The sequence below is a fragment of the Cricetulus griseus genome, chromosome 4 (assembly GCF_003668045.3).
Source record: "Cricetulus griseus strain 17A/GY chromosome 4, alternate assembly CriGri-PICRH-1.0, whole genome shotgun sequence".
Classification (NCBI taxonomy): Eukaryota; Metazoa; Chordata; class Mammalia; order Rodentia; family Cricetidae; genus Cricetulus; species Cricetulus griseus.
Window position 1 is genome coordinate 67,831,785 of NC_048597.1, and position 245,132 is coordinate 68,076,916.

Here is a 245,132-nt window from a genome sequence, read left to right on the forward strand (position 1 = left end):
GAGAAACACACATACAATGTCACCACCAACAACAAAAACAAAAATAACAAGCACTAGAAATCACTCTCAGGCCTGGAGAGAAGGTTCAGCAGTTAAGAACACTGGCTGCCCTTCCAGAGGATGAGGGTTCAATTCCCAGAACTCACATGGCAGCTCACAACTGTCTGTAACTCCAGTTCCAGGGGATCCAACACCCTCATATAGACATGCATGTGGTAAAACACCAATGTACAGAAAATAAAAATAAACAAATTATTTAATAAAATAAATAGAAAGAAAGAAATCACTGGTCATTATTATCTCTTAATATCAATGGTCTCAATTTGCCTATAAAAATACACAGGAAAACAGAATGGAACCACAAACAAGATCCATCCTTCTGCTGCATACAAGAAACATACCTTAACTTCAAAGACAGACACTACCTCAGAGTAAAGGGTTGGGAAAATATTTCCCAATCAAATGGACCTAAGAAACAAGCTGATATAGCTATCCTAATATCTAACAAAATAGACTTCAAACTAAAATTAATCAAAAGAGATGAAGAAGGTCATTTCATATTCATCACAGGAGAAATCCATCAAGATGAAGTCTCAGTTCTGAACATCTATGCCCTAAATAACCCACATTTGTAAAAGAAACATTACTAAAACGTAAATCACACATAAAATCCCACACACTTGTAGTGGGAGACTTCAACACCCCACTCTCACCACTGGACAGGACTATGAGACAGAAACTTAACAGAGAAATAAAGGAACTAACAGAAGTTATGACTCAATTGGGTTTAACAGACATCCATAGAACACTCCATCCAAACACAAAAGAATATACCTCTTTCTCAGCACCCCATGGAACCTTCTCTAAAAATCAACCACATTCTCAGTAACAAAGAAAACCTCAACAGATTTAAAAAAAATTGGAATAATTCCCTGTATCTTATCAGATCACCATGGTTTAATGTTTGAATTCAACAACACAAACTGCAGAAGCCCACAAACTCATGGAAATTGAACAATGCTCAATTGCACCACCCCTGAGTCAAGGAAGAAATAAAGAAATTAAAGATTTCCTAGAATTCAATGGAAATGATAGCACAATATACCCAAACTTATGGAAAGTGTTGAAAGCAGTGCTAAGAGAAAAGTTCATAGCACTAAGTGCCTACATAAAGAAACTGGATAATGCCCACATTAGTGACTTCACAGCACACCTGAATGGTCTAGAACAAAAAGAAGCAAACTCATGCAGGAGGAATGATGCCAGCAAATAATCAAATTGAGGATTGAAATCAATAAAATAGAAACAAAGAAAACAATATAAAGAATCAATGAAACAAAGAGTTGGTTCCTCAACAAAATCAACAAGACAGACAAACCTTTATTCAAACTAACCAAAAGGCAGAGAGAGAATATCCAAATTGACAAAATCAGAAATGAAAAGGGAGACATAACATTAGACACTGTGGAAATCCAGAGATTCCAGGATTATAATTTGAATTATCAGGATTCAGAAACTTGTACTCCACAAATCTGGAAAACTTTAAGGAGATGAACAATTTTCTAGATAAGTACCACATACCAAAATTACGTCAAGAACAGATAAACAATTTCAATAGACCTATAACCACTAATGAAATAAAAGCAGTCATCAAAAGTCTCCCAACCAAAAAAGCCCAGGACCAGATGGTTTCAGTGCAGAATTCTAACCAAAACTTCAAAGAAAAGCTAATAACAATACTTCTCAAATTGTTCCACACAATAGAAACAGAAGAGTCATTGTCAAACTCTTTTTGTGAGGCTACAATTACCTTGGTACCCAAGCCACACAAAGACACAACTAAGAAAGAGAACTACAGACCAATCTCCTTCACGAGCACTGATGCAAAAATACTCAATAAAATACTGACACACTGAATCCAAGAACACATCAGAAAAATCATCCACCATGATCAAGTAGGCTTCTTCCCAGAGATGCAGGGATGGTTTAACATATGTAAATCTGTCAATGTAATCTACCATATAAACAAACTGAAAAAAATAAACCACATCATCTCATCAGATGCTGAAAAGGCCTTTGACAAAATCCAATACCCCTTCATGATAAAGGTCTTGGAGAGAGCAGGGATAAAAAGAACATACCTAAACATAATAAAGGCAATATATAGCAAGCCAACAGCCAACATCAAACTAAATGGAGAGAAACTCAATGCAAATCTCCTAAAATTAGAAACATGACAAAGTTTTCCACTCTTTCTGTATGTCTTCAATATAGTACTTAAGTTCTAGCTAGAACAATAAGACAACAAGACGAGATCAAGGGGATACACGTTGGAAAAGAAGAAAGCAAATTTTCACTATTTACGGATGATAAGGTTTACATAAGTGACCCCAAAAATTCTACAAGGGAACTCCTACAGCTTATAAACACCTTCAGTAATGTGGCAGGATACAAAGTTAACTCAAAAAAACCAGTAGCCCTACTATATACAGATGTTAATAAATGCAATGAGAAAGAAATCAGAGAAACATCACACTTCACAATTGCCACAAACAACATAAAATATCTTGGGATAATTCTAACCAAACAAGTGAAAGACCTGTATGACAAGAACTTAAGTCTTTAAATAAGAAAATTAAAGAAGATATCAGAAAATGGAAAGATCTCCCATGCTCTTGGATAGGTAAGATCAGCATAGTAAAAATGGCAATCTTACCAAAAGCAATCTACAGATTCAGTGCAATACCCATCAAAATCCCAGCACAATTCTTCACAGACCTTGAAAGAACAGTACTCAAATTCATTTGGAAAAACAAAAAACCCAGTATAGCAAAAACAATCCTGTACAACAAAGGAACTTCCAGAGGCATCACCATCTCTGACTTCAAGCTCTACCATAGAGCTACAGTAATGAAAACAGCTTGGTATTGGCACAAACACAGACAATGAAATCGAATCAAAGACCCTGATATTAACCCACACACCTATGAACACTTTTGACAACGAAGTTAAAAATACAAAATGGAAAAAAGAAAGCATATTCAACAAGCGGTGCTGGCGTAACTGGGAAGCATTGGCACAGGAGACCACTTCCTAAATACAACACCAGTAGCACAGACACTGAGAGCAACAATGATAAATGGGACCTCCTGAAACTGAGAAGCTTCTGTAAGGCAAAGGACACCATCAACAAGACAAAACAGCAGCCTACAGAATTGGAAAAGATCTTCACCAACACCACATCTAACAGAGGGCTGATCTCCAAAATATACAAAGAACTCAAGAAACTAGACACCAAAACACCAAATGATCCAATGAAAGGTGGGGTACAAAACTAAATAGAGAATTCTCAATAGAGGAATCTCAAATGGCTGAAAGGCACTTAAGGAATTGCTCAACATCCTTAGCCATCAGGGAAATGCAAATCAAAACAACTCTGAGATACCATATTACAACTGTCAGAATGGCTAAAAGCAAAAACACTAACAAAAGCTTATGCTAGAGAGAATGTGGAGAAAGGGGAACACTCCTCCACTGCTGGTGGGAGTGCAAATTTGTACAGCCACTGTAGAAATCAGTATGGTGGTTTCTCAGGAAAATAGCAATTGATCTACCTCAAGACCCAGAAATCACACTCTTGGGCATTTACCCAAAGTATGCACATTCATACCACAAGGACATCTGTTCAGCTATGTTCACAGCAGCATTATTTGTAGTAGCTGGAACCTGGAAGCAATCTAGATGTCCCTTAAATGAAGAATGGATAAAGAAAATGTGGTACATTTACACAATGGAGTACTACTCAGCAGCCAAAAACCATGACATCTTGAAATTTTCTGGCAAATGGATGGAACTAGAAGAAGCCATCCTGAGTGAGGTAACCCAGACACAGAAATACAAATACGGAATGTACTCACTCATAAGTGGATATTAGGCATAGAACAAAGGATTACCAGCCTGTGATCCATAACCCCAGAGAAGCTAGGAAACAAGGAGGATCCTAAGAGAGACATACATGGTCCTCCTGAGAAGGGGAAAGGGACAAGATCTCCTGAGTAAATTGGGAATGTTGGGGAGGGGAGGGAGGTAGGAGAGAGGAGGGTGTAAGGGGAGGGGGGAAGAGAACATGAGGGAATCAGGAAAGTCGAGCTGGGTGAAGGACAGAGAAGGAGAGCAAGGAAAGAGATACTTTGATAGAGGGACGGCATTAACGAGAAACCTGGCACGAGGGAAATGTCCAGAGATCCACAAGATTGACCCCAACTAAGAATCTAAACAATAGTGGGGAGACTACCTTAAATGCCCTTCCCCTATAATGAGGTTGGTGACTACCTTAAATTCCATCCTAGAGCCTTCATGCAGCAGCTGATGGGAGCAGAAGCAGAGATCCACAGCTAAGCACTGAGCCAAACTCCTGGAGTCCAATTGTAGAGAGGGAGGAGTGATGAGCAAAGGGGTCAAGACTATGCTGGGGAAACCCACAGAAACAGCTGACCTGTGCAAATGGGAGCTCACAGGCTCCAGACTGACCGCTGGGGTTAAGACAAAACTAAGCCCCTGAACGTGGGTATCAGTTGGGGGCACTTGGGAAGTCTATGGGGCCTCCATGACTGGAACCAGTATTTATCCCTAGTGCATGAACTGGATTTTTGCAGCCCATTCCCTATAGATGGATACTCTCTCAGCCTAGATACAGGGGAAAGGACCTCAGACCTGGCCCAAATAATGTGACAGACTTTGATGATCCCCATGGGAGGCCTCACCTTCTCTGAGGAGCGAATGAGGAGTGGATGGAGAGATGGTGGGGGGAGTGGGAAGACAGGAGAAAGAGGGAACTGGGATTGGTATGTAAAATAAGATTGTTTTTAATTTAAATAATTTTTAAAAAAAACATACCAACTCCAAAATTTAAAGAAAGAAAAGGGGGAAGGGAGGACTATGTGATGGGGTTATCCAGGAAGGGAGAGGAGGGTGAGGAGGTCATCCAGTAAGGGAGGGGTGAGTGAAGGGGTCATCCCAAGAAGGGAGGGGCAAGTGAGGGGTCATCCAGGGAGGGAGGAGTGGGGCCGGGGGTCATCTAGCAAAGTGCTTACTGTGTGAGCCTGAGGGCTGAACTCATCCTCTGACCCAAAGTGGAGAGAGGGAAGAGACTTGGAGTTGCTCTCTGACACTTACATATGTCTGCTGACATCCACTTGTGAGCCATGCCAGCATGTGTGTGTGTGTGTGTGTGTGTGTGTGTGTGTGTGTGTGTGTGTGGCCATGCCTGCACACATACACAGAAAGGGGATCCCTCCATGCCTACACACACACACACACACACACACACACACACACACACACAACACACGAGAGAGAGGGGGGGGGGATCCCTCCATGCCTGCACACACACACACACCACAGAGAGAGAGAGAGAGAGAGAGAGAGAGAGAGAGAGAGAGAGAGAGGCAGGAGCCCATGCCGGTTCTCTTTTACTGCAGGTCCCAAATCTGTCCAGAATAGTTCATGCTTCACAAACCCTGAAACTTCTCCGGAAGCACATGAGGCTGATTCCAGTGACGTGGCAGAAGCTCCCCCAGGGCAGCTTTCTCCCATTGTCACTCATAAGTGGATATTAGGCATAGAACAAAGGATTACCAGCCTGTGATCCATAACCCCACCGTCAGTTTGGCAGGCGGACCCTCTCCCTCACTGAACTTCAGTTAAGGAAGCCAAGGGCTCAGCCGTCCCTGAGATGAGATTCCCAGTGCAGCTTTCTTCAAGGATATCCTCGTCACAAAACCCTCCGTCTCTTTGCTAAATGCTTCTTCAGAGCCTCGGAGTGCTCTGGGGATCAAAAAAATCGTTTGTAATTATATTTTATTTTTTTATGGAATGAAGGTGGGGCACAGCATGGTCTTATGTCAGGGAGGTCAGAGAGCAAATCCATGGAGTTGGTCCCCTCTTTTCACTGAACTCAGGTCGTGAGGCTCAAGGCAAATAATGATTTTATATGCTGAGCCATCTCATCCACACCACAACCTTCCTGGGATAGATTTTTGGCTGTTGTTTTCCCTTTTTAAAGAAAAATCATAGGACAAGTTGGCTTCTAGCTTTAGATTTTCCCATTTATGGCACATATTAGTGCTTGGTTGAAATTTGATATTAAGGCTGTGTGAAACACAGTGACTAAAAGCAAGTTGGGGAGGGAAGGATTTATTTGGCTGACACTTCAGCATTGCTGTTCATCACTGAAGGAAGTCAGGACAGGAACTCATGCAGAGCAGAAAGCTGGAAGCGGGAGCTGATGCAGAGGTCACGGAGGGGAGCTGCTTCCTGGCTTTCTTCCCATAGTTTGCTCAGCCTTGCTTTCTTACAGAACCCAGGACCACCAGCCCAGGGATGGCACCACCCACAATAGGCTGGGCTCTCCCCCATTGATCACTAATTGAGAAACTGCCTATAGTTGGATCTCTTGGAGGCATTTCCTCAACTGAGGCTCCTTCCTTTCTGATGACTCTAGCTTGTGTCAAGTTGATACACAAAACCAGCCAGTACAAAGGCTGTATAACACTTAAACACATTGACACTTTTCCTTTTTCATATGTACATGGAACATTTTCCATCTAAAGGATAAGGAAAACTAATTTCTGAGATCTCAGAATGGTAAGGTCAGTATTGCCCAAATAATCAGGTCTGTCTGGCACCTTCTGGCCCCAAATTTGGGGGGGGGGGGTTGTGGAGACACATGAGCGGAATCCAGATCACCCAGGAACTACATGTTACTTCACATGTACTTTATGTCTTGACTCTGCCCCGGCTGTACAGGGCTTATCAGGGCCTCGAGGACTGAGAGAGCTTGGGCTGTGGGAGAAACAGGCAGTCCTAGCATCTGGCAACACCCTGGATGTGACTTTCGGCTTGGAGGAGTGTGCCAGGTTAGCTGACTCACCCAGTCTGGCATCCAAGCCAAAAACTGTGAGGACAGTGCTAGGCTTGGCCCAGCTGAGTCCGCAGCTGCAAGGGAATGGGGGTCATTCTAGCCCTGCCTTTGCCTTCATCTTTGCCTTGCTGCTTCCTGGTGTGTCTCCTTACGACTTCTGTAAGCTTGGGGGTAACTTACACTGTCTCAAGGAGTGGTGCAACCGCTGTACACCGCGAGAAGATGTAGGAGTCCATGAAGCTTGTTCTTATGACGAATATGGTACCGGCCAGCTGCAAGCAGCTGGGTGTGCCGAGCATTTCCAGTGTAGGAGGTTGGCTAAGAAGCCCATCCCTGTGAGTGCTCATAAAACATCTTGGTGTAGAATGCCTAGTGAGGAGAGGAAAGATGCTTGTGCTATATTACTAAGTAAAGGCTCTGCAGAGTAGGATCCTTTCTTTGTAATAAAGGTGTTCTTGCTTGATCAGGTCCTTTTGTAGGCCAGGCCTGAAAAGCCAAAGTGCAGGCTGGGTGCACCACTCAGTGGTCAAACAATTAGGTTACAGTCCACAGCATGTTTCCTGCATCCCTCTCAGAGGGCCTGTTGTCTGTACTATACCCTTCAAACACAAAGGGAGTCATTTGCTCAGACAACTGGCTACTCAATGGGCAGAACTCTCCCAGCTACTCCAGAGGTTCCAAGCACCAGAGTCCACAAGTGAACACCAGCCTGGCGACAAGGTGACACCCTACCTTAAACAACAAATGAAGCAAGCAGAACAATGGGGCTCATCCTCTAAATGTTCCCTCAGTTACCCCAGAGGCCCCACTTCTGGTAGGAGCTACCTCTTTGAAGCTAGGATGTAGTTTGGGCCCTTATTCCAGACAGAGGAACACACACACACACACACACACACACACACACACACACACACACACACACACGTGCAAGTTTAATCCAGGACAGTCTACCTTAAAACAAAAATACAAACATACTTGCAGGTGTGTTTATGGTTTTGTTCTCATACACGAGTGGTTCATAATAGGAAGCTCCTGAGCCACTGGAGATGGAGATGAACACATATCTAAGTGTGAAATTCCTCAGGAGGCAATCTATGGAGACAGGCCTCTGCCCACTGCAAAGGTGCCCACCCTCTCCCCACAGCTCCCCAGAGGAGGGTGTCTTCAGGATGCAACTGTGGGAGGTTTCCTATGCAAGGTTGGGGTCCAACAGCACTCCTCTGTGCATGGTAGCTGCTCTGTTTAGCACCCACAATTATAGGCCTAGGGTTCTGACAGGCTGGTTATCTTGACTCTGCCTTGTTGTGGGGTATCCATCAGAGAACACTGCTCAGACATGGGTTTATGCCAGTAGAAAGTCTTCATTAGCTGGTCCATGACTACTAACCTGAGACTTTCTCAGGGTGAGCTTTTAAGCACAAAAACCATGTCCTGGGATGACATATCCCAGTTAACCAGAACAGTTAACCAGAAGCAGAACTACAGAAGCCAAAAGGTGCAGTTAGTACATTTAGAGACTTTCCCAAAGCTATGGATTTTGATGGACTAGACCTTTGTTTTAGTTTTGGCAGGTTGTGCTGTCTACATGTTGAGTTTTATGGCCTGAATGGCATTTCCATCATGGAGTCAGTTGTGCTAAGGTCTCAGGGCCTACGGGGTCCTGTTAAATTCCCAAACTCCCTGTTATGAATGTATGCTTGTACCTTTGTGCTTTATACACAACAGAGTTTGGAACTCAAACATTCTTACTTTCTTGCATTTTTACCTGTGTTTCCTGTGGCAAATATGTTGTTTCTGTACCTCCTCAAAGAAATCAAAGCTATTGGCTGAACCGCCTCAAATCCCAGCTGCACTTCACTCCCCTGTTTCTGCCAGGCTGCTACCTCACTTCCTGTTTGTCTGTACAGGCCTCCTGGCAAGCTCTGTTCTCTGACCCCCAGACAGGCTTTATTTGTACAAGCAAGATATCACCCCACGGCCCGCTCTCTCAGCCCATAGTCACCTCCTACCTCACCCACTCTTGCCACAAACACCAGACATCAAGGCAGCTCCCGAGGCTGTACTTCCACTTCCTCTCAGTATGTTTTTGCTGCCTACCATGCCAAACCACCCACAAACACAGAGGTGTTGGCACTCTCAGCATAGGGTCTGACATATAAGGAAGCTCAATAAATGACAATGGCAAACATATCACTCCTGTCTGGAGATGCGGCTCCGTCAGTAGAGTACTTTCTCAGCATGGGCAAAAAACCTCTCAAAGTCTATCCACCTCCCTCCTCCCTCCTCCCTTTTTCATTCCTCTCCTTCTCCAGGCTTTCATGCATTTCATCTGCCAGCCAGTCACTAGACGCAGGTTGCTCTGCTTGATCCTGGGACTATGAAGGGAGAATTAATCCCTGAGACGAGGGAGCTCACAATGCAGTGGAATGCAGACACATAAGCACTCAAAAGCCGTTCTCTTCGAATTGACAGCTATGCAAATTTAGACTACATCAGCTGCAATAGTTTTCTTTTAATTACATGGACGCCAGGCATGGTAGCGTACAGCACTTAGGAGGCAGAGGCAGGAGGATCTCTGTGAGTTTGAAGCCAGTAGTCTTGTCTATAGAGAGAGTTCCAGGGCAGGCAGGACTACATAGAGAGACCCTGACTCAAAAACCAAAAATGAATAAAACAGGAACCTCTATCCATCTGTGTGTGTGTGCCATGTGCATGCAGAGTGCTCTTGGAGACCAGAGGGGCATCTGTTCCCCTGGAGCTGGACTTACGGGTTGTTGTGAGCCACCTGATATGAATTCTGGGAAACAAATTCTGATTGAGCTTCAAGCACTCTTAGCTGAGAAGTCATCCAGCCAGCCTCTGCTGTAACATTTCGAAGAAGTAAAGACACTGACAAATCTGGCATCCAAACCCTCAACATCCAGATCTATGGAATTCTGGCATTTATCTTTTTCCTGCATTTTCATACTGTATAATGTATTTGAAATTATATATCTGTTACATGTCATTAAACTTCACATGGGCTGGGCGCTGGTGGCGCACACCTTTAATCCCAGCACTCAGGAGGCAGAAGCAGGCAGGTTTCTGTGAGTTTGAGGCCAGCCTGGTCTACAGAACGAGTTCTAGGATAGGCTCCAAAACATCACAGAGAAACCCTGTCTCAAAAAAACAAAAAAACAAAAAAAAAACAAAACTTCACATGGAATGTATTATACCTACCTGAAGAGGTGGCTCAGCACTTAGGGGCATTTGCTGCTCTTTCAGAGGACCACAGTTGGGTTCTCAGAACCCATGACAGGTGGTTCACAGTTGCCTGTAACTCCAGCTCCAGAGTTACACACACACACACACACACACACACACACACACACACACACACACACTGTGGTGGCTTAAAAGAAAATGGCTCCCAAATGGAGTGACATTATTAGGAGATGTGGCCATGTTGGGGGAAGTATGTCACTGTGGAGGTGGGCTTTGAGGTTTTTTGCTCAAGTTTCCCTCAATGTGACAGTCAGTCAACTTCCTGTTGCCTTAGCTGCTCCAATACCACAACTGCCTGCATACCACCATGCTCCCTAATCATGGCAATAATGAACTGAACCTCTGAAACTATAAGCAACCCCAATTAAATGTTTTCTTTATAGGTGTTGTGGTCACGATGTCTCTTCACAGCAATAAAAACCCTAACACACACACACATGCACGCATAAAATTAAAAATAAATCTTTAATGGATCATACTCTGTGTCTATTTTAAATTTTGTTCGGTTTGATTTTTTGAGATAGGGTCTCACTGGCTGGTCTTAAATTCAATCTATAGACCAGGGTAGCTCACAGAGATCTACCTGCCTCTGCCTCCTGAGTGCTGGGATTAAAAACCGTGCACCACCATGCTGGACTCTATATGTCATTTTCAATGAGTTTCTTTTTTTTAGATCAACATTAGGTTTTTGAAATTTTTCAGTTAACATGTGCTGCATTTTCACTGCTCTGTAAATAAATGCTTAGGGGGTTTATTTATTCTCTCTCCTTTTGATAGCTGGGAAGTTGGTTTTCAGGTATTCCCAAGTATGAACAGTGTAGTGTTACAGCTAATTCAGAAGACAGCTGTGCAAGTGAAGGACCTGTGAAACTGAAGTATTTTCAGCATGGCCAGATTAGTTTTTTCAAAGTGAATACACCAATTTATACTCTCTCATGTAAGCCTGTGACGGTCTATCTTTGTTGGTCTTCTGTCTAAGTGCCTGATGGCATCACTGCTCCATTGCCAGTGTGAGAGGTATGAGACCATATCGCCTGTGGTTTAATAGTAATTTCCTTGACTATTAATGGAGCTGTCAGACTGATTTCCTTCTCCGTCTCAGTGTTCAGTGCCTTCCTATTACAGCACAGGGCTTCTTCACAAATGCAGGTGCTAAGCTGCCAGTTTTCTGAGTGATGGACACATTCAGTCCTTGTCTTGAGTCTTGTCTCCAGTTCTGTGACTCGGGAGTCACCTAACCAAAGTCTGAAAAGTGGTACCCTCTCCTTATGTTTTTATATCCCATTTAAGCAATCTTTGGGGGCAGGCAAGATGGCCCATTGGTTAAGAGTACTTTTTGTTCTTCAGGATGGACCTGGGTTCGAGTCTCAACATCCACATGGTGGCTCAAAGTCATCCAGAACTCTGGTTACAGGGGATCCGATACCCTCTTCTGACCTCTGCAGGCACCAAGCATGAATGAACATACATATATGCAAGCAAAATACTCACACATAAAATAAAATGAGTAAATCTCAAAAGAAAAAAAGAAGTAATTCTTTTCTGCCCAAACATTGTAAAGACCTCTCTACCATCTTTTAAACACTTTAAATATTTACTTTTAAGATGTTTCTTTTGGGGATAGTGAGGTTAAAAACCTAATTTTATGTTTGTCCACATTTCACTTTTCCAAGCATTGCTTTTTTTGTTTATATGTTTTGTGTGTGTATGTATATATGAGTGTGTGTGAGTGTGTGTATGTGTGTATGTGTATGAGTGTGGGTTTATGTATGGATGTGTGAGTGTGTGTATGTATGTATGAGTGCCTATGTATGAGTATGTGTGTGTATGAGTGTATGCATGACTGTGTGTGTGTGTATATGAGTGTATGAGTGAGTGAATGTGTGTATGTGTGTATGAAAATGTGTGTGAGTTTGTGTGTATGTGTGTATGAGTGTGCATGAGTATGTATGAGTCTGCATGCATGTGTTTGTGTATGAGTGTGATTGTGTGTGTATGTATGAGTGTGTTCGTGTGTATGAGTGTGTATATGAGGGCATGTATGAGTATGTGCATGTATCGTGCTTGTGGAAGCCAGAGAGATGATTCTCTCCTTTCACTGAGTGGGTTCCAGGTCGTCTGGCTTGGCCTTGAGCACCTTTACTGGCTGAGTCATTTCTCCAACCCTGCACCAACTATTTCTCAAAGTAATTTCTTTCTCTTGCGATTTGGAATCCCAGCTGCTGTCTGTCTTTTCCATATGTGCGTGGGTCTCTTGCAGGGCTCTCTGTTCTGTTTTAGCACCCCACTCTCTAATTACTATTCCTCCATAATACCACTAAGTCTCATTAGTCTGTAGATTAAGTCTTCTCCACCCCACTGCCTTGTGTTCTCTTCCAAAATTATCTCCTTGTTGATCTTCTTTGTGAATTTTAAGATCAGCTTGTCGAGTTCCATCCGAAACAAAACTTCATTGAGATTTGGGTAGAATTTTAATTGGATTGCAGATTACTGGTAGAGGCCTCACCAGGATGTTCAGTCTTCCAATCCATGAATCTTAATTGGATTAGCAGACTGCTTGGGAGGTGTTTGCAGGGCGCCGAGTCTTCAGGTCCATGAACATGTCTCCGTTGATTTTTGGACTTCTTTTTAATTTCTCAGTGCTTTGTAATTTCCCTCATTGAAAGTTTTGTATCTTTGGCCAGTGAGATGGCTCAGCAGTAAAAACCCCTGCCATCAAGTATGACAACTTACTTTTGGTCCCTGGGACCCATATAGTGGAAGGAAAGAATCCATTCCCACAAGTTGTCCTCTGACCACACACCCAAACACTAAATAGATAAACATGTAAAAATACTAGTTATTGATACTGTTATTTTTTTTCCCTTGGTACGGGAAAGATGACTCAGTGCTTAGGAGCACCGGCTATTCTCACAGAGGTCCCAGGCTCAGTTCCCAGCACTCACAAGGTGGCTCACAGGCATCTGTAAGTCCAGTTCCAGAAGGTCTGGCACCCTCTTCTGGCCTCTGCAGATGTGCACACATACACTTAGAAACAACCACATACACATAAAAGGCCCAGTTTACTTGAACAAGACTACTTGATGACAATACTAGCTGACAAACCAACACGGACAGGCAAAACTTCACAAGGTTTTACCCCTAGATGAAGTGCTCTGGGTGGTAAATGGCTGCTGAGAGAATCAGTGTCCCCCAGGAACAAGCTCCCACGTAAGCTGTACAAGGCCAAGTGCTCATCCCTGGACATAATAGCTAAATGAACTCAGTAGGTTATATATAAATGTGTGCATATATGTGTGTGTGCAACAGTAATAAAAGAGGTCATTAATTTGGGAGGAGGGAGGGAACTTGGGAGTTAGAGAGGGAGGGAGGGTGGGATTGTAGTAAATGCAGTGCTCATGTATGAAGTTCTGAGAAAAACCTAAACTTAGAATAAATACGTAATATTTAAAGAGAAAAATGCAAAATATAAAAACATATAAGCATGCAGGATTATTAAGATCAATAAATCCAAAGCATACATTTATTTTAGAGCATGTGTGAGTTAATTAGCTGCGCAAAACCATACACATAAGAAAGAAAAACATTAGTATCGTACAAGTTATACAGGGTCTCTCTACATAGCCCTGGCTGTCCTGGAACACCCTGTAGACCAGGCTGGCCTCGAACTCACAGACATCCCCCCCACCCCCACCCCCGCCTCTGAGTTCTTGGATTAAAGGCATGCGCCACCACACCCAGCCTTAATGAGCTGTATATGATTATTTTAAATCCATTTGTGCATTATGGTTATCTCTGCATTTAATTCAGTCACATATAAATGATTATTTGCATAGTTTGGTTTGCTAGTATTATTTTATTTTGTTCCTGTTTAACAACTTTTTTCCTTTCCTTTTTTTTTTTTTTTTTGTTGTTGTTGTTGCAAAACCCCTGCTGTTTTCTGGAGGACTCAGAGTTTTATTTGTTCTCTTATTTTTGTCTGTGGGTTGGAAACTAAACATTATATTCTGATCCTTCAGCTTGTCCTTATCTTCAAGCTTTAATTTTAATCCACTTTATAAAATCAAAAGTTCCATTTTCTTCCTCGGTTTATTTACTGGTGTGTGTGTGTGTGTGTGTGTGTGTGTGTGTGTGTGTGTGAAGTGAGACTCAGCATCAGGTGTTCTCCATCACTCTCTCCACCTTACTTTTTGAGGCAGTCTCTCACTTGAGGCTGGAGCTGGAGCTCACCAATTCCGTTACACTAGCAGCCAGCAAGCCCCAGGGTCATCCTAATCCTGCCCCTGTTAATCCCAGCCTGCCCTTGGGGTCCTAATAGGATACGCCCTCCGCTGCAGCAACTAAGAGCACCCCCTGTGCACATTCACTAGATCCGTTATAAAAAAAGTGGGCCTTTCGCACCTCCTGTCTCTTTCCCTCTCCCGTCTCCTCCTCTCTCTCCCGCCTCTCCCTCTCCCCTCCCTCTCTCCTGTCTCTCTCTCTCCCTTCCCCTCTCCCTCTCTCTCTCTCCTGCTCCTCCCCCACCTGTCTCCAAAGGTTAGCTCCCCCTCCCCCCTTTTTCCTACTCCCTTCCCCCAATAAAGACACCCTCCACATGAGCCCTGTCGCATGGCATCTCTCTCCCTTCCCCATCCCCCACCATTTTTTAAACAACAACATTGGTGCCTGAGGTGCTCTGGGACCATGGAACCGGGTCCGTGTACGACAGCCAACTTGGGCATGATTGGTGAGCCCCCTTCTCCACCTCTGGCCATTTCCCATGAGTGAGGACTCATCTCCCAAGCGTGGCTTCTCGCCTTTTGGCATCGTCAAGTCCTTGTACCAGGCAACCATGACTCTCTGTGGCTCCGAGCCTTAGCCCTGTTGTTTGCATGATGACGCACAGGACAGCCTGTGCCTACTTAACCGATTCACTCTGAATTCCCGGGATGCTAGAAACTGCAGACTCCTGGATCTTATTTCTCTGCATCACTCGTGGGAACTGCATCCACCTTTGCAGTCAGACTCGGTTTCAATACCCCTTAGATATCAATCCAAATGGCTGCTTCCCAGCAAGCACTCTATATCCCCATTTGCAACATCCTGCCAGCTATTAACCTGGCAGAGTACTACCACCATACCACTAATACTGACTTTTCTGTAAAGTGGATTTTGGTACAGATTACACACACTGGGAATGCTTATGTGTCTAAAACTTATCTTTTCACAAACTCAAAAAAATTCTTGTAAGATCCAGGCAGTCAATCGACTTGGATCCACCTCAAATAGCATCTTTTCAGATGGCCCCACAAAGCCTGGACAGTGAAGTGAAATAGCCAGCTATTCCTAGGCTTGGCCAGCACCCCAGCTTTCTCAGGTTCTCCAAAGATTGCCACGGCCCCAGGTTAGCAAGAAGCAGTCTCTAGAACAGTGTCCTTATCCCTGCCTTACCTGTTCCCCCTTTTTAACTCCTCACCTTTTATAATAAGCAAATGGGAGGGATGTTAGTATTCAGGCATCTGCAGTGGCCTGCCTTTAGGGTCCTGACAGGATAAGTCCTCAGCTGCAGACACTAAGAGCACCTCCTGTGTACATTTGTTATATTCCCTTATGTAAGGTGAGCCCTTCCCACTTCCTGGCTCTTTCCCTCTCCTCTCTCTCTCTCTCTCTCTCTCTCTCTCTCTCTCTCTCTCCCTCTCTTTTCTCTCTTCTGCCCCTCCTGTCTCCAGAAGCTGGTCTCCCCTTCCCCCCTTTTTTCTATTCCCTTCCCCAAATAAAGAAACCCTCCAAGTGAGCCCTGCTCTGTTCACATCATGTGCTCTCCCTCTCTCTCTCTCCCTCCCTCACTCCCCCCTGTCCCTCCCTCACTCCCCCCTGTCCCTCCCTCACTCCCCCCCTCTCTCTCCATTTTTAAACAGCAGCCTCTCCAGTGCTGGGTTACAGGGGCATACCCAGGGTGCTAGGGAGCGAACCGGGGACCGTCAATTTCTTACCAAAGGCATTACAGTCACTATCATCAAACAAATCCCCTGATCTTTCATTGTCTGAATCAGTGCTTTAAATAACTTTACAGCAGGCTGAGGGGGCAGGCCACCATCACTAGGGAAAGCAGAGGGTATAGCCCAATACAGCATAAAATTTAGCAGTAAATTGTATTAATGTAGTGATCTGTTTTAAGTTATTTTGTATCATTTAAGTTTGCTGATCGAGTTGACAATAAAATACCTCCTGTTTGCTTCAAGACACAAACCCAGTGCAGGCAGGAGAGTGTCTCCACTAACCACTTCCCCATTATCTGCAATAGGAAGTCAGCAGTCAGGCACAATAGAACTCACCTGTAAACCCAGCACTTAAAAGACAGAGGCAGGAAGATGGAAATTTACAGGCTACCCTGGGCTACACAGCAAGTTCAACGCTAGCACAGTCTGAATAGTCAGATGCTATTACCAAAACTGAGATAGGGAGAGAAGTGGAGGAGAGGGGAAAGTATATAATCTAAAGTGAAAAATATGAAAGTCGATACCAGAGTAACAACAAAATACTAGGTGTGGAGAGCTGAAAGTGTTTGCTTTAGGGGTTAGGAACTGGGTGGTGTGAGATGACACAGTACCTCTGATGCAAGCGATTATTCTCCAAGCTTATCAGCTTTGTGTAATAGCAATCATTTGTTATCATCCATAGGCTTCTATTAGTCAGAGATCTGGAAGCAGTTCTTCCTGGTTCTTATTCAGAAGTCTGCTGTGGTTAGTGACAGAATCCTGGGGACTGTCAGTGAAATGGCTCACCTGCCTTCAAGTCTAAAACACGGGTTTTTGGTTTGGGGGGTTTGTTTTTTGTGTGGGGGATTTTTTTTTTTTTTTTTTTTGAGATACGGTCTCACTATGTAGCCCTGGCTGGACTGGAACTTGCTATGTAGACCAGGCCACCTCAAACTCAGAGATCCTCCTGCCTCTGCCTCCCTAGTGCTGGCATTAAAGATGCGCACCACTACACCTGGCTAATTTTTATTCTTGACCCAGCAGAGTCTGTACTTCATATAAATGATGCTTAATCTTAAATTCTGACTCTAAATTAATCCTTCTCTCTTCATATTAGTGTTAATTTGTAAGTCCTTCCTCTTGTCTTGGTAATTCTGTGTGTCTACTGTACAGTGTATGCTGTAGTTGATAATGTCATATCTATTTGCTCTTTTACTTATGCCTCCATTCATGCTGGTTATTTCCAAATGGATTTTAGGCCTTCATTTGCCCTTTTTGTCTTTCTAATAATCATCTTTGGAGTCTGTCATAAAATCAACTTAATCTGGAGTAGATTCATATATTCCAAACGTTGGGTTTGGGATTTGGTTTCCTTTAACCATCAAATTATTTTTCATATGTTTCAATTATAATTTCACAGTGAGTTGAGAGATTTTCTTCTCAGAAAACATTTATTCATTGTACATGAACATTAGAAAGTTTACCCTTATTTGGAATCTGCTTATTGGTTTTATGAGACTTGACTTATTAGACGTGGGAAGAAGAAACTGGGGCATGTTTCTGTTTCCAGAACTTTCTGTGATGATCTTTGTCAGTGGAGCCCATCTTCTGTCTCCTATCTGGTCCTTTTCCCACTCTCTTCCAACAGTGGAATCAGCAAAGAGTACCAACCAGAGCTACATTGTCAGTCCCGGATTAACAAGATTTCAATAGAATAAAACAACTTAAAACAGACCACCATGTGGGCTCCAAGGCTGGAAGGTGCTGTAAGAAAAATTCCCTTCTGCCGGCCAGCTGAGTGCAGAGTCTTGGGGGCTACAGCAGGCTCTGCCTGGATCAATAGCATCGAAGACATCTGTATCTATTCTGATGCCCTGGAGCACATGTGTGAAGATATATTATAGCTGTTTGCTTCCAGTTAAAAGTCACTCCAGGAAGGAGAGAGGCTCACAAGACTCCGGAGCTGAGAGTACAGAACAGACAGCAAGGCTTTTCCCTAAAGTTACAAAAGCCACCAACAGTTGAAAAGAGGAGACTAGTGGGCAGGTTGAGCTGGGGTAGCGGTGATATAGCGGCCAGGCACCTATGAGTAATTCTTCACCGTTGAATTCACCCGCTCACCAGGCTACATTTCCACAGCTCCCTTTCTTTCTGATCTGCCTTGTCAGGGGTAGAGAGGTGTTGGTTCACGTCTCCTCAGGCAATGTTACACACCAGTGTGATCCTGCAAGTTGATGAGATTATCAGATATTCTTACTTGGTTTGGCAGAGGTCCTCATTTCTCAGAAAATTCATGTTTGAAGTACTCTGGTTACCAGTCATGACTTTGCGTTCATGGTATTAAAATTTTATCTGAGTGCCTTCCAGTATTCAGCTTAATACCAAATCCTGACAGTTCAGGGGATCAGTTCATGTGGTGAGCTATACAGTCACAGTCTGAACCTGAGATTTGTCTCCTGTGGCCACGCTGGCCTCAACACAGAGTTGAGACAACTGCTGACCAATCAGTATTATTTTTTTTTCTTTTTTCCAGTTGAGCTTTCAAGTTACAAAATCATGGAGTTTGTTATGACCTTTTCATACACATACATCATTGTACTTTGCTCATATTACCCCCTCCAGGGGATTTTGTTGTTTTCACATGCATTTTTCACACTGTCTCCAACTCTCTCAAACTGGGATCCTAGGCCTAGTAGAGACCAAATCTTGTCTCAGTGTTTTGGGCCTCCAACCCTCAGGACACGAGGACACCCCAGGTTCAGCCAGATGGAGGCACGGCTTGGCTCAGCTGCTGTGGGCCTTTGTCCTCACTCACATCCTCACATACCTTGTGTTCCTGGCTGACTGTCACACTTGAGCTTTCCCCTCCTGGCCTCCTATTACAGGTAGAGGGAGCTTCACCCACCCCTGGCTTGAAGGAACCTTCCTGTACCCCTCTGTCTTGCATGGAGCACCTCAGATGTACTTATCAGGAGCTGCACCTCTGGAGGCCCCTGATGTTTCTGGACTCTGAGGCCAGCAAGCCTTTTTTTTTAAATTGCCTCCAGTACAAACAAATATCCATTTTGATCTACACACTGACTATATCTTTTAGTTTGTCTTTTGTTGCTGTTACTGTACGTGTGTGTGTGTGTGTGTGTGTGTGTGTGTGTGTGTGTGTGTGTGTGTGTGCATGTCTGTGAGTGTACAATTCAGAGGGAAAGCTTTTGAAAGTCAGCTCTCACCTTCCAGCTTGAGCTGGCTGTCTCTGCTTTCTGCCAAGCTGCACACTCTGGGCTGGCCCTTGTGCTTTCAGACAATTCGGGCTCTACCTCCCATCTCACAGTAGGGGTGCTGGCACTGCAAATGTGTGCCGCTGGGTCTAGGTTTTCACATGAGTTGCAGGGACGGACTTGTTCAGCTAGCGCCTTTCCTGCCCAGCCCTGTTTTGTTTCTTTTTGCTACCTGGTTGTTACCTAGGGGAAATTACAGGATGAATTCACTAATACCAACTTGACTGCAAAGGAGGGACTGAGCTGTGTGGTTGTCGTATCAGGAGGAAAGCCCCATGTTGTCTTCTACTAAATGTAGAAGAGGCTCTTTTACAAAACTCCAGGAGTTCTAACACATGAACACTAGCAGAGGGCCAGCGGTTTTCAGTGGAACATACTTCTAGGTCGGAGGCAATGCAGGTATTGTGCCCCATCCCCTCACGCCATCGTGCACACCCACACACAGACTACTCTTTGAAAGTGAAAGCCACAGCATGCCGGCCAGGCCTCATCAGCCAGCCCCCTCTTCCCCTCCCCTTCCTTGGAGCAAAGCTGGACAGAGGATCAGGGTGGCCAGAGACCAGAACGGGGCTCGGAATGTGACTCACTTTTGGAGTTACAGGGTAGCGCCTCCCCCTGGCGGCCACAAGAGGAAGCTGCGGCACTCTCAGAAAAAGATTAGCAAGGAACCAAGGTTCCTACACCCCCAACCCTTCAGGTCTGGGACCTGTGGAAACAGCACAAGTAGCCCAAAGGTCCACTTAACCTAGGGTCCAGTGCAGTCTTCTCCCTGTCTCGCCTTTGGGTACAGGTTCCATACTCTAACCCAGCTCAGACCCTATTGGCTCTTCTGAGCATTTGCTGTAGAGGCTTCATGACCGCGACCTCTTTTGGGGGTCGAATAGCCTTTTCACAAAGGGTTGTCTAAGACCATTGGAAAACATATTTACATTAGATAATAGTCACAAGATTACAGTTATAAAGTAGCAATCAAAGTAATTGGAGTCACCACAACATGAGGAACTGTATTAAAGGGTCACAGCATTAAGGAAGGTTGAGAACCACTGATGTAGAGTGTCCTTTAATGTGGTTCCTCAACCCAAATGTCCAGTCCCCTCCATTAATGCCCACAGAACTGAGAGGAAGTCTGTGGCAGACCTGGGTCTGAATCCTGTCTGTGTCTCTGGACAAGTTATACAACGTCTCACTCGTCACTGGCTCCTTGCCTGTAAAATAAGGGTGTAACTGCTTATACCTTTAATTTTAGATGTACTTATTTTATGTGTTTTGCCTACGTGTATGTGAGTGTATTGCATGTGTCCCTGGTGCCCAAGGAGGTCGGAAGAGTGTTTTAGACCCCCCCATACACAAGTGGAGTTACAGATGGTTGTTAGTTACTCCGAGGGTGCTGGGAACCGAACCCAGGTCGTCTATCCTGAACAGACTGCTGAGGGATTAGAATCAGATAGTGAGACCCAGATAACCCAGAAACTTGTCTATGTTCAGTCTTAGAGGTCACCCGTCTAAGCCCTTTCCTGAGTCATTCAGGCCTGTCAGCTCCTCAGAGCCTTAGGCAGCCGAAATGAAGGGAAGTTTTTTGAGAGGAACCAGGCCCAGATGGTATGTACAAGAAGGAGCCCCACATGGGGGCCAAAGAACCATAGGCACACACACTGCTGGTGTTTATGGTAAGTGTATACAAGTCTCTGTTTCCCTCTCTTCTACCCTGTGTGGCCATAGGCCTGAACCCTAGAGAACACAAGTGCAGTCTAGGGCCCCTGCCCAGCATGCCGCCCAAACACAACCAAGCTGTGCTTACAGACAAATCAAAGTCGTAGGTGCTTGTTCTGTGTTTTTGTTTGGGGAGAAGGACACAGCACCCAGAGGAGCCTATACTTCTAAGTAACCAACAAATGGGACCACAGATCAAGTCTGCCTGGGAGAGCTGACATAGCTATCAGAAGTGGGGCTGCTAGCTGGACAGCTAAATATAACCTCAACCTCATCAGATCATTTAAAGTGCTTTCCCTCAACACCCATTACCATGTAAACACACACACACACACACACACACAGAGAGAGAGAGAGAGAGAGAGAGAGAGAGAGAGAGAGAGAGAGAGATTCTGTTCTCTACACTGAACCCAGGGACAAGAAAGCAATCCCCGAGGTCTCTGTCTGGGTGACATTCACAGGAAGGCTGGGTGCTTTCATATAGAATATAAGCAACTTCACAGGACATCAACCTCAGACAAGCTACCCAGTGACTGTGCTGGAATTAGACAAGAACAATCCTGAACGAAACTGCTCAGTCCTTCCTGAAACCCTCTTACTAAGACCCCCACAGTGCCCCAGGCTGTGTTCCCCTTCACTGCAATAAGCAACAAGCCAGTGTGCAGTGTGCTTACCAGCAGATAGGTCTACCTAGTGGCCTTAGAGTATAAGGCATCAATAGTGATGATCCAGAAATTGGTCTGAGGGAAGTGAGGAGACTTGGGGAAAGAACGTACCAAGTAGGCAGAAGAGGAGTGCAAAGGCTCCAGGATGGGAATACAACTGGTATGTTTGCAAAACAGCAAGGTCAAGGTTAAGCCGCCTCTGGACAGTATCAGCCGTGCTGTGCGGCGGACACTGAGAGCATGTGATGTGTTCTGGGAAGCAAGACTAATGCGCCGCAAGCGTACAGGAAGAGCTCTCACTGCCTGTCACCAGAGGCTCTTAGTAAAGTCCCCACTGTCCTCAGGCCCTGCTGAGCCACCAACAAGGACATTTTTCTTACTATGATCAAAGCTTGAACAGAGCCTCTTTTCTGAGCAAGGTCCATTGAAGAGGACTCCACTTTCCTTGAAATGATTCTTTTCACGTTATCACAATGTAACAGACAATAGATGCCAATCCCAGTGCTTTCCGTGGGTGGCCCTGCCAACTCGCCCTCTGATATACAAAGTCTCTAATACTTAAAGAGGAAAGCCTGTCCCTTTGGTTTAGTTCTAACAGGACAAACCTGGCAGCCCCCTGTGTGGTCCAATATGATTTAGGAGTGAGTGAATTTCATCACCAGCTGCAGTTCATGCCCCAGAAAGAACACCAAAGATGGTCTGCCTCCTATGGCACCATAAACTGGAAATTCCCAGCAGTGACTCAAGGCTGCCGAGTGCACATATGACCACAAGCTCTGCCATCACAGAGCTATAAGCTACCCAGCTGTCTTGGGGATCCTAGTGCCTACTAAGCAACGGTGGGCTTAAACTGGTGCAGGTTCCAGCCAAGCATTGCTTCAGAACTGGCATTTAACAGAACAAAGTCAATTTTTGCTCCTTCCTGTCTCTGTGATGATATATCATTTAAGATTTAATAAAGATTTCCTGAAGTATCAAAATGCAAAGCCACACTAGTTAGTTATAGAAGCTGGGCAGTGGTGTCACTCACCTTTAATCCTAGGACTCATGGTGGATCTGAGTTCAAGGCCACCCAGAGCTACATGAGAGTGAATCAGTCTGAAAAAGTAACAGAGCTCATGCCTTTAATCCCAGCCCTAGAGAAGTATATAAAAGACAGGAACTCAGTGTCTCAGGCTGCATTCTGAGATTTAGTCTCTAGCCGTGCAGAGGAGAGGCAGAAGTCTGAGACTTGGTGAGAGCTGGTGGAGACAGGATCAGCCCTTTCAGCCTGAGTAGAGGTGAGAGCTAGTGGCTTAGCTGCTTTGCTTTTCTGAACTTCAGCTTGAAGCTTGAACCCCAATATCAGTCTCTGGGTCTTTTATTTTTCATGTTACATGTCTCTACATGCCCAGAAATCTCTAGATTCAATTTAAGCCTCATTGAAATTAACAAAATCAGACCAGTTATGATGGTACACACCTCTAAACCCAGCACTCAGGAGAAAGAAGCAGGTGGATCTCCATGTGTTCAAGGTCACCCCAATCTACATGGCAAGCTCCAGCAAGCCACTGAGATCCTGTCTCAAAAAAAAAAAAAAAAGAAAGAAGAGAGGAGGGAGAAAGGGTGGAAGGGAGAGGGAAAGGAAGGGAGGGAGGGAGGAAGGGAGGGAGGAAGAGAGGGAGGGAGGGAGGAAGGAGGGAAGAGAAAGAAAGAAAGAAAGGAAGAAAGAAAGAAAGAAAGAAAGAAAGAAAGAAAGAAAGAAAGAAAATCAAGAATAGCCTAGTCTGTGGGGAGAGAAGCCCTGACCTGAGACAGAACCTAAGTGTTTGCTGTCTTGCACCCTATTATCAGAGTGATTTGTGGGAGTGTTTTAAACAGGAACCCTGGTTCAGGCTTGCAGGTTAAGAAGACCGCTCTAATAGAATATGCTGGTAGATTAGGCACAGACATTCATCTCCACTTCTTCCTGAAGTCCCTTTATTTTGTTTTTGAAAATTAACACTTAATCCGGCACTGGATACAGTAGTGAGCATCTGTAATCCAGAGAGGGAAAAGCGGGAGGTTCGTAGTTCCCAGCCAGCCTCACCCACATAAACAGTCTGAGGCCATCTCAAAAGAAGAAAGGGATGGGGAAACCCACAAAATCAGCTGACCTGAGCTAGTGAGAGATCACTGACTCCGTCTGACAAATGGGGAACCTGCATAAGACTGAACTAGACTCCTTTAATATAGTTGACAATGGTGCAGCAGGGACAAATATGAGGCCACTGGCAGTGGGTCCAAGACATAACACTAATGCACAAACTGACTTAGTGGAGCCCATTTTATATGGAGAGATACCTTGCCCAGCCTAAACACGGGACTGTGGGGGTGGAGAGGGGCCTTGGTCCTACCTCAACTAGATGATGGGACAGACTTCGCAGGCTTCCTAGGGGAGGCCCTACCCTCTCCATGGAGCAGATGGGAGGGGGAGGGGCAGTGGGAAGAGAGAAGGGAGGGGGAGGAGAGGGGGAGGGGAAACTGGGATTGGAAAGTAAAAAATAAATTAATAAAAAAATGTTCAAAAAAAAAGAAAATGAGGAAGAGGAGATCAGGGAGGAGAAAGACGAGGAGAAGGGAGGAAGGGAGGAAAGGAGGGAGGGAGAGGAAAGGAGAGGATAGAAGGGAAGAAGGGGAGAGGGCAGGGAGGAAGGAATCAGATAGAAGATTCAAAAGGTGATGTCACTTGCCACACAAGCCTGACCCACCTTACATAAAGACAGAAGGGGAAACTCCACCAAGTTGTCCTCTGACCTATTCATGTGCACATGGCACACACATGACTTACACACCACACACACACCACACATACCTCACATACACGCCACACACACACCATATACATAACACACATGTACACCACACACACCACACACACATCACATACACGCCACACACACTCACCATATACACACCACATACACATCACATACACACACACACACACACACACACACACACACACATCACATACACATACTACACACACACACACACATATCCTGGGTGTATAACTTAATGGTAGAGTGCTTTCCTGGCATGTACTGGGTCCTGGGTTCAATGTCCAGTACTGTCAAAATATAAAGACTAAAACTCCATAGAGACCAGACATGGTGGCACATGTCCTTAAAACCAGCACTCAGGAAGCAGAGGCAAGTGGATCTCTGAGTTCAAGGCCAGACTGGTTTCCATAGAGAAGTCCCAACCAGCTAGGACTACACAGTGAGACCTTGTCTCCAAAATAAACAAACAACAAAATTCATAAAGCGGGCCGGAAGATGGCTCAGCAGTTAAGAGCACTGGCTACTCTTTATTATTATTATTATTATTATTATTATTATTATTATTATTTTATTTTATGTGTGTGAATGTTTTGCTTGCATGCATGTATGTGCACCATGTGCATGCCTGCTGTCTGAGGAGGTCAGAAGAGGGTGTCAGGTCCCATGGAACTGGAGTTGTGGATAGTTGTGAACATTGGTTCCCAGCACCCACATAGTGGCTAACAGCTGTCTGTAACTCCAGTTTTCAGAGATCCAATATCTTCTTCTGGCCTCTGTGGGCACCAGCATGCATGCGGTGTGTGTGTGTGTGTGTGTGTGTGTGTGTGTGTGTGTGTGTGTGTGTGTGTGTGTGTGTGTGTGCAGGCAAAATACTCATACAGATAAAACAAAATCTTTTTTAATTCCATAAAAAATTGGAGTATGTAATACATCTCAAGGGATGGATGCTCACCTAGCATGTGTGAAGCCCTGAATTCCATCCTTAGCACTAACATCTTAAAAAATAAAACACAGCACCCACAGAACCAACTCACAGGGGCTCACAGAGACTAAACCAACAACCAGCAAGCCTGCATGGAACTGACCTAGGCCCTTTGCACATATGTTGCAGTTGTGTGGCTTACTCTTCTTGTAGAACTCCCAGCTGTGGCAGTAGGGGCTGTCTCTCTTGCCTGCTTTTCAGACCCTTCCCCTCATTCTGGGTTACCTTGTCCAGCTTTAATGTGAGGTGAGGTGCCTAGTCTTGCTGCAACTTGATATGCTGTGTTTGATTGACATCCATGGTAAGCCTGCCCTTTTCTGAATAGAACTAGAGGAGGAGTGGTTGGAGGGACAGAGGGGAGGAGTGGGAGAGGGACTGGGAGGAGAGGAGGGAGGAGAAACTGCGGTCAGGATGTAATAATAATAATATATAAAAATAAAAGGTGAACATGAAGAACAATTCTTGTTTTGCCCATAAACAAATGATCCCAGTGACCTCTGGGAGAGGAAAGGAATTCAGATAAAGATTAAGGCTCAGGCCCATCTGTTGCTGGAGTTTTCTTATCCTGCCAGGTCCAGGTGCCCTTCTCAGCCCCAAATAAACACACAGACGCTATATTAATTATAAAGTTGTTGGCCGACGAGTAGGGTTTCTTATTGGCTAGCTCTGTCTTAATTATTAACCCATAACTACTAATCTTTGTATTTCTACATGGCCTTATCTTACCAGAGAATGCCCTGCATGTCCTATCCTCCTGGTCTCTACATGGCATCTCCCTTTGCCTACCTTTCCCAGAATTCTCCTGTCTCCTAGTCCCACCTATCTTCCTGCTTCTATTGGCCAAACAGTGTTTTACTCATCAACCAATAAGAGAAACATATATAGAGAAAGAGAAGGACGTCCGCCACCACCCATCCCACCCACAACCGCTGTCCATCCCTCCTCATCCTGACAAATGGAATGATTCCCTCTTGGGAGGGTGAAGCTAGGGGTGGCGACACGTGTATACCAAGCCACATGAGGGCAAATGGATCAAATGGGGGGTAGAAGTTGAACCCAGAGACATGCCCCATCCCAGCCTCTTTCCCTACCTCTTCAACCCTGGCAACCAGTTCTTAGTCCCCCAAGGGGTTGGGGGTGCGCACCGGAAGAGGTGCTCACAAGCCCAGGGAGGAAGCCCTACAGATTGTGAAATTCATACTCCCCATGAAGCAGTCAGGTCTCAGCCTGCAACGCTTGCAGACAAGCATTCTTTCCCCAACACACACACACACACACACACACACACACACACACACACACACACACACACACACACACACACACACACACACACACACACACACACACACGAGCATGAGCATACATACACATACACACACTATCAAAGCAACCAGCTCTGTGGGTGAAAAGTAGACACTCCCAGCAAGCAGAGGGAAAATAGCAGAGGTCACTGTTTTGAGCCTTTGGTTGCCTTCTACATTGTTATTTTAATTTATTTACATGTATGGATGCTTTTCTTGTATCTCTGTGTAACACCTCCAATGCCAGAGAAGGCACTGGATCCCCTGGAACTCAAGTTACAGACCATGAGCTGCCATGTAGGCTTCCAGAAGAGACCAGCACTTGAGTCAGTAACTGGGAAGAGAGGACTCACAGCATGTGTAGGCAGGTATTGTCCAAATCCCTTGGGGCCCTAATGAAACAAGAGGCAGAAGGAACCAGATCCTCCTTTCTTGAGCTAAGGCAAGTCTTGCCTTAGATGCTGGAGTTCCTGCTTCTCAGGCCTTTGGGCTTGGACTGAATGACAGTCTAGGTCTCTTGGGGCCCCAGCTTGCATACAGATGGCAGGTAGTAAGCTTTGCAATTTCCAAAGTGATTTCAGCCAATCCAAACTACCTTATCATTTATGTATGTATTATATGTGTGAGCATGTATGTGTACAAGGCAAAATCAACTGGATACAGTGACCAATGTAGGGAACAGGGGTGAGGTACCAGAGGAGCCCGAGGACACACCCTGCTTTATGGCTCAAGCAGCCAGTATGTCCTTCCTCAACAATGCCCTCTTCCTCGCAGGTTGTAGTCTTTTCCTCCACTGGTCCAGACCCTCTAGCCATCCAACAGCATTTGTACATCCCATATCCCCCCGGTATACGGTACCTGTCAGCCAAGGAGCACAGAATGCTGAGCCTTCATTCAAAGGGAGGTCAGTGACCATTTTCTTAAGACCAGGATAAAATGTTACCCACAGTGGTAAGGGAAAGGACCTGTCATTTCTCAAACACTGCCCAAGACATCAATTCCCTGAGATGTGTTAGCCCTGAGCAAATACATTTTCAAGAGCCCTTGTCAACAAAAGCAGTTTGCCTTTAAAATGCATTGCAGAATACCGCTGACCCTCACTAAACTGAAATGCTCACATGGTTGTTTATTGCCGGGTCAGTGCACATGGAGCTTCTCCACAGCACTAGATACCATCTCTCTGCACAGCCCAGAACCCATGTCTTCATGCTCTTTGTGAGCGACTGGCCCTCCTGGCTGACTTCATAAGTCTCAGATTACAAGGCTGTATTTCTCACAATAATCTGGCTCTGAGGATATTCATATTAAAACAATGCAGATCTTCTGGTCTCTACGGTTCCTTAATACCATGCCTTTTAACACCAAATCCAACATTGTTCATGATGTTGCACCATCCACCGTACAGCAATGGGTGCTGACTCATGGAGATTTTCTTCAAGGATTTCTTGATAAAGATCATGAATGTGAATCTTGATCAAAGTAGGCAAACACACACACTCACATAGTTTAGTCCGAGTGCTGGGACTAAAGGCATGCAACAACACTACCCGGCTTGACTTGTTCTCTTATTACACTGTTTGTCACTGGAAATTTTTGTCCAATTGTTCACAACTCCTCTGGTACTCTTTAGCCGTAGCCGGTGGTCCTTAGAATGGAATCCCTTGCCCTGTGGACCAGGCCCTGGCTTCCAAATGCCATTAACGGGAAGGATTGGCCAAGGCACGCATGGACAGTAGGAAAAACAGCATCATTTGGGCTCACCTATTTGTCAAGGTAAGTAAGGACATTTGTAGTGCAGGTTCCTGGGCATTGTAGAGCTTGTTCTGAGAACACTTGGAGGAGACAGATGAGCCACCTCCAGAGGACTGCCTGCCACTTAGTGTGAAGACTGCAGGGGCAGGACTAATACCTTATTGTCATGGTGTCATAGGTACTGCCTCTCTAGCTGCTCTCAGATGCCACAGATGAAGGCAATGTTTTTTGTTGCAGCCCCAGTGGGGAGAACTGGCACACAGACATACAGTCAAGTCTAAGTGTTCTCAGTGAACTGTTTATAGCCCAGAGCCTGGAAACTGGGGTAACCCCGATCATGTGATCCCACAAAAGAAATAGGAACACCAGCAATCTACCCACTAGCTGCCCTCCTGCAAGTTCAGACTAAACCAGAGGTGTGCATTCATCCTAACCCTGAAAGAGAAGTCAGAGAATAGCACGAGAGAGTAACAAGGCTCTTAGTCATCAGAAAAAAAGTTTTAGGAAAATGCCTCCTGGAGACCAGGAGCCCCACAGACACAACTCTGGTTCAGTCGCTAGCACAGACAGTTGTAGCAGCAAAGGGGAGTCTAGAACATTCTAAGAGAGACATTCTAAAGCATCAGACTCTACGGCCAGCCCAGGCAGTGACCTACATGTCCACATGTGAGGATGGTACTGACCCAGGCAGAGTTTTCTCTGAACTCTGAGCTTTTGGGTCCCTTGGTTGTTCTGGTGTAAGTATGTATAACGATCCAGACCTCCTTAGGTTGCCCAGGCCTCTGCTTTCAGTGTCTGAAGCTTAGAGCTCACCCAGCATTGATTTCAGGCACCACTTCCAGCCCTAATTCTCCCAGCTAGGAATACTTCCCCTCCCTCACCTGTTCTCACATATCACTTAATGCTCAAAGCAGACAGACCTCTAACCAGCTAAACAACATCCCAAACTTAAGCTTTGTACTGAGCAAAGCCTTAACTAGTCTGAAGGCTGGAGAGGGGAATCCAGACAATAAGGAAGACCCTCATAGGGGGCAGGAATCAGGGGACCCACAATAAGAAGTCTTGGCATATGAGAAATCAGGGTATTAGGGGTATCTCCACTTCCACTGCCCTCACCAAAAAAAAATAAAAATAAAAATAAATAAAAAAATATATATATATATATATATATATATATATATATATATATGTCTTTGATCCCTAGAACATATTCTCTAGGGGGGAATGCCTGGCCCATAAAGCCCCCTACTTCCCATAAGTCCCTGTCTGCCACCCACATTCCACACTCTCACAAAGGTCTCTGGCAGCCATAATTTTCCAGCTTGATTGCATCCGCTGGCCAAATTCTGTCTTCAGGTGTTAGGAGTAGATGCCCCCTCCCCACAGGGCACTGTCTGACAGACAGCAGGCTCAAGCACAAGGGGACAAAGTAGCCACAGAGAGCACACACTGCAGCAGTGGTAGCAGCAATCTTCTGCTGAAGGGCTAAAAAGGTGCCTGTGAAAAGATAGAACACACTCTCTTTATATATATATTATATATTATATATATATATTATATAATATATTACATATAATATAATATATAATATATATAAATATTTATATTTATTTATATATTTATTTTTAAATATTTAAATATTTATTGAATATTTATAAATATTATATAAATATATAAATATTTATATATAAATATATATATCAGATAAAAAAACCAACCTACTGGACTTGGGCAAGACAAACAGAAGGAAAAGAGCCCAAGAGAAGGCACAAGAATCAGAGATCCACTCACTTGCACATTCAAGAATCTCATAAAAACACTAAAGTAGAAGCCATGATATATACAGAGAGAACATGGGCAGACCCATGCAGGCCCTGTGCATGCTGCTCCCACCTCTGTAAGTTCATATGAGCTTTGATTATTGTGGTTTAGAGGATCTTGTTTTCTTGGTGTCTTCAATCCCCTCTGGCTCTTACACAGGGTACCCTGAGCCCCAAGGGAAGGGATTGGATGGAGATATCTCTTTTAAAGCTGAGTGTTCCAAGGTATCTCACTCTAAATAATGTCTGGCTATGGGTCTCTGTATTTGCTCCATCTGCTGCAGGAAGGAGGCTTCTCTGATGATGGCTGAGCAAGGCACTGAGCTATGAGTATCGCAGAATGTCATTAGGAGTCATTTTATTGCTACAGTCTTATTTTGTTTAGAATAGTAGTGTTTGGTTTTCCCCTAGGTCCCTGGGCTATGTAATTCTTGGTCAGTCAAGCAGTGTTGGATATGGGTCCCCTCTCATGGAGTGACCTTAAGTCAAATCAGACGTTGGTAATTTAGTTATTGTAGTTATTCCCACAAGCTCTGTGCCACCATTGTACTAGCATATTCTGCAGGCAGAATACCGTTGTAGATCAAAGAGTTGGTGGCTGTGTTGGTGTTTACATTTCTCTTTTGGTAGCACACAGAGTACCTTCCTGTACCAAAGACACCAGAACATAGGGGTGAAGGCTGTGGGCCAGCACCAACACAACTTCTCTGTGTTCAATGAGTTGTATAGGTGTTGTCTTCAGCAAATGGAGCCTTACTGTCAGTTTATGGAGAGCAACCTATAGTCTTGGCAACAGCCTGGGCTGTTTGGTGATTCCCATAGGGACCCTTTGGCCAATAACTGAATTAGATAAAACCCAATCCCAGTAACTTCATTTGGTGACAAGAGATGTCCAGTTGGGACTCTGTCTCCCCCATTATTCGGTGATTTCATTTAGATCACCTTCATATACGTGTATATTTTAGGAAGCTCTACTGTATTTGGTTTTTCAAATGGCTCTTAATTTTACTTGTGTCTCCCTGTATTCCCTCCCTCACCTCTCCCTCCCCTCTCCCCCTCTGCTTGATCTTCCCATTCAAGCCCATCACCCCCATCCATCCATCCATATCTACTACCCTATTTCCCTTTCTTAACAAGAGCTGTCTGTACCCCCAATACCTATCCTATACCTACCCTCTGTGGTTCTGTGGGTTGTAGTTTGGTTATCATTGACTTAAAGCTAACATCCACATGTAAGTGAGTATGTACCAATTTGTCTTTCTGTGTCTGGGATAAATCACTCAGAATGATTTGTTTTCTAGTTCCAGCCATCTGCCTGTGAATATACTAATGTCTTTTTTAAGTACATCTGACTAATATTACATTGTGTACATGTACCACATTTTGTTTACCCATTTTTTCTGTTGAGGAACCTCTGTATTACTTCCAATTTCTGGCTATTAGGAGTAGAGCAGCAATGAACATGGTTGCTGGACTTTATCCACATTGCTGTACTCAAGTCCAGAACAAGTGTCTCTATGGTAGGAAAAAGCCTAACAGCCCACATAATGAAGTCATAAAAAACACATTCTCTTTTTTTTTTTTTTTTTTTTTTGATGCAAACTGCATGAGGCTTTATTGTTGTTTAACGAGCTAATCCCATGTTAGCTCGGGTCTTTCACCCACCTGCCATGGAGGATGGCTAGCAAAGACAGCTCGAAGTGGCTGCATAGAGATCTTACAGGGCAGCGTAAGGGGAGTGTTTAGGGGTACGCACAGGCTCAGGATTGGTGTGCCTCCAGGCTTGGAGGGCTTGCCCTGTGTTGATTGGCCAACTGGTTGCTATGGCCCATAGGCCCTCCCAGGGTGGTTGCTATGCTCTGCGAGTCATTGCTGTGCGCTTGTCCTGTGCGCTTGTCTGTAAAGCACACCCAGAGTCGTAAAGCATACCACCACCAGCTAACTTCTGATTGGTTCCTTGCCACGAGGCAGGCACCTAACCTCTGGTGACCAAGGCAAGGTCAGAAAAGCACAAAAAAAACACATTCTTACAAGTTTCCCTACCTCTACAGAGACTAGTGAACCTAATTGTGAACTGTAGCAACTTTGCATAGGTTCAGGATTCTTCCCTTCCTCTGACAAGGTTTAATAGCTCTTCTCTGATTGGTCCAATTTCTTCACCTTATCTGCATACCTACATTCAGCCAATCAGAGTTCAGCTGACACCCTGGCACCTCTCCATATTCTGACATTCTAGGACTGTAGAGATGGAGCTGCTGTGGGGAAGGGCAGATCACAGTGCACAGGAGCCTGGCTTGACATGCTCCCCCTGTCTTCAGCAAAGAAGCCTAAGGACATCAGAATCCAGCTCCCAGGTGACTCATTCCGTAGAGGAAAACACTGCCTTCAAGACTCACTGCGGGTAGTCTCTTCCCAGGCAGGAAGCTCCTTCAAGACAGTCTCCAAGACTCTGCCAGTAGCTTCAGGCTGGGGAATTCATTCCTCCTGCCTCAGCCTCCAAGATTCCTCACTCAGCTGGCCTGCAGAAAGGAATTCATTCCTGCTTCTGCTTCTAGCCTCCTGCTCCTGCCACCCTTGTGGGTGACCTGCAGACTTGCTGCAGGAAGGGCAGCTCTTGATAAGCACCTCAAGGCCTTTTGGGAGCTCTTGAGCTGCAAAGCTTCCCAGGAGTTGTAACAGATCTTGGCTAGCATCCAGCTGCTGAATGCTCAACCGGGTTTCATTTAAATACCATGTAGCAATCAGTTTTAAGTTGCTTCATCCCCTTGAGGGCTGTTAATTCCAACCTGATAATAAAGTGCCTCTGGCTTGTACACTTTGCTGCTTGTCCACTCCATCTTTGAAGGAGTGGGATAAAATAGGTGTCCACTGACTGCTTCGCGGTAATATGAGTTCAAATACCCAGAGAATCTCTAGTTATTACTGGAAATAAGTGTAAATAGCCAGGCTGGGGGGGGGGTTATCCACATTGCTGTACTCAAGTCCAGAGAAGGGAACTGGAGCAGATGAACCAAAAGAAGTGGTATTAGCGAATTCCAGGACAGTCTCCAAAGCCACAGAGAAACCCTGTCTCAAAAAAAAAAAAACATAAATAAATAAATGAGAGTGGTATTAGTCAAATTGCACTAAAGAAACAAGTGTTGGAAACTCAAATTCATCAGTTTGAGCTCACACATCTTCAAGCCTGCTATCTTCACACAGTACAGCTCATCCCCCTCTCCATCTCTTGATTCCACTTAGGTCTCTTCCCCATCATAAACATAAAGACCTTTAGAGGTGTCAGGGCCAGAAAGAAAGAAAGAAAGAAAGAAAGAAAGAAAGAAAGAAAGAAAGAAAGAAAGAAAGAAAGAAAGAAAGAAAGAAAGGAGGGAAGGAAGAGAGGGAGGGAAGGAAGGAAGGAAGGAAGAGAGGGAGGGAAGGAAGGAAAGGAAGGAAAGGAAGAAAGAAAGAGGTGTGCACAGAGATGGTAGACTGCTCACTTGACAAATATGAGCCCAGAGTTGGGATCCTTAGCATCCATGAGAAAGCTGGGGTACAGTGACACATGCTTATAACCAATGCTGTAGGACAGGGACAGGAGGCTCCCCGAGTTTTCTGGCAAGCCAATCTAGCTGAAATGGACAGCCCCAGTGTCTGAGTCAGGGTTACTACTGCTGTGGTGAAACACCATGACCAAAGCATCTTCGGGAGAAAAGGGTTTGTTTGGCTTACATTTTCAAATCAGTGTACAGTCAGGAAAGGAACTCAAGCAGGGCAGGAACCTGGAGGCAGGAGCCATAGAGGAGTGTTGCTTCCTAGCTTGTTCCTCAAGGCTTGCTCAGCCTGCTTTCTTATAGAACCCAGGGCAACCAGCCCAGGGAAGACACCACCCACAATGGGCTGGTTTCTTCCACATCAATCATTAATTAAGAAAGTTGTGCTAGGACCACAAGAGAATGAAGAGGAGGAGGAGGAGGAGGAGGAGGAGGAGGAGGAGGAGGAGGAGGAGGAAGAAGAAGAAGAAGAAGAAGAAGAAGAAGAAGAAGAAGAAGAAGAAGAAGAAGAAGAAGAAGAAGAGAAGAAGAAGAAGAAGAAACAACAACGACAACCTCAGTCATGGAAACCTATAACTGATGGGGCAACTCCTTCCATGTATGTTTGTCTTATTGGTTGATAAATAAAGTACTGTTAGCCAATAGGAAAGCAAAACAGGTGGGACTAGGAGTCAAGGAGGATTCTGGGAAATGTAGTAAAGATAAGTCTTGCAATCCAGGCAGGAAGTAGACTCAGAATATAAGCAGGAAATTACTCCCTTGCTCTTCCTCTTCCTCCTGCTCTCTTCTCTACAGAGCCGCCATGTGATCCTGGGAAGAAGACACCAGCGGAAGGCATCCTCGATAAGATAAGTCTTATAAAATATATAGATTTATGATAATTAAGACTGAGCTAGCATATAAGAAATCCTAGTCAATTGACCAGCAGCATTCTAAACTAATATAAAACTGTGTGTTATTCTGGGTGCCCACATGGCGGTGGGGCTCAGGCAGATGGAGTAAAGACTTATTGTTACATATAACTGTATTGGAAAGTCTAGATTGTTACACCAAGACCATAACAGCAGTCATTTCTGAGCACTAAGATTTTAGGTGGGGGAGGGGGGCTGGGGAGATGGCTCAGAGGTTAGGAACACTGGCTGCTCTTCCAGAGGACCTGGGTTCAATTCACAGCACCCACAGGGCAGCTCACAACTGTCTGTATCTCCAGTTCCAGGGGATCCAACACCATTGCCCAGATACACAGGCAGGCAAAATAACAATGCTCATAAATTAAAAATAAAGGATGATTGATAAAGGAGGGATGTTGGAGAGCATGATTGAGGAGGTAAACGTGACTGGATGCAGACAGGTCAGCACCTTCCTGCTGAGGTGTGGGGGTTTCTCCAGTATTACCTCAACAAGCAGGGCGATCGCTTCTGTAATTGAAGAAATTTGACCCTATGGGACAATAGACTTGCTCTACCCATCCTGCTCAGTTATCCCCTGACAACAAATACTCAAGACACCGAATCACCATCAAGAAACAATACAAGGTGCTCTTGACCTACTAACCCCACCTTGTTCTCTGACAGCTCATTAATGTCATGTGCTGCCTGCCCCAAGATCGATTATCAATAACTGAACTAGTCAGTCGTGAGCAGAGAAGCCTTCCTGTGCTGTTAGGAATTCTATCTCACTATGTGATTGACATTGTCGTGATGGACATTGCCCGTAAAAGGAACAGTCTTTTTTATTTTTAAGCTTTGAATTACTGCCAGGTTATTAAAGATACAATGACTTGAAAATTTAAAAAAAAAAAAAAGAGTTTAGGTGGAATGGGTAGAGCACACCTGTACTCCCAGCACTCAGAAAGCAGAGGCAGACAGATCTCTGTGAGTTCAAGGCCAGCCTGGTCTACAGTAAGACACTGTCTAAAAAAATAAACAGATAACTAATTTTTTAAAAAAGATTTTAGGTGATTTCTGGGTGGCTGAAGAGATTGGCGAAGTGGCTCAGAGCACATGATGAAAACCAGAACAATTAAAGTTGCTAGGACTGCAGCTGGAGACTAAGCATAGAGTCCTCCAGTAGTCCTTAAAAATGTTGCTGTGGCCCATCGGTGGTGGCGCACGCCTTTAATCCCAGCACTCAGGAGGCAGAGGCAGGTGGATCTCTGTGAGTTCGACGCCAGCCTGGTCTACAGACCAAGTTCCAGGACAGGCTCCAAAGCAATACAAAGAAACCCTGTCTCGGGCTGGAGAGACGGCTCAGAGGTTAAGAGCACCGACTGCTCTTCCAGAGGTCCTGAATTCAATTCCCAGCAACCACATGGTGGCTCACAACCATCCGTTATAAGATCTGGTGCCCTCTTCTGGTGTGCAGATGTACATGGAAGCAGAATGTTGTATACACAATAAATAAATAAAATCTTAAAAAAAAAAGAAACCCTGTCTCAAAAAGCAAAAACAAAACAAAACAAAGCAAAATCCTCCTGTGTTCACCAGCCCAGCAAAAGCAGGGGGACAGTGATGGCTACAAGCTTAAGTGCTGTGAAGAAAGTGATGCATCCCATGGGACCTTTGCCCTCACCACTGCCATTCCTGCAGATCAGCCTCTTATTGTGATAGATTTAAAGATTGCCTTTTTTGCTATTCCTTAAACCTAGAAGGACAAGACAAAGTTTGCTTTTTTGTCTCCATTCTTAACAATAAGGAACCTACACAGCTCTCAAACAAAATTTTTTTTCAGCAATCTCCATTGCTTTGGGTTTTAGGCCTTGTTGTTGATTCTTGAACTATCCATTCCCAAAAGGCATAATTACAGGAAAACTCCCTTAAGACACTTAATGATTTTCAAAACCTATCAAGCGATGCTAATTGGATTAGACCATCGTTACGCATATCTACAACAGGCTTACACCCCTCTTTGACACCCTTAAAGGTGATGCTGACCTCGCTTCCCCTGTACTCCCAAAAGGAGGCCGTGAAGCCTTACATTTGAACAAAACAGCATTATAAAAACTAACTACAGGGCTGGAGAGATGGCTCAGTGATTAAGAGCACTGACTGTTCTTCCAGAGGTCCTGAGTTCAATTCCCAGCAACCACATGGTGGCTCACAACCGCCTTAAATGAGATCTGGTGCCCTCTATTGGCACGCAGGCAGAAGACATAATAAATAAATAAAATCTTTTAAAAAAATAAAAAAAAAAAACTAACTACAGCCAGGCGTTGGTGGCGCACGCCTTTAATCCCAGCACTCGGGAGGCAGAGGCAGGTGGATCTCTGTGAGTTCGAGGCCAGCCTGGTCTCCAGAGCAAGTGCCAGGATAGGCTCCAAAGCTACACAGAGAAACCCTGTCTCAAAAAAAAAAAAAAAAAAAAAAAAAAAAAAAAAAAAAAAAAAACTAACTACAACTTACCTTTGTCTTCATTTGTTTTGAATATACCTTCACTTCCTATAGTCACTGCCTTTGGCAATCACAGAATAGATACATTTACCATCTCAACCCCAAAGGTCAGTTAACCCCCCCCACAGTGCTCAGTTCAACTATTAGAGCGACGATACCTAGATTTTAAATGCTGTCCTTTTGAAGCAGCCCATGTTACTTCTTTATATACTTTTGGTCTCCCATAGCAGACACAAGTAGTCTCCTCTACAGGAGGAGATAATCCCAGGGATAATTATCCCAGGGATAATATTCTACAGTTCCCACAATGTACCTCTTTTGCTATTCCTACCATTGCTTCCTCTTACCCCCTTGTCCAATGCCCTCCAACTTTTTACTAATGGTCCCCCTTAGATAAAACAGCTTATTGATCCCAAGATAGACATTAGAAACATCAAGTTAATTCCTCCAAGCAGCAAACTGAGTTATTTGCTGTTCTTATAGCTTTTACTGACAGAGGCTCTCCTATTACTATTGTTCTAGATTTGTAATATACAGTAGGGGGTCACAGCCTTCTTTAAAATGTCCAGATAAAATCAACTCCTTCAAAATTATGATGTCCTATGGGGTGAGGTGGTATGGGCCTTTAATTCCATAGCAGGAGGCAGGAGCAGGTAAACCCCTGTGAGTTCAAGGCCAGCCTGGTTTACATACAGAGTTCCAGACAGCCAGAACTATGTAGAGAAACCTTGCCTGAAAAAAAAAAAAAAAAAACATGCAATGTCTGCTGTGGAATAATCCTTCTGAACATTGTGTGAATAGATGTCCTATGATTGGTTTAATAAACAAGCTGACTGGCCAGTAGCTGAATGGGATACAGTTAGGCAGGAAAGCCAAACTGAAAATGATGGGATGAGGAAAGGCAGAGTCAGAGGAGTCACCAGTAGACACAGGGAGAGCAGGATGTGAATGATCCATGTTAATAAAGGTATTGCCACATGGCAGAGAGTAAATAAGGAATATGGGTTAACTTAAAAATGTAAGCGCTAGCTAGTAATAAGCCTGAGCTATTGGCTGATCATTTGTAATTAATAGTAAGCCTCTGAGTGATTATCTGAGAGCAGCTGTGGGACAGGAAAACTCTGCCATTAGATGTCCTGTTCATAAACTTCAGCAAGCCATTCAATGTCACACCCTCTTTCTACATAACCCATAACATATGTTTTCATACTTCACCAAGACCACTGACTTACAGATAGCACAGCTGATTTTCTGGCCGTGTCAGTTTCTCATTGAGCTCAAAATTCTCATACTTTGCTACATCAAAATGTTCACTCCTTTTTGCAGATGATTTCATTCACTGACACATACCCATATTACACTACTGTCCTCCCTCTGTGAGACTAATCCTCTGTTTCCCACAGGTGGAGCTAATCCCTGTGATTTAAAATATATTTACTTATTTATTTTTACGTATTTGGGTGTTCTGCTGCATGTATGTATGTGCACCATTTGCATGCCTGGTGCCTCTGGAGGCCAGAAGAGAGCTTTGGAACTAGAGTTACAGATTGCTGTGAACTGCCATATCGGTGCTGGGAACTGAACTCCGATCTTCAGGAAGAACAAGTGCTAATAACTTGCTGATCCATCTCTCCATCCCTAGTCCTGGTGTTTTAAAAGCCCAACAGAAATGACAAATGGATGACCCTCATGCCAAGTCTTTTGATCATTTGGCCTCTGTGCATGTTTTGGTAAATTCCTAGTCCAGATTCTCATGGGCTATGGGGAGTCATTCATATGTGGTGGTTTACATGGCTATGGGGAGGCATGGGAGGTATTGGTGTGTGGTGGGTCACACTGTCTTGCTGTGTTGGCTGTTTTAGGCACCTCCCACAGGATCAAAGCAGATAAAAGGCCTGCATATACTTCCCAAGCTTTCCAAAACTTTTGTTCCTTTGGGGTTTTACCTATAAAAACAGTATTCCATATAATCCTTCTGGACAAACCATTGGTAAAACATACTAATGGTCAGTCTATTTAAAGCAAAAACAGAGGGGGGAAGTAAATAAGCTCCTCTAAGCCTACTGATTCACTATTGATCTAATATAAGTGTACATATATAATATATAAGTGAACAGGATAATATATAATAATCTCAAAAGCTTACTACCTTTCATTTCTTTCTGTAGGTGATGGTGGATGTTCTCCTGTAAAAAGGTAGCTCACAGAGTCCTCCTCCCATTCTAGACCTTACCCAAAGGTTTTCTGGCAAGATTCACAGGATGGCACACAGGATGGCACACAGAATGGCCCTCAAATGTTCCTACTTGGGATAAGTCATGACTGTGTTTTGGTCCCACGTTAAAAAAAAAAAAATGTCAGCTCTGGTGCAGTAAAGCCTAGGCCAGGAATGCCTTCAGATCAAGGCTACATCCCTGGCCTGGAAGCAAGTGAAAAAGATATCTGATGATGTACAAGAGTTATGAGAGTTGAGCCAGCTCCCTCCCTCTACAAATATTTTCTTTATAGTGGCCTCCATTGTTGTGGGACATTTGATCACACTGTGTGAAAATGTGTCACTGTTTTATTCTGAATGGTTTAATAAAGAGCTGAATGGCCAATAGCTAGGCATGGGGAGAATAGGCAGGACTTCCGTGGAGAGAGAGGAACTCAGGGTTAGACTAGGCAGGAAGGGGACACCAATGAAATACAGAGGGAGCCAGATGTACAGAATGGAGGAGAGGTAAAGTACCACGTGGCAGAACATAGATTAATATAAATGGGTTAATTTAAGCTATAAGAGCTAGTTGAGAACAAGCCTAAGCTAAAGGCTGAGCTTTCATAATTAACAATAAGTCTCCATGTCATTATTTGGGGGCTGATGATCCAGTCCAATAAGAAAGTCCAATTACACTCCACGATCAGGGTCTTGATTGGTTCTGCATATGAGCAGATTCATTTGGGCACATGTTCCTACATGTGCACAGCCTGATGTAGCTCATCCTGTCACTTGGTTTGATGACCCCTTGGTGGCATTTTAAAAATAATACTGAATACATGCATGCCTTGGTGAGATTTTTGTTAACACAAATTCATTTGAGAAGGAATAAACCTCAACTGAGAAAATGTCCCCACAAGATTTCTCTATCAGCAAGTCTGTGGGGCATTTTCTTATTTAATGATTAATGTGGGAGGACTTAGCTCACCATGCTCAGTGGGCCCTGAGGTGAAAAAGCAAGCTGAGGAAGCCACAGGGAGCTGGCAGTAAGTGTTGTTCCTCTAGGGTATATGCTTCCGTTCCTGCCTCAGTAGGACCATGGCCCAGGATATGTGAGCCAAATAAATAAATAAATAAACCCTTTCCTCCCCAGGTTGTTCTTTGTCATGGTGTTTCATCACAGCAATAGAAACCTAACTGAGAGGTTGTTTGAACCCTTACTTGCAACACAGCCTAGAGACGGAGTCCTTTTAACTACACTGGTTTAGCGTCCCAACCTCCACTATACCTTGCTGTTAATAATACACTTTTCTGTGCTAAACATAGACAACAGGACCCCAACAGATGAGCTTTTAAGGTTGTCTGAATGTGTTACCACACATCCTTGTAATAAAAACATAGTTGAGGGACAACTGATAGATTGGAAACAACACCAAAAAAAAAAAATTGGTGGATGGATAAAATGGGATGCTGGGATAGGGATTCAATAAAAACAATTTAATCACTCATGTCACATGGTGCTTTATTCCGATAACACTATGAAATGGGCTATTGTTAGGTTATCACCCTCCTCAGCTCTCAAGATAGCATTTGGACCTATGCAAAACCATCTCTGGAAGTTGGAAGTGAGGCCTGTAAAGGGAAATTAACCCTAGCATGCAACTTAAAATGTTGCCCATTCAAACACAAACCCAAATAAGCAAGTTCCTGTATCAGCATGTATCACAAGTCTGAACATCAATTGTTAATATCGCATTACATGTCTTGACCATTATTTGCAACAATGTATTAATGGTACTCATTCAGGAAAAGACTTTGTGATTATGAGCCTTAAAAGACCAGTACTGCCCAGGGTTCTGCCTTGCAAAGCTCTGGCAAGACACTACAACTGTAGCCTTCTTAATGCATGAAATGGTGAGACTCACCAGAGGTTTATAAGGTGGTCAATTGTTACAGTTATTGTTACAATTATGTTTTCAGCCACCATTGTTGCTACAGCAGCTGCAGGGGGCGCTGGTGGGCAGGGGACACAACCACACACACACACACACACACACACACACACACACACACACACACACGCACGCACGCACACACGCACGCACGCACGCACGCACGCACGCACGCACGCACGCACACACGCATGCACACGCGTGCTTCTTTTCTGCAAGAATTTCAAGGAACTCTACTTAAACTTGACAAGCATAAATCCACATTGGACAAAAGATTCTCAGTAAAATTCAGCAGTTAAAGAAGTCTAAAGGTTGGTTAGGTGAACAAGTCCAAGGTCTTCAAAGATCATAGCGTTTAAAATGCCATTTTAATATCTTTCAATATTATATGAAATCAGTCGTGTTTACCTTGATGAGGACTAGGGAGCAGGAAATGCTGCCAACAGCCTTGCCTGAAAAAAGCATTCCACACCTGAGAGCAGCCTGACTCTTGGCACACTAAGGACAGAAGACAGTCTGTACAGTAAGTTCCCAGCGTGGAAGCCAAAGATGCTGTTTATCAGGTGTAAAGGTGTGCTATGTTCCCATGAATTTTTCTACCCATACTTCCTTGTCTTTGTTCTCCCCGGCGACACATTAATTAGAACCTTCTATCACCCGTAAGCCCAGTTTAATGATTATATAGTGTCTTCACATACTGTTGCTTCTAATAAAAGCTTAGGGTAAGAGGAATTCTGGCTTCTTAAAACTTCTGGAATGTTCTCTTCGTGTCCACTCCCATTGCTGACAGTTCACATTCCAGACATAGATTTTTAATTCATGAAGTGAGCTCCACAATCTTTAGCACTGATCAATCATGAGGACCTGAGTTCAGATCCCAGCACCTATGTTAGAGGGCTCACACATGCCTGTAATTCCTGCTCCACGGGATCTAGTATCTTCTGGTTTCTGTGTCCATGCACTTATACTACACACACACACACACACACACACACACACACACACACACACACGTTAAATAATTTTTAAAAGACATTAGGTGATTTCAGACTAAGAATGTTGCTTACTCGGTAGGGTGCTTGTCTAAATGCATGAAGTCCTAGGCAATAGGCACACTGCAGAGACAAATTTCTAATGTTAGCCAAACTCACCGGGGCTAGTGTGTAGATTCTTTTTTTTATTTTATTTTATTTTATTTTGCATATATATATATATATATATATAGAGAGAGAGAGAGAGAGAGAGAGAGCAATAATGGCAATATGTTATGCATCAATAGCAGCAACAGCTTTTCCACGTTCTGTAGTCCTTTGAACAAAATTGTAGAGACATCCAGCACACTCCATTTTAAAAAAACAAAAAACAAACAAAAACAAAAAAAACAAACAAACAACAAAAAAAAAAGTAAAAAACAAAATCCCAGAAGACAGCACAGTTCTGTTACTCTTATGGTACTTGGCAACATTTTTTTTTTAAATTAGTTTCTCAGTCATCATCTGGGAGGAAACCAATCTGAGCAACATCATTAAAAACAGCTCTGATAAAGCATGGTCACTACTGTGTATCATAAAGCAGGTCCACATATGAGTGAGTACATATCATGTTTGTCTTTTTGTGATTGGGTTACCTCGCTCAGAATGGTTTCTTCGAGTTCCATCCATTTTCCTGCAAATTTCAAGATTCCATTGTTTTTTTTCTGCTGAGTAGTATTCCATTGTGTAAATGTACCACAATTTCTCTATCCATTCTTCAGTTGAAGGGAATCTAGGCTGCTTCCAGTTTCTGGCTATTACAAATAATGCTGCTATGAACATGGTTGAACATATGTCTTTGTTATGTGAATGTGTAGTGTGTAGATTCTTGAAGCACAGGCAATAGATTAAGTTCATGCTCCCACCCTTTGTTTTTAAAGCTAGTCTCAAAATGTAGTCCATACAACCCTTAAACTAACTATATAGACCAGACTACCTCAAATTCTTAGCAATCCTCCTAGCATGAACCTCCAAAACCCAGCTACAACCATGGCTCTTAAGTATACCAAGGTCACTTCCTATTCCCTGGAGAGCTGCTCAGAGGGAGGGCACTGCCCTGAGAGCCAGTCTTATCTCCTGCCCATGCCCCAAGTTCAGCCATTTTTGTCTTCATCAGCTGCCTCAGAATCCCGAAACTAAGGTGCTGGGTGAGGAGCTGGACAGAGTCAGGCAGCCAAGAGCATCTGATGCTCTTTCCAGGGCCCAGGGCCCAGTTCCCAGCACCCACATGGCAGCTCATATATGTCTGTAACTCCAATTCGAGGGGATCTGATGCCCTCTTCTGGAGGGCATCAAGTTATGGGTTACCAAGCATACACATGGTGCACATTTGTACATGGAGGCAAACACTCAAGCATAAATAAAAAATAAATAAAACCTCTGGATGAAAGGGCTCCCGAGGAGTCACTTCTAAAATATGGGTGTTTTGAGCTGTTCTTGTAGAGCAGGACTTTGTGCCAACCAGATCTTTACACAGCCCTGTGTACACGGGTGTGGTCTTAGTTAAGGTGACTATTACTGTGATGAAACACCATGACCAAAAACAAGCTGGAGAGGAAAGGGTTTATTGAGCTCACACTCCAGCATTGCTGTTCTTCACTGAAGGAAGGCAGGACAGGAATCCAACTGGACAGGAGCTGATGCAGAGGCCATGGACAGGTGCTGCTTACTGAGTTGCTTCCCATAGCTTGCTTAACGCACCTTCTTAGAGAACCCAGGACCAACAGCCCAGTGATGGCACCATGGGCTGGGCCCTCCCCCACTGATCACCAAATGAGAAAATGCTTTACAACTGGATCTCATCAAGGCATTCCCTCAGCTGAGGCTCCTTCCTCTGATGACTCTAGTTTGTGTCAAGTTGACACACAAAACCAGCCAGTACAGGTGTATATACAATGATGTGCAAATCAAACATTTCCAGATAAAAAAAAAAATCATGAAGATACTTGTTTTAAAACAGTCCTTCGTTATACATAAATTTTCATGTTTTATTACAGATAAAGCCAAATTTGTATATCAATAAGATGGACATGCTTGTCTATTGTTACTTAAGGAATTAAATCTTGGGACTGGAGAGATGGCTCAGCAGGTGAGAGCACTGGCTGTTCTTCCAGAGGACCTGGGTTCAATTCTCAGCTCCCACATGGCAGCTTACAATTGCCTGTAACTCCACCTCCACTGGATCCGACACTCTTACATACATGCCAGAAAAATACAAATGCACCTAAGATAAAAATAAATAAATGATTAAAAAATTAAATCTTACCCAGGTGTGGTGGTGCACACCTTTAATCCCACCACTCTGAAGGTGGAGGCAGGTGGATCTCTTGTGAGTTCAAGGCCAGTCTGTTCTACAAAACAAGTTTCAGGAAAGCCAGAGCTGTCACACAGAAAAACTTGTCTTGAAAAACTACAAATAACAAACAAACAAACAAACAAACCCAGAAACAACAACAAAAGAATTAAATCTTAGCCGGGTATGGTGGTACTCACCTTTAATCCTAGAACTTGGGAGGTGAATTTCTGAGTTTGAGGCCAACCTGGTCTACATAGTGACTTCCAGGATAGCCAGGGCTACACAGTGAGACCCTGACTCAAAGGCCGCACCAAACTGCAACACCAGGAAAGGTCACAGTGGAGTGTAGACCAGGCTGGCCTCAAACTCAAGAGATCCACCTGCCTCTGCCTCCAGAGTGGTGGGATTAAAGGCGTGCACCACCACCGCCTGGCTTGAACTTCCCCTCTTGTTCTTGCAATTCTCCCTCTGTCTCTCATCCTTGTCTCTTCCCACCTCTTAGTTAAAGCCTTCCTTAGCTTTAACAATCTCTAGTGAACCCTATCAACTTCCCAACTTTTCCCTCCAAGAAACTTCACCCAACTCATTTGTTTTGTTCTTTTCAAAATCAATCCAAGCTGGGAGTGGTGGCAAATGTCCTTAACCCCAGCAGTCTAGAGACAGAATAAGATGGATCTCAGTGAATTCAAGACCAGCCTGGTCTACTTAGTGAGTTCCAGTTCAGCTAGGACTGTTACACAGAGAAACCCTGTCACCACCCCTGCAACAAAAAGTCAATCAATCTGATACTTATCCCTTCCTCATCCAACATACTTCCCTGACTCCTAATATTAGTAACTAAAATCTGAGCATGCCCCATGTTATCTTTGGTTATTGACTTTGGGGCTAGTCTGGTTAGTTGACTGGTACATTTGCATACTGGGAATACCCAACAGCTGTGGCTGCTCTTGCTTCTACTATTCTACTCTGAGAATAATACAAAGTCCACACCAGACTCCTTGGACTCTTGAACTGGGGAACTATTTTCTGAATTACACATTCTACCACATTAAAGGTCCAGCACTGAAAATAATTGACTGAAACAATATAGCTGCTAAAGTAAAAAGGCATCCAAGGCTGGAGACATAGCTCAGTGTTTAAGAGCACTGGATGCTCTTCCGGAGGACCTGAGTTTCATTTCCAGCATCCATATGGTGGCCCACAAACATCTGTAACTCCAGCTCCAGGAAACCCGATGCTCTTTTCTAGGTTCCTTGGGCATCAGGCACACACATGGTGCATGCGGGCAAAACACCTACACACATAGAATAAAATAATAGTAATTTTTAAATAAAAAAATCCAAAGTAACATAACACAGAAACATAAAAAAAAATCAAAGCAATATTACTCCTCCAAAAATTACTAATCCTACAGTAATGGCATCCAGTGAGAATGAGTTAGATAAAATCCCAGACATGGAACTTCAAAAAATGGTAAGCATGTTCAAAGAAATGAAAGAAAAAAATAAGCTCTCAAAAGTAAAGAAAAATAAGTTAGAAAAGACCAATTGATAGGTATCTGATTTACATAATGACTTACTCAAAGCACTGCTTGTACTGCCTATTTGCCAAGCATGACTTCTCTTGTAGTCTGGAAGAGAATGAGCTGGATAAATAGCTGCAACAATGGGTTGTTGCCCTTAACAACCTGCTGGCTATCATGTAGGCTTCTGTAAAATCTTACTTGCTTGCCCACCCCACGTGTGGTTTCACAGCATAAGATGAAAATACAAACTGGACCCAGCAGGAGCCGGGAGCTGTCCTGGCTTCCATCCATATCCTCTGTCTGGCAAGCTCACAAAGCTACCCATCTGGGGGAAAAATGCTCTACAAGAATTGTTGCAAAGATATTTGGTGTTTCCCAAGGTTGCCAACCCTGACCCAACAAGCTAGCAAGGCCTGTCTGTGATGTGCTTGGAACAATCTCAAGCAGGGCCCCAGGGCCCCATGCTGACACAAAAACAGGGCCTACCATCTAACATCTAGAAGAGAACTTCACTGGCATCCATCCCAGCAGAGGGCTTCAGAGCTTGCTGGGTATGATGTATACCTTCTCAGGCTAGGTAGAAGCTTTCATACCTGCACAGAGAATTGACTTGAAACTGTGCACATGGTCCTATCTTCAATCTTCACACCAGGTTGATGGGGGAAGTCCATCTGTATATGTGTTTCTCTTATTGGTTGATGAATAAAACACTGATTGGCTGGTAGAGGCAGGTAGAGGCTAGGAGACGAGGAGAATGCTGGGGGAGAGGCAGAGAGGCTCCTCGAGGAAACATAGAGACAGAGAAGATAGGATGTGCCAGGCCTTCTCTTTGAAGATAAGGCCATGTAGAAATACATAGATTAGTAGTTATGGGTTAATAATTAAGACAGAGCTAGCTAGTAAGAAGCCCTAGCCATCGGCCAACAGTTTAATAATTAATATGTCTCTGTGTGCTTATTTGGGACTGAAGGGCAGCAGAACCTGGCGGGACAGAAACTTTCATCTTCACCAAGTTGGGAGAATGGATAGGACTTTTAAAATGACACTGGCCAAACATTGCCAAGAAACAGGCCTCCCTTGGCCAGAAGTTCTGCCATGTGTACTGTTTAGGGTGCATCGCACACCCTGTAAATGTGATTACTCTTCCTTTGAGATTATGTTTGGTCACCCACCTCCAATGATCCCAAATGACTCAAAAGACCTCTGAGAGTGGGGACACACCCACTTCCCGTGGTTCCTGAAAGATTTAACTGACACTGCACAAAAAGTTGCCCACCCCTCAGATCTGAAGGTGTCAAGCCATGGGTATACCACACTCACACCAAGGCAGCTGTAGACCCAAGCCAAGACTGAACTGAGAGAGCTGCCCCAGAGCAACCTTTAAAATTGACCAGCTCCAAACCAGCTTGGAACGGAGACACAGCCCAGCCCCTACTCAGCTTTCTGGTGTCCTAGTGACAGCCTGTGGACAAGTGGCCAGTAGACAGAAGAATAATTATGGGTTGTGGGGGGACCTTTAGTCTTGTCTTAAGTACTAGTCAAGCATGGACTTTGCCTCGAAAGGGGCTTGAAGGGGGCTCCTGTACAAGAACATATAGGCCGTGGGGCCTTTGGTTGAGAGGTGTGCCACATTGTTTTGTCAACCTAACACAAGCTAAAGTCATCTTAGGGGAGGGAACCTCGATTAAGAAAATGCCTTCATAAGACTGGTCTGTAGAATATATTCTTAATTAATGATTGGTGATGCCATCCCTGGGCTGGTAGTCCTGAGTTTTATAAGAAAGCAGGCTGAGCTGGGCAGTGGTGGTGCACTTCTTTAATCTCAGCACTCAGGAGGCAGAGGTAGGGGAATCTACGGAGTGAGTTCCAGGAAAACCAAGGCTACCCAGAGAAACCTTGTCTCAAAAACCAAAAACAAAAAAGGAAGGAAGGGAGGGAGGAAGGGAGGGAGGGAGACAGGAAAGAAGGAATGAAGGGGACTGGAAAGGTGGCTCAGAAGTTAAGAGCACTGACTGCTCTTCCAGACATCATCCTGAGTTCAATTCCCAGCAACCACATGGTAGCTACAACCATGTGTAATGAGATCTGGTGCCCTCTCCTGGAGTGCAAGGACACATGCAGACAGAACACTGTATACATAATAAATAAATTAAAAGAAAGAAAGAGAGGGAGAGCGAGGAAGGAAGGAAGGAAGGAAGGAGGCTGAGCAAGCCAGTAAGAAAGAGAGATGAAGGAAGGAAGGAAGGAAGGAAGGAAGGAAGGAAGGAAGGAAGGAAGGAAGGAAGGAAGGAAGCTGAGCAAGCTGGTAAGCAGCACCCCTCCATGGCCTCTGCATCAGCTCCTGCCTCCAGGTTCCTGCCCTGCTTAAGATCCTGTCCTGACTTCTTTCAGTGATGACCACAATGTGGAAGTATAAGCCAAATAAAGCCTTCACCTGCATTTTTTGGTCATGGTGTTTCAGCACAGCAGTGGTAACCCTAAGACAAGGAGAACCAGGGAGAAATCATATGGGAACTGACCATTAAAAGCCCTTCATCTGAGGAAAGCCATGTCTCACAATGCCAGCTTTAGCAGATGCCAGCCATGGAGCTCCTTGACCCAGATCAGGACCGCTGAGTATGCTTACAAGCAGGCCAGGTTACTTATACTAGATTGGGAATGACAAACTAAAGCCTGACTAACAGAAAAGGGACATGTTTCACTAAGCCACCTGATCAGGTCACAGGAAAAGCCCAATGTGTAAAAAATTAAAATGGCTATACCAGAGTAAGAACAGTTACTGTTAAAAGAACAGTAACTCCTAATGGTACACACTTGACCTGCACAAAGGGTATCCATACCTGCTACCCAGGAGGCAGTTGTGGGCTGGTAGTCTTGGCTTCCAACTTAGATGTGCTCCCAGGAATCAAGATCCAGCCATATTTATGTCCTTTAGATTCAAGGAAAAAAAAAAAAAAAAAAACACTCCTGTACTTATAGAAGTCCTGCAAGGAATGGCCCTGACAAGTACATGGACTGCTGGTGTTACTGCAAGAGGCATCCAATAAGCCCAACATAGCCAGATCTCTATTGAGATCAAGAAAAACTGAATTACTGTTCCAGAAAGCATAGTCACTCTTCAGAATGAAACAGATTCTTTGACAACAATGACCTTCCAAAATCCTAGGGGATTAGTCTTGATTAGGTTATCGATGAAAGGGGAGATAAATACATGGTCTTGAATGCGAAATGCTATTCTTATGCTAGTCAGTTAGAAATAACATGAGAAAATTGCCAAAGTCATTTAAATGGATTAAGGCCAGAGGTACAAACAAGAGCCAATGGAGTACAATGCAGACAGGGCACCTGGAGCATTTCTTCAAGATGAATTTAGAAAGCACTATGAAGGTGAAGAGGGGGAAACAAAGTAGAGCAGGGTAGAAAAGACCAATTATTAGATACTGACTTATTTGATGGTTTACTTAAAGCCCTGCTTGCACTGCCAAGCATGACTTCACTTGCTACCTGGGGCAGAATGACCTAGAGAGGTAGCTCAAACAATGGGCTGCTGCCCTTAACGACCTGCCGACCTGCCGGCTGCCACACAGGCTTCTGTAAAATCCTGCTTGCTTGCTCATCTCACTTTGTGGTTTCAGAGCACAAAAAGAGAATACAAACTAGACCGTCTCTCTCCACTCTCGCTGGTGTGCTAGTGTCGGGGTGCTTAGTGAAAGAAGATCCTCCAACCAATGAGAAGGCACCACCTGTGTGGAATGAGGAGGGTGCTGTGAGACACGAACTAGGAATTAAACAAAAAGGTAGAAACAATGAATAATAAAACCTGAAAAAATACTGGAAATGAAAGCATAAATAAGTTAAACAAAAACCTCTGTGCAAAGTCTCACAACAGAATGATCAAGGAGAAGAGAAAACCTCTGAGCTCGGAGACAAGGTGAAGGAAATTAACAATCAAGCAAGGACAGAGATGAAATATTAACCGGGTACCAGTGGGAATTGCAGCATTCTGAAAAGACTGTCTACAAGCTATGGGCAAAGAAGGAGAAGAAGCTTGTTATGAAGGCATAAAAACAAATTGCAAAAACAACCATGACAGACAATTTTCCAGAGTTAGGAAAAGAGATGCTGACCAAGATACCAGAGGCATTTATGACCAAACAGAGAAACTAGGGGGAAAAAAAAACCTCCTGTGCTGAATAGTTTTATGCCTACTTGACACAAACTGAAGTCATCTGAGAGAAGGGAGCCTCAATTAAGAAAATGCAGAACTACATAGTGAGACCCTGTCTTGGGGGGGAAAAAGAAGAAAGGAAGGAAGGAAAAAGAAAAGTAAGAGAGAGAGGGAGAGAGGATGGGAGGGAGGGAGGAAATGCCTCCTTAAGATAAGATTACAGGCAAGCCTGTAGAGCATTTTCTTAATTAATGATTGATGGGGGAGGGCCCAGCCATTGTGTGTGGTGCCATCCCCCGGCTGGTGATCCTGGGTTCTATAAGAAATCAGGCTGAGCAAGCCAGGAGTAACAAGCCGGTAAGCAGCACCCCTCCATGGCCTCTGCATCAGCTCCTGTCTCCAGGTCCCTGACCTGTTTGAGTTCTTGTTCTGACTTCCTTTGATGATGAACTGAGATGTACAAGTGTAAGCCTAATAAACCCTTTTCTCCCCCCCCCATCTCTCTCTTTCCTTGTTGTTTTTGTTGTTTCAAGACAGAGTTTCTCTATGTAGTAGCCTTAGCTGTCCTGGAACTCACTCTGTAGACCAGGCTGGCCTCGAACTGCCTCTGCCTGCCAAGTAGGAGGATTAAAGGTGTGCACCACCACTGCCTGGCTGTCCCCACATTTCTTTGACCATGGTGCTTCATCACAGCAATAACTGAGACACCCATCATCATAATTAAAACACTAAATAGACAGAGCACAGAAAGCATATTGAAAACAGCAAGAGAGGGGCCAGGGAGGCAGTTCAGCAGGTAAAGGCATTGCTGCCAAGCCCAATGATCTGTTTTCAAGTCCCAGCACCTACACGCTGAAAGGGAAAAAAAGAAAGCAGCGAGACAGAGAGAGACATAAAGTCACATATAAAGATATGCCCATCAGAACAACAGCAGATTGTCTAACTGACACTTTAGAAGCCAGAAGGGCTGGAAATGATATATTTTAAGTCCTGAAAAGTAACAACTGCCAACCTATACCCAGAAGAACTCTCTGTCATGGTACATGGAAAAATAAAAGCTTGCCATGAGAGAAAATAAGCTAAAAGTGCATGTGGAGGCCAGAGGATGACCTCAGGTGGTATTCTGTAGGAACTGAACTTCTCTGGTTCCAAGGGATTTGCCTCCCTCTTTGGCCTCCAAGGGCAGCAGGCATGCATGTGGTACACACACATAAATGCAGGCAAAACATGCATCCACATAAATAGAAAAAAAAGATTTAAAATGTGTTTTATTTATGATTACTTATAAATTTATTTTAAACTTTACTATGAAAATGCAAATAAGAAATAGCATTATTCTTTAAAAATAAGCTAGAGAAATCTATGACCAGCTCTATAAAAATACTTGAAGAAATCTACTGGACTGAAGAGAAAACACCCACAAAGCCATAGGAAAAGATAAACCATGTAAGAATAATAGTAAGTAAGAAAGTGGAAAAAATACAAACACTAAAAAATCAACAAAATGACAGGAATCAATATGGATAATACAATGATAATTATTTCAGAAATAATTATGAATGAATCCTAATGGTCTCAATTTCCCAGTGAAAAGATACAAGATAGTGTATTGGTTCAAAGTACAGGCACCATCTCTGTGTTGCCTCCAATTGAGTGGACCTAGAAACAAGAAGTGTCTTGGTTCTAACAGCTGACAAAATGTATTTCAAACTGGAACTGGTGAGAAGGGGTTAAGAAGGTCACTTCATGCTGAAGGAACAATTCATCAAGAGGACATTTCAATCCCAAACATACAGGCATGCATCCAATGTCATAAAACAAGTACTGCTAGAAGCCATAAGCTAACTCCGGAACAACTGTGGTTGTGATATCCCTTCTCATCTAAATGGAGGAATGTGTGAACTGAATGGACTTAACAGACAATGTCTACAGAACTTTCCCTTCAAACACTGGAGAGTACACAATCTCCTAGGCAAACCATGGAACTTTCTCAAATAGATCATATTTTAGCAGACAAAGCAACTCTCAAAAAAATGTAAGAAACTGAAAGAACTGCTCATAGTCTATCTCACCACAATGGAACAAGACTACAAATCAGTGAGAAAAACCCAAGAATGCATGTAAACTTTCTTTTTGTTTGTTTGTTTGTTTGTTTGTTTGTTTTTGGTTTTTTGAGACAGGGTTTCTTTCTCTGTGGGTTTGGAGGCTGTCCTGGAACTAGCTCTTGTAGACCAAGCTGGTCTTGAGCTCACAGAGATTCACCTGCCTCTGCCTCCCGAGTGCTGGGATTAAAGCATGTAAACTTCCATAAATTAAACAATGCAACACTGCATGGTGAACAGATCATTCACGAAAATCAAGAAAAAAAATTAGGTTTTGGGGTCACGTGAAAATGAAACAGCTTATCAAAACCTATAGGATGCGCTCTCTGTGTCCGTCTCCATAGGACGCGCTCTCTGTGTCCGTCTCCATAGGACGCGCTCTCTGTGTCCGTCTCCATAGGACGTGCTCTCTGTGTCCGTCTTCAGCGGATCATGATGATGTCCTACAGTCCCCTCACCACCCAATCCCTTTCTCTCAGGCACCAACTCCCACAGGCATCCCTGGGAACATAGCAGCCTGGCCAGGGAGACAGGTAGGAGATCTTCAGAGCATCACTTGAGAATTCCAATCCCCCCACCCCAGTCTCATCACCAGGTCTGTAACAGACTGCTGTGGCATCTTCTTCCTCTCTGCCCTTGTTCCCAGGAGACTAAGCAGACCCTAATGGAAAACCCTGTTTCCCCACTTCCTGTGGACTCCCTCTTTCCTCCCCTTCTAACACATCTCCATCTATAGTGGCTACTTTTATTGTGCTAGTAATAAATAAAACTCAGGAGTCAGCTATTAGGGTATAAACCGGATAGATTCACAGAGCAATGGAGAACCGATCAGTTGACTCTCCCCTCCACCCTGCCAGATCAAAAAGCCCATGAATCTTCCCAAGCCCTTTCTTATTCTTCCCTGTGTCTCTCTATTTTCATCTGGGTCTGCCAAAAACATCCATTTTTTAATACCATAAAGGTTAGGTATCAAGTAAGGGACTAGGGTCGGGGGATGGATGTCCCTAGGAAGAGAAAATAAAACAGCTAGCTATGGATAGATGAGGTGTATGAGGGGGCCCGGAATGAGAGGATCAAATAGGGGAACAGAGAGGAAAGAGAGGGAATATAAAAAAGGACAGCTAAAACTAGGGCCATTTGAGGGGCATATGGAAACCTACTACAATAGAAGCTTCATAAACTATATACATATATGAAGGGGATCTAAACGAAATCACAAAATAACAAGGGAGACAAGCCTCTATTGGATATCTCTTGTTACAAAATGAAGCTTCTAGTGCAAGGAATGGGTTACACCTAATTGAGTTTATAGCTCTAACTTTCTAAGAAACCAGGGAGGGGCTGGAGAGATGGCTCAGCAGTTAAGAGCACTGCCTGCTCTTCCAGAGGTCCTGAGTTCAATTCCCAGCAACCACATGGTGGCTCACGACCATCTGTAATGAGATTTTGTGCCCTCTTCTGGCCTGCATGCATACATGCAAGCCAAACACTCTACACATAATAAATAAATATTAAAAAAAAAAAACAGGGAGAAGCCAAGGCTACACTGAGAAACCCTGTCTTAAAAAAAAAAAACAAAAAAGAAGGAAGGAAGGAAGGAAGGAAGGAAGGAAGAAAGGAAGGAAGGAAGGAAGGGAAGGAAGGAGAGAAATTCTTGACTGGAGAGATGGACTCAGTGGTTAAGAGCACTCACTGCTCTTCCAGAGAACGCAAGTTCAGTTACCAACACTCACATCTGCCTAGGCAGTCCACAGCCTCTAACTCTAGTTTCAGTATCTAACACTTCTGGTCTCCTTGGACACCAGCTCTCAGGCTCACAAACCCACACATAGGCACATAATTTAGAATAAACATGACTAGGAGACAAGGAGAATTCTGGGAAAGGTGGGCAGAGAGAAGCCATGTCTCCATCAAAGGAGAAACAGGTCCAGGCATTCTCTGGTAAGCTAAGACCACGTGGAAATACATGGATTAATAGAAATTAGTTAATAATTAAGACAGAACTAGCCAATAAGAAGCCCTAGTCATCAGCCAAGTTTTATAATTAATATAGCGTCTGTGTGTTTATTTGTGCCTGAGAAGGGCAGCAGGACCTGAAGGGACAAGAAAACTCCAGCAACATAAACACTATTAAAAAACAGAGATATTTCAAGCTGGTCCATGCCTTTAATCCCAGCACTCAGGAAATGTAGGTAAGCAGTCTCTATGAGTTTGAGAACAGCCTGGTCTACATAGTAAGTTCCAGACCAGCTGAGGCTACATAGTGGGACCTTGTTTCAAAAAAAAAAAAAAGAAAGAAAAATTCAGGGGCTGGAGAGGTGAATTAGAGGTTAAGAGTGCCGACTGCTCTTCCAGAGGTACTGAATTCAATTCCCAGCAACCGCATGGTGGCTCACAACCATCCATTATGAGATCTGGTACCCTTTTCTGGTGTGCAGATATACATGGAAGCAGAATGTTGTATGCAGAATAAATAAATAAATAAATAAAAATCTTTAAGCTGGGGGCTGGAGAGATGGCTCAGCGGTTAAGAGCACTGACTGTTCTTCCAAAGGTCCTGAGTTCAATTCCCAGCAACCACATGGTGGCTCACAACCACCTTGAATGAGATCCGGTGCCCTTTGCTGGCATGCAGGCAGAAGACTGTATAGACTGTATTCATAATAAATAAATAAAATCTTGAAAAAAAATTTAAAAAAATCTTTAAGCCGGGCTTTGGTGGCACACACCTTTAATCCCAGCACTCAGGAGGCAGAGACAGGCGTATCTCTGTGAGTTCCAGGCCAGCCTGGTCTCCAGAGTGAGTGCCAGGAGAGGCTCCAAAGCTACACAGAGAAACCCAGTCTCGAAAAACCAAATAATAATAATAATAATAATAATAATAATAATAATAATAATGTAATGATACCCCTCAGAGCCTTGGGAGTGGGGGACCAAATCAGAAGATGTAAAGAAACTATAAAATCAGAAGGAAAAAAAAAGATCAAGGGGTTGAAATTTTAGCTCAGTGAGTTTGAGGCCAACATGGTCAAGGCAAGTTCCAGGACAGCTAGGGCTGTTATACAGGGGGGGGGGGGGGAGGAAAAAAATAAAAGATCAAGACAGAAATTCAAAAAAAATCAATGAAACAAGGATTTGGTTCTTTAAAAAGATAAATCTCAACAAATTCATACTTAGAGAGAGAGAGAGAGAGAGAGAGAGAGAGAGAGAGAGAGAGGACCCACATTAATAAAATTAGAGATGAAAAGGAATCCATCCCAATAGATAAAAGTGAAATTCAGAAAATCCATAGGCCTTCGGCTGGAAGATGGCTCTGCAGGTAAAGACACTTGCTTACAACCGACCACCTGAGTTCACAGTGGGAGTTGAGAACAGCTAAGAGTTGTCATCTCCACACACATGCCATGGCATTCTTGTGCCCCACCCATGGAATAAGTACACATGATGGCTATTCTTGATTTCAACTTGACTACATCTGTAATTAACTAAAACTCAAAAGGCTGGGGGATTTTTTTTTCTTAATTAAATTATTTGAAGTAGGAAGACCCACTTTAAACCCAGATCTTTTGAGGCGGGAAGATCCAACTTTAATCTGGGCCACACCTTCCAGTGGCAGTCTATATGAAGGACATGGAAGAAGGGAACTTTTTTTAAGATTTTATTTATTTATTATGTATAAAACATTCTGCTTCCATGTATATCTGCACACCAGATCTCATAGCAGATGGTTGTGAGCCATTATGTGGTTGCTGGGAATTGAATTCAGGACCTCTGGAAGAGCAGTAGGTGCTCTTAACTTCTGAGCCATCTCTCCAGCCCAAGAAGGGAGCCTTTGCTGTTTTCCTACTTGCCCTTAATCTCACTACAAAGCCCATTCCTTCACTGGCTTTAGAACCTACTTCTTCAGGATTCCAGTGTTTACTGAAGACCAGCTGAGACATCCAGCCGCAAAGGTTAAACACCTACTGGATTCTTGGGCTTCCTGTTGGTAGACAGCCATCGTTGGACTAGCAAGACCATAGCTTGTAAGCCACTCTAATAAAGCTCATATATACACATATATTCATTCTATAAGTTCTGTTCCACTAGAGAACCCTAACTAATAAATAAGTATAAAAAATTTTAAAAAGCCATTAGGTCTTCCACTAAATTGGAAAATCTAAAAGAAATGGATGAATGCCTAGATACATAGAACCAAGATGATTTTTTAAAAATTAAAGAGATCTGTGAGAGGTGATGAGGAATAGGAGAGATGTCTCAGTGGTGAAAAGTACATCCTGGTCTTGAGGACCCCGAGTTCAGTTCCCAGACAAATCCTGCAGTTCACATCATTCCAGCTCAAGGGGATCCAATGCCCTCTTCTGGCTTGAGAGGGACCTGCACTCACGTTCGTATACTCACAACATACATGTACATGCAATTAAAAATAAAGTCTTTGGGCTGGGCGTTGGTGGCGCAGCCTTTAATCCCAGAACTTAGGAGGCAGAGGCAGGAGGATCTCTGTGAGTTCGAGACCAACCTGGTCTAAAAGACAGCCTCCAAAGCCACAGAGAATCCCTATCTCGGAAAGACCCCAACAAATAAATAAATAAATAAATAAAGTATTTGAGAAGAAAAGGACCAGTGGTACTTTTGCAGCAATTAAAAATCTCCCGATTAAAAAAAAAAGAAAAAAAGTCCCAGTCCAAATGAATTCACTGATGAGTTTTACCAGACCTTCAAATAAAAGCTAAAACTAATGCTTCTCAAATTATTCCACAACATAAGAAAAGCAGGAACACTATGAAACTTTTTTCACAAAGCTAGATACTAAAAACAGATAAAAGGCACGGGGCTGGGGAGGGGCGGGGGCACAAAGATCGACTTCCCTAATGAGCAGAGACACAAAAATTCTCAACAAAATGGTTGCAGACAAAATTCAAAAGTACATAAAAAGGTCCTCCCCGCCCTAACTCAATGCTGCTATGGTTCCAGTGTGTCCATTGGTGTCACTGGAATCCTGTCGCCTTCCCTACCTTGCTGTGCGCACTGCTCTAGAAGGATCTGCATGCACCACGTGCACCCACACCTAAACAGCTGCCTACCACCCTCCCAGGGTGGGACAGAAGTCCTTCACCTTCACCTCCCCAACTCGGATGTTCCTCAATGGTATCAACGTCCTGGCATCCCAGGGTCCCACTCTGCAGGTTCTGCGGCCCGTCGGGCTGGTAGCCGAAGGTGGCGCCACCACTAAGTCCTTTGTGAACTATTAGCCTGAGCGTGAACTGCTGGTGCAGTCACTGGCCGAAGAAGCTGGGGCAGCCTGGGCCAACCTGAAGAAGGTGCGGTCGGAGCTGTCCAGCACCACGGAGGAGTGGTGTGGCTGAGATCCACATTTGAAGACAACGAAGTCTTGGTGACTGCCTTGGAGTAGGTGCCGCGCGCCTGTCGCCCACAGGGAAACTGAGGCTGCCCTATGGAAGCTGCTCTTCTTGGGCTAGACAGGCCGTTGCCTACTGAAGCCGCCACCAGGAGGCAGCAGTTCTAAAACTTCTGGTTTGAGACCCTGAGGCTTCTCCAACCAGTTTGTCTTTCCAAGTTGCACGTAGCCTATCTCCAAATCCCCATCTCGGCACCCCAATTTCCCACACCCCATAAGCTCATTCTGGGCCCTTCACCCAAGCTCTTCACATCCAGAGAGGCGGCCCCTGCAAACCTGACATCCATGCCTCAGTTGCCTGATCATCCTGCTCCAGCCTGCCTCCTTAAACACCAAGAACAGAAAGGCAAAACAATGAAACCACACATAAAACAAACAACCCAATCAAAAATGAGCTATGGAACTGTTTCTATTGCTGTGGAGAGATATCATGACCACTGCAACTATTATAAAGGAAAACACTTGATTGGGGCTAGCTTACAGTTCAGAGGTTTAGTCCACTGTATGTATGTATGTATCTATCTATCTATCTATAGGAAGGAAGGAAGCCTGGTGGCATACAAGCAGCCATGGCACTGGAGAAGGAACTGAGAGTTCTACATCTGGATGGAAGGCAGCAGGAAGAGCCAGTGAGGCACTGAGCCTGCCTGAGCATCTGAAACCTCAAAGCCCACCCCAAGTGATGCACTTCCTCCAACACTTACTCCAACAAAGCCACACCTCCTAATAGTGCCCTATGAATGTATGGCTGGGGAGCACACTTTCATTCAAACCACCACAAGAGCTAAGCAAAGTTCCCAGAAGGAAAAATACAAATGGCTAATAACATTGTTATTGGGCCTCAGAAAAAACGTAAATTAAAACTACATTGAGAGCTTGTAGGTGGTGCCGCAGTTAAAAACACTTACTGCTTCTGCAGAGGACACGAGTTTAATTCCCAGCTCCCACATCAGCTGGCATGCAACTTCTAACAACTCCAGAGCCAGAGGATCTAACACCTCTGGTCTCCTCAGGCACCAGCACTCATGTGCACTTATCCACATACTGATAGACAGGCATACACAAAATTAAAAACAAAATAAATCTTTTAAAAATATATCAAGTGCAGTGTGAGTTCCTGGTCTACATAGTGAATTCCTTGTCAGCTAGGGCTTTATGATGAGTCTCTGCCATGGATGATAGATAGATAGATAGATACATACATACATACATACATACATACATACATACATACTAGAGACATGGGGCAACATTTGGGTGTTCGCTGTTTTTCTAGAGGACCTGAGTTTTTCAGCTCCCAGTACCTGCTAGGTAACTCACAGCCACATGAAACTCCAGCTCCAAGGGATCTTGCAGGGGTCTCTGCCACCTTAACAGGCTACAAAGAGACAAGTCACAGAAGGCAAGAATGCAGTTCAGCTCAGCACAGCTGGATATCCAGTGCTGGTTCAAACTTCAGGAGTCTGACCCCAAGTGATCTGTTTTAGGCATAGTTAGTCACAGCACAGACTGGTGAAAATTATTCTGATGATAACCGATTCAATCCCACATGCACAACAAAGTATGTATAGAACCTCCTGAGGAACAGAGTAAGCTGAGTACAGATCCAATGTGACCACATCAAAACTCTTTGTCAAGTCCATAAAGAGAAAAATCTGCAGGTTGACTGTGGAAAACAAATTCATGAAGATCTGGGGGAGGATCTGGTGCTGGAAACATCTCTAGCCACACAGTCACCAGGTCACCAGGCTAGTAAGCTCTCCTGCTCCCAGCCTTCTGGGTGGACAACAGGTATTTCATTCTTTCCCCTGAAGGAACAACTCTGTATACTCAACACTCCATGTTCTCCTAGTGCTTATCTGTGAACACAAACATACCTCCTATGATCCCCCTTCTTATTTTTTTTTTTAAGAGAAGAGTGTGGCTGTGATAGAAGTCAAGGATGAATGGTTAGGCAAGCATAACAGAACTGTGAGAATAGCTAGCAGGGGACCAAAGAAAGAAGAAAGCCACCTTAACCATGATGGTCATTCAAAGATCACTTGAGAGATCTTATCTCTCTACACAGGTCATTAATTTGAGCATTGATAGTGTTATAGAAATCTGACACATTTAAGTAGCACATGCCAGGAAATTGTTGATTACTATGCTTGGACAACAAATAATCTATAGTAGCTCTATTTTTAAAAATAGAGTGAAGGCACATGCCTTTAATCCCAGTACTCGGGAGGCAGAGGCAGGCGGATCTCCAAGCTCAAGGCAGCCTCGTCTACATAGTGAGTTCCAGGACAACCAGAGCTACATAGTGAGACCCTGTCTCAAAAAAAAAAAAAAAAGCTGACCAGTGGTGGCGCACACCTTTAATCCCAGCACCTGGGAGGCAGAGACAGGAGGATCTCTGTGAGTTCGAGGCCAGCCTGGTCTACAAAGCTAGTTCCAGGACAGCTAGGCAGTTACTCAGAGAAACCCTGCCTCAAAAATAAAAATAAATAAATAAAAACTAAGAAACAAAAAAGAAAACACTGTAGTTCTCAATTCACCCACCTCTTGATTCATTTTTCTGCTAATATTTTTGCTGTAATATTAGTAATTTTACTAATCACACAGGCCGTTTTTGAAACTCCTTTTTGTTTTCTGGTAATCACTTCTGGGACTAGAATAAAAACAATCCTTAGCATGGCAAAACAACACCATCCTCTCCCCTATTACAGACATGACTGCTATCCCTGCTGACAAAAAGCATATGGAGTCTGGGTTGACAAGCTGAGAACTAGCATGTAATACAGTCACTAAGCATAACGGCATTTTGTGGGTCACTAGTATTGAGTCCTTGTTGTCTCCCCAAGGTCTCAGCTTGACAAGCTAAAGTCTTGATGTCTCCCCTCAGTGGGTTTGTTGTTTATCTTCATGTGCTTCTTTTGATTGGTGGTCTCTGGGATACTGTCCTGGTCGGATGCTTTGGAATGGGAGCCAGCTGGGACTTCATTTCCTGGAAAGATCTTGCCGCAATGTTAGAACATCTGGCCCTTTCTGTTGATTAGTTTATAGATCTTTCCATTTAACATTTACTTTAGGCTGTGTCTCCTTTAGGGAAAAATGTTGTAGTCAGCAGAAGCATTATCTCTTAAAGTGAAAAAACGTAAAGTTAGCATGGCTAGGAGTAGCACACTATGAGGGGATTTAGGTAAGTGTATATACTCCCTTTTATTTATAAAATTTGCCATTTAAATATTTGATGATGTCATTCCACAATAGCTTGACTCTGTGTGTTGTAAGGGACTCCAGTAACATGATTAATATTTCATAAATTGCAAAATTCCTTAAAGCATTTGCTAGCATTATCAGTTTTTAATTTGAAATGGGAGTCCTAGAAAGGAGAAGGCATATAATACATGATTAATGGCATCCCAGATTGTTCCAGCCCAGTGAGTGACCAACAATCATATTAGAAAAAGTATCAGCTGTTGCATGAATATTTTCAATGTCCAAATTCTGAGATATGACAAATGACATTAAATCTTAACCCTCCAGGATTTATTCTGCCAGCAGAGGGCAGTAAGGTGAAAGACAAAGAAGGGTGGCAGGCTCAAAAGCTTTCATACCTGTAAGCTCTTGCATTTTGATGAAGGAGTTTGAGATATTTGAGCAGCTGGGTAAGAGTGTACTGGAGCGAGGAGGAGGCGAGCACATCAGCTTGGGATGTTAACAGATCTGAAAAGTTAGAATGAGCATGAATGTAAGGTATGGGGAAAAGTTGCTATTGTCTGTCTCATAGACGTCTGAAAGGAGAGAAATAATTGTTAAATAACATTAGTAGTGCGGTTGGGGTTAAGTCTTGCAGTTTCTAAAAGAAGAAACAGTTTGAACACAATATGCAGAGTTAGTCGAAACATCTAATAAAAATTGATTGATTACAGTGAATTCAGATTGTTGAGATGAATAACCCAGCGTGGGTACAATCTTTCTCTTGTAGAGTATGTGGAATTTGTAAATAAAACAGAAGCTCTTTGTCCTTTTGGGGAGCCACCAATAAAAGCATTAAAAGCAATCTCTATGGTGTTTTTAGATGTAATTTTAGTTAATACCTATTAGGTATACCCAAAACACCTAAAAGGGGATTTTAGGACAATGATTCTCTATAGATCCCAAGTAAAATGCTAATGCTACCTGCCAGTTATTATTGGTGTGGAACAATCAACCTGTATTTTATTAAATGGAACAATGGTTGCTGCAGGTTCTTTACCAGTACATTGTTTAAGATGTGTCCTTCCCCCCGTTATTAAGTCTATAATGTCTTATAAATAAGGAGTTCCAGATCAATGAAGAAAATTTTGACATGCAGAAATTTCTATAATACACAATTATCTTGATGATAAACAATTCTAGGTGAGGAGGAGGAAGGATACGTAATTGATAAGGAAGTGAGGGATTAATTCTATGAGTTACAACGTTAGCAGCAGCATGATTTAATAAGCTAATAACTCACTCCCCTTTGGGTGTTATGTTTCTTATGGAGTTTAACCAAGAGTCGCCAGGAAGAAATTGAAGAGCAGAGTTAACTCTTGAGTAGTAATAGGCAGATAAAGATGCATCCAACTGACGTGGTCCAATTTTTTGCAAGTAATTGAGGGTGCCCTGCTTGGGGAGTTTTAAGCTGGGAGAATGATGGTGAATTTGTTGTGGAGAAGTAATAATATATCCTAAATAATTAGGAGAGGAGAAATATAGATATTGAATGTCCAGTGCCTTGGGAAATGTACTTGGGACGGGCTCAAGTGCTTTCTTGCATTATATTGATGTATGGTGGCGCTATTTTTCATCCCTTGTGGTAAAGCTGTTCGCTATTTTGGCTCACTGGCTGATTATTGTTTAAAGTAGGAACAGATGATGAAAATTGTTCCTTATCATCAGGATGTAAAGAAATAGAGCTTTCGGTCATTAAGTAATGGGTAAAATTGTAATGTCCTTCAGGAATCCTATTAGGACCTGGTCCTGGCTGGAGGACCCCCATTGTTTACACAGTAGCTTTCATGTAATGGCTGAAATTTACTATTTGCCCTTTTGTGAATTACAAAATAGGGAAATTGCAAGAACTAACTAAAGGTTTTATATGTTCTAGTTGCAGTTGTTCCTGTACTAGAATTTGGGCCTGTTTTAATTTTTTTCATGAAGGAGCCACTGATCAACCCATATTGGGTCAGACCACAGTGAGAGAAACCAGCAGCCAAGGGGTCTCTGGGGCAGCTGAGCCCGGGTACAGATGCACCAGCACTGCATCCAGCACTGTCCAGCTCGTTGCTGGACCAAAAGGAGGCAACAGCTATGGGGCTCGCTCCCCTTGGCTGGACCGGGGTGGGGAGGGGATGGAGTGGGCAGAAGGCTCTGAGTACCCATCAGGCCAGCTGCCTGGCTCAGCAATGTCAGTACTGCTGGGAAGCCAGAGCAGCTGAGGACTCTGTCTGTCTATCTGCCTGTCTGTTTCTGTCTGTCTATGTCTGTGTCTGTCTATCTGTGTCTGTGTCTGCCTGTGTGTGTGTGAGAGAGAGAGAGAGGGGGGGTGGAGAGAGAGGGAGAAACTGTGTATGAGAGAGAGAGAGACTGTGTGTGTGTGTGTGATGATGATGATGATGATCCTTCTGAGAGAGTCCAGACTGCAAAATAATTGACAGGGAGTTTATCCCCTTTTTCATGGGCTCTTTTTCATTAGCTCCTATATGTTTCCAATTATCAATATCAATGGTTCCTTGCTCAGGAAACCAAGAATTAAATTTCACAATCACTTGTACAAAGGTGCAGAGCTGTCCCTCTAAATATTTTGATTCCCTGTATTTTTTTTTCATTGCTTTGGTTTTTGGGTTTTGGTTGTTTGTTTTGGGGTGGTTTGGCGTGTTTTGTTTTGTTTTGTTTTGAGACAGGTTTCTCTGTCCTGGAACTTGATTTGTAGACCAGGCTGGCCTCAAACTTACAGAGGTCTGCCTGCCTCTGCCTCCCAAGTGCTGGGATTAAAGGTGTGTACCACCAACACCCGGCTCAAAATAAATTTTTAAAAACTGTTTTGCCTCAGAGGACTGAGAAGAACCATGTTATTTCACTCTCACTTATGAAGCATCTCCATGGGTGAGAGGACGCATACGAGAGGGGGGGAGAGGGAGAGGGAGAGAGAGGGGCTTAATATTCTATCTCAGCCTATTCGTCAGAATGGCTGTCATCAAAAAACAAAATGACAGCAAATACTGTCAAGGATATGGAAAAAGAAGAACATTGTTGATGGACGTGCATATTGGTGTAGCCACTATGGATATCAGTGTGACACTTTCTTAAAACGCTAAAAATAGAGCTTCCACATAACCTCGCTATACCACTCCTTGGCATTTACCCAAAGGTCTCCATACCCTCCTACAGAGACACTGTGCATCCATGTTCACAACTAGGAAACAGAATCAGGTACCTATACACAGTGGAATTTTATTTAAGCATAAGGAAGTGGAATTTGCAAAGGAATGGATAGAACTGGAGAAGCTCTGCTTAGTGAGGCCACCCAGGCCCAGTAAGACAAACATTACATGCCCTCTCTCATATGTGGATCCTAGCTTCAAATGTTTAGATTTGAGTGTTTAATCTGGAGTGTCCACAGCGGTCAGGAAGCTAGGAAGGTCGTGTGAGGGAAGAGGTCTTAAGTAAGGAGGAAAAGACAGAAGGCGTGTGACATAAAAGTAGAGGTGTGGAAAACTGGGGGGCAGAGTGGGCAAGGACAACCCAAACCAAGCGTGTATAGAAAAGCCTTATGGAAACTCAGTGTCTGCAATCTCCTTTTTAAAAGGTCTATGGCAAGGAGTGGTGGCACATGCCTTTAATCCCAGTACTCCGGAGGCAGAGGCAGAGGCAGGCGGATCTCTGTGAGTTCGAGACCAGCCCGGTCTACAGAGTGAATTCCAGGACAGCCAAGGCAACACAGAGAAACCCTGTCTCAATCCTCCCCTCCAAAATAGTAAAGGGGAAAAAAAAAGAAAAGGGAAAGTATTGAAGAGGGGTATCCATGGAGAGAGGGAGGGAGAATTTGTGTTGACTATGATCTGGTCACATTTTACATATATATATATATATATATATATATATATATATATATATACAAAATTGCCAAAGAATAGTTGCAAAATATTCTAAAGAAAATCAGCAGTCAAACAAATAGGCACAATGTAGGGTCTCTTCACTGTTTTCGAAAATAGATCAATATTTTGATTTTTATGATCATCAAGGGTAAAAACACCACTTCATATAAATATGTAATAAAAATAGCAGAAGTGTGTCTAGGATCACTTTTAGAAATTGTTGGAAATTCTGTCCTAATCCCAAGCCAAACTCATTCAATGATTTTTTTTAATGAAACTCAAGTCATCATCTCACACAGCAACTTGTAAAAATCAAACATTCTAAAACAATACAATCCAAAGATAACTAATTTGTTGCATTCTAAAGAATGACAGTAGGAAAATACTAAAAATATTTGTTTTTCTTCATTAACAGCACTTGGGAGGCAGAGGCAGGCGGATCTCTCTGAGTTCAAGACCAGTTTGGTCTATAGAGTGAGTTTCAGGACAACCAGCACTGCACAGAGAAACCCTATCTCAAAACAACTACAAAAACAAAACCAAAAGAAAAGAAATGTACCTATACAGTTTTTAAAAACGTAAATTCATAATCAATGGTCTAGAATCAGAGTTAAACTGTTTCGGGCAGTGTTCGTTGCCATCTCTTGTATGACAGCATGCACAGCGCGAAGTGTGCGTGTGATGTGTTCAGAGCAAGGCTGCAGTGAAGCGGTGACGTCACACGGGGCAGCCAGAAGCACCTCAGAGTCACCGAACCTTTGATTTTTGACTTACTGTTTGGTCACCACACATTCAGTAACCTTTGACTGTTGTCAAATATTTTTAAACCTCCATTCAGTTATGCAACCCTTAATGGGATTGTGGTCCGCAGGTGAAAAAGCTGTGTTTCCCATTGTCTGTACAGAGCAGCTCTCGGACCTGTGACGAGATAACGCAGGCTTATAAGAAGCTCCATGAACCGAGTCCCTATGGCTCCTTCCTCAGGGCAGTATGGATCCCGGGCATTGACTCTGTGCCCTCAAACAAACTAAGATGTCTGGAATCTGTGGCTGAGTAAGATCTGCCCCAGGTGGCCACTTACCAGAACTGCATCTGCACACCTGACCTGATGCCGTCTTCTGTGAAGAGGAAATCCACCCAAGATGCAACAAACAAAACTAAGAAAGCAAGCAGGTTGGTAGCGCCCACCTTTAATCCCAGCACTCGGGAGGCAGAGGCAGACGGATCTTTGTGAGTTCAAGGCCAGGCTGGCCTACAGAGTGAGTTCCAGGACAGCCAAGGCTACACAAAGAAACTGCTGTCTTGAGGAAAAAAACAAAACAAAACAAATGCATGTCAGAGAATAAAGCAGCTTTATTGTCCACACACCTGGGTTCCTTCTCAGAGGTTTGCATTTATGTGTACAGGTATAATTTAGTGAGCATGCAGGCCAAGCACCATTGCACATCAAATAAAAATAAATAAATAAAAATTAGCACATTGTTATAAAAACTTGAACCAGAATCTACACAAGACCCTTTATTTAACTTTCAACAGAAAATTGGAGATTGAAGAAATCTATTAAGTGGCACAAAAAAAAATAGTTGGCAACAAAAATTTAGACTGCAGATCATACTCTAGAGACAATCCAGGCTCTCAAAACGCAAATGGCATGAAATAAAGAGAGAAGGGACTATAGTAGAATAAAATTATCTAAGAAATATAGTAAGTTGCTGGGGAGATGGCTCAGGGGTTAAGAGCCCCTGCTGCTCTTGCAGAGTACCCAGGTTTGGTTCCCAGCATCAGGTGGTTCACAGCCCTCTGAAACTCGGTATCCAGGCCTCCGACTCCCTCTTCTGGCCTCCTGGAATACTGCACTCACACAGAGCACATACTGTAAGGCCCACACACATACACATTTGAAATAAATTAAATAACAGAATAAATCCTTTTCAAAAAGAAATACGATACAAAAGATGCACTTTAACAACCAAGATACTTCTCAGTTTCAACACTCAGAATGCAATTGCCTATGATCCTGCAATTATCTTGCAGAAGTGTATCCAAAGAATTGAAAACAGAAAACCCAAATACACTCGAATATCAATGTTTATAGTGATTTCACTTATAACAAAACACAACCCGAATGCCAATCAAGAGAAAAAGATCCATAAAGAAATATGGGGTGTACATATCGTAGGATATTATTGGACCTTTACAAGAGTAATGAAGCCAGGTATAGTGGCTCACACCTAAATTTTCCTAACATTTAGGAGGCTGAAACAGGAGGAGCGTTCAAGTCTAGCTACCCAGAAAGCACCTACTTAAACTGCTGCCAGTCACTGGGCAGGCTGATTTCCAGTAGTCTGAGGCCAGCAAGTTCCAGGACAGCCACAGTGGTTACACAGAGAAACCCTGACTCAAGGGCAAAAACAAAAAAAAAAAAAAAAAAAAAAAAAAAAACCCTGCTGCCTGTTCAAGATTTGCATATTTCTGGGTCATTCTCACAATCAATTAAATGAGATGTATGACTGTCAGGGGGTGGGGGTGGGGGATGCTAGCAAAGTAAGATGGTCTTGCCTTTCAGGAGGCTCCTCCAGCCCTCAACGCCTCTCTTCTCACAAACATCAGTCTATTTGCAGCGAAGGCCCTTTGGAAACCCAAATTAATGCGTATGTTTGCAAACCATTAAGGTAGCCACTGCTATCGAGGGAGAGAACATTCAGCTTCCAGCGGCTGTTGTCTGACCTTGGCTTCCGCTACTCCCCTGCAGTGGAGTCTCACACACCCTCCGACCTCAACCACCCCTGGAGAACCTTGGGTGCTCACTGCTCCCTGAGGGCTCTTCACTGCCCTGACCAAGACTCTCTTGGTGTCCAGACTCTGTTCCCTTTTACTCTAGGTGAAGTCACTCACTTGCCAAGGGCAAGTCTATCCCACAAAGATGGTGCCTGGCTCATACATATATAATATCCCATCAATTCTGTTCTTTTGGTGAATCCTAATACACACCTTATATTTTGGTTTGGTTTGGTTTTATTGTTTTTTTGTTTTGGTTTGGTTTTTAAAGATTTTATTTATTTATTATGTATACAACATTCTGCTTCCATGTACATCTGCACACCAAAAGAGGGCACCAGATCTCATAACAGATGGTTGTGAGCCACCATGTGGTTGCTGGGAATTGAATTCAGAACCTCTGGAAGAGCAGTCAGTGCTCTTAACCTCTGAGACATCTCTCCAGCCTGGTTTGGTTTTATTGTTTATTTGAATTTTTAACCAAATTTTCTACTTTGAGTACTTTTATAATTAAGAAACATGGTCAGTCAGTAAGGAGTGGTGGCACACATCTGTAACCCAACACTCCAGGAGGCTGATTCAGAAGGGTCACAAAGCTGAGACCACATAGATTACTGTGCACAACAAGACCCTGCCTATCTATAGAACAAAATAAAAACACAGTTCACTAAAAATGCCACCTAAAGTTTTAAGGTAAACTGTAACATTAATGTAATTAATGTTCAGAGGAAAAAAAACTGTTAAGAAGAAAATTAAAGGTTAATGAGGATTAAATAAATCACTGTGCATCACAGTTTTAATTTTATTAAATAATTAACTTAAAATTGTCTTCCTCCTATGAAGCCATGCATTCCAGAACCTCTTTCCTAATGATGGATCGTCGAATTTGTGATCAGATAAAATACCCCATCCCCCACACACCCCACACCCCTACTCCCCCATACCCCATACCCCCACAACCTCACATGCCACACACCCCCACACCCCAAAGGAGAGGGCAGTCAGGCAGCTGCTTCCAAAGCTCCCCCCTCATGTCACTTCAGGCAGCACCTTGGTTGGAACTCTTGAGAAAGAAAGGCTCCTTCACAGTGATGTCAGCCTCGCTATTAAAAAAAAAAAAAGTCAAAACCTCATGAAAAACACAGTTGATATGAATCAGATGTCCAGATGGCAGAGCGCCCGCTAAGCCAGACGAGTGCACAGATGTGTGGCACACACATTCCTCCCTTGGAACCGTGGAAGGTAAATAGTCCATCCTTGTGGATGTCCCTGCCTGGTGGCCACGTCCCCATTCCCTACCTCACTGTCCTTTCTCTGCTCCCACAGTAACACACTCTGGCAGTAATCTCGTGTGCTTGTTGACTAACAGATTATACTTTAATGAAAGGCCTAATCTCATAACCAGTCGATAGCCATTTTGAAACTCCCATCTTCCAGGTTCAGAAGGAAAAGTATCTCTAATGAATCCCAGGAGTCAACCAGCAGGTGCAGTTATGTTTTTACCAATGGGAGGTGGGGTCTGATTTAGATTTCCTGGAACCTGGCAGGGGGCTGGGGACAATGGGAAGGGAGGGGGTCAGGCCTCACCCAGGTAGGCTCCCTGCTTCCCTGGGATGGCAAACTATTCCAGCTGCTACAGACACTGGGGAAGAAATAAGACATCTTTTGTCCTTCAGCATCTGGCGTGTATCCTTTCGTGGTGTGTTACCAGGTGCCTTTGCCCCGTTGTTCCTCTGTTCCTTTTTTTTTTTTTTTCTTGGTAACCCCGTTCCTCATTTCCAGGTGCTCAGTTATCTGCAACCCTCACTAAGAATTTCAAACTGCAGCCTGCAGTGTCTGCCAGCCTGGAGACCGCTTCGTCCCTTTCAGGCTTCGTGTGGCATTTTGGCCTCTAGTCTGTGATTACATCACAGCCTTTCCATCATAGAGATCTCAAGAGAGGTTTTTCTTTCTTTGTGTGTGTGTGTGTGTGTGTGTGTGTGTGTGTGTGTGTGTGTGTGTGTGTGTGTTGGTTTTTGGTTTTTGGTTTTTTTTGTCGGGGGAGGTTGTTTGTTTTGAGACAAAGTCTCACTATGTAGCCTTGGGGGGCCTGGAACTTGCTATGTAGACCAGGCTGACCTCAAATTCACAAATACCCACTTTGCCTCTGCCTCTGTACTGCTGTAATTAAAGACCCAGACCACCATGCTCTCTGGCTTCGAATTCTTCATCCTCCAGCCTGAACTTCCTGGATGCCACCACACTTGGCCAGGCTATCCTTTTTACTGGCATACCCAGCAGCCCACCCTGCCCCTGGAACTGCCAGTGCCCCATCTGCTCTATCTTCCAACAGCACCTTGTCCTCTATACGTAGCATGCTGTATTTATTGATATACTGCACTTACCACATTTTATTATGTTCATTGCTGTAGTTCAGGTTGGAAAAGCCCCCAAGGTTTATGTTTTAAAGCCACTATTGGGAGGTATGGACGCTTTTAGGAGGTAAGGCAAAGGAGGAAGTCATCCGGGTGTTTGTACCCTGTAGGTACAACCTCCTAGGGGCTGGCTACAGGTGTGCCAGACCACACCCCGGAGGGCGTGGTCAGGGGACATGAGGGAGGTTTAAGAGTGAGGGGATGCACATGGTAGCCCTTTCTTTTTCCCTGCTTCATCAGCTCGCACTGCTTACTACATTTCCTGCCAGCTGGCTAGGTGACTCTGTAAGTAAGGCTCTCCCTAATAAATATACCCTAATCTTCACCTGGCTACATATTGATAATTCATCATTATAGTGCCCTTATGTGAGATACTAGGACACCCACCCTCTGTGTGTCTGTCTCTTTGCTTTCTGTCTGCTCCAAGTGAGCCAGCCTCCTCTACCATGCTCTCCCACCATGAGGTACTCCATCATGAGGCCCAAAACAACAAGGCCAAGTGATCGTGGGCTGAAATCAGCCAAAATAAGCGGTTCCTTCTTTTAAATTGATCATCTCAGCTATTTTGTTATAAAAATGGAAAGCTTCTGGGCGGTGGTGGCACACACCTTTAATCAACACTCAGGAGGCAGAGGCAGGTGGATCTCTGTGAGTTTGAGGCCAGCCTGGTCTACAGAGCCAGTTCCAGGATGGTCAAGACCACACAGGGAAACCAAAAAATTTAAAAAAAATAAAAATGGAAAGCACAATAAATAAGAGACCCAGAGACAGATATTGGGGTTCAAGCTTCAAGCTAAAGATTGAAGCAAAGCAGCCAGCCACTAGCTCTTACCACTACCTCAGCTCAGACCAAACTGAGCTACCTCAAACCGCTCCAACTTCACTGTTCCTCAGATACACTTAGACTGCTACGCTCTCCTCAACGTGGCTATAGAGACTCTCAGACTGAGTGCCAGCCCTGAGTCCCTGCTCCTGTCTTGTATACCTCCCTAATGCTGGGATTCAAGGTGTGTGATCCCTGATGCTGAGATCACCTTTGTGTGAGCTGTTTCTTTTAGGACTGGATCATTTTTTGTGTAGTCAGTACGGTCTTGAACTAACAGAGATCCGTCTCCCTCTTAATCTTGAGTCCTGGGATTAAAGGTGTGTACCACCACTGCCTGATCCCTATAGCTTGAAGCTGACTTTGCTTTCTGAATCCTCAGACAAGCTTTAATAAATCATAAATAACATATCACCACAAACACATTTATTGACCAACGTCTCTCACTAGCTTATGAATTCTATATGAGGGCTGGGCATAATAACACTTGCCTGTAACCCCAACACTTTGAAAGCTAAGACAGCCCCCCCACCCCTGACACACACACACACACACACACACACACACTTGTGGGTCTACAGGGACCACAATCAACCAGGAGCCTCTGGCATGGGAGGGTCAGGTACCATCGTACTGAGTCCTGCCTGAAGTCTCTAGGCCCAGGCAACAGAGACAGGAAAGGCAGCAGCTCCCTTATGCCTGGGGCCAGCAGTACTCAACTAAGCGCCACCTATGGCCTAACCAAAAGCTCTGGTGCTGAGCAGTTGGGCACCAGTGTGGTGAGAGAGTACAGGGTCGGGAGATGGAAAAGAGGGAGAGACAGAATGGTTTGTGGACTGGGGAGGCAGATCTGGAGTGGTAAAGGTAGTGAGGAATGGGCTGAGGTGAATGACAAGATGACCACCTGATTCCAGGAAGATGTCTGGGCCTGGGCAGCCAGGGGGCAGGGGCCTATGTTGATGACATCTGTCACTCCTGTCATCACTAGGGGCCAGGGGCCTGTGGTCTGGGCCACCACCTGGGGTCACATTGGTGTCCAAGGGCCACGCTGCCACAGGAGCCATGACAATCTGAGCGGCCTGCACAGCCACCTGGGGCCCAGGCTGCTGGCAAAAACCATATCTGGGTCCATGCTCCTTCTGCAGCCAGGGTCTGTGTTGATGCCCCTGGCCCATGTTGCTGCCAGGGCCCACATGGATGCTCCAGGTCTGGACCACAATCTGTGATATTGTTGGTGTCCAAGGGCTATGCTGCTGCTGGTTCCAGGCCGATTTGGGTGGCCAGGACTGTCAACTAGGGCAAAAGTATCATCCAGACCAGGGCTGCAGCAGAGGGCCATGTCTGTATCTGTGGCCTTGCAGCATCCATGATTTGTGTTGATGTCTGTGGCTCCTGAGACCATCAAAGGCCATGCTAATGCCGAGAGTCTAGACTGCCACCTGGGGCCATATTGGTGTCCGAGGGCCATGCTGCTGCTGGAGCCATGCTAGTCCAGATGGCCTGAACTGCCACCTGGAACCATGGTGACATTCAGGCCTGGGCTGCTGCCTAGGACCACATTTGGGTCCATGGTCCTGCCACAGCCAGGGTCTGTACTGATGTCCAGGGCCCATTTTGCCACCAAAGGCCACCGATATGCTCAGTGTCTGAGCTGCAACCTGTGGCCATGAGAGCATCCAAGGGTCATGCTGCCACCAGGCACATCTTGATCTGAGTGGCTGTCACCCAGGGCCAAGGTGTCATCCAAGCCAGGGCTGCTGCAGAAGGCCATGTCCGGGTCTGTGACCCTATAGTAGCCAGGGTCTGAGTTGATGTCCAGGGCTCCTGTTGTCATCTAGTGCCCTGTGGATAACTGGAGTCTGATTGGCCACCTCGGACCATGTCAGTTCCCCAAGGACCTTGCTGCATCCAGGGCCGTTCTGGGTGGCCAGTACTGCCACCTGAGCAATGGAGACATCCAGGCACGAGCTGCTGCCTAGGGCTATGTCTGGGTCCATGGCCCTGCGCAGACCAGTGTCTGAGATGGCGTCTGTAGTTCCAGTTGCCACTGAGAGCTCTATAGATACCCATGCTCTAGCCAGCCACCTAGGACCATGTTGATGCCCAAGGGCCATACTGCCAATGGAGCCATGCTGATTTGAGGGGCCTGTGCTGCCACCAGGGCAGTGGTAGTGTCCAGGACTGAGCTGCTACATAGAGCAATGCATGGGTATGTGACCCTGCTACAACTGGGGTCTGAGGTGATGTCTGCGGCCTGTGTTAGCGCTGGGGTCTTGGAACCAAGCTGTGCTGAGCTGGCCCTGGGATGGCTGATCCTTCCCCTTGCTGGATATTGTAGCAGGCAAGCTGGCCCTATTCCTCAGGGGAGTGCTCTCCCCTATACATGGGACAGATGGCCCCACCCCTCACCATAGGTGGGCACCTCACCTGGAAAGCACACTAGAGCTGACTCTGTGGTTGGGGGTACAGGTGAGCTGACCCCGCCCCCCTCATCTGCCATGTGATGACTTGGGTGTGGGAAAGATAACCTTCCTACATCACCCATCACCATCTGTGGTGAGTGAGAGGGCTGGTCCTGGGGTCACAAGAGTGGGAAAGATAGCCCTCCCCCTCTCAGGCTACAGAGCACAAGAAAACAGCCTCTGCTTCCTGTCTGGACAGCACGCTAGAGCTGAACCTGTTGTAGGGAGACAGGTGAGCCAGCCCTGAGGGCTGAGAGCAACAGAGCTGACCCCACCTCCCCCCTCATCTGCCATGCAGTGGCACAGGTGAGGGAAACATCTCTCCCCGACTCTGCCCTTGCTACCTATCGCAGGAGAGAGAGCTGGCCCTGGAGTCACAAGAAAGAACCAGCCCTGCCCTACACCAGCTGCAGCACACAGGAGAGTGGGCCCTGCACCCCACCTGGGCAGCACACTAGAGCTCACCCTGTTGTCAGGGTCACAGGTAAGCCAGCCCTGAGAGTGTGAGAGCAGAAGAGCTGACCCCTGCCCCTCCCCCTCCACACCTTGCCTGGGTAAAACAGTAGAGATGGCCCAGGGATTATGAGGGAGGGGGACCTATATCTGAGGGCCAGGAGCACCTGCCCCACTCCTTGCTGTAGAATAAGTTGGGTGAATAAGCCCAGTGCTGGAGAGGCCATCTGGATAGTGACAATGAGGGAAAGCTGGCTGGCTGACCAACCCAGCTACCACCCAGTCCCAAAACCAGGGCTATGTTTAGGTCCACCCCAATATCCACTGAATCTATGAATTCTTGTAGCTTGTGAAGGATACGAACCTACAGATTCAAAACATCAGGACAACAGCAGGATATCCAAGAGAAGCCCCAGCGAGAACCCATTATCTGTGTAGCAGAAACCAGAGGCCTTGAGCCAGACGGATGACTCATGGCAACAAACACTTGTAAGCAAAGATAAACAGACTGAAGGGTAAACTGTATGTCTCAAGGGGTCACACTACAGCTTCCATGGCAAGATTCTTCTCTCTCCCTCTCTCTTTTTGTTTTTTTTTTTTTGTTTTGTTTTGGCTTTGATTTTGGTTTGGTTTGTTTCTTTGTTTTGCTTGGTTTCTGGTTTTTCTTTTAAATTTGATTTTGTTGGGGAGGGAGAGGTTGCAAGGGTGGAGGATGGATTTGAGGGGACGGGGAGATAAGTGGGATTGGAATGAATTCTTTGTGAAATCCACAAAGAATCAATAAAAGAGAAAAAGGGAGGGAGAGAGGGAGGGAGGGAGGGAGAGAAGGAAGGAAGCTAAGGCAGGATAATAATGACGAGTCCAAGGCCAGCCTGAGCACACAGCAAAATTCTATCCCAAATATTCTACAAGGGCAGGATAGTTGTTGCTGCTTTTTGTTTCTTCAATTTAATTCACTGTAATCTCTCCAGCACCTAAGATACTGTATGGTCACAGAAGATGCTCAGTAAATACTAGTTGCAAGGCTGGAGAGGAGGCTCAGCAATTAGAGCACTTCCTACTCTTGCAGAGGACCTGAGTTCAACTCCAGCACTCAGGCTGTGAGGTCACAACTGCCTGTAACTCCATCCCCAGGGGATCAGCAGTAATGAAGTGAGAACGGCCCCATAAACTCACAGTTTTGAATACTTGGTCCTCAGTTGGTTGAACTGTTTAGGAAGGATTAGGAAGTGTGGTCTTATTGGAGGAGAATTGGGGATAGGCTTTGTGTTTCCAGGATGTGAGCTCTCAGTTGTTCCTATTATCCTGTCCTAGCGCCACCAACGTGGACTCTAACCCTCTGGAGCCGTAGCCCAATTAAACTCTTTGTTTTACAAGGACCTGACAATCTCTTCTGGCCTCCACGAGTACTTGCACACATGTGGACATACACACATAAAGACACATAAATATACGTGCACATAAATACAGCATTTTAAAGTAAATAGTTAAATGCATACGAGTTGTGTGGGTAGACACAAGAGAATCTGGTGGTGTGGCAGCTCTTCTGGCAATGTAAAGTGAGGGTCTGTCTGCATCTCTGCTGCTCACGGTATGCAGATCATCAGCAGTGCAGAATCCCAGACCTTCTGAATTAGCATTTGCTTTTCAACAACCTTACAGACAGCTGAGACGCATCACAATGCCAACAGGGTAGACTTGTGCCTTATTGTTCTCAGGTGAGTACTGTTCTCTGCACTGGACTCAGCTACTGTGTCTCTCTAGAGTGGGCCCAGATGCCCAGGATAGAGTAGTGGGGAGAAATCGTGCCCTGAAGATCATTTTGCACCTTTGCATGTGATTCCTGGACCTTTAGAAGTGATAATTGGTAACTTTGACATCATATAGTAAACCCCTTCAGCTTTTCTTCCCAACCTCTTTTCTCTGTATCTTCCTGGCCTGTGGCCCAACTCTCTCCCTTCAGTATAAGGAATATCATGTCTCTTCTATGGCCAGAGCAGAAGGCAGAAAAGATAAGAGAAGGCTTTGTTTGTTTGTTTGTTTGTTTGTTTGTTGAGACGGGGCCTCACTTTGTAACTTGGTAGGTAGACCAGGCTGGCCTTGAACTCACAAAGGTTCTCTTACCTCTACCTATAGGGTGCTAGGATTAAAGACATGTGCCGTCATGCCTGCCAGAGGTTTGAATTTTAAACAGTAAGTTCTTGACTTCTTATATTCTCGCAGGACAGAGTGCCCTGATTTCCCTCACCTTCTCTCAGGGCTGGAACTTCTTGGGGATCCAGGTCCCCATGTTTGAAGGTCAGAGCCACCAGCAACAGCCAGCTGCAAATGCCATTTCCAGAGTGTCCTTGCTGCATGTGTGGAAAATCACAGCCACAGCCACCTGCTCCTGATTCACGCTCTTCTCACCAGCCATGCTAGAATCATGAGGCCTACCAGCTGCTGGGCTGGAAGAGCACGTACTTGGCAGGGTTTCTTCCCAGTCCCCACACGGGAGCCCTTCTTCCCCCGCCATGAGAGCTCCATGCCAGGATTGTCAGACATTCCCTTTGCCTTGGCACCTGCTGCCTTCATGTGTGTTCTGCTTATTCCTCTGCACGTGTGAGTGAGGAAGTCTCTGTCACCAAGCAGAGCTGGGACCTCATCAAGGCATGGGGCCTTTGAAGGAGAAACCCTGGAGTCTCACAGTGAGTGAGGCTGTGGCTCAGCCAGTGAGCAAGGCGAGCAAATCAGAAGAAACTTAACAGCAGCCCCTCCAGCTCCTCCCCATGGTCCTTTGGGCCACCTCTGATGCCACAGGATAAGGCAACTGTCAATACTTGTCAGCTGAGGAGCTAAAACTCGTATGCCCCCCATGTTGATAGACATTTTCAGACATCCACAGCTATGGTTTGAAACGACCCATCTTAAGTCACTGCCATAAATGACTCACGCCCCAGCATTGCTCTAGTGACTTGGTTAAGGCTCCACCATAACAAAGTCCTAGAATTGGTGACTGTTTGTGGCTTGTTATGCCAAACTCTGGACTCTACATATAAAAGTACATAAAGAATGCCACTAGAAGTTCAAATGGCACATGGCAAAGTAGGACTACACATGACTTTTCTCTTTGAAAAGCAAGTGGTATCAAAACCAATTCATCTGTCATAGCAGCCTGTGTGCCTGGAGTGTGGCAGGCCTGCTGGGCCCCAAACTTTGAGGCCACATGTTGTTGTACTATCGAGTGTTTAGAGATTAAGACACTGCCCAAGAATATCACATCTCCATGGCTTTTGTTGTTTTATGCTTCTTGTTCTTTTGGGTTTTTGTGGCTTAGAAAAAGAAAGGCCTCTGGCATCATGCAGCTGCTTACATAGAGTGCATGGCAAGCCCTCTTAAGGTCTCTGGATGCTAGGACTGTGAAGAGACCCCACTCCACAGGGCTGGACTTCCCAGGCCTCTACCCTACTTCCCTAGGGCTTGAGGGAAGGGCCTAGAACTGACTGGCTTTGGCTGAAGCAAAGTCTAGGTTGGGACCGTTATTCCAGCAGCTTCTGTGTAGAGAACAGCCCTGCCTGCATCCATTCTGTCCACACATTTGCTTAGTGGGCATCCTGAGGCCTGCTCTGATGTCACTCTGGGTCTCTAAAGCTAAAGATAGTGGGCTGGACCCTGTCTCCTACAGCCACCAAGCTCCCCTATGGGTCACTCTCACCTAACTCGAAGCTCCCTCACTGGTAAGGGCAGTATGGTGGCACAGCCACATCTCCCATCAGGAGACACCTCATGCTCAGCCTATGTTGAAACCCATTGATTCCTTTTGCCTTCTCATCTCTGCCTGGCCCTCATGATCCTCCTACTGCAACAGCCAAGGCTCTGGCCCAAGCCTGCCATCTCCATCATTATCAACCCTTCATCCTCAACCTAGGCCCTCCCCAGATGTCCTGCCACATACAGCACAAGCCCACTTCTCTCTCGCTTGTTTTCTTGACTTACTTCAGCCAAGCTCCACCGCAACTAGAGTGCTTTTCTCTAACCAATACTTGCCTGGTACTGGGCTGTACAATGGATGTGCTATGGTTCCATTCTACAAGGGAGATACCTGTCCCTCACAAAAGAAGTGGGGTACATTGAAGCGAATTACCTCAGTGAAATGACTAGAACTTGATGCTTTGAAGGGCGAAGACAGTGACTGTTAGCTACACCTTCGGTGGGCCTAACACCAGCAGCTGTGACTTCTCCCTCCCTCCACCCTACCAGATTTATCCTGCATTATTTACACATGTGTGTGTATGGTTTCTAGTATTTTGCCCTTGTTTCTATAGGGGCCTGAAGGATTGTCCGTTTCCTGGCAGCAGGGAGGAGGGGACACGGAAAAGGTAAATGAAGGTATCACCTGTTGTTCTGCCCACACAGCGCTTTATCTCAAAGATGAGCTCGGTTTTTAACTAGATCAGGGCTGAGCTCAGTCCACTCCGATCTGGGCTTACCCCTGAACTGGTCAGCAGAGAGCTGTTCTCAGAAAGGAAAATATGGACCTCACTTTAGACAAAGAATAGAGGCCGGGCACTTTTGTTTCTTTCTGGAGCAGCTTTAGACATGGCATCAGCAAAAATGCTACCTATGGGTAACTCAACTTGAGGTGACCTGGGCTCTTGGTACTCCAACCCCTTTGATGGACAGTCCCAATCCTCTTTCTGAAACCTAGACATGCCATCCAACTGCTAGCCATCCTGTTCCCTAAGCCCCTTCCAGCTCTCAGGGTCAGAAAGAGTCTGGGCCCAGGACTCCCCTCTTACCTCCTACTTTCAGATCTTTTCCCACTGGGCCCACTCATGGCCACAAAGAGCCTGCCTCAAACCCAAAGACTGAAAAAAATGTTTTAATAAATACAAAAATCTCTAATAATGACTCTGCTCAGCTCAGGGGCAGCAGGAATGGTGTGAGGGAACCCTTGGTGCTGAGTGAGGATAAATTAAAAACCCCAATAAGCCAGTGGCATTATGTACAGAAGAAAAGGGTTAGGCTTCTGGAGCAGAGGCCAAGAGAGTAACAGGGTAGGAGCTAGCATGGACATGGCCTTGGTCTGACCCAGCAGTCCTTCCCCTTGTAAAGTTGTGGTTCCCAGAGGTAGTAGGGAGGAGAAGAAGCAGAACAGAGGCGCTAAAGGCACTGGGTTTCCCACAGGTCCTCAGCACCACTCCTTCTCCCAGCTTGGGCCCATCCTCTTGGTCACGTGGCCTTCTAGATGCTCCCTAGGAGCTTTCGGCTTCCTTCTCCAGCTCTGGAAGGGTTCTAGTCTCAGAAGTTGCTGAAGACAGAAGGGAGTGAATGTTGAAAGAGAGAGGGAGCAGGGTGGAGGAAGGCATGGGGGGCTGGGCAGAACATTTCTGCTCTAGTCCCAGAAAGGCCCAAATTGTCCAAGCAAGTCAGCACATACTACCTGCATAACCGCCGTCTAGTTGCTTAATTCCCCTGAGCTTCAGAAATCCCATTTGTAAAGAAATGGCAATAAGTGACAAGCCTGGAGGGGTGGGCTGGGATGGCACTTGTAAAGCAGACATAGTTCTCACTTCTACAAGGGCACCCTCCCTCCCAGGCATCATGTGGCCAACCCACAGCAGCTGCCCCAGCTCCCTTCACTTACACCTTTGGGCTGTGCAGTGGGAACAGCATCGACTCTCCTTCCCTGAGCCGCAGGACAGTGACAAGGAACAATCATCCCGCTCGCAGTGGGGTACCCCTGCCTGGTGCAGGATGGAGAGATACTGAGGCTCCTCACAGGACACTATAGTCTTTAGCCTCTTCGGGAAAAGCCATCTCCAGTTGTCTCCCTGAGAAGGTTTCCCTACTCTAGGCCAGGCATATACTGCCACCTCATGCAAGTCCCCCACTTACCCCACATCTGCAAGTAATACAGCTCATCTCCCCAAAAGGGGGCACTGATGGGTGCCAGCTCTGATTCTCTGGAAACCACTGCCCAGCAAAGCGACAGCCCCGAGGCCCATCGGCCTGCATGGGGTCTCCCAGATTGGCAGGGGTCCCTGTCCCTACTGTTGGGAAAGAAAAGACAAAGTCAGTCTGGAAGGATCAACTAACTTTAACTTCTCTTTGAATCCCTAACAAGTAACAGTTTCTGGTACTTGACAGGTGGTAAATTTAGATGGATGGACAGATGGATGGATGGATAGATGGATGGATGGATGGATGAGTGAATGGATGGATGAATTACAGATGGAGTGAATAGATAATGATGAATGGAGGGTAACTGGGTAGATGGATGGATGGATTGATGGATGGGTAGACAGATAGTGGATGGCTGGATAGATGGATGGTGGGTAGATAGATGGATGGATAGACAGATGGATGGATGGATGGATGGATGGATATGTAGATAGATGTGTGGATGCATGGATGGAAGGATGGGTGGGTGGGTAGTTAGATAGATGGCTGGATTGATGGGACGGGAACCCTGATCACTTCACTCTGCAAGCTTACACATCCTCTCTACTGTTTTTTAGCTCCCGGGTAAGCATAAATTTGGTAAATGAGAAGCTCCTCTACTGTCCCCATCACACACCCCAAACACAGGTCAGGGGCCTATCCCAACCCCAAGGGTGAGGCCTCAGTGACCAAGCATCTCACCTGGACACTGTTTGCAGCAGTCAGTGGGGTTGGCACGGACAGGCTGAGCACAGGCCAAGCGAGGACACTGCACCTTCTCACAGTGCACCTCTCCAGTGGCCCCCTATAGGCATCCATTGAGAGAGGGTGTCAGGAAGAGGGAATCAAAATCCTTCTCTCTCCTTTCCCCACCTCAGGTTAAATATATGTGCATCCTTTCACTCAGAGGCCTGAGTTTGCCTTCTATACTCAAATTCAAATCCTCATTGTATCTCATAAGGTAATGTGCTATGTTTGTCCACAGGAGAGGAAAGGGAAGCTTGGGGAAATTCAGAAAGCACCAAGGGTCACTTGAAGTCAGTCAGCTGACACAGCCAGAACATGTACCTGTCAGCCTTTCACCCTCTCCTACAGGAAATCCGCTCTCAGAACCCAAGGGACCCTCGTCACAATACCATCCTGAGGCCCATCAAAGGTGGGCTTTGCTCTCTAGGCAGCTCCCTTCCCTGTATCTACAGACCCGGTCGGGTTATGATACCAGAGAAGATTATGTTACCATACCTTGCAGGTGCAGATAGCACACTTAATTAAGCCAAAGGGGGGCACGACGGGGTGCCACCGGGTACCCGCTGCCCTCCAGCTCCGGTCGCCATCAAAATAGCAGCCTGGTGGGGAAGAGTACCCAGCTGCCATTAGTACATCAGCTGGGCCCACAACCAAGCCTCCAGCCAGTCCCACACCAGCCTAAGCCAAGAGCCAGTAAACACTAATGAGGACTATCAGGTGTGCTTAGAACCTGTGCACCTCAGCTTCCCCCAGACACATATTCTGTTGCCCCCTTGTCCCAACCCAACGGCTTTTTTGGATCTTCTCACCCCTGGACCCAGCCTCCCAGCTTACCCTCTCCTGGCTCCGGGTTTGGTAGCCCAGGAAAATCTTTGCTGCGTTGCTTCTCTGTGGAAACAGAGAGGGTGGTGTAGAGTGTCTCCTGCTTCCCACCCTGGAACACTCCCCTCCCATGGATGCCCCTCCACTACCTTTCCTCCCCTGCAGGACATTCACCTGGACACACGGGACAGCACTGGTCCAGGGCCTGCACCGGGTTGGGGCAGCTTGGTGGTGGGCATACTATAGGATCACAGATCACTGTTCGTCTCTGTAGAGAGGGGCCAAGGCTTTGAAGGTGTGCCAGACCCCTTGCCCCAGATTCTGTGGCCAGCTGTGCCCTACCCAGACATCCTACCTGGCAGGTGCAGAGTGAGCAGAGTGGGTCATAGTTGGGTGACCAGCGAGCCCCGTGGGGACGCTGCTGCCCCTCGAAGAAGCATGTGTTAGGGTCTCGGGGTCTCCCAGCGCTGCCATGTTTGGCTGGTGCTGGGGCTTCAGGGCCAGGCCCAGCAGGTGATGTAGCTGCCTCTCCGTTTGGAGCCACTGGCATCCGCACTCCTTCTGAGACCAGGCGCAGACCTCCTGCCTCACACTGACTGGCAATGTGCACCTGTGAAGAAAGAGAAACTGAGGCTGGGCTGGGGCTCCCCCTCACATCTCTGACAACTGCTGCTGGTAGTTGGCAGGAGTGCCCGGGCAGAGACTATTCACTTCAGCACTCATCCCAGCTACAAAGCCAGGGTGGTCAGCTGCCAGCCTCCTCATGCACCTGTGTGGCTTCATGCCCATCACTAGCCAGAATTTAGTACTAGCACCTTAGGGATTGGAGAACACAGCAACTGCACCAACCCCACATACCTGCCCACGTAGTTCTCCCCTGGGGCTACTCTTGGTGGTGATCAATAGGGAGGCGGTGCCTTGTGCCAGGTGCCGAAGCAACATGGGCTCCAGGTCTTTGACCACACCCTGAGCCTGCAGACAGACCAAGTGAGGAAAAGAAACAAGGCACTTTAGAGTTTTGTATTGTTTTATTTTATACATATGAGTGGTTTTTGGCCTGGTGCCCACAGAGGCCAGAAGAGGGCATTGGATTCCCTAGAGCTGGAGTGACAAGACGGCAGTGAGCAACCACATGGGTGCTGGGAACTGAAACTCCAGAAGAGCAGCCACACCACTGAGCCACCTCTGCAGCCCCCACAAAGCCTGCTGTCCCCAGTTTGCAGGTAAAGAAACAGACCCAAGAGATTAAGGTCTCTAAACTGGAAGCCGGGTCTCTCTGACTCTAAGTCTACAGCAGCCCACACCACTTCAGGGGTGTGGTCCCTCCCACCTACTTCTTTAGTCACTCAGGACCTCTATTCCAGGGCTCATTTAGGACAAAGGACACAGAAAAGAAGATGCATATGTGACAAAGTCTGAGTCCCATTTATACCTAGGCCTGACAGACACCTCAGGCCACACCTACCCTACACCAGCCCTCTCCAGCCCAACCACAGGCCCACACAGTTCTTCAAGCTAAAGAGCAGAAAATATCCAAGCTTCTTCCTATCTCTATGCCCTTACCTCTGAGCCATAGAATCCCTTCAGCAGCCGCTGGGGCCCAGGCATCCCGGGAGGCCCGAGTAGGTGGGCCGTGACAGTGCCTTGCTCTGAGCCACCAAGTCCAGCCAGTAGAACCTCATAGTGTAAGTGGCAGTGCGTATCCAGGGAGAGCCAGGCATGACCTGCTGCCTGGCTCCTCACAGGGGGCACCACTAGGGCCCCTGCCAGAGGCACAGGCAATCCTGAGTTCAAACAGATGAGAGATGACAGGTGAGGAGAGTGAGCTCTTACTCTCAGCATTCCCCATCACAGACTCTGGGGCTTGGAAGGCATTGTCCATAAACCTAGAACCTAGGGAACAACAAGTTTTAGATTCCTTGTGTAATGACCACAGGGAGGGTTGGCCAGCAGCACCCCCATGCATCCCCACCTCTCTAAATGCCAGCCAGAACTCCGGGGGAAGAGGACACAAGGCTCTGACTCCATGGCACCACTAGTCCTTAGATGCTTGAGTGACAGGGCAGAGGATACAGAAGGTGGACCCTGAAGCACTCACTGTCATAGCGGGCACTATGCCCACTGTAGGACAGGGCAGTCACATGCCCCCGAAGTTCTCCATCTGGGAAGTCCTTGGTGCCAATATTCAGGAACAGCTCATTCTGTAGCAGCATATGAGCCCCTCGGGCACCCAGGCCAGAGCAGATACCCACAGCCTAGAGGGTCAAAGAAGGATGAGGCCTGTCAGCTTTCAGATTCCAAGGCCTTTCCATGTTTTATGCCTCCACTGCACATATATATCCTTCCTCATGCCAATATTGCTGGACGAGAACTTTGCAGGTCAAGTTTCAAGGCCCTCCTCTGCCACTTCCTAGCCACATAACAACCCTTGAGGATCTGCATATCATTGAGTCTTTACTTCCTCACCTATCAAAGGGTACTGTGAAGGTCAAAAAAATACATAAATAAAGCAACCAGTGCAACATCTGACACAAATCCTCCAAAGTAGCAACACATCTATTGCACGGTTCTCCCTGACTGGTGTCTTCTTTAACTGTGAGCTTGCTGAGAATGAGGGCAGGGTCCCAGCCTAAGGTTTACTAAAATGTGTCAAGTGGATCAAGGACTCATTGAGAGAGCCCATGGGCACACCCCTATTCAACCAACCTGGCTTCCCGCAGCCCATGTATTGGCAGCCCTGGCACAACTCTGCCTGGAGCCCTCACCATGTGTCCTCCCAGCTGGAGTCCAGCCATGTGGCACAGGACAGTGCGCTGGTTCTTCCGCTGAGGCTTGGTCTCGAGTGTCATGGCCACCACCTCGCTACCTGTACCTACCACTTGCACCTGGTGGGCAGGGTTGGGGGAGGGCAATTGGATTGCCAGCCAAGACCTAGGGCCGATCCCACTGCTGGTCAAGGCTCTACCCTGCTGCCCTCCCTACCTCCTATGGCTTCTGAGTCTTACCTGATAGATCAGGGAACCATTTCCTAGCAGAATGAAGCTGGCTGAGCCAGCAGCACCCGTCTGGACTGGGATCAGGGCATCGGCCCCACAAAGGACGCTTTGAAGGACTGCAGGGGCAAGACAGGTAGCAGTGGGCTTGCCCACACCCAGAACCCCCAGGAACTCTCTCCCACATCTTCCTTGACCTCTTCTTTAGCTCATGTTTGTGCCTCTAAGTTGTGTGTGCCCACAGCGCCGAGCCCCACCCTGCCTCACCGTCACAGCTCCGCCTGGCGGTAATGTATCCGCTGATGCGTAGCTCTGGCCCACCTGCCCTCTCTAGGACCATCTGCAGCTCCCCCAGCACCAGCCAGTCCATCTCTTGGTCTGTCAGGCTGGGCAGCACCTCAGCAAAACCTGGCTCCTGGGAACAGAGCGGAATGTGGTGGACAACAAGAGGCCAGAGCAAGCAGCAGCAAGACCCAGGCCTCCCCTTACCTCAGCTGAGGTGTTGGCCTGGAGCTCTCGGAGTGGCTGTCCCTGGTGGAGAATCTGAAGCCTCAGGGGAACCTGAGCGGGACCTGCAAGGGCTGCACATGTGAGCATTTCTGAAAGTTGAGCTCCCTCCCTATACTCTCACCGGACGCCTTCTCACCTGCTTACCTTCATTCCTGGGTCCCAGCAGACCCCGGAAGAGCAACAAAAAATGTAAGGAGTCTTCTGTGTCACTGAGGGTGAGCAGGGCTATGCCCCCTACACCCCGATGCTGTGGGCCTTCCAGAGTAAGGGTGGCACTGAAGGTCTCTGGGGAATGGAGGGCATGACAGCCATCAGAGGAGCCTCTCGTGAGTCCACCCACCCCTGGATAGAGAAGGCTCAGTCTTTTCTATCTGGGAACTCTTCACTCTTCCTACCTGCAGCCAGAGCACCTTGCCAAATGAGAGGCCCCCAGACTTCTCCTGAAGGGTGAGTGGGTGTCACCAGGGCTACATGCAGCTGTTCTGCCCTCAGGAGCCTCTGAGATAGCCGAGGCATTGCACGCCACACCCCACAAACCTACAGCAAAGAGACAAGGAAGTCTACAGTCACTATGCAGGACAAGCCAGCTAAGAGGCCCAGTCCTGGTGAGGGAGGAGTATGGAAGGGAGACCCCAGACCCTCCTAAAAAGGACCCAGGATCCTTGAGTTCAAGTCCTGGCTTACCACTTGCTAGCCAAATGACCTTGAACAAATCACATTCTGCTATTCTGAGCCTCAGTTCCCTCCTCTGTAAAATGGGCATCATAATGTCAGGGCCTTTCTCCCACTGGGCTGTTGTGAGAACCAAAGGAGGCAATGCCAACCATGCTCTCAGCAAGTGCCCATTTTGGATAAGTACACGTAAGTGGCATCATCTCACCAGGCCATCCTGGGTGGGGGCAGCAGGGTGTTCAAACAGGATGTTGCCGGTGGGATCTGTGAACCGAACCCGGCTGGGGCGGTCCAGCCTGTGAAGAAAGGTCCAGTGAGACTGGATCCAGAACCCGCAGTCTTCCCCCTTTCATGCCCCCATTCACTACTCCTAGCCGCGCTGCTCTTTCCCTGGTCTCACCGCTGGTAGGAGATAGAGAAGCGAAGACTTGAGCGCAGGAGAGAGACTCGAGCGCGAGCTACCGCCTGCGACCTCGGTCCTGTCAGCAGCGCCACAAAATCTGTGAGAAGAGAGGATGGCCTAAGCACTGTCAACCCTTGCCGCTGGCCCCAAACTTCGTCAGGCCCACTTCCACCCCAGCCTACCCGTGTGGCCATCAGCACGTGTCCGCTCGCCAGCGCCGGGATCCCCTCGATCGCTGTAACTGCGGTGCTCTGGGTCCCTTGGATACTCGAAGACTAGGCCAGCTGGCTGTCGGTCCAAATTGCTGCGCTCTGCGTTGGGGGGGGTAAGGAATAAGACCACTAGATTCAGCAGGGTACCAGGAGGGCCAGTCCTCCTCAGCGATCCAAGCCGCACAGAACCTAGTGTTGAGCCTTCCACCCTCCCTAACACGGGAGACAGTGGGCCTCACCCTGCGGGCAGGTCTGGCAGCAGTGTCCTGGCAGCTGGCGCGGCTGCCTGCAGGCCAGGGTGGGGCACTGGGGTTTGATGTTCTTGCAGCTGACCCTGCCAGGGCCCCTCCCACGGCGAGCCCACTGAGGCTGATGGCAGAGAACACAGGGAAATTAAGTGAGTGTAACGTGCAACCATCAGACGCCAGGGTAAGGTCCTCTGCTGGAATCAGTCAGCTCCGCTATTTACAAGTTACATGACCCTGGACAAGTTTCTTAACTTCTCTAAGTCTGCAAAGTAAGGCTAATTAATGCCATTTATCTAGCAAGGTTGCAATGGGATGGGGGAAGTTGGCTAAAAGCCAGTCACATAGTGGGCGATCAATAACTGTCAACACCGCAGACTTGAAAGGGGTTTCCCCAGATTTGAGGACCAGCCTTCCCCTGAGCATCTCCGAGGCTACTACGGCTTAGGACGCCAGCGTTCCGCTACCCTCTAGGGTAGGGCGGGCAGCTGCGGTATCCACTCACCGCTTCACAGGCGCACAGCACGCAGCGCATCACCCCAAAAGGCTCCCCCAGGTCCGGGTGCCACGTCTCGTCCAAGGCATAGACCTTCCCGCCGAAGGAGCAGCCTGTGGGGACGGGCTTGGCTGGCGGCCGCTGTCCGGTTGCTCGTGCCGTAATGCCTGCTCCGAGCTCTGCCCGCCAGGCCCTGGGTCCCTTGGCACCGTTGCGCCCCGCCGCCTCTGCTTACCCCTCCCGCCCTCCCGCTGCGCCGAGCCACCTGCGCCCGGGGCCCTGTCCCGGTGGGTGCAGACTTGCCCCGAGCCAGACTCCCCGCCCGCGCCTCCCCCCTGGAGCCCACCTACCTGCCGCTCCCCGAACAGGCAGCGGCTCCTTCTCAGGACGGATGGGCAGCGCGGGGGACTCGGGGCCAGTGCCACCGGCCGGCCGCGAGCCGAGGAGCAGCAGCCCGAGGAGCAGCCGCGGGGCCGGCGGGGCCGGGAGGCTCGGCATGACGCGGAGCGGACAGCTGGGGAGGCGGGCGGGAGGAGGGAGCAGGAGAGGGAGTAGGGCCGGACCGGAGGCGGGCCGGCGGGAGGGGGCCGGGGCCAGGAGGGGGGCAGTGGCGAGGGGCTCGTCTCGCAGTCGCGGAGTCCGCTCCCGGCCGGGCGGGGCGGGAGAGCTCGGGCGGCTGGGCGCTGACCCGGGCCGTACGCCGCTGTAGTGCCCTAGGCGCTGGCTCCGGCCCGTTTTATGCCCGCGCCAGGAGTCCCGGCCCGGGGCCTCCTCCTCAGCAAACGGGGCGCGGCGGCGGCTCCGCAAGGAGCCCGGCTGAGCCCGGGGGGTCCGGCCCAGCAGCAGCGGCCGGATCGCGAGTGGGGGAGGGGGACAGGCTGGGACCCGGCAGGGGAGGAGGGAGGGACTGGAGGAGGGGGGAGCGGAGTGGGCAGGGGGAAGGGAGGAACCAGGGGGCGCAAAGGGGGGGAGGAGAGGCGGGCTTCGACACCCCCACACACACTCCTTGCGGCCACCCCTGTGGTATCCATCCAGAGAGACAGGAGCCTCAAGCTAAGTGAAAGGGCAGAGGCTGGGCCTCCGGCCTGTACCACTCATGGGCAGGATGGGCCCTGGAGGATGAGGACTTGTCTTTGAAAAGGACAACGATCTTCCCTGTCTAAGACCCAGGGCACCCTCCTCCTTTCACTCAGGCTGTATTCCTCTTTCCCTTCTAGGGTCTCTTCTCTTTCTGGAGTTCCCAGGCACAGGGACCAAGCCAGAATCAAGAAATGCTCCCCGCACCCAGTGGAGTAATAACCTCCCCCTTGTAACCTGTTCACAAGTCCATCCAACCATCACCTGGCTTTCCCACCCTTTCCTTCATCCAAGGGACCACTCTTTTTCCTCTCCTTTGTCCTGCCTCCCCATCTCCTCCACCCCCACCATTCTCACAACCATCCCAGCACCCGGCTTCCTAATCTTAGGAGGCATCTCTTCTGATTGAACTAGAGAATTCCGGGATCTGGGCCATACTCCTTAGTGGACAGCCCATCTTCAGAGCAGGCACAGGAGAAACCCTGAGGAAGAACAAGGGCAGAGCACAAGGTCAGGCCAGGAGATCCCTGAGGACAGAGACCGTGGGGAGACAGGCACTGAGGAGAAAGCACCGGAGCTAGAGCCAGGACCAAGGCAAGAAAGAGAAGAGCCAGCAGAGTTATTTGTGGGGGAGGCTCAGCAGCTGTCTCTCCTAAGACGGGGACAGATGGGCCTGGTTATTTCTCTTGTCACATGTATAGTGGTAGGAACGGGAGAGGGCCATTGGGCAACCAAGGGCAGGCTTACAAACAGAGCTGTGTGGTTAGTTGTTCAGGTCCCTGTGCCCCTTGTAGAAGAAAGGCATCTGAGTCCAGTCAATCTGTCTGGTTTTCCTTCTTTTTCAGACAGGTTCTCATTATGTAGCCATGGCTGGCTGGAACATGCTAGGTAGACCAGGCTAGCCTCAAACTCACAGAGATCAGCCTACCTCTGCCTCCCCCGGGGCTGGGATTAAAGATGTGCTCTGGGCCCAGTGTTAACCAGACACACCCCATCATTCCCCAGCTCCCTCAAACTGTTCATACCTTCTTTCCTATAACATGATCACTCTCTAATATAGGCAACAGCTGAACCACCGGTGGGAAAAGGAAAATGCCAGGAAAGCTAAAGTGCTATTGGATTTCGATAGCAGTTGTAGTGTTCAGGAAAAAGAAATTTGTAGAGCCAGGAACTGAAACTCCATCAATCTAAAACAAGACTTCTCTTCCCCATGAATGAACGGATTCTGCCAGATTTCTCCTAGACTAACCCTCTCCAATCTCCCTCATCCAAATCCCAGGTTCTCTATCTCCTAGGACATGAGACAGCTCCCCCTGTGTAAATCCTCCCTGGAGTGTGGGTGGGTGAAGGAGCTGGGCTTCGTTCATGAACCATGGTCCAGGCAGGAGCTCCACTTCCAGTAGGTAGGAAAAGAACTCGTCATTTCCGGGGCCTTCACCAGAGCTTGGTGGCTCTCAGCTTTCTGATTGGGTGAAAGTGGCCTGGGCAGGCTTGTGACCCTTCTGCAGAGGAGGGGCTGTGCCCCAACGAGTGTCTTCCTACCTACCTGCTCCCCAGAGTGCTGCCTGCTGTGCACCTTGGTCCTGGAGCCCTTCTCCACCCGGTGAGTGACAAGCACAGTTTGGGGTTAAGTGAGGGTATGGTATGAAGAACAAAAAAGAACTGGGCTCTTAGCTGGGGGAGGGGCAGGCAAACTGGAACCTACAGGCACTGACCTTTGTCAAGAAGAGTGGAGCCTTCCCAGAATGGGAGGAGCGGGACAGAGCCGGGAAAGGGGGTTGGGTACTGGTTTATGAGGGACTATTCACAGACTTGGTAGAATTCAGATTAGTCCTGGCTGCCTTGGGGCCATGAGAAAATGAGAAAAGAAGCGCATGCAGGGCTAGAGAACTTTGCACTGAGGGATATAATCCTAATCCCCATTCTCATATGGTCATTCTTGTTAGCTTAAGGTTCTTTCTGAATCCTGGGGCTGAGAAAACTGGGTCAGGTGAGACAAGGCCCAAGAAGAGGGTAATGGGAGGAGGGTTGCGTATGTTGACAGACCTACCGGAGATCCCAATATTGAATCAGGTGCAGGCCTCTTTGCCCAACTTGTGAAGAGGAGGGTCCTAATGCCTCTTCACTCAACTTGTGAAAAGTGGGGGGGGGGGAATCCTATGAAGGAACTGAAGGGATCTGGAGGGGGTGGGGAGGTAGGTGCTGCAAGTGTCTAGGTGAGATACATGTGAGGTAGGTGGTATTTTGCTCTCGGTGCCTCATCCCGGGCCACTTGCCTCAGGAAGGAAGTCCTAGTACTGTTAGCCCTTTGATTTGAGTAAGGGGGCATTTCAGAACTTGGAAATCCAAAGAAGAGCCCCGGGTTTTATTTGTGGGGCAAACAGGGAAAGAATGAGAAGCCGGTGTGATCCTTGTGCTGGTGCTCTGTTCTGTCTTTACCCAATCTCCTGCCTCAGACCCACTTCTAACACTATAGCTGTCCTTCCACACAGGTGCCCACCTGCCATTTCCTCTTCTTAATCTCCTCTTCTCCAGATTTGCACATCTCTTCCTTTCTCCATCCCATCCCACCTTCTCACCCACTTACAACAGCCTAGGTTGCTGGGAATTTGAACCCAATTAAGATATGTGTGTATATGCCGTGTCTTGCTACTCTCAGCAGGGCAACAATTGGTAGACAGGGCACCACGGCCACATCAGAGTCACTGAAGAGCCCTGACAAAGAGGAGACACTGTGTGCTTCGGTCACAACAAAACCATGGGAGCAGTTGGAGCACTAACAGCCTTGGCCCTGGCCGGCCAGAGGCCCAAGCCTGTTTCCCCAGGCCAAACGGTCTTTTCTTTGAAACCTACTAAAAGACTCACTATTTCTGCCATTTTCAGGATAGATTCCTTGGCCCACCTGTGCCCCACACCACTCTGTGCCCAAGTGCAAAAGCTCAAGCCGCCTCCATGGCCCCAGGAAAGATTCAGGGGAGAGGCCCCATACAGGGAGCCACTCCAGCCAGACACCCTGGCCAGAATGGAGCTGACTGGTAAGAAAACACTTGGGAAGCTAGGAACACGTTCAAGAATGGCTTGGCAGGGTAGGAGATGGGGACAATGCTACAGGAGCCGAAGGCTGGGAAACCCAGTCCCCCAAGAAAAGGGAGCTGATCCCTGGATTTCAGGTCTGGCTTCCAAATGGGGAATCCCTGAGTCACTACCTAAGAATAACTTTCTCTTTATCGACCCTTCAACTTTACTTCTCATCTAAGATTTGCTCCTGGTGGCCATGCTTCTCCTTACTGCAAGAATAACTCTGTCCAGCCCAGCTCCTCCTGCCTGTGACCCTCGACTCCTAAATAAGCTGCTTCGTGACTCCCATCTCCTTCACAGCCGACTGGTGAGCATCCCCAAGCACTATGCCTCTTATCCACTTAGCTCACTCTTTCACTTCCTCTCACTCCAGTGTTGTCTTTGGTCCACCATATCTCGGTCCCTCCCTGCCAAGGGCTGTGGTTTGCATTAGTGTCTCAGAAACTCTAGTATGGGCGGGGTACCAAAGGAAACCACCTCAGTCATGGACCACCACCCTGCTCTCTATTTCAGCTTCTCTTCTCTTCCTACCCATCTTTATTAACAGGGTCAGTGCCCTGACATCAACCCTTTGTCTACACCTGTCCTGCTGCCTGCTGTGGACTTTAGCCTGGGAGAATGGAAAGCCCAGACGGTAAGAGGCATCCAAGGACTGCTTACCTCACACATGCAAGGTGGAGGCCGAGGCAGGATGCTTGCCTTGAGTCTAAGGACAGCCTAGGATGTATTATAAGTACAGGCTAGGCTGGACTACAGAGTGAGGGCCCCCCATTTCAAAAAAAAAAAAAAAAAAAGGAGGGGAGAGAAAAATCTCCATCTATCTGTCATCATCAGACCCTTACTGTTCCCTATAGTCTTTAAAAATCCACCCCCCCTTTTTTTAAAAATGTATAGAGGTGTTTTGCCTGCATGCTAGGAATTGAACCTGGGTCATCTGGAAAAGCAGCAAGTGCTCTTAACTACTGAGCCATTTCTCTAACCTCCTAAAATCTTACCTTCAACTTGGCTAGCTTAACCCGATTTACATTCACCTATGATGAGATCTTGAGGAAAGGCTGACAAATTCTGACCAACATATCAAATAGGCTGGGCATGGTGGTTCATGCCTTTAATCTCAGAACTCAGGAAGCAGTGACAAACAGATCTCTGTGAGTTCAAGGCCAGCCAGCAGGAGACTCTATCTCAAAGAGAGTGTGTGTGTGTGTGTGTGTGTGTGTGTGTGTGTGTGTGTGTGTGTGTAGCCCTGGCTGTACACGCCACACATTAAATAGATTTGAAAATGAATACCATAAAAAGATGGTTAGAAGCCTCTCATGGCTATACCTTTGATGTATTCTTATTCTTGTTCAGTCTTTTTTTTTTAAGTGTATTTATTTATAAATATGGGTGGAGGCATGCCATGGTGTACATATAGAGGTCAGGGGACAATTTGCAAGAGTTATTCTCTCCTTCTGCTATGTAAATCCCAGGGATTAAGTCAGGTCATCAAGCTTGGCCACAAGCACCTTTACCGTGACAGCCATCTTAGTCGGCATGAAGGAAGTCTGATCTGCTGCCCACAGCTGACAGAAAGTATAAAGTACCACTAAAATAAAGGCAAAATTAAGATTTAAACCCTTGTTGAGCATGATGACACAAACAAGAAATCCCAGCAGCTCAGAGGGTGGGGCAGAAAGATGAGCTGCAGGCTAGCCTAGGCTATACAGTGAGACCTTGTCTCAAGAAATAAAAGCAAATTGAGCCAGGTGGCACATGCCTGTCCTCCCCAGAGTCCCCTTCATTTTCAGGTCTCCTAGGGGTCCTGAGTCTGGAGAAGGGTTAGTACTATGGATCACAGTTCTAGCTCTGTGTTCGTAACAGGGTCTCACTATGTATTTCAGGCTTGTTGTCCTCCTGCCTCAGCCCCACAAGTGCTGGCATCACTTGCATGTGCCATCACACCCAGCTCTGCCATTTGTTAAGTCCCTTCCTGACATCTTCGTGGTTATCATGACAGTCTTGTTGCTGCATTTAGCTTAGAAATGCTGTGCTACAACAATTTTTATAACAGAGAAATAGGCTTGCAGCACTGCATCCTGGAGCTAAAAGCTACACTGAGGTGTGGGGTGGCTTTCTGACCCAAAGTCCATGCAAGACCAGGCTAGATTGATGGACACTGGTGTTACTGAAGCAGAGGCCAATGGCCAGTTGTTAGGAGACTGCGAAGGAATTCCTGTGATGGGTGGGACCCTCATCCTGTCCAATTCCCAGCTCCTATGATTCATTCCGCTGGCTACTCCTATGGGATCCCCACCCATTACTAGCACGTTTTTGAAGCAGTTCACTTCTTTCTCTCTCCTCTTTCTCAGGAACAGACCAAGGCACAGGACATTCTAGGGGCCGTGTCCCTTCTATTGGAGGGAGTGATGGCAGCACGAAGACAGTTGGAACCCTCCTGCCTCTCATCACTCCTGGGACAGCTTTCTGGGCAGGTCCGCCTCCTCTTGGGGGCCCTGCAGGGCCTCCTAGGAACCCAGGTAAGTCTGCAGTCAAAAGACATCTAGAAACTACCTTCTTACTCAGTCCCTGTATAGACCTGGGGGAGACGAGGGATTCTGGGTACCTTCAGTGTAGAAAGGCTGGTGTAAAAGGAGTGCTGTCTCCCAGCCATCACACCTGGCTGCTGGCAATGAACTTTTTCTCCTTAGTCAAGAGAGGCCTGGTACATGGCCTGCTCTCTGGCCTCAGGCCCATCCTCTGCCCTCAGCTTCCCCCACAGGGCAGGACCACAGCTCACAAGGATCCCAATGCCATCTTCTTGAGCTTGCAACAACTGCTGCGAGGAAAGGTGCGCTTCCTGCTGCTGGTAGAAGGTCCCACCCTCTGCGTCCGACGGGCCCTGCCCACCACAGATGTCCCAAGCAATACCTCCCAACTCCTCACACTAAACAAGCTCCAGAACAGGACTTCTGGATTGTTGGAGACGAACTTCAGTGTCTTAGCCAGAGCTCCTGGCCCTGGGCTTCTGAGCAGGCTTCAAGGACTCAGAACCAAGATTATCCCTGGTCAGCTGAATCAAACCACCAGGTTCCCAGATCAAATCCCTGGATTCCTGAACAGGACACATGGACCTCTGAATGGAACTCAAGGGCTCTTTGCTGCAGCCTCACTTCAGACCCTGGAAGGCCCAGACATTCTGCTAGGAGCTTTGAACAAAGGCTCCCTGCCACTCAACCTCCAAAGTGGACATTCTCCTTCTCCTGCCCATGCTCCTGATGGACACACACTCTTCCCTCCTTCACCTCCCTTGCCCACCCATCAGTCTCCACCCCAGTTCCATCTGTTTCCTGATCCCTCCACCTCTGTGCCTAACTCTACCAGCCCTCATCCAGTCGGAGTTTACTCTCATCCCCAGAATTTGTCTCAGGAAGCATAAGGTACACAGGCACAGCCGGCATCTGCAACGTCTCTCAGGCACAAGCCTTCCCCGGAAGAGGCTCTGAGAGGCAACTGCAGCTGCACTAGACTTCCTGCTTTCCCTGAAACCCAAAGCCCTGGGAAAGGGATACACAGGACCAGCTATCATAACGTTTTAGGAGCTATTTTTTTTAACCTATCAGCAATATTCATCAGAGCAGCTAGTTATCTTTGGTCTATTTTCTCTATAAATTTGAAAATCGCAAATTCTCTGTGTTTTCTACAAAGACCTAGACTAGCCTAGCCTTTGAAAAAAGGTAGGGATTAACATTGTATCAGAAAACAAAAGGGCAGTTTCCTTTGCTTCAAGTTTAAGCCCCTCAATGCCCTCATTCCCTTCACTGTAAATCTCAGTGACACTGTTTCTCAAGAGATACTGCTCTTAATAAAGCCATAGCGAGTTACCTCTTAGAAAGGCTGCCCCTACTTAGAGGCAAAACTGAGAATAAATAAGAGCATCCAAAAGCCAACTAAAAATCAGGGGAGCATGTTCTTCACTGGGACAACAGCCCTCCTGCACCCTACCTCCCCAGAATGCTAACAGGAAGCCTGGGGAACTCCACACCCCAGGTAAGGTTGTGCAGACATTTAGTAAAGACTAGACCTGGAAGTGGCAGCTGAGCAAACAGCAAAGCGCATCAGCGGCTCAGCAGGAGCTTAGCCAGGCCTGGGCTCCTGCTTCCCTCCTGTGGAGGTCAGGCGGAAGTGCAGGAAGTGGCAAGAGTTAGGCTCCAGACCTCACACAGCAGGACAAGCACTGGGCAGTGGCTCTTTCTGCTTTCCACAAATGCACCTAAAAAGCAGCCTTGTGTGGCCACCATGAACTCTACTGGGAACCCCCAAAATGAAGGCAAGACTCCTGGGGTTTTGCAAGCAAGTGCTTTGTTGGTGCTAGAAGTTTACGTTGCATAAAAACAAAAAGTGTACTGCCAGGGTTAACCTGCTACCACAGTCTGTGAGAAAGCTGCTGGAGGCTTCTTCCTCACTCCTGTCCCAGAGTAAAGGAGAAAAGGCCACCATGTGGGCAGCAAGAAGGCTCTCAGAGTTCTAAACACTGCCACAAAAAAAAGCAAAGGAAAGGTATTCTTCACAGAGGCAACAGGTGCCCCAGAGTCTCCCCCACAATTCTGTAGGGTGGGTATTATTATCCATCTGTCTTACACATGAACGAACACACCAAGGCCAGATGGGCTTGGTCACACAGCCTTCAGACAGAAAAATGACCCCCAGCCTGAGTGGCAGTCCACTCATCTAACCCAATGTGGTGCCCTGTCTGATATGTCCTTCAGTGAGCCTATGCAAAGCAGAGACGTCCACGTCCTTGGAGGCTAAATACACTCTTAAGAAGCTCTGAGGAGAAGACAAGTGCTTGTGGTGGGAGTCACAATTCAGACATCTCCTGGTGTCCCTGGGGGCAGAACCAGGAGTCCACAAATACATGAAGCTAAAAAATGGTATCAAAATCTCAAGGCACTGTCAGTTTCTACACAGGAGAGAGTTTCATCTACACGACTAATCCCAGGATCATTCAGTATAGTTTGTAGTTTGTTGTAACACTGAAGGAGGTTAAACTTAACATTTAAAAATAAATTTACGGCAAGTGAGATGGCTCAGTAGGTGAAAGTGCTTTATGTGCAAACCTGACATGAGTTTGATGCCCGGAACCCATGGGAAAGGAAAGAACCAACTCCCAAAAGTTGTCTTAAGACCTCATTATGCATGCCACCACATGCTGATGTCCACACTTGCACACACACATCTCACACACATCTCACACACACACACACACACACACAAATAAAACTGAAAAGGAAAAAAAAAGGTGGACATGATGGCACATGCTTGTAAACTCAAAACTTAGAAGGCAGAGACAGGAGGATCAGGAGTTCAAGGCCACCTTCCGCTATATAAGGAATCTGAGTCCACCCTGGACTACAAAAGACTGTACTGTATCTCAAAAATTAATTTGTATTACGGCAGGGACATAGCTCAGTGGCAGGGCTCTTGCCTAGCACACACAAAGTCCGGGGTTCAATCCTCAGCACAGTAAAAACAAAAACAAAAACAACAAAAGCCACAATCATCAAGCCAAACACTTTACAGCACAGAAGAGCTGGCACTCTGAACAAGATAAGCCAGCCAAAAATGTGGGTTCTCAGCTTCTCATCGGTCAGAAGACAGGTGAGGATACTGAGCTGCGACATAGCTAACGCTCCAGGCATCTGATACGTGCTAATCTGAGAAACTGGTTTCTACAATGTAAACCAATCTGAAATCTGCCCTCTTAAGACTGACCCTGGGGGGCTGGAGAGATGGCTCAGCGGTTAAGAGCATTGCCTGCTCTTCCAAAGGTCCTGAGTTCAATTCCCAGCAACCACATATTGGCTCACAACCATCTATAATGAGACTTGGTGCCGAACACTGTACACATAATAAATAAATCTTTAAAAAAAAAAAAAAAAAAAAAAAAAAAAAAGACTGACCCTGAAACTAGGTATGACGGTGCATGCTGATAATAGCAGCACTTTGTGGGGTTGAGGCAGGAGAATCACAAGTTCAAGGTCGTCCTTGGCTATATGACCAGCTGTTATTTCAGCTGTTATTTCAGGTGTTATTCCACCTTTAAAACTTTTAAACGTTGCCTGAAGAACCAGCTCAGTGACATGACACTTGCCTAGTAAGCCTTGGGTTTGATCCTGCACCATCAAAACCAAAGCGAAAAGTCTAAACCAAATTGATTCTGTGCAGCTGATTCTATCACTTCTTCCCCTACATACACACAAAAACAGGATTATGATAGCAAGATGGCTCAGCCACTGAAGGTGACTCACACGGCAGCAAAAAGGGACTTCTCAAAGTTATCTTCCCCCTCACACACAAATAAATGTTGAAAGCTTTTCTACTTAAGTCCCCCTTTCCTATGCTGGAACAGCCTACTGTCTACTTGACATTCTATCACTTATTTCTAATGAGGGTCTCCCCCTCCAAAACCTGACTCCATGGGATGATTAAAAGATTCTATTAAGATTCATCCCAACCCCCAATATGTCACACACACCCTACTGTGGAAAGAAAAAAGAAAAAACCTTTGCTCTTCCCCGCTGAGGCCACTCATTTTCAACCCATTTCCCTAAACACTACACCATTTCTAACACCTCTTGTAAAGACTAAAAAAAAAAAAAAAAAAAAAAAAAAAGACGGGAAAGGAAACACCCCAGGCATCCCAGCAGGGCCACCAGCTCCTGTGAGAAACCCAGGGCATCAAGAGACCAACTGGGGGTCAGCAAAAAAAAAGGCTTAGTGAGTAAAGGAGTTTGTCCTGAGAACCTCAGTTCAACCCCCAGGACACAGATGGTGGAAACACACACACACACACACACACACACACACACACACACACACACACACACACACTGGGGGGGGAAGATACCTCCTTTGTTGCACACAAAAGAGCCTTGGTTTTGACTCCCAGCATTGCATAAGCCAGGTGTGAGCAATCCCAGAAACTCAGAAGACAGTGGCAGGAGGATCAAGTCCAAGTCCAGCCTAGGCTAGACAGCAAAAGTAAACCCTGGATGACCCCACCCCCAATTCAAGAGAAGAGTCTGAAAAAGTAAGCTTTAATTTAAAAAAAAAAAAAATCATACACAACTTGAGATTCATGCTGCGCTCTCCCGCTGCACCTTCTACAGACAAGTCACTTTTCCACTGAATTCAGACAAACTGAAGCTGTATCCAGAGTGGACACAGAGCCAGTTCCTTTCACAGGTCAGCAACGCCAGCTTCTACTCAGGTTCGAACAGTGTCCATGACTTGAATGACTAAGCAGCAGGGCTGGTTTCCCACGAGGTTCAGAAGGCCAGTTTCTTCATCAGCAGATACACCCTGGAATCCACCTCAAATCCATGCAAGTTGTTGGCATCACCCTGAAGCCTCATGAGCAGGCCCCCATAGGACACATAGGCAGAGCTGAAACAGAAGGTCCCTGGTCCTGAGTCTGAGCTCTCAAGCAGCTGCTTCCCAGCAGCTCTCCGTCCATTTTTTTAAAGGCACTCCCCTAGCATTCTGTCATTAGGAACCAAAGACTGGGACAAACCTGAATGCAGATATGCACAAAGCAGTGTTGTTTACTCTAGTGGAGGAGTAAACGCTGCTGCTATGCCCAAAATAGGAGAGTAGTCACACAAATGAAGGTGTCACCATTCATTACAATGTTGTTCACACAAATGAAGGTGTCACCATTCATTGCAATATTATACAGCTATTGGATACTGAGGTAGGGGCTGGAGAGAAGAATGCAGACCTGGATTCACCACCCCCAAGCACCCACATGGCACCTTACAACCACCTGTAACCCCATTTTCAAGGTGTTCAATGTCCCCCTTCTGACCTTGGTGGTCTCATACCTGCACATGGTACACATATAAGCACCCACGTGCATGCATACACACAAATAAAAAAATACTTTTTTGAAAATGCTAAGGAATCAGGAGGGTGGCACATGTCTTTAATCCCAGCATCAGGAGGCAGTCAAGTAGCTCCCGAGTTCAACACCAGCCTGGGTCTACATAGTGAGTTCCAAGACAGCCCAGGCTACATAGAGAGACCCTATCTCAAAATAAAATAAAATAAAATAAAATTGAGGGGAATTTTCACCTGACAAGGGAAGTATGTTAGACAAAAAAAAAAAGAAAACATTATAAAGGATCTTAAAGGGAAAAGTAAACAAAAGAAAAGAAAAAAGACAGCTAGACCACTCCAACGCTTGTTTTTGTTTTCTCAAAACAGGGTCTCACTATCTCTGGCTGTCCTAGAACTTACTCTGTAAACCAGCTGACCTTGAACTCACAGAGATCTACCTGCCTCTACTTCCCAGGTGCTGGGATTAAAGGTGTGCACCACACCAGCTATTTAAATTGTAAAAAACGTCCTCCTAGGTGACTTTTGTTCTTTTTCACATTAATTTTCTGCTTCAAGATTCTAACAACCATATTGTTTTAAAATCAATTTTGTTTTGGTTTTTCAAGACAGGGTTTCTCTGTGGCTTTGGAGCCTGTCCTGGAACTAGTCTCTGCCTCCCGAGTGCTGGGATTAAAGGCGTGTGCCACCACTGCCCGGCATTTAAAACCAATTTTAAAGAAAAAGAAAAATTAGGCAGGGAAACTAAAGAACCAAGGTCTGGGTTACAGAGTAGCAACACATACACAAGTAAAAAATAAAAAGGCCTAGTCATGAAATGCTGCTTGTGATCCCCCAAGATGTTCTCTGTTGTCCCTCATGAAGCAAGATTACCAAAGTCTCCTGTGGGCCACAGGGCCTTGAAATCCTGATAGCAGGTGATGTAAGTAATCAAAATTCAGACTAGAAACTGTTCCCAAAACAAATTCTTCCACCCCGGCTTCGGGTACTAGAAAAAACAAAGAACCTGATACAGAAGGAGAAGCATGACCCAATTTCACAACAGGGAGGTTGGATTATTAACAGCCAGACAATGTTACTTACAGACGTGTCGCCGCTTCGGTTGAGGTCTCATCCCCCTCAATCCTATATACTTTCCCATACATGACATACTCAAACTGGTCCGCCCTACAAACAATAGGCAAAGTTACTTTTCACAGCAATCAATAGTGTAAGAGACATTTAAAAATGGAAACTGAGCCAGGCATGGTGGCACAATCCCAGCACTCAGGAATCAGAGGCAGAGGCAGAGACAGAGGCCTGTGAGTTTTCGGCCAGCCTGACAGTCTACAGAGTAAGTTCCAGGATAGTCACGGCCACACAAAGAAACCTTGTCTCGAAAAACCAAAAAGATAGAAATAATTAAAATAGAAACTGATAACAACAAATGCCATGGAAGCGCAACCTTATTTGGCTTTCACATCAATTCAGTGAACTAGAAATGACTGTCTGTACTTTATTGATAAGGAAATGGAAGATGGAAGTAGTGGAGCTGAGAAGTAAAAGTTCAGTATATAGTCATGGCTGTCCTAACTGGCTATGTAGACCAGGCTAGCCTCAAACTCACAGAGGTCTCCTGCCTCTGCCTCCTAAATGCTGGGATTAAGTGTGTGTACCACCAGACCCAATACTCCACAGTCTTTCTGTCACACCAAAATCTAGGTTACTATGTAATCATTTTCTAGGCCTTAAAAAAGCTACATTTGCAGGGTGTGGTGGTACATACCTTTAATTCCAACACTGAGGAGGCAGAGGAGGTGGATGTCATCTGTGAGTTTGAGACCAGCTTGGTCTACATAGTCCAGGCCAACCAGGACTACAAAGTGAGACCCTGTCTCAAATAAATAAACAACTGCAGTTCACAAGCTTCCACTCACTGCTCTCACTAAGTAATCAAGCCAGTTGTTTGAAATTTTTTTCAAATTTTTTAGAGACAGGGTCTCCAGCCCAGGTTGGTCTCAGATTTGATGTGCAGCCAATGGTGTTCTTGAACTCCTCATCCTCCTGCCTCATCTCCCGAGTTCTGGAATTACAGACACAAACCATCACACCCAGTTCTGGTTGTGTGAATTCTAAGTGCAGTAATGTCTTTTTCTAGCAGTAAAATAAAGACCATTCTATGTACTACTTATCTATTTAGTCCCTCCTTTACCACCGCCTCACCTGGAAGGCCTGTCATCTGTGGGGTTGTATTCACCATCATCCAAGGTACCATCTTCATACAAAGTACTAGCTATGACCAATCGGAACTTGTCACCTGAAAAGAGCATCAAGCGGAAACCAAAGATAAAAATCACTTGCTAAAGCCAGTCGTTGGCAGCACATGCTTTTAATCCCAGTACTCAGGAGGCAGAGGCAAGCGGATCTCTGTGAGTTCGAGACCAGCCTGTTCTACAAGAGCTAGTTCCAGGACAGCCTCCAAAGCCATAGAGAAAACCTGTCTCGAAAAACAAACAAACAAACAAAAAAATTCACTTGCTAGCTCCTGTGTTGGACACTTACCCAAGTCCACTGGGTAAATCTGAATGTTCACGTCTAAGATGAGGTCCATCTTGAAAGATTCACTCTCACAGTGCAGCCGAGATACTGGGAAAGAGCGACAGACATAATTACAGGCAACAGAGTCGGGGTCGAATGCAGGAGAACAAATCTTTCAACTAGTCCACAGCCATTAGCCTTGCTCTGGGACACAGACACAGAGTGCAATCCAAATCAGATTCAGAGAAGAAAGGGAGTAAACACCTCAGCAAGTGTCAGGATCCCAAGAAAGAAGCAGAACTTCTCTGGCAGCAACCCGTCTCTAGGCTCTAAGCACACCTGGATGATTTAGACTAAACTCAACTCTGAACAAGATAGTCATTAGTCCAGAGATCCCCACTTCCTAGTAGGCACTCTGCGGAGGGAATAGGCAGGGTGTATTGAGAACTGACACCTGTCTTTAAAAATGGGGGGGGCACGCCTTTAATCCCAGCACTTGGGAGGCAGAGGCAGGTGGATCTCTGAGTTCAAGGCCAGTCTGGTCTACAAAGCAAGTTCCAAGACAGCCAGAGCTACAAAGAGAATCTGTATTGGGGGGGGGGGGGTCTGTCTCCAGGTAAAGTGACACTGAGAAGAAACAACTTCCGGATTACTGGGAAATGAATACACCAAGCAGTCAGCTGCATGAAATTTATAGAGGACTCGGCAAAGGGCTAACAATTCTTGGGGCAATACAAAACTATGGGTTAGGAAGACAGGGAGGTAACTCGCTGCACGGCCTTAAGTAACAAAATAGATCGGGCACCATCACTTCTTACTACAATACTTAAGTGTGCGAGAGAGGCGCACGGTACATACAGCACGTAATACTGAATAAGGAGTCAGAAAGGTGTCCAGGGCTTTCCCAACCCCAAAGCCAAGGGCCACCGAGGCACCAGACACCGCAAACATCATAGGAAAAGCTGTCCCAAGTTTCTCATTATGAAAAACACTGTTTCCTGAGGGAGGTACCGAGAGGGTGGGACGGGCCACTTGGGGTGGGTGGGCATGTTTGGCCTCTTCCTCACCTCCCCTACACACCTTACCTCGGTCAAATTTCTTGCCTTCTGGGTCAATGTCTTTCACATCAAAAATATCCTCGAACAGGATGCCCGCCATCGTAAGGGGCACGAGAACTGCAGAGGTGCGGAGCGCGCGGCCACCACTGGGAATTCGCGCACCCCCTCACGTGGAGAAAAGAAGACAGGGCAGAGTACCGCCCCAAAAAGCGGCAACCAGCCGCAGGGCGCATGCGCACAGGCTTCAGCAACGCAGCCACTTCCGCTGCCTCCCCTCGGGGCTCCTTCACTTCCGCCGGGAAAGGCCACCTCGGAGTGGCTCGGACCTTGTGGGCGAGTCTCAAAGCGCGGTGACTCCGCCCAAGGCGGGGACAGACTAAGTCCCACCCCCGGCGGGTACCGCGATGCGCCCGGCTCTAGGGCGCCCTCTTCAGACCCCGGATCCCGATGCTTGGAAGGCTCCGGGACCGGACCCAGCCAGGAACCTTGATCCTTGGCCCAGAGGGAGCCCGGCCCTAGCCCTTCCCTGCGGTCCGCGTGCCCGCCGAGGGCACAGTCCGTGCTGCAGGAGGGTGAAGCCGAACTCCACCCGCAGAGCGCCCGCCCAGCGGGACGCAGTGCCCAGCCCCTCGGACGGCCACCAAGGTTCCCCACGCTGGTCCGAGCTGGCTCTGACCAGCTAGACGTCACCCGAGCCGGGTCCGTCCGGTTTGGGAATTTGCCGTGATGTCACTGTCAGGGAAAGGAAAGCCCGCATTGTGCCCTCGCCTGGGGCTTCACCTCCTCGCCACGCCGGTCTTCCCTTGGCCCTGCTTGGCACTAACTCTGATCCCCTAGAACACTGCCAATTGAACTTGGTACTGCCTGTCACCCCACTACACTACCCTCTTCTGGACACTGATCCAGTGCGCTTCCACCCGACACTGGCCTTTCCCTGGGAAACGACAGCTCGCAGCGCGCTCTTTCCAGGTGCTATCTCCTTTCATCGCAGCCCCCGTACTGGGCACCGTACGCTCCCCTTGAGCACCACCCTCTGTTTGCTGAATGAGTCTTCATCCTGATGCTGTTCTTTCTACACGGATTTCTGGGCACCGTCCTCTCCAGTGGCACCAACCTAACGCTGTCCATCCTCTTTGTGCCAACGCCACACTGTTCTTATCCTTCCAAGGATCCCGAAAGACAACGTAGAGCTTCACTGGGCCGCTTCCTCGAGGCGTCAGCAGCTACTCAAGTTCCCCCTTTAAGCGATGCCTGGGAGGAGCGACCTCTGCTCCCCCACGCCCGCCTCCCAGGAGCAGCCTCCCCCGCACCAATAGCTCCCTTCCCTCGGGCCTCACCCCTTCCCGTCCCCTCCCACCTCCACCTCCGCCCCGATCTCCAGGCCTAGCAGTTCCAGGTGCACCTTCCCGGGGGAACCCGGAGGAAAAGAAGAAAGGAGGAAGGGAGGCGATAAGGGAGCGGGCTCTCAGGAATCCTCCCAGACCCGTCTGAGCCGCCAGCAAACGCGAAGCAGAGGCTGCCCCAGTCGAGTCTGGCCTGGAGAGCCCGAGATAGCTCGTCAGCAGCCCCCTGCCCCAGCCCTGGAGTCACTACATCCTCAGCCCCTCCCGCACAACGCTGCAGCCGCCCGAGAGCCCGTCCCCTCCACGTGCCAGCGGACCCGCCCCCGTCCGGCCCCGCACCCTCTCGGGGCCGGGTCAGCCCCCGGCCTCCCCAGAGAAGGGGTGCAAGATCGCGTTGCAAGCGCCCCCTGCCGCTTCTCCGGAGGCCAGGAGGCGGCTCCAATGCAGACCCCAGCCCGACCGGACGCCCCTGCAGATGGGCCAGGGCGGAGCAGCAAGCAGGGCACCGCCCTCGGCCCGCCCGCCAAGGAGGGGACGCTAGCGAGAGGCTGAGCCTGCGGCGCGCGCCCGGGGACCGTCGCACTCTGCACTCGGCCGCCGGGGCTGAGGGGACGGGACGGGTGCGGGCGCGGGCTCAGCGGGCCGGGAGCTGAGTCAAGGCCAGAGCCCGAGAAGCCAAGGGAGGCAAGAGGACAGTGCACCGAGATGGCGGCCGCCACGGCCGCGGCGGCGGCGGCGGCGGCGGGGGAAGGGATGGAGCCTCGGGCGCTGCAGTATGAGCAGACCCTGGTAAGTGAAACCTAAGGGGTGCGCTATGGCACCACTGCTGCAGGTTGCCCTAGGAAGTGTGAGCACAGGCGGCCTACCCAAGCCCGGCCTCAGCCTTCCTCAGCTGTGGAAACTGAGGTTCGGGATCCGACAGGCTATAGGTTCAGGGTGTTTGAAAGCTGCTTGCTGGTTTCTGGCTGAGACTGGTGGCCTGGAGAGGACAATGACACCAGGTGTTTGGCCCAGGTGTCCTTCCCCTTACTCCCTTCGGCTGACACGATTTTGTTTTTTCCACTTACCAAGTTACAGCACCCCAGTACCCTTTCTCGATACCTGTGAACTTTCTCCAAATGCCTATCCACATTCTACACCTTCCCTGTGTCCCTACTATGCCACAGCATTAAGCTGGACATAAAGACTGCAGGGAAGTAATCAAATCCAAACCTACCCCCTGCCTTTAAAGACTCAAAGTCCAGCATTGACAAGAACCCCTCAGTCGAACTTTTGGGAAAGGTGGCTGGCTTAGGTGGCTTGTCACCCTGGGGACCGAAGCTTGAGGGTTGATGCAGGAAGCAGGAATGGGTGTGAGAATTGGAACCTTTGTTCTAGCTGGATCTAGGCAGGTACCCCACCACCACTACCACCCACGCCCATGGAGTGTCCCTTGACCTCATCAGAAGCAGGGGTCCTGAGCTTTGAGATGACTCATAGCAAGTCAAGAGTTAAGAAGCCATTCACCCTCATGTCACTAGGGTGGGGGGCCCAAGCCCTACAGAAAGAAACTGGCCCTATGGCTCCGTTTTATCAGCTCGGGCTGGAATTTGCCCTGGAGGGTGTCAGGGAGGAACCTCCTTGAGAGAGGGCCTGGATTGTAACTGAGTCAGGGAGGTGCCCAATTACCAGAGACTGTATGAAACTGGATGACTGGGAGAGGTGGTAGGTGTGAGTGACGCTAGTGCCGGCAAGCCCTTTTGTTGGCAATGGCTGTTATCCTTGCCATGCACAGGTCAAGGAGAGGGGCATTTGGCCATGGAAGCCAGGCACCTAAACTCTGAAATGGTATCTCTTTTGCACCAGCCGCCACTCCATCTCCCTGTGTCTATGAAATGAGCTCTCAGGGTCAAGCTCTCCCTGCTCTGGCCTCTCCCACTTCCCCTCCTACCCTTTTGTCTGGCCCTCACCTCCTCCCACCTGCTGTGTTTCCACACTCTGGTCTCTTCCTCCTCCCTGCTCTCGGGTCTTTCTCCCTCTTTCCTATATAGTTCCGTTCCCTCTGCTTCTCCCTTTCCTCTGTGTCTCACCCGAGCTCTGTCTATCCCCCCCCACACACACACACACACAAACCCCAACCCCAACAGGAGCCCTTTGTGTCTTGAAGCTCCGCGGGTGGCAGCCAGAATCTACTCCTCCCCACCCCCCAACACACGCCCAGCTTGGCAGGTCCAGCCATAACTCTCTTCCCATCAGCCTTGTACCACAGTCACAGCCTTGCCATCTGCAACCTCTGCTGTCCCCAAGACCTGTCACTGGCCCCAAGTGCAGTTCCAGAGGGACTGAAATCACCCAACACTGCCTTACCCACCCAAAGAGGCTTTCCACTTTGAGCTGGGCTGCCGGGCTAATGGGGGTTTGGGAGTGGAGAATGAGGACAAGGGGATTAGGGTGGGTGGGAAGGGTGCCACTGAGTTGGTCACAGGCCAAAGGCCCAGTAGGAACGTGATAAGGATTGGGGCTGGGACCTCCTAGGCCCAGCTCAGCTGCTCTCAGCTCCACCAGCCTCTTATTGTTGCTCATACGCCCTTGACCATCCCTTAGTCTCTGACCTTCCTGCCTCCCACTTTCAGACTGTGCCTTAGGTTTTTCCATCTTTTCCCTCCTCTGGACCCTTCCCTCTCCTCCCCAGTGCCCTCACTCCTGGCTCGCCAGAAGAGGACTGATTATTCTGCCACCCCCAGAGTTGTGTCCCTGTACCTTGTCTGTCCCCATCACTCTGGCCAGGACAGCCCCCGCAGTCTGCAATGTGCATTGTTCCCACACTCTGAGCCTAGTGAGAACTGGATTCAAGATGGGGTACACAGTGTGGGAGCTGAGCAAAGCAGGGTCAGAACCCAGGAACCCTCCCTGCATTCCCCACCTCAGGCACACATGCTAATGCCATGTTTTATCTGTGGTTCCAGATGTATGGCCGGTACACCCAGGAACTTGGGGCCTTCGCCAAAGAGGAAGCTGCTCGGATTCGCCTGGGAGGGCCTGAGCCCTGGAAGGGGTCCCCTTCTGCCCGAGCTCCCCCAGAGCTCCTGGAGTATGGACAAAGCCGATGTGCCAGATGCCGCAGTGAGACCTGGATTGGGGCAGGGACCTGACTGTTCTATACTGGGGGAGGCAGAGACCATTAGAGCTGCCCATGGGGGATGGGGAGAGACGGATGAGTAAGAGCACTTTGGTACCAGCTTCTCTATGGATCTTCCCTTCCCTGCCTCCAGTTTGTTCTGTACGCTGCCACAAGTTCCTAGTGTCCAGGGTTGGTGAAGACTGGATCTTCCTGGTCCTGTTGGGGCTCCTCATGGCATTGGTCAGTTGGGCCATGGACTATGCCATCGCTGTCTGTCTACAGGGTGAGGGCAAAGGCTGGGAAGGGCCAACCTGTTTCCTCCATGCCACAGTTGTTTAAGTCACTTGGCTACTGGCCACTTTGTCTGGCCAGGCTGACTGCCCATCTCCAGGCATAGTTACTGCCGCTTGCTCAGGCCACACCTTCTTGCCTGCCCTCCATCTGCCTTATCTATGATGGGCTTTGTCCCAGTGAAAGGCCTTATAGGGCCTTTCAGTCTCTCTGTGCCCCGGCTCTGTACACTTGTCATATCAGTGTGTCCCAGTGGCAGGCAAGGTGTGGATATGTACACCAGAAGTCCAGCAAGCATGTCGTGTGCCCACAGCTCAGCAATGGATGTCCCGGGGCTTAAACACCAACATCTTACTCCAGTACCTGGCTTGGGTTACCTACCCTGTCGTCCTCATCACTTTCTCTGCTGGATTCACCCAGATCCTGGCCCCACAGGCTGTCGGTAGGATAGGAGGGATTGAGGGAGGCTCAAGCTTCCTGAATGAAAGTGTCAGACGACTTACCTGGGTATGTACCTCTGCAGGATCTGGCATCCCTGAGATGAAAACCATCCTTCGGGGAGTGGTGCTAAAAGAATACCTCACCCTCAAGACCTTTGTAGCTAAGGTCATTGGGCTAACTTGTGCCCTAGGCAGTGGGATGCCCCTTGGCAAAGAGGTAATTGCAGGTTGGGGAATGAAGGAGCCCCTCCCATTGGAAGAAAAGGCCAGGCAAGGTCTGGAAGGCCCTGTCCCTACTCACAACCAACCCCTACCACCAGGGACCCTTTGTACACATTGCCAGCATGTGTGCTGCCCTTCTCAGCAAGTTCCTCTCCCTCTTTGGGGGCATCTATGAGGTAAAAGGAGAACCTTAATATCTGACGGGGGGGGGGGTAACCGCTGAGCCCAAACTGACTCTGTGCCCCCACCCTTGCCAGAACGAATCCCGGAACACAGAGATGCTGGCTGCTGCATGCGCAGTGGGAGTGGGCTGTTGCTTTGCAGCACCTATCGGAGGTAGGCGTGGCTCCAGTCAGCATAGCCTAGCCCCACATTTGGCCTCTCCTCCTCAACCCCTCTTCTCCTGGGAGTAAGTCCTCCGAAGGCCATACTCTGGCCTCAAGGGCGATGTCCTCTGCCCCTTGCAGGGGTCCTATTCAGCATTGAGGTCACCTCCACCTTCTTCGCTGTTAGGAACTACTGGCGGGGCTTCTTTGCGGCCACCTTCAGTGCCTTCATCTTTCGGGTCTTGGCAGTCTGGAACCGTGATGAAGGTGGGGATATTGGGGGCGGTGAGGGCATCTAAGGTAATGCAAGTGGAACACAAGTTTACCTGCCACCCTGTACTTCTTCCCTTCAGAAACCATTACTGCTCTCTTCAAAACTCGGTTCCGACTGGACTTCCCCTTTGACCTACAGGAACTGCCAGCCTTTGCTGTCATTGGGTAAGGGGCTTACAGGAGGGTGTGGGATAGCAAGGAGGTTTCCATGAGAAGGCCTCCCCTCTACCCTGGTACTTCTTTCTTCTCCAGTATTGCTAGTGGCTTCGGGGGAGCCCTCTTTGTCTACTTGAACCGGAAGATTGTCCAGGTGATGCGGAAGCAAAAAACCATCAACCGCTTCCTCATGAGGAAGTATGTGGCGCACTCTTTTCTCTGCTGCTCTGGGTTGTCTAAGGGCCACATGGGGAGATGGAGAGGCATTGAGGGTTTGAAGTAGAGGCCCAGTCAAAATCAGGCACTTCAGCCAGGTGCAGTGCCACACACCTATAATCCCAGCACTCCAGAGGCTGAGGCAGGATTGTAGCAAGGTCTAAACCCACTGTGGCTACAGTGTGACACTAGGTCTCTCATATGAAAGAGTAAAAGGTAGCTAATCAGCTAATGTTTTCCTGCTGATGCTATGACCTGTATCCATGGCAGCCACCTGGGATCTGTTACTTTTGAACTTTACTCAGGGGCAGGGGCACTTGACATAAAAGGCCAAGGTTTTCAGGCCTCATGCAGATAGCAGACAGTGTGTTTGTACCTCAGTTTACCCCATGACCAGTGTGGATGGATATTTTTTATCTCAGAACACAGCTCTTTGCGTTATGAGCCTGAGAACTGGGAACAGGAAGGCATTCTTCAGAGCTTCTTCTACACCACCGCCTTCGCTCTGGAGACAGGGTCTCACTGTGTAGCCCAGGCTGGCCTCGATCTCCAGAGTGCACCTACCTCTGCCTCCCAGTGCTGGAATCAAAGACGTGCGCTACCACACTCAGCTCACAATGCTCTCTTTTAGGTCACCATTGAGGGCAGACAGTGGTAGAGGCCTCTTTAAGCCTTCATACCACTCGCCCTTCAACTGGGCTTCTGAGAGCTGAGGCAGTTTCAGCTCAGACTTCTCCAAAACAGGGCTAGAGATGGGTTTGCTGTTGCTGCCCCCTATGGGGTTAGGGCAGGACCCCTCCACTCCTAGCTCTTATAATAATCCCAATCCACCATCACACTTGGAGCTGTGGCATCAAACACAATAAAAAAGGACTTACTCTCTCGGGGGCTGGAGAGATGACTCAGTGGTTAAGAGCACTAGCTGCTCTGCCAGAGGACCCGAGTTCAGCTCCCAGTACCCACATGGTGGCTCACAAGCATCTAAAATGAAATCAGGTGCCCTCTTGTAGTGTGCAGGGCATACATGCAGGCAGAACACTGTATGCATAATGGATAAATAAATAATCTTAAATTTAAAAAAGGACTTACTCTCAGGCACTGTACCTTGATATATAAGCCCTGCTCTGATCTTAGTCCTGAGGTATATAAGAGCACCTGGCCTATGATCAGTCCATGGGAGGTGTGTGACTTTTGTCTGATGCTGTAAAACCTCCATCTCTAGACGGCTGCTCTTCCCGGCACTAGTGACCCTGCTCATCTCCACTCTGACCTTCCCCCCTGGCTTTGGACAGTTCATGGCTGGACAGGTAGCCCTTAGCCGAAATGTGACCCCCCCCACTCACCCAGATGCATTCCTTTCCAAAGCCAACAGCCCCAGCATGACTGCGACCCCGTGTTTCCATGGACTCCTATGGGACTCTTCCTGGGGTCCTGTGTCCCAGCCTAAAGCACTCTGTTTACTCTAGCTCTCACAGAAAGAGACCCTAGTCACTCTGTTTGACAACCGGACGTGGGTCCGCCAGGGCCTGGTAGAGGATCTACAACTACCCAGCACTTCACAGGCCTGGAATCCACCACGTGCCAATGTCTTTCTCACTCTGGTCATCTTCATTCTCATGAAGGTGAGACTCCTTCCATGGCTATACACCACTACTGGTTTCCAGGCCACTAGGAACATGTGCCATCCCAAGCACTTACCATGCATTCAAAATATTGTGACAAAGGGACTCTTATCCCTGTCTTAAAGATGGTGAGGCAAGACACAGAAAAGTAACTGCCAAAGCAGTTGGTTGGATGAGAGGATTTGAACCCCAGCCTTCTAGTTCCAGAGTCCTTTCTTTTCCCTTCATCTCTGGGGATTCTGGGCTAGCTGGGAAGGTTGTGCTTGGTAGATGGGTAAGAGGTGCTTCCCTGGGGCCTCTCTTTTGAACCCTTCCTGCCTACAGTTCTGGATGTCTGCACTGGCCACTACCATCCCAGTGCCCTGTGGGGCCTTCATGCCTGTCTTTGTCATTGGTGAGTCTGCAGCTGCCTGCCTTCCAGCCTGTGCCCTTCATACCCTCTGGCTGTCCCTTGTAGATCCCTCCTCTGCCCAGAACTGGGTTTTGGCCCAACTCTAGCCCAAACCCCCACTCCCATGGGACTGCCCTATGTACTAAATGACCCACTGGCCCCTCCCCCACCTTCTGACCCTCTCTCTTCCTAGTGTTCCCCCACTACCTCTTTCTCTTCCTAAAACCCTCCCTGAAGGAGCAGCATTTGGGCGGCTGGTGGGTGAAAGCATGGCCGCCTGGTTCCCAGACGGGATTCACACAGATAGCAGCACCTACCGGATTGTACCTGGAGGCTATGCCGTGGTTGGTGAGCACCCAGTTCTGTTTGCTTTGTGATGCTGGGGACCAAACCCAGGGTGTTGCACATGCTGTGATGTATTTACAGTCCCAGCAGTGCCCCCAAGTCTGCCTTTTTGTCGTGGGAGGCCCTGGCCCAGGCAGACTCTGAGGCTCTGGTGCCCCCTGCTGGTAGGGCCATAGGCCCTGAGGGACACTAAGCAACCTTGGCTCTGGGAAGGGAAAAAGTCTCTTGGGGAGTGAGCACCCTGAGGAGACTGAGCATGGCTGTTCCCAGGGGCAGCTGCACTTGCAGGAGCGGTGACACACACAGTGTCCACAGCTGTGATCGTCTTTGAGCTCACCGGCCAGATTGCCCACATTCTGCCTGTCATGATTGCCGTCATCCTGGCTAATGCTGTTGCCCAAAGCCTGCAGCCCTCCCTCTATGACAGCATCATCCGCATCAAGAAGCTGCCCTACCTGCCTGAGCTGGGCTGGGGCCGCCACCAGTATGAAGGGCCCAGTGCAAAGAGGGTGGGAGTGAGGGGTAGGCCTCCCAGGACCCTTCAACCCCACCTCCAGCAAGGTCCCAAACTAGTAAGGCTGAGACCCTAGCTATTTTGCTCTGGGTCTGAGATGCCCTCACCCTGGGGTATCTATAGCTGGCCTCTACCGACCCAAAAGGAAGGTAGAGAACACTATCTGCCCTGGGCCCTCCACCCCTGTCCCCTGTGGTTCTCCAGCCTTCCTCGTGACACAGGGATGGTGGTACCCTGGCCAGTCTTGCATGTTGAGCACACACTGAATGCCCGACTCTATCCCCAGGCAGTACCGGGTGCGTGTAGAGGACATCATGGTACGGGATGTGCCCCATGTAGCCCTCAACTGCACCTTCCGGGACCTGCGGTTGGCACTGCACAGGACCAAGGGCCGTATGTTGGCTCTAGTAGAGTCCCCTGGTGAGGCCAAGAGGAGTCCCAGGTGTTATGAGCATCTCTTGGGGGGGGGTGGTCAGCTCAGAAAGGGTTAGGGAGCCCAGAACCAGTCACCTCCTTGTATATATAGGTCAACGCTTGGCAAGCAGGGTTTTCCTTTAGGTGTATAGTGCGTGTCCAGGGCCCCAGCTTGGGTATGGAGAGAGGGCCACAAGTAGAAGCTCACTCACCCACCCCTGAGTCCCCTCCCTTGTTCTATCCAGAGTCCATGATCCTGCTGGGCTCCATCGAACGCTCACAGGTAGTAGCGTTACTGGGGGCCCAGCTGAGCCCAGCACGACGGCGGCAGCACATGCAAAAGCTAAGAAAAGTCCAGATGTCTCCACCATCAGATCAGGAGAGCCCCCCCAGTTCTGAGACATCCATTCGCTTCCAGGTAAGGAAAAATGCTGCATGACCACACGTAACTTCTGAAGCATCGTCTTGGAGGTTCTGCACCACAATCTCCCAGCCCCTCCCTGTCTGTGCAGGTGAACACAGAGGACTCAGCTTTCTCTGGATCCCACGGGCAGACTCACAAGCCCCTGAAGCCTGCTCTAAAGAGAGGGTCCAGCAACACCACAAGCCTCCAGGAAAGTACCACAGGTAAGCCATCTCTGACCCACCTCAAAGCCTGAGCCACCAAGGATGGATGGAGCTACCTGGGCGGACACGGTGGAGTTGGAAAAGCCTCTCCCCTTCTTCTGCACCTTACCCCTCTACCCAACTTGCCCCCTCTGAACCTCGCATTTGGAACACAGGCAACATGGAGTCAGCAGGCATTGCCCTCAGAAGCCTCTTCTGTGGCAGTCCACCTTTGGAGGCTACCTCAGAAGTGAGTAGCCCAGATGTTCCCCTCCTGCCTGTCCAGTTTCCTATCTGACTGTCCCACTCTGCCTGCCTCCTGCTCCTGTCAGCTCGGCCCCTGCAGTGTTCCCTTCTTCCTGGGTTCCATTCCCCCTTCATGCCCCTCCCCCCGTAACCTCAACTCCTCTCTGCTTTGGCTCTGACAAAGCTGGAAAAGTCAGAATCCTGTGACAAGCGCAAGCTGAAGCGGGTCCGAATCTCCCTTGCGGTACGTGTGCCCCTCTCCCTGTAGCTCAAGACCTGGGGGAGGGGCTGGGGGAGGGTAATGTTCTAGGTGGGACAAACCTCCCAAACCAGGGGTACATCCACCTCCCTCCCTGCCTTCCTCCTAGAGTGACTCCGACCTGGAAGGGGAGATGAGTCCTGAGGAGGTAAGATGCCATTACAGTCTAGACTATTTCTTCCTGGGTGGGCTGTCATCTCAGCTAATGGATCACAGGGAGGAAAAGGGGCAAAGCAGCCTCAGAGAGATGAGAGGGGAGCTTCAGGCTGCCTCTTCCCTGATCATCAGTCTCTTTACTCTCAGATCTTAGAGTGGGAAGAACAGCAACTAGACGAGCCTGTCAACTTCAGTGACTGCAAAATCGATCCTGCACCCTTCCAGCTAGTGGAGCGGACTTCTTTGCATAAGGTAGGACAGGGTAGGTCTGGAGTCTTGTGATGGTGTAGGAGGGAGGCATGAGAGATGGTATGCTTGATGCTGTTTTTACAACATACTGCTTTATGCCATGGGAGCCTTCGAGCCAGGACTCCTTAGCCTTGTCCTACTGCTTGGTAGAACCAGGCATCATTTTTCCTCTGCTCAGACTTAGCCCAGAGAATTCTGCACCAAAGCAGCAACAAAGACACAGCTTGAGCTGGGTGGAAGCCAGAAGGCCAGGCCAGGGTCAGAGCTAGGCAGGAGGCTGCCAGAGCCCAACAAGGCTGATACACACCCACGCTGGGGGGAAAAAAAAAAAAGGGAGGGGAGGGGAGGGGGTGAGAAACAGGCCAGATAAGAAAATCTAATAAACAAGCTAACAGTCAAGAAGGATGAGTCGACTGCAGCTAAGAGATAAACAAAGATGAGAGACACCAGTAGGGGGCTTGGAATGTCAGACCCCAGAGAGTCTAACTTCAAGCAAGTCAAAGGAAAACTGGTAGAGGAGACTTAGAAAGATAGCTCAGCAGAGGTGGCAGTAGGAAGAGAAATAAGTATACATTGATGGAGGTAAGTGGCGTACACATGAGGAAGGCAGGGGCACAACTGGGTACCAGAATGCTGCCATGTAAAGGCAGGGAATACAGGCTACCCAGCCAAGGGGTATTTTAATCACACTTTTTAGCAGACTTAATGTGTAAGCCTCCATTGGCAGGCACAAGCAGAAGTGACAGGTGTGGGTCAGTGGTCCCAAGTCTTCAGCTTGGGTGGCTAGCTTAGATATAAACTGTGGCTAAAAAGTCCGCATAGCATGTACAAGCAGAGGCCATGATGGCAAGGATAGGAAACACAAACAGAAAAACAGCAAAAATAAAGGAACTTAGGACCTTCTATGTAAAGATCAAAATGAGTAAGGAACTGCTGTACTGTGGTGAAGGAAAAGGAGAGAGGCCAGAAGGTAATACGAGCTGTACTTAAAGCCTTTCTTCCCCAAGACCTCTAAAGTTGTCCCAGTCATCAGCATCTTTTTCCTTTTTTTTAAGATTTTATTTATTTATTATGTATACAACATTCTGCTTCTATGTATATCTGCACACCAGAAGAGGCACCAGATCTCATAACGGATGGTTGTGAGCCACCATGTGGTTTCTGGGAATTGAACTCAGGACCTCTGGAAGAGCAGTCGGTGCTCTTAACCTCTGAGCCATCTCTCCAGCCCCTCTTTTTCCTTTTTTTAAAAATATTTTTTGTTGGTGGCGCATGCCTTTAATCCCAGCACTTGGGAGGCAGAGGCAGATGGATCTCTGTGTGTTCGAGGCCAGCCTGGTCTTCAGAGCAAGTGCCAGGATAGGCTCCAAAGCTACAGAGAGAAACCCTGTCTCGAAAAACCAAACAAAAAATTTTTTTGCTTTTTGTTTTTTGGAGACAGGGTTTCTCTGTATTGCTTTGGAGCCTGTCTTGGAACTCGCTCTGTAGACCAGGCTGGCCTGGAACTCACAGAGATCCTGCCTTCCGCCTCCGGAGTGCTGGGATTAAAAGGTTGCACCACCAATGCCCTGTTCTTTTTCCTTTTTTTGAGACAGGATCTCATATAGCCCAAGTAGGCCTTGAACTCATGATAGTCTGCCTGCCGTGGTCTCTGGAGATTTCAGGTGCACACCATCATCCTCCGCTTTGATTCCCTTGATTTTTCTGTCACATAATAGTGGTGATAAGAACACTGGAGTGCACGTGCTTGCTGTGTGCCAGGGACCATGCCAAGATCTCACAGCCACACTAGCCAATGGGTATTGTGAAGAAATCACCCAAAGTCACACATGTAGGAAGTAGCAAAGCTGGGCCTGGACCCGGAGACAATCCAACCCAAAAGCCTGTCTTAACCATTCTAAAACAGGGAAACTAAGTTATGCAAGGAGAAAATCATTTGCCTGCTTCAGTTTGGCAGAGTCAGACCCAGGGCCCATATCTGACCCTACTCTCAGAATTCTTTCAGAAGGCCATATTGCCCTTTCCCCTGTCTGTTCAGTCCACTGTTGCCAGGCCCAAGAAATTTGGGCCCTCCAATGGGCTCCCTGGTGTCTGATTAAATTAGAATGAAAGAACAAAGTAGGTGTTTGTTACAAACTTACACTCTCAGAGGAAAGGAAGAAGCTGCCGAGGAACCACTAACAAAAGTACAGAGAACCGGAATAATATAAAAGATTAGAATTCTAGAGATTAGAGTCTAAATTAGAATCTCCTTATTAAAGCAGTAAGCAGTAACCCACTTCCAGAGGGTGGGAATCCAGGAACCTCACAGTGGCCCATGGGTGAAGTGGGTAGCGATGAGGCCAAAGTCCCAAGGTGACAGCAAGACTGGCTAAACTAAACCCCCCCTCTGCCGCTTATAAACTTGGCTGTAGAAGTTAAGGAAGCTGCTTAGCCTTTCCAGGTGTCTTTATCTATAAAGAAGGGGTGACATAAACTGAGTACGGTGGTGTATGCCTGTAATGCTGTCACTCAGGAGGGGGAGGATCAGGTGGTCAGGGTCATCTGTGAATTACATAGCAAATTCAAGATCATCCTGAGATGTGTGAGACCTTACTTCAAAAAAAGAGAAGTTGGCTGGGCAGTGGTGGCACATGCCTTTAGTCCCAGCACTCAGAAGGCAGAGGCAGGCGGATCTCTATGAGTTCAAGGCCAGACTGCTCTACAAAGTGAGTTCCAGGACAGCCAGGGCTATTACACAGAAAAACCCTGTCTTGAAAAACCAAAAAAAAAAAAAAAAAAAAAAGGAGAGAGAGAGGGAGAGAGTCAAAACATGTAAAGCCTGGAAGCTGGGCACAGCAGAACAGCAGGCTGGCACACCAGTCTGGGTTGGCTTAAGAAATGGTCTCACGGGCCAGTCTAGGGAGTCCCGGGTGCTACTCAAGTTTTAGAAAGCCATAGAATGGCAGAGCCCAGCTGGAGAGGGGGCAGGCAGGAAGTAGGAAAACTCATCCTGCTGTCGTCTTAGCTCTGGTGAGGATAGGGAGGCAGAACTAGGGAGAATAGATGACACAGATGTCCCAGAAGTAGAGCAGTAAGCTTGGCAACTGCCAAGCACAAGTTGTTCTCAGGCCTATAAAAGCAGATCTATTGCCTGCTAGATCACTATGATTGGGTATGAGCAGGAAAAGGTCCATGGGAACTGTTTAATAGGCTCCTTGGGAGAAGGTGAGATGGATTATATGACCATCTAAGAGGTTAAAATAACATACCTTATAGTAAAGATGTATCCCCTGGGGAAGACAGGGAAATGAAGGTTAATTTGTAGCATGTAGGGTTCAAGTTATACAACAAAAGATTGCTACCTACATGACAATTAGGAATTGAGGAAACATGGCTTCTTCAAAAAAATGAGTTATTTGGTTGGTTTCGTGGGGGCGGGGGTGTTGTTTTGGTTTGGTTTTTGGTTTTTCAAGACAGCATTTCTCTGTACAGCCCTGGTTGTCCTGAAACTCACTCTATAGATCAGGCTGGCCTCGGAACACAGAGATCCGCTTGCCTGTGAGTGCTGTGACTAAAGGCATGTGCCACCAGAAAACTGAATTTCTAAGATGGGTGTGGTACCACACACCTGTAATCCAATACTTCAAGGCCAGCCTGGGCTAAGTAGTGAGACTTTCACAAAGAAATAAGACTGAACTTCTGTTGGAGTTACAGTTCTGTGATAGACTTCCCCAGCATGGGTGGCACTCTGCCTTTGGTCCCCAGAGCCACCAAACGTAAGTGTGGCCATGCCCAGGATGGAGGAAATTGGGAAATTCTGTAAGCCCCTTCCCATAATTTAGACTAAGGAAATATTTAAAATGTAAGACATTGTTGGGCAGTCAGGAAGCTGTTAGTGCTACACATCTTGAGTCACCTGTTATTCGAAGAGACTCACAAGTACACCCAGAATAGTAGATAACAAGTTCCAGGAAGTGCCGAGAGCTGCTTTCAAGATGGCAAATGCAAACTGCTGATAATGTGAAGGCTGATGGCTTGGGGAAGCAACAATATGAGCAGCCTCGAGGCCTTGGGTTCTGAGCTGTGGGGTGCTAGGACATTCTCAGGGCGTTTCCCGCCAGCAGTGCCCCCACTATTACACCCTTGTAGTCCACACACCCGCATTCTCCCCTTTGGCTGTGACCCTGGGCTGCCCCTTTATCAAGTCCAGTGTTCCTCTCCCTGCTCTGCAGACACACACCATCTTCTCACTGCTGGGAGTGGACCACGCTTACGTCACCAGCATCGGCAGGCTCATTGGGATTGTGACCCTAAAGGAGGTGAGGTGACAGGGCCAAAGCCACTTCCACAGGAGAGGTGCTGGGGAGGGGTCTGAGGAGGGAGCAGATACCTGACTCTCTTACCTTTTCAGCTCCGGAAGGCAATTGAGGGCTCTGTCACAGCACAGGGTGTAAAAGTCAGGCCACCCCTTGCCAGTTTCCGGGATAGTGCCACCAGCAGTAGTGACACAGAGACCACTGAAGTGCATGCGCTCTGGGGGCCTCGGTCCCGTCATGGCCTCCCACGAGAGGGTAGTCCTTCCGACAGTGATGACAAGTGCCAGTGAACCTCACCGGATGGCCTATATTCCTTCTGCAAGCGGCAGCAACCTGAAGCTGGAACCCAAGTCCACTCTAGCTATGTGTCCTCCACCTCCCAGCGGTCCTATCTGGAATGTAACTCAACACCTACCTGCTGGAGGACCAGCAATGCCCTGGCAGGATGAGTTGGAGTCATGTGGCCCTTGCCCACTCTTTGAGAAAAGGGCAGAACTAAAATGGATTTATACTGGAACCTCCAATGACAAGATGTATATAGAAATTTACAAAGATTTTTATATTAATTTAATAAAACAATAAATAGAATAAACACCTAATTAGCCACTCATGTATAGAACACTTGCGCTGTTGGCTCATGTTTTCATTTTGGACCCTCTTACCTGCCCAAGCCTATGACACTCATTCCACAGCCACCTACTGACCCCTGTCTCCCAGGAATCTAGCATCTGCCAGGGGCCTCCATTGCCTGATAGCAATACCATGCCTGAAACAGGGGCCCCTATCACTGTGGCTACAAGCCTTCCATTCAGCCAAGAAAAGCACACCCTCTTTCCCAAGGATGGCCACTCCCTCATGACTGTCCATTCATTGGCACAAACCTTCAGCTACCCAGGTGGCCCCCTTGTGGTCCTCTGTGAAAGAAGAGCATGGCACTCCCTGCTCTGTAACAACCAGAGCCAGTCCTTTTTCCAGTTCCACCCTACTGAGAACCCTGTATGTGCCCACACAACCTTGCCATGCTGGTAAAGGGCCAGGGTTGAGGGGAAGGAGGGAACACACCCTTTCATCATTCCAGTGCCTCCCAGAGAAGATCGGCTCAAAGAACAGACCAGAAACCCCCTGTCTTCAGGGAAAAAAAAAGGTTTAGAGACAATGGCGAGGTGAAGCACAGCGGAGCCCAGCTGGGCAAGGGGGCCCTTAGGGGATGGCTCAATCTGTAGACTCCAGGAGGGCAGGAGCCAGCCCCACAGGTGGAGGTGGTTCAGTCAAGCACTGCACGTGGTCTTGGGTGAAGAGAGAAGCAGAGGAGAAGGGGCACAGGGAAGGGTGGAGGAGGCGGCCAGGCTTCCTCCTTCATTCCCACCCTCCCAGCCCAGCCACAACAACCCCCTCAGGTTCACATCCCAGAAGGAAATGTGGCATTTTGGATTCAAGAAACATGAACGTCACTGTCTGCCACAGCTGTAGCCATGCCCCAGGGGTCCCGGGCAAACCCCGGCAAACCCCAAGAGTGGAAGCAGTACATGCGCCCCTAGCCTGGCCCCTGCCTCCTCTCCGAACACTTTCATGCAAAACACACAATGGAGAAGTGAGTGCTCCCAGAAGCCCTCGGAGCTCCCGAGCCCACATTTTGGCCGCAGAGGCTCTGCCCCGGGCATCAGCCAGGGGAAACATGCCACCACCCAGCACATCTGGATCACTGGTCCTCAGGCTCCACCTCGTCCTCATCTAAGGATACGACCCCAGAAGAGGCCACGTCAGAGACTTGCTGCTGCCTCTCCCAGCTGCCTACAGGCAGTGGGCAGAGTAGCGGGTGGTCCTTGCAAGAATCAGGCTCCTCCTCAGTAGGGGAAAGGCAGGATTCCGTGAGTGGTGAATTGTACAGTGAGTCCTGGGCCTCCAGTGGACCCAGGCTGCGGAAGGCACTTTCCCGGCTCGGGGGCAGTCTGGCAAGGAGCAGCTCTTCACCCAACATCTGGGAGGTCATCCTGGCTGGGGAGCCCAGCAACCCATCCTCCAGGCTGCACAGACTAGAGCACAGGGTATCTGGGGACACGGTCTGGGAACAGTCGCTCTCGGGCTCCACAGAGCCCTGGCGCACAGGCCGGGAGAATCGACGACCTGTGAAGAGGTCCTGGAGGTGGGTCCCCAGAGGCCCAGCCATGTCTGTGAAGGGAAGAAAAAGAAAAATAGCTTTGCTGATCTCATTTCAATTCAAGTTGGTCAATGTGGAAGACACAGGACCACAGACCTCCCACCCAAGTCCACCCTTATCATAGCTGAGGGGGCAGGGGTCAACAGGGCGTGTCAGTGGGAGCCGGGTAACCCGAACAAGTCTTAATTTTTGATGCCTTAGTGCTGAATGAGAAATTCTAATAATATTTACTTTATAGTATCACAGCAAGAGTTTGGAACAGAGGAGGCAATAAATGCAGGCCCACTGTGTGGCCACACAGGTTGCTCATTACTCAAAGCAGTGAGGCTGACTTGCCCACGCTCTGCCTTAGGGCATCCTAAGCATTGGGCTGTGCCCACCAGAAAAAGCTACGCATTTTTAAATTTTTTCTCAAAGATTCCACACACACTTTCAAGGTTAGCCTGGGCTACATACTAAGTAGCCTGAGCTATAGTGAGGCCCTTTCTCAAAAACAAAACAAAACAAAATTTTAAAAAAGACCAAAAAGAATCAGAAAATACTGGTGGTTGAGGGCTCCACCTTGGCCTTAGCATTCAAATCAGCCCCCTCTGGACCACAGTGGCAGCTTCTTGCCGGCTTTAATGCAGGTTTGGCCTTGAAAACCTTGTTAGTTTTCTAGAGGAGTAACTAATAGGTGATCTTCAAATGCAAAGGGTTGGGAGTTTGGAGGCCAGGGTCCTGTGAGGCCAGACACCAGGAGCTACAGGGAAAGCTGGCCACATAGTCCAAGGAATGGCAGATGAAAGGGGAAGCTGAGCACAGCTGCACAGTCCCCAGGGTTGCAAACATTGGCCCAAAGCAAGACCCACAGGCTGGAATACAAAGATGCTGAGCTGAAGCCAGAATCCTGTGGAGGATTCCAGGCCCAGCATGCCTTCCTGTTTGCTTGGGATCTCTGCCCTGGGAGGTGCTGAGCACTGTACTCATCTGTCCTACCACAGCCAACCAAAGCCACCTCAAAGGCAATGGTACCACAGATCCTTCTAGAATAGTGACTATACTAGCATGTAGGAAAGAGGCCCCAGGTTCTCTGGGTTTGTTTCTTTATTCTGAGAACTTAAGGCCTACTACATATAGGGAGAGAAGAGAGCCAGTTCAATGTCTACAGAGGAGACCTAGCTGTTCCACTCCCAGCTGCTGGTTCCCCACACAGTGTCCTTGGGATGTCAAGGTCAGCCTAGGTAGTTTCCTCCTATCAGGAAGGCTACAGTGCTCTGGGAGGCTCACCACACCTACCAGGCAAGCCCACCCCCAGTGGCAGCACCAGCACAAAATGTTCCTCACCTGTGTCGATTCCGCCAGTAAAGTCCTCGTCGTAGGAGTCATCAGTAGAGTCATCACCATCCACTGAAGACCATGCTCGGAGCTTAGCTTCTGCAATCGCAAACTGCTCGGCCACTCCTATCAGAGACACACAGCATTCACTGTCACGGGAGCTGAGCTAAGACTAAGGCTTGATTTGCAGACAGGAGATGTCCCTGAGGTCTCTGGGCAGAGAGAGGCATGTGGGAAAACTCCAGCCCCCATGCCAGATCCAGTGAGATCAGAGGCAGCAGCTCCAGGGCAAATCTACAGGGCTAATTCCCTTTCTGCTACCCACCTGCTGCAAAGCGTGCTTCTTGTTCGCCCTCACTGAGGTCTGAATAGGAGGAAAAGGCTGATTCCAAAGCTGCGGGTGAGTCACTGGGCTTGCTCCAGCCCTTCCATTCGATGAGGTGGGCCACTCGGCCCTGGGCCATGGCTGTTGGCTTGGTCACGTGGTCCTTCACCACTTGGGAAATACCTGAAGGTGGGAAAGAGAAGTTGGGTTAAGGGCAAGACTAGGGAATAGCTTGCAAGGCAAAGAGAGTCAGTCTCTTCATGACCTTAGGGTAGGAAGAAGGGCTAGGATTGATTTTTAAAAATAGTTTTATTTTTATTTTTGTGTACATTGGTATTTTGCCTGCATGTATGTCTGTGTGAGGGTGGTGGATCCTGGAGTTAGACACTTGTGAGCTGCCATGTGGGTGCTAGGAATTAAATCCAGGTCTTCTGGAAGAACAGTCAGTGCTCTTAACTGCTGAGCCATGTCTCCAACCCTAAATCTCTCTCTCTCTCTCTCTCTCTCTCTCTCTCTCTCTCTCTCCTCTCTCCTCCCTCCTCCCTCCCTCTCTCCCCAGACAGGGTTTCTGTGTGTAGGCCTAGCTATCCTGGAACTTGCTCTGTAGACCAGGTTGGCCTCAGGCTCAGAGATCCGCCAGCCTCTGCCTCCCAAGTACTGGGACATAAGGCATGTGCCACCACTGCCCAGCTGGGCTAGGACTGATTTGTAAAAACAAATCCCAGAAAATGCCCACAGGAACAGTACCACAAGACAAGAGGAAAAGAAGGAAGAAAGGAAGGAAGGAATGAAGGAAGGAAGGAAGAGAGGGAGGGAGGGAGGAAGGAAGGGAAGGAGGGAGGGAGGGAAGGAAAGGAAGGAAGGAAAGAAGGAAGGAAGGAAGGAAGGAAGGAAGGAAGGAAGGAAGGAAAGAAGGAAGGAAGGACAGACAAAGTGGGCAGAGGAACAGAAGGGTGCATACCATGCAGGGAAGATCTGGCCAGCGCAGCGATCTCCTGGATGGTTAGGGCTCTCCGGGACTTGGGCAGCATCGCGACTGTGTCTCCAACATTCACCTTGAGCAACACCATCAGAGGGTCAGTGCCCCTCCGACAGAAACAACCTTCTTTCCAACACGCTTCTGCCTATTCCAAGCTATCAGGGGGAGCTGGAAGAATGCCCAGATGGCACATATGCCCTAGTGGCTACTGGCATGCAGAAAAGGCTAAGAAGCAGGAGTTCATGAACTGTTCTCCGAGGGAGCAACAGAGACTCAGGCCCAAGGGAACAGAACTATGGCTGCGCCTCCACTTTCCCGGCTCCCAGCAGGGAAGAGGACAGCTGAAAAAGTGAAAATCGTGGTGTAGAGCCTCTGAAGACAGTGGTGGTGGCGCACACCTTTAATCCCAGCACTCGGGAGGCAGAGGCTGGCGGATCTCTGTGAGTTCAAGGCCAGCCTGATCTACAGAACAAGTTCCAGGACAGCCAGGGCTATTCAGGGAAACCCTGCCTAGAAAAAAAAAGAAAGAAAGAAAGAAAGAAAGAAAGAAAGAAAGAAAGAAAGAAAGACAGGGAAGGAAGGAGGACAGCTAAGGCAAAGACTTCCTCAAGGTACTCCCTCTCTTCTCTGTCATTAGATATATGTCCCTGCTCTTTCTAGGCTGCCTACCAGAACCACACATTCAGCATAACCAAAGCCAAACCAAACATTCTTTTCCTTACATGTGGCTTTGCTTTCCAGCTTCCCATTTATCAACCACTGTTCTCCATTTCACTGGGGTCCCTATCTCAGGGTTACCATCCACTCTCCCCTAAGCTTTGCCTGCATGTATCTGATCTTAAAACCTTGTGAGGGGCCAGGATGGAGCTTAGTTGGTACAGTGCTTGCCTACCATTCCGGAAGTATCGTGTTTGATCCCTAGTATCTGGTATCTGGCACGTAATGCCGGCATCTGGGAGGTGAAGGCCAGAGGATCAAAGGTTTAAGGTCATCCTTGGCTACCTAGCAAGTTGAGGCCAGCCTGAGCTACATAAGACCTTATCTCCACCAATAGACAACTATCACCACCAACAACCAAGAATCCTTATTGATTATACCTCCAAACCTTCCCCGACCCCATTCCTGTCTTTTCTGTTCCCCCCGCCACCTCCCTTAAGCCCTCAGGACCCCTCACCAGGTTAGCACAGGTCATTGTTCCCCAACATTCCACACATCTGTGTATATAATCTTTTCTGTTCTTTCATGCTCCAGCACTTTCCATAGCTGGCTTTTTCAACTTTGCAATTTTGACTGAAATATCACCCCTCAGAGGAGCTTTCCTAGCTACTCAAACAGTGGTCTGTCCTCTCACCGCAGTCTCCAATTAATCACTATTTTCTGTCAATGTACCATTAATGGAGCCAGCTTGCCAGTTGTAAATATGGCTTCCTCTGCTGGTCTTTATCTCTTTGAGGAATTCAGTCTGTTATGATCACTGCTAGAACCCAGTGTTTGAACAGTGCTTGGCAATAAGTAAATGTATGGGCTGAATGAACATGACAAGGTATAAATGTACAATTTCCCAAGAACACAGTGAGTCAAAATGTTATTTCAAATTTTGTACAATGATGCATATGCATGAAAATTTCATCATGAAAACCATTATTTTGACCAGGCAGTGGTGGTACACGCCTTTAGTTCCAGCGCTTGGGAAGCAGAGGCAGGCAGATCTCTGAGTTCAAGGCCAGCCTGGTCTACAGAGTGAGTTCCAGGATAGCCAGGACTGTTACACAGAGAAACACTGTCTTGAAGAACACCCCCCCAAACCTCCCCCCAAAAAGAAAAGAAAACCATTATTTTGTATGCTTCCTAAAATTCAGTCTTAAAAATTGGCTTTCCCTCTGTATGTGTGTGTGTTTGTTTTAGAGAAAAAAAACTTTATTTAGAGAGATGGAGAAATGGTCCATGGTTAAGAGCATTTGTTGCTGCTCTTACAGAGGATCCAAGTTTGACTCCTAGCTCCCACATCAATCAGGTGGTTCACAACCTCCTGCTAATCCTGCTCCAGATCTAACACCTCTAGGCTCCATGGACAAACACACAAGCAGAGGAATACACACAATTAAGGATAATTTTTTAAAAAATTAAAAAGAAAGTCTTTTCTAGGCTTTCCCTTTGTTACTCAGGACTCCACAGGGAGGCCTCTGCCTCTCCTTGGACTTCCTTGAAGTCCAGCACTCATTTCTGCCCAATAACATCAGGCTCCTCCACCTTCCCTGTCAACAAGCAGCCTGCCTGCCTCCAAGGAAAGGAACCAGCTTTTTAGGCCAAGAGGGCCATCCTTGCCTTGCAAAACAAAAACAAAAAAAAACAAACAAACAAAACAAAACAACAACAACAACAACAAAAACACTCTCTATCCTTAAGGCCACAAGTGTTACTTCCCAATAGACTTACTCTTTTTTTTTCTCTGACCCCCCCCCCCACACACACACACACATGCGCTCCGCTCTATGCTGCCTTTGTGTCACTCCCAAGGGAGCAGGAGATGGCAGGGTCAGGGTTTAATCCATCTGGGTTCCTAACTCCATCCTGTACCTGACTTAATGCTCCTTGACAAGCCCCAGCAAATGTTTTCCTTGGCTGAACATAATTGATGCACACACCCCCTTCCCAGCATTACCTAATTCTCCTCCATCATGGTTGGTTCCACCTGGCACAAGCAGCCTCCACCTGCCCCTTGACCTCAGGCCCATCAATCCGTCCCTCTCCTTCAGTACCTGGCTGACAGGGCCTCCAGATTGGCGCCGGTAGCCTCTGGCCAGGCCTGTGGGAAGGAGAACCTGCCGGGTGTTTCCTGGCTCGCTCTCCCTCCCTCCCCTCGCTTCCCACAGCCGCTGCCATCCATGCAGGGGCGACGCTCCGCGCAGCTGCGGCCCTGGCCCAGAGAAAAGGTGTATATCTCCGTGGCAACCCATCACCATGCAACAGGGTCTCCCGGGATACGGCCTGGGATGCGCTGACGTCAGCACCGAAGGCGCTAGCAAACCAGCCCGCTGGCACCAAGCAGAGCGGAGCAGACCGGCGCGGGGGCGGCCTGCCGGATAGCGCCTCCGCTTGCAGGAAAAAGGATCCGAAGCAGGATGGTGAGGCAGGAACGGGGAGGGGTCACACGAACCCTAAATGTGAACGCCCCCCCCCCCAAGCCCAAACATGCACAGAAAAGGCGCAGCACCTCTGGCAAGTCCTGGCTGTCTACAGAAGAAGGACGCGGGGAACGGCTCCAGCCTCGGAGAGTCCGAGCAGATCCCAAGGAAGACAGAGAAAGACCTCGAGGGAGTTCGATCCACTCCACAGCCCAGGCAGGGTCTGAAGCCACTGAGGAGTCAGAGGAAAAGGTGTTCCATCTGGATCCCCACTTCTACCAAGATTCCCATTTTCATCATGTTGCCATGTCATTTTTTAGTACCCCTCCCCCATCTCAGACAATCTAAGACCACCACATAACTCTCCTGTACCCTAAAACCCCCTATCCCACATCTCTGATTTGAGGCCCTTTTGTGACAGCTCATTGAACATCTTTCTCTACAAATATTTTTGCCATCAAAACATACGATGAAGTCCAAACGAATTCTGAATCTTCCCCCAGTTTCTCAACCCTTGGAAAGTGCATGAAATTCTCCCACCAACACTGTCCCCATCTCCACTTGCCTTCTCCCCGCCTTCTCCCTTGGTTCTTCCCTCTCACCAATCTCAACTGGTCTATCACTCTGTTCTTTTCCAGTGGACCCATGAGTTTGTTTTTTTGTTTTTAAATTCTCACCCTTGTAAGTCATTTCCTAATAGCCCCAGCCTGCGTCTTCCTACCTCAGTCTGGTTCCCAATATCTACACCACACTGGTTTTCCTCTCAATATCTAGTGTGCCTTCCTCCTCAGCTTCCCATCACCTCCCAGATCACATCCATGGTCTCTGATCTCACCTCTGCGACTTGTCTGACAAGTCCATCTTCCTCCAGGCCCTTCACGCTGCCACAGAAACATTTTGCCCAGCACAGAAATCATAGGCATGCTAGCTGTGTTGATGCGGAGAACCCAAAGCCCGAACTGCTTCAGGCTCAGCTCCCAGTTCTATTCTTGTTTTGGCTCCGGATGCTGAGCCAGTCCCCTCCCCACTTGGAACTTGTGCCTAGTCACATAAGGAGAACACTCCTGCCTGTCTCATAGCTTTGAGGAAGTGGGAGTGCCAGGGGCCTAGCCAAGTTCTCTGGGGTTTGCGGAGCTGCAGCTCATCCTTAGCTTGCACAGTGCCAACTGGCCATGTACATAACAACTAACCTTTTAGCTGGAGCAGCAGCCGTCTCTGTCCCTGAGCCTCAGCCAGGTGGTGGTCCCCAGAAATGCTACCAACCAGAAAGAAGACAGGTTACTGGCTATCCCTCACCCCCACTAGTACCTAATCAGGGCTCTCAAGCTAGCCCTGAGGTCAGCCAAACTCTTTCCTCAACTCCAAGCAGACCAGAAAAATCACAGCACCCTGCTACTTCTCAAATTCGTACCCTACGAGGTTAATCCTGGGACTACAAATCCCAGAATTCATCAAGAAGTACAAATCTCAGCCAGAATTTAGTTGTAAAACACCTCATATATAAACCACACTAATGACTTTTGTGACTGACCACCTGCTTGGAAAGTCTAGGACCCATTCCAAATCCATTCCTTGACATAGAAGCAAGGTAAGCTGGCAAACTTCAGATGCCTGGAGCTAAAGCAGGGCACCCCCACGTGTCTACAGGGAAATCAAGGCCTGATCAGGGGTCACCTGCTTTGGGGAGAGCCAGTGGCCTGTTAGACCCCCCCCCCCAAGAGTAAGGGTGATGAGGGCGTTAACAAATAAAATGATCTGTGAGCATGAGAGATATTATCAATTTGCTCACAGATGCTCCACATGGGTCTTCAGTCCCTTCAATCAACCAGCTGGTTCTGAAGCCGGGAACAAGTGTTAGGCAAAAACTCCATGGTAGGGTGAGTTCTTGGCCAGTATTTACAGGCTGACTCCTGAGGAGGACAGCACCCAGCGGGGAGAGGCAGCTTCACAGCAAAGAGCCACTCCTAAGACAGTGAGATGAGAGGTAGGTGTAGGCAGAGAGGAGTATGTAGATACAAAAGACTAGTTGCCAGGAGCCAGGAAGGTGGAGGCCGCAGGTTGCCCAGCGGATCCCAGGCTGTGTGCGCTCCTGCAGCCACCCTCAGCAGCAGGAATACAGACGGAAGGTGAGTATACCACGGAAAAACCCAGCGGAAGGCAGGCCACAGAAACAAGCCAGAGTCGGTTAGCCCCCTCCCGTTCGCTCATCTGGCCCGACCCGCCTCCCGGGCGCAGGCTCCTCCCTCTCCTTATACCAGCCCCCTCCTCACTGCCCCTTCCACCCACGGCCCCACCGGGTAGCTGTGTAGCCCGATTCCCTGTCCATGCTCCGGCCTCCGCCTCTTACCCTGACCGGCTGGGCGCCGAGAGCCAATACAGCCCATGGCAGGGCACCTAGGCACGCTAGCCCGTGTTTGGGACCCGGGCCATCGTCTTGCTGAGGGTCGGGCCGCGGTCACCACCGGGGAGGGGACAGCCTGTGAGAAGGGGAGGGGGTGGGAGCAACGCGTCTGCTGCCGCTCCCGGGAGAGGGGAATAGGGCCGGTGACGTAAGCCCGGGGCTGTGCCCATCCAGAACAGGCGGGGCAAGTCTACGTCACAGCCACTCAGTAACAGTCTAGGTCTTGAAACAGCCTGTATCTCCACTGCGGTGCCACACCGAAGGGAGAAGCCGGTAGGCCACACGGGTCATTTTACACAGGACGCCCCCTTTAGAGCTTCTATAGTTCTAAGGGCCTCAAACCCAGGGCCTGGATTAATCTGGTAGGCGCAAAAGTACTCTATAGCACCAATTTCCCGTATGTCAAACCAGAAAACCCAACCCTCCAGAAAACCAATTCCCTGGGTCCCCCACCCCCAATCACTGACTGGGAAAGAGGCAGGTACCAACACTGATACAGTGCCAAGTCTGGAGAGGACCATGCCCACCTACCCATACTCTTCCAACGGAGCAGATCAGTAAAGAGGCAATGACTTAATTGAATTCATGTTTAATAATTACAGGCACCGTGCCCCCCCCTTTCCCCTGCCCAGGCAGCAGCAGGGGTGGTGCAGGGGCTGGGGCATATGCCCCCAGCAGCGAGGACGGCAGTCCCAAGAGTGATTTCAGAAAATAAAAAAGGACCCTAGAGGCAGGCGGTAGTGCCCCTCCCCCCGCAAAGACACACCAAATTTCAAGACTTTATATATATCTCTGTGCCCCGGGGGGAGGAGAGGGACACTTGGCAGCATCCTGGAGGGGGGGCCCCAGGCAGCCCCAAGCCATCCTGCCTCATCAGCCACTTTATTAGCTCAGACACATCGCACTACAGGCACCCACTGCCACTGCCGCCACTGCCACCGCCGCCCCCCTGCAGTCCAGGCAGCTGGCTGGCTGGGCCATCCACGTGTCCATGGCTCCAAGTCCCCGGCCCCACCCGCCATCAGTTGTGATCAGACTCCTCCTCCTCAGCCTCTCGAAGCCAATTGAAGAAGGCTGTGACAGATTTAAGGGCCACACCCTTGCCCTGCTGCTCAGCAGGGTCCTTGCTGCTTTCCCAGCTGTAGAAAGCGTCTTCCTTCACGACGTCCTCATCATACAGGGCATCAAAGAACATCCGAAGCAGGTCTGCAAGCCACAAAGACATCAATTAGGTGACCAGTCTGTAGCCAGAGGTCCCTCCCAGAGAGACTGTAAAACTACGCCCTGCCCTACTATACTGGCCAGGCTTCTGACAGAATGCTAATCTCATGACAGAGACTACTAGCCTAAGAATTCATTACTTGGCCATTAGCAATCTTCAGAAACAGGCAGTTCTGGTTATTTAGCAAAACTATATGAAAAGGGAAAAAATGAGGCCAGGTGTGGTGGTGCACATCTTTAATCCCAGCACTCAGAAGTCAGAGGTGAGCAGATTTCTCTGGTTGATGCTAGCCCAGTCTGCAATAGACTATTCTAGGCCAGCTAGTTCTACACAGTGACACCATGTCTCAAGGTTGATAAGGGGAAATGGGAACATCACAAGTAGAATCAAAGGAGAGAGATGAAATGAACAATGTCAGGCATGGTGGTTCACAACTGTAATCTTGGAATATAGAGGCAAGAGGTTCAAATGGTAAGGCCAAGTGCCTAAATTAATTCGAGGCCAGCCAGACTACTTAAGATTACATCTCAGAAAACAGTTGGAAACCAGACATCTGAGTTCAACCCTGAGTCCAGGATTGGAGACAACAGGCACAGATCCTGACAAACACTTGAACCATCTCTGGCTTCTAGAGTGCTACACTCTGTCGGAGTTCCTCGGAGTGCTATATACACACACACACACACACACACACACACACACACACACACACACACACACACACACACACACGTATTTAACCCACTTGTCCAAATTAAACATAAAAGCCATCTTTCAACTATCCTATAGCTAAACAAGATTTTTATATAATTTGTCTCAGTCAACCATCTGTCCTAATTGCTTATCTACCACTTCCCTATACCAAATTCTTTCTTTTGTTCATAGAGCCCTTTCTGTGTCTCTACTTCCCCACTGCTCTATTCCTCTGGAGTCAATCCCATTATCTTCTTGTGAAAACATTTTGGAGAAAGTGATAGTTCCAGCAGGACCTTTCAAAGCAAGAAGCCTCAGTCTTCCCTTACTGTAAAAGGCAAATAAACAGCTAATTGACAACATTTTAAAGGAACTTATGCTTCAAGTACTGTTTTGGTTGTTTTTGTTTTGTTTTGATGTATGCAGCCCTGGCTGTCTTGTGTCACCATGACCAGCTGGGGGTTAGAGTAGGGATTTGATAAAACAAGGCCTGATTCAGCGTAGGTGAGCATTTGGTGCAATAGAGGATCACAGGGTGAGGCACCATTTTCAGCTCAAATTCTTTGCTTACAAAGCCCTGGTGCTACTTATACGGCCTGAAGTACCTATCCCCACGCCCCGCCCCCAACACACACACACACACACACACACACACACACACACACACACACACTACTTCACACTTTGATTTCCTCACCCCACTCGGCCTGCCTGTTCCATCTGTCAGTCAACTAATTCCTCCCTACCACCCCTCAGACTAACCTTCCAACACTCCCTCAGCCCCTGACTACAGGCCAGCCCACAACTGTGGTCTGCTTCCTTACTACGGTTACCTAACTAACACTTGAACATACCCATGTGCTCAATTTGTAAACCTCAGTCTTACAGTGTGAAAAAAGGAGATAAACCCACAATGGCTATGAGATAAGGCAATGTAAGCCAAGCATTTTAGCCTTGTGCCAGACTCAGTGGGCACATCATGTCTGAAAGATATCATTTTTTGTTGCTGTCACCTACTGGCCAAGCACAAAGCCTGCAGGATGTCAACCCTCAAGGTTTAATTAACTCACTCTTTGTAGGCAAGGGAACGTGCATTGGGTAGGGTAAGGCATCAATCAAACCATCAGGGCATTTTGTTCTTTACCCACCTTTCTTGGGTTGTGTACTTTTCATGACCACCCTCTCTTCTATCTGGCAGTCCCTCTGTCCCACCCATCCCTGCAGCCTGGCTCTTACTGGCAGGCTGTTCTAAGGTCACTACAAGGGCCTGGAGGGCGTAGAGTGCTTGTAGCTCCTTCTGCTCATCACACAAGTATTTCTGTAGCAGTCTCGCTCGCACTTTCAACACTGCAACATCCACTCGGAGAGGAGTCTCAACTACAGGGAAAAAGACAAGGATAAATGAAATAATGTAGACTTCACCTGGCTTAGCCCAGAATGCCAAAACCCCTCTCTCTCCACACAGCCTTGCCCCACCATCTCCCAGGCTCCTTACAGATAATTGCAGAATAACAGACAGTTGTCATGAGGGCTCGAACTAATGTATTGGATGCTATCTGCTGCTCATTCAGGTTGGCCTGTGCAGAAAAACAAAGGCTTTTAAGTTCTAAATTATGCCTCTTAAGTACCCACTCCTGTCACCTCCCAAATCATGCCTCTACCCTTCTCCAACTACCCAGGAGAAACATACCTCTATCCAGTCAAACACCGGCTGGTTACTGCTGTCCTCCTTCAGCAGCTTCTCCAGCTGCTTTCGCAGCTCCTCAAAGGCAAGTGGCCTCTGGCCCGGAGCCTCACACTCTTCTCCCAAGGTATATTCCACCTTCTATAAGCAAATGAAGGACAGCCAAGGTCAGGACTAGTTAGTGTGAAAGATGAGATGAGCTAGCCCCCAAATTCTGAATAAAACTCCAGTCTCAAACCTGTTCAGCCACAAATGTGCTAACGTCTTGGCCTTCTGCTAGAAATTCCCTCCAGCTCAGCCCAGCCTCTCGCCACAGCATTCCCACCTTTTTGGGACCCTGAAAAACAAAAGAGCAATTCAGCATCTCAATATTTACCTCTACCTTTCTATGGCCTCTAGCTCTCAGGACTCAACAGTTCAGCAGTCATCTAAGTATACCACATAGATACCAAACAGGTACCACCCTTCCATGATGAAACCAAACATCCCAAGCAATAGGAACGCACCCACCACCACAGTGGTGTGACATTAGGAGACGGAAAAGCTTCTAGGAAAAAAACCAATTAGCATTTGTAGGAGTCAAGAAATCACTAAATCTCAAAAAGGTAAACAACCAAACCTACACATCTCACCCAGTATATTCCTACTGCATATGTAGTATATATATTTCAACTACATTTCTTTTCCAAAAGCAGCTTTGCTGAGTTTGTTTTGTTTGGGGCCCAGCACCCACATGATAGTTTCACAACTAATCATATGGCAAGTTCCAGGGATCTGACATACTCTTCTGAATTCTGCAGGCACATGCCACACACAGGATCATACACACACACACACACACACAAAAAAAATCGAAGTTAAATTTTTTAAATGTACCGTTTTCCTCTTAACCACTGAGCTTTTTTGTTATCCCAAGTAAATGAATGTTTACTTAAAAAAAAAAAGTAGCTGCCAAACTGTGGTGGCACACCAGGACAGCCATGGATACACAGAGAGACCTTGTCTCAAACAAGGAAGGAACAGATATGCCTATTGGTTTCCTAAGTTCAGACAAATCTCAGCAGCAGGAACACCCCACACCCTCACAAAAAAAAAAATCCCCTTGAGTCCCCTTAATCATCTCTCCAAGTTCCAGATACCCAAACTCTTCAAAGCACACGCCCTGACTTCTTACACCATGGTCACCACTCCCGACTCGCCTGTCGAGGCCCTGCATTCCTGTCACTTCACTGTCTTACATAAAGAGCTACTGTGCTCCTCAAAGGTCCTCTCCTGTAAAGGCTGTCAAATATTTCACAGCTCCACCGTTTCCCTATTTCACATTTCACTCAAGTTGTTGAGGCTGCCACCTCTTGCTTTTTCTGTACCAAGTCAGAGTCCACACCATTCAACTTTTGTAATCTGTGTGTGTGTGTGTGCACGCGCGCTCAGTATTCAGTGAACTGTGTGACCTGCTCAAAGAAACATTGATCAAATGAATAATAAAAGAATTAGCCACAGGTCTATGGTCTTTCTTTGCCAATCTTCCTTCTGCCCAGGCAGAATTTATGACAGAAACTACCTACTTAAACCTTCTTCTCAAGTAGCAAAGGCTATCAAAAGACCAAGAAGCTCCATGGTCTCCAGAGGCAGCCCAAATCACGTTAAGTTCCTGAATACATCACCCTCTAAAAGGCCAAACTCACCATGCTCTTGCATAGGAGACCCAGGATCTCCAGCAACAAAGAAGTAGCTTTGCCCATGGGTCTCAGAGGCTTCGTAATTTCCCTGTAAGAGAAATCATCAATCCTGATGACCCCATAGCCCTCAATATTACTCCATCGCTCTCCAAACACAGGTATTCAACTTATCTCACTCCATTATCTCTCTTGCATCCACAAAGGGAGGGGGGGTTTTACCTGAAGAGCTCTCCCATGGGCACCCCATCTTCCTGGAGAATGGGTGTTATCAGTTCTGCCAGGTAAAGCCATACATGAGGGATGTCAATTTCCATGTCCTCAGCTAATTCTAGTGTTTCATACAGCCTGAAAAGGAAAGGAGAAGTCAGGGCATTTGGGGAGATGGGCTAGATTACCCTGCCTTCCGGGGAAATAGAGCACAACTAAGAATCCAATGTGGAAACCTTACAAAGACATTTTTCAGACATGAGAATCTAAAGCTAAAGCTACCTTCACTCCTCACAAAGCTAACTGGAATGGTTGGCCTACACACTTAATGCAAAGTTCCAGGGATTCCACAAAAGAGAAGGAATTGGTGAGCATGTGGACACGGAAGGCCCACAGAAGTCTATCATACCCTTGGTAATACTGGGCAGTGGAGAGGTGCCCTGCGCAGAGCAGCTGGTGTAGCAGTCGCCCCATATGTTCACGAGCAATAGTGCTACGTTCCAGCGTGGACTCAATGCCATGCCGCACAAAGATGAAGAGCAAGGAGGGTGAAGCCAGCTCCTGGACACACTGTACTGCCTCCTGAGGAGGGCGAAGCATACAAGAGAGAAAACCATCATTGCCTGGTCCATAACCTATACAAACCACACCAGTCGGCATGGCTCCCCCTCCCCACCCTTCCTAGCAATCACTAGTCCCAACCTTCATGTCATTGAGATGGAGATATTCCTCAATGATGGCCTTAGATTTCTTCTCCACTTCATCCTCAGAGAGTGCAGCCTTTGGAGGGCTCACCGGAGGTAGAGTGGCTTCCCGCTTCACTACAGGAGAAGAACTTTTCAGTTACTCATCTTACAGTCTAGAGCTCTCAAAGAAAGTTGGGGAGCACTCAGTCCCACAGCCCAATAGCCTTTGCCCCCATTCCTCTGCCAGCCTTCCCCCGTTCCTTCTCACCAGGATCCCGACCACGATCTTCTGTGAGGCTGGCTGCCTTGCGCAGTCCCTCGGGCTGGGAAGGCCGCTCTCTACTCCGCTCCTCCACTTCCTTGCTAAAACTTCTCTTGGTGGCTGGTGTTCTGGCACGATCAAGTCGGTCCCCACGGTCACCTCCCCGCTCACTCCGCTCTAGTCGGTCTCCCCGGTCCCCAGCTTTCTCACCTCGTTCCCGGCTTAAGCTACTCCTGAAAGATATGTTGTTTCTCATCTATACTCGCTCAACAACTTTCATGTGACTACCCACCCAACGTGTATGGCAGCTGCTGGGTCTCATTCTTGGCATCAAGGACATGTCCAAGCAATACAGGTATGAGAAATCTCTATGCTATGACAACCAAAACCCAATCGCAGTATTCTATGAGAACAACCACCCCAATGCCCTTAAACATTCACCTCTGTACAACACGCCTGTTATCTGTGTTCTCTGTGGGCAATGCTTGTTGAAGAGCAGAAAAGCGATTCAAGGTACTAGTAGCTGGACGAGTAGCTTCTGACGCTAAGGAGACAGAAAACTGCATTAACCCATTTCTACCCTCCAAGAGCTAGGGTTACAAGAGTGCATCACCATGCCTTGTTCACTACTTTATGCACCCCCTCCATAGTTGGTCGATGTTGACAGGAAGTAGTTCAATCCCTGGCATCATATATGCCTCCTGTACTCATCCCTAATTACTTATTCTGCATTTCCCATGGAAGAAAGGGAGCTGAAAATAGCAACCATCCAGTTTCCTATAGTGGCCTCCTTTCCTACCTGTGTCTGAGGGCTTGGCTCCTGAGCCCCCACTGCTGCCCTTGCCCCAACTCAGTCGTCCTCCTGGTGCAAAGAGCTGGTTGTTGGAATCAATGGATCCAGGCTGCAGAAGGAATAAAGTAGACTCACACTTCTGACCTAGCTTAAGCCCTTAGCCCACACTGAAGGGCTCAACAGGGGGGTGAAGCAAGCTGTTACTATATTTTACTGTATAGTTGGACAGTCAATATTCTAGTGCTTTACAACCTATAGGCTATGGCTACTACTCATTCTGCCAGTACAATGTGAAAATAGTATAATAAAGAATTAACTGTTGTTATATCCCAGTAGTTATTCATAGACAGTGTAATTCAAATTCTACATACTGTAAACACCATAATAAAGTATTGCCCTTTTATTTTTTTCAATCGCTTAAAGTGTAAAAACCATTCTTGGCTTGATTTTGGTGTTGTCAATTTACTAGGACCAATGTGAACAAAACCTGTAGCTGGAGCCCCTTCATTTAACCAGTCTCAAGCAATCTAAATAGTCTAAAAAGAAAATTCAGGCATCACCATCCTAACTGTGGGGACCAATGTATGGTACATCCCTTTTCACCCTCCACCTCACCTTCAGAATACAACCCTACCTTGGTGATCTTGGTGAGCCGTGAGGTATCAATGGGGCGGCTGCCTTTGCTAATGGGGACTGTATTCCAGCCACCATCATCCACAAGTGGAAGGCCACGGCCTGACACAAAAAATAGGGGGTGGGGAGGATGTTAGAATGACAGGTCCTGATAACCCCTCCTTGGGCCACCCTCAGCCTCTCTTCCTCAGATCCTCAATCCCATCATGTGGTCTCAGTGGCCCAGACACGTGGCACTAACAGAAGTCATCAGTGGAGAGCTGGGTACCCTCGTACCCGCCATGAGCTTCACTGTCTCCTTAGCCCTAGCCTCAAACTCACTAATGGGCGGGCCTGGAGGGCCACCCCGACGCTTGTCGCTGCCCTTGGCCATGAGTTGCTGCACTTTGATGTGTTCTCGGTGCTCTTCCATCTCAGCCTCCTTGTGGATCTGATCAATAGTCTTGGGACCCTGATCCCCTCGTCGAGGCACCCAATTGCTCTTTGGAAACAAAATGAAAACAGCAGTTATTCTGTGGTTGGCATGGATCAGACAAGGCAGTGTCAGGAACTAGAGCAGATGAAGTGGGGGAAGAGACACACCTGCCGCAGATCCAATACATCCTGCAACATAAAACGGATTCGAGATGAGGTCTTCTTTTCTTTAATAATTTTTTCCATTTGGTTGAAATACTGATCCATTCGAGGCTAGGAAGCAAAGGACCAAGTCAATCACCTCATACTTCAACTCTCACATTGGCTAAGCAGCCCAGACTCCCTCCCTAGCCTGTATGTTGTCAGCAAACAGGGGGCCCATATGCTTCTCCCGTTCCCCACATCCCAGAACCTCTACCTTGGCTTTTGCAAAGTCCAGGTCTTTGCCAATAGTGGTGAGGAGACGGCAGAGACATTCCAGGGACTCTTCATCATGGTTCTTAAGTAGTTTGACCACACAGTCATGCATTATTGCTTCTGTCAACATCTTCAGTTTGAATAACTCTCCAATGAACTTGATATTCCCTAAAGAGCGCCGTCGAGCTATGTCCCGGGCCTCTTCTAGCTCTTCTTTCAGGCGTCCCCGTTCTTCTGCCTGTCAGTCATAGGACGAAGATTGTTCCAAAAAAATAACCAGCCGGGCGGTGGTGGCACATGCCTTTAATCCCAGCACTCGGGAGGCAGAGGCAGTTGGATCTCTGTGAGTTCAAGGCCAGCCTGGTCTACAGAGTGAGTTCCAGGACAGCCTCCAAAGCCACAGAGAAACCTGTCTCAAAAAACCAAAAAGATAACCAGAGGGCCAGAGAGATGTGTCAGTAGTTAAGGATACTTGTTGCTCTTGCAGAAGACCCGGATTCAGTTCCCAACACCCACGTGGTAGCTCACAACCATCTCTAACTCCAGTTCCAAGGAATCAAGTGCCACTTTCTGGCCTCCTCTGGAACCAGACATGCACACTGTACATACACATACACGCTGGCAAGACATACATATAAAAATAAAGCTAAGCCAGGCAATGGTGGCACACACCTTTGATCCTAGCACTAAGAGGCAGAAGCAGTTGGAGCTCTGAGTTAGAGACCAGCTTGGTCTACAGATCTAGTTCCAGGACAACTAGGGCTGTTACAAAGAGAAACCCTGTCTCAATAAAAGAGCTAAGAGTAAAACAAAAACAAAACAGTTACTTGGCTAAAGCTGCCTTTTCTCTTTTTATCTAGATAGCCAGCCTAGCATTAGGCACACATGTCCTAACGTAAAGAGAGCCCTCAAGATCCTTAATACTATCCCCAGACCTCTAAAGTCAAGCTCTAACTTGTAGGGTAGGGTGGTGAGCACAGAGTGGAATCGGCAATACGCTTTCTCACCGTAGCAGCTTCATCCATCTCTTTTTGCTTTTTTTCAAAAACTTCATCATCATCTTTGTCTTTCTCAAATTCCTTCTGGCATCGATTTAACAACAGTTTTCGAAAATTCACAGTCACTGTTGGCTTTTCTGTAGTGGGCACTTTCAGCTGTTGGCCAAAGAGAATAAATATCACACTAAAATCAGTCCAGGGCTTTCAAGTCTCCTTGACCCACACACTTAGCTGCTATTAAGGACAAGGGAGAACCAAGGAAAGCTGGACTCCAGAATCCCCAGGAAGATGCAGGAAGGCAGACAGGAAGGGTTAGACAACTGGGCTAGCAGACAGCTTGGTGGGCAAAGAAGCCTGCCATGCAAGCTTGGCAGTCTAAGTTTAATCTCCAGAATTCACATACAGGTAGAAGAGATCTGACTCCACAGTTATCCCAACTGCCAAACGTGCACTGTAGCAAACATACAACTATATACACCCAGGTACACAAAATAAAATGTTAATAGAAGCATGGAAAAAAAAAAAAAAAAACTTAAGAAAGACTTAATAAACAGTGGAAACTAACGGCCATGAGGCAGCGGCACATGTTGGCATAAGCCACAGAGAAATTGGGCTCTGAAATGGCTTTCTCAAAGATGAGGTCAATAACTCCTTTGAGGCGTTCCTCAGTGTCAATGGCCAGCTGTGTCACCTGCTTCATCAGCTGCTGGAACATCTGGGGTGTCAGCTTGTTCAGGATGGAGCGCACCCTGCGGAACAGGTCCTGTGGGGAAAGAAGGTAGAGTAGACAGGATCTAGTTTAGTACTCGAGATAATCATAGGCTGCTGAGATAGGACAAAATGGTAGGGACTGAGCCCAGACACTGGGAATAAATATGGTGGACACAGAGTAAAGTGGTTCAGAAGATACATCTTGAGGAGCAAGAATGGAGACCAAAGGCAAGATGTGCCAGTACCTGGGTTTTGCTCCCATCAGCATCCTCTTCCCCTCGATCCTTATCAGCGGCTGTCCGTTTGCTACTGGGTTTCCAAGCCTTCTCGGCTTTGTTCAGTTTTATGTCTTCAGTCATTATCACTGAGGAAATGATCTTGCGAGTTTCCTTTCGTGGGCCCTGCTGAGAGCGCCTGGGTCCCAGGCCAGCCTGCTAGACGAGGGATGAGGACAAATGAAGACAGAGAACAAGTACAGTATGTGACCCCATTACCACACAGCCTTAACTTCTTGCAGGAATAGACATACAAGATCCCGTTACCCATCTGCCCCTCAGCCAGCCCCACTCACCGGCCCTCGGGGCAGCTCCCCACCTGGCCCACCCCTTGGGGGCCCACGGTTGTTGAGGGTTGGTCGGCCAAGGTTGGCAAAGGATGGAGTGAAATCTGGGCCACTGTTTATGCCAGGTAGTCTGGAGGGATCCAGCGGCCGAAGAGGTGTTTTATTGGCCTGCAGAGAAATTGTATGTCACAGAAATGGATTAGGATTACTGATTTCTCTTTGAGGGCTTCAGGCACTTCCAGGTCACACCAACCTCTCTCATAACACCAACCTTGTCCAGGACCACATCGGTGATATGGGGCAATCCTTCTGGTTTCTGCATACTAGCAAAGATAAACTGAAAGCCCAGCAGGAACTCCCTGTCATAGCGCTTCTTCTCCTCAAGGTTCAGAGGCTTCCACTGATCTGCATGACAGGGTGCAGTCACACTCCTATGTCCTGCTGTAGGGCCACCCATTTCTCATATAAATAGACAAGTATTGCTCAACCATTCAACTCTTCCTTAAACACACCTGACTTATACTCATACTTCTGTTCCCCAGGCTGGATGTTCTCAGCATTGTGAATTTTGTCTTCCTTAGAGTCCCAGGTTTCATCTGCTTCCTCAGGCTGTGGGGGCACAGTGCTGCCCTCTGACTCTGGGTTTGGGGTGCTGCCTGTGGGAGGCTGATTCTCTACCTCTGGTACTGCTGTGTCCACCTTCAATCACAGATAACACCAGGTTCAGTTGCATGGTCATTGGCCCCAAACCGTGCCATCTCTTCTCAACTAATTCTTGCTCCCTTACCTCCTTGAAGGCATCCAGAAGATCACCCACAGCCTCCTTCTTATTTAGCTCTTTAATTTTCCGCCTCCTCTTTGGCACAGATACTGCCACTAAAAGGAGAAGGGGACCAAGGTGTGAATGATTAATAAGCATTCCTAACACATGGAAGAAAAAAACAAAACAAAACAAAAACAAAATAAAACCAGCCACAGCATTCCCTCTACCCATCACCCCCACTTTCAGGCATCATGGCACGTTTCTGTAATCTCAGAACTTGAGAGTCAGAGACATAAAGGTCAGATAAGGATCAGGAGTTCAAGGTCAGCCGAAGCTACCTAAGACCTTGTCTCAAAGAGCTTACTTCTCATGGTCTATCACAGGTCCAAAAATTGGAGCCCATTTGAGGGAGGCTGTGCATAAAATAGTGGTGCATGCCTTTAATTCTAGTACTTGGAAAACTGAGGCAGGCAGAACTCTGAGTTTGAGGTCAGCCTGTTCTGCATAGCAAGTTCCTGGACAGCCAAGCTACATAGATACCCTGTCTCAAAGCAAAACAGAAGAGGTGCCAAATGGGAGGTCACTGAAGAGAACACCTGTAAAATGAACATCAAGCATCTAGCTACACCTTACCTTGGGTGGCTGCTGCCACCTCTAAATTCTGAGACAACTGGGCTGGGACAGGAGTGCTGTCAAGGGGGAGGTCCTCGGCTCCCTTCTCACTCTCAGCTTCCCCGCCTTCTTCTTCCTCTATTTCTTCCTCCTGAGCAGAAGTCTCTGAAGGAGCCACAGGTGGAGTGGCACACAGAATGGTGGCTGGTGCCATGGACGAAACCTCCCTGGCCTGTTCCTCTGGCTCACTGACTGGGCTTAAGTCCACAGCTGGTGGCGAGGGGGCTCCATTAAGCAGTTCCTCAGGTTGGACAGTTGGAGCAATGGGCACAGGTGACTCAGAAGCACAAGCTGAAAGAGGAGGAGAAGCTGGCTCTAAGCTTGACTCCACCTCTGGGTCCAGATCCTCAGATGGGGCCATGCCATTAGGCTCATGAGCTTCCACCCTGTGAGGCAACAGGGCCGTGGAAACCTGGAGAGGACTGGAAGAGAACTCAGATTCTGGAATGGGTTTGCTGAGTGTCACTTCTACTTCCAGTATGGGTTCAGCAAGAGTGGGTTCTGGAGAGAGGCAATATGGCTCCCCAGTTTCACAAGAGATGGGAGTCGATTCTTCTACAGACATTTGTATCATCCCCGTTGTCATAGTGTCCCCAGGAATAGAGAGGACTCCAAGATTAGACTCAGACCCCGGCTCCAAAATTGGGGGTGGTGATGGGGTTGGAGAAGGCGATGAAGGAGATTCTGTGCCAGGGCTGTGCTCTGGGCCAGACAGTCCTGGCCGCCCCCCAATGGCTGCTCCCTGTGACCGGTCATCTGTACAAGAAGAATGAGAATTCGTGACAGCAAGTCCTTCACTTGTTGTTTTTCCTCCTCCTAGCCAAGGTTATTTCCAATTTAACAGTCTCACACCACATCCCAATCTTTTCCAACTAAGGCTGTTTGTTTTCCCTTCTCTTCCAAAACAGTCTACCTGCAAACCCACCACATGAAACCCAAGTTATTCTTCTCTGATCCTCAGCTCATACCACTCCACCTCCAAGTTAAATACTCATACTTCACTTCCCCATAAAAGCTGTGCCACTGCCTTCCTTACCTGGCCGGATAATGACAGCAACCTGAGGCGACTCCCCATTAGGCTGAGGCTCCAGACCGCCTCCCGTCTGCAGGACACAAAGCAGCGTTATAAGTTTGCACTCAAGAGTTCCACACCCTTCTTTACTAGAGTCATTTCTACTTTAGCTCTGCCTAGAAATCCAGGAAAGCTGGGAAATAAAACCCTTAGGTGAAGGAAAAGATCAAGTGACTTGGGAATCCAGGACAGAATAGCTGTCCAGGCCAAGGTATCACTCCAAGAGTTGACAGTACCTGGGGAGGAGTGGGTGTGGAGGCAGTGCGGGCCCCAGACATGATCTCTTCTGTGATATCCTTCCCTCCTTGGTTTGGGTCTCGGATTCGGATCTGGGGAAAAAAAGCTACAGGATGAGTGGGAAGCAGAAGGAGCCCACCTCTCCACCCTGTCCCACTCCTAAGACTCTGGGCCAACCTCCCACCCCTACTGGGAAGCAGGTGGGTGGGTGCCAGAAACCCCATGAGTTCTACTGTCAACCCATCCGGCTGCTCTTGTAGTCGCTGCCCTAGCCCCCACCCCTAAGACTCTTGACCTCACAGAGCAGCCCTGTACATCACAATGCCCCTCCCTCCCTCCCCTCTACCCACCAGCAATCCCTAAGTCAATGGCTGCACACCCTGGGGCTCAAGACCCCCATCTAGCATCCAGCTAGCTAACTTGTGGCTGGTCGGCCTGATCTCTAGGGGTAGGGCCCAGATGCAGTGGGTGGAGCCAGGGTGACTCAGCGGCTTCCCCAGCCCTGGCACCCTATTCTGGGCACCATGCCCAGGGCTTGAGGACTGAGCAGAGGCGTAGGCCTCCACAGCTTCCAGGACTAGGGGGTGAGGAGCACAAAACAAACCATTTCCAAAGCTAACCACCAGCAACCCTAAACTGATCACAGGTCTTACGATCCTACTAGAGCCCTAGTCTCTTGGGAATTTCCCTGCTGCTCACTTTAGTCATCCTATGAGTTCCTTGTACACTGCAATCACCTTACAAGGAACCTTTGTACTCCACAGACTTGCTCTCTGCTTAAACTCAGGTAAAGGTGTATGACATTCTGCACCCACAGGCACAACATCCTAGCGATACCAGACCATGAGTTTCCCTCCCAGGTTATTCCAGATCCCCTTGCTGCTACTCACAGTTTTCCGCTCCCTCTTAGGAGCAATCTGGGGTGGCTGGTTCATCAGAACTGGGGCAGGAGCCACACTAGCAGGAAACTGCTGCACACCTTGTGCTGGATAATAGGCACCAGCTTGAGGGAAGGAAGACAGAAAGGAAGATTGGTGACAGCATCAGGACCCAAACATATACTAACATCTGCTTGAACACCTCCCACTGCAGAACCTCTCATCACACATAGCCGGCCCCCTGCCCTGCCCTACCCGCCTCCCTAGGGAATTAGGTGTCTGTCAAAGTAGGGGAACCAGTTTGAATTGCATTTACAAGAATTCCTCTCATAGACACACACACCTTGTAGGCAGGAACTCCTTCCTCTCTCTGCTACAAGGTACCTGGTTTTACCCCACCCCGGCAACACACATGTATACTCTCAACTTGAGACACAATCAGCTCTTTGGCAGGAAATGGAAAGGTTTTTCCAAACCATTCCACTCAACCTGACTCCAACTACCAATTCAGCCCTTTGCAAGGAGTAATGTAACAAAAAGTAACATTAGGCCCAAGAAAAATAAGAATTCCCTAAAGCATTGTTTCCAAAGTAGGGTGCCCTTATAACTCATCCCTAATCCCCACTTGTCCCTTTGTAAAGTACCAATGGTGATTATCTGTTTAAATCACATGTACACATATAGAAAACTATAAATGTATTAGATGAACATACTTAACATCTTCCCAATAGGAAGTTTTAGATCCTGCTGTAAGCTAGCATGGTGGCACACAATTGTAATTCCAGCAATCAGAGGCAGGGGGAAATCACTGCAAGTTTGGGGCTAGCCTGGTTTATAGAGCAAGTTCCAGGCCAAGCCAGAACTACATAATTAAGACCCTGTCTCAAAAACAAAACCAACTGCCATATAGATCAGAATAATTCTTTTTGTTTCATTTTTTTTCAAGACAGGGTTTCTCCAGAATAATTCTTTTATTGAACATAAATGAAAGATAGCTATGAAAACCACTCAAATCCATGTTATTGTCTCCCAACAATGAAAAGATACAATACAGAAAAAGTCCACTAACTTGGCTTTAAAATTGGAGCCTGTATTTCTTTCAGTTTATTCTTAACTATGTGCCTGTGTGGGGTATGTACATGCCTATAGGTACCCAGAGAGGCCAGAGACGTTGGCTCCTCCAGGCATTCAAAGTTTTAGACAGTTGTCAGGTGACTGACATGGGTCTTGTACAGAACTTGGGCCCCCTGCAAGAACCTCTAAGCCACTGAGCTCTGTATCTCCAGCTCTTTCTTTTTTAAAATGATTAGTTTATTCATCCATTTAGCATATGCATGCCTGAGTGCCATGGCTTATGAGTGGAGGTGAGAGGACAACTTAGAGGAGTCAGTTCTCTCCTTCAACCCACCCATGTCCCAGTGACCAAGCTCAGTGATCAAATGTCACCAGGCTGGGGGCAAATGCCTTTAACCACAGAGCAATCTTGAAGGCCCTGGTCCTGGTTTTATTTTCAAGACCGGGACTTAATACATAGCTGTGGCTGTCCTGGAACTCACTATGTAAAGCAGGCTGGCTTCAAACTTACAGAGGTCTGCCTGCCTCTGCCTCCCGAGTACTGGCTGGGATAAAAGGCGTATGCCACCACTCCTAACTTGATCCTATGTTTCTTGAAATGGAAAAAGATTCCAACTCTCTTGGCAAAAGATCAAAGCTTCCCTTACCAATAGGAGTTAAATAGTAGGCGCTTTTTTCTTTGTTTTGTTTTTCAAGACAGGGTTTCCCTTTGGCTTTGGAGACTGTCCAGGAACTAGCTCTTGTAGACCAAGCTGGTCTCGAACTCACAGAGATCGGCCTGCCTCCCGAGTGCTGGGATTAAAGATTTGTGCCACCAACGCCCAGCTGTAGGCACAAATTCTTATCATCTATTAATCCTATTATTTTAAAAACCAAAAGCATGCCCAGGAAGGTCTTAGAAAGCAGACCACTTAAGTGTTCCGTAGGACGCACTCTCACCCCTGCTTACCGTAGGTCCCAAACTCGGTAGGGCTTGCACCCGGATAGAAGCCTGGGGCTCCTGGCTGCACAGGGTACTGCTGTGTTGGGACAACATACGTAGAACGCCCCTGATGGGGGTTGGGGAGAGAGGAGGGAAAAGAAGGAGATGAGGAAAGCTACGAATACGTCAGATTATGTAAGTAGGGTAAGCTAAGCCTGGGCAATGACTACAAGTCCCACCTCCATAGGAGAAATGGATCTAGAAGACCAGATAGGAGGTCTGGCTTCCAGCCCCCAGCCTCACCTGTCCAGGGATATAGTAGGCTCCTTGGGAGGCGGAATAGGAGATCTGGGAAGGGATCATCATTACTTGGGATCCAGCAGGGTAGACATGGGTAGCTGGGCCAGGACGGGCAGGGGCTGCACTCTGCACTCTGGAGGCTGCACTGCTCGGGGGCTGGGCCCGGCTAGGGTAGAAGTGCTATTAGGAAGGAGGAAAGCAGTTGGGGTCAAGAAGGGGAGGGAGTCAACACTAAAATCAGCATTCCATTCCACAATGTACATACAATCTCAGAGTACTGTAGGCTTCAGAGCATGGAGACCAATCCTTCCAAAACCCACATGAACTGATGGCTAAGTGGCCTCTTGGTCTAAAACTTGTCTGGAAACTTAGATGAATACTTTGTATCCTGTACTCTCTCACTGCCATGCATACTCTATCACCTCTAGATGATCCCTCTAGAGTCTTCCTAACACCAAGATGCATCATGCTTAAGTAAGGCCCTCGAGGGCAACATACTTCCCAGCATGCACTATTCCACCTCAAATACTGATTAACTGCTACATGCAACAATCTTCCAGTTTTGAGATACTTGCTCTCCAACAGTTAACCTCTAACATGCAGTATTTGGACTCAAACTGAAGACCTCAACATCAAACAAGGCCCCACCCTGAATATCCCATCTGTGTCTAGCTATGGACTAGGGTAGAGGATGGGGTAACACCAAGAGGTTGCTCAGGATTAGGAAAGGGGTATTACCTGCAGAGACCTGAATCCTCCCTGAGAGCACATGGGGACAGGAAAGACGACAATTATCCCCAAGGTGATGGAAGGGGTTTAGGGGGAGTGGAGTAGGTAGGAAAAGAATCCTTCCACTTGGGAAGAACTTGGAGAACAGAAAAAAATGAAAGCGCAGCTGGAAAGTTCATCTCATCACAGTTCAAAGAGAAAGCGAAGAGGAACAGGGCAATGGCAACCTCCTAGTCACAGGAAAGAGCGGGCAGCAAGACCCACAGCACTGTCCCCAATTGTCAAAGGCATGAAGACCCAGTAATGCCACTTTCATAGACTACAAACTTCACAAAGGGTGAGCCACCATAACTAACACAGCACGAAAGAATTCAGAGCAACTGTCAGGAAATTGGGGGCAAGTACACAGCCTCCACAGTTTCCATACTAGTCCCAAACCAGATTTTCCCAGTTCCCACCCAGCGACCTACTCTAACCACAGCCCCTCACCTGGCGGGGCTGAGAAGGCGTGTTCATTTGTGTCGCTTGTGGCGTGCTAAACACCACCGGTGCAGTCTGCCCCGGGGGAAACGCTGGCTGAAGGGGAGAGACCAGAGTTCAGCAAGAGGGGAAGCCTGGGTGGGGCCGAAACCCAAGCTGGTGAAATAGGGGGAGCAGACCTGCAGCAAAAGCCTCAGCAGTCCACATGTTCCCTCCCTGTGACAGCCCCAGGGACAGCCAGGGGCCCTATCTCAATTTGGCAGCAGGCAGCTGCACTTTGCCCTGACACAGATGGGGGTGGGAAAACTGAGAGCTGCATGACCTCCACCCCAACCAGAGTTCTGCTCATTTTGCCTCGATTACCTGTGGGAGTCCAGGGGACCTGGCGGGTGGGGGGCCTGTGGGCTGAGGAGCTTTGTTCATTTCATTTGGTGCCACATCAGGGTCCCCCCAGCACCTGTTGGAAAGAACAGAGCTCGGAACCGGGAAAGGACCCGAGCTTACGGCAAATGGGCTGGGGGAAAGGTATCAAGAGCTAAGAGTAACGTGGATCAAGGGAGGTGCCAAGGGAATGCAGAAACACAAGTGATCCAGACTGTGGATCCCACCAACACACCGCAATACCCCGACCCCACCCTTGCCTGCTCAAACAGCCCCCTCACTCACCCCCTCGGTTAAGAATAAGTCCACAGTGCGGCCTACAGGTTCTGGGCATCCGAAGGCCTGGGGTTGGGAGGTGAGGGGTATCAACCTGGCTCCACGGGGCCCAAGACCAACCAGACCGGAAATTCCAGGTCTCGCTGGCACCAGGCTCCCGGATCACAAATGAAGCCGGCTGCTTCGGCCGTGGTGTCCCCACCCCCCACCCGGGGACACCGGGTTCGGAGCCTGCCGCGGGGCACTCGCACGGGGCCGAAGAGGCCTGAGACCGCCCGGGAACACGAGCCAGGAAGGGCACGAGCCCGGCCCTACCAGCAGGGCTGGCGGCGACGGCCGCCTTGCCGCTCGGGGCAGACGAGGGTCGGCCGCCGGGCGGGGCTGGGGGCTCCTCCCTGCCCGCCGCCGCCTCCTTGCCCTGCGCAACGCGGCCAGTGCCAAAGAACAACGTGTCACTTCCCGGCGGCCGCCCGGGCCCCGCAGGGGGAGGGGGCGGCGGGTCTGCGCCGCGTAGCCTGCGCCGGGCCACGTCCCCGGCCCAGCGAAGGTGGCTGTCGCGCCGCCGCCCCAGCGCCCTCCCCTCCCGGGTCGGCCGGGCCCTGCTCCCCACCCCCACCCGGGCCCGGCCCGGCACACGTGGGCCGGGGATCGGCCTGGCGAGTAGGGCCTGGGCGCGGGCGCGGGCCGGGGCGCCGGGGCGGCGGCGCAGGGTGGCGGCCCCGGCCCGGATGGCGGCGGATGCGGGGGGAGGGGTGGGGCCGGGTCGGGCCCGGACATGGCGGCTTTACCTTCAGTCTCCTTCAGTCCGCGCGGCCGAGCCCCACGCAGCCGCACAGACGTAGTCCACAACCATTTCCGGCTCCCCGCACAGATCCCGCTCGGCGGCCACCGCTTCTCCGCAGGCGCAGCCGGCGCCCCACGTGACCGGCGCAGAAGGCGGAGCCGCGTTGGCGCTGGGGAAGCACATGGGATTTGCTCCGCCCTGTCACGTGACGCGCACTGCCCGCCCTCGTGTCCCCTCCCGAACTTTGGAACTCCCAGGCCGACCCCCTCTGAGGCTCTGGCGGTTCTTTAGTTCATTCATACTTTGCGCATTTATTGAGCGCGTGAGTGCTAAGTGCCGCCCGGGAGCTGAGAGTGCTGAATTTAAATGCAGTCCTGTCCTTGTAAATGGTACACTACAAATTATGTAGCCTCTGAAAATGCTGTAGATTTGATCTTTGATAGTCCTATTAACAAGAAAATGAATGCTGCACCAAAAGAAGTGATGCATTCTAACTGAAGGCGCAATTTTACATTCACTGTTTACAATAAACCAGTTGCTGCTCGGGAAAGGCAAAAATCAATCACGAAAACTTTAGGAAGAAACAATTCTAAAAGTCGAGTGTACAGGTGCATGCATGTCTGTGATCCCCAGAATTCTGAAGGCTAAGGCAGGGAGATTGGCATGATGGTTCACTGGTTAAAGGACTGGCAGCTCTTCAAAAAGACCTGGGTTCAATTCCACTACCACTACAGTAGCTCACAATTGTCTGTAACACTAATTCTATATGCTCATCATGCTATCTTTTGGCCTCTTTGGCACCAGGTTTGCATGTGGTACAGACATACATGTAAGCAAAGCATTCATACAAATGACTAAAAATAAAATTTAAAAAATAGGAACAAATTTTAAAAATTTGAAACCAGCCTAGCTCAAGTTTGAGCTTTTAACGATCTTGTCTTTTTAGTTGTTCTTTTGTTTTGTTTTTGGCTGGGTGTGGTGGTACCGGCCTTTAATCCCAGCACTTAGGAGGCAGAGGCAGGCAGATCTCTGTGAGTACAAGGCCAGCCTGGTCTGCAGGGGGAGTTCCAGGACAGCCCAGTCTACACAGAAAAAGGAACTTGAGTCAAGCCAGGTGGTGGTAACCCTCGCCTTTAATCCCAGTCTGTTCCTCAAGATTCACATTAAAATCTGTCCAGGGGCTGGGCATTGGTGGCGCACGCCTTTAATCCCAGCACTTGAGAGGCAGAGGCAGTCGGATCTCTGTGAGTTCAAGGTTAGCCTAGTCTCCAGAGCGAGTGCCAGGATAGGCTCCAAAGCTACACAGAGAAACCCTGTCTTGAAAAACAAAAACAAACAAAAATCAATTGCTGTATGAGTAGACTGTGGGTGGGGGAGTGGTAGAAGAGGGAAGGGAAACAAAAAGTTGCTGGGCATGCCTTTAATCCCAGTGCTCAGGAGGCAGAGGCAGTCAGATCTCTGTGCTAGGACTAAGGTATGTGCCATCACTGCCCAACCTAAGCCTAAATTTCTAGCTTTAATTCCTTTTCCCACATTTCCCTGGACTCTATATACTTAGCCAAGCAAAACTAAGCATGGTCTCTGGAAACAAACAGTTTTTCCTCCTGTTTGCCTTTGCTACTCCAATCCACATCCTACTGACTTTGCCTCTCTATGTCCATCTTTCTCCTAGTCTCAGACTCCCCTGCCTGATCTAGGTACTTAGACACTTTCTTTGGGAAGGGGGCAGGCATTATTGGGCACTGAACGTAGGGCCTTGTGCACTCAAAGGCAACCACTCCATTAAGCTATATCCCCAGTTCTCCTTTTGTTTGAGACAAGGCTTCACTATGTTGTCCAGGTACTTTTAAATGTATTATGTAGCCCAGACCAGCAGTAAATCTTCTATCAGACTCACAAGTAGCCGTGGTTACAGGCCTATAACACCTCACTCTGGCCCTAGGCCATCTCAATGGTACCAAGTACCTCTGTTCACATTCCATTAATACTGATCACAACACAAATACACAATTGCTTTCATGTGACTTTTCATTGCATAATTCAGGGAGGGTGGGGACAAGATTTCACTCTGTAGACCAGATTCACCTTAAACCTTAGAAATCCTTATGTCTCAACTTTCTGAGTGCTGGGATTACAGGCGTGAGCCAGCACACCTGGTTTACATTTGTCTTGAATATTTTATTACATTTATTTTGTGTGGGGGGGGGTATGATTGTTCCAGTCAGCAGACAACTGCTAATAGTTGGTTCTCTTTCCACCATGTAGGTCCAGATATCGTACCAAGCTCAAGTCATGAGGTTTGCTGCAAGTACCTTTACCCACTGAACCACCTTGCTGGCCCTGGATTTTGTTTTTGTTGTTTTTGAGACAGGGTGTCATGTTGCTCAGGCTGGTTTCAAACTCAATATGTAGCCAAGGATGACTGGTTACTATCTCACCCAAATTATGCAATGCTGGGGATAGAACCCAGGGCTCCACTCATGCAAGGCAAGCATCCTACCAATCAGATACACCACTAGCCCACATTAAACTTTTTTTTTTTTCTTTTTGAAGACAAAGTCTCACTATGTAAACCAGGTTGGTCTAGAACTCAGAGATCAACCTGTTTCTTTTGTTTCCGAACTTATCTTACTGTCACTATATCTAGAAACCTGGTAAGGCAATTAATTGTACCACTATTATACAACAACAGGCTCTTCCAGGAAAGAATCACATTGAAGGAGCACAAGAACAGGTTTGCTGACATCCAAGGTTAAAACTTTCACACAGCTGCCAAGTGAGAGCAAGATGACTATGGAGACCTAAAGTTATTATTGCTTTCCAGCTAAGATCCTGAGTTACTGGGGCACTGGGAGATGGCTGTAGGAGTTTTCCAGTACTGACCACCTGCTCCCAAGTAACAGACACAGAGGCTTATATATTACTTATAAATGCTTGGCCAATAGCTCAGGCTATTACTAACTAGCTCTTAAATTAACAACTTAAATTAACCCATTTCTATTAATCGACATTCTGCCACGTAGTTTGTGGCTTTACCTTTCCTCCAGCATGTCATGCTTCCTCTGCAGGTCCTGGCAACCCCTTCTCTCCACCCTTTTTTGTCCCAGTATCCTATTTGATTGTCCCACCTATATCCTGCTTTGCTATAGGCCAATCAGCTTATTAACCAATGAAAGGAATACATATTCACAGTGTACAGTAGGGTTATTCTACAGCAGATGGCTTGGTGATTAAAAGCACTGGCTATTCTTCCAGAAGACCTGGGTTTGATTCCCAGCACACAGATGGCAGCTAATAACCATCTGTAACTCTAGTCAAGGGAGATCTGATGTCCTCTGTGGTCACTTCACACACACCTAAGCATAACACCCCTATGCATAAAATAAGAAATCAAGCCAAGTGTGGTGGTATACACCTTTAATGCCAGAACTAGAGAGATAGGCAGATGATCTCTGAGACCCTGCCTCAAAAAAAGAAAAATGGTAGTTTTTTTGTTGTTGTTTTGTTTTAAACCAAGGGAGCCCTAAGTCTCAAATTCCAGAGACATATTACCATAGTGACTAAGGTATGAGATACTTAAGATCCCAATCCTGGTCTCTACCTCTCATATGACAGTGAATAAGTTATCAACCTCTAGGGAAAATATAGGTCTATACTCACCTCTGAAATTGCTGCAGTCTCAGAAACACAAACAGTTATTCTCCCAACATTTACAGCACCTATTGAGCACCTGTTACTATTCAGAGATTAATTCAAGGTAAAGTGCTGGATAAAATTACCTGATTATTTGGTAGGACGATGTGCTACTCCCACTGTCAGACACACACATCTACAGGGGACCAGGCCCCACAGTAGTAGATTATACTTGTACCAGCCACACCCAGAACGAGTGTTGCCCATCAACAGTGACTCCTTTCCCAGGAAGAGGCTGCTCCTCTTTCCTATGACTCCACTTGTCCAGTCAAAGTCAAGTTTTCTGATTTCCACAAAAGCCCAGAGATGCTAGCATGACCAGATCACTCAAACAGCAGCCTTGTAAGAGGAACACAGGGTGGATCATAGGAGATAAAAACATCCCTCTAAGCACACAAAGCAAGAGTGGGGCTGTGCATTCTTGGGCATCTTTAGTCCAAAGTCAGAAAAAGATGGGTTTGAAGGGAAGAGTACACAAAATCCTAAGTCCTTTGAAGGCTGGCTATAAGAGTTTACACACAAAAAGGTACAGATAAATCTTCTAGAAGATTTTTTACAGCTGGGTGTGGTGATGCACGATCTGTAATCTTAGCATCCTCAGAGGTATCAAGTAGTATCAGAAGTATCAGAAGTATCAAGATTTCAAGGCCAGACTTAGATATTAAGAGATAGCACTTGGATGCAGAGGCAGGAAATTCCCTTGAATTTGAGGCAAGTCTTATCTACACAGAAAACAAAATAAAAATCATCAAATCTATCAACTTCTTAGGACTAATGAGCTTAGTTTTCTTTTAGGCTGTGTTAACTGAACAATGCTTTCTCATCCTCTCCACTCTCCAGTCTAAGCCCAGGCTATGACACCCAGTAAACAGACAGTGACCTTGGGGATAAAGGTCTTTATTCAACAAAGTTATCTTACTTAGTAACAAAACAATAGGAGGTAACAATTCCCCCAAAGATCTGGAACAGTATCCACCCCTGGCAGACAGTATGGCCTGCTAAAAAATCAGCTGCAGCCCAGGGTCTCTAGTGGCCACTTAAAGGTCATAGTTGGGGTTCTTCCGGAGTATAACAAAACCTTCCAGAATGGGGGTAACAGGAAGAAACTCCTCAGTGGCTAATTCTGCCCGTTCCCCATGGGCCAACAACACTGGAGTTGTGTGTGTCTGGAACCCTGTGATCGTTTTAGGCTTCCCAGCCTGGCCCACCACATCCACTGCCTGTGGGATGAGAAAATTGAAATAAAGGGTTTCCAGAAGGGAGAAAAGCAGTATCCCCAATCCCCTCATTGCCCATACCAGTATGTCAACTTCTATGGTATACCCTGAGCCCACCCTTTTCTACCCAGTTCCTCACCTGACCCACACGGACAGAAACTGGCAATGGCCGCAGTTCCTCATCAAATGTAACCAGCATTCGGGGCTGCATGGCAGCCACCAGCCCATACAGTACATAGTGTGATTTGCCTAGAATGACTGAGGGAGGAAGCACAGAGAACAAAGAGTTGTAGACACTGGGGCAAGTCTGGCCTGAACTTTAGGAATCTATCCTGGCCCTGACCCACTAACCTACTATGACCAAATTTTGTTCCTTGTATATCTTACCACTAGCTCAAGATACTTCTACCCTTCTTTGATCACATCCCTAGCCGTGAAAATCCCTTTTCCTAGTCAATTAGATTGACCTTTCAAGTAGATTCACTTTGAAATCTTTTGGACCAGATCAAAACTGTGAGAAGTTAAGGTCTCAGAAAGCCTCCCACAAGCCCAATAAACCTAGAAAAATAGCTAATTTGGGATTTTGACCCTGACTGCCAAGGTAGCCCTGTTAGGGAAAGACCCAAGGCACATGTGCACCATGCACTGTTTCCAACAGGAACTCACTGTTTCGGACATCCAAGAAGGAAACGAGCACAGTGAGCAACCCAGCCACCGCTACTTGACTCATGAGCTGCCGATCACTGTGGTAGGGGCAGAGGGTCAGGGTACCCTTCCCTAAATGTGTAAGGCCCTGCAAAACAAACAGAAGTGTTAAGTGAGGAGTCCCTCCCAGACCCTCTTGCATCACCACAGGTACTGTTGTTGCCACACTAGAAAAAGAAGACTCCTATTCTTTACCTGTGCCAAGCGCACCATGAAGAGGTTATTGGGGTCCTTGGCATGATACTGGGCTAACTGACGTAACATTGCAGCCAGACGAGCATTATTGGTACCTAGAAATAGGAAACATTACAAAACCTTACAAAAAGAACCTTGAATCTTCTAGTCTGTTCAAGATCTTTTTCCAGTACTTACCACTGCCCACCATGCCCATGGCAAAAATGGAGTTATAGGAAACTTCTGGATCAGCATCATGAGAGAATTTGCTCAGAGTATCCAGGATGTTGAGTCGTGGATTTGAAACAGAGATTAGTGCCAGTGCTAAGGGTACAGCCCGCCTGAGGGTCGGCTCCCCATACCTCAGCTAGTGATACAAAGAAACAAAATAACAGTATGGAAGAAGAAGGAAAAACAAGTTCAGGGCTGAGGCAGTTCCATGGGTAAAACTGCCTGCATGAGGATCCGATTTTAAATACCTAGAACCAATATAAAAAAAGAGCATGGCTGTGCAGATATCTGCAGTTCCAATGTTTCTATTAGGAAAAGGCATGCAGACAGAGAATCTCTGGAAGCTCTTGGAACAGATAGCATGGTGTACTCAGAGGAGAAATGCAAGTGACCATGATGGTTTGAATAGAAATGGACCCCACAGGTTCATATATTTGAGTGATGACAGATTAGGAGATGTGGCCTTGTTGGAGGAAACGTGTCACTGGGGTTGGGCTTTGTAGTTTCAAAAGCCCAAGTCAGGCCCAGTGTCTCTGCCTGCTGCCTATAGATCCAGAAACAGAACTCTCAGCTACTCTCTAAGTGGTTCTCAACCTGTGGGTTGCAACCCCTTTGGGGTTGAATAGCCCTTTCACAGGGTCACCTGAGAACACACACAAAAAAAAAAACAGATACTTACATCACATAACAGTAGCAAAATTAGTTATGAAGTAGCAATGAAAATAATTTTTTTATAGATGGGTCACAATAACATGAAGTGTATAGGGGGTTGCAGTATTAGGAATGCTGAGAATGACCACTCTAGCACTGTGTTTGCCTGCATGCCACCATGCTTCCCACCATGTTGATAATGGACTAAACCTCTGAACTGTAAGCAAGACCCACTTAAATGTCTTCCTTTGTAAGAGTTGCCATGGTCATGGTGTCTCTTCAAAGCAATAGAACACTGACTAAGTAAGACAGAGATCCTGTCTCAGGCAAAGTCTAAGCACCTCTCGGCATGTACATGAGTACACTTGGCATATCAAGTTCAATTATAGGAATAAGCTAATGGGTCAAAAGGGACATGCTTCTCCACCAAGGAACTCTGAGCCATCAAAATTGGAATTAGCCAGGGTTAAGGTACAGCATGGTGGTGAATCACATCCATCTATGTTTAAGGCCCTGGGTTTAAAACACACACTCTCTCTAGTCTATTCTGTGCTACTTACCAAGTGACCAAAGGTTCGCAGTGCCATCTCTGCACCAATCTCTTCCCCCATGGCAATAAGCGCAATCCCTAGAACAGCTACTCCCTGCAAATCCAGAGGCACAAGAACCCAGTAAGTTCCAGAAACAAACCAAGTCACCCAACTTGACCCATAGCTCATCTACAAAGAGTTATCCTATAGGGGACGGGACACCTTGCCCTTAACGGACAAAGCTCAGTCCTGATACTCTGACATGTGACAGTACCTGAGGAAGGAAGTAGAGGCCAAAACAAAGCTAAGTCCGATCCACCTCTCCTATCTATTCTTATCTTTCTCAGAGTGCCTGCTGGTCCCACACCTGATGTGCTCCCATGTCAGCAGGGGCTTCCTTCTTGTCCTTGTCCTTCTTTTCCTTCTTGTCCTTGTCCTCCTCCTTGTCCTTGGAGTCAAAGTGCTCACTACAGATGTGGAGGAGCTGCTGTACCTTCAGCACATTCCCAGAGCCTTCAGTGGGGCAGTGAGTGAAGAGATAAAAATGAGAAAACAGCAAGAAAAAGCATATTCTGCAAATACAGGAAGCCTTAAACATGTAGAGAGCAGGAAGAAAGACAAAGGAGCAACAAGCTGAGAAGAAAAGGGATCAGGGAAGTGGAGCTTCTGGGGGCTGGGGCACAGACCTGCATAAGCACACACGTCCACCAGAGTGTTGGCAAAACTTCGGAATGGCTCTGACACAACCTCCAGTGCAGCTAGGATTGCCTCGATAGCTTCACCCTTCCCTACAGGAGATTCAAGGATCCAAGGACACTGGCTTGTATACAGCTCAGTCTGATGCATAAACCCTCCAACTGTGTCCAATTTCTGTTAGCCCTTTGATAAAATAAACATCCTCTCACCCAAATGATTGAGGCCCAGGCCAAGAGGAAGCCAACGAGCATAGGTATCCTTGAGCTCAGTCTCAGATTTCTCCATAATGGTCTGAAGGATGGTAGAAGTAACATCTCCATTGCAGGATCCCACTGCTATCATTCCACAAGCCAGAGCCGTCACACCTGCTACCTACAAATAAGAAAATCAGCATTATACACAGTAAAATTTCCTTTCCTTTTCTTTGAGTGAGATAGGGTCTCACTACGTAGACTAGGATAGCCTGGAAACCCAGAGATCTCCCTGTCTTTGCCAGTGTGTGCTGGACTCAAGGTGTGTACCACCATACCCAACCACAGTAAGCTATTAAAATGCTTGCTTATGTGCCTTTATCCAAAACCTAATTCTACTGATCCACTGTAAGTTAGTTTCCCTAACCACACTGGGTAACTGATTTCTGTAAAATCAGTGAATACTTAATATGTCAGATACGGTGCCAACCCATTTGTACATTCTTTTATTACATTTACTCATTTGGCATTTGCATACACACAGTACATATGTGAGGTCAGGGGACAATTTTCGAGTCAGTTCTCTTCCTTCCACCAACCATGAGGCTTAACTGCAACCCCAACAGTCCTAGCTTTGCATACCCCTAAACACAGTCCTTATAACTCCCTAAAACAGGTGAGAGGAAAGAATGAAGCCTAAGGAGACTGAATTAACTGTCCGGTATCTTTTGCTTGTAAGCACAAATAGCAAAATTTGAACTTGGATCTTTTTTCTCTAAAATCTCTGCTTTTAACAATCATACAATATTTATTACTAAAATGACTCTGCATAAGCAAGAAAAACTAAGGTTAGCTAATGACCAGAAATGAGAATCACCGCTGTGGCTTACATCTAGAATGTTCCCCAAACCATATACAAGAAGGCCTGGATTTCTTACACATGTAAGGTGGTGGCACTCTTGGGAATCTTGGCAAGTTGTGGAAACTAAGGGGTGGGGCCCATTAGGAAGCCATTGATATCATCAGGGGGTTGGTTCCCTTGAAGGGGACAATGAGGGAAAAATGTTTAAGGGGGGGAAGAAGGACCCTGGCTCCTTCCTCTCTGTTTCCTTGCTTACTGCTAAAGTGAACCGTTTTGTTCTACCATGTGATTCCCACCATGATGTGTTGCTGTGTTCTAGGGACAGAGAGCTGGCAGCGCAGCCATCAACCCTTAACTTTACCTCCTCACAGACTAAGTGGTTTGACTGGAGTTTCGGAGGTTGGAGCACAGTGCAATATAAGGCGACACCAAGCCTCACCAGGGCTTTAAACTCCAGTCTACCTTCCTCCTTTGGAGGGAGTGGGGGCTATGAGCAACAGGGTACTTGATACACAATTTTATTCTGTAGCCCAGGCTGGCCTGGAACTCACTGAAATCTTCCTGCCTCAATCCCCACAAGCACCGAGATAATGGACATGAGCCATTACACACAGCCTGAAATTGCAGTTCTAAGTGATTTTTAGTGAGCTGTCCCCTACCTTTTCACTAGAGAAAGACTCACCTCCATGCTGGACTTGGAATCTCCCATCACAGGTAGCAGCAGTGTTAGGACATCTTCCCGATTGGAGCCAGCATAAGCCAAGCCTAGACTACAAAGTCAGGAGATAAAGCCCCAGCTGTGTCAGGGACACAGCAAAAAACAACAAAAATAGAACCGATCACCAACACATTCACCAAGAGCCAGATACTTAATGGCAAATGGTAGTCTTTGGCAATGACTTCTCTAGAGTTTATAAGCTGAGCACTAACAGAAAGAGAAGCAGTCTCAGAAATCTAAGAATTTAAAAATAAATAAGGAAAGAGCAGCAGGAAACCTTACCCAAAGATGGAACCAAGTCTCATGGTATTGCTGTTATGGAGAACATAATCTGAAAGCAGTGCCAGGGCAGGGTCACACTCATTCCGGACCCCAGAGTTCACGATCCCACAGGCAAGGAGAGCTCCTGACTGCAAAGAGCAAGCAGACTCTTAACTACAAAGTGTGCAGCAGGACCTCTCTGTGGCACCTGCCTTACCTGGGGTGAAAAACTGGGCATGACTCAGGTGGTGGTTTGAACTGAGAATGGTCCTCATAGACTGACATATTTGAATGCTTGGTCCCTAGTTGGTCGAATTGTTCTGGGTAGGATTAGAAGGTGTGGATTTATTGGAGGAAGTGTGTCACTGGAGGTGCGCTTCAAGGCTTCAAAAGCCCAGGACAGGACCAGTGCCTGTCTCCCACGTGCAGATAAGATGTGAGCTCTCAGCTACTGCTCCAGCACCATTCCTGCCTGCTGTTGCCATGCTCTCCACAATGATGTTTATGGGCTGACTTTCTGAAACTATAAGCAAGCCCCCAACTAAATACTTTCTTTTCTTTTTTCTTTTGTTTTTTAGAAAAAAGGTTTCTCTGTAGCCCTAGCTGTCCTGGAACCTGCTCTGTAGACCAGGCTGACCTCAAATTTACAGAGATCCACCTGCCTCTGCCTCCCCAGTGCTGGGATTAAAGGCATGTACCACCACTGTCCAGCTAAAATACTTAGTAAGTTGTCTTGGTCATTGAGTCTCTTCACAGAGATAGAAAGTAACTAAGCCACCTCATAAGGGGGGGGGGGGCGCACATGAGAAGAACATGAGAAGAAAAAGTCCACAGTGAATTAGCTTTGCCCAGACTAACCTTGATATAGTCCTCAGAGGAGTACAGGTACTTGTCAATCTGGGTGAGGCCACCATCCACATCCCACAGCAGAATCATGCCAAGGGACGCAGCAGCACTTAACATCCCTATGACAAGGAAGACTATCAGTTTTAGAAAGGCCTACCCAAAGGAACTTATAAAGGAGTCCCCTGGAAACTGTACTGTGGGTCCTTCTCAAGTAACACCTGACTTTATGACAAAAAGAGAAAATTATACCATGGTCCTTGTTCTTGTAAAGCCATTTGTTGCCATCATCAGTCAGCAGTTTATCTTGACCAAAGGCTGCGTTCACAAAGCCATTCACAAAAGAGGAGGCCAGGTTCATTCGGGCAGAGTCCACCTGAGAGCCACTGCCACCAAACCCTGTACAAGGGGATATAGAAGAGGCAGTTTAGCATAGGACCTGAAAGGAACACAACCTGGTAGGCAGTCCCTGATTTTGTTTTTGTTTTTCTGTTTTGTTTTCCAGGACAGGGTTTCTCTGTGAAGCCCTGAGTATCTGGAACTTCTATAGACCAAGCTGGCCTTGAACTTAAGAGATCTGCTGCCTCTGCCTCTAGCAAGTTCTGGGATGAAAGGTATTTGCCACCACTACCCAGCCTGAGTCTCTGATTTTAAGTTAGTCCCATAGTCTAAGTCTCCAACAGTGTCCTGGACATAAGTTCATGGGAATTTGAAGTTCTTTATAGTGGTTTAGCCAAGCCATTATTCCCAATGCAATAGTCCCTCCAACCCACACACAGAGCTACTCACTGTTATTCTCTAGGTGTGTTTTGTAGATGTCATCAGGTACCTTGGGCTCCATAATGTCCAGCTAAAAAGAAGCCAGAGGGTCACAACTGCCTCCCCAGTATTCCCCTAGCTGTCCCTTCTGCTGCCCAAATGAGTAACAACTTTAACCAGGAGTCTAGTGAAAGGTATTAGGGAGACAGAATGACAGGTAGAATTTCAACAAAAGCTTTAGGTCAAGAGCAGAGAATCTCACCTCCCGAGCTAAGGCCAAGAAGTTGCTGTTGAGCTGTACATTGGACATGATTTCTGTGAGGTCTTCATACTCCTCTACATCTTCACTCAGCTCCAGGAAGACTCCATGGCGACCCAGCATGAATGCCATCTGCTTCTGTACCACCCTGTGAGGAAAGCCATCACATCTGCTCATTCTCACCTACACACCTGCTCATTCTCACCTACCGTGGGACAGAAAAGTGTCCTGTGCTCCCACCAGAAACTGTCAAGTCCCTGATTTTCACACAAATGCTCATGCACAAACTTATCTCTTCCTTTACCAACTTCTCTACGTACACATCCTTGCAGGAGGTGAAAATGTCTTCCACCAGTTCCATATCATTGAGCATCAATGCCAATCTCAGAGCTTCAGGGAAACGGCTGAACTTTCGGAACACACCCAAGGCACAGCGCAGTAGGGCAGAGTTCTCAGGTTCTGGTACATAATTCACACAACTACAAAAAGGCAAAAGAGATAAAAATTCAGAAAGTGCATTTCATTTATTTAATTCCTTTATTCAAATATATACTAAATGCATGTTCCAAGGTACTATGTTTCAAGATAGTTAAGGAGATACAAAGTTTCTGTCCTCAAGAAATTCATGGCATCAGCAAGTGACTATAGCCTAAGGTGACCCTAAGATCCTCTGGGAGAAGAGGCAAAATGAAAGCAGTGCTTTAGAAGGCAAGCCTGCTGCCGCCCTGTGCCATGCTCGCCTACCTGGTGAGATAGAGGCAGACCTTTGAGTACGCGTTCTCATCTATGTCCTTCTCCAGCATGTCTACTTGCTCAATTTCCATGAGCAGGTCACAAGCCTCATGCTCCGCGTTATGAGCCATATTGTAGGGGACAATCTCCTTCACCAAGGTAAGCAGTGGTTCCCGCTGCGCTTTCTCTGCATCATCCAGCTCCTGCCACTCCTTAGCCACTTCTCCTGCCAGATGTCTATGGACAAACACAATCATTAGGGAAGCAGGTCCCTGGGAGACTCTGGGGAATTGAATGCATTGCTATTTTCCCAAACCAACAGAATTGTGCCTACAAGTCCTTCACGTTCCCAAGAAGAAACTACCTTACCTGACATACTCATGACCCCATGATGCCAATTCCTCCTGGGAGCCCACTAGCCGATACTTGAGGCATTCACGCTCACCACTCATGGTCATGGCCAAAACAGATATGATGTCAGCAGCAAAACACTGTAAAGAAACCAATCTTTTTAAGGCAAAACCCAACAGTTCAAGGAAAACAGTATGTGACAATACACAAGTAAGATCACTGTCCCCAAAGTTCACCAATAAAATTCACAATATACTTGTTTCTATACTGAAAATTTCCATGTGATCTAAGCTAAGTCTCAAAGAAAACCTAAAGTTGGTGTTGCTAGCTCCCTCCAAAGCCAACCTAACTGAAGGGCAATAAGCAATGTAGAATCAAAGAAAGATAAAGGCTCCTGAGCTTGAATTTATGGAGACACTGGTTCTCATTATATCACTTAGTTTGGCCTCAAGAAATGCTGAGTGGCTGGGATTATGCATCATAACCAGCATCAATTTTAATTGTAATAGTAAACTATTAAAAGGTTTTAATAATGAGGCTGCAGAGATGGCTCAGAGGTTAAGAGCACTGTCTACCCTTCCAGAGGTCCTGAGTTCAATTCCCAGCAACCACATGGTGGCTCACAACCATCCATTATGAGATCTGGTGCCCTCTTCTGGTGTGCAGATATACATGGAAGCAGAATGTTGCATACATAATAAATAAATAAAATGTTAAAAAAAAAAAAGTTTTTAATAAGCTGGGCAGTAGTGGTGAGCACTTTTAATCCCACCCCTCAGGAGGTAGAGACAGGTAGGTCTGAGTTTGAGGCCAACCTGATCTATAAAGCAAGTTGTAGGACAGCCTGGGCTGTTACACAGAGAAACCCTGTCTCAAAAACAAACATACAAAAAGGGTTCAAAAAAAAAAAAACAACAACAACAACAAAAAGACCCATAATCTACAAGTCTGAATAACTGGCTCAACAGTTAATAAAACACATTGCTCTTACAGAGGAACTGAGTTCAGTTCCCAGAACCCATGGAAGGGTTCACAACAGTCTTACTCATCCAGTTCTACGGATCAGTTCTCCGCTTCTAGCCTGCACAGACACTACATACAGGTAGTAGGCATATATCATACAGGCAGGCAAAACACTCATCCACATAAAGTAAAAATAAATCTTTAATAAAAATTTCCACCTGGTGGTGACACACAACTTTAATCCCAGCACTCAGAAGGCAGAGGCAGGTGGATCTCTGACTATGAGGTCAGCCTAGTCTACAGAGTGAGTTCCAGATAGCCAGGGCTACACAGAGAAACCCTATTTAAAAAAAAAAAAAAAAGACAGATGTAGGAGGTCAAGGACAAAAGCAAGCCAATTAGGAGACTACTCAATAATCCACTAGAAATAGACTTCTGGGGCTGGAGAGATGCTCAGAGGTTAAGAGCACCAGTTGCTCTTTCACAGGACCATGGTTCCATAGCCCCAGTGTGCACATAGCAGCTCACAGTGCTTGTAACTCAGGGGTCTGAGGCCCTCTTCTGGATTCCACAGGCACTGAATGCACATACTGCATAAACATACATGCAGGCAAACACCCACACACATAAAATAAAATAAATAATAATTGAAAGAAAAATGAAAACCATGCATACTGGTTTATGCCTCCAAACCCAGCACTCCACAGTCTGAGGCAGGAGGAGGAATGCCACAAATTCACTCCTAGTCCAGGCCACATAGTGAGTGAGTTTGAGGCCAAACTGGGCCACAAGAAATAAATAGGTTAGAGAGGCTGGCAATGGCTCAACAGTTAAGAACACTTCCTACATAATCATGAGGATCAGAGTTCAAATCCTAGCACTGTGATCTAACAAGCCAGGCACACCACAAACACCTCTAAATACCAAGGGTCTCTATGCATGCATAGGTGTGGCCTCTAGGCATGTGCGCACACACACACACACACACACACACACACTAACATATAAACAAAATAAAAAATTTAAAAGTTAGAAACGCATTATGCCAAGAAAACCTCAAGGTCTTCTAAGGAGCTGAGGGGCTAATTCTGATTATCATGAACTTTTGTGCTAGGTCTGGTCTATGAGGCTTTCAGTGACTTACCATGGGTCCGGTTGTCTACTTAAAAAGGGATTTTTCACCCGGGCAGAGGTAGCCCATGCCTTTAATCCCAGCACTTGGGAGGCAGAGGCAGCCGGCTCTCTGTGAGTTCAAGGCCAGCCTGGTCTACAGAGTGAGTTCCAGGACAGCCAAGGCTACACAGAGAAACCCGGTCTCAAAATAATAAAATAACAGAATTCTTCAACTGCACAGACACCCACCATATTCTGAATTACCTTATTCTCCCCAGGGGCCATGTTCTCATAGATTTCCTTCAGTTTGCCATAGTGTGGACGAAGAAATTTTAGAGGCTTGGGTACTGAAGTCATGGAAGTTGTAGAAGAACGAATCTGTCTTCTCAGTTCCTCCAGGGCTGGTCGGTATAGGGATGTATCCTTCTCCTGATCAGGGGATGTCAGGGTTCAGACCAAAAGGAGTCACATTTCTCCATATCACAACCATAAAGACATAACTGGTTCCTATTCCATGATTCCTAACTCCTGTAAATTGCCTGAGACACAGGACGCTATTCAAATATCCTTTGTAACTCTTTTCCCTGGCATCATCATATCTAATATGTGATACCTAGTCGTTGCCTCAAAATGATACAGAGCAAACAAGTGGGAAACATCCAAATATACTCCCCGCTCAGGAAACATCTTGACTCACCCCGAGTCGCTCCACGAGCATCTCCAGTTCATCTTGAAGTTGTTTGTCCTCCTCAGACTGGAAGGTTGAAGGAAGAAGCTCATTAACCCTAATCACATTCTCCTCCCATTCACCCCGGGACAGGTGGAGAGTGCGAATGCACCCCAGGAGGGACAGATGGACAAGAGATGGGAGCAGGACCGGAAGCAACCTTGCTGGAAAGGCAGTCTAGAGCCAGGTAGGCTCTGCTTGGAAGCCGTTCCAGGGTATTATGGCAAAGACCCAGGAAGAGTTGGTGAGGCCCGCAGGGGATGGCAGTGCGTAATGAGGGGGGCATAAAAGCAACGTCTCCCTTTTCTGTGTCTCCCGGCTGCGGTGGGCCGTAGGGAGTCGGGCCCGAGGCCTTCGAGCCAGCAGTGACTCAGCCCGAGGCCTCTTCTCCATGCTCCCGAAGCTGAGCCTCACCAGCTCCTGCTCTTTGTCTTTGTCCCCGGCATCCCGCCGCTCCTTGCCGCTCGACTTCTCGTCCGCGCCAGCCGGGGCCGTCGCTGAGGGTTGTTGGGACTGCACCGGCGTCTTGTCTCGTCCACCCTCCTCCATCTCGGCCACCACTGCCGGCCCGCTGCGCGCGCACCTGCTCGCACCGCCCCTTTTCCCAGACGGCCTCGCGCGTCATCCTCCAGACCGGAAACGCCCAGCGGATTCCGGGCCCCGCCCCCTGAGGCAGGCGGGGTATTACAGTTCCGGCCTCTGGCGCTGGGGACTGCTGTGGCATCTCGACGTCTCTGAGCTGTTAAGAAAGTGCTCAGTGGCGAAACCTAGCTCTCTTCTCCCGTGGCTTCACCACAGCTGGTGCGTGGTGCGACAAACGGACAAGACTCTCGGCGGAGATCTGTGACGGCAGTGTGATTATGTCTAGCCTCACACCATTGTGGAATAGTAACCGCAAAACACACACACACACACCCCGCAAAACACACACACACACACATACACACACACACACACACCGCAAAACACACACGCGCGCGCACACACACACACACCGCAAAACACACACACACACACACACACACCCCCGCAAAACACACACACACACACACACCGCAAAACACACACACACGCACGCACGCGCACACACACACACACACACACACACACACACACACACACACACGCCTCAGTTGAGTGAGTGATACTACCTGAAGCTTACGTGTTTATTAGTACAGGCTAGCCTCAGACTCGCTATATAGCATGACTTTAGACCTCATGGTGCGGCCTCTGCCTAGGGAGTGCTGGGATTACAGGCATGAGCCAGCACCCCTGCTACTGCTCATCTTTAAAACCTATCACTTTTGCACTCAGTGCAGGATTCTACGCATAACCATCCCTTTCCACTGTCAACGACTTCTCCAGCCTTTTGACAGAAATTGGACAGCCCGTGGCTGCTCTGCCTGTTCTGTCTTTAGGATGTCTGTACATTTCCATGCTTGCTTTAGTTCTCTGTAACGAATTTCTACCAGTTCAGTCAGTCGCATACCAATCGATATGTTGGACCTGCACTGGATATTGTGCCATAAAACAGTTTGTCTAACAGCTGATGAGTCCAGATGACGAGTATATGAAAAGTTGTCGGGATATATTACAACTTTTTTGTAAGTATAAATTGTTTTGAAATAAAAACTTGAAAAGATGGGGGAACTCAAACTTTAGAAGTTTATGATACTAAAACCAAATTCTGCCATGTACCAGCTGTGTTCTTTGATTAAGCTTCCTAAATTCAGCCTATTTTCACCTATGTGAAATACAAAAAGGTCTTCTTATAAGAGTGGAACCAGGGGCTGGAGAGATGGCTCAGAGGATAAGAGCACCGACTGCTCTTCCAGAGGTCCTGAGTTCAATTCCCAGCAACCACATGGTGGCTCATAACCATCGATTATAAGGTCTGGTGCCCTCTTCTGGTGTGCAGATATACATAGAAGCAGAATGTTGTATATATAATAAATAAAATCTTTAAAAAAAAAGTGAAACCAGTCAATACATAAAGGTGCCTAAAGCAGACTTGGTGACCCACACTTTTAATACTACTAACATTTGGGATTAAATTAGGAGGCAAAGGTATCTGTGTTCCTCTTTAGCCTGGTCTACATAGTGAGTTCTAAACCAGCCAGGAACTATACAGTGAGACCCTGTCAAAACTATTTTTAAAGATGTCTAACAGTTACACCACTTGGGGTGATAATAATAGTGCTCCCTGCAAATGCCATAGACTATCTAACAAAAATCCCAGTGCCAGGCATAGGAAACCTTCTTCAGAGTTGTTGGTCAGGGGAGTCCAGGAGACCCCTAAAACAATATAAGCTACTGCTATTGCCCTTGGTTGCCTCCCAGAACTTGAAGGGAAGGTTTTATTGCTGAAGACATCACGGTCTTCACAGAACTTGGAGGAATTGAATGGAACTGACCTGGAAACCGCCTTCTCCCTGGGAACTAGCTCTCATAGTGTCTGAAGCTGCCAAGGAGAAGAGCAATCAATAGTCCTAGCCAGCTGTAAAGTGTATGAACCGCAATGACCAGCTCAGTGTGATAGTCCCCAGGGTGCAATAGTGGCACTTATATTTTGGGAGTAACCAATAACCACCTAATTGGACTTGAGAACCTCTCAATAGGAGGGGATTTATGCCAAGAACTGTAAACTTAGCCAACAAGGATTGCCACTGTGGCTACATAGTGAGATTGTGTTCCTATTTTCTGTATGTTTTCTAAAGGTCAAATGTTTTGTGGAGAACTTTTTGCTATTAACTTTAGAAATGAAAGCAGATAGCCAGGTGGTGGTGGCACACACCTTTTATCCCAGCACTCTGGAGGCAGAGGCAGGTGGATCTCTAAGAGTTCGAGGCCAGCCTGATCTACAGAATGAGTTCCAGGACAGCTAGGGCTATACAGAGAAACCCTGTCTAGAAAAAACAAAAGTACAGACAGCAGATGTTTCAATCACCCTTTTATTACTGTTACTCAGGTGGAAATTATATTATGTCCCTTTCATTCATACTCTGATCATCCTAAACATTTCACATTTCTGAAATATTCTCCACCCCTCCAAGCTGTTTTTCTTTTAAAGTGGTTTTTCCATCTGTAAGAAATGTTCTTCCATTGGGAAATTCTACCGTTCTCTGAGCTCCAGTTCAGTGATACCTTCTTTTCCTTCCTTGCCTCTCAGTCTATGTGTTTCTTCCCTGATCCTTCTGTACTTGACATCATCTCTCACACCTTGTACTCTGAGCTTCTGGAGGGCAAGGAATTATATCAGGTAAATCTTTGTATCCCTAGTACTCAGTTAATGCCTGGTTTGAGGCAGGCCTTAGCAAATACTTAACAGATGACTGAGTGGCTTTGCACTAGTTTTTAGGTTATCTTCGTATATAATAAGAATTTGGGATTTCTCTCTGGAGCCCAAAACAATGTCCACTGGTGAACCATAGGAGGCCCTTTGAAATTGTGCTTAATTTTAATTTTTTTTTGGTTTTTTTTTTCGAGACAGGGTTTCTCTATGACTTTGGAGACGCTCCTGGATCTGGCTCTGTAGACTAGGCTGGCTTCGAACTCACAGAGATCCACCTGTCTCTGCCTCCTAAGTGCTGTGATTAAAGGCATGTGCCACCACCGCCTGGCAAAATTGTGCTTATTTTTATGAAGTATTTGTTTTTTATGTACACACTGTTCTGTCTGCATGTATCCCTACATGTGGTTGCTGGGAATTGAACTCAGAACCTCTGGAAGATCTTAACCTCTAAGCTATCTCTCCAGGCCCATGTCTAGAGTTTTATCAGGGTAGAATCATGTTTCTTGGCAGGCTTCCTTATTGTGATTGGGGATGAATTACCCAATGGGATAGCATAGATAGGCCAGTGTTGCTCATTTTCTCTTCTGCCTCAACACAACATAGTATATAATTGAAATATCATTCATCAACCTGACAAGGCTATTAAGGGTGAAGATCACATCTACTACCTGAGGTTTACCTCTGGAACCAGGTCCCTGCAGAGTGCCCCACAAAGAGGCACTCCATGCTTTAACTTTGGTTCACTGTGTGTAACTTTTCTGTAGCTACCTGGTTGTCGAGGTGCCTGGCCCGGGAAGCCTGTGTTGCATGGAAATACATCTGGTGCTAGTGATGGTCCCACTTAGCCTTGAATCTGGCGGGAAGACAGATGTCTGCATTTGACTTACAAGATTAACTGCCAGTGATAAAGAGCACCTGAGTCCCAAACATGTCTTTAGTACAGTCTGTCTGGCTTGATATTGGAAGTCCTGGAATCTTTCCCCATTTTCCCCATTGTTCCCTTCTGTTTCTCATGAAACACAGACAGTGAGTGGTGTTATAGGCACTTAAGATTTTTCTTTTTGTCAGACAGGGCTGGCCTCAAGTTTCTATCTGTAACTGAGGATGATCTTGAACTTCTGATTCTTCTTTGTCCACTTCATGTCCTGTGGCTATGTGAATGCATGCATGTCAAAGTGGAGTTCTTTGTGTGTTGTTGGCTCTCTTCTTCCACCCACAGGTGGGTTCTGGGCTCAAACTCAGGTTAACCACTGGGCCATCTCACTGGCCCCAATCAGGGTTTTTGTCTTATTTTGTTTAGACAAGGTCTCACCATGTAGCCAGCTCAAATCATAAAAAAACAAACAAAACACCTGCTTCTGCCCTCTCCCAAGTGCTGGGATTACAGGTGTGTGGTAGATAACCACTTCCTGGCCTGATCCCAGTCTAAAAGCAGGCGTCGGGAAGGCAAAGATCTATATTGCCAAGCATCTCATGAGGTCAATATGCTCTAACATTGTGATTCTTACCCCTGCTCGACAGCCAAGCTCCACACATTACTTATTAGGATGTCTTTGGGTTCTGGAATTTGGGACCACAGACACCAGAGGCAATTACAGCAAGCCCTCCTTCTGCTCTTTGCCGACCTGACAGACTCACCCCCGCTTGCACCTCCAGGAGCATTTGTGTGATGGACTCCGTCCACTGTTTTGCTGTCATTCTCATTTTACAGATGAAGAAACTGAGGCTCTCGGGTTTAGGTCATACTTATCAGAGCCTCCGTTTCTATCCAGATTTCTTCGTCTGAAGTAAAGTGGTTAGGGTTAGATTTGCATCGTGGAAGCAGAGCACTGGTAGAATTTCCATGGCTGTGGGGACTAGATGAGCTTGTGAGGGTAAAAGTGAAATAATTGGAGTCCCCAAAGGACAGAGACCATTTCATCCCCAGTGCCTGAAACACACATTACTGGTAGCCAATATATCATTCAAAGGTAAATCTAAAGATCAATAAAAGTTGGGTGTGATGGCAAACACCTTTAATCCCAGCAGTTTGGAGGCAGAGGCAAGTAATCTTTGAGTTCAAAGCTAACCTGATCTACATAGTGAGATCCAGGGCAGCTAGGGCTATATAGTGAGGCCCTGTCTCAAAAACCAAGCTGACCTGACCACCTACTCCCCAGATTCAGTAGCAGGCTGGCTATAGAGGCAGTGGAGAGCTGCAAACCCTTCCAGCTGTGAAGAATGTACCATGACCACACAGACCCATCTGGGCTCTTCTCTTCACCTTTGTTTCCTTTGGGCTTCAAATCTCAGTACCCCATTTCTGCAAGTGAGTCAGTATCTAAAGAATTACTACTGTTGCTGTGGTAGCTTGGATGGAATTCTGCCCCTCCCCGTAAGCACATAGGGGAGTGCCACTATTAGGAGGTGTGGCCTTGTTAGAGGACATGTGTCACTGTGGGGGTGGGTTTTGAAGCTTCATTTATGCTCAAGCCTCTCCCACTGTCTCTGTTCATTTCCTGTTGCCTTTGGGTCAAGATGTAGGTCTCTCAGCTCCTTCTCCAGCCTGTATGCTGCCATATCCCATCATGACGATAATGGACTAAACCTCTGAAATTTGTAAGCCACCCCAATTCAATGTTTTCTTTATAGGAGTTGCTGTGGTCAAGGTGTCCCTTCACAGCAATAGACAACCTAACTAAGGCAACTGTAGTTGCTCAAATATTGACCAGATAAGAGGATGAATAAAGAAAGAGAGGACTGAAGGAAGAGACCAGCTGACTGATATGGATCTATTTATTAGCAAAGGGTCCTAAAAAGCCAAGACCACACCCTCCCCACCCTCTTCCCTGCAAAAATAAACTCTTTCCTTTTCTCTACTAGATCTGCTTATCTGTTTGGCCCAGGGACAAAAGACTCACAAAAGACTCACGCCCTGAAACACAGGGAACCGGCACAAACTATACATACACATCTCTCCTCTCACCCGAGAGAACCCTTGGCCTTCCACTGGAGTTCAGTTGCTCCGTCCTTGAGGGGAGCAGCAGTACTAGGAGCACAAGGAACATAGGTGGGGGGAAGCTGAGGGTGGGGATGAAGGGAGTTGAGCTCATTTCTATACAGTACTGAGTATGCCTGGGGAGAGATGGGCACGCCCCAGGCGTATCCTCTTGGCCCCCAAATTGAGTAAGCTTGGAGAAGCCAAAAGAGACAGAATTATCTCTGTAGGAACTGGCACTTCTGCCTAGACTTCTTCCAGGGTGACACATGAAAGGCTGTCACAGTGAATGGCGGGATCTCTGCTAGAGGCACAGGCACCCCCAAAGCAGAGGCACGATGTGGTGGTGGGGACTAGATTCATGTCACTTGTGGAGAGACAGCCGTACCAGCTGATCTTTACTTTCTCCTAACTTGGAAGCCTCAGTCCCTGGCCACAGTTGCCCATTTCTCTCCCAACCCAAGTCTACCACACCTCGCATAGCTGCCCTGGGTTCATGGGGGAGCCGACAGGGCAGCCGAAGTGCCGAAGGAAGTCACGGGAGTTGGAGAGAGTGCCCAGCACTCGGAAACGGGCAGGGCTATGGGGGTCGGTCACCAGCCCCTCGTGAGAGCTCTCTGGTGTGCGGACCGAGCACCACACCTGCGGGCCAGGACAGACACGGGGGACATATGGTGTCTAGTGTGGAGCTGAATTAGGCCATAGCTTCCGCTACAGCAGAGCCATCTTGGTCCAGCAGGTGAGCTCAGGAGTTCTCAGGGCCACTGCAGGAGGCTTGGCCAGCTCCAAGGGAGAGGAACATGCATCCTCAGTTCCCTGAAGCCTCTAAAGAGCACCTGGACACTGGGTGTGGCTGTGGGGAAGGCTTTAAAATTGTTTGCTGTGGTGCAAAGTACTTGAAAGAGTCCCTGCCTGGGTACTAACTCTACTTCTTATTTGATTCCTAGGTAACCACGAACAAGTCATTTTGTATTCCCAAGCTACAGTTTCTTTCTCCACATTCCCCCATAGTAACAGGAGGGGACCTATACTTGCTCCTATGCACTCCACTAAAGCCAGCAGCCCTTCCCTTTCAAATAAAATCCTACTGAAGACTTCACTCTTTGGACTACTTGCCTGGGCTCTGGACACCAGGCTTTCTCTCAATGCACTTCCTACATGGCAGCTGTGGCCCCATTTACCAGCACCTTTCCTGCATGACCCCAACTTTTCCCAATGGCATCCTTTGGGAGGGAGTGGACAGGAGACACACCCAGTTCTCCCAAGGGACCATACCTGGGCAAATCCCACAAAGAACAGCTGGTGATTGGTGAGTCCCACGGCAGGCAGCTGCTGCTCTTCACCGTGTGTCCTCAACCACGCTTTGTAAGCCTAGGGGAACAATAAGAAGCAAGTCCGCCAGCGCCTGCCCACTTTGCTAAGCACCCTTCTCCACAGCCTGGGAGACCTGGGCCACTCACTTTGTAAGCGGCTTTAAGGCCTCCATTGTCGGCGATGTTTTCCCCCAGTGTCTGGAGTCCGTTGAGCCTCTCTCCATTGACCTGGTACTGGTTGTACTGTTCTTCCATGCAGGCTGTATGATTCTGGAAAGCCGTCAGTGACTCATTCTGCCACCAAGGACGCAGATTTCCTTCTTTATCATACTCACGCCCTGACAAGAAGTCATCTTTGCATCCCACCAATAGGACAACTCACCCACAGGGGAATAAATGCCCCAACCAACCTGCATCAGAAGACACCAGGGTCCCTAGGCCTTGCCCCCAACCTCCCAAATCCATGCATTAATCACTAGAAATTATAGAGCGGGGCCCCCACCTTGGTCATCAAAGGCATGTGTCAACTCATGGCCCATCACCACACCGATGCCACCAAAGTTCAAGGCTCTAGTAGATGAGAAATGCTGAATAAAACCATGGCAAGAGCTTTCCCTGATTACCCTCCATCTCTTCTCCCAGTTGACCCGCATGGCCAGGCCCCACCACCCAGACCCTCTGGCCTCAAGACACACTTTGGGTGGTTGTGAGCATAGAAGGGGGCCTGCAAGATGCCAGCAGGGAAGACGATTTCATTCTTGGTTGGAAGGTAGTAAGCGTTCACAGTCTGCGGCGTCATGCTCCACCTTGGGGAGGAAGATGTAAGGCTGGGGCTCTTTACTCTCCTCATGATTCCCAGCCCAACAGCCCAGGCCTGCCCTGCCTGCCTCCTGTACCACTCCTCACCCCACCCCCGAAGCCCTGGTCTGCCTTTCTGGCTGCCCCGTGTGTGCCCTCCCCTTCTCACTGGTCTCTGCTGGGAGGTTTGCGGAGCTGGTCAGCCATCACCTTAGCAGAGAAGTTGTACAGATTCAACATGTTTTGGAAAAAAGAATCTTCAGAGACTTCATACTATGGGAATAATGAAAGGGAGAGAGCAAGTGACAACATGTCGGAGAAGGTGAGAGTCCCAACAGGACCGTTCCAAGCAAACCTCAGTCTCCTTCACTGTAAAATGGAAGTAAACAGCTAGTTGACAACATTTTAAAGGTACTAATACGTCAAGTGCTGTTTTGGATTTTGTTGCTCTTTTTTTTTTTTTTTTTTTTTTGAGAAACAGTCTCACTGGTATACTTGCTATGAGAACTAGGCTAGTCTTGAACTCACAGAGGTCTACCTGCCTCTACTTCCCAAGTGCTGCTGGGATTAAAAGCATGGTCTACCACCATGCCCAGCAAACCACCACCACCACCACCATGCTGCCCCCTTACAGGGTTTCTCTGTGTAGCCCTGGCTGTCCTGGAACTTGCTGTAGACCAGGCTGGCCTCAAACTCAGAGATTCATGTGCCTCTGGGATTAAAGGTGTGCACCACCACTGTCGAGCTTTTTTTTTTTTTTTTTTTTTTGGTTTTTTGAGACAGGGTTTCTCTGTGTAGCTTTGGAGCCTATCCTGGTCCAGCATTTTTGAAAAGATTTATTCGTCACATATACAGTGTTCTGCTTGCATGTATGCTTGCAGGCCAGAAGAGGGCACCAGATCTTATTATAGATGTTTGTGAGCCACCATGTGGTTTCTGGAAATTGAACCCAGGACCTCTAGAAGAACAGGCAATGCTCTTAATCCCTGAGCCATCTCTCAGTCCCTCCCCACAGGCCATTTTTTTTTTTTATCTTACATTTCTTTTGCTCTTATCATCCTATGAGGTGAGTATTATTAAAACCCCATTTTACAGATGAAACCGAGGTTCAAAGACATCCTGTCCAAACTTACCCAGAGCAGGAGCACGATCGAGTTAGTCTGCACTCCAAAGCCCTACACTCAGTAATGCTATATTTTACTGCCATCTGGCCCATGTCTGGCACAGAACCCATACTTCAGCAATCTAATTACTTGTGTCTATTCTACAGAGGCTGGGGAACAATGGTCCATGATTCTGAAGGTTAGTGCTGTGAAAAAAGGGTACTCACCCCATCATAAACATCATCCAGCTCTTTAGGCTCCAAGATGAAGTCAGGGAAACCAATCATATCATAGATGGCATCTGCCTGAAGAGACTATGTTAAGGATTTCCCTCCCTGTGCCCAGCAAAACTGTATCCTTTATTACCACCTCAAGATGGCGCCCCAAACACAGACATGGCTCACTTTCTCCTTGGCTGCCAGTCGGGTCTTCTCATCCATCCAAACCAGCTCTTCCAGGGTCTCCTCAAAAGCAGACCGGATTTCACTGATCATTCCCTCGGCCTGGGAGGGAAATCACAAGTCAGCCTCCCCCGCACTCATTGCGTCCCTGCTCCCCATTCACCCTCAGGCGCCATCTGGGTCTATTCTGGAGTCATGGGATTATAAAGACTCCTGAAAAGGCTGCCCAGAAGGGAGGGTGAGATGCACCACAGGTGATGGTATTGTTATTGTGGGTGGCTTTTTTCTAATTAATTAAATATAAACATTTGAATTGGCAGTTAAGTACCTTAATATTATTGCCTCATATACTACATGGATCTTTATCTGGTTATGAAAGAAATGCATGAACAGAATTGTACAATTGAAAATTGAAGAAAACCAAACATTTGTAATCTCATCACACAGCTATCTTCTTTTTAATAGTCTGGCTCTTCCTAGTGTTTTTCCTGGCCCAGAAAGTCTTACAAAATATGGAGCTGTGTTATGCAACGTGTATATATTTTTGCAATCTACTTTGTCCTGCTTAAAGATGTATCACTTCAATAAAGATGTATGGAAGGCAGAGGCAGAAGGACCATCAAGGATCACAAGTCTGAGGTCAGTCTGGTCTACAATAGTGGATAGCAAGCCAGCCTCAGCTCATGGTTAGGTTTCTTGCTTGGAGGTAACAAACTTGTTAAGCGTGTTAAAGGCTTAACAATACCGGCACCACCAATTTATTTTTTTAATCTAAAAAATAAAGCCAGGCATAATTGTTTAATTTAAAAACTAAATTCTAGCTGGCTAGTGGTGGCACATGCCTTTAATCCCAGCACTTTGGAGGCAGAGGCAGGCAGATCTCTAAGTTCAAGTTCAGCCTGGTCTACAGAGTGAGTTTCAAAACATTCAGGGCTACACAAAGAAGCCCTGTCTCAACCCCCCCCAAAAAATTTTTTTAAATAAATAAGAAATTTATCTTCAGTTTAAAAGAGAAATCATGGGGCTACATAGATGGCTTAGTGGTTGGGAACACTGGCTGCTCTTCCAGAGGACCTGAGTTCAATTCCCAGTACCCACACCTCACACAGACATACATTCAGGTAAAACACCAATTCACATAAAATAAAAATAAATTAATTTAAAAAATAAAATAAAAGTGGAATCATATTCCATTCTATTATTTATTTTTCTTTTATGCCATGATTGGACACTTCAGCTTGTTTCATTTCTCCCTATAAACAACTCTCCCATAAACATCTAATATTTAAGTATACCTATTATTATCTCTTAGTAATATTTTTGATAATTATATAGGTAACATAAACCCAGTATTAGAATTTGTACAAGCCAGGTGGTGGTGCACGCTTTTAATCCCAGCACCCAGGAGGCAGCGGCAGGTGCATCTCTGAGTTTGAGGCCAGCCTGGACTACAAATCAAATTCTAGGGCAGCTAACGCTACACAGTGAAACCAAAACAAAAACAAAAAAACAAAACCGTACAATCACAGAAAACTTTAAGGAACCCGATCCACCACCCAATTTGCCATTCAATGAACTCCCTTCCCTTTCTATGCATGCACAAATATGACCAGCAGATTTTTTTAAGCAAGGGTAGTTTTAGAAGCCTGAAGACTCACGATTTCCTTGCTTTGTCGGTCAAATGTGGCCTTCACAAAGAGCGAACCCAGCGCAAAGCCAAGGGCATCATCTGTGTTGGAGATGCAGGTCTGCCACCTCGGTGTACAGGACTGTAGGGACAAAGAGCAGGGTCCCCAGGGAGAGCACTGACCTCTGGTCTGAAGGTCTCTCCCTCTCTGGGGCTAAGCCTCTCAGCTGGGAACAGATGCCTGGGCTTGGGGTGCCATGTCTCCTTCAGACTCCAGAGACAGGTAAGGCGGTGTCTCAAACTACGACAACCCAGAAGCAAAGCTTCAGCAGAGAAGAACTGGGCTTACCACCCACTCCTTTCTCAGTTCCCACTCCTGCTGTGTTCCCGATAGTCTCCCTTGGACTGTAGACATTTCTTCTTCATTATGTTTACTTTTCGGGGGTGGGGGACACTCTGGCCTACCATGGTCTGAATGTGGAGGTCAGAAGACAATCTAAAGGAGCCACCATGTGGGACCTGGGATCAAACTCAGGTCATCAGGCTTGGTGTCCTGAGCTAGCTGTTCTGAGCCATCTTTTTTGTTTTGTTTTGAGACAGGGTTTCTTTGTATGGCCCTGGCTGTCCTGGAACTCGCACTATAGACCAGGCTGGTCTTGAACTCACAGAGATCTGCCTGCCTCTGCTGATTAAAGGTGTACACCACCTCTGCCTGGCTGTTCTGAGCCTTCTTGCTGGTCCAAGTTTAGAAGTTTCTTTGTTAAGTTCTACAATTCAGGCTTATGTGCCATCAGTCCACCGTACCGGAAACCAGGGCATCATTCCAGCTTCCTCTGTTGCCTCTCTCCCAATCCAGTCCATCACTAGTCACTACTAGCTCACCCTCATCATTTCTTGTGTAGCCTGTCGCCATTTTCCTGTCCTATAGCACTGTCATCACTTGTCATAGTCTTCTTTTGTTGTTGTTGTTGTTGTTTTTCAAGGCAGAGTTTCTCTGTGTAACACTTCTGGCTGTCCTAGAACTTGCTCTGTAGACCAGGCTGGCCTTGAACTCACAGAGATCAGCCTGCCTCTGCCTCCCAAGTGCTGCACCACCACTGCCTGGCAATAACCAGACTTCTTAACATAACTGCCACGGAGGACCCATGCCCACCTTACCAGTCTGCAGTCTTGTTCTCAAGCTCCTGCCAGAACCTGCAAACGCACCAAGCTCCTCCAGGCCTCTGTGAATTTGCATGAGTTTCTTATGCCTGCAGTGCCCTTCTCCCCTGCTTTCTCCGGACTTTATTCCACACATGGTGTCTTCTGAGAAAATTTTCTGTTACCTCCCTCATTGCTCCCCACATAGTGTACCTGCCCCCACTTCAGCTTTATAATATGAAGGTTCTTCACTCCTTGTGAACAATTAATACTCTCAAAATATATACATTTGTTGGCAGTTTTACTCCCCATACTTAACGAGGCCCCAAAATGAAGAGCAGCACTTGGTCATCTCCATTGTCAACATCAAAGCTGAACACCCACATACAACACACGCCGACGTTAACTTGAGCCAGCCTTGAAACTTATTCCTGTTACAAACGAGGAAATGGAGCCATTGCTCACATCCCCAAGGTGCAACAGGCTAAAATATGAAGGAGCTAAGATTGGACATTTTAACCCACTTGATTCTGAACTCTGTGTTCTATACCACGCACCCGTGTACCATGGAGAAAACATTCCTGACACCCTGTGGACAGGTAGCAGCAGCTAGGTTTGTTGAGAAAGGAAGCAGAGCCAGAGAGCCCACCTTCTTGGTGCCGTAGAGGGTCTCTAGCAGCTTCTCCTGCGCAGACTCGAAGCGTTGGTCAAGGCTTGAGGTTGTCTTCTGCACCAGGTTCCAAATTAGATAATTGTTCAGGATGCTATTTCCATGCCAGAAAATAAGGAAAGACATGTAGAGAACCCTTTTCCCTCCCCAACCCGTCCCCAGAACCATGCCCTGAGAGGCGTGTGGGAAGTAGTCCTGAAGGCTTACTCTGGGAGCCAAGTGCCCACAAAAGTCAGCTAGGAGCAAGGTGAGGGAATAGAGGCCACAGATGGATAACCTGAACCTGTCCAGGGAAAGAGTCCACAAGCATATTGATCTGAAGTTTGGAAGGCTAGGGGCCTTATCACTCAGTCTGTGTGCCAATTCGCTGTGGTTGGTCCTTCCAGGAATCTCCAGAGCTGGAGCTCCCTCAACCAGTACCCCCTCCCCGGCCACACACACACACCACTCCCATGCCCCAGTCATACCTTGGTTCTGTACGATTGATGAGCTCCGACACCTGTTGCAAATACTCAGTCCCATACACCACCACAGGCTCAGAGTCACCCAACTCCAGTGGTGACAACAAGAAAGAAAGGAACTCGAGCCAGTCCATGGAGGGTGCTAGAGTCTGAAAGCAGAAACTCTTCAGGCTTCCCTGCCTTCCCACTGGGCTCCCAACAGACTCTTTGCCCCACTGATTTGCTATAGCCTGGGCATCTTTCCCATTGCCATAGTAACAGTTACTGGCTGCTTGAGGACCCCTTCCTGCATTAAATGCTTTTCCAGGCCTGAATGCCCTGCAGTCTGGGAGCTGAACCACTTATTATTATACAAGGAAAGCCACTATGTGTGATATTCAACTTGGGCATAGAAATTCAAATATTTTCATGCCAGTTGATAAAACAGGACTTCCTCAACACATCCCACATACCTGGCCTCTCTCTAGAATCTCCTTTTCCCTAATTTCCATAATTCAACACCATAAAGGCTGGCACAGGAGGGGACATTTGGAGATACTTGCATACACATTCTGATTATTTTCTAGATATCTCACCAATTTGGTTTTCCATTTACTTGCTTCCTTGAGACAGGGTCTCACACTGTAGCCCAGGTTGGCTTGAACTCACAAAAATCCTCCTACCTCAGTCTCCCAAGTGTTGGTGTTACAGGTGTGAACCACCATGCTTGGCTAAACATTGTAAACACAATCCCTTTCTATAGTCCGAGGCAACAAGAAGGAGACTAAAGGATGCCCTGAGGAAGGAAAGTGGCTTGAAATGTTGACCTTTTTGTTTTCTTTTGTTTTGTTTTTCAAGACAGAGTTTCTCTGTGTAGCTTTGGAGCCTATCCTGGCACTCATTCTGGAAGCCAGGCTGGCCTCGAACTCACAGAGATCCACCTGCCTCTGCCTCCCGAGTGCTGGGATTAAAGGCGTGCACCACCAACGCCCGGCGACCATTTTCTTTCCAGTATAGCGATACACATCTGGAAAGCTCACAAAAGCAGGAAACAGGGAACGGACTAGCCAGGAAGATAAGGAAAGAGGGTGGTCTGTCTCAAGGTCTGGCCTCTCCCTAATGTCTCTAGTCCCCTGCCTGCCCCACCTGCAGCTCTGAGATGCTCATCTTGTGATAGATCTTCTCCTCATCACGCCGCTGGTCCTGGGGCACAGTGATGTTAGCCAGTTGTGTCTCCAGCTCCAGGACTTGCTGCATCTGCTCCCGGGTAGAGGCTGGCTGTCCACCCAGCAGTATTCCCAGCTCCTCCATGTAGTCCAGGTAGGCTGTAAGCACCTGTGAAGGCCCCAGGCATCCTCAAAGCCAGCAACAAGCCTTACCCAAGGCTAAGCTCTGCTCTGCCCTCACCTCTTCCCACCATTTCTTTGGCTTGATGCACTTTTTGGAAGTCTTGTTGGCTCTGTTTAATTTCTGATCCACTGCTGCCACTGTCTGCTCTGACTTGCTTAATTACCTGTGCATTTATCATCTATTTCCCTCTGTGGACACTGTTCAAATTTTGTCAGCTGTTCACCACTGAATCCCAAGGGCCTGGATCAGGGCCAAGCACAGAACTGGTACCCTGTAAATATTTACCCAATGGATGGACTCCCATAGTGCTTTGCCTTCTCACTTCCTAACACCCTTCTAATTGCCCCAGTCCATCAGGGGCCATGTGCTTTTACTTGAATAGCTGAATGGCTCCTGTAGGGAATCTGTCCCTTTGACTCCCCTCTGCCTCTCATCCTAACAGGCCTCAAATGTGCTTTTGTCATCCTCCCTCATATCCAGGGGAGAGAAAAAGCACAGAAAAGGAATATTTATACTGACCATTATGTATCCACTGACCAGACGGCTTAGGGATTTACATATAATGTACCTTGCCCCACACCCTCACAACAACTCCATAAAATCCATATTAGTTCCAATTTCCAAAGAGGGAGCAAGCTTGAGGAGATGAGGTAAGTACTCCTGTCAGAATGTGGTGGAAACCTGAGCACTGCCTGGGCCCAGCACGAACTCAGGTGGCCTCAGGCCAGGCGGGCACCATCAGGACAAGGTCTGTTTGCTTTGTTCACTATTGGAATCTTGGGTGCAAGTACAATGTCTTCCCTACGATAGGTGATCAGCGAGTGTTTGTTAAAGAAAAGGAAAAAAAAAAAAAAAACACATGCTGATAGATCGTCAGCTCTGTCAGCAACAACCTCCATGCCTCCTCTTTTTAAGACAGCATCTCACTGTATACCCAGAGTGGTTTTGAACTCCCAATTCTTCTGCCTTAGCTTTCAAGGGCTAGAATTACAGGCAAAGACCACTCCTGACTTCAAGTCCCACCCTGGGTTCACTCAATGCTAAAGGCCATCTCTTTTCTTCACTGATAAGTTTTTGATCCCTTGATATTCAGTCTTTTGATATTATTGTTGTTTTGACTTTTTGAGACGGGGTTTCACTGTGTAGCCCTGGCTGTCCTGGAATTCATTCTGTAGACCAGGTTGGCCTCAGACTCACAGAGATTCACCTGCCTCTACCTCCTGAGAGCAGGGATTAAAGTTGTGTACCACCCTCACCTGTGATATTCATTCTTTATACTATAAAACTTTATACTATAAAATCTCTCCTTTCCCCCCACTCTTTTTATTGCTGCTGGTGTGGGAGAGTATCAATCTATCACCTATCCTAGCTTCTAAGGGAGATACAGTTAGCCCCTCAAGGACCTGCCACATGTACCTGTCTCTCCATACCTCCTTGTCCTTAGCTTAAAACTTAATTCTGAGACTTGAGTCCTCCACACTCCTCCTGGTTTTCATCATTGCACTACCTCTTCCCTGTATTATGGCAAGAGACTCCTGCCTAAGGAAACCAGTGATGCAATGAGAATCAACTACAAGGCTTTTCCCAGAGCAATGGGCAATATGGTTCTTCCCTGCATTCTCCTGCACATAACACATAAACATACAAGCACATATGTAGGCACAGCCTGCCACTCATGTGAGGGGGGAGGACAGCTCTTGAGAGTTGGTTCTCTCATGCCATATTGTGGGACTGGGAACTGAAACCTGCTAGGCCATCACTGGGGGCGGGGGGCTCATTTCCCATCTTTTGGGATGAAGCCTGAACTTGCCAACTATGATAATGTAATGTGTGTATAAAGTCCTAGCACTGGAGGCTAGGGGTTAAGACCAGCCTAGAAGCTGGGCGTTGGTGGCGCACGCCTTTAATCCCAGCACTCAGGAGGCAGAGGCAGGTGGATCTCTGTGAGTTCGAGGCCAGCCTGGTCTCCAGAGCGAGTGCCAGGATAGGCTCCAAAGCTACACAGAGAAACCCTGTCTCGAAAAATAAAACAAACAGAAAAAGACTAGCCTAGATACACTATAAGACCCTATCTCAAAAAACAAAACAAAACAAATAAAAACCTGGTGCCTAAATTCTAAATGAGACATACGTATCTGTCCAGAAGGACTGGGTCACCTTCCCCTAATTCATTTCCTGTCTCCTTCTGTCTGTCAACAGGCCATTCACCTTCCTTCCTCATAGCCTATCTGAGTGGCTTCACCTGTGGGCCCCTCTTCCTCAGTTTCAGCCTACCTGCACCCTCATTCAGCTAGTTCCCAACGGGACTCAAATTGGGAGCCTCCTGTTTATCCTCTGTGGTTGTCTCCCAATGACTGCAACCAGAACAGTATTACAAGATGCTTCCCAGCCTCCCCACAAATGAGGGAACAGTGGCAGTCTGGCTGAGATGTCCAGACCATGTTAACGAAGGCAGGGCAGAAGACACAGGACTCTCCAGCTGGTTACTCAGCGAGACATTCTCTCTTCCACTGCCCTTGACACCCAAACATCTCCTCCCCCACCTTGCCCATACCTTGTCCACACGTTAAAGGAGAAGCCCAGAGCTTCTGGCTCCTTTCACACCGTCCTCTCCAGCGCTCCACCAAATTCTGTAGCTGCCTACTGACCTCTCGTACAGAAGGTACCCATGTTCCTCAAACTCACATGTCTAAATTGAGAGACTCCCCACACTATCTGTTCTACACAGGAGCACCAGCTGGCACCCCACACCTCAAACCTATGCTTCTCTATTTACAGACAAGAGACCAGCCCAGAGAGACCAATCAGTTACAACAAGCAGGAGAGCTTGACTTGAAATCCAGGTCTGCTTTCAAAGTCGCTCCTTGTCATGTGACATCACACTATCTCCTGGTCCCCAATTCCTCCAGGCTGACTCTGCTACAGATACCACTGCTTCCCTAAAGCCTACTCCATTCCACCAACACTCAGCCTTACAGCTTCAATCGTCCTTACCTCTTTCCTCTTCTAACATCTAGAAGCTAACAAGCCACAATTCTAGCTTGATATGTCTTGTAACCTCAACTTAGCACTTGCTCTCTGCCACTCCCTCACCTGGGTGGGCCCTTCTTGACTCAGAGTCCAGGCACTGCAGAGATTCTCCAGGCTCCAGGCTTCCTCCCCTGCATCATCTTCTTACCTCCAGACAATCTGGCTTCCCAAGGCACTGCTAACCCCATCCCTCCATCCCTGCTCTGCAACCTGGAGTTGACTCTTTGGGGCTGCAGAATAAGGCTTTGAACCATTCAAAAGTCTTCTCCATAACCAGTCACTGACCGTCTTCTAGTCTCCCATGCATTTAGTAGCACATCTTGCCAAACCATGCTTCCTGTTACATTCCAAACACATCTAGCCTCTCTGGCATCAACATTTTGCTCAACACATCCTCTCTACGCAGAATGCCCTCAGTTGTTCCCTGGGCCCTTCCTCATGGTCCAAACATACTTGTTTAACCTGTCTCTACATAGGATGGCCTCTGTTGATCCTTTGTAGTCTTCTTTCAAAATTACGTGTGTGTGTGTGTGTGTGTGTGTGTGTGTGTGTATGTGTATGTGTATGTGTATGTGTGTGTGTGTGTTTGCATGAGTGCAGAGGTCAAAGGAAATCTTGGAGGAGACAGTTCTTTCCTTTCATCATGTGTCCTAGGGATTTGATTCAGGTCATGAAGCTTGACAGCAAGTGCCTTACCTGCTGAGCCCTGGTGCTGGCCCACTTCTTTGCTTTTTTTGTTTTGTTTTGTTTTGTTTTTCGAGACAGGGTTTCTCTGTGTAGCTTTGGAGCCTATCCTGGCACTCACTCTGGAGACCAGGCTGGGCTCGAACTCACAGAGATCTGCCTGCCTCTGCCTCCCGAGTGCTGGGATTAAAGGCGTGCGCCAACAACGCCCGGCCACTTCTTTGCTTTTATAGGGCCCAACTCAAATGTGATCTGACATGAGAACTCCTGGAAGCCTGCACCTCACCTAAGTCCTAGAGACCTTTTGAGTCTTGTTCTCAGACACTTAGATCCATAAGCCTATTGATATCAAGAACTTTCTAGAACAGTGGCTCTGAAACTTCCATCTCAGAATTGCCCCAGAGCATACAGCACACAGTAGGTACGCATGAAATGTCTTCCCAGGGCTGGGGATGTAGCTCAATGGTAGAATGCTTGCCTGGCATGTATGAGGCCCTGGGTTTGATTCCCAGCACCACAAAAAGAAAGAAAAGATTTTTTTTCCTGATAGAAATAATAGGAAGAAAGGGGTGGAGGAAAGAGGGAAAGGAGGAAGAGAATCAAGGAAAGAAGAAGGCATAAAGGACAAGCCTGTTTGTTAGGCAGCACAACAGGCTCACCCTCCCCACTCTGACCCTAGGCAAAGAGTAAATATTACAGGGATTACTCAGCTCAGCAAGGGATGAAGATAGGAGTTCTAGGGTGTGCCTTACTTTCTCATTAGCAGTTCTATTTAGGTAGTAATCTCGAGAGGGCAGGAAAAGCCCAGACTGGTCCACCTGCAACAGCAACAGGTAAAGGTTAGTCTCTCCCACTTAAACCCAAGACTCCTGTGCATGGGGGAGGGAGGTATTCAGCCTGCCTGTTGAGGAGAGGGGCATCTTGGCTCACTTGGCAAAGGTTCCATGAGTCCCTACCCTTTCCCAGCCAGGCACCTGGATGACATTGCTGTTGGAACTCTTAGAATCAGCACTGACGTAGACGGTAAAGAATGGAGTGGCTCTATAGGTCCCTGCTACTGTCTTTAGCACTTCCATGAAGTTGTCCTCATCCCAAGGCCCTGTGATGTTCCAACCACCGATCTGAGTAGAGATCATAAGTGAAATCTCTGGTCCAGGGATTCCCAAAGCTTCCTTGGACCACACTCTGTCCCTCCTACTCCTCTTGCCCGAAGCCCACCCAGTGCCCCTGCCTTGTCAATGAGGTCTCGAAGTGGCTGGGCTCCTAGCTTCTCAATACGCTCCAACTGTAGGCAGGACAAATAGAAACGCCGTGTTTTCCGCTCAGCTTCACTGCTGGAATTGAAAGTGGTATTCTCTGCAATGGTAAAACACAGGGTAGGATCCAGGGAGCAGTTAGATTAATTTCTGCAGAGGAGCCCCTGGCCTTCATTCCTCTCTTTGCTCGTGTGTGTGTGTGTGTGTGTGTGTGTGTGTGTGTGTGTGTGTGTGTGTGCATTTTGTGGTAATGGGGATTGAATTTAGGACCTTTCACTTGCTAGACAAGTACCCTCCCACTGAGCTACAATCCCAGTCCTCTTTCTACTTTTGGTAAAGTCAAAAATAGGGTCTTAATAACTTGCCCAGGCTGGCCTTGACCTTCCAATTCTCCTGCCTCAGTAACTGGAATTATTGGCATGTATTAGCAAGCCAGGTTCCTTGCTCCCTCTCCCTTTTCCCCTTTCTCTCTCATAGTCTCACTATATAGCACTGGTTGGCCTGGAACTTACTACATAGACCAGGCTAGCCTCAAACTCACAGAGATTCACCTGCTTCTGCCTCCCCGAGTGCAGGAATTTTGAAACAAGGTCTCACTATGTAGTAGCCCTGGCTGTCCTGGAACTCACTCTGTAGACCAGGCTGGCCTAGAATTCATAGAGATCCACCTACCTCTGCCACCAGTACTGGGATTAAAGGTGTGCACCACCCATGAAGACTAGAAGAGCGACTGGGGCTTTCTCTCCTCAAAAAAGCCTCTGCTATTCTTAGAGGTCTCGTTACCGAGAGCTCCTGCTCTCTGCATATCCTCCCTCAGGATTGCCACAGAGTAATCCATGTAGTTCTTCACTCGTGGATATTTCCTGAGTACCCACTAAGTGCTAGGCCATGTGTTAGATGTAAACCCTAAGATGGGCACATCTCTCCTGAAGCCGTCACTCACCAAGTAGATGCTTCAGTATGGCCTGGTTCTGGTCCCAGAGGCTGTTGAAGGTGTTCCATCGAGAACGCCCATTGGGCAGAGGGTTTCTTCTAATCCAGCCTCCGCAGGAGAACTGATAAAAGTCCTGGCATGGGCTCACCCCACGGTCCAGAGATTCCAGGATTTTTCCAGCCACTCGAATGCAGGCTTCTGTGAGGCAAGTGCTATGGGCTGGGTCTGTGGTGGGAGACATGGTTGAAGGTCGAAGACTGTCAATCAGGACGGAAGAAGAAAACCTTTTAAGAAGGCAACGACATCAGGAAGTTGGGAAAGCTAGCCCCAACAAGAGAAATGTTTTAGAGGCCCTTCTATTTGTAGCCCCCACAGCTATGAAGACTCCTGACAGATGTGGACCCACCTACCTCTGTGGTACTGGACCCACAGAGCCACGAGGCAGCCCAAAAGAAGGGCAGCCAGCACTAGAGAGAGGCCTGCCAAGACCAGCTCCAGCTGTGTGTGTGAACCAAAGAGTCGTCTTGTCCTCTTCTGGAACCCCACCTGGGGAACACAGGACAGGGAGCAATTGAGCTGCATTGCAGGGACCCAAGATCACAGTAGTCCTCCTACCAAATAAAAGGATGAAGGTACAGCCTGTTTCTAAAGTCATGGAGCAAATAGCTAGTGGGGTTAACGTCGGGGCCCAAGAGCAAAGAGGCAGAGAAGCCTGTTTGTGCAACGTCATGGCTTTGAATCGCTTTACCCTAGTCCTGGCACAGAAGCTAGAGATGGAGTGGAAACCGGGGTAGACGACCCACCAGAAGAGGTCAGGGCACATGGTTACGGCAGGCGTCATGCCAAGAGTGAGGCCTGAGGAGAAAGGGGGAACCCCCTTGCCCACCTCCAGTGATTCCGGGGTGGCCCTGCCTTCTACTGGAATCTCCGGTGCTTCTTCATCTCGAAGCTTGGCTCGTTTGTAGTCCACCATCTGCAAACAGTCCAGGAGCCACAACTGAGGTCAGGCAGCTAGGCCGATTGCTCAAGGCCCTGCCCGGGTGTCCCTTGCAGGGCCAGCTTCCTCCTACCCGCAGACAGGATCCTTCCCAGGTGCCGGGCTCTCCGGCTGGGGTCCCCTCTGACACCATCCCTCTCTAGCCCGCACAAGAAGCCCCCATCTCCGCAAGCCGGAGTCCCTGCCAGACGCCGCCAGCTCATTCACACCCGCCCCTCCACACTTCGTGCCCTCTCCACCCGGGTCCTCTCCCCAGGAGCCCAGGGCCACCACTCACACTGCCTCTGCCACCCAGCTCGTGCAGCGCGACGTTCATGGTGGTGTGGAGCAGGGCCCGGCCGCGCCTTAGGGCTGGGCGAGGTTGACCCGCCCAGGAACTACGGCCCAGGCTACCCGCTGAGCCCCAGCGAGGCCCTCCATCACAGCCACTGCTGCAGCCCCTGGCTTGGCCGCCGCGGCCCCGGCTTTCCCAAGTCTCCCCCACCCAGCGGCGCGCCCGGGGGTGGGAGCGAGGGGGAGGGGCGGAGCGCGCGCGGCTCCCCGCCAGCATCGGCGCCCAGACCGATATCGTGAATATTGCGTTCCCCGCAACCGCTGCTCTCCATCAAGCCTGAGAGCCCCTCAGGCGAACCACCCATAATTTCCTTTCCTTTGGTTGAGGCCCAATCCCTGCTAAAATTCTTTACACGAACTCTCTAAACTGCAGGCCTTCTCCAACACTTTTAAACACCACAGAGGAATCGTGCCCCTGCGAGGAGCCTTTTTACCCACTAGTCTGTCTGCAGGGTCTTTCTACAGCCGGCACATATAGATGCCACAGGCAGTTCAGGCCTATACAGAGGTCCACAGGACATCTACAGCAGCACACAGACTCCAAGCACAAGTGCATACAGAGAAACTGAGAAGCTACTATACTGAAGATTCACAATGTATATATGCAAAAGCCCACTGTCGTTGGGGACACACACAAGCACATTCCAAGTGTTAGGGCAGCATGCACTATACACACAGCTCACACTAATGCCACCCTTACACATTGCTTCAAGATGGCACTTTTACTTTCCAAGATAATTGCTGTCAGCAGATCGTCTCATGAAGGGGGGGTTACAGATGGTGACAAATTGGCAGGGAAAAAAACAGCCATGCACAGATATTTAAAGAAAAGACATGCTAACACTTCTAACTCAGGAAGGCAAGCGATTTTATTTGGGAGGTTTACAAGAAAAAAAAATAACACCAAGCAATATTTAACTGAAACGCAACAGTGTGGCATCCATGCATCTGCCATCTGCCTTCCATATTGTCATTCCTTAAACAGGCAGGGGAGTGCGACAGTCTGTTGCATCAAGGAGTGTCTCATGTTTTTTTACAGTGCCAGGGAGGGAAGTGGGGCACTGAGTCACCTCCTCTTCCTTTCCCTGACCCCAGCACAGGAATTTGATCTGAGGGTGCCGTAAGTAGTGGCAGTAAATAATCTCTTATTGATTCCCACCTCAGTTCTCAGACATCTTGCTTGCTGCAAGCGGTTCCAGAGTGGAACCGAAAAGATGCATGGTGAATGGATTTGGCTGAGAACTGCCGGGCTACTTTCTCAGGCACCTTTTCATTCCCAAACTGCATGTTCTCAAACAAGACAAAAACACAGCCCTGCTATTAGGATGAACAGTTCTGGATTCAGACTCAGTTTCCCCATCTGTAAAATGTAAGAGTAGTATCTACCTCAAAGTGCATTTCTAGAATTAAATGAAACAGTGTGTGTAAAGTGATTGGCACATAAAGAGTGTAATATGATTCAATCTGGTTTTCCAGGTACTGGATATTAAACCAAGGGCCCTGCATCTGCTAACAGGTAATCTACCTCCAGATTATTTGGGGGTTTTAAAGGAGTATTTCTGAGACTGGATTGATGGCTCATTGGTTAAGAGCACTGGCCACTCTTCTAGAGGACCTGAGTTTAATTCCCAGCAGCCACATAAAAGTTCACACCCGGGCTGGAGAGATGGCTCAGAGGTTAAGAGCACCGACTGTTCTTCCAATAGGTCCTGAGTTCAATTCCCAGCAACCACATGGTGGCTCACAACCATCTACAATTTAATTTGGTGCCTCTTCTGGTGTGCAGATATACATGGAAGCAGAATGTTGTATACATAATAAATAAATAAAATATTTTAAAAAAAAAGTTCACACCCTCCAGTAATTAGAGGTAGTATTAGAGGGATCTAATACCCTCTTCTGGCCTCCACAGGTATTCAAGCACATGTTACACAGACATACATGTAGGCTTAACAGCCATACACATAAAATATAAATAAATAAATAAATGATTTAAATGAAATAAAAGTTCAAATAACGTTTTGGGGGATGAGACGTTTAAAACAAAGACTAGCCAGGTGTTGGTGGCGCATGCCTTTAATCCCAGCACTCGGGAGGCAGAGGCAGGAGGATCTCTGTGAGTTCGAGGCCAGCCTGGTCTCCAGAGTGAGTGCCAGGATAGGTTCCAAAGCTACACAGAGAAACCCTGTCTCAAACCCCCCAAACAAACAAACAAAAACAAAGACTATTTTGGCTGAGTATGGCGGTGCACACCTTTAATGCCAGCACTCCAGAGGCAGAGGCAAGTGGATCTATGTGAATTCAAGCCAGTCTAGCCTATATATTAAATTCCAGGCCAGCCAGGGATACATACTGCTACTAGTATTATTTTAAGGGAAAAATCTCACTAAATTGTCCAAGATGACCCTAAAGTTTCAATTCTTCTGCCCCAATCCCCCCAGTAGCCTGCCTGATTTTATTTGTTTATTTTGAGACAGGGTCTCATTATGCAGCTAGAGTTGGTCTCCAACTTGCAGTGATCTCTCTGCCTTCGAGTACTGGAATTCTAAGTGAGCACCACCATGCCGTGGCATTTTAATTATTATTATTACTTTAGCCCTATAACTAGATTAAGACTAGTTAGCCTGGAGAAGCATGTTCTATTTCTCTGATGGTGGAGCAGGCTGGGTTGGTTAAGGGTTTCCTAAGCAAAACGTTTTCACATCTTGCCATACTGCAGTCCCAAGCAGCAATCTACTTAGGACAAGTCTTTGGTTTGTTCATGCTCACTCTCAAGGTCATCCTCAGCTATACAGTGAGTTTGAGGCCAGCCTAGGATATATGAGACCCCGTCTAAGAAAGAAAAGGAAAGGAAGAGAAGGAGAAGGAAGGAGTGAAGGAAGGAAGAAAGGGGAAAAAAAAGAGTCCAATCTGGCGGTACAGGTCCGAAATCCCAGCTATTCAGAAGGATAAACAAATTTATTATGCCTGCCTGGGCACCCTGAGCAACTTGGTAAGACCCTTGTCACAAAACCAAAAGGAGAAAGATGACTGGGGATATAGTTCAGTAATAGAGCTCTTGCTAGCACACTTAAGACCCTAGGTTCAATCCCTAGTAACTGAAAGACAAGAAAGAGAAGTGAAACCAAAACCATCAAGTATATACAAGTATGTGTTGGTTTGAATGAGAATACTCCCCATAGGTTCATTTATTTGAATACTTGGTCCATTCCAATTGGTGGAAATGCTAGGGAAGGAGTAGGAGGTGTGGCCTTGTTGGAGGAGGTGTGCCACTGGGGTGGGCTTTGAAGTTTCAAATTCACACACCATCCCCAGTTAGAGCGCTCTCTCTCTCTCTCTCTCTCTCTCTCTCTCTCTCTCTCTCTCTTTCTTTCTTTCTCTGCCTCCTGCTTGGACTGTAACCTCTCAGCTACTGCTCCTGCACCATACCTGCTCCCTGTTGCCATGCTCCCCACCATGAGAGTCATGGATTTACCCTCTGAAACTGTAAGCTTTCATTAAGCACTTTCTCCTGTAAGTTGTATTGGTCATAGTGTCTCTTCTCTTCACAGTAATAGAAAAGTAACTAAGACAACTGTTCTGGATATGTTACATATGCAGACTCATTCATCCTTGTGACACAGTTACTAACTGGCTGAGCTAGGATCCAAATTTAGGGCTTCTGACTCCTTTCTGAAAAGCAGATTGGAAATGCAAATCAAAAGGAAGCCAGGTTTCTCCAGTACTATTGCTACTCTTTTACCTTATCTCCTCTAAGAATAAGATGAAACATCTGTTTTGAAACCAGGTTAACTTGGACTCAAATCCAGGCTCCATTTCTTACTAGCTGACATTTTTTATCAAGTTACTGGACAGCACTAAATTGTCCTTGCCTGTAAAACAAAAACCACTATTCCAATCTCAGAGAACTAAATGAATTTCCACCCACACACGAGAATCTAGTACTTTTACAGTGTTCTCAGACTCAAAAGATTGAACCCAAATATTTTTGTTTCATGTCTCCTTCATGATCAAAATCCATTTCTAGGCCCATAACTGCTCCTGTGCCATGTATTAGAAACTTGGAGGTACTTCTATTCTCTAATTCTATTACCTTCCCTTTGTGTTTATCACCCATTTTCCCTATTCTATTTTTTCCTCCTTTCTATGTTCTTCCTTTCCTATGTATCATTTATTTATTTGTTTGTAGCAGGGTCTTAGGATGTCGTCTAGGCTGTCCTTAAACTTCCTATCCTCCTGTCTCAGTGTCCAGGGTATTCGGTTTAGTAGAAATACCAAGCCTGGCTTTCCATTACCAACCTTCAGTCTTCCTTTCTTTTAATTGATTTGAATGAAGGGAGAATGGGCAGCACTCGTAAATGTACAAAGACAGCGTGGTCCTGATGATAAGAAACATTAGTGGTCAGCATTGACAAAGATGGGGAATATGGTTACCTCCACAGACTACAGTTAGCTTGTAAATTGAGAAATTCTTTGTAATATGAAAGGTGCAAATGTGTGCACAGTCTGATCCAGAAGGTCTACTTCTAGAAAATTATGTTAGGAAATGTTATCCAAAGGATTTCTGTATCAAACAACTTTTGTTCCATAACAAATCACACCAAATAAAATGAGTGAAAGTAAAAACTAAACCGGACAGTGGTGGTGCACACCTTTAACCCCAGCATTTGGGAGGCAGAGGTAGGCTTTGAAAATAGGACAAGCTCCAGGACGGCCAGGGCTACACAGAGAAACTTTGTCTGGAAAAACCTAAATAAATAAATAAATAAATAAAGGACTATTGTTTTTCATGTTCAGTGGTTTGGTTGGATGGTTCTTCAGGCCTGGGGCTGGATAATCTAGAATACATAGATGGCCTAAATTGTTTCCTGGGCTTCTGTTGGGATGATCAAATCTTAAGTAGCTACAAAGTAACAACAAAGAAAAAGAAAAATTGAGCTACTGTTATTCATCATTAGAGCTCTCATCAACAACAACAACAAAATGGGGTCATGCTCCAGCACACAGACCTTTGCTTCATCACATTTGCTAGTGTCCCCACAGGGCAAGCAAGCCCTGTGGTCAAAGTCAGACTCAGGGATGGAGAAATAAACTCTACTTCTGTGCTGGGAGAGCTACAAAATATTGGGTTTTTTTTTCTGCATTTGTTCATCACAGAACTATTTATAATACCCCCCAAATAGGGAGGAAATAATATATAAATATAGAAGACTTGTTGACTAACTCAAACAGCCATACCATAGGACACTTTGCAACACATGCAAATGATAGAAGAGGAATAATTGATAGGGAAACTGCCATGTAAAATTTGAAGAGGAGGGGATTTTTAAAGTCATTTTTATAATGCAAAATGAATACATGCAAGCACAGGTTGATATTGTTCTTTTCTGTTTTTCAAGACAGGTTTCTCTGTAGCTTTGGAGCTTGTCCTACAACTAGCTCTGTAGACCAGACTGGCCTCAAACTCACTAAAGGTGTGAGTCACCACACCCCCAGGATGAAAAATCTCAGAAGGATGTAAACAAAATGTTTAGTATGAATGCCCCCAATGATGGATGTTACTTGCTTTTTTTTACACTTACTTATTCGCTTTATGTATGTTTGCACATGCCATAGCACACATGTAGAGGTCAGAGGACAACTGGTGGACATCTCTCCTTCCATCCTAGGGAATCAGACTGTCAATCTTGACAGCACATACCTCTACTTACTGAGCCAAAACAAGCCTGATGTTACTTTCAAGCTCTTTATGTTTGTATAACAACATCTACCATTTCTATGCATTTGATTTGTTAATTTAATCTTTACAATCTAATAAATTATATCCCACTAAATAATTTTCCTGTATTACAGATGAGAAACTTAAGTACTGGGAAATTTAACAACCTGCCCCAAATCAAATAGTAAGTAAATACAAGGCAAGGTTCTGATTTGAATCTGGACTTCATATTCATTCATCACCACTCCAGTCTACCAAAGTCAACTGATGTGTCTGGGGCTCCAGTGCGATCCTTGGTAAACAGATTCTATCATCACTGGGGTTTTGTTTATTGATGGTCCTTTTCCAGGCTGCAGAGCCAACCCAGAGCCTTATGCATATTGTGCAAACTGCTGTATCACTGAGCTTCACCCCTAGCCCTTGGGTTTTTTGTTTTGTTTTTGAGACAGGTTTACAATGTAGTTTAGGCTGGCCTTGAACTCACTAAGTCACTCAGGCTGCTTGAGATCTTCCTTCTTCAGCTTTCTGAGTGCTGGGTACAGGAGTGTGCTACTATGCTCCAGGTGAGGAGCATAGTAATAATATGCTCAATAAAAAAACTCAAAGTGCTATTACAATACTCCAAATTTTATCCCTTAGGGATGAAGAGCATCAAATTTTTGAGCAGAGGATCTGAATATAAGGACTTTTCCTCACACTTTGATAACAAGTGGAACTTATTTATATTCAATATTACAATGTCTTTACAGTTCCGCACTTAGGTCTTTTGCTTAACTATGATCCGGCATGCACAGGGAGACAAGAATAGATTACTTGAGATTATTATTTAAGGTTTGGGAGGTTCAAGGCTAGCCTTGTCTATATAACAAGTTCCAGGCCAGTCAAGGCTACATAGTGAGACCCCGTCTCAAACAAAACAAAACAACAATAAAAAGGATCTGACCGGCTGAGTCACCCATGTACCCACCCCCTTGGAAACACTGGAGGTTGAGACTGGGGGCTTACCTGAACTATATAACAAGTTTCAGGCCAGCTCAGGCTACACAGCAAGACCCTGTCTTTTAGAAAATGAATGAATGAATTCCAGGTTAAATTATTATCCTTATCTCTCTCATTCTAGAGAAAGAAGATTTGCTTCAGTTGTCATACAATATCACCCTTGGCAAGAACGATGGGCTCCTTCTTCAGCAGCTTAGGTGAGGGACTGCTCAGTTTCTGAAACAACACAGTTGAGCTCAGGACCACGTCATCAAAAAACTGGCCTTAATGAGCAGGCTCTGTTTTCTCTGTTTAGACTGGAGCACCGACATACATATATATGTATATATTCATTCTCACTGGGGAAGACGATGTATATATATAGCCAAGGTTTTATGTGGTCTTCTTTATTTTCCTAAAGTTATACAAGTAGAAATTGATTTTTTTCTTTTTTGGTTTTGGTTTTGTTTTAGGACAGGGCCTCACTTTGTAGCCTTGGCTAGCCCAGAACCCACTATGCAGACTCAGCTGGCCGCAGACTCACAAAACCAACCTGGTTGAGCGATGGAATGAACGGCCAAGGCCACCAGGACCAGCACAAATGATTTAAAAACATAACATGATTTTTGGACCTTCCATTCAAGGTCATTCAGAAAATGGCAGCTCATGGGTTGAAATTCATTGGTGTGCAACATCCGAGGGGTGTTCTGGGTTCTCTAAGCCACCCAATTACTCCTTTCTTCCTTCCAGATGTCAGGGACCTTCTCACCACAGGGCCCAGCTGCCGCCCCCAGTCCAGGGGATTGCTGAGTACAGGAGTGTTAGAAAGACCCTCTGGTCAGGCTGGGACCCAAAGGTAACACCGAGGCAATCTGTCCCCTCCCCACTCCTGCACCTCCTCCCTACCTCACAGGCCCCATCTGACAGCCGATTCCTTTGCAATTAACACCTGAATAAGTGGTGTTGAAGGAAGGAAAACTAGCACCCAGCCATCTCACTAGCTGCATGATTTGGCGGACTGAAGGTGTCTTGCTTGGACAGAACCAACAGCGTCATTATTATCTTTACCAGCTCTTCACTGTGAGTGAATGAGACACACCCTCCCTCCCAAGGCCAGTGATTGCGACAGAGCCCTCTCGCGCCAGAGAGAGGGTGACGCTGCAGCTGACTGCTAGCCGCCCAGGGGCGGGGACAGGGGGGCGGTTAAGAGGTAAAGGGAAGTGTGCGTGTTATGATCCAGGGTGTGGGGGGAGGACTCTACCCCGGGCCCCAGCAACAAGGGCGGGGGACACCCTGTCCCTTCCGACGCTTACTAGCGCGCGCCTCGTGCCCAGGCAACTCAGGGCATCCCTGCGTCATCCGCATCCAGGGAGCCCGCCGCGATGCTGCCATTCATTTCTCCCACACTGCCAGTTAGAGCGAGCCTCCAGGGCTGAGGGAACCGCGTGGAGCGACTGGCGCTTTGAGTCTGGATTTTGGCGCCAACAGCGGGCCTAGGGCTTGTGGGGAGTCTACTCTGGTGCGCGCTGCAGTTGCGGTGTTAAGATCCTACTGAAAGGCCGCAACATAGTCTCGGTGGTGGGGGGGGGGACGACGACGACGACGACAGAGCCAATGGTACTCAGACAGGGGCCAGGTATGAGGGCAGATACGGAAAGTTCAAACCCGACACACGGAGACCAGATCAGATGCACAGACGTAGACTGACAGATGCAGAGACAGTCGAATACAAATTGACCAACTGCTGGAGACCTGCGAGCGAGCACTAGGATACAGGGACACGCCGACCACGGTGGCACCACCCCCAGGCCCGGGCTCTTCCCGCGCTCCGGTCGGCTGGTACCTTCCCCTCTCTTCACGCGTATTCCGCCCTTTCCAGGCGCCTCTCAGAGTCCGGGTGGTGTTCCCGGCCAGTGTGGCCGCCGCCTTCCGAGGCCCCCAGCTTTTTGGTGCTCGGTTCCCCGGCGCTCGCCCCTAGCCGCGGCGTCGGACCCTCCCCTTCTTCCCTAAGCACTAGGCTACCCGCTCTCGGCTAGCTCTCGCCTGCACCGGACGCTGCGGTTCCCCCGGGCCCACGTGGCGGCCATTCCGGGCCACATCGCGGGAACCTCCCACCGCTGCTCGCTCCACTCCAGGGATCACCGGGCTCGCTCGGACCGCTGGGCCCCGCCTCTTTCCGCTGGCCGGTGCCCGCCCCGCTCCACCGCGCCCCGCCTGCCGTTCTCTGCCGCAGTCGGGCGCTCATCGTCATTCCGCTCTCGCCGCCGCGCCCCCGCCCGCCCCCGCCCGGTCCCCGCCGCTGCCGCCGCCGCCTGCCCAGCGGCCCGGGAGGCGGAGGCGCGGGGGAGGAGGCCCCGCTCGGCTCCGCAGTCCCGGATGCTGTATGACTTCATCCTTCCGCCGGCTCCCCTGCTGAGCTAGGGCCGGTCCGGCAGCTAGCCTCTGCCCGTGCCCCGCCGCAGTCCCTAGCCCGCCCGGTGCCCGCCATGTCCGAGATCCTACCCTACGGCGAGGACAAGATGGGCCGCTTCGGCGCAGACCCCGAGGGCTCCGACCTCTCTTTCAGCTGCCGCCTGCAGGACACCAACTCCTTCTTCGCCGGCAACCAGGCCAAGCGGCCCCCCAAGCTGGGCCAGATCGGCCGAGCCAAGAGAGGTACGCGGCCCGGGCCCGGAGTCGCCGCCTGACCCAGAAACCCTTCGCCCGGCGTCCTCAGGCTGCCGTTCCCTGTCAAGTGGCAGCTGCTCTTGCCGCAGACCAGCGCAGCCAGCTGCGCACCCGCCCGGGGTGGGGAGGGTCCCTGCTGTGGACTTGTCCCATTCTTTCCCTCTCCCGGGAATACAGTGTCCCGGATTCGAAGCTCGCCACTTCTGGAAAGAAAAAAAAAAAGAGTCCTGGCTCCTGGTCGAGGGGGAGGGGCCGCCTCGGGGTGTTTGGGGATGCTTGGCATTGGGAACGCAGGATGGTGGGCTGATTGCTTGGGCTAAACTGAGTAGGTGGATGTTACTGGAGGGCAGGGAGGCCAAGGGTTCGGTTGTCTTGCTGGTTTGCACGGGGAGGGGACTCCGGGAGCCAGAGTCAGGACAGGGATTCAGGTGGCGGAAAGGGTTACACCAGGTGACAGTTTCATCTGAGCCCAGTGTGAGGAGGGGTCTCTGTCGAAGGGAGAGATTTCTGAGCAGTTTGGATGGAGGAAGGCTCGGGTGACGGGAGGGTTCGCACTGGGAGTCTTTGGAAGAGGGGTGTTCCTACACAGGGAGGAGGTTTGGGTCTCCTGTTTGGTACCAGGTAGGGTCTGCAGAAGAGTTCGGGTTAGGAGGGCACGGGTTTTGGAGTGGTGTCGCGGGAACATAGAGTAGATCCTGCGCGGGGCGTGAGGACGCGGGCCCCACTCCCGCCGCCGCCCCCCGAGACCACGCGGCTGATGCGCTTTCTCCCTGCGCAGTGGTGATCGAGGATGACCGGATAGACGACGTGCTGAAGGGGATGGGGGAGAAGCCTCCGTCCGGAGTGTAGACGCGCCGGCTCTGGCGGCGGGCTCCGGGCCCAGCCCCGCAGCGGCCAGGAGCACGGGCCGGCGATGCGGCTGCCGGCGCACCCCCGCCCGGGCCGAGGTGCCTGCGGGCGGGGGCTGCAGGGCCACGCCGCCGCGGGGTCGGTGTTGCTACCGCCGCTGCCAGGCGCTCCGGAGCTGTCCGCTTCAGCACCACGGCGGCGGCGGTAGTGGTGGTGCGGACCAGCCCGGAGCCCGCCGACGCACTCATGCACTTTAGAACCTCGGGCCGCAGCTCCACCCCGCACACCGGAACCGACACAGAGACCCACGGCCCCCAGCCCGCCCCCTCCGCACGGCTCCCCTGCCCCGCCCCTCCTCCGATCAATCTGGTCTGCAGCCCGGGCAGCTGCGGCGTCGGACTGCGCGGCCAGGGAGGTTTGGCTGCATATTTGCATGAGCTTCCTACCCACCTCAGCCTAGCCCTCCGGGCCTTTCCTCAACTGTACCCCTGTCTGGCGTGACCCTAGCCTCTTTCTAAGGGACTTCCTCAGCACATTTGTATTTTTATATCCGATTCTTTGTTTACTGGCTCCTCTCATGGCTTGTGCCCTTCCCCCACAGCCTCCGCCATGCTCTTCTGCGCCTGGCAGATAGGACAGGTGTTGAGACTGGGATGGGACAAGCCCCCAACATGGTAACTAACCACATGGCCAGTCTGTCCAAACCTGACCCGAGGAGGCTCATTGGGAGACTCCTCCCTCCCAAGGTACCTTTTAAGGGCCCAGATCTGATTTTACCTTGGACCCCTTCATGCTATCCCTGGGAACCCAAATGGGGACTGCTCGGTACCTTTGGATGACACCTGTGGACCTGAAGATGTTCTTAACCCAGGGTTGTCCTTTGTAAAAATGTTTCTCCATCCTCAATGTAACAGGAGTGTGTGAATAAACACAGACCTCCGTGTGTGAGTGTGTGTGCATGTGTGTCTGCTACTTCAGTCTGCTGGGAGACAGGTGTGGACAGTCTTGGATACAAGTTCCTGGTGGGGAAGGGTTACCAAGTGAGCACTGGCAGGCACCCTTGTGTGGGAACATCTTGACTGTGTGGCCTCCTTAAGTACATGTATAGCCTAAGCAGGACAGATGGACAGTGTGGGGCTGGACTGGGACCAGGAGCATGAGCAATCTAAATTCAAGGTCTTTAGCTTCTTAAGGATAAATCCAGGTTGGATGGGAATGCCCAAGGCTGGCTGGTTTGAAGAGGAGCTGTGTTGAACTTTACCCCAAAAGATCAAATCATAGGTCACTCAGTATGTTGGAAGAAGTGGGGGAACCCTGTAGAAATAATAAAAAACAAACAAAACTAGAAGCCAGAAACCTGGGATCTGGGACTTAGTTGGAATCATACTGTATTGGTTGACATGGGCTTTATCCCACCAGCAATGTTTTATGCATGAGACCTCTGGGATTTGAGAACCCAATAACCAATTCCCCAGCTCCAAATCGGGAATTCCAGCTCCCTAGGAGCCTAATACACAAAGGCAGAGAGGGCTTGGAGACCATGATTTCAGTCTCACAGACGAATGGCACTGAGGAAGTCCTCATTATCGGAGTCTTGGAGAAAGCAGGGTGAGGCAGGAGGACTGCGGGGTGACAGGATCTGGGCCCCCAGGGCCAGCTGGGCCACAGTGAGCTCTCTGCCCTTATGCATGAGGTAAAAGTGGAAATGAAAACCATTGCCATAGGTTGTATGCCTCAGTGACCAGCCATAACGAGACTGAGCATAGTGTCTGATCCTAAAGTGGGGACCTGCAGAAGTCATTGAGATGAACCGGCCTCCAGGAACCAGCACTCGGCTCACCTGCAAGGCAGACAGAGAAGCATCAGTGTGGAATCATCTACAGGCTCTCAAAGGTCAGTACTACCCACAATGACCTCCTCGTCAAACCTTAGATACCACTCTACATCCGGTAGTTCAGGCTTTCTGGGACGGAGTAAGCCACCTCTGCCTTTGGTTGTTTTTTTTTTTTTTGTTGTTGTTGTTGTTTTTTTGAGACAAGGTTTCTCTGTGTAGCCTTGGAGCCTGTCCTGGTACTCGCTCTGTAGACCAGGCTGGCCTGAAACTCACAGAGATCCGCCTGCCTCTGCCCCCCAAATGCTGGGATTAATGGTGTGTGCCACCACCACCCGGCCCTCCTTTGGTTGTTCTTTATAGGGCTAAATTCTGGACAGGGAGGAGCATGGTCATGTATTGCTTTCCTATCAGTTATTCACTTTCCCAATCTACGTCACCTGTCTGGAACCTGGCTACTACTACCTCTTCCTATGTCAAGCCAGTATCCAAACATTGGCCTTTGTGAGTGTGGTCACTCCAGTCTCATGTTCTTCAGAAAACCATACTTTTGAAAGTGACCTGCTCCAACCCCCCCATCTCTCTCCCTCTCTTTGGTTTTTTGAGACAGGGTTTCCTCTGTATAGCCCTTGCTGTCCTGGAGCTCACTCTGTAGACCAGGCTAAACTCGAACTCATAGGGGTCAGCCTGCCTCTGCCTCCTGAGTGCTGGGATTAAAGGCATGTGCCATCACTGCCTGGCTCTAAGTCTCACTTTCTGATTTCTGAGTTCTAATCTCTTGAAAGTTCAAGCCCTTCCTCCAGCATCTGGTTTTTTTGTGTTTTTTTTTTTTTTTTTAAGATTTATTTATTATGTATACAGCTTTCTGCCTGCATCCAGGCAAGCCAGATGAGGGTACAGATCTCATTATAGATGGTTGTGAGCCACCATGTGGTTGCTGGAATTGAACCTCAGGACCTCTGGAAGAGCAGTCAGTGCTCTTAACTTCAGAGCCATCTCTTCAGCGCCTCACCCCCACCCCACCCTAGCAACTTGATCTGCTGTATTGTTGCGTCCTCACCTCACTCAGCACCTGGTCCACAGTGTGGATACCTTCAGAAGATACATTCCAGGGATCCCGCTCCCCAGCCAGCAGGGCATCCAGTGTGCCCTTCTCGAGTACAACATCAAAGGAACCACTAGGGAAGTCCAGTGCTCGCACATCCATGGTCTCCCAGCGTAGACTGGGCACATGAGCATAGCGAACTTGCATAGCTGCCACCACTACTGGAGAGTAATCCACACTGGTCACATTAGGGAAGCCTCCAAGGAATAGTTCGTAGCTCAGGGCACTGTTCCCGCAACCTGCCATGGGGTGGGATGGGTAGCAAAAAGGTTAGGTTAGCACTGGTTCTCATGTTCCACGATTATTTATCCACTATTGGCCCCATTTTCTCTCCATTCACCCCCTGACCCCACATCAAGTATTTAAAGCAACAGGGTACAGAAGATTGTTGAGTTTTGGAATCACAGACTTGGGCACAAACTGTCTCTCATGCTCAGCTATGTGGGACTAGGGTAAGTTGCTTCAGTACCAAGAACTTGGAATTTCCATTTAAGAGAATGACAAGAATAGTCAGTAGCTAGTCTACCCGCTGATGCAATGCACTAAATTTAAGAGCTAAAATCATTTGATTCTTGGGACTTCAGTTTCCTCAAATTCAGAATGTGTAAAATATTGGCATTGTTAGGACCATAATACTATTACCCTATTGATATCTGTAAACTTTTAGAGGATCTCAGAAAATAACAACCCCTGGATAATGTCACGTTATAATCTTACTTTGATGTCCAAGGCAGAATTGATAAACTAAGGGAAACCTACATGGAGCAGAGAAGCTCATCCATTATACTAAACGTATGTACTGGACACTCCACTTTGGTCTCTGCTGATAGAGTACCTACTCTGGAGAAGTAGCTGAATGAGGAGAATTCTTTCCTAACATGCACTGGATTCTGTGCTGGATCCTCATCACCACATACCACATAAACAGAATGTGGTAGTGCATGTCTGTAAGCCCAGCAGGAGGGTCAGGGGTCATCCTTGGCTACATAGCAAACTCAAAGCCCGCCTAGGATACATGAGACCTTGGGTGTTTGTTGTTATTTTGGTTTTATTTCTAAGTGCCTGCTGTCCAGGAGTTTGTACCCTGATGGGAAGATCAAAAACAGAATCACAGCTACTTATGTAATGAGGGACAGACTAGCATCACACAGGTGGGCAACTGGCCCTACTTCAGGTGGGCTGTTAAGAACTTCAGATATACTCACTACAGCCTCTCCTCAGAAGAGCTGAGAAACAAGCAGTATCTTGGGAGGTGGGGGTGAGGTAGGGGGCAGGGGAGTCTGGGGTAAAGTGTCTACAACACAGTCTCTAAGCTGGCCGTAGTGGTGCACTCCTTTAATCCCAACACTTGGGAGGCAGAGGCAGGTGGGCTCTGTGAGTTGGAGGCCAGCCTGGGCTAAAGTGAGACCCCCCATCTTAAAAACGAAACCCCCACCACCAACAGAAGAATGCAGTCTCTAGAAGGGCAGAGCCAGGGAGAGGAAGGAGATTATGAAAGTAGATAGACAGCTCAATCAGCACCCCTGCTTTGAAAGATGCAGTGGTCTCCTGCAGGTCTTCCTGTGGCCAGTCTTGGCAGGTCCCATACAGGGATCTCTCCTTGGGATCCAGACTGCTTTGAATCCTTATCTGTGTCACAGAATCCTGAGGTTAGGAATTCAAGGCCAGCTTCATCTACATAATGAGTTCCAGGACAGCCTATGTTATATAACACCATGCTTCAAAAATCAAAAACAAGCCAGACGACAGTGTTGTCACACACCTTTAATCCCAGCACTCAGGAGGCAGAGGCAGACGGATCTCTGAGTTCCAAGCCAACCAGGACTACACAGTAAAAAAGACTACATTGTTAAAAGTACTTTCTTTTTAGATAGGCGGGCTACATAGTTGAGAATGATCTTGAACTCTGATCTTACATCTACCTCTGAAGCCCTGGGATTTCAGATGTGTACCACCATTCCCAATTAATGTGATGTTAGGAATTAAACCCAGAGCTTCCTGAATGCTAGGCAAGCACTCAATCAACTAGCCCTCCCCCCAAATAATTACAGTTAATACTCACTGAGCACTCAGTATGACACAAAGTAATTTGTAAGAATTATCTCAGTTTATTTTCAATATAGACTCATGCAGAAATATTATTTTATCATTTCCATATTTTAGATGGAGAAATAGAGGAAAAGTAAATAAGGAACTTTCCAAGGTCGCAGAGTCAGAGATGGAGTCAGAATTTAGGCCCACACCTGTCTCAATCCACGCCAGAGCTTTTAAACACCATATTCAACTGCTTTTCCATTTTTGAGAGGCCCGCTCAAGTCCAGGGGTGATCCAGCTTGGGCTACATTAGCATGACCGGTAGGCTGTAATTCACTATGTAGTCATTACAGAGTTCTAATTACCTCTCCTCTCTGCTGCAAGGCAAGACAGCAAAACTAGAGACCCTGAAGTCAGAGAGCATCCTTATTTCATCATACATCACATGACAGCAGCAGACACTGTCAATGTTCTCCCCAGGCTCCTGTAGCCCTTTTGTAAGTTTTGGTATGTCCCCAGGTTTTGGTATGTTTTGGTTCTAATGGTTTTCATCTGTGATGCTTCAGCCTGAAATTATTTTGGGGGACATTTTGCTTGAGATCACAATTTTATTTTCTTACCTTTCCTCATTCTTACCAGTTTCTCCTGGAAGCTAGTACTGGACAAATGACTTGGACGTGAATCTCCTTCTCTGCATTCTTTCTGGGAAACTCAACCTAAGACAATGACTCACAGTAGAATTGGTATCTCTTTTTATAAATAAAGTTTGGGACACTTATAGTGACTCACACCTGTAATCTCAGCACCCACAACTTAAAGGCAGACAAATCTCTGAGTTTGAAGCCAGACTAGTCTACTAGTGAGTTTCAGGCCAACCAGGACTACATGAGACTGTCTCAAAGAGAAATTTTATTAGAGAGCATCAATTTTTTTTTTAATGTATCATCTACAGCTGTGTGTCTATTACCATAGCAGAGCTATGTTTCTATGGCAGAGATTTCAAAAACTAAAATATTTACTATCTGGTCATGTTCAGAAAGGGTTTACAGACCCCTAACCTACAGTAACTCTTAGCACTTGTTACTCAGCTTTAGAATTTGATGGCCTGGCACCTTCCAGGTGCTCTCCTCATATTTGTTGCGTGAGATATAATATAGGTGACTCCTCAAATTCTGAGTCCTGTTTTTAGATCTTGAAGATCTAAGTTTTCTGGAAACTTTAGCTTTTACATTTAGACCTTTCATCCCTCCCATCCAGCAAAGGGACATCTCCTGCCAAGCTTTCAATGCAGTGTCCAGCCCGACAACAGCATGACAATCGGCTGTGGAGACTGCTGAAGCTGGGTTGGCTGGTGCCCATCTGCAAACACAATACTTGGGAGGTAGAGGTGGAGAGTAGTTGCAAGTCCAGGGCTATTCCGTTCTAATTAGTATATCTCAGGTCTGTCAGTCTACATAACAAGACCCTATTCCAACAAAGGAAAACAAAAGATAGCTAAAATCCATCTTAGACTTCCCTGGAATTAGAATCTCAAACTGGTGCTAGCTTGCCAGTCAATTTGGAAAGGCACTAAAGTTTGATAAACATAGTTGTAAGGTAAATATACAAGTAAGCACAATAGGATATAACTCCAGAATTCAAGGAACTGTTCTAGTGGGGGAGAAGTTATGAAGAAGAAACTCTGGAAACACATAACAATTTTTCCATGTATTGTTCTAGATATTTCACATGCTCTTCTAGTCACTAAAAACATCTGTGTAGACCAGGCAGTGGTGGCACACACCTTTAATCCCAGCACTCAGGAGGCAGAGGTAGGTGGATCTCTGTGAGCTGGAGGCCAGCCTGGTCTACAGAGCAAGGTCCAGGATAGCCAGAGCTGTTACGAAGAGAAATCCTGCCACAAAACACCCCCTCAATCTAATATGTAAGTTTTCATTTTCTTATTAATTTATGCTATGTCTTGTTGAAACAAGGTCTCCCTATGTAGCCATAGCTGTACTGGAACTTGCTGCATAGATTAGGCTGGCCTGGAATTCACAGAGATTTGCCTGCCTCCTGCCTCCCAGTGCTTGGGATTAAAGGTGTGAGCCACCACACCCAGCTAAGTTTTCATTTTCTTCTTCTTATTTTTTTTTAAAGATTTTATTTATTTATTATGCATACAACATTCTGCTTCCATGTATATCTGCACACCAGAAGAGGGCACCAGATCTCATAACTGATGGATGTGAGCCACCATATGGTTGCTGGGAACTGAACTCAGGACCTCTGGAAGAACAGTCAGTGCTCTTAACCTCTGAGCCATCTCTCCAGCCCCCTTCATTTTCTTCTTAAGGTATCAAAATGCAGGCACAGGAATTTAAATTTTTTTAAATTTAAATTTAAATAGATTTGTGCAAGATTACAATACCAGTTAAGCCAAGTTTCTACATTAACTACCTGCTCCCAGTCCATACTCTTAGCCACTGGGCTATACTTTCCAGTCCTGGTCATGTTCTACTCCAAAATCCAGTAGGGCAGACACACACATTCTATTATTTATACTTTACATATATAATGTGTGTATAAGAGATATCCTTTTTATCTTTATCAAGTATTTCACTTGCATGTATACAGACTTTAGAGGCAGAAGCAGGTAGATCTCTGTGAGTTCTGGGCCAGCCAGGATAACACAGTTTTATCTCAAAACAAAACAAGATGTATACAGGCTTCTACTGAACAAAAATTTTTAAAAGCTGTATTTGGAAGGCAATTCTACTCATTCAAACTCATTCTAAGAGTTTCCAGCTGTGCTGATAGTGGGAGACACACACCAAATGGTGCAGTTGGACCTTGCAGATATCTGCTTTGCATTCTAGCATCTGTCTTTGAGAAACACCTACCTCAGCTGCAATTCCCCATCAGACACAGGGGACGTTATTCTACCCTATTAGTGTTTAGGACCAAGTTTCAGCTGGGGTTCAGAGAAGTGGTAACTGCCTTTACCTGACAGTATCTCCGGGTACCCACTGGTGCGAAAAGAAAACTAGGTGTTTTGCTCGAGGTGCCTGCACATGGCTTACTCCAGCAAAATCCACAATCCCATTTCCAGAAATGGAAAGTGAAGCACACAATGGATGCAAGACTTGTCCTAGGTGAAACAGTCAGTTATGCTGGCACTTGAAGAAGGTCCACAGAGCTGAGCTCTCCGGTGTCCTAGACTGCCTCTAGTGTCTGGGACCGGGCCATGCCCCTCGCTGGGACACTTTTTCCAGAGTGCTGGCGATTTCTTATTTCTGTTTGCCCTGGCTAAATACAGACGGATTCTGAAGGTACCGAGTCTTGGCTCCGAACCGGGGCGTCCACGTTACAGGTGAAAGCAGAGGGAAGAAAGAGGTTGAGGTCTGGCCAGCGACCACTGTCTGGGCCAGCACCGGGACTACCCACCTAGCACGAGGATACGGTCCTCCGGACACAGCTCTGGCTCTAGGAGGGCACGGAAGAAAGCGAAGTCCCCGAACCACTCGTAGGGTCCAGAGCCAGCCGCATCTTTGTAGCGCTGGTCCCAGTACTGGACTTGGCAGTACTGGAAGTTCCGCTCGGGTAACTCCGGAGCCGACGCAGGAGTCCGGGGAGAGGCCATGCTCTGGGCTGCGGGGCAGCCAGGGCGGGGCTTAGAAGCCCAATCGCCGAGGCAAGACCTGGGGGGGAGGAGCCTGTGGCCCCGCCCTCCCCTGCAGCTGCTCTCCACTAACACGTGGAACTTCCGTCACCTTCTAAGCTCTGTTTTGAAAATCTTCCGGCTGGGAAGCTGAATTGCTTGGTGTCTTAACTTGCTACGCCTCTCAACCCGACCACACTTCCTCGTGTCAGACTCGCCCAGGTTCATCACTGGGTCCTCTCCTGTTTGGTTTCAACAACCCTTTCCATTAAGAAGCCTGATTAATTAAAGATTCCTTTCCCAAGACGTTTGGATCACCCGAAGGAAGGCGGGAGGAACGCAGAAAGTAGCTCTGCCCTCTACCGTGAACACAGTGACTCTCGACACGGGCCAAGTGGGAAACGGGGCTGGCAGAACAGAGGCCTGAACTGTTATTTTCTGGGCAAACATTCTGACATATTAGCGTTCATGTGCTCTGTACTTACACCGAGAAGTGTGTGTATATTCTTATTACCACAGCGTGTAGTCCTCCAAAGGAGATGAGTTCTAAGCGCCAGCTATCTTATCCTTTTTCGAGTCCACATATCCACGTTAGAAGTATCTCTCGCCACTGCATATAATAGGCACTGAATATGTATGCCATAGATCATTTTTAGCTAGAAACCCTGGTGCCCTACGCCCGATTAGAAGAAATAAACTGCAATGGGATAAACAAGGATTCCTCTTACTCGGATCAGCGTTTAGTTTGAGAGGACGCCCTGGGCAGGGAGCGGAACCTAGTGTCTCAGGGTTGGTTTTCCCGGGTGGTGGGACCACGGAGTGGCGCACCGTCAAGATGGCTGCTGGGCTGCGGAAACGCGGCCCGCCGGGTTCTGTCGCCCAGCCGGCGGGACTCTGGAAACAATGGCTACAGCGGGCCTGGCAAGAATGCCGCCTCCTGCTGCGGGAGCCACGCTACACACTGCTGGTGGCCTCCTGCCTTTGCCTAGCAGAGGTGGGCATCACCTTCTGGGTCATTCACAGGGTGGCATGTGAGTTCACTAAAGGGGAGAGAACTGGAGGGAGGGAGGGAGACCCAAACCCTTGATGCAAACTAGATTACAGAGCATTCATTCATCATTCAAACCATAGCCTTTACCCGAGCCCCGAGCCCGCTTTCCAGAAGTGATCATAATCTCTACCCCATAACGGAGGGAGGTGACCCTAGAGATGGCCCTCTGCTTTTAAAATCCAGCCTGCTAAGAAAGCATAAGCCAATTGGGAGTCAGTTCTGGCCAGAGTTAATGTGCTGTTGCTGCTGCATGTCTGTATCCTTAGACAGTCACTTCCCCTCCTAGATCTGTTTCTTCATGCATTTAATTCTGGTGACTTGAAAGTCCTTTCGGAGGATGAAGAATTTTGTGACCCTTGAGTCCATTAGGTATTACTGGTGTCTTTTTTTCCCCAGGATCACTTTACTTTAAAAAAAACAAAGCAAAACAAAAAAACCTCGTCTCACGGTATAGTCCTAACTGGCCTAGAACTTGCCATGTTGACCAGGGTGGCCTCAAACTCACAGAGATCTGCCTGCTTCTGGCTCCCACATGTTGATAAAGATCCTGTTTTGTTTTTATTTTAATTACAGGAGTATTCAAGAAAGATACTCACCATTAACTTCTAGCCTCCACATTTATGTACACATACATGTGCGCGCGTGCACACACACACGTACACCCAACACATGTGCGTTTGTACACACAAAAGAGAGAGCAAGTCTGTTTCTTTTGGAGGGGGGTTGAGACAGGATTTCTCTGTGGCTTTGGAGGGTGTCCTGGAACTTGCTCTTGTAGACCAGGCTGGTCTTGAATTCCCAGAGATCCACCTGCCTCTGCCTCCCGAGTGCTGGAATTAAAGGAGAGTGCCACCACCACCTGGCTGAATCTGTTTCTTTTTAAGAACTGAAAAGGAGGCTGGAGAATGGCTCAGTGGTTAAGAGCATTGACTGCTCTTCGAGAGGACCCAGGTTCAATTCCTAACACCAATATGGCAGCTCACAACTGTCTGTAACTCCAGTTCCAGGGAATCTGACACCCTCACACAGAAATATATACAGGCAAAACACCAGTGCACATAAAATAAAAATAAATCATTTAAAAAAAAATGGAAAGGAAGCCAAGCAGTAGTGGTGTACATCTTTAATCCCAGGATTTGGGAGGCAGAGGCAGGTGGATCTCTAAACTTGAGGCCAGGCCTGCTTGGTCTACACAGCAAGTGCCAGGACAGCCAGGGCTACACAGAGAAACAAAAAATACCCCCTGCCCCCCCACACACAAGGAAAAAAGAATGGAAAAGGAGAGAAGTGTATAGCAAACATGGTACCCAGGCTTGTGATACTATTCGAGGAACCTAGGAAGGAGAATAAATTTGGAGTAGGAAGAAGACCATAAATTCTCTTCTAGATGCTGAGTTTGAGATACCTGGATTCATGGGACTAAGGGGATGGCTTAGCAGGTTGTGTTTGCCATGCAAGTGTGAAAACCAAAGTTCAGATCCCCAGTATTCTACATAAATGCCAAACAGGCATAGTGGCCCACCTATAGTGGCCCAGCACTGCAGAGGCAGGACAAGGGAATCCTTGGAGCAAACTGACTAGATAGACTCTGTTACATACACACACACACACACACACACACACACACACACACAGAGAGAGAGAGAGAGAGAGAGAGAGAGAGAGAGAGAGAGAGAGAGAGAGAGAATACACTATGTAAAGTTAGATAAGGGGTGGTAATGGAAGACGCCCTGGGAATAAGAACTTTTTGGTGGTCTGAAGGTATGGGGCTTAGAGGCAGGCAAGTTCTGGACTCAGAAGTAACTAGATCATGTTATTTTCTTCCAGACACAGAGATTGACTGGAAAGCCTACATGGCCCAGGTGGAGGGTGTCATCAATGGCACATATGACTACACACAGCTGCAGGGTGCCACCGGACCTCTTGTGTGAGTGAGGACAGGGGCTTGGGGAGATTGTGGGAGGGTACCAGGCTAACTGCCCTGGCCTAGGGTCATGTTTCCTTTCATCTTCCAGCTACCCCGCTGGCTTTGTGTACACCTTTATGGTGCTGTACTATGCAACTGGCCAGGGCACTGACATCCCCATGGCCCAGAACATCTTTGCTGTTCTCTACCTTGTCACCTTGCTGCTCGTTTTCTTGATATACCACCAGACCTCCAAGGTGAGTTTATGCTACAGGACCACCTTGCCCTGGCCTGAAGTGGGTGATGGCAATGATTCAGGTTCGGGGAGCTGACCTTGGTGCACTCACCCTTTAGGTACCTCCCTTCGTCTTTTTCTTCATGTGTTGTGCCTCTTACCGTGTCCATTCCATCTTTGTACTGCGGCTCTTCAATGACCCAGTGGCCATGGCATTGCTCTTCCTAAGCATCAACCTCTTCCTGGCACACTACTGGGGCTGGGGCTGCTGCTGTTTCAGGTCAGTGACTCCCCCTTCTGGCCCCTCTGTCACCAGAATCATTTCCATGTCTCCCCAATGTTCTGCAACAGAGGGCATAAAGAGTGGTTAGATAATGGAGGTCACTCTGGACCTCCCTGAACAAGTCCAAGATCTGTAGAAAGTCCCTCTTTTCCCATGCTTTCTTCCCATCTTGTCCCCAATGGCATCCATTGTTGGAGTTGGCCCTTAAACATTGTAAATATGTTACTCAGTATGTGTTAGTTAGTCTGGATATCGGGGACTAGGTGTCATTCCCTTCCTCCCAGCCTCCTCCCGGGCTATCTTATGTCCCTCTACAAGTTCTGGATGGGGACCACATCCTGATGCTTGCTGGCCTGGGGAAAGAAACCTTTGGGGAGGTAGATATGTCTTTGCATGAGGTACACAGCCCAGGAGCTGATCCTCCCCATTTCCCCCCCTTGTCCATTGCAGTCTGGCCGTCTCTGTGAAGATGAATGTGTTACTCTTCGCCCCTGGGTTGCTATTCCTTCTCCTTACTCAGTTTGGCTTCCGTGGTGCCCTCCCCAAGCTGGCCATCTGTGCTGCCATTCAGGTGCCTCTTCATCCTCCCCTTTCCGATGAGAAAGAGCCACTTTCAGGTCTCCTTAAGTCTGTTAAGGCTTCCTCAAAGCCAGCAGACAAGAGTTTGGATTTGATTCTGAGCTGGGCAGCCACTGTCTCTGCTTTAGGTTCCATGGCTACTGAATTTGGCAGGCCTCTGAGAGGCTTCCTAAAGCTCCCTGCTTAAACCTGGTGAAGCAGCTGGGCGTGGCAGCACACATCTTTAACCCTAGCACTTGGGAGGCAGAGGCAGGTGGATCTGAGTTCAAGGCCAGCCTGGTCTACAAAGCAAGTGCTAGGCCAGCCAAGGATATATAGGGAGACTCTCCTGAGACACACACACACACACACACACACACACACACACAGAGAGAGGGGGGGGGGGGGAAGGCAGTGTGATCACCTCCTCCTATGCGGCTGTGCTGTCAGGCTCGGGTGGGGGTGGGGGTAGGGGTGGGGAGTGGGAGGCTTCCTGATACTCCTGGTGGAAATACAGGTGCTTCTGGGGCTTCCATCCCACTGTGCTCTCCCAAGTGGTTACCCTGAAGGCTGGAGTGAGCCTTAGCAGCTCTGCTGGCATCACACCCATCCTCAGGTGGTACTGGGACTGCCCTTCCTGCTGGAGAACCCCATTGGCTACCTCTCCCGCTCCTTTGACCTTGGCCGTCAGTTTCTCTTCCAATGGACAGTGAACTGGCGTTTCCTTCCCGAGGCCATCTTCCTGCATCGGGCCTTCCACCTGGCCCTGTTGGCTGCCCATCTCACCCTCCTCTTGCTGTTTGCCCTCTGTAGGTGGCACAGGTAAGAAACAATGGTTACTGTCATGGGGAGATTCAGGGGATGGAGTGAGGAGCTTAAGGCCTCAGAGCTACTTGGGGGAGATGTACAGTTCATGGTGGTGGATCTGGAATTTGGCACACAATTGGGACTTGCTAAATGTCTGAATGACTTCTCTTCAGAACGGGGGAAAGTATTCTGTCGCTGCTGAAGGATCCTTCCAAAAGGAAAGTTCCACCCCAACCCCTCACACCTAACCATATCCTTTAAATCTTGGAAAGGTAAATTGTGATCTGTCCAAGTGCAGATAGAGGTGTAGTCTGTTGGCCTCAGATGGCCAGCTGCTCTGGAAGAGACAGGAAGGAGTCCATTATAGAGCCTGCTCTCTGCAGTGAGCACTGCACTGAGTACCTTAGACATCTCAGCACAGGTTATTCCTAACTCTACATACGGGCCAGCACTGTGTGTGCACGCCCTCCTCTTGGTATTATCCTAAACGTCCATACCTCCTAGCCTCTAAATCCACCTGAGTTGGGGAGGTGCTCAGATTAATTTTACCGAAGGAAGCATTCCTGTCGCCCTACTAAACTGAGGAACAGATCAAGAGGGGCTAAGAAGTTTGTCCGGGGCATGCCTGTGCGAATGGCAGAGCCAGGGTAGTTGCTTTCTGACCCCAGAACTTTTGCCCCTCTGTTTGAATCCTATCCACTGCCACCCCTCAGTTCCTGCCTAAAGCCTTAACCCCATATTACAGATCGTTTCCACCCTGTTCACCTCCAACTTCATTGGCATCTGCTGTAGCCGTTCCCTGCACTACCAGTTTTATGTCTGGTATTTCCACACACTGCCCTACCTCCTGTGGGCCATGCCTGCACGCTGGCTCACACACCTGCTTAGGTACTGGCTGGGACAACCTGGGAGAGTGGGAAAGGGCTAGGGAACTCCTCCTCCCAAAGTTGTGACCCTAGAAGGGGATGGTGGGTGGGTCTAGGGCATGAGAAGTCCAAGAGCTTTGGGCCTTGAAACAGATAAGATCCATTTCTTATTCCCAGGTTGCTGGTGCTGGGACTCATTGAGCTTTCCTGGAACACGTACCCATCCACATCCTTCAGCTCTGCCTCCCTGCACATATGCCATGCTGTCATCCTGCTGCAGCTCTGGCTGTCCCCTCAGCCTTTCCCCAAGAGCATCCAGCCTAGCAGGAAAACTCACTGAAATCCCCCTCATCCTACTAGGACCTGCCCAGGATCGTGGGTGGAATAGACTCTGTGTTCTTAGAATAAACCTTGCCAAGTCCACCTTTGTGCAGCCTACATAAAGGTGGTGGTTGCTCGTGCCTAGACCATCTTGTGCCTAGATGCTATGAGGCACGTCTTCCCAACAGATTAAAAACTCATCAGGGGCCAGGCGGTGGTGGCCCACACCTTTAATCCCAATGGACGAAGACGAAGGAGGATCTCTGTAAGTTTAAGGCCAGCCTGGTCTACAGAGTGTGTTCTAGGACAAGCCAGGACTGTTTTACAGAGAAACCCTGTCTTGGCAAACCCCCCCCCCAAAAAAAAAATCAGGCAGTCTTAAGAGGCACTTTATTGCATAGGATTTGGGGCTGTAGCTCTCTCCTCTTTCATTATCCTACAGAGAGCTCAGAGCACATGGGAGGGGGTATGATGAGAGAGAGAGAAGAGAGCACAGGCAGGCACTTTCTGTGGTGGCGAGGGTATTCTTGGGGAGGGAATGAAGCAGTGGAGGACAGCAGACACCAACTTTTCTTTCCCAGCACCAAGAGATTGGCCCTGGGTGGCAGTGACTTTGTGTTGGGGGTCGCTAGCCAGAGTTGCAGGCAGCCTTATACATTTGCAGGGCTGTAACACAGCAAGTGTAGCTGCAGATTCTGGTCCCAGTGTCTCAGTAACAGGAAGAGCCCCCTGGCAGCAGCTTTGAGAGCAGTCAGATCAAGGCCATCAGGCAGGTGTTGGGCCCTCAGCCAGCAATCAGCTTTGGATGCTGTTAGTTCCCACTCACCAAAGGCAGCTGCACAGCGGTGCTCCAGCCATGCCAGAGCCACTGCTGTGGCCCAACTGCGGCCCCGCAGATCAGAGCTGCCCTGCCTTTCCATTCCTTCTGAGACTTCAGTATCTGAGCCCCGTCCACTGTCCACTTGGCCTGGACCCTCAGAGCCTGAGCTGGGGGACTGGCTGCAGGAGGCCGTGGCACTGTCGCGTTGGCCAATACCAGGGCCCAGAAGTGCCCAAGGAGATGAGGCTGAGGTGGGGCTGAGGCTGGCACGGTGTGCAGCAAAGGGTGAGGCTCGGCACAGACGCTCTTGAGGAATGCACACAGCGGCACAGAAAGGTTCATCCAGGCGGAAGGAGCCTGGTGCCTCTTGCAGTCGCACCTGAGGAGAGAAGAGGTGGGGGGAGAGGGGAGCTAAGACAGCTCTGGCTCCAGAGGTGCCACCCTCCACCTCCCCAGTCCTCACCAAAGGCAGATAGTCATGGTTGCTTCCATCACTGCCGCTTTCACTAGCCTGGCCCTTGTTAGAGCTGCAGAGTCTGCGATGACGACCCAGGCTGAGCCTGGAAGAGGCTGAAGGCTGCCGAGGCAAGCCATGATGACCACCAGTAGGAGAGATGGGCTCCCCCAATGCTGACTTGGAGTTGTCATCTAGATCCAGGTTCCAGGCACCTGCAGAAGAGCCTCCCTGATGCCCTACAGTAGGGTCACCCAATACCAGCAAAAGGCCTCAAGCTTACTTGTGCCCAACCCACTGCATTTGAGCCATACCTTTAGAGTGGGCTGCTGTGGGCAGAGGAGTTGCAGTTAGATGGTCTTGAGAGGCAGAAACGCCTGAGAGCTCAGCTGGATCTGCAGGAATACAGGAGTCAAATCCCACTGGGTAGCCAGCAAGGTCACACCCTCGAGGTCATCAGGGAAGGCTAGTACCTGAACTCCACACCTGTAGGCCTCCAGGCAAGACCTCCCTGGTAGAAGCATCTACAGCAACAGGGCAGGTGAAGTGGGATGGGGCAGAGCTGGCCTTGCTCGTCTGCACGGCCCGTAGCCAGGACCTTCTGACTCGGCCTGTGAATCAAAGGCAGCAGCATGCTCAACTCCATCATCTGTAGAGAGCTGCATAAAAAACACTGGGAAGCCGAAGGTGGCCCTATCCCAGCACTCAGAAGGAACATCTGAGGGGGCTGGAGAGATGGCTCAGCGGTTAAGACTGTTCTTCCAGAGGTTCTGAGTTCAATTCCCAGCAACCCCATGGTGGCTCACAACCACCTTGAATGGGATCTGGTGCCCTCTGCTGGCATGCAGGCAGAAGATTGTCTAGACTGTATAAATAATAAATAAATAAAATCTTTAAAAAAAAAAAAAAAAAAAAAAAAAAGGAACATCTGAGCTCCAGGCCAGCCAGGGCAACAGATGGACACCCTGTCTCAAAACCAACCAGAATATTCCCAGCTTCTCCTAGTTCCCTCTGAACAGGATGGCCAGGATGGTCCAGACCACAGCTCTTCTCAACCTCTGACAAGAAATAGGCTGAATCTTCAACCTAGGACCAGGACACCCTAGTAGCCCAGGAATTTGGTAGTCTAGAGGGACCACCCTGCTTTTGCCTTCACAGTATTGCAATTACAGCTATGTTCCAACACACCCACACCCAGCTTTGTGTGTGTTACTGACATGTAGGGAGGAGGCTGGGCACAGGCAAGCTTTAGAGTACCCAAGGGTATTGGATAGTCACCACAGCACCGCAGGGAGGCTCTACTTTTGACAAGATCTTATATAACCTAGGTTGGCTTGCTCAGAACTCAATCTTCTTGCTAAGGCTTCTGACTGCTAGGGTTTCAGACATGTGCCCCGACACACAGCACCACCCACACTGTCCACCACTCATTTCAGTGCTGTCCAGAACTTTCTGCAAGTGTGACAAGTTCTTTCTGCACAATCCAGCATGGTAGCCATTACCCTCCTGTGACTGTTGGATACTTAAAGTGTGGCCAGGGACAGTGAGGAACTGAGGTTTTAACTTGGGATTTTAATAGTCTCCTTGAATGGAAGATTTATTTTCATGTTACACTCACTGTTTATTGCAAGATTGTGCTGCCTTCCATTTTGGCTGCTAGGAAGCTTCCCAGTATGGGGTCCTATGCTTACAAGAGTATATAACTTAATGTTGTGTATCTTGTAATATACCTTTATTTATATTTCCTTTATTCTCTCTCTCCCCTCTCTCTGAGACAGGGCTTGTCTGTATAGCTTTGTAGACCAGGCTAGCCTCAAACTCACAGAGATCTGCTAGCCTCTGCCTTCTGTGTGCTGGTATTAAAGGCGTGTGCCACCACTGCCCACCTTTATTTTCTTATATTTTTGGTTGTGAGCCTAGCCTTTAATGGCTGAGCCATCTCTCCAGACCTACTTTATTTTCTTTTAGCATTATTATTTTTTATTATCATCGTATGTATATGGGTGTTTTGCCTGCATGTGTGTCTTTGCAATACATATATGTATGTATGTATGTATGTATGTATGTATGTATGTATGTATTATGTATATGCTGGTGTGCATAGAGGCCAGAAGAGGGTGTTGGATCGCCTAGAATTGGAGTTACAGATGGTTATGAGCCACCATGTGGGTGTTGGGTGTTGAACTTGGGTCCTCTGGAAGAGCAGTAAGTACTCTTAACCACTGAGCCATCTTGCCAGCCCTAGTTTCCTTTATTTTCACTTTTCCTCATTACTCTGCAAAACTTCTTACCTTGTCAGTGTGGTGAGTCCCCTCAAATCTTTTGTGATAAAGTAAGGAAGAGTGATTTAACACATAGGACTATACTTTCACTAGTTTCTGTTCCAAGCCTTGGTACCTGAGCTGTGTCTACTAGCAACTTACCCTGCTCAGCTGTGGTCTCTGCTCTTCCACGGAGAGCCAGCTGTTCGTTGTCCCGCACCACAGAGGCTGCCGTCAGCCGGTGGAGCGCCTGATCCCATGCAGCCTCTCTTACGGGGACTGATGCAGGCTGTGAGCCATCCCCAGGTTCCCAGAGCTCCTCCAGGCCTATACCCACCTCCCAGCACATTGGTTGTTCCCCACACAGAGCCCGGATCACCACATGACAGCGTGGAGCCTGGGGAGGCAGAGGCTCTGCTGGAGGGGCTGATTCCCCATTGGGTGGCACAGCCTTGAATAAGAAAGATGGTTCCATCAACATGTCCCAGTCCAAGGGCGCTGGGGAGAGCAGGTTTCCTGGGGAGAGATGTCAGGGATATATGCAACACGTGCACTGTGCTCCATGTCCCCACAGCTCTGGTATCAGAAACCCAGTGTCCCATCCAACCCTTACCTGAATCATCTAGGCCCTGACCCAGCTGTTGTCCTGGCTCAGAGCCTGCTCCATCTGGTATTGCATCTAGAGAGGGATGCCGGGGTCTACCAGGGACTGGGTTTGTCCGGCCTGAGGGAGATGAGAGACTTCGCCCAGCCAGAGCTGCTCTGTGCCGACGGCCCAGCACCTCAGCGCTCAAGGCTCCAACCTGTGTGTGAGATGCAGAAGATCACTAGTTGAGAAATTCAGTTTCTGGCCATCATAAACTTGGCAGCTGTCCATGATTCTGTCATCTAACTGTATTTCCCACTTGAGGTTGTTTCTTGATTCTTGATATATATCTTGTCTTTTAACCTACTTCTTCTCCTTGGCATACCTTACTTTCCTAACCCCCTCTAATAACCATTCTGATTCTGAGCACCCATAATACCATAACCCCATGTTCATTACTAGTTGTGACACCATGGATGTAGATTTACTAATATCTCTAGCTAGACTTAATAATAAACATTGCACAAAGCAGATGGTAAATATATGTTTTCTGGATACACAATAGATGAATGTGTGCTAGATCTCACCTTGAATGGAGCTGGTGGGGTTACAGGCAGGGGGCAAGAGCGGGAGCCTGCAGGTTCTACCCAGGCCAGGCTTCGGCAGCCCTGCTGAGAAGGAGGATCCAAGGGAAGGCTACCATTGGGGGAACCAGGGCCCTGGGAGCCTGGGGACTCGCTGCTGCAGGTGGAGCCTGGGCCTGGCTCAGGGCTGGCAGAGCAGTGGGTAAGCACATACTGCTCCCGGATGTATGAGGACTGGAAGATGCGACGCCATATAGCTGTGTCAGATGAGGGATTGGGTCCAGGGTCCGTGACTGGGTCTGTGAGAGCTTCGATGCCTGCTGGAAAGCAGGAGAATGGGTCCAGCCCTGACCCTTCTGCTTGTCCTGTCCAGCACAGCTATGAACATGCCAGGGTACTCACTCTGCTCTGAGTCTCCTACACCCCATGGGCTCGACAGCTCTGCTGACACAGTGCCTGTTCTCAGTGGCTCTGTGGTGTGTGTGGGCTCAGTGCCAGGGCTGGTGACAGATAATGCCTCCTCTGGAGATGGAAACACTGAGCCACCCAAGCTCTGCCAACCAGGCTCTTGGCCCTGGGGAAAATGATATTGAGGGAAAATTATACATACATACATACATACATACATACATACATACATACATATATTGTTTTTCTGAGAAAAAGTCTCACTATGTAGCTCTGGCTGTCCTAGAACTCACTCTGTAGACAAGGCTGGCCTCAAACTCACAGAGATCCACCTGCCTCTGTCTCCTGAGTGTTGGGATTAAAGGTGTGCGCCACCACACCCAGTTCTAAGCATAATGTTAAGTCATAGCAAGTAAAAGCTAACAAGAAACAGGGGCCAGCAAAATGGCTCAGTGGATGAAGGCACCTCCTATACAAACCTGACCACTTAGGCTTGAGCCCTGGAACCAATATAAAGGTAGAAAGAAAAGAACTGAGTATACAAAGTTGTCTTCTGACCTCCACAAGAATGTTATTGCACACATATAGCCACACACACTCAAGTAAATAAAAGTGTAATAATGTTTTTAAAGCCTTGTATTTATTATTATTATGGCCGTGTTTGTATATGTGTACAAGCCACAGTTCACTTGTGGAGGTCAGAGAACAACTTGCAGGAGTTGGTTCTCTCCTATCATGTGGGTCCTGGGGATTGAACTCAAGTCATCAGGCTTGGCAGCAAGAGTCTTAACACATTGAGCCATTGTGTCTCCTAGAAATAGCAGGAGCGCTAGACTCATGATACCTCAATATGGCTGCCTAAAGAAGAACCGAACAATGACAATACTAATTGCCAATTTTAGCAAAGAAGGGAAAAATTATTCACCAGTTCCCACTCCCAGACAAAGAACTACAGGCAACTAACAACTGCTGAGAGAAAAGATCAGTCTCTCCCAGGGATGGGTCCCTAACTGGTTTTCTAAAACCAAGTGGTCAGCCCTGACATCATATGCACACAGCGACTTTAAACAAATTGAGCAGGTTGTATTTATATAGTTATGCATATGTAAGCATATAACAAAGAAAAAGGCCATCAATCTGAGGGGGAGTAAGGGGGGACAATGGAGGGGTTGGAGAGAGGAAATAGAAGGGGAGAAGTGATGTGATTATATTCTAATTTAAAATATGGGACTGGAGAGATGGCTCAGAGGATAAGAGCACTGGCTGCTCTTCCAGAGGTCCTGAGTTCAATTCCCAGCAACTACATGGTGGCTCACAACCATCTATAATGAGATCTGGTGCCCTCTCTGGCCTGCAGGTAAACATGTAAGCAGAACAGTGTATACATAATAAATAAATAATACTTTTTAAAAAAATTAAAATATGCCAGGCGGTAGTGGTACACACCTGAAATCACAGCATTCAGGAGGCAGGAGCAGGTAGGTTATCTGTGAGTTCAAGGCCAACTTGGTCTACAGAGCAAGTTCTAAGACAGCCAAGGACTGTTACACAGAAAAACTCTGTCTCGAAAAACAAACACAAAACAAAACAAAACAAAACAAAATAAAGAGAAAACAGGAGGCTGGAGAGTTAGTTGGCTCTGCAGTTAAGAACACTTATTGGTCTTAAAGAGGACTCTCACACATTTGATTCTCAGCACTCACATGGTAGCTCATAACCATACATAATACCAATCTCAGAGGAACTGACACCCTCTTCTGACTTCCACAGGTACCAGGCTCACTCATGGTGCACATACATAGGTGCAGGCAACCCATTCATGAAAAAAATTTAAAAGTAAAAAGGAGTTGGAGAGATGGCTCAGCCACTAAGAACACTGGCTGCCCTTCCAGAGGACCTGGGTGCAATTCCCAGCATCCACACGGCAGCTCACAACTGTCTGTAACTCTGGTTCCAGAGGATCCAACACCCTCACACAGACATGCAGGCAATAAATAAAATCCCACGTGTTACCCTTGATGGTGATAAGGTTGCTGTAAAACTAAGCTACAGATTGGGCCCTGAGTTTCCTGGCCACCTGGCAAAGGACAAACAGTCTGTTATAATCAAACAGGCGGAAGTGTGCATAGCTCCTCTAGAGAGGGATTTTCATAAAAGTAACAGCTACATCTCAAAGCCCTGCTGTGTGCCAAGTATCCAGCCAAGAGTGATCAAGTCCAGGCTTCACAGTAACCTATGGCACACATTATTTGTGTCTGTAAAGATGGCTCAGAGGTTAAGAGCACTTGTTCTTGTAGAGGACCCAGGGTTAGTTCCCATGACAGCTCACAACCATCTGTAACTCCAGTTACAGGGGCTCTGATACCCTCTTTTGACTTCCATAGACATCAGGCACACATGGGGAGCACATACATACATGCAGGCAAAATATTCATAAAATAAAATAAATTTGAAACAAAACAAAAAGCTGAATTATTTACATGGGAGGCAGTGGGCTCAGGGAGGTTAAGTGACTTGCTTAAATCAAATAGCCAGAAAGTAACACAAAGGGACAGGAGACAGCACAGACATGAGCTCATGGTCTATCAGTAAGTGTTACCAGAAATGGCCAGGTGATGCTTGCTTGCTTTTAAAAAGACTTTCAAATTTTATATTTATTTATTTGTTGGTTTTTCGAGGCAGGGTTTCCCTGTGTAGCTTTGGAGGCTGTCCTGGAACTAGCTCTTGTAAACCAGGCAGGTCTTGAACTCACAAAGATCCACCTACCTCTGCCTCATGAGTACTTGGATTAAAGGCATGAGCCACCACCGCCCGGCTTTGTATAAGAGTCTTTTGCATGGATGTATGCCTCTGTACTATGTGTACGCCTAGTGCCCCAGGTCACAAGAGGGGCTCAGATCCCCTGGAACTGGAGTTATGGATGATTGTGAACCACCATGTGGATGTTGGGAACTGAGGCTGAGTCTTCTACAAGAACAAGTGCTCTTAAGGGGTGAGCCATCTCTCCAAGCCAGGTGGTGCCTTCTAAAAGGTACCGTGTGAAGTAGTTTTAGGTGCTTGCCACCAAGCCTAACTGTCTGAGCTCAAGCCTCATGACCCACATGGTAGATGGAAAAAACCAACTTGCACAGTTGTCTTCTGACCTCCATATTATACACCACTGAGAGCATATACATGCATGTGTACACTTATACACACATAAATAAACAAGTAAATGTAATTAAAAAAAAAAAAACGCTAAAAAGAATGAGCCAGGCAGTGCAAGTGCACACCTTTCATGCCACCACTCTGGAGACAGAGGCAGGTGGATCTCTATGAGTTCGAGACCAGCCTGGTCTACAGAGCAAGTTTCAGGACAGCCAGGGCTACACAGAGAAACCCTGTCTCAGGGCTGGAGAGATGATTTAGTGATTAAGAGCACTGGCTTTACCAGAGGACCCAGGTTTAATTCCTAGCACCCACAGCTCATGGCTGTTAACTCCAGTTCCAGGGTACCGTATACCCTCTTAGAGATATACATGCAGGCAAAACACCAATGAACATAATTGTTTAAAAGAAAGAAAGAGGCCGGGCGTTGGTGGCACACACCTTTAATCCCAGCACTCGGGAGGCAGAGGCAGGCGGATCTCTGTGAGTTCGAGGCCAGCCTGGTCTCCAGAGGGAGTGCCAGGATAGGCTCCAAAGCTACACAGAAAAACCCTATCGAAAAAACACTAAATAAATAAATAAATAAATGAAAGAGAAAGACCCTATCTCAAAAACTCAAAAAGAAAGAATGACAGGAAAGAAGACACAGGACTCTGGCTCCCGAAGGCCCATCTAGCATACCCCGGCTCAGTCCTACCCCTGGAGCACGGGACCGGAAGCCATCCACCCTGAAAAGTGAGCAGTAGCCAAGCAGCTGGTCCCCAGGGTAGAGTGCTGGGATCTCCCGGGGGGTCAGCAGTGCCTCCACAGCATCAGGCACAAACCAGTCCACAGAAACGTCACTCAAAGCAGGTTCCAGTGCCTTTCGCAGAGCCTGCACCAGCTGCAAGGGGTGACAAAGGACATGGGGGTGGGGAGGACATGGAGGAGAAAGGGATGTCACAAACAGGGCAGGCAGGGTGCCCTTCTCCCAGTGTCCTCTGTGTAGCCCTGTACTGATGGGGTCAGGAGAAGGAGTTGGGGTATAATCAAGCAAAGGAGCTGAGGGCTCCGTCTTGGGGTTTCACCTGTCTCCTGGCCTGAGCTTTGTCACACGCCATAGCAGTAAGATTCAGGGGCTGGCCAGAGGCTAGATGTCCCCATACCTCTGGCCTTCAGCAGCCTCCCTCCTAGTAGCATCAATAGTTCTCCTAGTTGGTTTCTCAGGGAGAGAGACTGACTAGAAAGAAGGCCCTGTGAGAGGGATCCCAGGGCCTGACCAGGCTCTGTTTCAGATTCCATGTGTAGCTCTGGAGAAAGACCTCCCAGAGTAGATAAGCTAGCACAGGCTCACACTCACCTTAGAGCATAGACTCACACTCACCTTAGAGCACAAACTCACACTCACCTTAGAGCACAGACTCACACTCACCCTAGAGCATAGACTCCCACTAACCTTAGAGCACAGGCTCACACTCACCTTAGGCTGCAGTCTCTCCCCAGGCCTCAGGAAGTAGGCCTGTCCTCTGCTGAGGACAGACAAGCTGTGGAGCAGCTGGTAGCAGGCAGGTGCCAACGCAAAGGAGAAGCACCTGACAGGGAAGGGGAGCAGCTGTGACACTCAGGAGTATCTTAGGTGTGTCAATCTTAGCGAGTTACACCTGCCCACTCCATACCTGGCTGCCCCTCTGTGCCACCTCATGAACTCCAGGGCTTGGCGAGCAGTGGCAGCCACTGGTGAGGCAGCCGTGATCAGGAACAGCTGTCGAGGATGGGCCCTGTGCTGGGGTTGCCCTAAGGCCCAATCCAATGCAGCCAGCACATTAGGGGGACCACTCACAGCTTGAAGAGTCTCAGTGCTCTCACAGATCAGCTGTACAGTGTCCTGGAGAGAAAAGACTTAGGCTGGGCTGGGCTGGACTGAGCTGAAGCATCTCCATGAAGTCCCCAAAGCCCGACCGTACTCACATCACTGCAAGACCGGCTCTCGGGGAAGAGTGGCTGTACCGATGTCCCAAACGTGGCTAGGTTGACAAGTGTCTGAGCTGGAAGGGATTTTACAGCCAAAACAATGGCATCCTGGAGAAAGCCAGGATGAAAGCATGAGAGGCCCCACTGGCACGGTAGAGAACAAGGCACACCAGATTGTTTATCTTCTCTAGACTATAATTAGACAGGGGGCTGTCTGAGGTAATGAGAGAAGCCTTGAGCGTATGAGGAAGTGGGTCCCTGGGAACATAAGGGAGCCTTGAAGTATATGAGAGACATTTGAGTGTGGGACTCTCCGCTAGAGTATGCGTGTGTGAAGCTTTTGTCTCTGTGCCTGCCTTCAGTGTGTGGCCTGTGGATAAGAAAGACTCTTGAGCACCAGGGATGGTGGCACATGCCTTTAATCCCAGATAGATCTCTGTGAGCTCAAGACCAGCCTGGTCTACATTGTGAGTTTCAGGGCAGCCAAGCTTTATATGGAGATCCCATCTCATAAAACAAAATGAAACAAAAAGAGTGACTTTTGGAGTCTGGGAGAGACACCGGTGTAGGTATGAAATAGGCAGAAGTAGAATCTGGCCCCTCTTTGGTAGACAGTATGTTAAGCAACAAGGAAACCCCTGACCTCAAGAGTCTGCCACAGCCTACACCTGCCTGCTGCCATGCCCCACCCACCCCATGTCCACACACTGATCCCCCACAGGCCTTGTGGACTGCGCAGCTGCCATCTAGCAGGAACAGGAGCTCCCGGGTAGCTGCACTCAGGTGTCCAGGCTTGGAGCTCAGGTCTGGGCAGAAGCTCAGCACCAGCACGGGGTTCAGCAAGATGTCCTTATGAAAACGTCGCTGCAGGAACCACACCTGAGCACAGGAGCCCGAGTTAGCCTAAGCCAGGTGCAGTGCAGCTACATCCCTCTGGGTGGGGCGGGGGACTTTTTCTATTGAATGACATCATGGCTGTTGTCTGCCTATGTTAGACCTGCCATCATCCTGAGACACCTATCTCAGAAGGATTCATGCAGGGCTTCCCGGGGCTCTTGGCTACCCTCTGTGATGGTGGGCACTACCGAGAGAGCATACTGAGAACAGAGGCCCCACTCGTCCTGACATGGGTCCAGCTGCCTGCTTGTCACATGCAGTTTTAGCTAGCACCGAAGCCTGAGCTTGTAGCCATACCTGCCGTTCCCCATCACTGTCTCTTCGCTGCAATCTCTGAAAGTCATGGCGGGCCCTCATTTGGGCCTCATACTCTGCTGAGCTCAAGCTGCCAGCCTCAAGCATCAAGTGTGGCTGATGGGGTTCTGAAAAGGAGATACGGCCCTGGCAGGTAGTCCCTGCCTCCGAGCCCCAACTGTCCAGCCCTCTGTCTTCGGAGGACCTCTGCGGGTCCAGCCTCTCTGCCTCTGGGGCCATCAAACTGTTTCCCACATCGTTCATAAGCATGCCCCAGAGCTGGCCCTCTGTGTGCCCCATCTCACCACTGGGGTGCAACAGGATCTCCAAGGCCCGATCACATTGATGGCCCTCTGCCAGTGTGACACAGATAGTGGCTGCAGAGCTGGCATGAGGGAGGGCATCTGCACGCAGGGCGTGAGAGGGGCTCTCCAGGCCTGAGGGACACAGGGGTAACAATAAGTCAAAGTCACTTCACCCCAGGTCCCAAGAGCACATGTATTGGCTCTCCAGGTAATGGTGGCTACAGGCAGGGATTGTGGCTGGTTTAGCTGTGTTCCAAATCTTATCTGCAGGCTATATAGCTCAGGAAGGATACGTCTGCTTAAGAGGGCTAGAACATGGGTTCCTAGTTCTGTGATCGAGCTGGTCAGAGGGTTACATATTCAATCCCCCCTCTCCCACCTCTTGCACAAAGAAAATCTACTGGACCACTGCCACTGTTAAGTATTGAGTTTGACATGGGTGAATGGAGTAGTATACAAATGAATTACACTGATAAAAATAGTGAGGGAGCCAGTCTGGCACAGACAGTAGAGGCAGGAGGATCAGGAGTGCAAGGTCATTCTTAGCTACATAACAAGTTTGAGGCCAGCCTGCACTACATAAAACCCTGTCTCAAACAAGCAAGCAAAACCAAAAATACTAATTAGAGGTTCCCAAGACAGGTCTCTGTCTTCTTTTTACCTCTGTTCTCTCACCCATGAGTTGTGACTGGTTTTCCAGTCTGCCACACTGAGTAGCGTGGCTAGGCTAGGCCAGATACACCCACCTGCCAACAGACATGGCCCAGTCACCAGCATCTCAAAGGAGAAGGTATATGGAGCAGGACAGTGGGCAGGGCCTGAGAACACGTCTGGAGGGGCACTTGGTTGCTCCCAGGTCAGCCCTTCCTCCTCAGGGCTGCCTACCCCGAAGCAGCTGGTGGGGCTAGAAGGGAGCATGAAGAGACTTTATGGGTTACTGTGTAGGCAGCCCAAAGGGCTGCCTGTCCCCCACCCTTCTTCACTCTGTCCATCCCCTAGGGCCCCCTCACCCTCACTAGACCCAGAAAAGTTGAGGGAGGGAGGAAGAGAATCACCATAGGCCCAACCTGTCGTCACAGAGCCCCGGAGACCTGGGGGACCCTGGCAGGCCTGGCTGAGCCAGTGGGGTGAACACAGTGGGCAGAGCGACATGCATCACCCCATCAGGCCTGGAGGGCAACTCCCGGCTGCTGCACAGGGTCACTGTCATGGTACCAGCCGCAGCAACGAGGCCAGTGGGCAACACCAGCGTGGACTGGGCTTGGGCTAGATCCAGGACAAGATGACCTATGATAAGTAAGAAAAGGGGTCAGAGAATACTAGAAGCAGGGTAGATGGGGGAAGTTAGTGGTAGGGGTAGATACTGAGTCACTACAAAGTCTGATAAAGCAGGACTTTGTGTAGCTGGCAAGGAACACGAGACAGGGTGGCTCATGGGGTGACTGAGGTGAGAGAGTCAGTTGACAGAGGAATCTGGCTGTCAACAGCAAGAGCACAATGACTTCACAGTGGATGGACGACTGAAGCAAATGGCTGTATCCATTCCTAAGGTCCTGGGGGGCCTTTCTTTGCCTGTCTGTCCCTTCCTGTTCAGCCTTAATTTGCAATCACCCTCAAGAGCCTCTCCTGTGAACTGACACCTCCCTCTAGACTGGGACCTGATGTGTTCACAAATCCTCTACTCACCAAAGCTCCAGCCCCTCCCCTTCCCAGGGCCCACTAGGGTGGCTCCTGAAGTTTCTTCCTTCTGAGGGAGGCTAGGGGCAGCTTAGAAGCAGTTTGGAGGATGCAAAACAGCGTTCACATACAAAGAACAAGTCTCTCTTTAGAATGTAGGCTTCTCAGAGGTCTGGTGGGGTTAAAGGATCACCACTGCTGCTGGGTGTGAGTACCAGCTACACAGTCCGATCTCAGTGTACCTTTACAGTCCCACTTTGCTTTATCTTGTAGCAATAATTTGTTCATCCTTTCCAGAAATACTTGGTGAATAAGTTAACGGAAGAAAAAGATAAAAAGGAAGATATGTATGAGAGAGACAGAAAGAGAGAGAGAGAGAGAGAGCGCTCCTAGCACGGTGCCTCACCCCTTTAATCCCCAGCACTCTGGAGGCAGAGGCAGGTGAATCTCTGTGAGTTTGAGGCCAGCCTGGTCTATATAGTGAGTTCCAGGACAGCAAGGGCTACTTAGTGAGACCCTGTCTCAAAACATTAAAACAGGCAAAGGCAGGTGGCTCTCTGTGAGTTCAAGACTAGCCTGGTCTACTGAGCAAGTTTCAAGACAGCCTCCAAAGTTACAGAGAAGCCCTGTATCAAAAAACAAACAAACAAACAAAAAATAACAAAATAAAAAGAAACAACAAAGTGGGTGCTGCCATCCACCCAGCTGAGGACTCATAGAGTGAGAAGAACAGAGTCAGGGTTTGAGCCTGGGCTCTGTGACTTCTAATTGTGTCATCTGATAATCCCCTTGGGAGCCCTTCACGTCCTCATACATAAAATGGAGAACATAATTATAGCTCAAAGATTATGATGAGGAATAAATGAAACAATGAATGCAAAGTACCCAAAATTCAAGGGCCATGGCCATCACTTCTGTTACCAATAAGAGACTGAGGGAAACAATATACATCCTATACTCTTTGTATGGAGTGTAGAACATGCAGGCTTCATAAATTGAAAACCATTTCGGGTCCTGTATTTCTATCATCTTTGTTTATACCATCACCCCTAATCTCCACTTCACCAATTCCTACTCTTCCAGATAAATGCCTGCTTCTCTTTCTGGAACATTCCTGGGACCAGAGCCCAGATCTTATTCTTGCTTCAACCTGTCTGTGAGGCTTAATCCAATTCTCAACATCACCGGATTCTTACCCATCCATTTTCTCAACACCTTCCGTTTTCTTGCACAATAGCCATGTGGGCAAGAATTGAATGAGTATATAAATGAATGAACAAAAGAGAAAGATGCAGACCACAGAGCATAAATAACACAGGGTGGGACTTTCACCCCCTTCAGCACTCACTGGGTCCCTTTGTCCCAGGTTCTGTGTTAGGTGATGGGGCCTGGAGATGACCAAAGCACAGCCCCGAACTCAGGAGCTAACGCTCCAGGAGACAGACAAGCAGGTGCTCCTCTTAAGTACTTCTGACCAAAGAGCAAGGGCAGAGTGGGATCAGTTATTTGCGGAGGATGAGGGAGAATTTCTTAAGGAGAAGCATTTGAGTAGCTCTCAAAGAACGAGCACCATGGGCTAATTAGAACCGGGGATGATAGAGCAGGAAAGTATACAGGGAGCTGTTGGAGAAGTACAGGGTACCTGGTGCCAGAGAGGCTAGCGAATGAGAACCTGGTCTGTGAGTCAGGACTTTGCATTTGATTCAGGAACTGATCATTCACAGGTTCACCGGGGACTTGGCTCGCTCGTGTGGAACCTAAGAGATAAGGGACTGGAGAGTGCTTCTTTGGGGAGGAGGACTCTCTGCCTCATCTAAAGAGACTATGGCCACCTGGACAGTAGGGGTAGTGCTTGCTGTGTCTGTCTGCCTGGCTGCGAACCTCAGACTAGGCCTGGGCCTGTTTCTTCCAGCACCAGGTCCCGATCAAGTGCTCAGTCCATGACTGTTGAATAAAGGGATGAATCAATGGACGGAAAATAAAATCAGTGTCTGGAAGAAGAGGAGGAGGAGGAGGAAGAGAGGAGGAAGAAAGAAGGAAAGGAAGGAAGGAAGGAAGGAAGGAAGGAAGGAAGGAAGGAAGGAAGGAAGGAAGAAGGCTGGCAGGAGGCACGAGGATGCAGGAACCTGAGCTGTGAGGTTGGTCTTTGAGGGCTCGGTTTTTGGCTCAGTCTTACCCTGCGAGCAGCGGCGGGGCGTAGAGGTCCCCACTCCGGGGCCCAAAGCGCGGCAGCAGGCGGCCTGAGAACGACGCCGGCTCTGCAGCTGGAAGGAGACACGCCGTCCGGCTGCCTCGGCCTCGAAGCCAGATACCACCTCCGCCTCAGCCAGCGGGTACACGAACACGCCTGCGAGCCGGAGCGAGCAGATGCGCTGTCGAACCCCGTCTAACACTTGCTACCCCCCCCCCGCGCGCGCGCCCCCACCAGGCCTCACCGTCCACCGGCTGGGGCTGCGGGTTGTGGTAGGTGAGCCGGGCCCGCAGGCTGAGACAGGGTCCCTTGGCATAGGCCCGGACACAGGAGTCAGTGAGCGGCAGCGGCGTCCAGCTGGAGGGGCAGTACAGGCCGGGCATGGTGCCCACCCTGCGTGAAAAGGGGCTGAATGAGGGGTGCCCCTCCCTATGCTACCCAGCCCTAACTCAGGCTGGGGACTCGGGAGAACAGAGGGCGTAAGGCTGAACCGGGAAACCCCCACCCATCCCCCCTCCCTCCTCCAGGCAGACAGGTGGTGGGGCAGATAAGAAAGGGGGATGCAGGGAAGGCAAGATGGGCATCCTTGTCCGTTACCTGGGTAGCCGGGGCGCAGGGCAGCTCTCGGCAGCGGGGGAGTGGAGGGTTAATGGTTAACCCTCCAGTCCAGGTGCCCGGCAGTCCCCCTGCGGCTGTGTGTCGGGGGGGGGGTCCACAGCTGTTCCTGCACCTTCTCGGGGCCTCGTCGCCGCCCCCGTACCTGCCCCCTTCCTCCAGGCTACCCACGGCTGCCAGCTGTCGGAAGTGGCGCGTATGGAGAGATGGAAGATACTCTGGAGAGCAAAGGTTTAAAGGGCCAGCATGGTCCCAGGCACGCCTAGCTCACAAGGGTCCCCAGGGCCCGGGTGAGACAAGGAGCTGAAAAGGCTGCTTGCTGTCTTTTTTCTCTCCTTGCCTTTCGAGACTGAAGTACTGAGAGAGGCTGCAGACTGGCTTGGAAGGTTGCAGTAGGAACAAGAAAGGGAGGTGAAAACGCGTCTGGGGAGGTCAGATGTGCAGAGGCGTCGCGGCAGCGGGAGTCCATGTGATCTGTCTAGAGCGCCTCTCCCAGCCCGGGCTGGCCTGAGACTAGATGGGTGCTGAGGTAGCCACAGGGGATGCTACCGGGTGGGTCTTGGGATCACCCCCTCCCTTTGGGTAGCCCAAGCCTCACCGTCACTTGTTGGCGGAGTTGTGGGCGTCGCGACCACACTAGAATGGGTGATGCCTCCTCTGTGCTCCAGGATGCCCTTGTCCCTTGCACCTGCGGGGTCCGACTCGGAACTACAGCTGGGATCCTGTGAGCCGGGAGACCGACGCCAGTCGGGCTGCTGGTAGTCCCGCCCGTATTCCCAGGGGCCGCCCCTCTAGCCCGCCTCTGCCCCGCCCGCCCGGCCGCCACTGCGGTGGGGGCTGCGACTCCGCTCCTTTGGGCACCGAAGGGCCTGCGCGTCAGCCCAAGCCGGGGGAGCCAGGCCAGACTCCGCAGTGCAGAGGCAGCATCTCAGCCGCTGCACGACCCCCACCAAGGCCAGAATGAGGCCTCCGAGGCCCCACCTCTCTCCATCCTTCTGGAGGAGGTAAACCAAGGCGGCGGAGCGGGCAGGCACACACCCCCTTCCCAGCACTGCAGTGGCCCACCCACCACCACCCCGCCCTTGGTGGACTGCCATTCACTGCAGTGACCCTCCCTCACAACCGACCGCCGCAGAAACCAGTGTCCCACCACCTAAGCCTCGTTCCCGCAAGAAGTAAAATAGTTCTTAGTTACCTAGAAACCTCCCCTTTCGCGGCATGTGCCTTCGTTTTGTGCGTTCTCTAAAGCGACTGCGCTCAATCGAGGCTCCCCATTCCTGCCGCAGCGTCCCCACCCGGAAGCAGCCTGCCCTGCCCATCACTGCAGTTATTCCCTTCCTCTGCTGGGAGCGGGGAAGGTGTGCAGGATGGCTTGCTTACTCAAGGGCCTTGAGAGTGAAGCCTTCCATCTTTCCCAAGGGCGTGGACTGTTCCTGTCACAGCAGTGACCCCCCGCCCGCCCCCATCTATCAGCTAAGCCCCTGAGGAAAAGACGACATTGTTGCTTGAAAAACGGGTTCCTTGTTATTGGCAGGATTTTCGCGTGCTTGAGAATGTTCCACTGCGAAACGTTAGGAAATTCTGTAATATTCTCCCCAGGACCATGACGAGAGAGTCCAAGAATCCCGGGAAGTAAGAGGAGGTATAGGGTTCCTAAAGATGCCCTCCTCTAGTTCCGCAAAGAGAAGTTAAGCAAAAGTATGGGTGGGAGCAGACAGAGAGGAATGGCTTCTTCAGCCAGACCCCCGCGTTTCCACGCCCCACTTACTAACTCTATCCGGCTAAATCCAGTTTCTATCACGGCGCAGTCCTGGAAGCAACCCCTGCCTCTGTGAGCACCTGAACCCTCAATCCCAACCTTCTCTTTTGTAAGCAAGACAGACACAGCTTGATCCTGCCTGCTGAGCCGTGTTCTTGTCCTGTCCCTCTTTACGGTTTGTTTGTTTGTTTTTGTTGTTGTTGCTTTTTGTTTTGTTTTGTTTTTGGCTTTTGGAGACAGGGTATCTCTGTGTAACAGCTCTGGCTGTCTTGGAACTCTCATAATGTGCTGGCTTCTAACTCACAGAGACATACCTGCTTCTGCCTCTAGAGTGCCGGGATTAAAGGCATAGGTCACCGGTGCCCCTCAAAAAGAAAGGATCTCACTCTGTAAAACAGGCTGACCTAAATTTGCTGCAATTCTCCAACCTTAGCCTCTCTCGAGTGACGGGATTACAGGCATGGGTGGGTCACTGCAATTTTTGTCCAGCTGTGAGATTGAAATAAAGGGGTTTGTTTGTTTTACATATGGAATCCAATAACTCACACTATTTGTTTAAAATACTATTTGGAGCTAGGTGGTGGCGACACACGTCTCTAATCCCAGCACTCAGGAGGCAGAGGCAGGCAGATCTCGGTGATACCAGCCAGGACTACACGGAGAAACCCCATCTCCAAAAAAATGAAACAAACAAAACTATTTGGGGATGGTAACATGGGTAAGGTAAAAGTGCTTGCTAGGGGCTGGAGAGATGGCTCAGAGGTTAAGAGCACTGGCTGCTCTTCTAGAGGTCCTGAGTTCAATTCCGAGTAACCACATGGTGGCTCACAACCATCAGTAATGAGATCTGGTGCCCTCTTCTGGCCTGCAGGAAGACATGTACACAGAACACTGTCCACATAATAAATACCTAAATCTTTTCTTTAAAAAAAAAAAAAAAAGTGTTTGCTGGCAAACTTGACAACCTGAGTTTGATTTCTAGGACCCCACATGACAGAAAGAGAGCACTTACTCCTACAAGGTATGTGAATGCTTCATCTACATGCGTGTATGTGGATGACATGCATGCCTAGTGCTTCAAGGGGCTAAAAGAGGGCATTAAATGCCTTGGAGCAGGAATTTTGCATCGCTGGAAGCCATCATGTAGGTACTGGGAACCCAACCCTGGTTCTCGCCAAGAACAAGTGCTTTTAAACCTTCAGCCATCTCTCCAGTCCCAAATACATGAAATTTAAAAAAATTAAATAATATTTTTGGGAAAAAAGACAGGAGGATCTCAACTTTGAAACCAACCTTTACTATATGAGACCTTATCTCATTTTTTTGAGACCTTATCTTAAAAAAAACAAATAAAGTAAATATAAATAAAATAAATAAAATGCTATCTTTTCCTCATTGAACTGCTCTTTTTTTGTTGTTTTTTGTTTTTGTTTGTTTGTTTCTCTGTGGCTTTGGAGGCTGTCCTGGAACTAGCTTTTGTAGACCAGGCTGGTCTCGAACTCATAGAGATCCACCTGCCTCTGCCTCCCAAATGCTGGGATTAAAGGCATGGGTCACCACCGCCTGGCTTGAACTGCTCTTATATGTCAAAAATTTGTGGGCTCTTGCATGTCAAAAATGAGATAGTAGCTGGACAGTGATGGCGTACGCCTTTAATCCTAGCACTCAGCAGGCAGAGGCAGGTGGATCCCTGTGAGTTCGAGACCAGCCTGGTCTATAGAGCAAGTTACAGGACAGCCTCCAAAGCTACAGAGGGACCCTGTCTCAACCCCCCCCCAAAAAAAAAATGAGGTAGTGGCACAGCAGGTAAAGGCACTTGCTACCAAGCCTGACAATCTTGAGTTCTGTCCCCAAAACCCACATGGTAGAAGGATGTATACTGTGTTATCATGTACCTCTACCCCACAAATATGCTCATAAAATAAATAAAATGTAATTTTAAAACTTTTTAATTACAACTCTTTGGGTTATATTATCTAAAGGTAGCTTTTGGTTTTCTTTTTTTAAATAATTTAAATATTTATTTATTTATTCATTATGTAAACAATGTTCTGCCTGCAGGCCAGAAGAGGACACTGGATCTCATTACAGATGGTTGTAAGCCAATGTGGTTACTGGGAATTGAACTCAGGACCTCTGGAAGAACAGCCAGTGCTCTTAAGCACTGAGCCATCTCTCCAGTGACAGCTCTTGGTTTCCTATGATGCTTAGATATTTGTTATTTTGCCCATATGACTGTTTTGATTACTGAAGATAGATAAGGCAAGAAATTGTGTAAAATGATTCTTCTGTTCTTGTTTCTCAAAATAATTTGAATTATTTTAGTTCTTTTGCTTCCCATGTGAATTTTGGAATAATTTTGATGTACTTTTTGGGGGTGGCTTATATATACATTTTGGCTTTTTTCCCTCCCCCTATATAGGGTATTTTTACAAAGCCTTAGCTGGCCTGTAACTCTGTATGTAAACCAGGCTGGCCTTGAACTCACAGAGATCCCTTTGCCTTTGACTCCTGAGTGCTGAGATTAAAGATATTAACCACCATACCTGGCAAGATTTTGACTTTTTTTTTTCCAGACAGGGTTTCTCTGTGTAGCTTTGGAGCCTATCCTGGCACTCGCTCTGGAGACCAGGCTGGCCTCGAACTCACAGAGATCCGCCTGCTTCTGCCTCCCAAGTGCGATTTTAACTTTTTGAGACAGTTTTGCTAATGTAGTCCAAGCTGCCTTCACACAACAGTTTTCCTGCCTCAGCCTGTACCATAGTTGGCTAATCTTTTTCTTTGTTTGTTTTACACTGTGTTTCTCTGTGTAGCCTGGCTGTCCTGGAACTTGCTCTATAGACCAAGCTGGTCTCAAACTCACAGAGATCCACTAGCCTCTGCTTCCAAGTGTTTAGGTTAAAGGTACCTGCCACTATGCCTGGCAAAGGCTCATCTGTCCTATTAAAAATCTTTCTGGTGGGGCTGAAGAGATGGCTCAGTGGTTAAGAATACTGGCTGTTCTTCCTAAGGACCTGGGTTCAATTCCCAGTTCCATGGTTTCTGACACCCTCACACAGACATACATGCGGGCAAAATACCTATGCACATAAAATAAGTCATAAAAAATCTGCTGGAGTTGGGGGAAAGTTCAGACTGGACCTTTAGCAGCCTCAGACTCAAGAGAGAATTATACTTGGGGCAGGGATTCTCTGCTCTGCAGCTGAGAGGTCTCCAGGCTGAACACAGACCAAGGGGTTTCTCACTGATCACAGATCAGATTCATCATATGTGATCAATGGTATGTGGCACACACACACTCACACATACACACACACACACACTCACATACAATCACACACACACACACACAATCACACACACACTCACACATACACACTCACATACAATCACACACACACACATACAATCACACACACACACACATACACACTCACATACAATCACACACACATACAATCACACACATATCACACACACTCACACATACACACACTCACATACACACACACACACACACACACACACACACACACACACACACACTGTTAAAAAGAATGACAGTAATTCCAGATATGGCTGGGAAGGTGTCTGGTGGCTAAGAGTGCTTGCTACTTTTTCAGAGGATCAGAATTTGATTCCCAGAAACCACATGAAACAACTCAGAACCACCTGTCCTCCAGCTCCAGGAAGTCAGACGCCCTCTTCTGGCCTCCAGCGGCACAGTGCACAGACAAAAAAATAAATAAAAGGTACATAAATATATAAAATTAAATTTAAAAATATTTTAATTTTTACCGTTTCTAAAATAATGTGTGTCGGGCTGGAGAGATGGCTCAGAGGTTAAGAGCATTGACTGCTCTTCCAGAGGTCCTGAGTTCAATTTCCAGCAACCACATGGTGGCTCACAACCATTCATTATGAGATCTGGTGCCCTCTGCTGGTGTGCAGATATACATGGGAGCAGAATGTTGTATCATAATAAATAAAGTCTTTAAAAAAATAATAATGTGTGTCTGTACAGGAGGCATGGATCTCTTGCAGTGGTTGCGAGCCACCTGGTGTGGGTGCACAGATCCTTTGGATGAGCGATATGAGCTCTTAACCACTGAGCCACCTCTCCGGACCTAATTTTTAAAATTATTTTATGTGTATGGGTGTTTTGTCTGAATATATGTCTGTGCACCACTTGTGTGCCTGGTGCTTGAGGAGGTCAGAAGAGGGCATCAGAGCCTCCAGAGCTGGAGTTAGAGGTATGCTGCCATGTGGGTGCTGGAACTTGAATCCGTGTCTCCTGGAAGAACAACCAGTTATCTTAAATGCTGATCCAACTCCAGCCCCAAAATAAAATCAAAGAAAGAAAGAAAGGAAAGGAAGGAGGGAGAAAGGGAGGGAATCCCAGCCTGTGGTGGAGCATGCCTTTAACCCTAGCACTCGGGAGACAGAGGCAGGCGGATCTCTGTGAGTTCCAGACCAGCCTGGTCTACAGAGTGAGTTCTAGTACAGCTAGGGCTGTTACACAGAGAAATCCTGTCTGGAAGAAAAAAAGAATACAGCCTCTGAAGCTGAAACTTCCAGAAGGACTTTCGCCGGAAGACAACATCTCACCCATATACCTAGGGACACTGGAGAGTTAGTCGTGCAGTGACAGCTGAACCCTAAGAAGCAGATCACAAAGCTTTGATGACGTAGCACCTTCAGATTGCAAATGCAAGTCAGTTTTTTTTTTCCCAAAGGGAACATACTTCATTTGTTTCAAAACATTTATTTGTATGTGTATGGGTTTTGTCTGAATGTAGGTCTCTGTGCCAGTGTATGGCTGATACTATGGATACAAAAGAGGGCACTGAATCATCTGGAATAGGAGTTTATAAAGATGGCTGTGAACTGCCACACGGGTGATGTGAACTGAGCCTACGTCCTCTGGAGGAGCAGCAAATGCCCTTAAACACCAAGCCATCTCTCCAGCCTGTAGAGTAAGCTTTAAACCCAGAGTGGAAAAAACTAGACATACATGCATACAAAATACCAAAGTACATGAAATATAGTACCCCACCACTGAGGATGTGCAGGGTACTGCTGTCACTTAGTGATAAAGAAGGACTCCAAACTTCAACTGCAAATTATTGTTGCAAACTATTGACCAGAATACCTCCCCGGCTTTCTGTCCGGCCTTAGTATTGCAGGTTATGTAGATGATTTGTACAGTCCGCAGGGCTTTTTTTTTTTTCAAGTACTTTTTTTTTAAAAGATTTTATTTATTTTTATTATGTATACAACATTCTGCTTCCATGTATATCTGCACACCAGAAGAGGGCATCAGATCTTATAATGGATGGTTGTGAGCCACCATGTGGTTGCTGGGACTTGAACTCAGGACCTCTGGAAGAGCAGTCGGTGCTCTTAACCACTGAGCCATCTCTCCAGGCCCCCGCAGGGCTTTTTAATGTATGCAGGTTCTGCACCAGACTTTTTTTTCTTTTCTGGTTTTCTCTTTTCTTTTCTTTCTTTCCTTTTTTCTTTTTCTTTTCTTTTTTCTTTGAGACAGGGTTTCTCTATAGGTTTTTGGAGACTGTCCTGGAACTCTCTTTGAAGACCAGGGTGGCCTTCAACTCACAGAGATGCCTCCTGAGTGCTGGGATTAAAGTTGTGTGCCACCCACCACCTGGCCTTTTTTTGTTTTTGTTTTTCTTTTTAAGATTTTATTTATTTTGTATACAACATTCTGCTTCCATGTTTATCTGCACACCAGAAGAGGGCACTAGATCTCATAACAGATTGTTGTGAGCCACCATGTGGTTGCTGGGAATTGAACTCAGGACCTCTGGAAGAGCAGTCAGTGCTCTTAACCTGTGAGCCATCTCTCCAACCCTTTTTTTGTTTTGTTTTGTTTTGTTTTCAAGACAAGGTTTCTCTATGTAACAGTCCTGGCTGTCCTGGAACTCACTTTGTAGCCCAGGCTGTACCTCTTGTCTACCTCCTGAGCTAGGGTGATAGGCGTGTTTGAATCAAGGTCTGGTGTAGGCCTTGGCACTTCAGGTTTATGCAGTGCTGGGGATAGAACCCAAGACTCCATGCATGCTAGGCAAGCACTCTCTAACCTGAGCTACGTATGTCCCCTACCCTAGTGATTTTTATTACATAAAAGTAATTCTTCTCCAAAGGATATGTCTTAATTATAAAAGTAAACTAGTAACTTGTAACATAGAACCTTGCAGATACTACTGTAACCAAACAGAAGCAAATATCACCACTGTTATTGTTTTGTTTAAAAAGAAGAAAAGAGGAATTGCTGAGACAGACATATTGGCTATAAGTTTATTATAAGGCCCGGAAGAATGGGGAGACTAAGAAGAGGAACAGGGTAATGGCTGACCGCCATGGCCGGTTGCCATAGAGAGACAGAGCGGGGAACCAGAGAGACGGGAGAGCCTATCTTTTAAAGGGGTCCTCTGCACCTGCGTGCAGACTTCTTTCCCATGGAACCTCGGGCTGACCAAGGTATTGCCTGAGTGGAGTCCACCAGGTAATAGGGGCAGGCCAGCATAATGCCTGAACCTTTCAGTGGTGACACACAATTGAACTTGAACTTTTTAAACAGTGTTAAGACCATAGGGGCAGGGCGTTGGTGGCACCTGCCTTTAATCCCAGTACTTGGGAGGCAGAGCCAGGTGGATCTCTGTGAGTTCGAGGACAGCCTGGTCTCCAGAGCAAGTGCCAGGGTAAGCTCCAAAGCTACTCAGAGAAACCCTGTCTCAAAAAACAAACAAACAAACAAACAAAACAAAACAAAGACCATAGAGAACTTTTGAAGCTGGGTTAGATGCATTTTGCATTGTGACATGACCCCCAAGCCTATGGGAGACAGGGAATGGGATGCTGTTGAGTGACAATGCCTCCCATGGGTGCATATGTTTGAATACTTGGTCCCTAGTTGGTGGAACTGTGATGGATTAGGAGGTATGGCCTTGCTGGAGGTGGTGTGTCACTGGGGATTACAGATATATATATTTACCTCTTTTGACTTTCCTGAGAGGCCTACTACCCAGCTCCCAAATAAATCACACTCAGAGGCTTATTCTTAATTATGAATATCCAGCCTTAACTTGACTTGTTTCTAGACAGCTTTTCTTAAATTACCCCATCTACCTTTCCCTCTTGGCTTTTATCTTTCTTACTTCTGTATATCTTGCTGTCCTGTTTACTCAGTGGCTGACTGGGTGGCTGGCCCCTGAGGTCCTCTTCTCCTTGTTCTCTTCTTGTCATCCTCTCTGCCTGCCAGCCCTGCCTATTCTTGCTCCTGCCCCACTATTGACTATTCAGCTCTTTATTAGACCATCCGGTGTTTTAGACAAGCACAGTAACACAGCTTCACAGAATTAAAGAAATGCAGCATTAAAAAGTCACATTCCTTAAAATAATACTCCCCAGCAGGGGATGGGCTTCAAAGTTTCAAAAGACTCAATGCTATTCTCAGTTGGCTCTCTCTGCCTCCTATTTTTGGATGAGGATATGATATGAGGATATAGATCTCAGCTACTACTCCATATTTATTTATTATGTATACAACATCCTGCTTCCATGTATATGTGCACACCAGAAGAGGGCATCAGATCTCATAACAGATGGATGTGAGCCACCATGTGGTTGCTGGGAACTGAACTCAGAACCTCTGGAAGAGTAACCAGTGCTCTTAACCTTTGAGCCACCTCTCCAGCCCGGTCATGGTCTCTCTTTATGGCAATAGAAAAGTAACTAAGATGGATACATGAGGAGCTGCTGGACTGAGCTGCCGGAAGAGATGTAACTTTGTCTGAAACACTCAACTTGTGCTGATACTTTGTATTTAAAGATAATTTAGGACGAATGAAGGCTGGCTCAGTGGGTAAGAGTACTTCCAGTGCAGTCCTGAGAATCTGAGTTTAAATTCCACCACCTAGGGAGAAAGCCAGGCAGGGTTGTATATGTAACCCAAGCTTTGGGGGTAGAGACAGGAGGGGCTCAAGAGCTCCCTGGCCAGCCAGCCTAGAAGAAATGTGGAGTTCTGCCTCAATGAGAGTCTCTGCCTCAGTGAGAGCTTTTGCCTCAAGGGGAGACTCAGTGAGAGAAGAGAGACAAAGGAAGACATCCAACCAATGTCCCGTGTTGTGAAATATTATTTTTACTGGGAAAAGATGTGTTACATTTGCTTTTGCTGCATTTCTTTAATTATATAAAGATGTGTTGCATCTGTTTCATCTTGCCAGCCTAAGGCACCTCATTGGTCTAATAAAAAGCTGAACAGCCAATAGTTAGGCAGGAGAGGGATGGGTGGGGCTGCCAGGCAGAGAGAATAAATCAGGGGAGAAATCTAGGCAAGAGGAGGGGGAGAAAGGAGGGGGAGGCATATCCAGGGTGAGAAACTAGGCAACCATCAGCCAGAAGACTTGAGAAGCAGTGAAAGTTAAGATATACAGAAAGAAGGTAAAAAGCCCCAAGGCAAAAGGTAGATAAAGCAAAACAGATTAATTTAAGTTAAAAGAGCTAGCCAGAAACACCCTTATTCTAGGCACAACACTCAAACCTAATAAGTCTCTGTCATGATTTAGGAGCTGGTTGGTGGTCCAAAAGAGAAGGCCTGCCTGCTATTATAGTCCTGCTCTGTTTCTCTCTCTCTCTCTCTCTCTCTCTCTCTCTCTCTCTCTCTCTCTCCCTCTCTCTCTCCCTCCCTCTCTCTCTCTCTCTCTCTCTCTCTCTCTCTCTCTCTCTCTCTCTGTGTGTGTGTGTGTGTGTGTGTGTGTGTGTGTGTGCTCAAGTGTGCATGCACACGTCCGCACACACACACACTCAGAAAGACTACTGAGATAAAAGACAGTATGAGGGGCCTGGAGAGATGGCTTGGTGGTTAAGAGAACTGACTGTTCTTCCTAGAAGACCCAGATTCAATTCCCAGCACCTACCTACATAGTAGCCTACAACTGTCTGTAACACCAGTTCTAGGGAACCTGACACCTTCATACAGACATACATGCATGCAAAACACCAATGCACATGAAATAAAAGTAAATTATATTATTATTATTATTATTTTTAAAAATGGTATGGGATAGCCAATTTAATCACATAAGATGCCGGACAGATCGCTGAGCAGAGCCTCTTTGAAGTGCAGGACCTTACCTTTCTGAGTGGTCAGCCCTTTATGAACCCAACTGTAACAGACTGTATTGTGGGTGAGGACTCCAGGGAAAGGCAAGAGAAGAGGTAGAGTGGTCCTAGGAGGCCAACAGTCCAGGCAACCCTGCACCGCCCTCTCTCAGGAGGAGGCACTGTCACCTCTTTCTTGCCTGCTCACTGCTTGTTCTGCCTGTGCCCATGGGGAATCGTCCTCAATCTGGAGCCCAGTGCTGAGATGGCTGCTGCCTTGGTTGGGACCTGTGGCAGTCAGGAGGGATCTCTCCTTAGCGCAGAACAGAGAACTTACTTCATGAAACCATTTGATGTCCCACCTCCTAGAATATTTGGTTGTGCAATACCTACAGACGCCCACCCAGGCAAGACACAGCCTAAGGGGATGCAGCTTTACCATCTAATCAACACCACCTTCAGTTTTGCTGGGATACATGACCTAGCAGGGCAGAGGAGTGGAAGGAAGGGCATCATAGGATACTGGCTCAGGAAAGGCAGGGGTGGAGTATGTGGTGGTGATGGCGCACACTCAAGACCTCATCTTGTGCTGGGTGTTGGTGGCGCACGCCTTTAATCCCAGCACTTGGGAGGCAGAGGCAGGCGGATCTCTGTGAGTTCGAGACCAACCTGGTCTATAAGAGCTAGTTCCAGGATAACTTCCAAAGCCACAGAGAAACCTTGTCTCAAAAAAAAAAAAAAAAAACAAAAAACAAAAAACTCTTCTTGCTCTGGCAGGTGAGCCTTTCTCACTGTCCTTGTAGGGACAGTGATCTTTGAGGACAAGGACAGTATGTGAGTCAGTGCTGTTCCTTAGGCCCAGGCCCACAGAACTGGTGAGATACAATGATAAACAGTCCAAGGAATCATCACTAGGAAGTGGGGGCTGTGTGAACTGTCACATGAGGGGCCATCTCTGAGCTTGACTTCGGAAAGCTTTATAACAGCAACAAAAAATCAGAAAAGACAGGGACTTGACATAACCACCCCCTGACGGGGGATTGTCCTTCTGTATATGTTTCTCTTATTGGTTGATGAATAAAACACTGTTTGTCCAATAGCCAGTAGAGGCAGGAAGATAGGTGGTGCTAGGAGAGAATTCTGGGAAAGGTAAGCAGAGAGGTGCGGAAAAGAGATACCATGTAGAGACCAGGAAGATAGGATGTGCCAGGCACTCTCTGGTAAGATAAGGCCATGTAGAAATACATAGATTAGAAATTGTGGGTTAATAATTAAGAGAGAGCTAGCCAGTAAGAAGCCAGAGCCATTGGCCAATAGTTTTATAACTAATATAGCATCCATGTGTTTATTTGGGGCTGAGAAGGGTGGTGGAACCTGGCGGGGCAAGAGAAACTGCAACAACCCCTTCTTGTGGATTGAATCCAGGGCCTTGAGCTTGCTAGGCAGATACGTAGCCACTGGACTCTCTCTCTAGCCCTTGACATACCAATTTTACAGAGGGAACAATAAGCCTCTAGCATTAGGAAATGCCCAATCAGATGGAAGGCCCTTTCCTAAGCCCTCAAGCCTTGCTGCTGTCCCTAGTCACAACCACACTGAGGAGGAGAGTCCTAACACCTGCACTCAGTCGTGGTGAAGTGGCCTATTCTGAGAGGCAGCCTGGGTGAAGAAGTCACCTCAGATTTCCTCTGGGACACATCATCTCTGGTCTGAGCAAGCAGGAAGATGACCCTACAGTACCACTGAAAGCAGCCATGCCAGGCCAAGCATTCTTTGTCGGCTGGTGGTGACACACACCTTTAATCCCAGCAGAACAAAACAAAAACAAAAAACTAACAACCCTCCCCAACACCCAAAAAGAGACAAAACCCATTTCTTTCTTGGGGTTTGTGTCAAATAGGCTGGATGGGTAGGGAATTGTGATCACTTAAGGCCTATCAGAGACTGATTCACACCATCTTGTCAGTGTTGTGAGCGTGATAGGATACAGTCCCCTAAGAGGGAAACCTCTGGCATTTCTAGAAGAGAATTGCTTTTTAAAAAACGTTATGTGCCCATGGAAGCCAAAGGATGGTGTTGGATCCCTTGGATCTGGACTCGCAGGCAGTTTTGAGCTGTCTGACATGCTTGCTGGGGTCAGAGCTCAGGTCTCCTGCTCCTCACTCCTGAGCCTTCTCTCCAGCCCCTGAAGGCAGTTTCTAGACCAAGTTACCGGTAGGTGGGAAGACACACCCTGCTTGTAGAGAAAAGGAGCTGAGCACAATGCTAGGCAGGTGTTTTCCTAAATTATTATCACCAGATTAAGCTATAGTGAAAGTTTACCATTAGAAATGCAGCAGACAGCCAAGCAGGGGTGGTGGCTCATGCCTTTAATCCCCTGACAGGACCAGGGGTGGTGGTGCATGCCCATAGTCCCAGCACAAGAGAGGCAGTGCAGGAGGGCTCTCAGCAAGATCAAGGCCAGCCTCAGTTACATGAAGCTCTGTCTTAATAGAGCAACACAACTGCTCTCCTGGAATGGCGGCACACAAGAACAAAGCCAGGGCTTCTCCAGGGATCCAGGGTCACCAGCCTAAGGGAGGAAAAGGAGGTACATGGGAAGAGGAGGGGATGAAAACGAAAAGTGGGCCTTCTACCAAGTATTGAGTGGTGTAGGTTTAGTATAGAGCATCCAGAAAGACCTGGATGTGTGTGGGTGGGTGCGTGCACATGCGCATGTGTGCAGAACAATTAGAAGAAAAATACCTTCACAGTGGGGGAAGAATCCAAGAGGAGGTTCTTTCTGGGCCCAACAACAGGAAGTAAAGGTGTTCATTTTGGCTGAGGAATTGTAAGTAAATGCAGTGGCTTTTCAGCCACATAGCATTACAAGCAGTAGCTCATTAAAAATCAACAAGACAGCTGGGCAGTGTTGGCACACACCTTTAATCCCAGCACTCAGGAGGCAGAGGCAAGCAGATCTCTGTGAGTTCGAGACCACCCTGGTCTATAGAGTGAGTTCCAGGTCAGGACCACACAGAGAAATCCTGTCTTAAAAAAAAAAAAAAACATTAAAAAAAATCAAACCAAACCAAACAAGGCAAGGCCAGTGCGATGGCTCAAGGTGCTTCTCACCAAGCCCGGCAATTTGGGCTGCAGAGTAAATTTAGACCAGCCCAGAAGGTATAGTGAGACCCAGTCTAAAAATAAATGCCCAGTTGAGATGGTGCTGGCAAGACACAGCCTGCTGCTTGCAGGGCCCAACAGTTTGTGAGGAGTCTGGAGAAGTTGGACTTCTGGTGTTAGTGTCAACCCGTCCCGATCATGCTGAGCCCTGGAAAGCTGCACAGCAACTGTGGCTGAGGCCTACCTTCCAAGCCGGTGCCTATGTCTGCCACTAGTAGTACCTTCCCTGATGGAGGTTGCCTTATGGCCCTCAGCTGTGACTACCAGATTCTGACAAATGACTCCCAGAGCACTGTAGGACTGACTGAGATCCTGAGGGCTTTACTACCCACTTATGGTTTAAAGACATTCTTGTGAACACCATCAGACACCAACTGTAGAGTGCACCCATCCATCCTTCAGCTGGGGCTGCCCTTCCCACCACAGAGGAGGTCCTCTGTTGTAGACCAGGTAGTGCCCAAGGACTAGGTATAAAGCAAAGTGCTTTTGGTGGCAGCCTGGCCTGTGGCCATTCCAGAGCACGATTGACACCTGACCAAGAGCACTGACCAAAACAAAGCCCACAGCAAACAACCTGATCGAGAAGCATGAGGCTGACATCCAGAACTCTGCTTCATCTCCAAAGGCCCTGCACATGTACTTGGACAAGGATGAGCCAAAGCAAGACACAGATGTCCAGCACACTTTAAGCCAAATCAAAACTTAACAAGAATCAATAAATCAGTGAGGCTCACAACGTAGTGATGGTCATCATCATGGCTAACCCTTGAGATACTAGAAACCAAGGAAGGCAAGCATGGGGTATATCTTGGTAGCTACACCCCTCTCTGAACAGCTCACCTAGCAACCTGTTAGCAACCTAGAATTCTGACTAGCACCAAAATGTACCTTCATCCTGCTCCAGACAATGGAATAACCATTGCTATTCATAACCATCAAACATGGACAGTTTCTTTTGTTTTGTTTTGAGACAGTCAGTTCCACTATGTAGACCAGGCTGACCTTGAACTGAAGGTGATCTACCTGCTTGTCTCCCACATGCTGGGGTTAAAAGTGTGCACCACCATGCCCAGCTCAATTTCTATTCTATTGTATTAAGGTACAAGGGAAGGAGAGCCAATCTAGGCAGACTGCTTGGGGGTGAAAGAGCAACAAGGCAAAACTGTCTCGAAGTTAATTTTTAGGGACAATCTCTATTTACCATCTTATGCCTATGTATAATTGGGTGTGCACAATAAAAATCAAATGTGTTATAGAAAGGGACATGTGCAGTAAGAAAAGGCTCATGCAATCCTAGCCTGTCATTCAAAATAGTATCGTGCACCCCTAGTAACCAAACTTATCTCCACAAATGATGGTTCCAAACAGCATCAGGGCCCTTCCATCTCCACTCACCACCACACTCTGCCTTTTCTATTGCTTTGCTTTAGTTAAAGTTTCCTTGTTCCTTTACCACTTTTGTGGGCTTTATTTCATCCTTTTTGTTTGTTTCTTCAAGACAGAGTTTCTCGGGGTAACAACCCTGGCTGTCCTGCAACTCTCTTTGTAGACCTGACCTCAAACTCACAGAGATCCACCGGCTTCTGCCTCCACAGTGCTGGAGTTAAAGGTGAATGCCACCAGGACAGGCTATTTCACTCCTGGAAAAGGAGCCAAGAACCTGGGAATGCCCAGCCCAGACCTGACCACTGGTAACAAAGCCACGAGTTTTGAGTATTACCCCTTTAATAGTTATCTCGGCTCTCCAGTGGAGAAGTCCAGGGTGGTGGCACACACCTATAGTCCATTTGGCCATTTGGGAGCTGGAAACAGGAGAAAGAGTGCTCTTATTCTCAGCAACACAGCAGATTTGAGGTTAGCTGGGTTACAGGAGACTGTCTCAATAAAATAAACTAAAAAAAAAGAAAAAGGCATTGGGCTGGAGAGATGGCTCAGCAGTTAAGAGTACTTACTTTTATCCCAGAGTCCTGGAGTTTGATTCCCAGTACCCACATGGCAGTTCACAAATGTCTGTCTTTTGAGGACACATGTGGTACACAGATATACACGTAAGCAAAAATATCCACACACACAAAATTAAAAAGAAAGCCTCTCTCAAGATCACACTCAGCTGGGTGTGGCAGTGGCACATGCCTTTAATCCCAGCACTTGTGAGGCAGAGGCAGGAGGATCTCTGTGAGTTCCAGGCCAGCTTGGTCTACAAAGTGAGTTCCAGGACAGCCAGGACTACACAGAAAAACTCTGTCTTGAAAAACTAAACAAACAAACAAACAGACAAAAAAACCACATTTAATGGAAACTTTATTTGCTCAACCCAGGCCAACTGCATTTACCCCAGTTCCAGAATTCAAGCTGATCACAATAAAAGCAGGCACAGAAAATGCAAATAGCGCATGTATAAAGGGAAGACAGCAATTACTTCCCTTAATCCTAAAGACACTCTGGCTATCAGGCACTCCCTAGCTGCATGTATCACCTAGCATTCAGGATGAGTGTAAACTCGCCTGGGCCTGGTCTATTAGGACATCCTGCAGCCATTAGCTGATGTCTTAAAGACAATAGGAGTCAAGGCTCTCTGAACTCCTGGCAGGATGGAATAGATTTCCAACATATGGACCCTGACAGGTTTCTCTGTGTAGCCCTGGCTGTCCTGGAACTTACTCCATAGCCCAGGCCGGCCATGAAATCATAGAGATCCACCTGCCTCTGCCTTCCTGTTGCTGGGATTAAAGATGTGTGCCATCAACATTTTTTTTTTTTTTGTTTTTTTTGTTTTTCGAGACAGGGTTTCTCTGTGCAGTTTTGGAGCCTATCCTGGCACTCACTCTGGAGACCAGGCTGGCCTCGAACTCACAGAGATCCACCTGCCTCTGCCTCCCAAGTGCGAGGATTAAAGGCGTTGGCCACCAACGCCTGGCTTTCACCACACATTTTTGTTTGTTTTTCGAGACAGGGTTTCTCTGTGTAGCTTTGGAGCCTATCCTGGTACTCACTCTGGAGACCAGGCTGGCCTAGACCTCACAGAGATCCACCTGCCTCTGCCTCCCGAGTGCTGGGATTAAAGGCATCCACCACCAACGCCAGGCACTCACCACACATTCTTAATGAAAGTCTAAGACTCACAATGGGGAAGGAAAGTGGTGGAGCAATCAGCTGAATTGGTGGGTAGACTTAAGAGCTGCCCATCACTCCTGGTTCAAGGCCTCCTCTGAGAGAGGTGAAATTCTTTCACAGCCTGGGCCCACCCTGCTTTGGAATCCACTCTGCATGCTCAAGTGCAATGGAGAGCTGGCCTTGAAGCCAGAGGGAACTTAGCAAAATGTCTACTAGATCTCAAGACAGTAACAACATATGGGCGTGAACAGCTTGTGAACTGGCTTAAGTGCCTTTCGAGAACTGTGCGGAGGGACCCATGGCTTCTTACTGAGGACCAGCCAAGTTACCCAAGGGGTGCTGGTGAGTATGGTCAGGTCAACAGCGGCAAGTAGTTCAGGATTTTAGTGAAGACTTGAGCCTAACGTCCTTCAGGGGCCAGCCCCTGGGCAGCTCAAAGGCTGGCGGGATATAGGCAGAACAGCTCCAGAGACTGCTTCCCATCGTTTATCAGCCAGTGCAGCAGGAGCCCTCTTGTGTCTGCTGAGACAGGGCTAGTTGCCACTGCCATCTTTCCACGCCTCTGGATCACTAACTTTCAGTCACTGCCATCTCATCTCCAGAATTCTTGTAGCATGCATAGGCTTGCATCACCATACATCTGGGCTCTGCACAGTTCATGGAATTGTAGTCATCACCTAGTGCCATCTCCTTCCCATAGGCTCCAGCATACCGTGAAGACAGCCAGGGTGCCTGTAGCCTCTTTTTTTTTTTTTTTTTTTAAGCCCAGACTGGTCCATGATTAGTTACAGAAATAGAAAATTTTTTTTTTCCCCAGTCCTTCCTGTCAGTGTGGACAACTAGCAAACCTGCTCTGAATGCTTTATACTATATGGTAGCC

At 47.8% G+C, this 245,132-nt stretch overlaps 10 protein-coding genes and 2 non-coding genes across 33 annotated transcripts; 4 read left to right on the plus strand and 8 right to left on the minus strand.

The window, feature by feature from the left end:
• Positions 1–79,073: 79,073 nt before the first annotated feature.
• On the minus strand, positions 79,074–87,623 carry Chrd (chordin). Of its 3 annotated transcripts, none has more exons than XM_027413025.2 (23): positions 87,476–87,623; positions 87,135–87,238; positions 86,624–86,753; positions 86,355–86,483; positions 86,170–86,269; positions 85,978–86,065; positions 85,493–85,634; positions 85,242–85,382; positions 85,077–85,159; positions 84,855–85,002; positions 84,600–84,706; positions 84,360–84,479; positions 83,693–83,849; positions 83,158–83,378; positions 82,453–82,566; positions 81,950–82,204; positions 81,769–81,862; positions 81,607–81,660; positions 81,268–81,371; positions 80,728–80,830; positions 79,981–80,135; positions 79,730–79,829; positions 79,074–79,393 (listed from the first exon to the last, which is right to left on the minus strand). In XM_027413025.2, exons 1-23 carry the CDS (start codon positions 87,621–87,623, stop codon positions 79,338–79,340), a joined length of 2,853 nt encoding a protein of 950 aa, XP_027268826.1. In that variant the 3' UTR covers positions 79,074–79,337. The 3 variants fall into 3 exon arrangements, with proteins under 3 accessions (XP_027268826.1, XP_035300290.1, XP_027268828.1); XM_035444399.1 differs by having other exon boundaries at positions 86,355–86,489; XM_027413027.2 differs by having other exon boundaries at positions 87,135–87,304.
• A 3,601-nt stretch (positions 87,624–91,224) lies between these two features.
• Thpo (thrombopoietin) lies at positions 91,225–94,667 on the plus strand. 2 transcript variants are annotated; one of them, XM_035444261.1, is made up of 6 exons: positions 91,225–91,237; positions 91,460–91,587; positions 91,828–91,914; positions 93,629–93,796; positions 94,027–94,107; positions 94,224–94,667. In XM_035444261.1, the coding sequence occupies exons 1-6, from the start codon at positions 91,225–91,227 to the stop codon at positions 94,533–94,535; spliced, it is 789 nt and encodes a 262-aa protein (XP_035300152.1). In that variant the 3' UTR covers positions 94,536–94,667. The 2 variants fall into 2 exon arrangements, with proteins under 2 accessions (XP_035300152.1, XP_035300153.1); XM_035444262.1 differs by lacking the exon at positions 94,027–94,107.
• A 3,673-nt stretch (positions 94,668–98,340) lies between these two features.
• On the minus strand, positions 98,341–103,172 carry Polr2h (RNA polymerase II, I and III subunit H). Its single transcript, XM_027413044.2, has 5 exons — positions 102,758–103,172; positions 101,697–101,780; positions 101,358–101,451; positions 100,239–100,322; positions 98,341–98,705 (listed from the first exon to the last, which is right to left on the minus strand). The coding sequence occupies exons 1-5, from the start codon at positions 102,828–102,830 to the stop codon at positions 98,588–98,590; spliced, it is 453 nt and encodes a 150-aa protein (XP_027268845.1). The 5' UTR covers positions 102,831–103,172; the 3' UTR covers positions 98,341–98,587.
• A 249-nt stretch (positions 103,173–103,421) lies between these two features.
• On the plus strand, positions 103,422–118,816 carry Clcn2 (chloride voltage-gated channel 2). 2 transcript variants are annotated; one of them, XM_027413036.2, is made up of 24 exons: positions 103,422–104,862; positions 107,019–107,175; positions 107,325–107,456; positions 107,778–107,906; positions 107,988–108,121; positions 108,225–108,302; positions 108,384–108,462; positions 108,594–108,719; positions 108,806–108,890; positions 108,978–109,079; positions 110,320–110,404; positions 110,564–110,719; positions 111,044–111,113; positions 111,348–111,458; positions 111,726–111,939; positions 112,256–112,389; positions 112,629–112,801; positions 112,896–113,010; positions 113,166–113,239; positions 113,420–113,479; positions 113,604–113,642; positions 113,798–113,902; positions 118,114–118,200; positions 118,293–118,816. In XM_027413036.2, exons 1-24 carry the CDS (start codon positions 104,779–104,781, stop codon positions 118,485–118,487), a joined length of 2,724 nt encoding a protein of 907 aa, XP_027268837.1. In that variant the 5' UTR covers positions 103,422–104,778; the 3' UTR covers positions 118,488–118,816. The 2 variants fall into 2 exon arrangements, with proteins under 2 accessions (XP_027268837.1, XP_035300589.1); XM_035444698.1 differs by having other exon boundaries at positions 111,732–111,939.
• Positions 118,817–119,324: 508 nt separating this feature from the next.
• On the minus strand, positions 119,325–128,647 carry Fam131a (family with sequence similarity 131 member A). Of its 5 annotated transcripts, XM_035444700.1 has the most exons (8): positions 128,449–128,647; positions 127,292–127,356; positions 126,191–126,333; positions 125,639–125,782; positions 122,959–123,052; positions 121,998–122,180; positions 121,682–121,798; positions 119,325–120,366 (listed from the first exon to the last, which is right to left on the minus strand). In XM_035444700.1, exons 5-8 carry the CDS (start codon positions 123,026–123,028, stop codon positions 119,897–119,899), a joined length of 840 nt encoding a protein of 279 aa, XP_035300591.1. In that variant the 5' UTR covers positions 123,029–123,052; positions 125,639–125,782; positions 126,191–126,333; positions 127,292–127,356; positions 128,449–128,647; the 3' UTR covers positions 119,325–119,896. The 5 variants fall into 5 exon arrangements, with proteins under 5 accessions (XP_035300591.1, XP_035300590.1, XP_027268841.1 ...); XM_035444699.1 differs by lacking the exon at positions 125,639–125,782; XM_027413040.2 differs by lacking the exons at positions 125,639–125,782; positions 126,191–126,333.
• A 428-nt stretch (positions 128,648–129,075) lies between these two features.
• Eif4g1 (eukaryotic translation initiation factor 4 gamma 1) lies at positions 129,076–148,189 on the minus strand. 7 transcript variants are annotated; one of them, XM_027413033.2, is made up of 33 exons: positions 148,036–148,189; positions 147,257–147,313; positions 146,954–147,047; positions 146,600–146,686; positions 145,385–145,561; positions 145,109–145,178; positions 143,098–143,210; positions 142,207–142,299; positions 141,935–142,001; positions 140,860–141,654; positions 140,251–140,339; positions 139,976–140,162; positions 139,735–139,868; positions 139,473–139,631; positions 139,147–139,335; positions 138,756–138,953; positions 138,200–138,346; positions 137,194–137,430; positions 136,944–137,048; positions 136,683–136,842; positions 136,363–136,463; positions 135,735–135,837; positions 135,377–135,479; positions 134,942–135,168; positions 134,690–134,808; positions 134,397–134,569; positions 134,000–134,125; positions 133,787–133,868; positions 132,340–132,438; positions 132,108–132,242; positions 131,913–131,994; positions 131,654–131,794; positions 129,076–129,708 (listed from the first exon to the last, which is right to left on the minus strand). In XM_027413033.2, the coding sequence occupies exons 3-33, from the start codon at positions 147,011–147,013 to the stop codon at positions 129,524–129,526; spliced, it is 4,743 nt and encodes a 1,580-aa protein (XP_027268834.1). In that variant the 5' UTR covers positions 147,014–147,047; positions 147,257–147,313; positions 148,036–148,189; the 3' UTR covers positions 129,076–129,523. The 7 variants fall into 7 exon arrangements, with proteins under 7 accessions (XP_027268834.1, XP_035300588.1, XP_027268833.1 ...); XM_035444697.1 differs by having other exon boundaries at positions 134,942–135,063; positions 145,109–145,208; XM_027413032.2 differs by having other exon boundaries at positions 139,147–139,332; positions 145,109–145,208; positions 148,036–148,188.
• On the minus strand, positions 136,545–136,619 carry LOC113835453. The gene has a single exon (XR_003484998.1). It is a non-coding gene; the product is annotated as a small nucleolar RNA SNORD66 (small nucleolar RNA).
• A 4,416-nt stretch (positions 148,190–152,605) lies between the features above and the next one.
• Positions 152,606–164,256, minus strand: Psmd2 (proteasome 26S subunit, non-ATPase 2). The gene is made up of 21 exons (XM_027413045.1): positions 164,122–164,256; positions 163,678–163,734; positions 163,245–163,409; positions 160,923–161,044; positions 160,566–160,790; positions 160,142–160,300; positions 159,825–159,969; positions 159,593–159,653; positions 159,056–159,202; positions 158,819–158,925; positions 157,982–158,109; positions 157,664–157,751; positions 156,138–156,300; positions 155,919–156,020; positions 155,600–155,745; positions 155,263–155,346; positions 154,019–154,187; positions 153,842–153,936; positions 153,608–153,734; positions 153,081–153,199; positions 152,606–152,944 (listed from the first exon to the last, which is right to left on the minus strand). Exons 1-21 carry the CDS (start codon positions 164,254–164,256, stop codon positions 152,762–152,764), a joined length of 2,727 nt encoding a protein of 908 aa, XP_027268846.1. The 3' UTR covers positions 152,606–152,761.
• A 5,500-nt stretch (positions 164,257–169,756) lies between these two features.
• LOC100771038 (endothelin-converting enzyme 2) lies at positions 169,757–204,909 on the minus strand. Of its 5 annotated transcripts, XM_027413052.2 has the most exons (20): positions 204,662–204,909; positions 199,157–199,440; positions 185,609–185,695; positions 185,133–185,268; positions 184,732–184,947; positions 183,764–183,888; positions 183,507–183,653; positions 183,285–183,350; positions 178,615–178,803; positions 177,496–177,638; positions 177,008–177,122; positions 175,250–175,360; positions 173,595–173,693; positions 173,418–173,495; positions 172,257–172,360; positions 171,985–172,095; positions 171,792–171,859; positions 171,437–171,627; positions 171,252–171,347; positions 169,757–170,618 (listed from the first exon to the last, which is right to left on the minus strand). In XM_027413052.2, the coding sequence occupies exons 1-20, from the start codon at positions 204,855–204,857 to the stop codon at positions 170,442–170,444; spliced, it is 2,739 nt and encodes a 912-aa protein (XP_027268853.1). In that variant the 5' UTR covers positions 204,858–204,909; the 3' UTR covers positions 169,757–170,441. The 5 variants fall into 5 exon arrangements, with proteins under 5 accessions (XP_027268853.1, XP_035300592.1, XP_027268851.1 ...); XM_035444701.1 differs by lacking the exons at positions 199,157–199,440; positions 204,662–204,909 and adding an exon at positions 194,593–194,912; XM_027413050.2 differs by lacking the exons at positions 199,157–199,440; positions 204,662–204,909 and adding an exon at positions 194,772–194,980 and having other exon boundaries at positions 170,475–171,347.
• On the plus strand, positions 195,044–196,876 carry Camk2n2 (calcium/calmodulin dependent protein kinase II inhibitor 2). The gene is made up of 3 exons (XM_035444704.1): positions 195,044–195,404; positions 196,195–196,268; positions 196,499–196,876. The coding sequence occupies exons 1-2, from the start codon at positions 195,236–195,238 to the stop codon at positions 196,263–196,265; spliced, it is 240 nt and encodes a 79-aa protein (XP_035300595.1). The 5' UTR covers positions 195,044–195,235; the 3' UTR covers positions 196,266–196,268; positions 196,499–196,876.
• Positions 198,022–211,051, plus strand: Alg3 (ALG3 alpha-1,3- mannosyltransferase). Of its 4 annotated transcripts, XM_027413054.2 has the most exons (9): positions 205,685–205,906; positions 207,754–207,853; positions 207,942–208,089; positions 208,187–208,347; positions 208,801–208,921; positions 209,525–209,730; positions 209,889–209,965; positions 210,459–210,603; positions 210,759–211,048. In XM_027413054.2, the coding sequence occupies exons 1-9, from the start codon at positions 205,711–205,713 to the stop codon at positions 210,919–210,921; spliced, it is 1,317 nt and encodes a 438-aa protein (XP_027268855.1). In that variant the 5' UTR covers positions 205,685–205,710; the 3' UTR covers positions 210,922–211,048. The 4 variants fall into 4 exon arrangements, with proteins under 4 accessions (XP_035300594.1, XP_027268854.1, XP_027268855.1 ...); XM_035444703.1 differs by lacking the exons at positions 205,685–205,906; positions 209,889–209,965 and adding an exon at positions 198,022–198,158 and having other exon boundaries at positions 210,461–210,603; positions 210,759–211,049; XM_027413053.2 differs by lacking the exon at positions 209,889–209,965 and having other exon boundaries at positions 205,683–205,906; positions 210,461–210,603; positions 210,759–211,051.
• Positions 211,052–212,100: 1,049 nt separating this feature from the next.
• Mir1224 (microRNA mir-1224) lies at positions 212,101–212,185 on the minus strand. Its single transcript, NR_162749.1, has one exon. It is a non-coding gene; the product is annotated as a microRNA mir-1224 (primary transcript).
• Positions 212,186–245,132: the final 32,947 nt, after the last annotated feature.

Excerpts from the sequence above, each read along its gene's own strand:
- Chrd (XM_027413027.2), bottom strand. The coding sequence starts at position 87,623 with ATGCCGAGCCTCCCGGCCCCGCCGGCCCCGCGGCTGCTCCTCGGGCTG. Across the intron at positions 79,830-79,980 it reads GTATTACTTGCAGATGTGGG|GCAGGGGTACCCCACTGCGA; the intron begins GTAAGTGGGGGA and ends ATCCTGCACCAG. Across the intron at positions 79,394-79,729 it reads CCACTGCACAGCCCAAAGGT|CAACTTCTGAGACTAGAACC; the intron begins GTAAGTGAAGGG and ends TTCTGTCTTCAG.
- Thpo (XM_035444261.1), top strand. Across the intron at positions 91,915-93,628 it reads GAGAATGGAAAGCCCAGACG|GAACAGACCAAGGCACAGGA; the intron begins GTAAGAGGCATC and ends CCTCTTTCTCAG. Across the intron at positions 93,797-94,026 it reads AGGGCCTCCTAGGAACCCAG|CTTCCCCCACAGGGCAGGAC; the intron begins GTAAGTCTGCAG and ends CTCTGCCCTCAG.
- Polr2h (XM_027413044.2), bottom strand. The coding sequence starts at position 102,830 with ATGGCGGGCATCCTGTTCGAGGATATTTTTGATGTGAAAGACATTGAC. Across the intron at positions 101,781-102,757 it reads AGGCAAGAAATTTGACCGAG|TATCTCGGCTGCACTGTGAG; the intron begins GTAAGGTGTGTA and ends GCTCTTTCCCAG. Across the intron at positions 98,706-100,238 it reads ACCGAAGCGGCGACACGTCT|CTCTGCCTATGTGTCCTATG; the intron begins GTAAGTAACATT and ends CTTCTGTTTCAG.
- Clcn2 (XM_027413036.2), top strand. The coding sequence starts at position 104,779 with ATGGCGGCCGCCACGGCCGCGGCGGCGGCGGCGGCGGCGGGGGAAGGG. Across the intron at positions 107,457-107,777 it reads CATCGCTGTCTGTCTACAGG|CTCAGCAATGGATGTCCCGG; the intron begins GTGAGGGCAAAG and ends GTGTGCCCACAG. Across the intron at positions 109,080-110,319 it reads AACCGCTTCCTCATGAGGAA|ACGGCTGCTCTTCCCGGCAC; the intron begins GTATGTGGCGCA and ends CTCCATCTCTAG.
- Fam131a (XM_027413037.2), bottom strand. The coding sequence starts at position 127,024 with ATGCCTATGATTTCTGTGCTGGGCAAAATGTTTCTGTGGCAGCGTGAA. Across the intron at positions 126,334-126,936 it reads TTGTCAGACAAGTCGCAGAG|TGGCTTCAGACCCTGCCTGG; the intron begins GTGAGATCAGAG and ends CTGACTCCTCAG. Across the intron at positions 121,799-121,997 it reads AGAAGCACGCTTTGCAGCAG|GAGTGGCCGAGCAGTTTGCG; the intron begins GTGGGTAGCAGA and ends TGTCTCTGATAG.
- Eif4g1 (XM_027413030.2), bottom strand. The coding sequence starts at position 147,013 with ATGAACAAAGCTCCTCAGCCCACAGGCCCCCCACCCGCCAGGTCCCCT. Across the intron at positions 140,163-140,250 it reads TTCTGGATGCCTTCAAGGAG|GTGGACACAGCAGTACCAGA; the intron begins GTAAGGGAGCAA and ends CTGTGATTGAAG. Across the intron at positions 137,049-137,193 it reads TGGACTTTGCAAAAGCCAAG|CCTCGAATGGATCAGTATTT; the intron begins GTAGAGGTTCTG and ends TTTGCTTCCTAG.
- Psmd2 (XM_027413045.1), bottom strand. The coding sequence starts at position 164,256 with ATGGAGGAGGGTGGACGAGACAAGACGCCGGTGCAGTCCCAACAACCC. Across the intron at positions 160,301-160,565 it reads GTCTGCCTCTATCTCACCAG|TTGTGTGAATTATGTACCAG; the intron begins GTAGGCGAGCAT and ends GCCTTTTTGTAG. Across the intron at positions 153,937-154,018 it reads CATGGGCATGGTGGGCAGTG|GTACCAATAATGCTCGTCTG; the intron begins GTAAGTACTGGA and ends TCCTATTTCTAG.
- Camk2n2 (XM_035444704.1), top strand. The coding sequence starts at position 195,236 with ATGTCCGAGATCCTACCCTACGGCGAGGACAAGATGGGCCGCTTCGGC. Across the intron at positions 195,405-196,194 it reads GATCGGCCGAGCCAAGAGAG|TGGTGATCGAGGATGACCGG; the intron begins GTACGCGGCCCG and ends CTCCCTGCGCAG.
- LOC100771038 (XM_027413052.2), bottom strand. The coding sequence starts at position 204,857 with ATGGCCTCTCCCCGGACTCCTGCGTCGGCTCCGGAGTTACCCGAGCGG. Across the intron at positions 183,654-183,763 it reads TTCGAGACCTCATTGACAAG|ATCGGTGGTTGGAACATCAC; the intron begins GCAGGGGCACTG and ends ATCTCTACTCAG. Across the intron at positions 173,694-175,249 it reads ACCGACAAAGCAAGGAAATC|GCCGAGGGAATGATCAGTGA; the intron begins GTGAGTCTTCAG and ends TTTCCCTCCCAG.
- Alg3 (XM_027413053.2), top strand. The coding sequence starts at position 205,711 with ATGGCTGCTGGGCTGCGGAAACGCGGCCCGCCGGGTTCTGTCGCCCAG. Across the intron at positions 208,348-208,800 it reads TGGGGCTGCTGCTGTTTCAG|TCTGGCCGTCTCTGTGAAGA; the intron begins GTCAGTGACTCC and ends TGTCCATTGCAG. Across the intron at positions 209,731-210,460 it reads GCCCTCTGTAGGTGGCACAG|ATCGTTTCCACCCTGTTCAC; the intron begins GTAAGAAACAAT and ends CCCATATTACAG.